Below are 237,228 nucleotides of genomic sequence, written 5' to 3'. Positions count from 1 at the left end.
TATTATTCATTTATATTTTCTCATTAGTTCAAGTTGAAAGGCTTGTTTCTAATCATTGTTTTCTTCAAAATTCAAACTAGTGTAATTCCCATTTCTTTCGCACAATTCAATAATCATAATAAGTTTTATCACTGTAATATTTTATTGCTAATATTATTATTATTATTAGACATTTTTGTTACAGTATATTTTTGTCAGACTATGATTTTAGAGTCTAAAATCCGTTTTTCCCTTGTATTTTCATTTGAGTTCAAATTGTTATTTGTTTGTATTTTTGCTTAAAGATGTGCTTCTTCCACTTGAAATAGGATTTTTCCCAATTTAATCTCTTTAAATCAATACATTAAGTAATAGGGGTCAAATCCATTTACAGCTTCTTTTTTTAAAACTGTCAGCCATTAATGACATGGACACCTTAACATAAGCAACAAAGTTCCCCCTTCGTTTCCAGAAAGTGTTGTTTCCGCCCATCTCACAGTTGTGTTTGCAGTGGCTTCGAGCAACTTGTTGTGTAAACAGACCCTCAAAACACAACCAAAGTTTCCTGTTTTCACTTGAAATTGTTTCGGTAAATGGACCCCGAGAGTGAATAGATGCTCGCTGCCACACGCTGCGTATCATAACTGACACATCGTCTATGTGTTGCACCACATTCAAGTCAAAATGATGAAAAAAAGTCCTGATGTTGCTTTTCTATCAGGCTGTATCCCCCCCCTATGTGCACTGAGGTTTACTCGTCCTTATATGTTTCTGTGCATGCACGTGCGAATGCTTAGCCTCTAATCCATTCATCCGCTGCATTCCTGAGATGGCTTGATTGCAACGTCGCTGAAGTTTACTGTGAAGCGCTGAGCCATGCCGCCTGTTATCTCCCCTCCGGGCGACATGCACTGCATGCGGCCCGATAAGGGCTGAATGATGGCAGTGAACCTGAGTTGAAGGGCTTAAGGATTAATCTCCATGTTTATGTGCCACCACAGAACCGAGCCAAGCCACCGGCGCACTTCATTTACTGTAGATCTGCTGCCTAATGGCGCCTGTTGTTGCTGCTGCATATCTCCTAGGTGGCAGGTCACCACAGCTGCAGGAGCTGCGTTTAACAAAGAAAACCAGGGGAGAGAGTTTCTGATTGAGCGACGTTAACGCCCACAAACTGTGACTAATACAGACTCTAAACCATAAGTGTTCGCTGAGGTGATATAAATCTAATTTTTCAGAAGAAATACATCTCTTTATTCAGTTTATACCCATTTGGGAGACAATTCTAACCCAATTATCTCAATTCAGTCCAATGCTGTGGTGCAAGAAAACCATTTCTGAAGTATAAAATCAATGTGCCTCTGTTGGATTCAATTTTCAGCATTTTTAAATGTTTTCAGGGCCTTTTCAGTCTGTTCTGTTCAGTCAGTTCTGTTCAGTCAGTTCCTTGATCGACACTGTCTCTGGAACCTGTATTTGTAACGGTGCGGCCCGTGTGGGTGCGGGCCTCCGACGTTCCTCCACAGCTGCATGCAGATGCAAACTGGTGGTAAGTGGTGGGCTGGATGGAGAGAGAGAGAGAGCGAGGGTTTAGAGAAGCAGGGCACAGCCAGATTACAGGCTCCCAGCCATATGGGCTGCAATACCGCTTTTTTTTTTTTTTTTTTTTTTTTTTAGAGGTGGGATTAATGCTGCCATGCTCTTAAAACCCTTCAACTACAAGTGGATTGATTTGTGAAGAACTGACACTCCCACGACAATGACGTAAGATGTCCAAAATAAAAATCAACCTGCCTTCTGCGTGCGCGTGTGTGTGTATGCAAATCTTTTCATTGTATTATCTTTCCAATAATGTCTGTTGCATTTTATTGTCTGAAAGGTTCCGTACGAATGAAGATTGGTCGTACATTGATCTCCAGACGGAGCACGGTGGGTAATATTTACTGGAGTTAGTGTTGATGGGTCAAAATCAGTTTGGAAAATGTGTAAAATTAGATTTTTCGGTTTAATGCAAGGGTTCAGTTCCAGGTAGGGCTATTTATGTGTAGGATGGATGGCTTGAAAACAATGAATGAATGGATTAATTAATTAAAGGGTGAATGACAGAATTAACATCAGGCAGGTATGTAAAGTTGGACATTTTTCATTTTACGCTCAATTAGCTGCATTTTAATGAATTAAAACCAAAACTCTTGAATAACTTGTGTTTTTTTTAACAGATTCAATTGTGTTTTGATGATAAATATGTCATAAAATACATGTCAACTAAGAATTCTGATGGTTTCATTTCATTGTTGCGCAAAAGAACACATTTTTGTATTCCATTGTCCTCATCAATGATCTGTATTGTCAAATTCTACTGCACATGCAAGACACACAGTAGAATCAAAAAACTGCCTCACTTGTCCTCTCACAGTGTAAACATACACTCATTCAAAACACAAAAATAGAAAAAATAGCCCAGATATTTAGCCAATTAATTGAATAGTAATATGAGATAATCACCCAATAAGAAAAGAATCAGTCTAAAAATGTCCAATATGCATATATACAGTGAAGACATGCAATATACAATACAATACAGGTAACCCCGGAATCTTTAGTACAAACAGAATAAAAAATAACTTTAGATTGAGAGCACCTCGACATTAGCCTACAGTGACTTGAAATTCAAAACACAAATACTTTATTTTCTATCATTTATTCAGCATATAAATGTCCCCCTGCAGGTTATTTGCCAATTATGATTTCAGCTCATAAAGCCGCGGCGCTTTAAAAACCGTCACTTCAAACCAGGCCTGGGCTCGTCTCCATCCCCTCCTTTGACTGTCATACATCAGGTGGATAATCAAGCAGGCATAATGGCTTTCACCTGTGTTTACTTCACTAAATAATTAACTGTCATAAGCGCTTTATGTATCCGGGCGATTCCTCAAAGCAAATCCATTCAGCTGCAATAAGCCCTTCTGAAGTATCACTTTTTTCTAAACTGTGAATAATATCGACTCAAACAATTCGCAGACCGTATTCTGACAACTGCTGCATTTTAAAATGTCAAAAAAATAGATAAAGTCAGTCGTTATCTACAAACTAATTTGATTATGAATTCGTGTTATGACTCTGTGAGATTAATCATCTGCAGATAAAGTTGAGGGACTGCCTCCAACTCTTTGAGAGTGTCGGCTTCAGAAGCACTGAGAGGACGGAGAGGTCGAGATAACCATCTTAGTACGGGTCTCACTGAGCTCGTGTGAGCAGATATTAGTCGGTGCTCCGTTCACGTGCCGAGTCGGAAGGAGTGAAACATTCTGCCGACAGCATCTGCACTCGTCTGCTGAAGGAATGTGTGGAGCGGAGGGACAGATTACAACAGTACATGGGGAAAGATGTAACCTTTATTTTTTGGGAGAAAAAATAGAAGCGTTTGATTCCGTTTTTGCTCGAAGCCGCTGAAAACACAACTGTTTGAAAACGCTCAGAAAAAGCATTCGTTACGAGAAAATGCAACGATGCTACTGTTCATGAGCACAACTGGGTCGTTCTTCTGCAGGTGTGCAATTAGATGGACAATAACAACAATGGCGGCTTTCCAGAGTGTCACGACTCACTTTTTCACTGGTGGAAAACACAAGATCACTTATCTCTACTTTGACACACTTTCACTGATCCACATGAAGGAAGTAGGACTAAACCATTCAATGGTATTGGGGAAGAATAAAACCTATTTACATTTCCGAATGAATCAATTTGTGTGTAAAATTACACAAACTACTTTTTTATTATTACATAGTACTTCTATCCTGACACACTTCCACTGATCCACAAGCGGGAAACAGATGCCTCACCTCATCTACTGTAGAATGGTTTGCTCTGTTTGGCTTCCTGCTACTGGATCAGTAGAAGTGTGTCGGAGTACTGATCTCCAACAAGACGTTATATCGGAAAGAAATCTGCTATTCACCTCTACTATGATATATAAAACACTTCAAGCCAGACTGTATTTTTGTGTATCTTGTTTGAAATAGCAGAAGTTGAATATTTTGTCCTTAAATCAAGATATCTTTTATCGGTAGATGGTGATGTTTCTAAATGATTTAAATTAGATTACATCTTTCAGTCCTTAACATCTGGTTGCTGTGGTGTAAGGACTAATTGAATAAAGAGTCAAAATGACAACAAACAAAAACATTATATGTCTAATAAAGCCAGCAGCTGCAAAGCAACAAGATCACTTTCCTGGAAAGGCCATTATCCTCCCAGAACCATCTAATGGAAACCATATAAATAGAAACAGATGACCTGAAACATCAGATGGATGCGTTACTCAACCGGGGGCTCCTCACGTCCAGGGGGTCAGATGGATTATGGGTATTTACCCACAGCTTGCATGCTGATGGAGTAAACAGACTGGAGGTCATGTGGTGTGACCGCCACGGAGCTCCAAGTGACTCAGCTTATTGAGAGACGGAAGCAGATTCTGCTGAACACAACCAATTATCAGCACGAATGTCCTCCAGCAAGTCGGTGGATGGAGGCGCTCCCCGATACGGGTACGTATTTGCATTTCCCACGAGGAAAAGAGAGATTCAATGCAGCTGCGGGTAAATAATAATAAAAAAATAAAAAGATAGACAGCTCCAGTTGTGGATTTAATGTGGATTATTTCTTCTTGCTTTGAGGTGGAGGAACCCAACCCCCGTTAAAAATCATGATTTCATACTCGTCATGCAGCTGAGTAGTACTATTTGGTGAAAATGGAAGATTTCCTCATGTTTTTTACGGTGAAAGATTGTTTTTAATGGATTGTTAGGATCCACGGGCTGATGTGTGCTGGTTAGTGGAGTTATGCTGAAAAAAGTGATAACTCCTTAGGGCCCATTCACACGACAGTATTTCAAGTGAAAATCCATCGTTTTTGCATTTTCCTGCCAGAAAAGTTTCATGTTTATAGACACAGTAGACCCTCTGGCGAGTCGAACTCCATGAGAGCGGACGTTGTATTGAGCGGACGAATCGGCGCTCAAGGACAGTTTTGGAACTGTTAACACACCTATATGAGCGGGCAACATGCCAAACGTGGACGACGGACAGCTTTTAATGGCAGATTTCAATCTGATCGAACGGAACACTGAAACGGACAAAATACTACAATTTTGAATGTTCGTCTTCCCGATGTCCGCCATCTTGGATTTCTCTTCCCGGCCGTCAAGTGCACGCATGGGCGGAATCAGAGTTAGTTTTTTTTTGTGCACAAAAATGAAAATGACCAAACACACATGGAAAGTGTCAAATCCGATTACGGTACGTTGTTCACCATTTTCTTCTCAGAGGCAAAGTCCAGTATGGAGGAGACGACTAGATTCTCCTGCTGCGATTCTTCCAAAGTAACTAGTATCAGCCCTTATCAAATCATGCATAATGGGGCAAATATTGCATTTCTCTAATGCATCATTTATTCAAGATTACTGGCCATAATCTTCCAATGGGAAACAATCTGTTATTTCACAGATTTACTGTTGATTAACATTGTCTTGTTATCAGGTGTAAATATTTGTTTATACCATTCTTTGATTAATTAACTCTAATGTTTTATTACGTTAATATTTACATATTTTATTTTGTTGTATTGGTTCCGTTATGTGCTTTTAGATCATACTATCTTTAGTGTTTGGTTCATTCAACATCAACTAGTCTTAAACTTTGTCCTCGTGACCTCTGAAGAGTGAGACGGTCTTCAGGGAACATTTGCCATTAGATTTTAGGGCATCCCCACATCAGGTTTTTACCTGTATATACAGTATATCTATCTTATTTTTCACGGGGGGTGTGTGATAAATGCAAGACAGCACACAGGCAATCAAATAATGTGATAAAAAAAAAATGAAGAGAATATATAAGATATAAGGAGAAAGTCAGGACTGTATCCATCCATCCATTCAGTTATCACAGCAGCTGAAATGTGAATCATTACCAATAAGAATTTACAATGAAAACACACATTAGTGAAATAAACGACTGACAAACACTGGAAACCTTTTCAAAAGTGAAACAAAATAAGACAATATATACACAGGTTTTCACAGTGATGATGAGCCCAACGATATGGATGAGAACTTTATTCCCAGCTCCACACAGGGATTTCCCTCCATGCAATGCAAGCTCCGCACATTTCTGCCCTCGTTTGGCCCGCACGCTGCACATGCATCCAGGGTCTGACTGGAGAACTTCTGGCCCACTCTGCAGAGCGGTTTGCGCCGAGTTGCGTAATGAAGCGGAGCTCCTCCTGCAGCAACTACATCCAGTTCATAGTTCGCAAGGATTAGTGCAGAAGCCTCGAAGTGGCCCCACATGACGTGGCTGAGCCAGGCGGCGGGTCCTTCACCTGCAGCAGGGAGACAAACCCGGAAGCGGGACAAAAGTTGAAGTTTTTTCCCCGTTTGGAAAAGTTACGCGCGCTGCCACCATGCACTCCGCCGTGCGTCTCCGCCACCTCCCTGCGCTCCGGGGCAGGAGGAGGCTCGCGGGGACTTTATACGCAGCACAGGAAGCCCCCGGAGCTGCAACTGCGGCTGTCTGGAAATGTGCGGCGGTGCAGGGCTGCAGGGGCTTTGCGTCGGAGGCAGCGTACGGACGAGCCTTCAACACGGCCAGAGATCAACCGGAGAGCTTCTGGCAGGAGGCGGCGCAGGACGTCAACTGGTTCCAACCCTGGAGCAAAACTCTGCACGTGGAGGATCCGGTGTTTCCAAACTGGTGGGTTTCACTGTATGATGGATAACAATAAAGAACACCTCTCAGATAAGTGTCTCAAAAACACAAGATTCAATGTATAAAACTACATATTATACGGTTAATTAAAATAAAGTAAAAGTTGAAATGTACTCCAGTATTGTAATGTAGAAAAGTTAATCTTTAACTTTCTGGAGACAGGTTGAAGTTTTAAAGACACATTAAACTTTTTCTTGGGCTCAGATGTGAAGGCTCACGATTCCAGGTGTATCACAGATTCAAGTCACAAAATTAAATCATTTTCTAACAACAACGTCAGATTTGATATGAAACACTGCTGATTCCATTTTAAAAGTTTGATGTTTTTAAAAACAGGATTTGTTATTAAAGCTTTGTCATTTAACTTGATTCCTAGTCGTCCTTATTGAAGTTAAACCAAGGAAAGAAGCCAGTTTGAAGAAGGTGAAAAATAATTATATTAATGACTCATAATGTAAATCTTGGCCATTTTGAATCTAATAAAATTCAATATTGAATGAATATACTATTACTACTATTTTTCACAAGCAAACTGCACCAAACCTGAAAAAAAACTTTTAATTTTACTTTTAACATATTTTCATGTTATTACATTTCCAGCTGTGGTTATGTTTAAATGAATTTTAACACTACCTCAATAATGTAATTTAAAATGTTATAAAATGTATTCATTTAAAATTAGTGATACTTTACATCGTATTGATTTTGACATTTCAGTCAGTTTAAAGAAAAAAACACCCAGAAATGTTCTTTATGTTTAAAAAAAATCTAAATGTAACACACCTGCCTCATCGTGTATCCTTTATTATTGAACCAATGACACTGTGACACTGAGTTTTGGTTTCGATTGTTGATGTAGAATATATTGGCACGTCTTAGTGTTAGGCTGAAGATGCGCGGTGTCTGGTGTGCTGTCATTTCAATTTCTGATGTTTTTCAACTCGGCTGATTGTCAATATATGCACATATTTTCTCCCCTCTTCTCTGGTTGAATTAACATATTATAATTCACCCAAATGCAAATGCTCATTCACAACGCAAAGGTATTCATTTGGAAAATGAGAGAACCATTTTAAAGTAGGCTTAGTAAAACATTACATGTTTATTTGGGTGTGATTTAAAAAAAAAAAAAAAAAAAAAGGTACTCAAACAGGCTCTGATTATGTTCTCCTGGGATGTTCAGGCATCACTTACACACAGAAAACGTAAATTTACTGTACTGCAGCTCTTCTGCTGCTGCTCATCGCATTGCTTTGAGGAAACAACTTCAACTTGTTTTACTTTGGTAAATTTTAAAGTTGAATCTCCACACATTTCATACAGTTTTGACTGAGCTGTCAGTAAAGGTTTTAAAATGGAACTCACTAAATTTGCCACTTTCACACTGAAACGGACCTGTTTAGCTCACTTTCGTGTCGGATCGCTGCACAAATGACTGGGTTAATGTGAAAACAGCTTTTATAGAAGGTTTTAATGTACTTCTTCCATTATTGAAGCTTTTTTTTTTTTTACTAATTTGTATTGTTTGGATTATGAAACAACTCGTAACGTCTCCAAGTATTGTCGTGCATTTTAACATGGACTCATTAACGTTATTAAATTAAACATATTTTCTTTGTGTTTCCGTCAGGTTCGTTGGTGGAAAGTTAAACATGTGCTACAACGCTGTGGACCGGCACGTGGAGAATGGCCGTGGAGAGCAGCCGGCTATCATCTACGACAGCCCAGTGACCGCCACCAAACAGATCATCACTTTCAGGGAACTGCAGGAGCAGGTAAGCGTGGATGCGACGTCTCTTATTTAAAATCTCATCTCAGGTTAATAGGCTTTGAGAGAAACAAACTGAGCCTATAATCTGGAACATATATTAAATATATCGCCAGATTCAATTCAGATCGGACTGAAGTACAAAGTGAAAGTGACATTATGGAATATTGATGAAGAAAGTAAAACAAGACGAGTTAAAATGAGTCAGTCCAGCATCTTGTCCAGCTGCTACAGCGCTTCATATGTCCTCTGTATCATCGTCCAGGTGTCCAGGCTAGCAGGAGTGTTGGTGAAGAACGGCGTTCGAAAAGGAGACCTCGTCGTCATCTACATGCCGATGGTTCCCCAGGCCATGTTCACCATGCTGGCCTGCGCTCGGATCGGAGCCCCACACAGCCTCATCTTTGGCGGCTTCGCCTCCAAGGAGCTCTCCGTCCGCATCGATCACGCCAAGGTCAGCGGAGATCCACCTATTCATGAGCCATGAAAGTATTCAGAAACTCGGCATCAATAAATCCCAAATTTAAGACCAATTCGATAGATTATGTTGCATTCATGCATGTCGACGTGTTGGGCGAATCATGAGCTCTCCCATCTGAGAAGCCCTCCCAACAGATGCTGTGTCTTCACCTCGTAATGACAATACCCTACAAGACTGTCGCATGAGTATTTTGCTTTTGTCTTTACAGGAAAGTAAGTTTTTTTTAAAACATACTTTTGACATGTTTCGAGTGTTCTTCCATCTTCCGTCATTAAACTAAAATTATAAAGGCTAAACGTCTATAGTCTAAAAGGCTAAAAGTTTAAAGACTAAAAGCTAAAGTCTAAAGACTAAAAGTCTAAAAGCTAAAAGTCTATAGTAGGGGTGTAACAATACATCGATACATTGATTCATTTATTTATTTATTTTTATTTATTTATTTTTTTTTATTTAAATTTTTTTTATTATTATTTTTTTTTTTTGCCCTTGTCCTGTTCGGCAGCTTGGGCCAACAATATGATGTGATTGAGAGCCTTCGGAGTCAGAACAGTTTTTGGTCTTGCAACAGGGAGTCTCCTCCTGTTGCCTCCTCCGTCAGAAGTTGGCATGGCTGCCGTACACGACCGGGGGGGAACGCACAAAGAGAGAGAGAAGAGAAGAGAGAGAAGAAAGTTGAGGGGGGAGGGGGAGGGGGATAACGTACAATATCCTTGTTGATTCATTTATTAATGATACAATTACATCGATGCACAATGACGACATCGATTCACATTGTCATCTTTAAGATCCGCCTTTATTTTGAAATTCACGTAGCACGCCTGTACATCGGTGTCACCATTTCCTGCGCACTCTCGCCGCCTTCACACAATGTGTATGCACTGTTGCCAACTTGGCGACTTTCTCGCTAAATCTGGCGACTCTCCAGGTCCTGTTGGCGACTGTTTTTGCGAAACGCGACTAGTGACAAATCTGGCGACTTTAGAAATGTAAACGATCGTGTGAGATGGGGATATGATATCACATCATATCAATCGAAGGCTTGTGAATCAAATCGAATCGAAATCGTATCGTGACAGACTTTGTGATATCGGCAAACATCGTATTGCCATCCAAACATATCGACATTGCATCGTGATGAAGCTGGTGATTTACACCTCGAGTCTATAATCTAAAAGTCTATAGTCTAAAGGTTGATGACTTGGCCACAGCTATCCAGCTTCTAATCTTGGTGGTTCATATCCCATCATCAGCGTCTGCCGTTCCCCTCAGAAATATTAGCGATGCAGGAAAAAGACGCTGGAGGCTTTTTTGTTTCATTAACTCCAGATGAATCGTTGACAATAGAAATCTCTCGGCTTACTTTTCCCTTCTGCAGCCACTTGCTTACCCTGAAGAAAGACGTCAATGCCAGCCGCTCTGAGAATATTTACCCCGGCCAGGGTAGAATTAATAAACCGCGCTGACGTTCCTCAAGATAATGATTTCATTTATTTTTTTTAGGAGTGATGTGTTTTCGACAGATATGAAAAGGAGGCGAAACGGTGTCATTAAGGATCAAGTGTTATATACTTTAATCCTCGAGGTACATTCAGCTATTTCTCTCTGAATTACTTTTTGATGAAGAGTTTATATGGTATTCTTTTTTTTTTTTTCTTTATGAGGGACTGTAATCGTCTTTTTCTATAAGTTTGTTCCCTTTGTGAGCATTTTGAGCTTTTTTTTCTCCTTTCTTTTCAGCACAACTTCACTTATGTGACCTTATAATTTAGCCTCAAGGTCTAAAGAAAAAAAGCCTGAAGGTTAAAGGACTTTTAGCCTTTAGGACTTCAGCCTTTAGACTTTTAGCCTTTCAGAAGCAGAGAAGTTTGCATCTTTTCTTGATTTGTAGTTAAGTTTCCTTACTTTTGCGATTCGCCAGGTATGAATAAAATCAGGCTGTTGATCAATTAACATTTGTAATTAATCGAAACTAATTCCGCACAAACTAATTAAACTAATGTGCGGTATTAGTTTAAGCAGACTGTGTCTGTCTATTGTTGTGACTTCGATGAAGATCACAAAACATTTTATGACCAATTTATGCAGAAATCCATGTAATCCCAAAGGGTCCACATACTTTTTCTTGCAACTGTATATATATATGAAATTACCAATTTCTCAGAATGTTGTTAAAATCAATGAGTGAATGTTTTGATACCCCACAGTGGGAACAGGAAGTGACACTAAACTCAAATTAAAACTGAAGTCTGACCGACAGTCGAGGCTCCGTGGGATGTGCCGAGGCCGAAGGGACAAAACTGTCAGTGGAAAAATGCACTGTGACTGAGTGGGTGTCAGGAGGGCGTTGTCACCTTTGCGTTATTGAATTAAATCCACACAAAGTGCAGGTGACCCTGCGGGAACGCTTCAGCTGTGCTGCAGCTTCTGCAGCCGTCACTTACATGTTAATTATCCCTACGTGACTCAACAGCGGCGTGTTGCTGAAGGTACCGGATTCATACAACTAATACCTCCTTAAAATGCAGGAAAACATCTTTTTAAACAAGATGTATTCTCAAAAAGTGCAGAAAGGTGCCCTCTCTTATGTAATTAAATTCTTAAATTATGTTTTTTTTGTTGTTTTTTTCCAGCCCAAGCTGATGGTTACAGCCTCGTTTGGCATTGAACCAGGGAGACGAGTGGAGTACCTCCCTCTGGTGAGGAAGGCGCTGGAGCTGAGCTCTCACCAGCCCTCCAAAGTCCTCGTCTACAACAGGCCCAACATGGTAAGAAACCTTGGGTTTGTCCCTGTGGTGTCAACAGATAATTGTTTTCAGAGGATCCGCTCAGAAAAGCCCCATGAGTGACGTCACAGGCAGACGTGAGTTTTTAAAATGAGGGTTCTGCGAGTTTTAAGCTCCATTTACACGACATCACGCCAACTAGTGGGCCAACGAGAAAACTACATCGTTTTCACTGTTTCTGCCTTTGCTGTGTAAACAGACATCGATTTTAAAATGTTGCCGTTCAAACGCAAAAATTTTCCGAAGCCAAAACCACTTTCAGTTAAAACTGCTTTTCGGACAAATTTGGGAAAAAGTCTTCTATAAAAGTTCAGATTCCTGTTGAGTATGTTTTGATATATATTAGTTTATCATTTTCCTTTGTTGGCTCTTGCTGTTTGATTTGTTTCCTGCACATTATGTAATCACACTGCTTCATAAACAAACTTTGATATCATATCTTTGATATAATAATTGAGATTTACAGGATTGAATTGACCTTATTTTTCGATCCTCGTCACTCTTTCCTCACAGTTTGAGGATCTGCTGAGGTAAATAACAGCTGCTTGTTTGTTTTTTGGGTGTTTTACGTGCCTTAAGAAGAAATCCCTTGAATAACGTTGTGCGAGGCGTCACATTAGCTCTGGTTGCTTTTCGAAGGCAGCAGGTTGTGGTCGAGTGGTTCTTGTTGAATGTGGTTCAGCTTTCGGTGGAGTCAAGAAGCAAACTCATCTCAGAGAGCACGAGGCTCGATTTGCTGCCTGTCTTCACCTTCAGACTTGCCGGGATATTAATGCTGTCTGAACGCTTTTATTGAAACCAAAGAAAAAAAGGTGCTTTTGTCTCCCCGTGTGATTAAATGTTAATGAAATCTTGGGTATCAAAGAGAATTGTGACTTGAAATAAGAAGGGATGTCAGAGTTTGCAGAGGCATTAGAATAAAATCCAAAAGGGTTGCGGTGAGAGATGGAGGCCTTTATATATTGGTTAAACGTGTTAGGATTCATTCTCCAAAATGAATACCTAAAGTATGTTCGTCTGCTTTTTTCAAACTGAAATTCTTCTTTCGGCTGCTTCTTCAGCAACCGTCCTCTTCCTCTTCTACTGATACACCGACCGTCTTCTTGTCTTCCTCCACTTCTCCAGTATATCCATTGTGTCTCATCAGCACAATCCGACACCACCTCAACTTTACTTTCACGCCTTCTGTCACACAACAGACACTTTAACTCTGCTGGACCCACCGCTCCCACCCGCCTCCTTCTCATTCACACGCATATATATCGTCTCTACTGACCTCCATACCTCCTCCATCGAGCGCAGACCTCCACCTCTGCAGCTTAATTTCCACCACAAATTGCAGTGTCGTCTACAAACGTTCAACCCAGCCTCCTTCCTGACTGCAGTCAGTGGTTGTTTTCCAAACTGAAAAACCAGCTTTTCAACCTTAAAATAACATTTATAGAAATCTCTGGCATCCGGAAATCGGAAATGTAGCAATAAAAAAAGATTACAACTTTAATTTATTCAGAAGTGTTTAAGCATAAAATGGTTTAAAAAGTAACAAGGTTTAAAATCAATAGAACCATCAGGGACTATAATGTTATTTATTACTAACTACGATAAAACAATGTCACTATAAGGTAACAGGTGGTGCTGTGTGAGTATTGGATGGTCAGGAATTCCAGATTATGGGTCAAAATTACTAGGGTAAAAATGTTATTTATTGGGTTAACAGCCATTTTTTTTTATTATTAAATCTGATCTGATAGAGACACCGGGTGAAATGATCCTGAGCAACTTCAATCTTTTCTTGTCTCAACAGTTCTCAAGTATGATGTAGAAAAATAGGTTTGTTGAGTTCTTATGAGACAAAACATGAGTGGTGAGTCAATTCTGAATAACACAGGCAATGTAATGGTGCTTATGGCTTCTCTGCTGCGAGTGAAGATTCAATCAGCTGAACTTTAGACGAGCTGTAATTCATTCCAAGTTGCTTTTCTTAAACCTTTCAACCAGGTTGAGTTGTGAGAAAACCAAAGAATAGAAATGCAAGTGAATGTAATTTAGTATGAAAACAGTGTGATGTGTTTATATTTGTTTATTTCTATTGGTTTCAGGAGAAGGTCTCTCTCGGCCCGGAGTTGAGTCTGGATTGGGATGACGAGATGGCCACCGCGAGACCCCACGACTGTGTTCCCGTGGCCTCCAACCATCCGCTCTACGTCCTCTACACATCTGGAACAACTGGGACTCCAAAGGTACCGTCGTCATGTCACTGTGTGCAGAGTGAAACAAAGCACTGCTGAATGAATGTAATCAAACTTTCATTGCCTCCCTCCACATTGTTTTCCCCAAAACAAATACACTCTGCTTATGTCCCATAAAACTGCAGTGATATACTAAGGCGCACATGCAGCGCCTCGGCGTGCATCACATTAAGCCCTGTTCAGATTATTCACTGTTGGAGCTGCAGAGGCGGACGTCACATTCACAATAGCCGCTGAGCTTTAGATTTAGACCGTTATTAAAATAGACCCGCGGAGGAATCTGACGTCAGCTCCGTGTGGAATGTCCTGGTGACTCATCTGATCTTTCACTCTGCAAAACAATCCAAACAACACTATCGCCACATAAATAAGACACAACACTTCCACAGCGGGAGCCGGGGCTTTTACCTGCAGGCAGTTTACCGTGAAAAATCCTCCGCTCCTTTTCAAATTGCATCATTTTGTCTTTGACCAACAGATGATATAAAATATCCTCCTGCTGGATACTTTCTAGATTTAATAGTGCAGTTATTGCCGGCTTTTATTTTTTTATTTTTTTTCCCTCCATCTCTGTGAGCTGCTATGAATTTCTTCAGTTATTGCTGCAGGCGATAGCGTAAATTTAAGAGGGAAGGTTTTTTCTAGTTGTGAAGACCAACAATTTTGAAAATGTTTCGACAGCACCATCATCTCATAAAAAGAGGCAGATAGAGGTGTCGGTTTCTAGAATCAGCCATTCGGAAACAGCATTTCTTTCCTCCCCTTTAGAAAAGGCAGGGCTGCGTTTTCTTTTGAAGAAAAAACAAAAAAAAACAAAGCCAGCGCTGCTATTTAAACTGATATTAAAGCCCTGCTTCTTTGCTTAGCGCGGTACCTGTCACAAGTCTGATGTTGGCCTTATCTTTCCCCCCAGGGTGTGGAGCGAGACACGGGGGGCTGCGCCGTGATGCTGAAATGGACCATGTCAAATATTTATGGACTCAGTCCTGGAGATGTAAGGCCATAAAGCATCCGCCTCCCGAGTTAGTGTCACCGTGGAGAACAAAGGGCACGCCGGCGTCGAGAGGGAGAGATAGCTCTGTCCTTCAAAAGACCATCTGATTTCCATTTAATACACAAGTACCGTGCAATTAGATTTCCTGCATGCGGAGGTGATGCGAGGACGTCCTCCTCGCTCCTCGCTTGGTATTCGCCGCCTGTCGCCGTGCAGCGATGACTCTGTGCATGGATGTGATCTATTGCAGGTCTGGTGGGCAGCGTCGGATTTGGGCTGGGTGGTGGGACATTCGTACATCTGCTACGCTCCTCTGCTGCACGGTAACAGCACAGTTCTGTACGAGGTAAGTCCTTCATTTGAAGCCTCCAGCCAGTAAGAGGCACAAACATGGGAGAAAACTTAAAAAAAGACCAAATAAATAAAGTTTTCATGTGAAAACAGGAACCTCTCGTCGTGTTTTGCGAGTCAGTTGACACGACAGTGGTGGTCAGAGCCACTAAAAATGCAACTTCTTTAAACCAGCTTTGGGAGTTGTCTCCGTAGAAACGGGGGAGAATACAACTTCTGTAAACACTCTTGACTTTAATCTCCGTAGAAAAATATCTTCTCATTTTAACATGAGATTAGTTTTTTTTATTTCCTTTGGGATCAAAATCTGAGTTTAAGAGATCATTGTATTCAGAATAATTCAGATTTAACACAGCGTTTTAACTTTTTTTAATTATACCTTCTCACACAGGCTATGGATAAATAGTTCTGTATTTTCTTTCTGTTGAGTTCTAAAACAATTTTTCCAGCATCAGTGGAACAGCCCAGTTTGTCTGCATGAAGCCGAGAAATGGCCGTTAATCAAACAGTAAAATTTGTCCTTTTCCATTTTAATTGAACTGATTAGAACCAACTGTAACATTCTGTCTCTATTTTTTGTACGTTTCCATCATTCTGTTGCATCTTGCGTTTCCTCGCAATGCGGTTCACTGGTAAAAAATGCTTACGGCGCCACAGCTGTGCAAACAACGGAGGTTATAACAGAAAGCACTGGTGCACAACACATATATCTTCACAAGACGTTTATGGCGCCATGTATTTTTCATTTTACACTTTGCTGATGCCGTCATTTTGCCCCTCCGCTAAGTGAAGTCGAGTTTCTACAGTGTGCGCATAAAAAAAACTGAACGTGCAGGGTTTGATAGGATCATTTTAGCATGTCGTGTGAATTCTTGATATTATTGCATTTTATTACAACAGTTAATTTGACTTTTTCTTGCTAAGAGTCCAATAAAAGTGGACAAAAATCTCCTCCAGTCTCCAAACTGGCGTCCTGCATGTTTTCGGTCTTTCTCAGCTGCAAAACACCTGACTGCCATTAGACTCATTATTATTATTAAGGCCAATTCCTACTTTCCGCGTCCACGTTCCCACAGGGTGCACATTGGTCCATGTGACGTTAATATCGTCATCCGCCGCTGTGTGCGAGGGTCCGCACCCCTCTGGAGCACAATTTTTGTCAACGCACTGACCGCCCATGCACCAGAGCAACGAAGAACAACAATGGACGCCTACTTTGAGGGGTGAGGAGATCTGCAGGTCTGTAATCTGTTCAATCCCAATTTTAAAAGAATATGAAGATGGCCAGATGGGTCAGAACTCCTGGCGTGAAATGTCAAAAACTTTAGGGAAGGAGGAGAACAGAAGTGGAAATATTTTCGGGATCGGTATGTTATTTAACGCGCGCCGACGTGAACCCGGAAATGTAGTATGAACGGAACCACGTGCTCATCTGTGGACACGCGATGCAGAAAAGTATGATTGGGCCTTTAGGTTCTGGTTTTCTGAAGCGGGAAGACGTCGACATAGCAACTACAAAAAAAGGGAAAACACCTGGTCCTGCGCACCACGGCCGTAGAAACTAGTAGTTCTGCACATGCTCAGTAGAGGGACAATAAGAACATGTGTGACTGGTTTCATTGTGAAAACAACCACCAGAACTTTTCTGGAATGAAAACACAAAAATTATGTATTTTTACGTGAAGAACTGTCGTGTCAACTTGAACCCTTGCAGCCCGTTTCGACCTATCATGGGATGATATGATGATGGAGCTCAATTTGTCGGCTTAATGTTGGGAGCCACTGATTGTATTATATCTGGCTTCCTCTCGCCTCACAGGAATGGACAAAAAAATGTGCCTTTTGTTGTTTCCTGCGGCTCTCATTCAAAAACAGGCCGTGTGACTTCACGCAGGCCCGGCAATAACCTTTTCACTTCCCTCTCTGATCGGGACACACAAACAAATATTTATGCAGCGCCAAGTGACAGCCAGGGCTCTCCGCTCGCTGTTTGCCAATTTCTTCATCTGCAGTTGTCTTGCTGGGACCGGATAGGTGGAGACCAGACGCACAGTGGAAATAGCTGTCTGAGGTCTCTGCCTGCAGGGCTTTCTTTTGTCCATATCTTATCTTCGCCACAGAGAGTGCAGCTCTGTTTTCTATCACTTTTGGCCCATCTGTGTATAAATCAGTCTTTTCCCCCTATTTTAAACAGCTGCTCCATGAATATTAATAGTTTTTGGTTGGAGAAATGTTGCTGTTATGGTTTTAGGCATGAATAATTATCTCTTTATTTGGTTTTGATTTTTCATAATCCGATCTCATCAGATATGAATTGAGTATTGTGTTTTAGGAGCTCATCAGCTGCTGTTGTGATTTCAGGGTAAGCCCGTGGGGACTCCGGATCCCGGGGCTTTCTTCCGGGTCCTTTCCGAGCACGGGGTCTCCTCCATGTTCACGGCGCCCACGGCGATCCGGGCCATCCGCCAGCAGGACCCCCTCGCTGCCATCGGGAAAAAATATCCTCTGTCCAGGTAAGATTTCACTACGTAACACAGTTAAACATGGAGTATTCTGGAGTATCCGTCCCTCTTCTTTAATGTAACTTATATAAAGAAGCTACTTGTATTCAAAATAAAAGAGAAAAACTGTTAACTGTATTTTGTGCGGAATTTAAAGTAAAAATTGGAAAATGTGCAGCAGAAAACAGAGGATCAGAAAGAGTTCAGGGTCTGTGAGAAACTTATGAGGGACCGAAGAAATCCAGAGAAACTGTTACCGCGATGACGAAAACAAAGAAGGACTGAAAGCTTAAAGAGAAACTCACAGAAGGTTCTGGAATAATAGCTGCTGGACCATGATTACCAACACTTACCATGGACATGGAAAATGATTGAATCAAATATCCCAAAAGGTTTTTTTAATCTTTATAATGGATTTTTGGACTGATGTGACTTATGCTTACGTAGAATTTATAGTCGAAATCATACGGTATCCATAGCAGCGAGGTCGCGAGCTTTCATGGCAATATCACCGATATCTCAGCTCCAGTCTCAGTGTTGTTTCTGCTCCTCTAAAGAATTCTGTTAAAAAAACAAAACCAATTTGCTCGGTGGTTTGGCCAGTTTGGAGCCTCTTGCGGGCCATTATTGACCCACGGGCCTTATGTTTGACGCCCATGGTGTATTTTATGGTTCTGGCATCCCAAGTATGCAGAATAAATCCTTTGAGATTTGTAATAAAAGACTTTATCATAGACTATTGCAACTGTTGTTTTTGATTCTCAAATGCAGGTTTTTATGTCATATGTTGTTTATATGTGGGTTTTTTTAACATTGCTGTACATCACACCCACTTTGAGTGCGTATAAATCTTAATCTTCCGCCTCGTAGACTTTGATCTACACCCCTGTTGTGACACATGATGTATATCTGTATCGAGACGGAGATGATCTGTTATTTTCTGATGAAGTTATTCTGTAAAGTGTTGAGACAGCAGCCGTGGGCATCAACTGGAGCAACGTGCGACAGCCTCTCTGGATAGATGGCGGTGGTCTGCGTTGTCCCGTCATGTAATTCTCCGGTCATCTCTGCGCCTGCCATCGCTCACAGTCCGCCGCCCGGACTCGACCTGCTCGGGCGTTAATGTGGACGGATAACAAACAGCAGCAGCCCGCCGTGGCCGGCCTGTGCTTAATCATCCTGCGTGAACTTGTGAAGGGCGTCTGTGGCTCCGAGTTATAAACAAACAGTGCATGTTGAGAGGACGTCGGTCATTAATTGTTTGAGTTTGGAGCAGAGAAGCTTGAATCTCATGGTAGAGGTGTCAGTTTGACCTCTTTTGCTCTTTTTGGAAGCCTGAAAAATGGTTGTCATCTCACAATCCTGAAATAATTGGTAGAGTGGGGTGACCTCTAACCTCAGAATGATTCTGGCTTTTTGTGTTCAGTCGTCTTATGTGGTGTGTTTGGATGTACAGTATAGACTCGTCATGATCGTTGCCCAAAATGTAACATCGACCGGAATTGTTATAAAATATAATGTAATAAAACCCAAAATGTAATAGCTGGTCGATAATGTACCAAAAGTGCTGAGCCGGAAATGTAATTAAAAAAATGGAGTGAAACCCAAAATGTAATAACTGGTCAATGGAAAAAGCTTTACCAAGGATTTAAATGTGATCGTAATATGTTTAATGCTTATACATTATTTTGTACTGATTGCACACATAGATTGCAGATTATAGAGAACAGAAGACAATAAATGCCATAAACTGTATATAGATATACATAGAAACAAATACTCCAAAGTTATAGAACTCATTCTTTCAATGTTATTCAAATTGAAGCAGTTCAACTTCAAGTTCAAACCATGAATCATTGACTCACTTTATGATGTAATGAAATTAGTACACTATTATTTTTGACCTGCCCCATAATAGAATATTAAATGTTTTAAGTTTTGGGCTCAGAGTCTTGTTACAGTATTGACCCGTTGTTAAATTTTGGATTTTATTACTTTGTTTATCTGTTTATTACACCTTTGTTACTTTAACAATTTTGTGTTTTAAAACATCATACTTTATGACAATTCTGGTCGTTGTTATATTTTGGGTCTTTCTTGCATATCTGGCTTTAACAAACCTTGTTTACACAACGTTTTCGAGTGAAAACGCCAAATTTTCGTTGCGTTTTGGGCGTCCGGCTCCAGGATAGCAGTGCTGACAGCGGAGCCACTGAGAACGCAACCTATTGAAAATGGCTCCCAAGGTGGAACTTTTCAAAAACTCTCGACTCCGACCCCATGGAAATGGGGGGAAACGCAACTTTTCGAAAATGCTCCAAATCTATCTCTGCGTAAATAGGGTTTTCAAAAATGCTCTGGCTTTGTTGGAAATGATTTATTTTTAATTATTACTGTGTAAACACAAAGCTTTTCTGAAACGAAAACGCGAAAACGACATGTTTTCACTGGAAACATTGTCGTGTAAACGGGGTCTAAATAAAAAGTAACGTGGTGACAGCGAGTACTTTTAGTTGCACGTTGTCTCAATTAGTATTCAGTATCTCAATATTTTGCATGTCACTACTCAGCCTACTGTTTGATTCACTCATTGAAGTCAATTCAATTGATCAAACTATCTGGACTATAAAGTTGCATCACGAAGAGGAAAAAAAAAACACAGTCAGTCACACTGAGGTTTAAGATGTATTTATTTATACATAATCTGTATACATTTTCATGTCATTTCTAGATTAGGTTCTTTTCTTTTTTTTAAGTGCTCTTTCTCTTGCCCCTGATTAAACCAGCTGTGATTGGGTGGTGTGTGTTATGTTTTCCCCATTTTTTCTTTCGATTGGTTAATTACACATTTTTTGTGAGTTAATCGGGATCCATTGAACTTTATTTCACATTTGATTTTCTATCCATTTGAGTTTGTGTTGTGCGTGGAAATATAATTTCCCTCAGTAGGCGTGTGCTGCATGTTGATGTTGCAATAATGGTGCATTTGCCGCATGTGCAAATCAACCTTTGCTCGTGGTTGACGTCAAATCACTCTTCGCCAGTTTCAACTCAGTCGCGCCGTGGTTGAGGAGAAAGATCCGGGTGTTGTAACGGCTTCGTACACCTGGAATACTTTTTAGCTTTAAATAGCTTCATGATGAAGTAAAAAACAAAGTATCAATGCATAGACTCTTGGCTTTAAGTTGATGGAAGTTGTCAAACCTCTCGGCGCCTCGGGTTATTCGGCTTTATTATCACACACGTAATTTCATGGTGGAGAGACTTGACGTGGTCATTCGGTGCAGCTCACATGCGCCGTCTGTAGTTTATTGACGCGGAGTAATTCACTCCCTCGTGAGTCCGTCGAGTGATAATGGCCCTTATCAATGCGTTTGAGCCGTATCGCCGGCTGCCATGGATGTGGGAAGACACGCAGAGAGTGGCTGCAGGGCTGTCACGCTCTGCATAAATGCAGCATTACAAACGCAGCAGACATTTAAATTTAACACTTTTCTGAGTGCTTTTACTCTTAACAAAGACATGAATTTATGCCTTTTGGAGTGGGATTTTTCAGACGCAAAATGTGTTTAAATCAACACATCACACGCTGCAGTCGCACTTATTCTTCTTAAATGATCCGCAGGGAAACATTCACGTGCACTCCAGCTTTTTCTCTTCCGCTCCGATCAGCGTTTCTCGTGTGTTCACTTTGCCACATTGACCTCGCTGAGTAATCCTGCTGCATGACAACATTTTGTGGCTTCAGAACCTGACCTTTGCCACCAAGAATGGCCTTTATTTTTGCTTTAATTGCCTTTTTCAAGGCTGTTCTGCACAGATCAGTGTTGCCTTATCTTTACAGATCAGCCTGTAAAAATAGGTTTCTCCTCTTATCTTTTGGTGGACCGTGACTGGACAGCCTGATTATGCGCATGACTAGGCTTTTAAAAAAATGTTTTATTCTTTTGACCTTTTTGTACACATGCAAATTACATTTCATTCAATAAAGCTACAGTTTCCATAAAATACAATGAAGAAAATCATTCATCTGTTTTCTATACTGCTTTATATGGAGAGGAAAGGTTGACTTGAACTATTTATGGCTGTTTTTGTTTTACACTATAATTCTTTAATAAGTTGACTTAATTACTAGTCCATTGCATTGAGAACATTAAGTTGTCAGCAAATGATACTACTTGTCTTTTACTACCAAAAGCGATGCAAGCAACATTAAAACCAGATCCAATTGGCCCTTCTATTCTTTTTGAATTAATAGCAAAGGCTATTAATTTAAAAGAATGGGAAGGGTATTACAATGACAAAGATAAAAAACCGGGGGAGAGCCGGAGGGTGCTGGAGAAAATTAATACATTTAAAGGCTAATCTACATAAAGCTTATAAATGATCTGGCTCATAACCAAAACAAAACTGCTAAAGCTCAAACTAATTAAATGTAAATACACTGTGTGTGTGTGTGTGTGTGTGTGTGTGTGTGTGTGTGTGTGTGTGTGTGTGTGTGTGTGTGTGTGTGTGTGCGCGTGTGTGTGCGCGTGTGTGTGCGCGCAGCGTTAGTATTATGATTGGTACAACTGAAAGGATCCTGCCTCCACACCGCCGGGACTCTTGTGGAAATGGCAGAAACGCTAAAAATAATGTGAATTTCATGTGGGCCCTCTAGTGGGTGCTGTTGTTTGTTTTTGTACTGAAACCACACTACTACTTAGCATGTGCAGAACTACTATATACTGCGACTGTATAGAGCATGTGCAGTAGCAGTGATTCCTCCGTTTCCATTGAGACAACTGTCATTTTCATAAAGTAAATTCTTTTGTGACTCGGAGTAAAAGGACACACAAAATGCACGTTTTGTGTTTTCACTTGAAAATGGGATCAACGGGACCTAAATCTGAGTCTCACACTGTCTGTCGAAGGATTTGTTACCTTTAAATACCCCGACATTAGGGTGAGCATATTGTAGTATTATATAGTGGGCTAAAGGATTGTTTACTGGAGAAGAACAAGCATCCACCTGGAAAAACAATTGAAATTAAGTGGAAAAAAGTGCAACTCACCAATTTGACATTTGATGATAAAAGGGAAATCGCTGATGAATTTGTGAAAAGAGCTTCAGAACAAACAAGGACTCATGTCATCTGCCCTGCGAAGTGTGACTGTAAGGAGATAAAAACTGTTCCAGGCAGGGTTTTTCTGTGATTGCTGAGTCAGCAGGAGTGGTTAAAGCTATTTATCTGTCCAGAGCAGTGGAAATGATGCTTTGGCCTCAGCCAGGAGCCGAGGTGCTACTGTCTTAGAAAATAAAAGCATTTCATATCGAACAATGAAAGATTAAAGTCAACAAACTAGTGTATTGAAACAAGGAATCATTAACATGAACCTTTTTATGTTGTAAGTTCACATTTTGTACTTTACTCAGGATCTCTAACTTTGTATACACCTAAACAACAGAGTACTTAACACCAATAACAATGACACCAAAACCAACAACAACAGACAAACCCCTAACAAGACCAATAACGATGAAAACATCAGCACCGCCTATAACGACTACAGAATAACACCATTAACTCTGACATCATTATTAGTGACACCAACAACACAAAATAACAGCCCAACTAGAGGTGGAGTTAGTTGGTGTTGGTGAGCAGAAACTCCTCCTTTTCTGAAACACTGCTGGTGAGAACTACTGATGGACCAACAACACTAATGGAAACAACACCAGTAATAACACAAATACCACCTAAACCATAAGGACACCAACAACGATGATAATTACACCTTCAACACCAACACTGATTACAATAACAGCAATACCAATGACAACAACTAAACAGATGACAACTACATCAATGACCACAACAACAATAACACAGATGACACTCTAACAACAAAACCATTGATGGGGACGACACGTCAAACAACACTGCTGATACCAAAACCTCAGACAAAATCACCAATAACATCGTCACCTGAACCTGAACATCAACAAAAAACAGTTCCAGTGACATGACCAACACTGCCAACAACAACAGCAGCAACATGACCAACACCAATAACAGTGATAACAGTACCAGAACCCCAACGTCACCTTTTCTTCAACCCGACCAACATCAACAACGACACCAACAATGACTACTCCACCACTACCAATACTAACACCAACAACAATACCGTGATCAACAGCGACAGCAGTAGCGGTGCTCGGTGGTTCCCTGCTGCAGAGTCTGTTTTCCCAGATATCTGCAGACGCACTGCAACACTGGAGGTGGGCTGTTCCCTGTTTGACCATGTGAATCTATGAATGCTTTGTATTTGAAGATCTTCTGCTTCAGACTATAAACTTTCCCTCTCTACTCGCTGAAAAACTGTCTGCCCCATCAGAAGACTCTTTATTTCCTGTCAAAGCCCTTTCAGAGAACGATTTGCTCACGTACTTCAGGGGGGAAATAAAATCCTTTCATCACCGGCTAGATTTGAACTCGTCACGACCGTTCCTGCGAGGGAGGAGAGGCGTCATGTTTCCCGCAGGTGATTGACAGGTGTGCTCTCTGTCCTTGCAGCTTGCGGTCAATATTCTTGGCGGGAGAGCGATGTGATGTGGAGACTCTGGAGTGGGCAAAGAAGAGCTTTGGGGTTCCTGTTCTGGATCACTGGTGGCAGACTGGTAGGAAAGGCTTTTCCCCCTTTCGAAGGACTCGATGAGAATCAGAGATCTGAATTGCAGAGGTGTCATGCAAGATGAGAGGCGGCAAGTGAAATCACAATGCAGCCTTGTTTTGATCGCTGACACTGCAGAAATACACCGTGCAGTTAATCTGGTCACTGTCGCAGAGCAGCTGATGGTCGACGTCAAAACTTCTTTTTATATGCGACAGATGAAGTGTAACAGTAATTATGTTGAGGAGCACTTCTCAATTGAAAACTCATTGTTTTAGTGTTTTTGTCTCAGAAAATGTTTTGCTTTTACACGGCAACGTTTTAAAAATTAAATGTTGAAAGCAACATAGTTGGCATGCCGGGCCACTAGTGGGTGCTGTTTTGTAATGCAACCACACACACACACACACACACACACACACACACACACACACACACACACACACACACACACACACACACACACACACACACACACACACACACACACACACATGCAGAGAACAATACGCTATAAACATTAACCTCCCTCTGATATAAGAAGCATTTAAAGAACTTCAAATATTTTTAAGTTTTTTTTTTTTTTTTAAATTGGACTTCATCAGTGTGTGATAAGTATAAATGTGATTCCTCCTGGATATTTTATTCACCCACTGACAAAAACTTGACCTTGACAAAAGACATCACTCAGGAAATCACTTTCCCACAAAAAGTCATCTGTCCATACGGGGCATATTTCATCACACGCTCCCCTTTGATTAATCCCTTTAGTGTTTTGGATCACAGGCCGGGGGAACAGGTCTCTTCCTGCCGGGGTGATTATGATGGTTCAGTCGGCGCGTTTGAATTTTAAGGCTTCTATTGGAACCGATTAATTCTGAAGCGATTTGTCATCATATGCACGAGATATTTGCACCGCAGGCAGAGTTAGACAGGCAAACATCATTTAACCTGAAATATCATCCCTACGTATAACAAAGTAAAGAGAAAAGATTCAGACAGAAAATATACAGCAGTATATACTCTTGCTGAGAAAGAGTGCATCATCTGCTTAATTTCATTGCAAATCATGTAATTATCACAACAATCAACAATATTATCGGATATTGAAAGTTTAACTAATATTTTGCTGACATGTTTAGAAATTGATAATTCTGCAGATGTGAAAACACCAAAGTTAGAATGTCAGCAGGATTCAAATCTGACAACCAAACTATGTGGAGTTTAAACGATCTCCTTCAGATTTTTTTCCATGTAAACCTGAACATCAGTGGATGTTGTGGTTTTTCCAAAACACCGTTGGATATTTTAAAAACCATGAAAGTGACCAAGTGTTCAATTTGATTAAAAAAAAAGTGCCGTTTCATTCCTGAATGGTCAAGACAACCCAAGCCTCTTGGAATTCAGCTTTCCGTCAAGTGTGTGTCGTGATCCACTTCACTTTGACTTCTTTCTTTCCCGCGTGCCGCTGAACAATGATAAACGAGTCAGCCGCAGTAAAAGAGGACAATTGGATCTGTCTTTGTTTTGTAATATCCTGTCTGTGCAGATGGAAGATCAATGCTGGACAAGACCAAAGTTCTGTGTTAAATATGGAATCAATACTGTTGGAAAGACATCGACTTTGAGCGTTTGCACGGGCGATGCACTCCGATCCGAGCGCAGATTAGGCCCCTCGGCTGATTGGTCTGTCCATCCTCTGCTGGAGTGCCAGGAGCTCAATAATACAGAAATGCAATTCATCAAATTGGTCTCTTGGGCGTGTATTGTTGAACATGAGAAGACAGTCCAAATAAATGTAGTCGTGACTGTAAGGTCAAGACCAATTAAGACAACAGGAGTTTCTGCTTTAGTCTCAAAACTACACAAAAAAACTACAGATTTAATACAAGTTTGGAAACTGCTTATCTCGATTTCGAACATGTCTTGTGGTTCTAGGCATTTTAAGTTGGTATAAAGTGGTTGTTTTGGTCATAAAGGATATAGTAATATAAAAAAAAAAGCACATAGTAAAGTTTTTATACAAAGTTAAAAGTTTGGGAATCAACATCAATATCAACGCTCGCGACATTTGTTCACCAGAATCAAATAAATGGCCTTTGGTTCAGTTACTATGAAAAATGTGTTTTTTCTTACTTAAGCTTTGAAAAAACTTTTTAGTGCTTCGCTGAATGTTCAAGAATTTGCTGCAGACTTACTGCGTTTTCCACTTAATCACTGAATTGCACTTGGCAGGATAATTGGATCAATATATTTTGTTTTATTCATTTAATTTCTCTGAGACTGAGCTTTTGCAATCCAGACTTGGCCACAGCAGTGTACACGTTTTTAAAGACAAAGTAAAATCTAAAAAAAAAAATGAAACAAATAATCAGACAGGTTAAAGTCTTGAATAAATCCAATTATCTTCATTAGACTTATTTATAAAATACACAGGGTGCAGGATAATAAACAAAAGACAGTTTTTCACTAATTCATCCAAACCTGACCACCTGGAGAAGCTTAGCTGGTCATCTAGAGAGTTTAAAGAGATAAAGGCATAAAGGTTTTTTATATTATTTTTCATAATAAGAGTTTCCTTCTTTTGCTTTACTGACAAAAATCTACAAATAGGCAGATTCCCTGAGAGGTCCTGCTTTTCCCTGGAGCCTCTAATCCCTTTAGATTGCCCCAAAGAGAGGTTACTGACCCCAGACATGATGTTTGGTTCATGTCAGTTCTCTTCAACAACTCAAGCTCATAGAATACACAGGTGTGCCAGAAACTTTAATATAAAGTCTATAGAATCGTAGTAGGACTCCATCAAAAATCAATTACTTAAGGCCTCTATTTAATCGATTTCAGTTAATCACATTTTAATCTCAATCTGCAACATTTTTCAACTAAAACGGATTTTAGTTGGTGGATGCAATAATAGACTTGCATAATGTATATTGCATAATGTGACTTGCATATCACACGAGGAATAACTTAGGCTGAACTACATGTTTAGGATCGAGGCTAAAAGAAGCAGCGAGCCGGATCACATTGAAATCACATTTTTCTTAACGTTTTGTTTTACCGTGCTTCTTCGATTGTATGCTTCTGGGACATTCATTTCTTTGAGGGGTTTCATCCCAAAGGGATCAATAAAGTTCTATATAATCTAATCTAATCCATCCCACAGTTTGTTTTTAATTTTCCATCCCATCATTCCCTCCATCTGATCTGATTCATGCAACACATCTGTAAACCAAACATTAACTTGCACGCTGCATCGGTAAGCCAGGAACTGAAAGGAATTTTCTCAGGTGCACTGAGGAAGATGTCAAATGAACCAAGATTAAAAGTCCCGTATTTTGCACAATTCACTTTCTAATGGTTTTCTAACAGAAACATGTGTCCACATAGTCTGTTTGAGGTCGTAGGAGTGAGGAAAGTCTCTCATGTCCGTCACTTACTTGTTCCACCTTTTTGCGAACGTGTGCTCCTTCAGGCAAACCAGAGATTTTCCCTTCATGACATCATCTGGGGAAGTAACCACTGTCAGTGGGAGTGGTTATTTCCCCAGGCAATGTCATGAAGGGGGAAATAACCACTCCCTCTGGTAGTGGATATTCACTATGACCCTCCCACAGGTAGATCAGCTCTGCTCTGAGCAGGTGACATTTTTCCTCCTTGCAAATGTTGCCAGAGACGAGGGTGGAGTAGGCGTGGACCGACTCAGCTCAATCGTGTTTAAAGGTACAGACACAGAAACAGCCTGTCCTCGGTAGAGCTCACTGGACTGGCTGAAATTCAGGACCAAGGCTGGATTTGGGGAAATACACTTTGCCTACATTGTTGTTGGACTTCTGACACAAATGTGAACTTGTTGAAAAACTGTATAATATGGGACCCTTTACATGTTTTTCTTCAACCTGTTCTTTTTTCTGTAATTAGCTAACTAAAATGAAGATATAATTAGCATGAAGGCACAAATGATCTGCTTTGTTCCTTCAGCTCCAAAGTCCAGATTTTTGTCCATGAATTGACTCTTTAATGACACATATTGCTCAAAGAGCCAAACCCCCCCTTTTAACTTTCAATGGGTCCAGTGCAAATGAAATCTATCCGATATATTGGCTCAACTCTAAACCACAGACCGTTCCAATCAGCTGACGCTTTCCTCGGTTCTTGCAGCTCATGTGTGCAAGACTGCGCCTCACCACTTTGTCAGGAAGCCCAGATGACCTTTCTGTGTCCACTTCTGGTTGTGGGAGATAGACGACCTCTCAAAAATGCCAATATTCTTTTGTCTTGTTGAGGACAGGCTGCCTCGTAGGGGACTGCGGGTTCGTTTGGGTCTGTCTACTGATTGATGCCCCCCTGGGTGGTGATCATCCAGCACCAGAGTCGGGCCACAGCTACACGTATACGTGCTGATTAGCAGTTTGCTCACGGAGGGTTTAAATCAATCGTTTTGCAGAAGTGCAGCAATGACAATGACCCTTCTCGCTCTTTCTTGTTGTATTTTACTTCTGAATTCAAACCTCCAGAATCCTTTGTCGCATCATGTCTTTTTCTAAGCGTCTTTGTTCATACTAGCATGGTGAAAGTTAAAGAGTGATCAACAGGCAGCAGTTCAGACAACCAAACACATCTTTGTGACATTTGTAAGCACTTTGCAGCTGTGTGATTCACTCTGTTTCGTGCGATGCATGCTATTGCTTCCCGAGCCTCCTTCGTGGATCGAGTCTCCCAGGCAGCGGCACTGGATGAAAACACACATTCAGCTGTTGATTCCCATCTTTCTCTCCCCGGAGTTTCACTGTTTGTGAGATAACATTTCATTTCACTCGGGCGCGTGGGTGTTTGTATCACAGTCGAGTTGGAACTCCGCCTCGTCTCCTCTCAATTCACACATCGAAACCAAATCCTGTCACACTCTGCGGCTATCTGCGCCGGGTGATTTATTGAGTTTGGAGGAAAACCTCTGGCGCCCTCTTGATTTCTGTCTCGATCTGTAAATCCCGCCGAGTTCCTCACCCTCCTCCCTGCTAAACTCAATCACTTGGCAGCTGGTGACCAGCGCTGCAATCCAAATGTGTTCTGCTCGCCGCCTTTGCCCTTCACCCACTTTGAATGGATAAAAGAGACTCTGCCATGCTATGCATATACATTAGGTGATCATTTTTCATTTCACTTCATTATTGTTGCTGCGGCTGAATATCTTCTGAACAACAGTTTAAGGATGGGGCCGATCCGGTAGCGCTATTGGTATTGGGTTCCGATACCAACGTAATTCACGGATTTGAAATTTCCAGTCCAACCTGCAGAGATTTTCGATCCATGAGCCTCGTCTGTGCTTTACTGTTGCTGACATGACTCCACAAGTGTTTCCCTGCTGCTGCTCTGCTCGCTGGCTGCAAAATGTGGAATGGATTTCCTGAAGGGAGGCGGGTCTCAGTGAGATAGTAGCAGCACTGTGCTATCCAACTTTTCACGACAACATGTTGCTGTTTGGACGTAATTTACTCTCAAAACACCACAAAGCCACACAGCAACGTGGATGTTTGCAAAGTCGTTGTACAGCGAGGCGCCACTCTGCTCCCAAACGTCACCGTTTTAAAACACCGGGCTCGCCGAGGAGAATGGCGCTGACCGCGGCATCAAAACAATTAAAAGCAGCTCCTCCGTGAGGCTGGGTCCTACTCTACGCTAAACTCCCTGAAAATAGTCCCAATCATTTGTGCTACGTTGCTCGATAATTTCCCCAGGGATTAATGAAGTGCTTCTTAGGTTTTAAAGTTTTTTTGAAGTTTATTATGAGATAACGTCACGCAGACCGTCAAATTGTCCAAATTGAATAAAAATAGTTTGTACTGCTTTATTTTCTGACCTTACCTTAACCTCAAGTTGCCTTTTGAGAGAATACATGCATACATTAGTACATTTCATACAACAGTCTTCACAACTACAATCAGTTGAACACATTGAAGGTTTGCAGTGTCAGAGTGAGTTGGACCAGTAGTTCTTCAACCATTCAGCACTAACTGAGCAGAATGTAAGACTTACCTGAATAGCAGATTTCGGGAACATCTAAACCAAAGCAGCAGCGTTATAGGAATCGTGTCTATATCTTTCATAGATACAGCGAATCAGAACATGAAGATCAGCTTTTTCTATTTATCAAGAATGGCAGTTTTTGTGTCATTTCGATGTTATTGGATAATGAAATTTTCGAATTATCTTTGACGTTTCTCCACGTACCACTAGAGGAAGCATTCTTTTCATGGTACATGTATCTCATGTTGTGAATCAATCATTGTGCATCCTCCCAAAATAATAATATTTCATGCAGAAGAAAGATGACAACAGCAAAAGCAAAGTGTTTTTAGCTAAATTAAAACTTTTGATTCACCATCTTGTAGCATTGTTGCGGTTGGGAAAACTGGCCGCCCCTCCATCTATCCATCTATCCATCCATTCATTCATCCATCCTGCCACCTTTTTGGTGTTGAAATAGTGGAGAATGTGAAGTACAAATGTCAATTTTGAAAAATCATGCTATTGCACAGTTTTGTTGAGTTTGCATATTTTTATTATAAAAGCGAGATTTTTTTCAGCAGAGTCTTCGTTAATTACAAAAATTCAAAACGTCTCAGCAGTTTGTGTTAAAGTAGCATTGTAGAGAGTTAAGTTCTGGTCTTTTTCAACTTTTTAAGTTTTTGGTTTTGACTCAATTTATAGTCTTGATCTAGTATTAGGGCATGGTCACATTCCCCCGTTTGGTCCGGACTGCAGTTCTCTTCAGGGAAAAACCTCTTTGTTTGGGCGACGAGAGCCCTCGAACTCTGAACCGGAGCAAACAAGAGATCTTTGGCTTTGTTCCGGACCAATCAACGAGCCGTGTTTCTTCTTTACTTCCTGTCTGGTCAGTGTTTGTTTCGGGCGACAGCGCCCCAAACCAGCTGTTGTAATTGCGTGACATTTTCCAGGCGGTTTGATCCGGTCTCATAAGTGAATGTGAATGCCACTTGAACTATATGAAGACGTGAAAATTCTCTGCTCCCCTTCCTCCCAAGTGAACCGAGTCTCGGACTATCCGAATGTGAAAGGCCCTTTAGTCTTTGGAAGCTCTGGTCTTGGTCTTGACTCGGTCTCAGGTTTGCTTGTCTTGACTACAACATTTCCTCAAACACATCGTCATTGTTTCACATTTTTGATTCTGTAATCTGTTGTACACAAAGAGGTGAAGTCAGTCTGTTTTTATTCCAGAGAAATGTTTCAGATGTCACTAAAAGCTTCAGAAGTGCACATTTTGTCCAGATAGACACGTCTTGTGTGTGGTTTCCTCCTACCTGGGCGAAGTTCATGAGTCATGCCGCTGGAAGTGTCACGGTGCACCGTTGGACTCCCCAGAGACATCGATCAAGCAACTTTTTGCAAAGGGGAGCCTTGACAACTCTCCTTCATCTTCCCCTCGAGCACAGGAGAAGAAAGTTGGTCATCGGAAAGCAGTTTCAGCATTCAAGGCTCATTTACTTGAAAATGTGCATCACGGAGAAAGAGACTTGAGAAACTCATTACAGTCTAAACACTTGAACACCAAAGTTTGTTTGCATATCTACTCCATCCAGTTCAATCGCTTTCAAATGTGACATTTTCTTTTCAAGACATTGTTGCACACATTTTCTTTTTGTCATCCATAAATATTTATACATCTGCCTTTCCGCTCGTGCGACGCTCTGCTTTTAGCTGTCACTTGAAAAATGGATAGAAATCGAACTGAATCCATCACTTTTGCTGTTGCTCGTAAATCTTTCCAGGTGCAAGCCCCTTAATCCTGGAATGTAATATTCAGCAGCCGAAAGCTGTAATCGATGGAGAGAAAACAGGCTCGGTGAGGAATGATGGGAAGAGGAGCCGAGGGGGAAGTGCACACAAAGTGTAAGCAGAATTAAATGGGCTACCTCCGAGTCCTGGTGACGGGTCATCGGCATGCCGGGGTGATGTACAGGTGGAGTGAGGAGTTATGTGCAAGTTACTGAACATTTGTAAACGTTAAAACTGCAAATAAAAAGTAACGAGTGACTCGACTCTCGATCTGTCTTGGAGAGCTGTCGGCTCTATGTGGGTCGGTCTGATAACATCTAATGAAGGACTGCACTATAGTGTAATAACATGGTTCAGGTTTGTGATAATAATTTGATTGGTGATAAATATAAGCATATATGCAGATGATGGGAATGTAGTTGCACTTTTTCGAATTTCTCAAATGCACAAGCATTTGTTGTTTCTCTGTCAGTTGATTATTAATGAAGTAATCACAGGATTTTATTCAGTTATTTGCTCCTAATTGGACTTTTTCCTGTTGAATTAGTGGATCTGGAATTTGCAGTGCATAGAAACATACATACAGCTCAATCAGCCTTTTGTGATATCCACATTGCACAGGTTGATGTTGCAATAAATTTGCACTAATCTAATATATAGATATATTTTGCACAGAAAATATCCCTACATTTTCCACATGTATTCTCTCTTGCCCAAGATAAACTGATAAGATTTATTGAAACAAATGGATTAAAACCCCTTTGACCTCATGAGTCCTTATTAAAATGCTCTTTCAAAGCAATTGGACCTGATTTATTGCAATTTGGTACACACAGTCACCCTCATTAAAGAAAGAAATTAGATCATTTTGGTGATCAGAATCAGTTGGATTTTGTGGTTGCTGAAACTGCAAGATCTCACGAAAGCTGATTTTTAATACTTTCCTTTGTTACAATCCTGACGAGTAATAATGACTTGTGATTTATGAGCAATTGTATAGATGACGGCTTGTTGGTTGGTGAAAGAATACAAGCAGAGAGCAATTTCATCCCAAGGGAAGGGAATCGTATACTGTACCCCTTTTCAAGTCTTCAATCATGTTTTGGCAGAGGGGCAATAAAATCCACCTCCCCTGGACAGCGATTAAAGCCACTTCACCAGCACACCGGGGAACAAATGCCAAATACTAAGTGTTTATTTGGCTGCTCCAGTTTAAAGCGGATCAACGCCGCAAGTTATTGGTGGGGGTGGGCGTGGGGGTGGGCGGGTACAGGATTGGAATCCATGCTTATTTGATTTTCAGTCAATTTTCTCATTAAGAATCCCTAAAAGTTCTTCTTTCACTGATTTCAGTGAGGTGTACGAAGAAATATGAGCAAAAACTGAAGAAAAACACAGCTCTTTAAACAAAATTAAAACTGGAATCAACCTTCGCTGCCTTAACACTGCAAAACACTAATTTTGGGAAGAAATTCCTTTAAACTAGTGAAATTATCGGTCCATGCACCACGTAAATTTTACTTGATAAAAAAATCTTGAAATAAGATTTTTAAATCTAGAATTCTGATCATAATGTCAAGTCAAGGACTAAGAATGAGTAAATTACTTAAAACGAGCCTTTTTAAAAAAAAATTATTTTCCATTTTCTGATGGAGAAGTCAGATTTTCTCGTTGAAGAATGTGATCAGATTATCGTGCAGGTTTGTAACCACTAAGAACATCATCCGATTCGGTCAGCGGATCAATCCCATGATGCTTTGCACTGTGACGTTGGCTGACGTGAACAAAGTGGATGGAGCCAATCAAGTCAGATATAAGCGTTTACATGATGTAGTTCTAACTTGCTGTTTAAAAGATCTGAATGTTGCTGGTGTTAAGTTGCTGGTGTTGTACGAACTATATTTCACCTCCTCCTGATATTTTGTCAGAACATAATTTACAGTCTGTCTGATGCCTTATGGTGGTATTGGTGTTTATAAATAACAATTCAAAAGACAGATTCAGTACAATTGTATATCTAGCGCGGCAAATACAGCAGTTATTTCAGGGCACTTTTACCGAGAAAAACCCAACAATTCCACATGAGCAAGCAGAGGAGACAGTTGAAAGGAAAAAAAACTCCCCTTTAACGGGAGGAAACCTGCAGAACCAGACTCAGACGTGGAGGCTCTCTGCTGTTCCGGGTGGATTGAGCGGATCGAACGAGAGAGAAAGACAGGACAGACGGACAGATTGCGGGCAGGGATTCAAACCCTGGTTAGGGTCGGGGGTACGGATTCAAACCCCATAAAACCTGAGAAAAACAATAGACATGATATTTATTCAAGGGCAGGCCGTCAGAGGAAGGTGAGCTCTGGTTTCCTGCAGAGCTTTTATGGCCGTGTGGGAAAGAAGGAAGAAGCTTTATTTCAGTCTTTCTCTCTGCGCCCTCATGAACCTGAGCCTGCCAGCGGGACGAAAAAAGACCAGTCAGACCTGATCTGTGATCCAGGGATGGTGATTGGTGACCAAAGACCTTTGAAACCATCTTGAAGGTCAGCTACAGGGCCTTCGTCTCCTCCGAGGTGCAGCTGGCAAGCAACAACGTGCCGCCGCAGATCAGGGTTCAACTACGGTGCACTGGTAGAAGCTAGCGAGGAGTTTCTGTCGGAGTGAGACGGCGTTTAAGGCGTTGGCAGTTGAAAAACTTACTTTAGATAGAAAAGCCGATGGGGTGAAAAAAATAAAGTAAATAACAGTATTAGATTGTTGATAACAGGCATTTGGATCCCTCCACTGTGAGCTCTGCGTCTGACAGAACATGAAAGCCTGTTCTCCATCTCCTCGGTGTAACGCCGCTTTATGATCGCTGTACATTTCCCCATTTATCAAACAGAATCCATGTTTCCCAGCGCCCACTGAAAGATGCATCGCCTGATTCATTGTCTGCGACACCGTCTCCCCACCGCAGCAACAGTTCATCAGCCGTGCCCGGCTACTGCGAAAGATTAAAAGCAGCTCAGGGTTTTGTTCATTATCATCGGTCCCTGGAGGATTCCCCCTACCTCACAGCCAGCGGTGCTGTATCGCAGCTGATTGGTAAACACTCTCGCTCTCTCGCTCTCGCTCTCTGAAAGGAAGCATCTACCTTGATGGTGCATCGCAGACGCGAGGTCACAGGTCTCGACTTCTTAAAGAGAAAAGCGGTTGCCAGTCAGACGCCAAAATGAGTCGACACAGTCGGTCTGGACTGCTGTGTCACCATGTTTGACAAAACTTGCACGCAACCTTAGATTCCAAGTGAAAACGTCAAAGTTTCATTGCGTTTTGGGGTCCGTCGGCACGACAACGGCGCTCGGAGACACTGAGAACGACGCTTTGTGAAAATGGGCTGCAACTAAAGATTATTTAGCTAATCAATTAATCTGCAGAAGATTTTTACAATTATTCAATTCAACTTGTTTTCAAAACAAATGTTTCTGTAAAACGGCTCAAAACAAAAACAATAAAACAAACAAACAGACATTGGCGTGTAAATGTGGAACTTTTCTGAAAAGAAAACGCAAAAAAGATGTTTAGACGGGACCACTGTCAACCTGGGCTTCATTGTTTTTGACAAAACCTGCGCGCGACCTTAAACTTTGCGCACATTCTTCAGTGGAGATTTTTCATTTCCCGCTAACAAGCTCGCCGACAAGAAGTTTGACTAATTCCACCAATTTAGCCGGTGATTGCTTTCAAACTCTGGAGTACCCGCCGCTGCACCAGAAATGAGCTTTCTGATCCGGAGTGGAGGTGATTGGTGCGCTCGTTATTCCCATGTGCAGCGGACTCGATCACTCCTCCGCCGCCTCCCCCTCGTCACCCGGCGTGCTGATTCATCCCGCTTCATCAGCTTCTCCTCCTCTTTTTACCTGCACCTTCCCTCCCTCCACCTTCCATCTGCATGTGCACAGATGTGAAAATGAATGAACCCCCCGCCGCCCGCCCGAGGCGAACACGCCGCGCACGCTTTGAACCACCTGATGCGGCTGACAGCCCGATACGTGCATATGAGAAAGCGTCTGCCATTTTGAAGCCTGATAATAATCTGTGTGCTATTTTAAGACCCAAGTGCCATTGGTAGCGGGGGCGGAGGGGGTTGGCGATGAAGGTTGCTGATGTCACGAGCGTTGCCTGGCAACAAATGTGTGTTTCCAGTTGGCAGGTTCTGGCTGCCTCGCCAGCGAGCGGAGACGGATTGACCCCCGGGGGTGTTTCAGGTGTTCCGTGCGTCGCGTTCGGACCCCCTGCTGACGACGGCGGATGACTTTGTACAAACAACAATGAAATTATGTGAACAAGGGAAGTGGGCGTCCTTTAAAGCCGCCATTTCTCCCCCTTGGCCTTTTTTCCAAAAGGCAGTGGCGGCTGCGGGGAGGTTTCCTCACGCCTGGTATCAGACAGGTGGGCGAGGGGCCAGTTTTGAAAACACCGTCCTGTCTTTCTCTTTTGTCTCTGAAGAAAAACAAGCGGGCATTTAGTGACTCCGACAACAGCTCTGCACCGGATCAGTGGGGTTAATAACAGATCTTAACCTGAACTCGGGGAGCTCAGCAGGAACACGGCCGTCTGCAGAGCTGATTTAAATGTGAATATAGCTCAACCTGTTTCACTGTGGTGAAGTGATGATCTTAGTGCTGCTAACCTTTTCTCCTCTCGTGAGGCTGATGCCTCGATCGACTTCATGAAAAACAGATGGAATAACTTTTAGATTTTTGTCTGTTCAACATGAACATGAGGTACTTCTATAGCTGCGTTACAGAGGTCTCAGTCTGTGACCTTTTTTTGCTCCAGTTTCACAAAATTAATTTAATCTGAAGTACTCAGGATTTTCGGCCGTCGGCGTCGCCAAAGCCTTCGCTCTGTTCTCGACTGTACGAGACGAATTTAAATAATCGTTTTAGCAGAACGTACGAGCTGAATCTGTGCCGACGAGACGTGATTACGCAATCGCGTTGACGTGAGATAAAACATAAGCATGCGCCATCCATTCAGGAAAACTTATTCTGGGCCTATGATGACGGTGTAACCAGAGTCGCCCGGGTTGGTTAGTGGTAACATCAGTCTGCGTGACTTGGAGCTACATTAGTTTGAATTAGTTGTAACATTAACCTGAGTTAGTTATCTGTAACTACGTCATTCTGAGTTGGTTCTAATGACGTCGGTCTAAAGGCCTGCCCACACGAGAACGCCGTTTCATGTCACCGCATCGTTTTTGTCCGATCATCCGCGCTGCGTTTTACGACCTCGAAAGAAGTTATTTCTAAACACGGGTTCCAAAGTGGGGAAATTCTAAAACGCCGGCTCGGCTCTGAGGTGTGGACGGGCAAAGACACACATCTGCGAAAAACGATGCCGTCATCGCTGCCATAACAATAACAACCTGAGTCTGCGTTATTTTAATCAGGTGAACATGAGTTGATTGTTTCATAAGTGTGGTTCATTTGTAGCTCCATTATTCTGCGTTAGTTGAGACAAGTCAGTGGGGTTTAGGGTCCGTGAGCACCCCTTGTGGCCCGCGTCCCAACAAAGCTTTTGTGTTACCAGGACCTCGGATCTGGTTACCTTTAACGTTTCCAGTGTTGCAGTGAAAACTCATCATGAGCAGACAGATGTAACTAGTTTCTATCAAGTTTTCAAGGCGTCAGTTGCAAACAGGCCTGAGGTGTTGATATGAATGTGAGAGATGCTCCAGCAGCTCTGAGCCTGAATAAAGGTTGTTTTGGAGCTGAGTCTGTGAAGTTTGTTTTGAGCACGTTTCAAACTCGGGAGCCTCGACTTTACACCTCACGTCATTCGACAACAAGCTTGGAAAAGCTGCCGCCGCTCACTCGGCCTCATTACGCTGACGTGGAGACAGTAGCGCAGATGTCGCGTCTCCTGTAATTACATCTCTGAGCGCCGCGTTGGCGTTACCTTGTTGTTGTTTACGGGCGGGCGGGGGGGGGGGGGGGCTGTCATCTGCTCTCAAACCTGGGAGTGTGCGCCCAATTCAATTAGGAGGCACTCTTTCATTTGTCTGCTGAGGTTTTTAAAGTCTTGAGACAAAGGCCTTTCATTAGCAACTTAAGTAGTGGATTTATATGCAGAACCGGAGCTGAAGAAGTTCACTGCTTGAGAGGCGATAAGGGAAGTAACGGGAGAGCTGATGGAATAGCGTGGCTACTTGAAGAGATGTGGTTATAGACGAGATGTATGCATGTTGGGAAGAAAGTTCACTTGTAATGAGTTGGTAACACGAGCCATTTACATTACCACGGTCTGAAGCTCTTGTGTTGACTGTTACTGCCGTTAACTCTTGTTTACTGGACGGTCTTCGGCTCATTTTACACGACAACGTTTTCAAGTGAAAATGGAAAAACTTTCTTAGCATTTTGAGAAAACATTTACATGACAACGGTGTCCGTAGCCACTGAAAACACAGACGGAGTCAGAACGTTTTCAAAAAGCTGTGTGGGAAGTGAAGAAAGGACAACTTTTTGAAAAAGACTGTCATAGGGGAACTTTTTGAAAACACTCGGTGTCTGTGTAAATTGGGGAAAATGCAACTATTTGAAAACATTCCGCCTCCATGTAAACTGTGGAAAACGCAACTTTTATGAAACGCTGCTGCTGTGCTTGTGCTTGTAATAATAGCTCTTCTGCACATGCTCAGTAGCTCAACAGTGAGTACACCGTTTCCTCCAGCGTGTCCAACAGCATTCACTCGTGGCCCAGCATGCGAACTACATTGTTTTCAGCTTTTTTGCTGTTTCCATGTAAACTAACATCGTTTTCATAACGTTGTCGTGCAAACGGGACACTTTTCTGAATCAAAAACTCAAAAACGTGGGGTTTTCACTTGAAATATTGTCGTGTAACCGGAGCCTTAGTGGAAAGATATTTTGATTCTCAAGCATTTACACATCGCCCAAGTTTCATACCAAGTAAATACTACAGACTAAGTTGTGCTATACTTTGAGATGTAGGTTGGGTAGGGTTTTCAGAATCAAACAAATATTTGCTTTAAAATTCTCAGAATCACACAAACACTGTTGATTTTGACTTATCATCTCTTCCTTACTTTGAAATACCAACATTTAAACACTCAATAACATATACTGTAAATCCTTCTTGAAGTTTCATTTTCTGGCAGTACATTCTGAAATGGGTGGGATTTTGGTCCGTTTACCTTTTAAAACTGGATTTATTATATATCAAGAGCCGAAAATAGCTTTTTAACTTTGTTTTAAATTCAAAAAGTCAGAAAATCTTAATTTAAATGATTAATCTAAAGTTGAAGGATGGAAATGGTACAATAACCACTACTTTCTTAGTTGTCACTGCTTGTATTATCAACCTTATACATTTGTGGCAACAAACATTTCCCCGTGCATTTTGATTCCTTTAATTTTTCAATACTTTCTCTTGTTCCACGTCGACGTTGCTTGGCTCGCTGAGCTCGGGGTCTTTACCTGCGTTTTCACTCTCCAGCTGACTGCCAATGACGGTTTGAGAGCGAGCAGCACTAAGCCGTGCGATCCAGCTCAGACCTCGAGCAGAACTAATCCCACAGTTTCCCTCATAAGACTCGCGTCTCGGTGTGTTCTCCAGTTTGTGAGAGAGAGAGTGCGGTCACCTGCCTCATAGCCGGGCGGTGGAAAACATATCTGCTTCAGATTTCAGATTTCCATGCTGCCTCGTGGCCATCTTGATTGGAAGTATTCTAATAATACAGAGAAAACCATTTTTGGATGTGAGAGCTTGAAATTGAATCCCTGCTTTTGTATTTTCTCACACTGCACCGTTTTTGAGTCTGACCTTGGGTCAGCTGTCTTTTTCAGCTCTGGACTAAGTTACCCCAGCAACCACACATCACCAGGACAACCCCTGGAGCCGCCGTGCATATGTATGATCCCCCCCCCCAACCACCAAACTGTTTCTGACAGGGTTTTGTTTCGTGCCTATGACACATTAAGTGCTTTCAGTTTGTTTGTGTCGTGCACGCCACTGTAGGTAAGAGTAACCTTCCCCGCTGACCTTCAGGAATGCACTTGGTTTCTGGTTTTGCATTCCCGCCGGCGCTCCAGGAGTACATCACTACGAGGCTAATGGGAGCCGAAAGCACGGATCCGTCCTCAGGATACACGATTCGCCTGACCCTGACTCGGAGTGGCGTCAGAGCAGAACATAGATTAGAAGAAGCAAAGGGCCAGTTCAGAGGCTGATATCTGAGGCCACTTCAGGGGAAGTGTGAAGCCTCCAGCACGGCGTCGCCCTTGAGGTGACGCGGTAATCTTGTCTAAACACTTCTGTAATTAGGAACTCGGAAAGAAACAGTTCAGTTGTGTGGAGCCTTACTTTCCAACCAATTTAGGACCATTTTAAACAACACTTATTATCCTTTGTCTGTACCCTCAGAGGGGGAATCTGTGTGCTACTTTGCTGCATTTACAGCAGTGTTCTTTTTTTTTAATGCTTCAGCACCTGCACATGCCACGTCTGGAGGCATTATGTTTGCCCGTTCATCTGTCCGCCCGTATGTCCGCTCCAGTCTCGCCTAATCCCCTCAGTTTAGACTGAAATCACGCTTCACATTTGGTCAGATCCTAGATGGACCCGGTGTTTTGGACTCGCTTAAAGACTTCATTGCACCCCATGGGCAAGGCAGGTTTATTTATATCGTACCAACTGGAAACAAGCCATTTTAAGGTGCATCACTAGAACTTGGAGAATAATTGTTTTTAATGCAGTCTTGAAGAAGAATAAGACGAATATTTCTTGGTGGCGTCACCAGCAACTTTGACGAATGTGTCACTTTTTTCTTTTCTACTGATGTAAGGCCACAGGAGGTTTGTCTTATGCTACTTCCCACTTTAGTCCGCGAGCATTTTGAGTTCATCAGCAGTATATAATGGGCCTACATGAGTGATGTGCTTGGATTTCATGTCACAATTCTCCCGTACACACACACACACACACACACACACACACACACACACACACACACACACACACGCTCCTTTATTTGGATAAACAAATCTCAGAGTACAAAGACATTAACGTCGCGGTTGTATGTTTATCTGATCCGACAAAGACACATTAACCTGCAGACCAAGCCGAGACACCCGGAGGAGCAGTTTGATCCATTTCAGGAGGAAGACGAGAGCTCCAGGAGAGAAATCTGAGACTGAGTGCCGTCATTGTAGTTTGTTTTTTTTCCCCTCGACAGCAGTTCCTCTCCAAGCTTCTAGTAATGAGCACGGCTGTTCGATAGCACCTTCCGAGCCGAAAAGAAGGTGCCATCGTATCGCCTCGTCCAACGCACCCCCGCCCTCCCCCGACCCATTCATCACACTCAGAATGCCTCTCACTAGCCAAGCTCATCTCCAACAGGTCGAAAGAAGATTGATTTGTTTGTGTACGATGGGAAAGAGAGTGCGAAGGCAGCGAGCAGCAGCAAAAAGGGAGGAAGAAGGGGGGAAAAAAAAAAAGTGGGGGTGAAAGTGGTGAGAGGCGAGAGAGTCCCGTGCCAAGGACTCAGTCACACAGCACGAGGACGGATGCGTCTGCCCGACAGCAGCCTGCACATGTTTCCACTCCTCGTTTCCCCCTCCAGCTTTCACTCACCTGTCTCTGCTGCTGCCGTCTGCCTCTCTTATCCAGCATATTTAATCTGCTGCACACAGTGTGAGCAGAATAGTCAAAAGTGTTTTGTCAGTTTCAGCTGAAGGAAGATTTCATCTTGACCCATGATGCTACATTTTAGACGGATAAGCCTACCGGGGCAGGTTTTGTTCCATTTCTTTTTTAAATGTTTTTGTGAATACTGTGGAGCTTTTGAGTGTAGGAGCATTATTATATATATATTCCTTGTTAAATCAATTGCAACATAACGTGCAGTGTGATCGTGCAATGCATTATATGAGCGTACAATTTTTTTTTGCTAGAATTAGAAAATGGCACGAGTGGCGGACATATTGGAAAATGGCTGCCAATTTGAACCTTCTTGTGTAAAAATCCTAAATGCTAAATTTGTTTGTTGGCATCTTATTTTGAAGGTATCTTGTGTATCGACGGCGTAGAAACCTATGTTAGCATCTGCTTTGTGAGAAACATTTCAGGATTTAAATGATCATTTATGCTAAGACTGAGTCGATACCCGGACCAGAGCATCTTTAAGGACTTTAAGGGGTCGAGTCAAGTCAAAGATCTTGAAAATGTGGCCTTGAGATGAAGACCTGTCTCGAGTCCTTCAACGCCAACTTTCTATAATTCCTTTGTTTTGATGCCTGACTCTGAGGAAATGACATTTCGTTGTAATCGAGTGAGTCAGCTGTTGGAAAGTGACTGCAGAGCCTGCCGCTTCCTGTAATTCAGGCCAATTGTGAGACCAAATGTTTTAGTGACGCATCTGATTGTCAGTGCAGAAATGTGAGCTCGCTCAATGTTTGATTTACCGCCTGGAAGCAGCACAGTCCGTCCCGGTCCACCGGCATGGCTTGTAAAACGCCAATGCCAATTATGTCGTCTTTTTCCATTTGGGTTCTGAATTTACTGGCTCTCGCCGTGGACGACCAGTTTGAAACTCTCCACTGGAGCCGACACGGTCCGGCGGTCGAGTCTAATCGACATGCAGTACGGACTCAATACGACTCTGTTCAGGGTCAGACAGGTACACTGATCAACCAATACTGCTTCATTAATGAGCTGGTTACTGCCGAGCCATCTGCATGCGGCGCCGTCACTTTCAATCAGGCTATAATGGGCTTTTCCCCAAACTCACATTGAGTGCAAATTGCTGACAATGTGCGTTTACTCTTATTTATCAGTTACTTTAACAACTATAGGTATTTCTGTCCAGTTACAATAATCTGTATTGTCATCATACAGGACGTCCACTTAGCGCTGCGAAAAACATTAAGTTGTAAAATATGCATGAATGTTGGAACTTCTCTGGAGAAAAGGGAATTTTTGAACGGATGCGATCAATATTCATGCAGATGCTTCTCATGTGATGCGGGACGTCTTTCATGGTTTGACCCCGTTTGCACGACGGCGCTCTGAGACGCCGAAAATACAGGTTTTTTTTGGAAAATGGGCTCGGTAGAACTTTTTGAAAGCGCTCTGTCACAGTGGGGGGACAACATTTCTGAAACGCTGCTACTGCGCATGAACACCATCACGTGGTAACTAGTTCTTTTACACATATCCGTGTACTCCCATTGCTAATGTCTATAGTGTATTGTTCCTTGCGTGCGTGTGTGTGTGTGGTTTCATTACACAAACAAACAGCTCCCGCTAGTGGCCCAACATGAAAACTACATAGTTTTCAGCGTGTTAATGTCTACATATACACACAAATACACTCATGTATACATATACTCTACAAGTAAAAACACACAAATATACATATTTACACATATATACATATATATATAAACATAGATGCACATATACTGTACATATAAACACACACATACATGTATACATATACACACACAAACATACACACATACATACACCCATGTGTATACGTATACACACACGCTACGTATACTTAAACACAGACATACACATATACACACGTTTACGTATACCCCTTCACATACTGGTACATATACACAAATACACATAAAACCGGAAATAAATCAATACCCAATGTGCACACATCCATCTGGACAAACATACTGACTATACATAGAAATACACATATAACACATATCTGTCTCTCTGAAAAAGGAAGAAGTCAAACTTTATTTGATCCAAATCCTTTATCCATTATTCAATAATCACATTCCTTCATGTTTTCATCATTGGCTCCATGTGGAGGGAGTGATTGTACCTATGAGTTCCACCAAACGGTGAGAGTGAGAATAAACCGCTCTGGATTGTAACGAGAGGCTGAGCTGACAGATGCCGAGCCGCTCTGTGATTTCTGATGTAATCTTCTTCACTGAGCTGATCCCGGTTCAGGATTCCTTCACGGGGTGGGCCTGCCAGCCGGCGCCGCGGCGAGCCCACAGGAGCTGTCACACTTTCACCCGATGTGGGTTAATGCTGCTCGCAAAGACGATGCAACATGACGCCTCCCACTCCTTTGATCGGCCCTCGATTAGAAGCTTTTGCATAAAGAAGAGGAGAAAAAACAGAATTTATTTTTTCATGTTGCATCACCGACTCTTGTGGTTTGATGAAATCTGTGTTGGTCCCTCCCCAATGATTAAAGATGTGAATTTTAATGAACCTGAATCTCTTTCTCTCCCTCTCTCCCTCCCTCCCTCCCCCTCGCTCCCTCCTTCCCTCCAGAAACGGGCTCAGCCATCACCTGCTCCTGTGTGGGATTAGGAAACTCACTGACGCCTCCTGCAGGCCAGGCTGGAAAACCAGTTCCTGGATACAACGGTGAGAAGAACGCACACACCTGTTGAATTAAATCCAGCAAACGCAAAGAAATTAAACACAAGTTTCAAGCTGCAGAAAGTGGCTGTAATCCCCTGCAGATTATTTAATCCTCTCATTTTGGCTCTAGTCACCGTGATCGATGACCACATGCAGGAGGTGAAGCCGAAGACTCTGGGAAACATCGTGGTGAGGTGAGCGGAGTGGACGTCTCTGATTCAGCCATTAATTACTGTTCTTTTGGAGAAAATGACTTTTCAACACCTGGAGCCTTTAACTGACTTTAAACTTCAGATTGAGTCTGTAAAATCTTGATTAATGACTTCAATTCTTTTAATCCACATCTGCACATTCAGATGACACTTTTTATTAGATTATCTCTTTAAAAGACAACAGGACTCTTTAATTCCTGTAAATGGACACAGATTGTATTTCACTTAAAAAGTGAAAGTTCTGTTTTAATCCAAGCAAACTAAACTCAATTTTCAAAAGTCTGGATTAGAAAATAACGTTAAAGTCGTTTAGGTCTTTTTTTTTTTTTTTTCCAATAGTCTGTGTTTTCAATAATTCTGGCCTCTAGTTGGAAATATGATTCATTATTCATAAGATAAGAATAAACCTAAAAATATTCGCAATTTGAATTAAATTATGGGAAAAATAAACCTTCAGATTCACATGTCAATAAACTGAATTGGGAAAAAAAGTTGTACTATAATAATTTCAAATGTTTATTAATTACATTTTTCCCCACTTTATTTTTGGTTTATTAAAGCCAAAAGTGTAAAAGTGTTTAGAATAGTAAATATTTTCACTAATGTTCATTCATAACTGATTACATTTGGAATTATCATTACAGATATGATTGCTATGGTGTGTCTTTTTGATTAGAATAGTTTTAGCTGCCAAGTTTATTAACGTTTCTGTAAAATGATCGAGTAGATAAATGAGACACGACGCTTCAGAAATTAGAAAAAATAGATGTGAGGAAGTGATGCCAGAGGAGAAAATTCCAAGTAATTGAAGGAAAAAAGGCTTGCAAAGCATTATGTTACAGTTAGATTGTCCAGAAACAGTGAAAAGAGGCAGACATATTAAAGGATCTGTGTCATTTATTCCTCTTTTTGTGTCATAATCTCTTCCTGGGGAGTAAAATCAGATGATCTGTGACGATCAGTCCTGACATGAGCAGTTCCAGTACCTTTGGTGGTTATTTAATGAACTGAGGTAAATGAAGTTTGTATTTTGGATCTTAGGCTGCCGTTGCCGCCCGGAGCTGCTTCGTCTCTGTGGCAGAACCGCGATCTCTTCAAGAAACTCTACTTCTCCAAGTTCCCTGTGAGTTTTCTTCTTCTGCTGTGTGGGTGTGTGTGTGTGGTTAAAGCTTTTCAAATTATGTTTACAACCTAAAAATATGTTATTCAGTTTGTTATTGTTTAGGTTTTTATGTACAATTTCTTATGTTTATGTGTTTTTGATCGGATTTGACATTTTGATCAATTTTATTTGATTTCTGACAGTTGTCACTTTTTTGGTGTGTGGTTGGAGGGCGCCCTCTGGTGTTCAAACCTGTCATTGCAGAACTTCAGCATGTGGAAGTTTTTCTGGATGATTTAATAATATCTGGTCCCCCTCAGGGTTACTACGACACGATGGACGCCGGCTACGTAGACGAGGACGGCTTCCTGTACATCATGTCTCGGTCTGATGATGTCATCAACGTGGCCGGTCACAGGCTGTCTGCTGGCGCTTTGGAGGAGGTGCAGCAACGCTACCATCAGATTGAACTCTCAGGGGAGCCGGCAGATCGCTGACCGAGTGTGTGTGTGTTTGCAGTCGGTGCTGCTGCACCCTGCGGTGGCGGACTGTGCCGTGGTCGGCCTGGACGACGCCCTGAAGGGCCACGTCCCCCTGGCGCTGTGCGTGCTTAAACACGGTAAAGAGGATGAAGTTTCCCGCTCGTTTCCTCTGTTATTTCTCTCCGCTTTGTTTTGTTTTGCTGAGCGACGCTGCTGGTGTGTCTCAGGCGAGCAGAAGCCGGAGGAGGAGATTATTCGTGAGGTGGTGAAGCTCGTGAGGGACAACATCGGGCCGGTGGCCGCCTTCAGGAACTTGCTGTTCGTCAGAGGATTGCCCAAGACGCGCTCCGGAAAGATTCCTCGCTCCTCTTTAGCCAACCTGGTCAACGGGAAGCCCTACAAGGTACGAGTCCACTCTGGAAGTCTTAATTCTATCCATGATCATTCCCAATCCTCACACCTCACAGTAAACCTCAGCTTTGAGAAGATATGAGCTTTTTTTAGATGCATTAATTCACACGTTGTTGTGGACGCTTGTTTCAAAGGGTAATCTTTACCACTTTACCACAGACATGTTGTTTTAACGACGCACAACGTGTCTAATAAGTCATGTTGAGGTTGCTTTGGTGGAAATAACATTATATTGTCGCTCAATATTTTTGTGCAAGTTGCAGGAATGAGCAGACACTAATGAATACTGATTCATCAAAGGCAACATTTTTCACTAAGAATTTCTCTCGGGGGGTAAAAAAAAAAAAAACCTTCTCGAGTATCTGTTTTTTTGTTGTTGTTTTTTTTACAGAAAAAACGTATATTTACGTGTGTGTGCGTGCGCGTGTATTTTTCTACTCCACCCTTTTTCTTTTTTTTTTTTTGATCTTCTGGTGAATGCAGGGAGGAGGAGGAGGAGGCGGCGGCGGGTCCACTCAGAAACAAACAAACAAACAAAACAAACACACACACACAGGAGATTGAAATGAAATTACTAATTAAATCCTATTTCAAGAAAAATTAAGAAATAAATGGTGAAACATGTCTGCTTTTGCTCAGATTTACACTTTCCAAGACAAATTCACTCTCGTGACTCTGAAAACTTTGTCCATCCATATATTGGGACTGCGGCAGCTGGAATAAACTCGTGCGTCATACTTAATACTCTGGATTCAAACTGGGGGTATTCTCAGATATTTTGTCAGAACAAAACCCATTATAAGGTCAATAGTAAGACCTTGAACCGGTGAAAATGATGGATTTCGACTGAAGAAAAACGTGTCGTTTGCCTCCTGAACTTCCTGCAGGACTTGAGCGATGGTGAAGTACTCATTACAAACTGTTTTCTTTCCAGATCACTCCGACCATCGAGGACCCCGAAGTGTTCAAAGACATCGAGAGGCAGGTGGAGGCCGCTCTGAGACCCGCTGCAGCCTAACCCCACCCGAGGGTGGGAGCTCCAGGTGGTTAAAACGAAGTCACTCCTACATTATAACCCTCCAACAGCTGCTAATATGAGCATTTGTACTTTTTAAAGCCCAGTTGGGCAACTTTTTGCCAAGTTTAATAATTCTCCTTTATATGTAATCTGATTACTGGGAAACCACTGTACAGACTCAATGAATATAAACAACGCACTCACTGACAGTGTTTTTTTTTTTTCTTTTATTGACGATGAAAATCTGTTTGCTCACTACTTGACCAGAGTAATGAATTAGTAATGAAGTAAGTAATTAAGTAATGAATAAAAATAAACAAATTGACACAAAACAAAAAATGATTCATCATTCGTGCAAAAAACAAACGTTTTGGGGTGGATGACGGCTGAAACCGTATTTTAACAACCAGTGATTCCTGCTCGTTACAACTTTTAATCGATTGAGTTTGACGTGTTTGTCAAGCGTCGTTGATGACCACTAGAGGGCGATGTTTCCACGTTCTCTTAGTAAACTCTCCAAATGGTGAAGATTCTAAAAACGGATTAAAGGATGATTTTCAATTAAAAACAAAACGATGGTGTCTACCCTAAGACCTCCAAATGATGAACATGGAGAAATATAGGAAGATTATGCTTTTCAACAAAAAAAAGGTGTTAAGGCCCCCAGATGGTGAAAATGTTGAAAACTATACAAATTGATGACTTGGTGGATTTTCTTTTTTTTTTTTTTAAATGTTAAAGCTATATATAGTTATACCTTCAAATGGTGAAATATTGGAAAATGATGGAATGTGATTAAAAACAAAACAACAAAAAAACACAATGGTAAGGTGAAACACTTCCAAGTGGTATAAATGTTGAAATAGATGGGAAAATTATGGAATTTGATTTAAATAAAAAAATCGACTGGAATTCTACGGTAAGATGGTGTGAATTGTGAAAATGTTAAACTATAAAACTATAAAAATGTATCCAAATATGGATTTCAATAAATGATAAGTCAGTAAGACTGCAAAATGGTGACAATGGTGAAAATTATAAAGAATTTAAATAATGAAAATTATGGAATTAGATAAAAAAAAAAACTGGTAAGGCTCTAGTAAGACCTCCCTTAATAAAGCATGATTCTCTTTCTAACACCTACAAATGGTGAAAATATTGAAATATGGTCAAATGATGGAATTCGTGAATTAAACAAAACAAGAAAACATGGTAAGACCTACAAATTGTGAAAATGTAAAACATTGGGAAGATGATCAAATTGTGGTAAGGCTCTGGTAACACCTCCAAATGGTGAAAATTATACAAGTCAATTACACAAATTGATAAAATAATGGATTTTGATGTAAAATGATGGTGGTGAAAATGTTGAAAGATGGTTAAACGATGTATTTGATTAAAAAGAAACATGGTAAGACCTCCAAGTGGTAAAAATGGAATTTAAAAAAATTGAGTAAATAATGATGGGAAGGCATTGCGACGTTGCTTTTCGATCCTTCGATGTCGGCTCTTCCTGTCCTTGTGACGAAGAATTCAACAAGTGTTCACCCACTCCAATTGTAAGACGGGTCAGTTTTACCCTACTGATGGTGTCGCTGAGTAACACCAGCTCGATTCCTCAGTTTAAACATTACAACAGGTTTGTAAGAGCTTTGTTTTGTTTGAGGGTTTTGGGATTTTAGAATCATTTTAACATTGTTTTCACTAGTTAGATGTGGTTACTTGAGTTGAAATGTGACCGTATGGGAAAATGATGGAATTCATTAAAAAAATGATGGGAAGTCTTTAGTAGAACCTCCAAATGATGATCACATTTTTTTAACCCAGTTTGGGATCTTTTTTTTTTTTTTAACCAAACGTAATAGTTCCATTTTTTATTTAATGGGATTTTACTGTGAAACTCGTACAGACTTCCTGAATAAAGACGATCGACTCACTGACAGTAGATTTTCTTTTATTGACAATGAAAATTTGTTGGCTCACCACTTGACCAAAAGTACAAGTAATAAATAAAAAAAAAAAAAAATCAATATGAACACAAAATAAAAATGATTCATCGTTCGTGCAAATCGAAGATGTTAAAAAAAACAAAAAAAAACTGACTCAGTTTTTGTCATCGGAAATAACTAAAAGACAGAAAATCAGGGCTGTACGACGGCTCGCCCTGGGAACGAAGAGTTACAACGAATGTAAGTCACAGCAAGCAACAATGTTTTTGAATTCTTCTTTTTAACTTCTTCACCTCACTTCAACATGGTCATAAACACTCTACACACACTATGAGCGAAAGCGGTCTGTCTTTCAGTTATTTCTTCAGTTGGTGGAACGGTGGATGAGGGTAAAGAAGGCCAGCTCGGCTGAAAGTGTATTTTAAACGCAACATACAGCACAACCAGTGATTCCTACCAACAACTTCTTTTTTTTTTTTCCAGTCCTTGGCTACTTTGTTTTAATCCGTTGAGTTGATGCGGTTGTATGAAAGTGCTTGTCGAGCTCGTTGACGACCACTAGAGGGCGATGTTTCCACGCCCTCTCTTCGTCTTCGTCATCAGCACAATGAAAAAATAAAACCATATGTACAAAATGATCAGGGGAAGAATGGAGACTTTAAAGAGCAGCATATATTAATCTATGGTCCACTAAATGAGGTGGCAGGGACGATATTTTTTCTTTTTTTTTTTTGCACAAACTCTGAATATCTTTTTTTTTTTTTTATACATAGATGTGTGTGTATATATTAAAAATGACATATTTATAATAATTTACAGATAACCTACACATCTCCTGTAGAAGAAATACACAGTACATTATGCCTCGACAAGTTACTGTACATGTAAAAGGTAGAAATGGTGACGAAGGGGCGGCCTGCGGGAGAGGTTAGCACCGGCAACTGGTGCCCACGATTTTAAAGGAGGAGGAAGAGGAGGAGGAGGAGGAAGAAGAAAAGGGGAAAGAGGAAGAAGAGGAGGAGGAAGAGGAGCGCAGGGCTTCTTGGCAGTGCGTGTCGTCAGACTGGGTCACTCCTCATTTGTCTCCGTTCAGAACTGCACCTGAAGAGGAAACCGTGATCAGTTTTACGTCCCGTTTTCACGGCAACGGTTCAAGCGAAAACCCATCTTTTTTTTTTTTTTTTGTCATTGTCGTTTCAGAAACGTTCCGGCGTTCACACGGCAAACGTTTTGAAAACAATGTCCGTTTCCACGAAAACGGCAGAGATGCTGAAAACGTTTAGTTTTCATGTCAGGCCACTAGTGGGTGCTGTTGTTTGTTTCTGTAAAGAAACCACACACACATGCAGCAGAGAACAACACGCTGTAAACATCAACAATGGGACACCCGTATGCCGCGTTAAAGAGGCCTTAATAGGAGGTGATTCATGGTGGTGTTGCCATGGTAACTGGTGCCTAACCTCTGGAGCACAGCTGGTATAACAGACCAACGGCTGAACAATCGGCTCTGGTTTTATTTAAAGAGGCACAAATGGTGAAAGAAGACATGATTTTCCTCAAGTTAGAGGTCAAAGGTCACGCTCAGACTCAGTAGCAGTAACCCATCACTGCCTCGTCCACGACTTAGATTTCAAAACAAAGATGATCAGAAATTACGCCTTTTAATTCATTTACGTTTATTGATACTAAATGCCTGATATGTTTTGGAAATTACGTTTTAAACAAGTGATGATTTATTTATTTATTTATTTATTTATTTTTAAAGGGATTCCAGGTCTGGCACCTCGAGGAAATGAGAAAAATATAGCAATGAAATATTTGCAATAAGTCACACAAATACTGTAACGCAAAGTGTGATAATACTTCATAAACTGCATATCTTAAATTCAATGTGGCAAATTCTTGAAACAGGGTATAACGTGAGGTCTTAAAGACACCAGATGTAATGTTTTCCAATTAATAAAGATCTAACATGAACTTCAAGCAAAATAAAAGTAGTAAACAAGAGTTTTAACGTCAACTTCTCATTTTTGTAATACCACTGTCTACCACTAGATGGAGGACTTTCAACATGGGAATTAAAACGAATGCATTTTTCTGAAAACCAAACCAACTTCTTTCAACTTAATTGTCATACTCTATTTAAAGCATGGCAGCTAATTTCTTTTCCCCCACAGAAAATCCCAACATTTATTGGAGTTTTAATGACAGAATGTAAATCTTAAACATCAGATCTGAGATGTTCTGTAAATGCTTTCTGAATATTGTGCAAAAGTAACAGGACATGAAGATTAAAAAAAAAAAAAGTTACAGTTTCTCGTCGTGTCTGTATGCAAATGTGCTGTTTACCTGATGCACTCGCTCAACTTTGCACTGTTTTTGCCGTGTGGGAGTAAAAAACAAAAAGTTTAAAATCCTGCAGGAAGCTCAACAGGATGAAGAGAAAAACAAGACTTAAAAAGACAGAAGTGGCACATCGTTGCTCACTGTGCTCTGCATTGTTTCGCTCACGGAGCATCAGTGGCAGACGTTTCACTGTCGAGCTTCTGTTTCTATTTCCAGCATTAAAAATCGACCTGAAGCAGAAAGATGATGAAGAAAGATCAAAACGCTTGCAGAATTTAGAACTGACCAGGAGAGGGCAGCATAGCGTGGATTTGTCAAGCCTGGTGGATTTATTTGATAGTCGTTGGATCACATTTTCTAATTGTGCATTAGTGTGCAAAAAAAGAAAGACAAAGAGATTAGAGACTAATAAAGCTCCTATTTATTGTGTTAGATTCCTATTGTATCTTTTATTGCTATATTACAAAGTAGTTTTGTTTAGTTCTGTTTTAACTGATATAAAAAATATAAGCTTTCATGGACTTTAACGCCATTTTGATTGTTTGTTATTTGCTGATTGCTTTTAATTTTCACTGTAAACTGATTATCTGAGATAAAGGGTCAGAGAATAAAAGTTTAATCTTCTTTCTGCTCTTTTTCACTCAGGAATTTGAAAACACTTTTTTTTTTTGTTTAACAATGAATGAAATAAGTTTATGTAACACCATTACCAATTTTTTAAAAAGAAAATCTGTTTGCTGGTCATGTGACTGCTAATTACACAATATGCTTGTGGAAACACGAATGTCCAGGTGAGAATAAAATTAATACAATTGGTGTCCTGTGAGTTTTTCCTGTCATCTTTGGTGGTCTGGCCACCAGAAGTGCCATTTCAGTGCAGATGAAACATCACTTGGTTTTAATGGAAAGCAGGCAGAGCCGTCTTTGTATCTGAAGGCTGATGTCTTTCAAAAGGTCTATTTCCGGAGCTGTTTTCATCATGTAAATGAACTCTCTCTGCGGGCGTCTGGTTTTTTTGAAGCGGATTTGAAAGCACCCTGGCCGGCGCTGACTCATGTTCATTTGGACGGACATTAAAAGGAGAGACATCAGGACGAGACTGGCTGCGTCACCTGCTCACGACGGGCCGGAGAGAAATCCTCCCCGCTACTCTGCAATGTGTTCTAGGAAAGCGGTGTGGTTTGGCATGGCGAGAGTCTGTGTTGGGTTACATACAGGGTACAGTTTAAGGTGGCTCTCTTCCTCCTCTCAGCAGGAGTAGGTTCTCACCGTGGAGCTGTCCAGCCGCTGTACCGTCGCCGATCCAACTGCAGGGGGAGACAGTGAGAGAGATCGTCAAGCCTGAACGCTGAGGCCGCGTTTACGCAACGATTTCAGGTGAAAACGCAAAACCCTTGTCGCGGTTTGGGCGTCCGTTCACACGACAACGGTGGTCGGAGTCACGGGAAATGCAAGTTTTTGGAAAAAGGTGGAACGGCTTGAGAACGCTCGGCTCCGTCGTCGTGTAAACGAGCGAAAACGAGACTTTCTGGAGGAAACGCTCGGAGCCCAAACTTCTGAAAAAAACGATGCGTTTTCAACTTGAAACATCGTGTGAACGGGGCCTAAAGCTCCACCGGCATCACACCAGGATTTTACCGCCCTCCCAACACACACACAAACACACACACACACACACACACACACACACACACACACACACACACACACACACACACACACACACACACGCACACACAGAGGCGATTACTCGTAGTGCCAACCCCCCCAAAGGGTTAAGCCACGGATCACTCAAATGGAGAGTCTGTTTTGAGTGGACAGCAGCAGCGGTCAGGTCGGAGTGTGTTGTGGACGTCACAGGACCGGGGAGCACAGAGAGCGGAGACACAGGGACACACCGCCATCGATCGGGAACACTTTGTTAAAGGAGAACGCCGGCCGGACAGTCAGGCCTGCAGGATGATTCACAGCCGTGTATAACAACCTGCATGGTGCTCATACACTCTGCATCCTTTTGAAGGGCCATTCGGGTTTATTTCAGCGGATGCCACATGTTTACTTTTCTAAAATTTGCACATTGATGAGCAACTTTGACCTTGTGAAATAATCTTGAGGATTAAAATTTCGGCCCTTGGCGTTTATAGGTGATAGTTAAAATCTCGTTTCTAAAGTTAGTTTTAAAGAGTAAAACAGACCGATAGAACTCTTATTTTTTCACAACTCAGAACGGAAAACTACTAGAAACCCACGACTTAACTCACTAGACGTATACAAGTGTCACAGTGCATCCAAATAAATATTTTGGAAGCCTTTTTTTTCTTATTTTTCATTAGTGGTTTTGCTTAACGAGAAGGTTGAAGGAGAACTTTTGATAATTTTCATAAATTCTCACAGCCTGAGCCAAGATTCACACATCTCACCTCAGGTATCATGTCTTTGCTGGATATTAAGAACCTTGAGGATGTTAAGAAATATGGTCACTTGTCCCATGAAGGGTTTGCGATTGCCACAAAAACAATATTTGGGGTCAATTTGTAAACTGATCACTTTTGAAACAACGATATCTGAAAATAATGGCCACTAATTTCCTGAAATAAACTTTAAGAGATTATATATTTATCTTTTTAAAATTCCTGCGAGTTAAAATGTTCTAATTCAGTATTATTGTGTGTTGAAGAGTTAGGCGTCCCTCCTGGTGCCTTACTCGGGCCACTGCTGTAATTTAGAGTGTGGAAGGTTAAGGACTTGTGTGGTTTTTGGATCCCAGCTGTTTACAATGATGACTTATATTATTTAAACATAATGAAGTAATCCCAATCTTTAAAAACCACTGAGTTGAGAGAGTATTTGTGGCTTGTCAAGCCAAAGTCGTCTTTTTTCTCAGGCCAATTTGTTAACTGAGTGCTTTTGAAAATATCTCTGAAAATTCATTAAAATAAACTTTAAGAAGTTATACATTTGACTATTTTAACTTTCTGTGAATCAAAATGTTCTAATTCAGTATTACTATGTGTACTGAGGAGTTAGGCGTCCCCCCTGGTGCCTTACCCGGGCCACTGTGGTAATTCAGTGTGAGTTCTAACATTGTGTACTCAGCTTGTGTGCTATCAATGCTATCTTATAAAAACATTAAAGTCTTCACATACTTTAAAAACCACGGAGTTCTTTGAATATTTATGGCTTGTCAGGAGAAAGTCGGCTTCTTTATTTGTTTTAAGAAAACACCATGATATTTGTCATTCGTGACACCAAACTTTGTGTGATGAGGTTTTTTTTAATCCCAATCTGAGAAACGTTGCAGGTTTTTGACTTTGTAATAAACCAGAATGGTCCTTTAATGAAACAAACCCTGTTTCAGCCGGTGCCCTCTTTTAACAGCGAGGGAGATGAAGGAGCGACAAAGTGTCAAGAGTTTTAGTTCTGGGAACATCCAAGACGTACTGTTCACGTATGTAAACCTCCTGATTCAGGCCAACTTACATAGCACCGCTCAGCCACCTGCATGTTTTTTTTTTTTTACTTTTACTGAGTCGTTTCAAGGGTGACACCAGCAAGCATGGCTGCTAATCCATAACTTGACCCCCTGCTTTTTGTTTTTTTGTTACCAGGGAGGCAAGACAACTATTTTGCAGTTCTGCAAAACAACACCCTTGGAGTTGTGTATTAGAGACAGATTAGTGGAGAGAGAGGGACAGTGGTGAAGAGGAGGGAGACGTAGAAGAAGAAGAACACGCTCGGGCCCGACAGGCCCAGAGCCTTCAGAGGGGGGCATAGCTGACCTTGAAACCAATCCAAATACATGTCGTCGGGACTGTCGTCCAGCGCCTCATAGAGGACTGCAGAGCAGCCGTCACAGAGAGAACAAGAGACAGAGTCAGAAGGCAGCAGGAAGTCCTGCTCTCTGCTGCGCTGCTGCTTTAGTCTGCCCGGGCAACAGGCGCGCACCACCTCCGTTTGGTTTTCAACATCCGGCTTGGCCACATATTTCATGAAATTACAGACTGACGTCAAGCTTTCACATTGTTTTGTTAAGTGAGTGGATGGGTTGCAGCGGCGGAGGCTCACCATCAGGGGGCAGTCTTCGGGAGTGGCCGGATGTCGCCGTGAGACGGAACCCTGCAGGGAGAGTTTCTGCCGATCCGGGCATCATACTGATACCGTGGACGTCCCGGGGAGGGAACTGCCTCCGCCACGACGGACCCCGGTAGCCTTTGTCGTCACACTGGTGGGCAAAATAAAACAATGTGTGGTCAGTAACTCATGCCGTTAGATTACTGTATATTTTGGATTATAATCCTCACTTTGTTTTTGTTTGGTCATGTGAATTAAAAGACTAAGAAGTGAATTATACATAAAAAAAAATTTATATATATATATATATATATATATTTCTTTAAATTTCATACCATCTAGGACCACTAGATGTCACTGTATGACAACATAAAGCTGCTACAATACCACAGAAAAACCTCTATTATTACCATATTTTCTAGACTACGAGCCTCAGATTAAACTGACAAATGTCTCCAAAAAGAAAAATCTACAAGGATAATTTAAAGTAAAAATGATTAAATCGTAGCAGAAAGAGTGGAGTGTTTGAGAAAAGTAATGTTTTAGTTTTGAGTTGAAAATGTTTTTACCATCATATAACACAATATCGAGCTTCAGAGACGTCTACTGTGTCTCTCACCTCATCCAGTCTCCTGTCAGTTCCCAGCGCCAGCAGATTATTGTACTCTCGCTCCAGAATCTGACGTGCCTGAAGGGGGAAGTAACCAAAAAAATTAAAGAATGAATAAATAAATAAGAATACAATCTCATTTTCACGAGGCGAGATATTTTTAGCGGCGCGGCCACAGAGGCAGCTGACACGTTACGTTATTTATGCAGCAGATCCCATTTTACCCGAGTAAAGACAAGACGAGGCGCCGTGCCAGGGTGACAGTTGGCAAATCTGCATGTTCTGATTTAGATTGCTGCAGCTTTTGAAGGCCGATACCAGCATTCCTCTATTTCTGGACTGACGCTGGTGATATTTCTGTACATGATTTAAATTGGCAAAGACAGAAGAAAAACAACTACATAATGGAATCTATCTTCACAATGAGGACTTTCTATTTTTAGCCTGAAGAATCTGTTGAGCCAAACCTTTTATGATGATTGGGCTTTAAAGCTAAAACTTGTTGCTTTACTGTTTCTCATTATGGTATTATAGTATTATTACATCACTACTCACTGTATGATTACTTTCTCAGGCATACTACTTTATTATTCATATCACTACTTTGCTCCTCATAAGTTCCTATGCACTATATGATCACTTCACCACGAATATTACTTTAATACACCACAAGGATTACTTTGCTATTCATAAAAATACTCTTAGTATTACTTTACCACTCATATTACTTCACAACTCATATTATTATATGACAGTTAATAACATTACTACCCTACTCATGCTACCTTTCTACTCATATTACTTTACTAATCATAATATTACTTTCCAGTCTCAAAATTACTTTGACTAATACAATTACTTAAGTGCTTAAGATTATTTTACTACTAGTCATTACTTCTGTACTCACTTCATGATTACCTTACAATTACTTTCCGACTCATTCCTCATAATTATAATATTATTACTCATTATTTTACTACTCATATACTGTACTACTCATATTACTTAATATTACTTTGTTACTTATAGATATACTAAACTACTGAGATGACTTTACTACGAATCATTACTAATTATTACTTCAATACGTCCTTCATTTTAGTCATTCACTACATGTGATTATGTTTCTACTAATTGTATGATTACAACTCATCCCTCATAATAATGAATACTTTACTACTCATAATATCCCTTTACTGTTAATACTATTACCTTACTACTCACTAAATGACTATATTACTACTCAGTAATATCGACTACTCTGTATTTCATTGCTGGCCGTGCTGTGACCCGAACACTGATGAATGAAGTCATGTGACCTGATTTGAGTGAACGTTATCCGTTTGCTCTGGCGTGTTTCCCCACCTGAGTGTTTTGATTGGGGATCTGGAGAAGTAGTGCCAGGCTGCTGTAGTCGAAGTTGTCGTCGAGGGCGACCAGGGCTCCGTGCACGCCGCTCTCCAGCAGGATGTTGGCGTAGTCTCTCAGGCCGATGCTCTGCACCCAGCGGATGACCCGCTCGTTACTCCACACCAGGACGTCTGCACGGGGGGGGGAGAGTCCAGACGAGGCGTCAATACTCTGGAGACTCACGAGAACGCGGACGCTGTGGCTCTACTCGCCTCTCATTTCGTGCTGGCTGTGCTCCCGGCGTCTCTCCAGTTCTTTCCTGTCGTAGTTGAGCTTCTTCAGACACATGATGCCGTACTGTAAACTTGTTCTGGGTGGACGTAAACACACAGAACACCCTTAAAGGTTTGATACCAAAGTGCTGATTGGTGGAGAAGGACATCGTGTGTTTGTGTGCCAACCAGGAATGTTGAGCTCAGCTTAAAGGAGGTGCTTTTCTTCTTTTAGTTCACGGGCCTTGACAGTTTGTCTTTACAGGAAACGTTGGCGTCGGTTTGACATTTTGTGCTGTCTTTTTTAAAAACACCCCAAAGACACCAGAGTCAAAGACGGGTGGATACGACTGACAACGAAGAGGAGTGGAATTTCAACAACAACACTGAAAATACCATCTCATCCAGGGGTGTTAAAAACATTTTAGTTCAAATGCTGCATACAGTCCAATTTCATCTTATGTGAGTCGTACTGGTGAAATAGTCCCATTTGCATTTAAACTATGAAGTTTTTCTTTGTTGTGGAGCAGATGAAATATTACAAAACCAAACAACTACGACTGAAATTCGCTCCAATCTCAACATAAAGCAAATTCCAATGACTCCTTCTGGTGCAAAATACGGTGAAATGTCGCAAAAAACTTTTCCTATAACTGTTGCATTACGGGTGTTTGTTTACAAACTCACCCTGACAGCGTGACTTTGAGGCTAATGCTAGTTTGCTAGCTTTCACGGCAGCATCGCTGGTATCTCAGTGTTGTGTTGTGACCATCCTCTGAAGAAATTTGTTAAAAATCATTGTTTTCTTTGACATTTTTACGATTTGCTTGCTTCTAGGGGACCGGTTTTGGCCCACGGGCCCAATGTTTGACACCCCTGATGTAAAACCTTGTATTTTGTTTTCTGTCTGCTTCCAGAACCAGGCCCAGTGGCAACCAGCCTACTCTCTTAATCTGAATAATCTGGGACCAGTGGGCACAACATGTACCCTGAGCTTTACTCAAACTCCTTTCAGTTCCAAATAAAGATGATTGGATGGAATTGTTTTATGCCCGATTGACCTTCTACGTCCAGTACCTGTGGAAGCTGTCCACCATCTTTAGATGCACTCTCAGGTCTTTCTTGGTGAGGTGGTCCAGCATGCGAGCGTCCACTAGGCACTCCATGAAGTAGCTGCGGTACTGAGGTAGTCCTAGACTGGGCAGCCACTCGTTCCCTATCCACTCATGGTTCATGTCGCCATAAGCAAGGGTCTTAACAGAGAAGAACAACACGGATCAGCGCCGCCTTTGGTTCATGCTCGGCTTTCGAGAGGACAGGAGTCCGTCTCCTTACCTGTGCCCAGCTGCCTTCTTCAGAGTCGGATTTCTGATACAAACACAAAGAGACAAAAACACAAATTCAGGGCCAACATAATCTGTATTACACGTTGCGTTCTGTTGCCCTGAAACCCGGAGAGACGGTCCGGTTGATTTTATATTATATCATATTGACAATTTCTTTGTGATATCAACATGCACAACGTCCATATCACATAAAAACTGACTGAACTGTGATGAAGTGTGTTTCTGTGGTATTGTGGTTGAATTACTTACACTTCGCACACAATCCATTCCAGATATATAACTTGCAAACATAAAAGTAACTGAGTAGTATGGAGTTTATTTACACTTCAAGAATACAATTGTACTCAAACTTAAGTATAAATTACACCTCCTAAAACACTTAATATTCAAACCTTTAGATATGCACTTCTGTAGTGAAAATATTGATTTCTATTCACTATTATTTATTTATTGGTTTATATCTACATTTATTCACAAACGTTAAATTGTATCACGTTTCACTGCCGTCTTCAAAATATTTCTTTGAATGTAGATGTCTCACAGGTAAACTGAATAAAACGCCGCACGCTGTTAAAACAGTTAAATGATGTGGTTATAAAGTAACTAATACTTTGATTAGCGTCAAAATGTAGTTTTGTTTTCCTTTTCCCTGCATATCTTAAAGAAAACACATGATAAAAAGGAACAAGTGGAGGGTAAGAATACCAGTATTTAGTTTTCAAAATGATAAAGTAAGCGTCACTATGACGGCAGCTGCAGTTTTCAATTCTCCCACAAACTTCCTGAACACCTGAGAACTGCTGACACACTCGTCTTTTACATTAGGACTTAATTTTATTTGCACAGGCAAGTCCACAATAGACTTGATTCATTTTACTACCTTTATCTTAATAAAGTCCTTTCCATATTTACTCTCCTTTTTATGCTGTTTGTAATCCCTTCAACTCACAGTCGGAAAAGTGATTGACTTGAAAATTGCTCCTTGAGATTATTCGCAGATGGATTTTCGAAGTGATGCAGCGAAGCGCTTCCACCGTTTTCTATGTTGGATGCGTAGAGCGAGTTTGCTGTTTGTGGAGTTGCCAGCACGAGAGCACGTATTATTTGATGGTGATGTGGGACGCCAAATACCAGAAGCGCAAGTTAAAGTCAACCCAATGGAAAGGACGACAGTGTGTGAGAGATGTTCAAGTATTTCATACTTGAATTGCTCGCTTTTATGCATATCTTTTGTTTATTTGTAAAGCAGTGCGAATGACCTTGTGTCTGAATGGTGTTCTATCAATAAATTTACTTTTGCTCCTAATGTTAATGTGATTTAACAAAGATGTCAATGGGGTGAGTAACAGGAAGTTGCAAGGACACACTGAACATTCGCTGAGTCGTCAGAAGGGACAAAAGGCTCGGCGCTGATGGTTAGTAGTGACAAGACTTTCAGGACGGAGGTCAACAGTGGCATGCGTTCTCAGTCTCGGGACAGAGAGGAGGGACTGACCGTTTTGGAAGGAGCTGCCATGGTCTCCATCTCCTCATGGGTCACCCAGACATTGCCCGATGGCTACAAAGGGCCCGAGAGACAGAGCGGCAGCGGGGCGGGTAGTAGAGGTCCGGCAGGAGGGGCAAGCAGTGTTAAAGAAGAAGAGCAGCACCACTGTAAGCCAACAGTGTTATAGCATCACAGTCAGAAGATGAACTGCCCCCCACGAAGCCCCACCACCGGGGGGGGGGGGGAGGGGCGAGGGGCAAAGGGTAAAACACAGAACAACACAACACATATGACAGCACACATCACAGCAGGCATGCACAACACGGTTAATACGATTAACACCAACACACACTTAAGCTGTTAGCATGTTAGCTTCTGCTTCATTTGGAAGTGTAACGCCTCCAGAAGGCTTTTTGAGATATTGCACGGATTATTGTCAATGATCAAGAATCGAATATTTCCATCTATCTTACACTGATGCCCGTTAACATTACGCAACTAGAACACAACTTTATGTCGGACGGTGCGATTGGTGATGAAAGCTGATGTTGAGGGACGTGGAAGTTTCATAGTCTCATAAAATGTGAAGAAAATCAGAGGAAACAGAAAGAAAATCAAAGCAAAAACAAAGAAAATCAGACAAAAAAACAAAGAAACTTGGAGGAAATAGGAAGATAATTCAAAACATCTTTGAGAAAATAGAAAGAAAATCTGAGAAAAAGCAAACATGCAGCAATACTTTGCATATGAGTTATGAATTAGGCTTTATGGCATTTAATAAGTTCTCGTATCAGTACTCGGTATCAGTATATAACTTTAAAAAAGTGGTGTCAGTGCATCACCTCTATAATCACATTATATGAACACTCCTACCTCGGAAATGGGAATATTCCCACTTCTGAAGTACCACGTATCCAGCTGCCCAAATGCAGCATTAACGCGTTTAACTGTTCTGTCCCTAAAGTCATAAAAAATCCTCATTGATATCCTTTTAGATATATTAGATAATACCTTTGTAGAAAATAAGTTTGTAGCTATAAGCTATTGTTATCACTGGAGCCTGACTATTTATCTATTTTTTTTGAGGTCTTCTTTTCTCCAAATAAAACTACATAAAAAAAAAGCGTAATATAGAAAAAAAGAAGATAAAAAAGACTTGTCAGGAAACAGGTGAAGGAGCAGAGCATGTTTTTGTTATAAGTTAGAAGAAAATGCTGAAAAAACCTGAAGAAATCACAAAGCGACTCATTCAAAAATTTGAACTTTTCTAAGTGTCTTTTGGTTAATGAGTTTTTGATGAGCTGTTATGCAGGCAGATTGCACCTTTGGTAATGTTTGGCTAAATTCCGCCTCATAAACGGGTTCTGTAGCTATTTCCTGACAGGAAGAGGTTGAATTAACCTCCTCATCCCTTGTGGACACGTCGCCTGTCATCCTGCGTCCGCAGTGAAACTCACGGTTCTGGAGGTGGGCGGGGCCGACGGGCTGGTGAGGGAGACCATTTCCTGGATGGCGAGCCGGAGTTTGAGCCGGTGCAGAGGATTGCTGATCCCGATCTCTCTCTGGATCTCGGTGTCGGACAACGCCGACATTATGGCGCCGCTCTTCACGTTGGCGCGGCACGCCGCCACGTACCAGGCCGGCATCCCCAACCACAGCTTCACCACACACAGAGGGAAAGAGGAGGCCAGGGGTCAAATGTATTTAATTTATGCTCATGCCATTAGAGGATATTTTAAGCTAGAAATTGTGAAATATGTGGTATTTTTCATCACTTTTACATTTTTTTTTACTGATTCTTATAAAAATTAAATGACTGGATTATCATTACTTAAAATAACCTTTTCTTTAGCAATTCAAATAGCGAATAGATATATTGAAAATATGACTATGCATGAAAAAGCAGGAGATTTAAAAAGTTATTTTCTAAATTATTTGTAATAAGTGTCACACTAATGGAAATACTTTTTATTTGGTTAAATATGAAGAAAGTACCAATTTATTTATTAATTCATTGAAAGTTTTAAATTGGATGCTTAAGAATTAATAAGCAGATTTGCAACAACATTCTTTGTAATGTTATAATAGCAAGAGAAAAAAGCATTTTGAGGAGTAATTGTGACATGATTTAAATTAAACCTTTGAGTTTTGGTGGATGTAGATCACACACCAAGCAGAAGGGGGCAGTGTTTCTACATTTGTGCTTTAAACTTCATGTGTTCATACAAACTGACTTAGATTTGTGATGAACATTCAGGTTTATGAAGAAGCTAATCACACAAATTTACGGGAAGTCTTCAATAAATGACTCATAAAAGGTCAAATCAGCCCGAGGATTCATCGCAGGACAACTCATAATCTCAACAAACGGTGATTATTTACCTCCAGCCAGGCTACGACAGTGGGGCCGTCCCACTGAGCGAAAGGTAAACCCTTTCTCCTGGCCTCCTCCAGGAGCTCGTGTCTGGGGGCAGTCACAGAGGAGACCTTGTGTTAACACGTGGACACGCACGTCCCAAAACACACATTTGCTCAGTCTGAGGTGACGGTGCAGCCTCTTGAACTCACAGCCTCTCAAATCCCCGCAGGTCTGTGTGTACACAACCTGGGAGGAGAGCGCCTGTACATGCAGTTTATCTCTCGGTCCAGCCCGCACGCCAAGAGCGTGGAGAAGGCCAGAGGATCTATCATTCTTCACCAAAGCTAACACACACACACACACACACACTCTTACACACACTAATAAATCACAGACTGGTTAAATTTACCATCACTCTCCTTCTCTCAGTTTTAGACTTTCTTCATTTCATGTGTCATTTGTTTCAAGTCCTATTTCCATAAATGTCTTGAGAATTTGTCATTTACGACCGGGTGAGCCGTCACCTCTAATCGAAGACGTTTGGCACAATTCGGTTACGGAAAACTGGCATTCGGTATCGGTATTTTGGAGGATACCATGTTTGAGATCGTCCAAGAGCGTGGTTACGTATCGGTTACAGTTAGCCTCTCCAGATCACCCAAAACCTTATGCAAAATATTAAGTACATTTGTTCCCAAAACAGCCCTGAACTGGAGCGGCTGAGGCTCAAGTAGCAAGACGACGGTCTTCCAATCCCGTGGTTGGTGGTTTGATCTGTCTATCGTTTAGAGTGTCTTTAAGCAGGACGCTGAACACTGAACAGATCCCAGTAGAGGCGGAGCAACGTGCACGGCGCGTGTAAACGTGACTGATGTAAGTCAAGTCTATCTACTTCTGTCGGATTGAATTCGACCAAGAGAGTCTTGTTTATTTGTCAATGTTGACCTGGGATGAGTTTGGTCTCGTGTCAATCGATGGAAGTGGTTTTAATGCCAATTTCAGGCCCTTAGACATGAAACCAAGAGCAGAACATTGCCTGTGTTTTCATTGTTGGTTGGAAAAGAAGAACAAATTTTTCCTGTACCACTGAAAAAATAAAGGATTTTTCTTCAGGTCTGCATCTGGATTGTAAACATTGCACAAAAAAAAATAAATAAAAAAAAGAGTCTGGAGAACAGTGCATCCTTGGCAGAGCTCCTGTTCGTGCTGAATGCAGTCCAAACACACACACACACACACACACACACACACACACACACACACACACACACACACACACACACACACACACACACACACACACACACACACCTGGAAGGTAAAGTGCCGCAGTACCTGCTCAGCGAGGCTGGACAGCACTCTGCTAATCCAAGCACAACTCATCCCAGTTCAGCCACTCGCAGTTTATTCTGCCGACTCAGACTCTACAGTCACATTTCTGTCCGGCTCATGCGGCGAGGTGTTTTTAAGTGGAACTTTTGCTCGCGTTTCCTGGGCTGCGCGCCACAGAATATTTCTTTTTTTTTTTGCGTAGCTGGCGTAAACGTACGCGGCGCGATGTAAAACTGCAGCTCGTCGACGGGCGGCGAGCGAATACCCGGCAATCTGGGTCTGACACGCGCGGAGCGGTTCGTGTCGTGCTGAATCCTCCTACACATGACGATAGACGGAGAGCTTGATAAACAACCTGACAAACAAGGGGACCAAGGAACACACTCACACCCACACGTTCCCAAAAAAAACCCCAGTTCTTTTTCTAATTTCTGAACACATTTCATAACAGCAACAAAAAAAAATTCCCAGCCCATTCCCTGAGCGTGTGGACAAATGGGAGGACTGGGCCCGGTAATAAACATGATCCATGTTGCTCTCTCAGCGTTGAAGGCCTCAGTACAGTGAAAGGGCACTTAAACACAGCATGTGCTCATCCAAACACAGTCGGGTACATTCACTGTCTTATCTATCCGGCACATGGGGAGATAGCTCATGTTTTATGTTCAGGTCAGGTCTTAAATGGAGAAATACATCCAACTGAACATAGCTGGGGAAAGGGAATAAGGAGAAACAGTTATGACAAATCATACGAACAAAAAGAACCGTTGACATTCCCATAACCAGATATTGCAGCTGGTTATTTGACACAAATAGATAGAGACACATATAAGGAGGAGGAAGACATTCTGGGTATAGAAAAGTAACAGGGAGGCCCCGGATTCTAGCGGCGGCACATTCTCTGTCCAGCCATGGATGCAGCTGTAAAAAGGGGGGAAGAAACGTCTTGATATGGTAAATGAACAAAAGAAAGAAAGAAAGAAAGAAAGCAATGGCGTCGTTAACAGCCATGACGGATAGATAGATAAGAGGCATCAGCTTTGGAACTGGTCGTTCGGGAGGAGACGCATGGCGGACAGACAGGAGAGATGGCACACAGGGCAATATGGCTGAGACAATGGTCATATCCAGGAGGTCAGTTATACATCCTCACAACTTACCCGCTTTGTGTTAGAGTCAAAGGATGATGAGAGGGAGAGGAAGGGGAGGAGAGGAGAGAGTCAGAGAGCAATACCAGAGAGAGAGAGAGAGAGAGAGAGAGAGAGAGAGAGAGAGAGAGAGAGAGAGAGAGAGAGAGAGAGAGGGAGGGAGGGAGGGAGAGAGGAGAGAGAGAGAGAGAGAGAGAGAGAGAGAGAGAGAGAGAGAGAGAGAGAGAGAGAGAGAGAGAGAGAGCGACGGGGAGACAAAAGTACACACGTGTTAATGAGTCAAAAAGGCAATTAAAGAACCGTACAGAACACAGACACATGCACGCACTCGCACATCTCACAATGGAGCACATTCGTTTAACAGGAGCATCTGTAGACCAGGATCGAAAGGTCATCTTCTACAATGCAGTCCTGACCACATCTCGTGCAGCAAGAAGAGGATGAGCAATGCAACCGGAACACAGCAAGACCCCCTCCTCCTCGGTCTTACATTCAAATGCTCGTTACATTCGGCCGTCAACGTCACGGCGATGACTAAATAACAGAAATGAGCGACCACAGGGGTACTGATCGGTTCAAGATGCTGAAATGGAAACAGAGCAGGCAGCTTAATGGCATGCAGTGTGGAGGAGGCGCCAAGATGCAGGGTGGCGGTGGGAGATTTGGTGGAGGTGGTGGTGGCGGTCTTAATCCCGGACACTGCTATGGAGAAGTCAGTGCAGTGGAAGGAAAACAACACATTTGTCAACAAACAACACTTTCTATTGACCGACTACATGGGAGGCAAAGTTATTCGTCATGACAACTCAATGTGCACTTCGAGCAAATGACATTCATCATTTGGCACCGGGGCATGGCAAATGTTCACGCACACACACGCACATATAAACACAGATAAACTATAACACTCCCTCCTGGAAGATCTGATTTGCTGAGGGGTTTTCCCTTTATCCGGGAAACCAGAGTGTGTGTGCAACCTAGAGGTGGGCGTGTTGGGAAAGCCATCTATATCCTCTCAATCGACAAAGCGGACCGTTGTGAGATTAATTGGCTTTTCACCCCGGATCAATAGTGTGACTTTGGCTCTGTGTGTGAATACAGTGAGGCTGATCTCTGCTTCTGGATACTGATCCAGCTCTCTGCTTCCTATTGATCCTCCTCTCAATGCGGGTTATGGCATTACATACATTACAGGAAGGGAGCTGAGGGTAAGCACAGCAGGGTGGAGGCTGCACCGCTGTCTGTGTGTCAGGAGGTTGGATTGGATTATATGCTGACTTCAAAACACAAAGTTTGTCTTGTTCTGATGTATCTCTCAGGAATTAATGTGGCTGTCTGTGTCTATCTGAAGCTGCTGGTGAGGTGGATTAAAGCTTACTTCTTTTTCAACCGGCGGTCCTTCTCAGCCTGAGTGCCCAACTTGCCCACCCCCATGTCCTGGCCTGCCATGTCTGGGTCCATCAGAGTTGCTGTGCAGAGAAAAGAAAGACAAATCAGTAAATATACCTCATGTAATACTTGTTTTATTGGGCATTTTGTCATTTTAGGTGGTCTTTAGCTGAACTGCTCTGCCTTCTGGACTCATTCTCATCCCTTAAAGACAAAAGAGCATTAGCCTCAAAGCCATGCTGTCAGGGAGAAATTTGTAAAAATACACAGAATGCAACAGCTATAGAAGTTTATTGGACATTTTACTGTATTTTGTATCATTAAAATTGGCTTTATGTTGAGATTGGGAGTTTTTTTCCATAGTTGCTGGTTTTATGAAGATATTGACATTTTTATCATGTAAAGTAAAAAAAACAACTAATAAAACTTTTTAAGGTTTAAATTTTAAGATTATTATGACACTATTTTCCAGTCTAGCCCCTGAACCAAAACGTGTTTGACACCTCTATTCTAAAATAATATCACAGAATGTCAACACAGTCAAACAGGTGTAGTGAGAAGATCTGACCTTGTGGATCCACCATGACATGTCTGTGTGCTAGATGTGCCAGCCGACCCTTCTCCTTCTTCCCAAACAGCCGCCCGATGGAGGATTTGATGCCCTTCTTCTTGGGCTGCTTGTGCAGAGAGTCCTGACTGCTGGCGACACTACTGAGGGCGCTGGCCTCAGCCTCCAGAGAGGCCACGATCCTGACGATGCAAAAAACCACGGGTCAAATATTTAAGAATCAAAACAAGACGCCTTGTCAGTCAAACGATTAATTTTCTACTCCACATGCAAGCATTTCAAATTGTATATATGTGATTAAATGCTTCAATTGGCTTAATACACAAAAAGTAAAAAAAACAACTACTTAATGATAAAAAATGCTAAATTCTAATAATAATTGTATTTATAAAGCACATATAAGAACAGTGTTTGGAAAATTATGAATGTTTTCTCTGCCTTTTCTATGTTTTCTGAGTTTTTTGTTCAAGTGACAGAGTTAGCTGGCAGGAACATGCGGAATTACAAGAGATGTAGTAAGAGTTAAAATGAAAAAATAAACTCAATCATAAGTGCGACATGTACAACAGTCGTGGCAATTTATATAAAGATAACTTGAACTTGAGAGAAGTTAATATGAGGGGAGCTTTTGAGGTGAGTTTTACCATCACGGTGTGTTTTGACTGGCTTGGAAGTTAAATTGGGTTTAATCACCATAAAAAAAGGGGAGGGGGAGGGGCACTCATTTTCAGTCTTACCCCTTCCTGGGGCACAAAGAGGAGATACACGTCTGTATGGTGTCAACTTACCCTCGTGCGTCATTGTGCGAGGAGGCTGGCAGTGTGTGTGTCATTCGAACAGTGCGCGGCGTCGGAGGGGGCGACGTCTCACACTTTATGGTGGCCTTGTCTTCGCGCCCGTCCTCCTCCACCGCTGCGATCTGAGGGCACAAGGATGCCCAGGCGGGTCAACAGCGACCATTACAGCCAGTTTATGAAAACTTAAAAACGGATTCATCGGTGCTGAACGTACCTTTCTCCTGTGTTTCCTCAAATCGCTGGGCTGCACAGAGGAGAACAGAAACACATGGGGAACAAACATTAATACCTGCTTGTTGGTAATAAATGAAAATATCGGCTTATGAGGCTTTGTCTAATGCCGTAATGTTTGTTTGGAGACCAACACTGAGAGACAAAGGACGTCATTTAACTGATCAATAAAATCAAAGCCTCATTCCTTTGAAAGCCTCTCGGTAAAGACACCGTTCACACATTACACCCCTCTCTGGATTACCCCGGGCATTATAGGAATATTTTTAGATTTGTATTGTTCCTGGTGGTGACCACATCTGGAGCGGTTAAGCCTCGGGCCGTGTGGAGAGTTTACAATCTGTAGGATGAAAACTCTATTTCAGATTGAGGACATTTTTTTAATAAAGTGCCTTGATTTCCTGAGTAGTACAGCAGATACTTCACATACAAGCTGTGTGGATACGTTTCGGATTGTGGAACAATGGCTGCTTCGCTTACTTTTTTTTTTTTTTTTTTTTTTTTATTTATTTATTTTTTTCTTTCTTTTTTTCTTTTTTTTTTTCCCTTGTCCTGTTCGGCAGCTTGGGCCAACAATATGATGTGATTGAGAGCCTTCGGAGTCAGAACAGTTTTTGGTCTTGCAACAGGGAGAGACCTGGAGTCTCCTCCTGTTGCCTTCTCCGTCAGAAGTTGGCATGGCTGCCGTACACGACCGGGGGGGAACGCACAAAGAGAGAGAGAAGAGAAGAGAGAGAAGAAAGTCGAGGGGGGAGGGGTGAGGGGTGAGGGGGGAGGGGGGAAGGGGATAACATACAATGTCCTTGTTGTGCTACATATATTATTTGCAATAATCACACTCATCCAAATACTTTCCAACTGTTATTAGATTGAACCAGCCTGAGCAGCTCTATCTAGACAGTAACGTGAAGCAGGAACATGAAATAACAAAGAGGCAACAACAAAAGAGGAACATGATTTTTAAAGTTTGAGCAAATGATGACAGACAACAAGCAACTTCAGAAGCACCTTTCGTGAGGAGTGAAAGTGTGTGTGTGTGTGTGTGCGTGTATGTGTGTGTGAGTGCGTGTGGCTTGTCCACTGGGTGTGGCCGGAACTGTTGTGGGGGGACCCGTGGTGACACCCCGGGGTCCGAGGCCACCGCGCCCGGACACCGCCACCCCGGCAGACAGAAGCCCCCCAGGCCCGGGGAGACCCCAGCGAACCACCCCAGAGAGCCCCGCCCCCGCCCAAAAAGCACCCGACGGAGAATGCAGAGAGGAATCCCCCCCAGGCAAGAGGGGCCCACAAGAGAAAGACAAAGGGCACAGGGCCCCAGGCCCCGACCCAAGCCGCCAAACCGAGAAAAGGCCGGAGCAGGGCCCCCGGGCCGAGCGGGCCGGGAGCCCCCCCAACCCCGGCGGCGAGTCCCACCGCACCCCCGGGAACAGGCCCACCCACCGCCCCCCCCAACCCGGCAAGGCAGAGACGGCCCCAGCCGCCGCGCCCCGGACCAGCCCCGCCCCCAGACCCAGGAAAGCGAAGTCCGGCGCAGGCCCCGGTCGGAGAACAGTCAACTCTACACCCCCAGGAGCCTCATATTCCACCCGCCCCATAACCCCTCCCCCCGGGTCTTGATTGGGAAACCCAACCCATGACCCACCCCGCACACACACACACACACACACACACACACACACACACACACACACACACACACACACACACACACACACACACACACACACACACACGGAACGGGGGGGGGAGTGATGACTCTCGCACCCTCAGGCCGCCGGCCGGGCCCCCTCCCGGCCACCGCGGTATCCCAACCTCCACCAATCCAACAGCAAGTGGAGAAGGAGCACCGCACCCCAGCCCCCCAACAAGCGCCACGCCCGAGGGAGCGCGCCCCACGCACTCCAGCCGCACTCACCCCGGGCCGGGGCGGGACCCCAGCGGGAGGTGCTGGGGGGAGCCACGTCTCCCGCCCTTCCCCTGCCCTATATGTGTGTTGGATGTATGTAAGGGTGTGTTTTTGTGTCTTGAAAAGGTGGATGCGATGTGTGTGTCTATGGTGCGGTTTAAAATTGGGGGGTAGCGGGGCCCGGGCGTTCTACCGCTGACAAGCGGCAGAACCCCGAAAGCGGCTTACCCCCTCAAGACCCTGCATGACTAAGTGTGGTTAAAATTGTGGGTGGTGCAAAGTCGGGGGAGGACCCAGACCGCAATTAAGTAGCCTGGACCCCCCACCTAGGCACCGCCCCACTGTTCCCTATTGTGGGGTAATATAAGGTGAGGTAAGGCAGGGAGGGTTCTGAGGGAGGGGGTCCCCCCGTCGCTAGGACCTTGGCCCAGCTGGACCCCCCGCGCTGCCCCACCCAACCCCCCGAGCGGCCGGCCTAGGACCCGGGGGGCCACACCCCCCCAAACAAGGCGCCGCAAGGGGACCCGGGCAGGGAGCCCCCACCCCACCCAACGGCCAGACAGCAGAGTCCGAGACCCGCAGGGCCCAGTGCGAGCCCAGCCGGAGGCCAGTGGCCAGGGCACCCCCCCTCATTCGCCCACTCCACACAGCCCCACACCCCAACCCACACACCCCAACCCACACACCCCAACCCACACACACACGCACTCGCACACGCACACCCCTATCAGGCCCTGGAGGTCACTCTCAGTTAACCGTCCATCCAGAACCCGGAGCCCCCCCCGTCCCCCGCTCCCCCCAATCCGGGAATGAGGCAGACCCGGAGCGCGGCAGCAGGGGCCAACCCGCCCCACCGGGGGAGGGGGCCAGAGGGAGGACCCACCCCCAGCGCCGCAGCGGGCACCCCCACCGGGAAGGGGGAGGCCCCGCACCCCCAGGGCCCGGACGACCCGCCCCCAACCCCCCCCCCAGTCGACAGCCCAGCCGGGGCCCGACGCCCAGCCCCCCCATCCCACCCCAGCGGGCCCGACCCCGGCCCAGAGCAGAGCCCCCCCCACACCCCCGCCCAGGACTCCCCAGGCCAGGCCGTAGCCCCCCAGCATAGACGCCAGGACTGCTTCGCTTACTTAAGTACAGTCACATGATTTTTTAGTGGTCACATGACCCTAAGCAAAACGTTAGACACAATATACTTAACTTCTAAAAAAAACAAACGCTGCCAAATTCAGAAAACATTTTCGTTTACATGGCAACGTTTTGAAAATGATGTCCATTTTCAAAAAAATATAGAAACACTGAAAAATGTAGTTTTGAAGTTCGGCCACTAGTGAGTGCTGTTGGTTGTTTTTGTAATGAGACCACACACACGTGTGCAGAGAACATGAAGCCATATTTCAGTGGCTTCGAGCATGGCTTCCCAAAACACAACGACCGCCGTCTTGAAAACGTTGAGAAAATGGGGCCCGCGGATCGAGCCCTGTGGAACTCCACATAACAGGTGAGCGGAGGAGGACTCACATTGAGAAATGTTTACAGTTCTTTCTGACATGGGATGCACCGATACCGATACCGGGATCGGATATCGTTTCTATACCAGGCATGAGTACTCGTACTCGTACTCATAAAATTGCCACCGATGCTACTTACGGCAGCGTGCGGTTTACGACACTTGGCTCAAAGCCATTGAACATTTTTTTAACAGCTTGCACTATTCTTTCAGCCGTCTTTTTCAAAAATTGACGGTTGGAGGCCCGCTGCCTAGAACAGTGCACTGAAATGGAGCTGCCGCTGCTAGTAATTTCTTATTAGTTTATTAATGACAACACTTTCTCGCCTGCCAGAAACTCAAACCGTTTTGAATGTCCAGAAGACTGTTTACATCTCGCTCATCACACGTTCAAACAGCCTTGCTTCTTCGTACGATGGAAAAAAAAGAGACTAAACTATCAAGTCTACCATGCTTCCATAACTGGCGACATAAACTTTTGTTCATATTGAGAAAAAGTGTTTCACGAACCTAAAAGGACAGAAAAGGAAACAACTTTCCGTCCTTTACCGAAATACTTGTATCCAATCTGACTGTATTTGTGTAAAATATATCAGTCGTTATTAATTTTTTATTTGTATCTTGTATATTTACATTGTATTTATGAATCTACAATATAAATATAACAGACAGTTTGCTCACCAGTGTCATGACCCCCATCCGCTCCATGTCGCGTGCGGGGCTCCGGGGGTCGAGTTTCGGGGTGGAGTGTCCGCTGGGTGGCGAAGACGAGGCGAGGGAGGAGGCGGTGGCCGAGGCAGTGATGGAGGCTCCGTGGTGATGCATTCGAGCCAGGTTGAGCCCCTCCAGGCTCACGCTGGCCACACGGTTCTCTATTTCCTCCGCCCGCAGCTCCGTGGACTCTTTCTCTTCTTGTATCAACCTGAAAGGTTAGAAAAATAAGCTTTAGATTTGAAATAATCCCACTTTTTTGGGGGGTAAAATTATGCATCATTAAAATGATCACTGCTGCAGGATTCATTCCCATCTCTGGAGGTCTTCGGAGGTGGATTTGCATAACTGAGCGCTTTAAACACCTCCAGTATGAAACAAGTTAATTAAAGGCCAAACTGAAGTGATCAAACATCGAGAAGCCAGGTCATTAGTCTGAACCACACCCAGGATCTAACTTTGTAATTCGCCTGGAGCTTAACTCCTTGGATTCATGATCACGGCGTGTCGTGGAATTAACTCCTCATGAGGAGAAACGTGGCTCCGCGCCTGTTGATGGTGAATTAGCGGAGAGGCCACAAGGCACACCAACAACCCTTGAAATGAAGAATTGAGTGGAGTCGTGCAGGGGGGCAATGAATACTTATCAGCGCCAGATAATTACAGCATTAAGAAGCAAGAGGCAGTTTGTATTTGCTGGAACATTAAATTAATTAAAAAAAAATAATAATTTGGGTTACACACTAAAGAGGGAACATAAAGACTCATAGCTTCACCTGAAGAGCATTCAGTGTGCAGTATAAGGTGAACTACATGTTGATTAATCATCAGTGTATACAAAGTGTGCAGCTCTCAGGATTGGAGTGTCGCTGAGGTGTGTGTCAGGCACCGGATCTCCTTGTTGATTGCATCCAGTTGCTCCTGCAGCATCATGGCGAGGGTCTGAGCGTCCGAGTGGCCGCTGGGGGAGAGCAGGTCCATGGAGCTGAACATCGTCTCCCGGTCGTCGTCGTCGATGTCGGACATCTCCGTGTCGCTCTCGAAGTGGTGGCCCCCGAGGACCCCCAACTGCTGCGAGCGCCACTCGTGCTCGCCCAAGGATTTGGCCTGCAAGAGATTTATCAGTGTTGAATTGATATATTTCAAATCATTTGGGAGTAACACTCCTTCCTAACAGCAAGACTTTAAATCTGGTGGAAGGATGGACATACTGTACATCTCAGTCACTTTCTCTGGATAAATTGTTCCAACTGTGTCGGATTTTTATTTAAAAGTTAGTTCAAACTTCAATCAATGGAAGTGGTTGAAGGAGTGATGACATCCGGTGAAACTAAATGCATGTTTTGAATTTTGATATCCATCAGATGAGCAGATACAACCAGACTTGCTGCGTCACCTTGGTTTCCCGCAGGCCCACTCGCCCTCTCCTCGGCCGGCGGATGACCTTGGCGGAGCGGTAGTGATCCGACTGGGTCTCGGCCAGAGATCCCAAAGAGAAGCGAAGCTCGGCCGACGTGTCCAGATGAGACCTGGGAAACAACTTTCATGAGTAACATCGCACACAGATTCCAGAACTCAAATCCAGTATTTTAAAAGTCTGTTAAACAACCTATTTCCAAGCCGAGAAATCTTTGCTCTCAGAATAAAAGGTATTTGGTATTTAGAGTTATGTACACACTATATAGTATGTATATACACAACAATCCAACCATGTCCTGTTTATGATTTTCACTTCATCAGTACATTGTTTGATGCAGCAGAGAGATCACCATCTGCCTCCAAATTGGAAACCCTCATACACACCTTTCCTAAAGCAGAGCCTACCGAGAGAGTTTAAGTTGACAACCAGGAAACAAAAGACAAAACACACACGTGCACACACTCACAAAGAGGTTACGCTGATAGAAAACAAATCCAATCATGTGCTAGGATACCTCGGGCGAACATAACAGTCACAGTGATGTGGTGCAAGGTTGAAGATCAGAGCCTGTTGTACATGCTTTTTAAAATCTGTGGAGAGGATTACCACTGTCAACACACGAGCCAAGTAATATTAGAACTTCATGCAGCATGAAATGGAAGACAGAAAAAAATCCAGGAATAGATAGAAAGAGATCAGTGACACAGGCGTTTCTAACAATAGTGTATCAAAGCGATTGGTGTAGGATAAAGTGACACGGAAGCTCCAGGAGTGAGTAGATCTGCATTGCTTCCTTTAGTTCCCTGTGCTTGACAACATCACTCAGTTGGAGCCTTTTATTCCGCAATCACAGGAGCTCGTGGTGAGGGGGAAAACAGGAAATCACGCCATGAAATGAATGCGTCAGATGGCAAAGTTACATTGTGTTTGAGACTGTCGCATTAGAATCACTTAATCGTGCTTCTTTCGGTGGAATCGCTGATGTTTGGCTCAGACGCTGACTAATGGCTGAACACACAGCCGCCCTCGTCTCACTGCTTTCAAACGCTGCTGAACTCAACTGAATCTTCTTTTGTCTGCACATTTCAGAGAAGCACTAGACTGGCAAGTTTCATCGCAGATTCCCTCTTTAGTCCTCGAATAAAGCCTGCTTGCATGTTCTCCCTGTGTGTGTTTGGGCGTTCTATAGATGCTGCAGTTCAACCCCAGTCTTAAAAACATACATTTGAGAGCTACGGCATGACAATTTTTGGGAGTTTTATAGTTGACAGTCACCAAACTGCATGTTTGGAACTTATAGAATTGCTAAAATTGCCTGTATTTTCAAGCTTTAGTCTACCTTTAGTTGGCATATTGACCTGCATGAAACTGCGCACGCAACACACACACACACACACACAGCCAGCCTACCGTGACAGGGAGGGCTCGGTGAGGGATCCCGCCCTCAATCTGAACTGGTCCAGCTCCGATCTCAGCTTCTCAATCTCCTCCGCCAGCTGCGACTGAACGAGACAATTTGACGGCGTCATTACGGGGCTGCTGACCCGTTAACCCCCGAAGGCCCTGAGGACCGCCACCCCACCACTTCACACCGACTTCACATGGTGAATACCAACCGAGGGTTTAAAACTGTTCTGGAATTTCATCTCATTGACCTTTCCCATGGGGAGATCTCATGAATATTCCCCAACAACCAACCTCATTATTTCTCCTTTTAAAAGCTCATTATTGAGGCAACTTTATGTAAATCGTAGGAGGATTTACAATCGTTTCTCAATCCGCAACCTACTTTTTCATGGATGGACTCTTCGTACTGTTTTCTGTAACCTTCCGAGTCTTGAATCAGCAAGTTCTGTGGACAGATGGAGAAGAGGAAACGGTGAGAGGAGTCCGTCTCCCCTTGACCTTCAGTCGAACTCAACTGATATTGATGTGCTTTCATTGTCGGCCGCCGCCATCTTTAACCTTCTCCTCCAGAGCTGCCATTCTCTCCTTGAGGTGCAGCTGAAGACGCTCGTTGGACTCGGTGAGGAGTCTGTCCACCGTGTCCGAGAGGCGCTTATTGTGCTCTTCGTTCATCTTTTCTCTCTGCCGAGCCTGCGGGGAAGAAAACAATATTGATCCACCTGTAAACGTTTGGGTGCTTCACGGAGCTGCTCGCCGTAATCTCACGTGTTTTTATCTTTGATGTGATAATTCACCGGAGCTGCTCTTAAGTACGTCTCAGCATGAAGAAGAATAAATAATGTCGTGCCCTACATAGCGCCTCTAATTCTGTGCTCACATCAGATTTGCAGCCTTGCTAGATGTGCATACAGCAGCGACGCTTCCTGCCAATCAATGTGTTTGTAATCACATTATTATGGAAATTAACCTGCAGGTAAAAAGGTCACAAAAGGTCATGGGCAGGAAAACAATTCCTCAGCTATTAGTTAAATAACTATTATTTTGATTGCTATGTGATGATATGATGGTAATTTATTTCAGACATGTAGATCATAAGACTGTCTTTACATGCGTGTAGATATATACACAATTACATATGCATTCATGCATAAACACACACACATACCTAATGATAAGCATTAACTAGAGGGTTAAAAAAATAACAATATTAACATAAAATAGAAAGCGTTAAACTTAACATTTAAGTAAAAATGTATGTACTGATGTAAGATCAGAATAAATGTTTAAAATATGTAATATGTAAAAAAAATATTTCACTGTAAGTACTTATTCGTGGTTATTTGTCAGATTCCTTAATTTTTTGTCTTAATTAATAGAAATTTGAATTTTAATAACCAAAGAATAGTTTTACCCTCCGCTTATTTTTCAGCATCACGACTTCTTTTTAATACAGACTGACTTTTCTTGCGGCGCGTCTTCAGAAGGTATTAGGCAGCGCCTCGGGGAAGGCCTGCTTCCAATACTCTCACACTGCTTAGTGGGAACCTGAGTGTGAATTTAGAAATGACCAATTTGTACATAAGCGAGTGGAATTATACGGAGCAATTACAGTCACTCTCCATGTAAAGACAGCATTTATATCACTATTCCTGTGTGTTTTCTCGGCTCAAACTTGTGGCATGCGCTCTGAACTTGGCCTTTAAGTTCAGGCTGCTCTCGGAGCGTGCTAACTACATCGTTTTCAGCGATTCTGCCGCTGACGTCGTTTTCAGAATGTTGCTGTGTAAACGTGAAGCTTTTCTGAATTTTGAGTTTTCATTAGAAACATTGTTGTGTAAACAAGGCCTTAAACTACTACATATGTCTGATGTTATTCCTTTAATCCCGATGAAGCTCACGCTGGGTGACGAGACCGTTTGCTCGCGGCTCCCTAAACAGGACCGCATCAGGTCAAATGTGATGTGTGAGTGTGCGTGAACAACCACAAAGTGTGTACGACACGGCATCACAAATCCCTTCGATTGGTGGGGTGTGTGAAGCACTCGCTCGGTCAGGCTTTGCCGCTGATAAACGAGCTGCGTGCGGTGCCGGCGGCGGCGGCGGTCGCCTCGAGTCGTCACGCTCCTGCCGAAGTGGCTGGATGGTGAATGGCGCCTGGCACCGCGCCTCCACACTGACTCACCCTGAGCAGCTCCTGGTTCTTCTCCTCCAGCTGGCACTCCAAGTGCCTCATTCGCTCCTCGATGCTCCCGTGACGCTCCTCCGCCTACGGACGCATGGCGACACACACGGGACAAAGACAAAACAAAGGAAGGGTGACTTGTGTGTTCGGTGGCCTCGAGGGGCGACGGAGAGAAGCAACAACACGAGCCGAAGTCTCTACCCCAACGATGGAGATCTATTGTTCGGAAGCAGGAAGTTGAAAAAAAGCGGAAGGGAAGATGAAGGCCAGCGAAGGACAGAATGAAAGAAGAGGAGAGCCTGCAGCCAGAGCAGAATCCCAGTGTAAACACTCGCCATAAAGAAAACAACAACCCACTACTAAGATAAAGGAATGAAATGCTCTCTCTCTACAGGAGGTGGCGATAGCTGTGAGGCTACCTTCCTAAGAATGGAGTTCATGTCTTGGAGTTTAGCTTCCATTACAAAGTGATAATCATCAGGGGAGGAAGAGGAGCTGGAGTCGGACTACATGGCCGAGGAAGAGGAGAGGGACAACGTGGACAGGTCATGACATGGAACCACGTGCACAGCCGTGTGTGTGTGTGTGTGTGTGTGTGTGTGTGTGTGTGTGTGTGTGTGTGTGTGTGTGTGTGTGTGTGTGTGTGTGTGTGTGTGTGTGTGTGTGTGTGTGTGTGAGTGTGTGTGTGGTTACCTTGGTGAGCGCCGCTATCCTCTGGGCCAGCTCGGCCTCCACCTCCGGCAGCGTCTCGGCCTTCCTCATGGTCTGCTGCAGCTTCTGCTCCGCCAGCTCCAACCGCTCCTGCAGCTGCCTGTTCTTCTCCTCCATCTGCACACGACACCATCAGGCAGGAAGTAAGACACACTAGTTTGCTTGCTTGTGCAGTGGTGTAGTGGTGAGCACTCTCCCCTCATACCGACAATGTCTCTGGTTCAAGTCCGGGTTTAAATGATTTGGGTTTTCTCTCACACAGTATAAAATCATATGTTTAATGCAGATTAATGTTATTAAATTGCACGTCTGAGGGTTTGCCCTGGGCTGGATGGAGTCGGACTTTTAGCCCGATGGACACAGATGTGCGAAAACAAAAATCAACAAATTTTGTAAGATCCATGGCAATAGTTAATAGATTCTAGTAAAAATATATAAATAGAAGTACTTGACCTGTTGGCAACCCGCTGAGAATCAAAACTTTAATATTTTTTTGACAATTTTTTGTCGGTTTCACATTTAATGTTAGTTATTAGATTAAACTTTCAAACAACAAACTTCTCATTTAAAACTTAATATTTGGCCAAAAACCATTTAAAATTGTCGTTTAGTCTATTAAATTAATTTAGAAAAGTTTCACACAGAGAAATTTCAGTAAACAAGTCTTCTATAATATGTGACGCAATTTCATTAACTTTACTGAGGCTTTAAATTAGCAATGAGAAAAACATTTCTTGTTCAAATCAGCTGTTGTGGGACTTTTTGAATGAATTTTAAATAATAGCAAAAAAACTATCCAAAACTACTCAGAACAAACTGCACCAGTGGAAAGACTAGAAGTGTGTATTTAAATATCACGACAATGTTTGAAATGCAATTCAATAACAGTTAATAATACTGCTGTTGAAAAATACTCCATAACGATTTCATTACTTTTACCTGAATTAAACATCTGCGATGGAAACACATTTCTCATGCAAAATATTGAATAATATTCAAATATAAAGTGGGAACTTTCTCTGTAAAGTACAAATATATTGGCTGCAAAAGTGCAGGTATAATGAAATAAAATTGAGATCCTATTCAAAGAAATTTAAGATTTGTAATTGCCGCACATCGAAATGAGTATTACTGTCCGTTACTAGTCAAACTGGACTGAGGATGCATTTGATGATACACTTTAATTCATAGTATTAGTTTTTTAAATGACAGTTATTTGTATTACAGATGTCAATCAGAGAAAAAAAAAAAAAAAAGTAAAATATATGCAGAAAGCTTGACAGTAAGAATATCAAGAAAAAAGTAAAACGTTTGAATTTTTATAAGTTGGACTGATAAAGAATATTGCTTTGTGAAAGAACATCAAGTACAAACTGTAATGATGAGATCGGAAATGGAAGTTTAATGATTTAAAATCAAAGTATTTTAGATTGTATGAGCAGTGAATTAAGTCATTTCCTGTGTGTATGTATTCCTGCACTGCTCAGGGCTCTGATTACTTTAGTTTTTTTATCAATGCTGGCTTGGCAGCCTTTGCCATTAGCCACAGATGCTCCTTTTCCCCAGAGCAGCGAACCTGGCAGCTCAGTCATTATCCCGAAGTGGACCGGGGCTGCTGTGTCTTCATGCTGTGTGTGTCGGGGGAAAACAACCTGCTCCAACTGCTTTTAACTGGAGGAGGAAAATAAATCAAAGTACTCAGAGAGAACCCTTGGATTCACGGGGGAAACATGCAGACTCAAACACAGAAAGGAATGATCCTAGATTCCAATCAGGAGATGCAGCTCACCTGCTTATTAATGCTTTACTGTCAGATTTCTTCACGTTGCAACACGGCCAATTTAACTTGTGCTAGTGTGTTTTCCTCTCGGGGCTCAGCTGCAGCTCAAGCTTCTGCTCATGAAAGTGTCAATCAATCACCCTTGCCCAGACAATTCATCTAATTGGCTGATCAGACTCATCAAAAGGAGACTGAAACTGCAGCATCGTTTGATCCAACTGTGCAGCATTATGTCAATTATTACGATGACTTTGAGCCACGTGCATCAGCTCAAAGTAAACACTTAAGAAGAATCATTGAAATTCCCTTCTTTAGTGGCAATTTCCTTCGACATGATTAGACTCGATGTCAAGAGGCAGATCCTCTGTGGATCAGCTCAAAAGACAGTAGGAACTGACAGGAACCAGCTACAGTTGTGGCTCAATCATTTCAGACCCCGGGAGGAGTTTTGAACAGCTGACGCAGCAACGGTCCGTTTCCACTGCCGTCTGGATTCATCCATCAAGCTTCTGCACGGTTTTACCCAAGTTAGGGAGACACAAAGTGCTGGAGTCCATGACAACAGACTAAGAAGGCAGGTACATCCTGGCTAGGCCCATCCTGGGTGGAGTCTGCATGTTCTCAGAGTTCTCAGAATTCTCTGGCCTCCATGCATGCCAGGTCAAATAGTAACTCTGTATTAGTCCTGTGATGGACGAGTAACATGAGCCTAACTGGGTGCCGGCAGATCCAGAAATAAATCTATGCATCTTTTCATTAGTCCAGGTATCTCAATGCAAAATGAATCCGGTCAGCTGGACTTGTCTTGTTCCTTATCCCAGTGGCTTCCTCAGTTCTTAATATCCCGTTCAGACCTGGAGTTAACATGTGTTTCAGGTGGTCAGATCACATGACGAGCCCTGACGCAGACTGCTTACTGTATCATGCGTCTCGGTCTAACAACTTGAGTTCCGACTGTACTGTTACCTCAACGTCACTTCCGCTAAATGGCCCGATTGTGATATTGATCATCCAGATCGCACTGGACGGATCCTCTACCCTATGAGGCATCGTGTTTCTGCAGGCCTCCAGGCATGGACGTCCATGTTCTTTTCCGTAGTTTCTTTGAAAAGTTACAAAGACTGTATAACTCAGACCGGCGCACGCTGATGACGTTTACATATGACGTATTTTCCTGCGATCCCACCGTCCCGGGAGACATGCTGTTCACACTACAGAGCCTGTGTGGTCAGATGCTACCTGAGCACCTCGGGAAGTGGTTGGACTGAAAACGCTTTGGCGTTTGTTCACACATTGTCTTCAGGGCTCGCCACATGTGATCGGCTCACGTGAAACACATGTTAACTCCAGGTGTCAACAGGCCCATAGAAGCTCAGCTACCCAGGGTCACCAACATCTGAAACCAAGGATGGGATTACATACCCAAAAAGTTTAAATACCCGAGCTCTCCACCTTTAGTTAGAAGCCGAGTGAACAAGAGGCGAAACGTCTTATAAGACCGAGTCCAGTTGACCTCCAGAAAACCTTGCAATCACGTGGATCTTTCCTTCTCGTCGGACGCCACTGACCTGTCGGAGGAACGCCTCTTTATTGGCCAACTCGTTCTCCAGCTTGTCGTTGATGTCGTGCACGGAGGTGGACTCCCGCTGCGCGCTCAGGTAGCGTTTCTCCAGCGTGACGATCCGCTCCTCCATGTCCTCCTTCTGGCACATGGCCTGCAAACAGACGGACAGAGTCAGGCTGGCTGGACACAACAACCCTCTCTTCTCCTGCTCCGCTTCTTCAAGGACTAAAGTTGAATTCTGGATATATAAAAGACATCCATGTCAACTATTGATGCCATCATAAATAACTTCACATAGGATCACATCCTTCATGATAATATGATGCCCCGCCCAGGATGGCAACATCATCAGACACTTTATAAGTTTCTGCAGAAAAACCCAAGTGAGTATTGACTGTTAAAGAAAAAAAAGCCCTGTTATTTCTGCAAAGGATGAATTAACTGCGGCTCTCCAGGGAGGCGGTGTAGGGTAATAACATAGGGTCGGCATGATAAGGCCGTGTTTGCCAGGCCGCAATAATTGCCTCTACCTACATTGTTACCAATCAATAGTAATTTCAGCCAAGGGGCCATAGGGGCATGAGCTTATATTCATAACCCCTCCACTTCACTGGTATTCACCTCACACAGACAATGGGTCTATGATTGAGGCTCTTAACCGCCGGTTTATGACAACACTCCCGATGCTGTTGGAGAAGCGAGTTTAACAGGCTGGTTTTGCGCTTCACTCGTCTCCAGAAGAAGGAACAGCTGCTTGTTTTGCCAGGATTTGTTATTTTCCCGGTGAGTGTTTCGCGTCCTTGAGATGTGCTTCGACCCGACAAACGCCACTTAATTTGCATGTGGCGTCAGGCAGTAAAGTCCTTGGATTGACTTACGAGGGTGCGACTGTTCGACCCCGACGACGACTGAGGCCCCGTTTACACGACAACGTTTACACGCTTAACTTTCGTTGCGTTTGTGGGCGTCGGTTTACATGCCCACGGCGCTCGGAGGCACTTTTTGAGAACGTTCTGACTCCGCCGTGTAAACGCAAAACTTGTCAGGAAGAAAACACAAAAACTATAAATTTTCACTTGAAATGTTGTTGTTGTAAACAAGGCCTAAATAAATAGTGCTTTTTTTTTCCCCCCCTGCATTTTGAATTGTATCTTCCATGTTTTTGCATGTATTTATACAATCATAAAGTGGGAGTGAGTTGGAGCGCGTATGCTAATTTTCAGGCCGCCGCTTGCCTTCTTTGATGTCTGTTATTCTGTTAAATTGTGTGTGTGCGCGTCTGGGCGCCGTCACCTCTTTGATGTCCCTCTGGTACTTGTTGTTCATCTCCTCCGACTTGATGAGGTCCTTGCGGGCGGTCTCCAGCTCCTGCTCCACCTCGGACACCCGGGAGGAGAGGGAGGACATGCGCTCCTTCATCTGGGCCAGCTCGTAGTTCTGCTTCTCCAGCAGGTCCTGCAGCTCCACCACCTGACTCGCCTCATGGGCCGACTCCAGAGAGCCGTTGGACAAACGCTGAGGGGGAACCAAAAAAGGTGGTGAGAACCGGCAGAACGTTGCATTGCAAGCATGAAATATACAATTAGCATGAACAAAAACGGTCCACATTCATGGGAATCAGCTTTTTGTCTTGTGAAAAGTTAGATAATACGATTTTGACCTGTGTAAAATGTGCAGATTCGATTTTAAAATACATTTCGAAATGACATTAATGAGTAGATGCGTCAGAAGTCTTTGAAAAAATGGAGCTGACTTTGTAAATGTCAAAGGTCAGCGCTCATCTGGACTCTCACACTGAATCAAAACACCGAAACAAAATCAGTTCACCACCATCTGAAAAATATTGCAAGAATTAAAGGTTTTCTGACGGAACAAGATTAATCTCAGATTTACTTGTAGAATATGAAACAATCAGAGCCTCCAGGTCCTCGGGAGGAGGTTCACTAAGTGTTCCCAGAGTCAGAAGAAACGAGGCGAAGCAGCTTTCAGTTCCTACACGTCTCACCTGTGGAACAAAGTTCCTGCTGAAACACTCACTTCTTTGAAATCAGAACTTAAAACACTATTATTTGCACACGCTTTTAATTAAAGAATAGATTATACTTATTTTATTACCTCTATCTTACTAAAGCTTTTACTGTATTTATTCTCCTTTTTACGCTTTGTTTAATTTTTCACATTGATTGCTTAAGATTAGGATTATTAATTGCCATGCTTTAATGTATTTCCTTTATTCTATTTTTAAAGCACTGTGAATTGCCTTGTGATGGTGCTACAGAAATACGTTTCCCATGCCTTACAGTAAGATTCCTATAATCCTCTGATATATACAGTACACAATACATTTTTTACATGCATGCACCATGTGAACTCAACCTGGATTGAATTGAATACCCCGGCGCTAGACTGTGTGTATGTATACAAGCATGAATGTCTAGATAGGTGTGTATACTTGAATATATGTATTTTCACCAAATATAGACATATTTATTTCTATAGAGGATTTACAAGCAATGTGTGTGTGTGTTTGTGTGTGTATCCGTAGTTTGTATATATTTTGACATGTCTGGAAAAAAATGGTATGTTACCAATATATCATGTTTTTTGGATCAACGGAAAGACTGCCACCTCGTTCTATCCAATCCTTCACACTACATCCAGAGTCAGAGTGACCATTCAGTCCCTCACAGCCATGTACACAACACAGCACAACTTAATATATACATAAACTATCATATTTGAGCTTTTTCTTACAGGATCGTTTCACATATTCTATCCTTTTGCGTATATTTAGATTTTATACTGTAAATGGTTTTATTTGATTGAACATCACACTGTAATCTCGGTACCTCATAATGAAACTAATTAGGTTACCAGTAAATAGAGTTATAATTATTATTACTGAATGAATGAGTGTGTGGCTTTGAGTCAAGTCTACAATTTAATTTGCAATGACTGATATTTCTGTAGTAACTCTATAGTTTCCCATGATCTTCTATTTATAATGAAACGATATAAATTTGACAGTTACAGTATCATATAGAAATCTGCCTCAGCACTTCCAGAGATATGATTAGGTTTTCAACGTCAAACTAGAAAAGAAAGAGAATTAAGAATCAAATGAAAATACGAGTTTGTGGTTTCAACACGAGGACAATAGATACGTTAAACTGAAGATAAATGTCCTGGATTCCCGTCATGTCCTTAGCTTTCTGCCGCACATTAAAGAGTGCCTGGAGAACAATCCGCTCCGCTTCCACTTGAGATACTGTGACTCCTTCTGAGAATTACACACATTAGCACACATTTTAAATTCAGGTTCAGGAACTCCAGGCTTTGGCTCGGTTCCCTGCTTTGGTTTCTCCGAATGGCGACAAAGACTGGGAGATGGAGAATCACTCCAGACTCCAGTGGAGAAATTGCTTTGACACTTGCATTAGTAATCTGATTGGGTTTCACGAGGGTTTTTCACTCTGTATGGTTCCCTGCTCTCTGCATGAGGTAGATTAATGAGGGGGGATACAAGACAGATTACACACAGTTTTAGAGCCAAGAGAAGACATCAGAGAACTTTGTTATCGCTACTGAATGATGCACACACACACACACACACACACACACACACACACACACACACACACACACACACACACACACACACACACACACACACACACACACACACACACACACACACACACACACACACACACACACACACACACACACACCATGAATGCAGAATGAATAGGAGTCTTTCTTTTACTGTATAAACACGTGGAGTTACTTTAGGTTGGAGGTGATCTTGTTGCTTTCCATCTCATTCTTGGTCATCGATTTATGAGGAGAAACTCAAATCTGCTTTGGTGCCTGATGATCAATGGTTTCAAGTTTTGGCTGCTTTTGCAAGGAGAGACTTTAAGGATTTTTTTATTTCACTGGCAAATATTATTTATATAATATAATCGTATTATTATCATTATTATTATTATGATCATATCATCAAGAGTAATCTTAAAAAAATAAGAAAAAATGTATAGTAATAATAATAGTGGTAGTAGTAATAACAACAACAACAACAACAATAATGATAATAATAATAATAATAATAATAATAATAATAATAATAATAATAATAATAATAATAATAATAATAATAATAAATTAATCATATTAAGATTATTAGAATGTTTTAGAATTATTTTGAAAAATAAAATGTATTAATAATAACAAAAATAATGCAAAAATCGATTATTACATTTAAAATCTTTGGATAATTTTGTATATTTGCAATATTTAATAAAATATTTCATGTTCAATATTCAATGTGTTCAGTTGAATTCTTGTTGTGACCCCTGTAAGTGCAGTCGGATGACTGCGAGATGAAAAATTAAAAAGTGGCGGTTTATACCCGTCAGATGGTATTATCTGCTCACCGAGCAGATCTGTGTCGTATGTTAAAGGGTTAATATTCCCTCCACCTGTCTTGTTGTCAGTCTGACTTCCTGCCCTCTCGGTGAACCTCTCGCCACCTGTCACATACACGACGAGCAGTGAACGTGTGCATGGATTTCCTCAGTCAGCTGGACGAGATCCTATATAAGAGCTGCAGTGATGCTGAACTGTGATTGAAAGCTTTTCCTTCATTGTATCACCGAAAGGAAAAAAAAAAAAAAAAAAAAGCTTTTAGAAGCACAAACACGTGCAAAACACGCATTTATATTCCACCTCCCAAGTCCCCTTCTTTTATCTTCACAGCACAGAGCAGATGATAGCTGTCTGCTCATTAGCCCGCCCCTCAGCTTGCCGCTCTTCATCTCTTTAGTCCCCCCCCCCCCCCCCCAACCAGACACGTAATAGCATCTCCATTGATCCACCCAGGTATCCTCCGCTGCCGTCTGCATGTGAATCTGCTCCAGCGTCTGCTTTCGACTCCCGACATTAAACAAGATCAGCGTAATCAGGTAAACGTGGACGCAGCTACACCGCTGGCTTTAAATTACTGATGACCAGGAGGGAGATCTGTATTCAGGTCGTCCCTGTGTGTCTCCTGCAGAATATGAGATCAGAGCGAGAGCTTCACCCCGAACGCACCGCCCAATATCTCATATCAGTTTTTTTCAATCTCATAATGAAACAACAAAATGTTACTAAAGATACTACGAGAAAAGTAAATTTATACTTTAATTCTTGCTGCTGTATTTCAATATTTGTTTACACCTTCTATTTAATCATATATTATTGCTTGATGCAGACACATTTTAATGTCGATATGTTCAGTCTTGCTCTGTCATGTTATTTGTTTTCTTTTTGCTGGCTTATATCTAATCATAAATAATACTGCTTTCCAATAATGCCAAATAAATTAACAAGAAAAAGAATAAGCAGCTGTACCCACAACAATAACAATATTAATAATAATAATCAAAAATAGAGAGAATCTCTAATGAGTTTCCAGACCTGATTCTATCTATTTGTTCATGTTTTAGAATCATTTAAATCAACACAGTTAAAGTTAACACTTTAATGCACCGATAGAGATACCAGTATCGGCAAGAAGTACTTGATCCCCGGTACAACCCAGCGAGTATTACACATGACGTCATCCATCAGCAACTTCAGCAGCAAGACTCAAAGTTACAAGCTTAGTCATGCTACATTCTGGAGTGTCGAGACTGACACAATAGCGACACCACATGCTAAACATTAGTCATCAATTAGTTGGTCAATATTTTAGTTTTTACTGTAAACCAATGTGTTCCAGCAGCGACCACAGCGTGGCAGTAATGAGTCTCCTGTGGCTGTAATCTTCCAGCACAGCAGGAGAAGAAGCCAACAGCCAATGGTTGGCCTTGTACATTATTTAGATAAAATGCTGTAATATGCACAATTCTCTTGTGTCTATATTTGTCTTCATGGAACGATAAAATAATAATAACTTCACTGGGTTAATTAAGGATAAACAAAAATGTTATAAAAAAACAAAATATATATATATATATATAAAATCTTTAGTTACAGACCTAGTCTAATCCCCCGACTTCACCAGTTTAAGTAATGTAATGTTGGCATTTAAAAAGTACACATATCAGGAAGTAGCTAAAGGTTAGTACTTGAACTTGTCCTTTAAAACAGCCATTTTTTCCCCCCACATTCACGTCATCGAGGAGGCTTACTTTGCCATGGAGCTTCTGTTGTGCTTCGCTGCCCTCCAGAATATCCTCTCCTCCGTCTCCAGATGCCACTTTCCTCTGGATGTGAGCATTCTGCTCCCGTAAGGCCACAATCTGCAGGAAAAAAAAAGAAAAGAAAAGAAAGCCAGAAGTGAAACAGTGGGATTAAAGTACTGCAATACACATGCAGGGATAGTACTTTAGATGCATTTAGATTGTTCTGAAAGCCCTCTCTCGCTGAATGAATTAGACTGAAGGGTCTAAAAGTTGTGGATCTTTCAAACCCTTCCGTTGCTGTGAATAAGTTCAATCGATGTCCAGAAGCTTCAACGTTGCCGTGTAAAAGGGTTTTTTAGAATTGTGATTCCAAGTGAAAATTGATTGATGTGTTTTTGACGAGTTCAGCACAACTAATGAGTACAACTAATGTTTGGACAAACCAAACAGACGTGACGTTCAGTCTACACTACCATAATGCATCACTCGACTAGTCATTTTTCCTTGTTACACAACAGTAAATTATAGGATGTCCCAGTGTGCAGGAATTTCTGGAACGTGGCTTTCCCGCGGCGTGAAGCTGAAAGGCTCGTGAACACCGATACGATCACTGTAATTATGTTCTCCGGACTCGGCGCTCATTTCACCACCTTCAGCAACGAGTCCCGAAGTCATAATCCTGTGACGGGTGACCGACAACAACAATAATTAGCTTCTTCCTTTAACTTGCACCGTATGATTACCACTCTCCTCACGACAGGGAGGAGAAAGGTAGAACGGTGCTGCTACTGATACTTGTCTCTCGTAAACATTGTGAAACCCCCCCCGATGCTTTCTGGTGTTGCACATTGTGAAAACGGTTTTACAGAACTTATTGAAGACAGGAAAGATGGTTTGTGGAGAAAATCATAAAGAACCCCATAGTCTCCTAAATCTGCATTGAAAACTGGAAAAAAAAGGAAAATAGTCCAGCAATAATGTAAGTGACCGGAGCCAGCGATCCCCAACCCTTTCTGTACCACGGATCGGTTTTAAGCAGTATCATTTTTCGGCAGGACGGTTTATGAAATGTCCTTCACGATATATGGAAAATGCTAAACTTTCATAGTTGTTTCAGTGGTCTGTTTACAAGACAACGGGGCTTGGAGCCACTGAAGGCGCAATTTTTTGAAAACGGCTCCCAAAGTGGAACTTTTCGAAAACACTTTGACTCCGTTATCACGAAAACGGTCGAAAACGCAACTTTCGAAAAACCTGTTCCCTGTAGACGGCGGAGGTGCATCGCGTAAATAGTTGTGCACATGCTCAGTAGATGGACAACCAGAACAATGTTTCCTCCGTCGTGTCATGACTCCCAGTCCATATTCTCCTGGGACTTGGTAGTTTTATTTTGACAGTCTCCATAATAACAATCTAACTTGGTCATCTGTCTACTATAATGTCTGTGTACTCTCATTGTTATTGTTTGTATCGTGTTGTTCTCTGCTGCATGTGTGTGGTTTCATTACAAAAATTAACGACAGCACCCACTAGTGGCCCCACATGTCAACTACATCATTTTCAAAGTTTCTGGCGTTGCCGTGTAGACGGGCATCGTTTTCAGAAAGTTGGCGCACTCGAAAACTTTGTCGTGTAAAGATGATGGAGCGGTGATTTTTAAGCAAAGTCAATTTACACCGCGCACAGGTAAACAGTCGATTACAGCAAATTGCTCGACTTCTCCTTCACTGCTGCTCGCTGCCCTGGAAGCTCCTCTGTTCATTATTTTTAACGAAGGCACAATTATGCCTCCGTATGTTCCTGTACCATTATTTCAAGATTGTCTGTAATGTCTCCAGCACAGAGATCAAACACCAACGCCACCGCGGATGTAAAAGGCACAACAAACATCGACTGGAGCTCTACAGATGCATCTCCAGCTCTGAAATTACAGAGAGGAGACTTTTTGCCAGATCCAGAGTGAACACAGCGCCTATTTATTCCCTTTTGATGTTGTTGATCTACCTCCCATCAAAGGCAAGGCATCTGATGGAGAAGGAGTAGAAGGACAAGATGCAAGATGGGGGGGGGGATTTTTTACAGCCAATGTTTCTTTATCTTCCTTTAGCACTTCTGTGCTGAATCGAGTGTCTAAGATAATTTGATGAAGGAGAAACTGGACACACATGATGAGGAGTGAAGGGAGGGGGGCGTGACTGCAGGGAGCTATGAAAGATTGATTATGTCAAGGTGAGAGCCCGGTCATTGCAAGTTTACTGCAGTCAGTCGTAAGCTTTAGAGAAAAGACATGCACATATATGAAGAAATAAAAAAACCAATTACATAATAATTAGAGCTGGGACTTCAACATGTCCATTTTGATTTCTTAATTACTCGTTAAAATCGTACAAATTGTACTTTGTTTTTACACTCCAACACAGAATGCTTCTCAGTGCACTTGAGGAAATTCCTAACATCCAGATTATACAAATGCAACAAACTCATGTAGACTGAAGCTAAGATAAGTAGCAGGCTAATGGATGTGGTACTTAAAACAGATCGTGTGGTCCGCTGACTGGAATATCTGTGTTTTACATATCACCGAAACAATTCAAGTTCATTTTTGATCTTGGATTAAATGTTGGAACTTGAAATGTTTTGAAAATGGACAACCATATGACAGTCTTTATATGGTCACATTATCCAGATCCAACACATTTCAGGTTTCAACCAGAATGACAGAGAGGAAGGTGTCAAATTACAAGGTCTCCATGCTGCGTGTCAGTAGTCCAAAACGGTCGCATGAGGAAAGTTTCTTCCTGGCGTGGTTAAGTGCCTCCATTCATGTTCAGCTTCACTATTATTCATCAATAACTTTGTGGGTTTTTTTCAAAAATGGAATTTTCTGTTTGTGCGACGTTCAAATTAGCAACGTTTGCCTCTCCTACATGATTTTAATTGAACACAATACGTCGGCGCTGATCAATGTTGATTGTCTCAGGCAAATATACAATCAGTGTTCATAAATTCCAGCACAGCTCATATGGCTGAAAATTGCAATCAGGAGTAGTAATCAGAGTGCGGCCACTCACACACCTGTGTCTATATGGGGTCAAAGGTCGCTGATTTCATCAGGCACGGCCGTGCTGTCTGAGTCCCCGCAGGGAGCAGGGACTCGCACCAGACCTCCATCCCAAATCAATTACCAGTTGGCTGGCTGGAGGCTTGGCCCGCCTCCCTGGAGGCACACACACACACACACACACACACACACACACACACACACACACACACACACACACACACACACACACACACACACACACACACACACACACACACACACACACACACACACACACACACACACACACACACACACGCTTTCCACCGCCTCAAGGTCCAATCCCTCATCTGTCTGCAGCTCTGAAGTGTGGCGTTAAGCATTTATGAGGGACAGCCTCACATTCGTGCTGTACAGTCTCTCTAACCTTGGCTGTGTGACGTGAGAAAATGTTTTCGAGTGTTAAATCCTCCACTGATACACCCGTCAGTCTCTTCTGACAGCTGGAAAGCAGAGTTTGTGTAAAACACAGGTGTCAAACTTATTTTAGCTCCGCAGGAACATACTGAGCGGTTTGATCGCAAATGGGTCGGATGAGTTAGATGACGTATTAAAACCTTTGAATAAAGTTCGATCTGCTACAAAAGAAGAGTTCAGACGTTAAATGTGTGAAAGGAGACGGCTTTGCTTTGCTTAGATTGTAAAAGACAGTGATTCGATGTGATTTCTTCTGTCTGTTGGTGATAAAGTTTTAGTCTTGGATCCTGTTTACAAAACATTTTAAAGTGAAAACTTAGATGAGTGTCTCAGAGGCATGTTAACTACATAATTTTCTATATTTTAGATTTTTCCGTGGAAACGGAAATCGTTTTCAAATCATTGCTGTGTAAACGCAAAACCTCTCTGAAACAAAATGACAAAACCTGTGATTTCCCGTTTCCATGGAAACGGAGTCGGCGCGTTTTCAAAAAGTTGTATTTTCAGTGGCTCCAAGTTAATTGTATTGCATAATCAGTTATTCATTTGTTTGATTATTTCTTTGACATTTCAGGTCATCGTGCAGAGAGACTTTCTGGTCTTCTAGTTTTTTGTACCCAAGAAATATGTGAGACACTTTCGGGAACTCGCGTCGTCTCACGTTAAAAGTGCCTATTTCTTTTTCACCGTCTGGATTGTGACCACACACACGACTCCATTCATCCAAACATATCATTACACATCGAGTGGTGAGTGTTTCTCTCATCTCTCAGCCTCTCATCGTGACATTTTTGTATTTCCTCCACCGTCTCTTCCCCTCTCTCACCCTTCCCAGCCTTTCACTCTTCTCTCACTACGTCCTCTCGCTCTGCTCACTGACTTTTAATCCGGCCCTGAGTGTCAGATTGGCATGTCTGACAGGCTGTGAAGTGGCGGCCTGAGGGTTTTTTTCTCAGCTGGAACTGGACCATCTGCGGTGCGAGTGGCTGCCCGAGCTGGGAGGCGGAGGAGGAGTGAGGGCCACCTCAGGAAGAGTGGACACTCTTCTGTCAGGCCAGTTTTTGTTTTTCACGTTAAATTAAGACAAGAAAACGTCAGAAGATGTGCAGCGGTGATTTGGGGTTGTTGAATCATAATCAGGATCAACAAGCAGCGTCTGTCCCTGAGTGCAAACTCTGTGAGTTTGGATCGATTCACTCAGTTACCGACGAGCATGAAGCTGTTTTCAACGGGCGAACATGAGCTTATTGTGCTTTGAACCATAAACGCCTTTATTGAATCAAATAAAAGTTTTGTTTCGAAGCTAAATTACTTTTAGATCAGGAGAGTCAAACATGAGGCCCATGGACCAAAATTAGCCCGCGAGAACAACCAAACAAATTATAAAAATGTCCCCAAATTTAAACAAATCTCTTAAGAGTAGCACAGCACAACAACACTGAGATCCAAGCTGAGATATGGAACGTAAGCTCTACCTTGCTGCTATCAAACTGGCCACAAAGCCATGCTGTCAGGATGGGCTTGTAAAAATAACAAAAATGTCACTGTATTGTGCACCAGAATCAGAGGTGTATCACTCCCTTGGGAAGTAGGTCACTCTTCAATTTAGTCTTCTTTTGAGTAATCTATTAAGCGAAAACCCGTCCGTAGTATTTCCTCCTTGTCACAGAATTTTGGTATCATTTATGGGTTTGCAATATTTGCTTCACCATGGCCCACCCTACTCTTTCTCTGATTGGCTCAACAGTTCTCATGCTGCAGGTTAAACACAGACATCAACCAATCAAATCACTCGATGCAGCGAGTACCAGCCAATCACATGCAGAGTACGGTGGGTCATGGCTTCATCATGCTTGGGTAAAAATAAGCATTCTGGCTTGTAGACACTGCTGAATGGTGCATCATGGGGGATTTGGTATATCTGCATTTACACTGGACTCCTCCACTGACCACAAGGTTTAATTAAAATTGGCTTTATGTTGAGATTGTAATAATTTTCTGTAATATTTATTAGTTTTTTTGGGCAAAATATAGATTTTCATTACATACACTTTGCATAACAAAAAAGAAAAACTGTAAAGTTTCAATTTAAAGGTTATTATGACTCTATTTTCCCAAACTGGCCCCATCAAGATGAAATTGTGTGGCCACTGAAGTGATACATGTTTGACACCCCTGATTTGGAACCACTGAAAGGTTGGCAGGTTGTACTTGTATTTGATTCATTTGCTTCCATTTCATACATTTTCTGTATTTCCTTCCATAGTAGGAACTATAAATAAGACCTCAAGTATCTGATTGTGATTATTCATTATTCCAGTAATTGTGTTGCCACTAGAAGGAAACAATCTGCTAGCGATCACTTGTTATTTATGAGATCCCAACCCACTAATTATCCATTTATACACACAGTATATCCCCCGATCATCAGGGAGAATGCATTAACACGGAGTGAGCGCGGGTATAATTAAACACGTTTAGCTGTTACCTCCTGATTGGCTGCTGTGAGCTCCTCCTCCAAGGCGGACACCCTCTCCAGAGACACTCGTAGTCTCTCTCTCACCTGAGGAAAAAGAAGAGAGGTCATGATTCGCTGTGGATAATTAACATGCACTGATCAGCACTGATAGAAAACGATCTAGTGGAGGAATGATGTGGTGATAAAAGCGGAAGGAGTCGCCACGGCGTCACACTATCACTCTCTTAAGCCCCGTTTCCACAGTGCCCCTTGGTGCCGGTACGGGTCAGGTCGGAACCGGTTGTTGTGCGTTTCCACTGACTCAGAACCGTTACCAACCGGTACCATTGGTAACCATTTCTCGCTACCCCTCCACTTGGGGTACCAGGCACAATGTGCCGGATATGTGGGGGAGGAGCTTCAGCACTGCCGTCTGCTCATTGGTCCGTGACAACCGCTGTTCTCCCAGCAAGCAGCCATTTCCAATCAGTTCTTCTGCAGCAATCAGGAAACATTTTTGAAAATGTCCTCCCGTTATGGCGTCACATCCTGCATGATTACGCAACCGTTCATAACCCCGCCTACATTTCAAACCGTTCCCCGTGTAATGGAAACGCGGCACTGATACGGGTCTGGTTACGGATAGTCAACCCCCACCTGACCGGCACCGGTACCAAGGGGCACTGTGGAAACGGGGCTTTGATGTTCATTGTTGTCTGCACGCATCTAATAGCGCCCACTATTGCTCCTAAGTGTGAACTATATCGTGTTGGAACGTTGTGTCAACAGGGTCTGATATTACAAATATCACACTCTTCATGGTAAAATTCAGGTAAAACAGTAAAGAAAACAACAATCTGGGTGGACTCACCTTCTCGTCGAGGGCTTTATGGTGCTCAAACAAGGACTTGAGGGCTTTGAGGACCTCGACCTCGCTGGATACTCCCGAAGGAGACTGAGCCTGCCGCTTCACCACCGTCATGCGGAGCGAGCGCTCGTGGCGAGACACCAGACACTCCAGATGTTCCAGCAGTAGCTGAAGGAGATCACGGGAGAATCCACAGTCAAAGCACGGAAAAACAGGCCAGATGAATACATGCACAAAATACAATATGCTGACTCAATCCTCGTTTTTTTGTTGCAACAAAAAGGACATTCCTGTTGGACAAAGACATACAGTACATTCACAGATTTGAACCCATGAATGAAGAGAAAACGGCAAGATCCTCCATAAAGCGTGCTGAGTGATCACGGAAACAAAATGAGTAGATTTTGTGTTGATTTACTTTATGATTTACTTTAGAATAACAGGAGTGACCGCATGCAAATATGAGCATTCAAGGGAGGTGTAAAGTATATATATGTATAAAAATGTGTGGTGTAAAGAAAGAAAAAAACTGAACAATGGAAGGAATTTCTTTTTTTAAAAATAAAGGAAAAGAAAAAACAAGACAAAAAAGAAGTCAAATGAAAAAAGAAAACAAATGAAATTAAATGAAAAAAGAAAATAAATTAAAAAAGAAAAGAGACAAAGGAAAATAATGCGGTGCAGCATCGAAAATATCAACATCCTCTTGAAATCTGTGGGGCCTGCTGGGAAAGGCTGAGCTGGGGGAGCACGACACACACATCGCAATTAACGCACACTGCAGGTTTTACATTAATCCGTAAAAACTAGTCTAGGTATTTAGCACGATGTGGAACACACCATCTATATTTGATATTCATGAAGGCAAATGTGCTAAATAAATAGTGCACGTTATCTCACAGATCAGCTTCCACATGCATGTGCATGTAAGCCAACAGCTGTTTGTATACCTGCAATTTTTTGATAAAGCAGACCTCTGGTGTTTTATTTCAAGTCTATATGTGAAGAACAACCTGTGCAATGAAACGGCACAAACAACATGAAAAAAACCTTATTCCATTACCGCTGCGGTTGACTTTCACAACTAATGCACATAACAGGATTACGCTGATCGAGGTTGCTGGGGAGCGTGTCAAGGAGATACAGAGGAAAAAGACAACGACGGCGGAGTAAACAATGATGATGGGACTGGATGAGATGAGAGGAGGAGGCCAGTTTCTCTTCAGAGATTAAAAACATTATTTGTTGGTGTTGCTTGCTGAGGTTCCAGTGTGAGATGATCATCGGCTTTCATTTCCCTTCACCACTCAGCGGAGCTGCACACTTTGTGATGCAGATCTCAACACTTCGTTCCCTCCAAGGAAATAAAATCAAAACCTCAGGATAACGATCTGGTTCGAGGGTGAAGGTTGCCGCTCCAAATAACTTATGTGATCTTTCCGAGAGAATCCTCCAGCTCCATCCGAGGCATACCTACACTTAGTCTCAACACAGAGGCTGTCGGCATCCTGCAGCTGGTGGTTGGGGGAAAAACAAAATCTCTGTTGACCTTAGATGAGTTTGAAGCATCTTTAAAAAAAAAAAAATCCTTTGTGAAATAGTGAAGCGGAAAAATATGAAGGTGAGCCTGAAGGCATCCATCTGCTTTATCCAACGGACGGTTTCAGGGCGCTGGAGCCCATCCCAGCTGACTGTGGGTGATGGCCGGTTCCACCCGGGACGGGTCACCACTCCATCACACGACAATCACAAACCCCCGCTTGCTATTAAACTTCGCCTGAACTTTACATGCATGTTGCACACAGTTTGCATGACACTCGTTTAAGATTGAAACGACACTCAGACAAATAATCCCAGTTGTTTTCCTGCTTGTGTCCATCTTGCAGCAAACGCACAGATGGAGCAAGAATAAGAATGCTCAGTCGGATTTGTCTTCACATGTTTCCCAAAGCGGAGAAATCCAGGAGCTGCTAAAAAAGAGCTTCAACCGTTGCCGTGGTGCCCATGCACAGTCGCAAAATTTTAGAAAAATTGCGTTTCCCCCCCCGTTTCCATGAAGACGAGGTCAGTGTTTTTGAAATGTTGCATTTTCCAATGTTTCCATAGAGACAGAGTTGGAGCGTTTTTGAAAATGTTTGTTTTCCCCTGCTACAATGGAGAGAGAAAAATTGCATCGTCTTCCCATTTCCATAGAGATGGCGTCGGAGCGTTTTTGGAAAAGTTCCAGATCTCCCCGTTTCCCCGGTAGACAGAGTCAGAGTGTTTTTGAAAAGTTGCGTTTTGTCCTGTTTCCATTGAGACGGAGTCAGCGTCTTCGAAAAGCTGCGTTTTACCCTGTTTCCATGGAGACAGAGTTGGCGTTTTTTTGAAAAAAGTTCCACATTGGGAGCCATTCTCAAAAAAATGTGTTTTCAGTGGCTCTGAGCACCGTTGTGTAAAACGGACACCCACAATGCAAATACAGTTTTCTGTTTTCACCTGAAAACGTTGTGTAAACGTTGGCTGCCATATTTTTTCAGATCCTCTATAACGGATTCCCTACAGGAGTGAATGTTTGAATGCACACTCAACAAAGTGCCGGCTGCTGAATCCACCGAGGAGAGACGAGACGAATCCGACCGCAGCTACGACTGAATCCCCATCCTGCATGAGTCCTCCTCTGTGTAATTCAGCCGGGATCATTATCCCAAAACAACCACTCAACTTCACTCGCCGTCACATCTGCTGCTTGTACGTACATGCTTTACAAGATTTAATTAAAGACCGCGAAAAAAAATAAATTAAAAAAAAAATCTTAATTAACGTTCGCTTAATAATTCTCCGACTGAGGAATGGAGGTGATAATGAAGTGAGAGAGTGAAAATGACTTTATTCTGTTTTCTGTGCGAAACTGTAAATCCACACTCAATCAGCAGTGGGAGGGAGTCTTATCAGTCAAAACCAGCTTTAAAAAGGTTTTATTAGTTCATTTTATTTATATTTGTTTTAGGGATGCACCGATAGCACTCGAGTACGAGTACCAACTTTTAGCTACAGGCCGATACAGAGTACCAATACTTAATGTCATAAAGCCTGATTCAGACTCCATATGCAAAGGTATCTGTATCAGTGCAGTCATAGATTTTTGTATCAAAGACTTTACAAAACTCAGCTAAATGCCTTCGGTTTGCGTTCAGAATCTGTGAAGCGGACACTCGAGGCCATCGGCTGACTTGGTTCCAGTGCTGAGTGCGGTGGTGAAGGTTTTTCTTTGGGGTTAATGAGGTATGTCTGGCCCGGGGAAGCAGACAGTGTGCCTGGACGCTTCAGCGATTCCACCGCCTTAAAACCTTCACCCAGCAGAACGCTTCGGCTTCGTCGGGACGCCGTCCATCGCGAGCTCCTCAGCGATTTGCCTTTATTCTCTGATTTGACCTAAATTTGGGAAAACTTCTGCAGGTTTGGAGAAACCGAACAAAGGCGTGTGTGTGAAAAGCGTTCTCCATGTGAAGACAACTCACCCTGGTGTTGTTCCTCTCGGCCTTGAGCTCGGAGATCTCCTCCTCCTTCTCCAGCAGCTGCTCCCTGCAGGCGTTCAGCTCCTTGGTCAGAGCAGCGAACTCCTGCATGACGACAAACAGGGAAGGAGGAGACGAGTCAGCGTCACACAATACTCTGCAACGACTCCGTAGCCCTGGTATAAAATACACCGAACTGCTGATCTGTCATACAAGTTGATTTTAAGTACTACGACCTCCATCTGTCATCTCATCCAGGAGTGTCAAACATGAGGCTCCAATCCAAACCAAACCACCAAAATTTCACAGAAAACTGATTTTCTTTAAAGACATTACATAACAACACAACAGTGAGACTCTGAGATCATTTTTCAATCAATTTTCAGTAGTCATAGTTTTGCTTTTGCAAAGACAGACATTTTCATCACGTACACGCCGCACCAAAACGAAGAAGTTTAAATTTAAAGGCTATTATGACGACAGTCTACAGAAATCCACCTTCTCCTGAACTCGTGAGGAGCAACGTCAATAATGTGGATTAAGAGAGACAACAGGAAAGAGAGGAAGAGTGAGGAGGAGAAGTGTAGGAGGGAGACGCGATGGATGCATGCAGAAGGAGAAAGAGAAGAAAAGTGGAGGCGAGAGCCAAGGTGAGAGAGAAGGTCAAGGAGAGAGAAGGAAGACTAGAAAGTGGAGATCTCAGCCCGTGGTAACAGTCACCTCAGCCTCGGTTATACACGACATCTCAAGATTTCAGTTGGTTATCTCTCCAGATAGATACTGACAGAAGGATTACTCAACGTCTAAACTACTTTCATCCTCCGGTTACAGGTTCTGTTCCTGAACAAACCCAACACACAGGGAGGTATTTATTAGCCTGAAGTGAGAGTCTCTCTCTCTCTCTCTCTCTCTCTCTCTCTCTCTCTCTCTCTCTCTCTCAGGCACACACACTTACACCTTTACAGACTAATCCACGGAAGACTTTTACACTAAGAATTCACATTGTATATTGTTATTATCATTCTTATTACTGCTTTTAATCTCTGGATAGAAGAAGAAGAAGAAGAAGAAGAAGAAGAAGAAGAAGAAGAAGAAGAAGAAGAAGAAGAAGAAGAAGAAGAAGAAGAAGAAGAAGAAGAAGAAGAAGAAGAAGAAGAAGAAGAAGAAGAAGAAGAAGAAGAAGAAGAAGAAGAAGAAGAAGAAGAAGAAGAAGAAGAAGAAGAAGAAGAAGAAGAAGAAGAAGAAGAAGAAGAAGAAGAAGAAGAAGAAGAAGAAGAAGAAGAAGAAGAAGAAGAAGAAGAAGAAGAAAATAATGACATCACTAAGATTTTAAACTTTCATTGTTATGTAATCATCGTCAGTTAAATCTGTGTGTGTGTGTGTGTGTGTGTGTGTGTGTGTGTGTGTGTGTGTGTGTGTGTGTGTGTGTGTGTGTGTGTGTGTGTGCGCGTGTGTGGTTAAATATCTTTGTGTTTTGTTTTTAATGTCTGTAAAGCACTGTGTGCTACAGAATGTCTGAGAAGTGCTTTATAAATAAAGTTTGATTTGATATGAAGAAATGCTTCGGTCATTTAAGCACCGTAGGTTAACGATGAATGAAGAGAGAAACGTCGGCCCTGGAGAAGAGCTTCTCCCAGAGAGAGAAGAGAAACCTTCATCATCATCATCATCAGCAGCAGCAGCAGCAGCAGAGAGATGAGAGACGGCCGCTGTCACTCTGGAAGACTTCAAAAATCCCTTCCCTGTCATCTCCGTCTAATTCAAGCACATCGGGAACAAAGCCGCGTCGGGAGCGGGTCACGTCTGGCAGGTACAAAGAAAATCACGCACACAAACACGAGCGCCCGCATGTCACCGCCGTTTTAATTCAGATCCACTGGAAGTGACACCGCAGCATATATGACTCCGTATCTAGCAGCTAACAAGCCAGCCGTCTGTCTGAGTCACATTACGATTCCGAAGCGGTACGCCATCTGTCCTTCAGGAGTCATGAACAATCACTCAGTGTTACAGACAGACTCCGGGGAGCCCGGCAATATTGTGTCCCGTCGCTGCAGCGGCACAACAAATCCTCATTGGCCTTATAGCGCCACAAATCCTCCTCACAAAAGCCCTGACGAACCCGTAACTCTCACTTGGTTCTGTGCGAGGAGGAGTCGAGTGACAATGTGATCAAAGAAGAGACTTGAAAGGACGACACCAAAAACTGAAGCGTCACCGTGTCAACTGGACAACTTGTGACGAGTTGGGACACGCAAACGTGCAAGAAGATATGAGATTAAGCAACTGGTTTCACCAGAAATCCCACTGAATTAGTATTTCATGCCACATTTCTTAACAGATACACAGTTGCACAGTTTAGCTATAGTTTTGAGGATGCAGAAGCCGTAATAGGATCCAAAAAGACAAGGCAGACGTGCCGGAGGCTCATTTATTGCACCTTTCACAAAAGAGACGCTTAACAAAAGGTTTTGCTGTTCCATCCGACGTGCAAGAAAATCGCAACCTCCTGCAAATGTTTTCAGATATCTTCCGAAACTCCTCAGTGGCTTCACGTTGTGAGGAAGAGGATAAGAAGATGAAGATCAAGCCGTGAATCTAAAGAAAAGCGGAGGCTAAAGCCGCAACAATGACGCCAAGTGAAAAACTTTGTTGTTTTAGTTGTCAACTTCTACACATTTAACGCCTTGATGCTGACATGATGGAATAATAACTGTAATATTGAGCCACATTTCGTGGCAGTATTGTGTTGGACTGCACTGAATCGGATTTTCTCACCAAAGCTCTAATCAAAGACGCAACGTGCACAGACTATCAAACACTTCTTTAGTCACATTATCTGGAGATAATTGTGTTTTTTCTTTGTAATTTGTAGACATAATGTTGCCTTAATGAGATACTCTTTTGAATGTCCTTTCCTCCAATGTCAAACAGTAAAAGAGAAAACACTGTTAAATGAATTATCGTTCTTTATTTCTAACACATAAATTCACTTGATCCTCGTTTAATATTCATTGTGTCTGTGATGTTAAAGTTGTGATTTCTTTTAACCATTTCAAGTGTAAACAGCCTAATCTTTTCAATGTGTATTTACTCATTTCTTTCTTAAACTGGTTAATTAAAGAGCACAACATTCATGATGTCATTGAGACCCTATTCACACGACAACTCTTTTTAAAATGGAAACGGAAAACTGCATTTCAGAAGAGCTGCATTTTGTCAATGTTTGAGCTTCTGACTTCTATCCTGGAAGTTTTTAGTTAATTAATATTGCAAAAATTAAGAATGCTCTTCTTTCATAGTTACATCATTTTGTATTTGCAGAGCATGAATGCACAATGCAGCACGTCTTTCTTCAATATGTATATTGTTCATGTAAAGTCATTACAATAGAGGACATCTATTAACTTCAAACACTGCGGTGTATTACTTATATGCATGATGTTACCTTTTTTTGGGCTGCATTCTATTTATAAAACCGTAATTCCCAGCGGTGATCATCATTTCACACCGTTTTAAATTATCACAGCAATTATGGTTTAATGAAGCTCTGGTGTCATTAAAGCACGCGCTACTTATTTGCCTCTGTGTTTTCCAAACTAGTTCGTCAGTAGGTCAGGCACAAAAAGAGTAGACGCTCAAAGTTCATAAATCTTCCCTCCCGCAGGAACGCAGCTAATCAGAGTCACCTCCTCTTAATAAAAAGCCCCGCTTCAAATTGCACCATTTGCTTTAATGCTTGCCGGAGCCAACAAAAGGCTGCTTGTGAGGCTGCAGCTTCCCCAGCAACACTTCAGTGAAACTCTTTTTCTTATCCTGCACATGATCACTAACAATCTGCATGTGCGATTCCTGGTTCATCTTATAGTTTGATCTATATTTATTCAATAAAGTAAATTTGAATATGACGAAAATTGTAGTTTTCAGCTTCCCAAGGATTTAAAATGTTGGATCACGTCCATGTTATCCGTCTACTTTCAGTTTTTTTCTGCACATGAACTATAAATAATGGTTCAGTTCTTGGTTCGTCTCTTTTCCTGAATGAAGGTATTGTCTTTGAGTGTTGAAGCTGTCGCCTCCGATTGGGCGGGGAGCGACGTCAAACCTACAGTCACACCTTAAGTTGATGAAATCCACAGCTGAGCTCACGCTGCAGGAGCCTAATGAGGAAATATTCATCCTAAAACCGGCTCATCAAAACACACTTTGGGGGTCCGTTTTACACGACAACAGTGCTTAGAGCCACTGGAAACGCAATTTTCTGAAAACGATCCGACTTCCTCTCTTTAACATCAGGGGTGTCAAACACTTTTTATTTCAGCCCAATTTCATCTTGAGTGGGCCGGACCGGTAAAATAGTGACATAATGACCGTTAAATTCAAACTGTAACGTTTTTTGTTGCTGTGGTGCAAAGTGTACGTGACGAAAATGTCTACAATCTCAAAATTAAGTCAATTTTATTGAAACCTTCTGGTGCAAAATAACATGAAATGTCCAAAAAAAAAACAACAGTTGCATTATAGGTGTTATTAGAAACTCCCCCTAACAGCATGGCTTTGAGGCTAGTTTGATCGCCAGCTTTCCGAGCAGCGTCACCGATATCTCAGCTCGGGTTTCAGTGAATTCTCTCTCTGTTACGTAGATTTAGACTCTTTTCTTATTTTGGGTGATTGTTTTGCGTGTGTGCTTTTTTTTTTCAATTATTCATTTTGATTTTGTTGGTTTCTTCCAATTGGTGGTTTTCGTATTTGGGGATGAGGAAGGAGGATTCTGAAGAGAATCTAAAAGCTGTCGCCATCTACGTCGGGCCACAAAGGACACGTTGATGAGGAAGAAGTTGCCGTGTCGCTACTCTTAAGAAATTTATTTAAAAAAACAAACAAAAAAACAACACTCCACCAGTCTGCAGCCAGAAGCACGTTTCATCAGCTTCAAGTGTTGACATCACAAACACACTGCAATCTCAAACCAACACCAATCCCGTTTCCATCACACTGTATCTACCATTGTTACTCATACGCGGACATCCATACTGAAGTAATGACACCAATATGAGGCGCAACGTATCTATAAGCCTGCCAGTTGTTTGCAGTACATGCCGGCCACACTGAATTATTCACAGCAAACAAAACGCAGCAAGCGCAGGTTGGTTTCCATTCAGTGAGATTTCTCCGACTCCATCTGTCAAGGAAAATACAACCTGCTGCATTTTTTATTCCCAGGAAACGCAGCCTCCAGACGACGCTCTCATAAATAACATGGAAATGGATGAGAAAAATGAAAGAAGAGGCCGGATGTGCTGCGCTGCTGGAAATACGAGTCGGGGAGCCGGGAATAAGGGAAGTTCGCGAAAAAAAAAAAAAAGATGGTGGCGGTTGCGTGACTGAGCATCTTTAAGGTATTCGGTGGCGTACGGGAAGTGCTCGTGCGCTCGGACACTGGGGGATGTTGGGATGTGATGAGAGGCGTCCTGACACGTCTCGATGCCTTCACCTGCCAGCGCCAGCAGATTTTACAGCTGCTGTGCTTTATGACAACTATGAAATCAAACCATCCCGACGTCCCGTTCCACTCAAAACAAACACATTCTGAGCTTTTACTGCAGGGAAACAACCCTTCATTCAGAAATCTGATTACTTTCAATAAACTGCACAGAAAATATAATATTTAGAATTTTTTTGTACGAATGCTTTTTGCACACTAACACTGTGACTAAATCTTTTGGGTCAAATTATTTAAAGTAATCACATTTCAAAGTGGAATAATTACATTTAGATGATTTTTACTTCTGTCCGATGTCATAATTGGCAATTCTAACACAAACGAACGTTATTCATATTTTAGGATTTTTGTTTACGTTTGCAACAAAATATGTTTTAATTAAAGTGTTTAAAGTTAGTTAAACCTTCCATTTATTCCTTTTATTGTCATTATTTCTCAGCAGAAGTTAAATTCTGCTTCAGATTCTTTCGAGGATTCCCCTCTGGAGCTCTAGCCACATTTTAATTTAAAATATTTTCATGAACTGTCAGTGGAAACTGGAGTACTTGGACAAAAACCGATGCATGCACAGGGACAACATGCAAACTCCACAGGGAAACGTCCTGAGCAAGAACCGGGCTGCAATCCCAAACAATAAACCACCATTATTATTAATCAGAAATAGACAAACAAGCTTTGAAATGTGAACTGTGAACATCACGCACAAGGTTTTGCTGGTGCTTTTGTTCAACCAATGTCATCCAAGGTCATTTCAGGAGTGGTAAGTCGTGATGGAGTGTTACCGCTTTATTTTATAGTCCATTCAAACAGCTGGGAAGTATAAAATTCCACTTGGATGCGCTCAGGATTTGCTCCGAGCCTTTCTCCAGCACTTTACCCATGACCTGCTGGACCACAACCCCCCTGCCCCACCTCCCCTACTCCCCCTCGCGGCCTCTTTTCCCCCGTTCTCATTACCTGGGCAAACTGCCTAGCGCTGCAATATGTCAGACAGTGTGTGTGTGTGTGTGTGTGTGTGTGTGTGTGTGTGTGTGTGTGTGTGTGTGTGTGTGTGTGTGTGTGTGTGTGTGTGTGTGTGTGTGTGTGTGTGTGTGTGTGAGCATGGAGTTTGCTAGAAGGTGAACTCTAAATGAAATGGTGAACAGGGCCTCGTCCCCCAGTGGCTGACCGTTGGTCCAAATTACAGCTGCAGCTCCATGATTTTATTTTATCTTTTAAGTCGTAGGTGTGTTTCTGCAGGAGAGTCAAGCTTCCAGGCTAAAAACAAACCCGGGCGATGGCGCATCACCCAGAAGTGGTGGCGTGATTGACGGCATGCTGATTCACAGAGCTGCGCGGCTCATCCATGCGATGACGCGCCGGCCGTCGCCTGCAGCCAAGATTCACAAACACTTGGGAGCCGTAAGGTGCAAAGCATTTTGACACAAAACTAAATATTTCCTGACAATGAATCACAAAGAAGTGTAACCTTTAGACGCCCAAGGACACATTAGGACTGACAAGTTTATTTTACGTGGAAGCTTTCAGAGTTTTTTCTTTTCTTTTTTCCATTCTATTATTGTTTCTATTTTCTTAAAAGAAAAAAAGAAAAAAAAGGACAAAATGAGAACAAAGGAAAACAATAAGATTTAATAAAAAACAATGAAAAATGAAGAATACAGAAAAGAAAAAAGAAAAAAGTGAAAAATCAGAAAATAAGAAAATAAGAAAACCAAAACATTAGAAACGTGATAAAGAAAAAAGGAATAATTTGAAAAATACAAAAAAGGAAATAGAAAACAGGAAAAATATAAAAAAAAAAGGAGAGAAAAAAGAAGAAAAGAAAAATACTCAAAATATCGGAACGCAGTGACGAAGTGAGTGAATCGAGAATAGTTTGACGGATGATGAGCGTTACTGATATATTTGCTGTTTTATTGCAAATATGGGATTGCCGTTCCAGAGAGCTCCACTGTAGCTCGTGAATATTTAACAAAGTGGTATATTTACTGTGTGAGACCAAAGGGAGGACTGGACAGAAGGTGGATATAAATAAACAATGAGACGAGCCTGCTGCTATCAATACCGTGCATGCACTTCTCATCGCTGACGAGCCGGAGAGTGATGCTGCACTAAAGTGGCCTAAATACCTATTTTCAGCATTTTTACACGTTTAAATGAGATGAATGGAAGCCGTGTAGTAACTACCAATAATATTATTTTCTATCTAAATCAGTTGAGTTCACACAGCAGCAAGAAACGTCAGGATTTCTTACAGTTTCTTCCTATGATACCATGTTTTATTATATTACTGGAGAGTTATTATGTTATAGGAACGTTATCACATTATTGGAACGTTATTGCAATATTGCATGTTACAGTGCCGCTTATGCAGGATAAATGAGAAAAATGGAAACTAACTAAAGAGAGATGGTTTGAGAAAAGAAGAGGTGAAACGTCCACATTGCATCAGTCTTAACAAACACCCAGCAACTGCAGTCCACCTGAGGCTCCGTTCACACATTTCAGGTGGAAAACACATCATTTTTGAGTTTCCGTTTAAAAAACGTTTCGCGTTTACACGGCTACATTTTGAAAACGGTGTCGATTTACACTGAAACGGCAGAAACGCTGAAACCAATGTAGTTTACATGTTGGGCCACTAGTGGGTGCTGTTGTTTGTTTTTGGAATGGATGCACCCACGCATCTAGCGGAGAACAATCCCCTACAAGCATAAACACGGACATTCTAGTGGACAACCAAGTGACGGTGACTGTCAACTATAAAACTACCAAGTCCCAGGAGAATCTGGACCGGGAGTCATGACACTGGAGGAAACATTGTTCTTAGTGTCCACCTACTGTCTATATATTGTCAGTGTAGAAGAACTGGTGCACATGCGCAGTAGCAGCGTGTCAGAAAGGTTGCATTCCCCGGGTTCCACAAAGATGAAGCGTTTTCAAAAGGGCCCACCTTGGGAGGCGTTTTCAAAAAGTTGGCTCCAAGCATCGTTATTGCGTAAAATTCTCAGCCTCAGAGCGATCAGTCACAGAGACTCCAGATTGGACAAGACAGCGACTTCCAGGGGTTGCTGCTGCTGCTGTACATAGTACTACAGGGTACTACAGGGTACTACAGGGTACTGCAGGGTACTGCAGGGTACTACAGTGTACGGCAAGGTACAGCTCGGACAGCCGGCTCATTTCCTCCACGTTAAATATTCAAGAATGACGTCCGTGCTGAGTGTGCACTGCTTCTCCTTCACGGAGAAACATGGAGTTTGAAAGCCGGCTGACAAGTGTTGCGACAGTGTTCAACCGGTGTACTTTTATCAACACAGGAGTTGTTTCATCTGTGAGAGACCGAGGACGTCCACCGACTGCTGTAGTCGTCATACTCGTCATGTGGAAAACCTCAAAGGTATTAATATTCCAGTGTCTGTAGGATCGCTCGTTCTTTCCGGAGAGAAACTGGCAGCTTGTAAAAGTGATGGCAGGTTCAAAGAGCCGCTCAACCCAACAGCATCTTTCACTGTTTCTACACCAGAAGACAAAAAAAATCCACATCGATTCCCCGCAGAGAGACATCGGCGGTGCATAATGAGCCAAGCAGAAATTAATCACTCACAATTAACCACCAAGTTAAAACAAGCCAGCCATGAATTTGTGAATTCTCTCACTTGAATAATGCATTGATTTTATTCAGCTTGACTTGCTGTGATTATTAATTTCTTTTTCTTTTTCTTTTTTGTCTGTTAAACAGAGTGAAAAATAAAGCCTGCATGTCATTGTTGTGACGGTGCATCAAGCGATCGGCTGCAGAAGCACAACAGCAAAGATGAAAAATAGCCACATGTTGACAGGAGGGGATTATATCAGGTGAGGTTCAAAAAAAGAAAAAGTGCACCGAGAGGTCAGCGAGGGTGTTTGTGTAAATACTTCTGTGTGTGTGCGTGTGTGAGAGAGAGAGAGAGCGTGATGGTGTGGAGGGCGTGATTTAGTGTGCGAGGTAAGAGGGGTCCTGTCTCTCCTGTAAAGGCCCCTTGAGGTCAGCTCATAAATCTGAGAGTGCAAATTACAGCCCGCGCAATTTATCGCCCGTCCAGAGGCTAATAACTAATTGTGATCCCTCTGAAGTTCTCCGATCACGACGGCATACAGCCGCCTTCAACCTCCGAAGCCAAAGCTCACGTGAACCGAGTCGGGTTAAAGAACATCCTCATGTTACAGAGACACCTGCTGATTGAGTTTTTATTTCTAAAAGTAAACCCTAAAAGCATTTCTTCGTAGACCTTCGTAGGCTCCATCTGAGTCTACGTGTTTCCATGGAAACCGCATCATTTTTGCATTTCCGTTTCAGGAAAGTTTCAAGTTGAGAGAGACCTTCCCAGGAGAGAAGTTTGCATTGTTGCAGCGCCAGAGCAATTAAATAGATGAGAAAAGAAAAGAATATGAACAATAAATAATAAGTAAAACAATAATAATAAAAGTAAAAATTAATGGTGCTCTGATTGATTTCCGTGAAAAAGTATGTGAGCAGCATAAGTCCCAAACAGCTCACGGGGGTTGCATATATTTACACTGTGATGCGTTCAAGCTCTGCTGGTAAAAATGTGTACTGGGCAAAAGTAATGACGTCATGATGAGTTCAGTTCTTGTAAAATGTACCTTTTAGACAGAAACTTGAATAAATCCAATAAGAAAGCTGCTTCCATCTGACATAATTTGATTTCGGCGATGTGAGATATATTGCCTTTTATTTACTTGACTACTATTCAGCCTGTTGAGAGCCTTAATGTTCCGATAAAGATTGTGTTACTGAAGCATTTTTCAGTTGTTCCTGTTGACTGAATTTTCTCTTGAAGAAGTAAGTAAAATCTTTTTTGTCTAAATTAAGGCGATTTTATGGTTCTTTTTTTTTCCATATCATTAAGTCACTAGCCGCCATCATAAGTAAATGAAAATTTTTACAGCCAATCCATGTGATTGGTATCGGTGATCAGGAGCATAAAAGCTGATCGGAGCACCCCTTGTAAATATAACTCGAATCAAACTGCAATCCGTTCTGCTTCTACGTTATCGCCATGTAAATTAAGTCTGTGGTGGGAAAGATGTGTGAAAATAGTGAGCAAACCTGTCTTGTTTGGCATGAGCAGCAATTCAAATAGCGTGTACTACAGAGGAAATACATAATGCATAGTGTTTGCATATTCAATCTGCGGCTCCTGGATTCAGCGCCATGAAATCACAACGAATAACGCCTACAGTCTGATGTGCAGGGGAAAGCAAACAACCTCCTTTTGTGTGTGTGCGTGTGTGTGTGTGCCTACGTGCATGCGTGTGTGTGTGTGTGTGTGTGTGTGTGTGTGTGTGTGTGTGTGTGTGTGTGTGTGTGTGTGTGTGTGTGTGTGTGTGTGTGTGTGTGTGTGTGTCTGCTACGCTTGCAGAGGGCAAGGTCAAGTTAAAGAAGCAACGTGGTTCATCTCAGGAGAGATTATTCAGCTTTCACTGGGGAGTCGTTCTAAGAAGGAAAAGAAACTCCTCCTCTAATATATTTGTTCTCTACTTGACACAACCGACTCCAGAGTGCGCTGAAGTGAATGTGTCGCAATGCTGTGCCCATATTGAAAAAGGTCAGAGATGTAGAGGATCGTGGAGAGTGGGGTATTTTATCACCCCCTCCCCGTTTCCCACGTGTAATGTTGTGTTACACTCTTCTCATTCACTTCCAATAATGTCAGGCATCCGAGCAGCACGACGCGCCGACTTGCTGTGGAACAACCAAACAAGCGTACCCTGAAATGTCACACCATCCATCACTTATTACTACACACAAGAGGAAAAAGCTCAAATAGCCCCGTATTTCTTGTTTATTTCCAGGGAAAGAGTTGCGGTGGGACAGAGTCGCAGGACCGACGGGCCCGTGTCCGCTCGAAAAACAGGATCAGAGTCTGGTGAAAGGCTGCAGCCATTTAAAAATTATGTTTTCTTTCAAATTGTTACAATTTTCTTGGTAGTTTGGCCGGTTTGGAGTCTTTTGCGGGCTGATTTTGGCCGACTGTCATTGTTTGACACCCCTGATTTAAACTATAAATTCAGAGAAACAGCAGACGTATCAGTAATAATAAACGTCAATTTGTAAAGCTATTATAAATCAGATAAAGTCTCCAACAGCCTTCATAATGAAACTATTGATGAAACTCGACAAAAAAACAACCCAAAACATCTATATGTGTATTTTCCTACCAAACAATGACATCAAATGTCTGCCTTTGCCTCTGAAAAATGAACTTGAAGAATTGAAGAAACACACAGTGTACAATATTAATTTTGATGATTTTCTGAAACATATCAGCTTTTTTTAATGTAGAGGAAAATGAGAGAAACAAACAAGCTGCAAAATGTGAAATAAAATCAAAACATTTGTGTGATGTAAACGGTTTAAAGTACTGAAAAGTAACCAATTCAAATATTTGAGATGACGAAGAAGCAGGTTTTGGGTTTAAACAAGCAGAAACCTCAGCATGTCATCAGTACAGTTGTTTAATAACTGAATTGTATTTTTCTTTGTATATGGATGTTTTCTATAAGACTGTCAGCAGACCAGACTTCATTTTTCCTGTCATCCATGGAGATACAGCCATGTTCTAAAAACGAGTTGAAACGAGACAGATCAATTTGGTGGCATGACAGGTGAGCGGACTCTCCAGAGATGAAAGCCAAAAGAACGTGAGCTTGGCTGCAGCCTCATAAATCTGAGTCTGGTTTGTCAGATAAGAACGGTTATTAAGTTTGGCTGAGAGCAAAGTGAACAACAACAAAAACAGAGCAGGTTGGATGCAGCCTCAAATCCACGTGTGGAAAACTCATCAGTCGATTTGTAGAGATTACAGAGAGCGTGGATTCTGGATGATTCAATCCGTGTTCTCGCCATCTACATGGAGCCCAGAGTGTTTCCAGGAAGTGACGTTTTCACCCGTTTCCATGGAGACGCAGCGTTGTCGAAAAATCCCACCTTTGAGAGCCGTTTTTCAAAAAGCCGCGTTTTCAGAGACCCTGAGCGAAAAACCCAAAACGCTTTGAAGTTTTTGCGTTTTCACTTGATATCCTTGTCGCGTAGACGGGGCTCAAGTCAACATGACTGTCTTCTGGATGATGTTTAATTTCCTTTGCCAGACCTGGACCAATATTATCAAAACAATCAATGATCTCATTAATCTTTTCAGATTATGTCAACAAAATCAACCCCAGGAAGACGCTACTGTCCAGTTGGAGTCCAGCTCCAGTGAACCAAATCCTTGTCGGTCTCCTCGTGTCGCTGGCAGGACGTCCACTGGTTGATTTGTGCTCTCTTGACCGAATGACATTTGCTTCGCCCCTCCTGCTTTGTGTCTGGGGCGTTTTGTGTAAAATGGAGGCTGAGAAGCGATCTCTAATCTCCAGGGACGTCTGAACCCACTGACCTGAACCTTGCCTTCATTTATTACAGGTCCTTGAAAGGAGAGCACTCAGAATCCCAAGGATTTAACTGGAAAAAAGCTAAATAAAAAATCTACTGTGCAATATAAACCGCCCGAGATAAAACACAATATGAAATATGTCCCAGACAGAGAGAAACTTTTAACTGTCTTCACAATATAACTCGCAAAGTGGATGAATGTAGACTCATCCATTAACATTTACTACCATTTGATGGGACCAAAGATGTGTCAAGGTGATCATATCATCTCTAATGTGAGTTTATGATCGACTATAAAAGCGCGTCTGTCTGCTGCTCTTGTTTCTGTTTAGTTGTGCACACATCATTAAAGCTAATGCTTTGTAAATACCAGACTGCATCAGGTATCTCTCAGAGAGTCAACACTCTGACCAGAGGACGGCGTTTTAAAGCAGCAGGGAGGGAGAGAGCCAAGACATTCCTTTTCCTGCAGGAGGCATGGTGCAGTGGTTGGTATGGTATTATGGTATTATATGGTTGGTATTTTCAAAATGTTGTAGCGTAAACTTAAAACTTTCCTGAAACAAAAGCAAAAAGATGCTTTTTTTTTTCACTTGAAAAGTTGTTGTGTGTTTATGGATCTTCTGTCATGATTTTTCTAGAATAGATTTCTTCCCACAGTTCAAAATGAAGTGTTAATTTGTGGCTGTAAAACTGGTGTGAATGTGTGTGTTGTCTCTGTGATGGACTGGTTTCCTGTCCAGGGCCTCCCTTCCTACTGGACTGACCTCATCGCTCCACAATCCCGAATTGGATAAAGCAGTGTGGACAACGCACGAATGGGAAGAGCCCAGATTCCAATCACCATGATTATTAGTACCAGACGACTCGAAATAACCTTTCATTCAGCTCCCTGCTGCTTTCCATGTACACCCCACCCACACAATCTATACCTCTCCTGACTGGTTCTTATAAACAAATACGAGCATTCACAATACCGTAGACACTGAGCAAATTCAACCTCTTCTTCAGCAGTTTCAAAGTGCTTTACCCCGTCAACCACAGACACCGATTCAAGAGCAGCCATGCACGGTCCAAAACCTCCAATGGGGCCAATTTGGGGTTTGGTGTCTTGAAAAAAAAGGGCCAATTGAGGATTGAGGACTAAACCATCAACCCTTTGGAATGAAAGACCGCCAACTCTATCGACGTCTGTTAAAGCAGATCAGAAACACCATTTTTTTTCTAGCATGTAGAATTATCTGCATTGATCATTGTCACAAAATATATCGGTTAGTAATATTTGTCTCATCTTGACCTGCATTTCTCTGTCTGTGATTGGCTCGTCAGCCCTCATGCTGCACAGTGAACACAGACAATAGCCAATCAGATCAGGAATACAGTGAGAATGAGCCAATCAGTCATGGCTTCATCGTCACTGAGAAAAAAAATAAAAAATCTGGCTCGTAGATACTGCTGAGTGGTGCATCATGGGGGATTTAGTAGTGGGTGTGCGAGGTAAACCCACGTATACCCTGGACCACACCTATGGACTGAACACTACAGGTAATGTGTTTTTCTACAAAAATGGCAAACATCATAAATTTACACGGAATTCAATGAGATCCTGTTGTTGGGTTTAACTCACTATTTATTTGTCCCGATAAGTTACGATCATTTCAAAGTAATTTGACCCGGAATTTAAGAAAAACAAAAAGTGACAGCTATAAACTGATATCAAGTCCCGCTCCACTAAAACCGTCCATTCAGACACGACTGAACTGAACTAGTATAATAGCTCATGTGATTTAGTACGTGTGATAAACTGGAGTTGCTGTGATGCCGCAGAGCACCGCAGCCTTTAAGGTCATCTTTAAAACCATCTGATACAAAACTTCCTCTCCGTTTTTCCGTCTTTGTGCAGGCGCCGTTATCGCTCGGCTCCAGCCCTCTCCCTCGTCCGCTCGGGTTGGTGGCAGATCACAGGCTTCCCCACGCAAATTTTATGGATCCGAATGAAGATGGCGGCCGTCGCGCGCGTGTCGAGATGGTATCCCGAGCGCCCTGCTGGCTCCTCAATGAGGCGTGCCCGGACTGAGGCCGGTTCATAAAGCGATTCAGAAATAGCCATTCATATCATCAGCCAACCTGGACAAACGCTCCTGCATCGCCCGTGCTGGCTTGTGGCAGCCGTATTGGATTTGAAAGGTCAAAACACTCAGGGGGAGCGAGGATTTGTCATGCAGCATAAACACGACGGAGAGAGAGAGAGAGAGAGAGAGAGAGAGAGAGAGAGAGAGAGAGAGAGAGAGAGAGAGAAAGAGAGAGAGAGAGAGCGTTCAAAATGAAACACATTGCATGATAATTGTTTGGCTTGGACCGTCAACTATGTACACGATTATAAGTCGGTGAGGGAGGGGTAAACATACTCTAACGCCACCCTGTCTTTCTTTCTCTCTGCTTCTCTGCAGGTAAACACTGAAAGTCAAATGGCCTCTGGCGCTGTTCAGAATGAATTACTGTTGATCGCATGGCACTGCGAATCTCTGGCATTTCATAAAAGGTCTGTAGCACGATGGAGACCACCTGAGAGTCAGGCCGCATCCAGGAAAACAGCAAACACTGATCAAAACAAGTCTTCCCCCCATCGTGTGTGAACCGACATCCGTTCTGTCCGTTTAAAGTTCACGCAACTGTCGTCAAACCAGCGAAGTCGGCGCGCAATCGGCTTCCTGTTTCTGTTAAGGCGACGTGAACGAGTCGAAGAACCCAAAAAACGTGAACACAGAAGCAGCCAGAACGGGATGATAATGCGAGCATGCAGAGGTGCTGAGATAAGGAGACGTGGACGGACCTGCCAGGCTCGGTGTAAATGCAACACAAACAACTCGCCGGCCGTGCCGACTGCTCACGACAGCGTCTGAGCAGCAGTGACTCAACAGTGTGATCACTTCTCCCACTCCACTGATAAAATGGCTGTGATTGGTTACAGCAGGAGGCGATGATAATAGACTACGGCGGTTTCTAAAGCCGCGAATCGGAAATGAGTTGGCGGCGAGGCGGCTTTCGTTTGCCAGGATTAAACTGTTGTGAGCTATGTTGAGATGACTAGACGGACTAGTGAAAACTTCCTGTTGATGTATTTCTCTGCCTGCCCCTCAACCCTTAAACTGATCCACACTTTAACTTTAATCGAGATGTAATTTTAATTGTCAAATAAAACACATTTCAAATATCCTGGAAGTTCTACAGACTAAATAGTAAGTTGCACTTTTTTTTCTCAATATTAGATATACTTAGACTTACACTCAGGTGGGATTTAAAGGTCAAATTTACACAACACTTTAAGGTAAAATGGAATACTGAAAACACAATTTTTTTAAAGTGTCCCGACTCCATCTCCATGGAAACAGGGGGAAATACTACTTTTCCTAAATGTTGATACACAAATGCACACCACGATCGTAGTATCTAGTTGTTCTGCACATGCTCAGTAGACGGACAATGACAACGTTTCCTCCGTCGTGTCATGAGACTCGGTACTTTTATAGTTGACAGTCACCGTAATAATAATCCAACTTGGTCGTCTGTCCACTAGAATGTCCGTGTTCTCCCATTGTTATTGTTTAGAGAGTGTTGTTTTCTGCACCCTCTAGTGGTTCAACATGAAAACTACACCATCTTCAGCATTTTTGCCATTTCACGTTTCAAGCAGAGCTTCCGCCGTCTTCTCGGAACGGAGCACGAGCATTTCAAAATGTCTTGCTTTTGCCTGTCTCCACGATGTCGGAGCCCAAGCTTCTTGAAAAGTTCCACCTTGGGAGCCATTTTCGAAAAGTTGCATTTTGTGGGACTGAACCCTCAAAACGCAGCAAATGTTTTGCATTTTCAAGTTCCAAGTTTCCATGATGGAAGTGTGTTAACAGTTGTAAACACACACACACACACACACACACACACACACACACACACACACACACACACACACACACACACACACACACACACACACACACACACACACACACACACACACACACACACACACACACACACACACACACACACACACACACACACACACACACACACACACACACACACACACACACACACACACACACACGTCTTTGGGTGCATCGACTGTAAAGCCTGTCCTTGGGAGGCTAATGTCTTGGAGCTCCTCTGAGCCTCGGTGGACAGATGTTTCACTTTGCATGCTTGCCCGGTATCGACTCCGGTGTGTCGCTCCAAAAAGCATCTATCACAATTTGACACAAAATTCCCAAGCGAACAAAACCTTTCCACTCATACCCGACAGGTGAATGGAATTTAAATAAACAGGCAGTCAAAATATTTTATTTTCAAAGCCTCGCTATTTCAAAATTGTGGAAAATAGTGCTTTTTTTTTTTTTTTTTTTTACAAAATCATTAATAAATAATTTTCTAGAGATGAAAACATTTGCAACATCTTCATAAAAAGAGCTTGATCAGGATTTGAGTTGGTTGGTTGGAGACTTGAGGATACAGTTACTATGAATAGCAGTGTCTACAGGCGCTGAAATACCTCAATATACAAATTAAAGACAAGCACATGTCTTTTTGTGCACACCAGATTCAACGTGAGCATTTAACAGACTATTTTCTACATTTCTAATACATAGTGCAGGGATGTCAAACAGCTCAATTCCATCTTGAGTGGTTAAAATAGTGCCATACTGAACATTTACAGCAAATAAAAGTTAAATACATATATGTATTTACATATACAGACATTTTTCCAATTTGCTTGATTGGTTTGGCGGGATTGGAGCAGACTGGTTTTGGCCAATGGGTTTTATGTTTGACACACTTGACATAGAGTGACCTCACATCCTCTCAACTTATCCTATACGGATTTATTATGAACAGCCGCTATTAAAAATCCTATAAATCAAATCCATCCATCATCGAAATGGCTTCAGTGTTGCAGGGCTCTAGAGTCAATCCCAGCTGACTGTCAGCAATCTCTAAAGATGTTCAAGCGAAGCATGCAAAACCTGCGGAAATGTGCGTACAACACCGTGAAACAATCTTAAAATACAAGACAAACATGGGTAATGGAAGTTATTCCCTGACAGGCTGCACTGGTGCAGTAAGGTCACAGGGCTCTGGTCTTCACGCACACGCCCGGTCACCACATTCACCCCCAAAGTACGTCTAGACTGTAAACCTGCTTGTCAGTATAATAAAATATGCAATAAAGGTTTTTTATTGGCCTCTTCACTACATTTATGAGAGCGCGGGACGGCTGAAACTCCCGCTCGGCGTGTATGAAAAGATGCAGGATGCATACGCACATGTTCCTGCTTGAGCGGTTCCGAGCAGGCGGATCTCATAGGTACGAGTGAGATATGGTGCAGGACGTAAATAGACTTTCATGCCAGTGTAGTGGGGTGTTTACCCGAGATGCACAAAGCATATATCGCACCGGATGAAAAAAAAAACCTAACAGAATGTATAGAGTTGGAAGCGTTAAGGCTTTCTTTCAGGCCAGAGGATCCCCAGTGGCTTGAGAACGTGGTAAAAGGGTCACATCAAGGAGGAAGGGAGGCTTTTGAAAACACACTCTAGGAATACCATGACCGTAAAACACTCAACAAAAACAACACGGCTCAATCATCTCTGAGGAGATGGTTTACATACATTCAATCATAAATTAGGGATGCACCCATACTGATACCAGTATCCATTATCAGGTCTGATAATGTACAGAGTACATATGTTCATGAAAAACTTTGATATTTAAAATTTAAGGTTATCATGGCACTATTTTACCGATCCAGCCCACTCAGGATGAAATTGGGCTTTATGTGGCCCCTGAAGTAAAATGAGTTCAACACTTCTGGTTGAAAGCATCCTGTTATAACCCAGTGATCACTGCAGGTAACAGCAGACATGAGGGCTTATATATATTTAAAAAAAAAAAATTATGATCGGAGGTGGGATCACTACTGATTTAAGAAAAAACACTCAACTTCCTGGATTATTACGACGGAAACATAAAGACAGTGCTCCTCATCAAACCTAACATCGACATGATTAATCAGACATTATTCAGTTTCTTTGTACAAATTCCAAAAGTGGCCAAACACCCGATGTCAGAAAGTGACGGGTCCTGGTGACCTGCCAGCTTCGTCTGCTGCACCGGTCTGCTCTCTGCAGTTTTTAGAGCGCTTGTGTGCGTTGCCAGATCAAGATGCACCATGTGGAGGAAGTCCTGGTGGGAAGAAGAGCTGCCAGATATGAAATCTCAAGGGTCAGTGGTGTTGTCAGATATGAGTCAGGAGTCTCCGGGGTTAGAGGGCTGCCAGGCCCACCTCCAGCCTCCACGGCCACTCGGTTGCCAGCTCGGTCTCACAATGCAAGCATTGCTCAGTTGACACATTCGCTTCAAAGGGCTCTTGTGTGCTGCTGGGCTTCCAGATCCAAGATGTATGCCGCAGTAGGAGAGAATCTTCATTGTGACCAATGATTTGTTCCAGATACATTGAAGGAACGTGTTTTTTTGGACTCAGAGCTGGGAGGGTTCATACTTCTCCCACTAGAAATGCGCCACAGTAATACAATGTTGTTGTTGACCACATGCTGTTCAGGGAGAAAACACCCAGTGTGCAATGAGAAAACTCTTTGATCACGTGGCGGCGGTGATTACACACACAAATAAATTCAGGAAAATTCCAACTGTCGTCCAAACAAACAGTGCTCATGCTCAGAACAAAGCTAATTTACATGAAATGAAATCGCTTCTTTCTCACCGTATCCCTCGTCTCCTCCACCGACATTCTAGTGGACAGACGACCAAGTTGGATTGTTATTACGGTGACTGTTGACTATAAAACTACCAAGTCCCAGGAGAATCTGGACTGGGAGTCATGACACTCCGGAGGAAGCATTGTTCTTATCGTCCATCTACTGAGCATGTGCAGAAGAAATGTTTGCTTCGACGTTTGTGCGGATGCACAGTAGCGGTCTCCAAGAAGACGGAGTGTTTTCAGTGTTTCCGAGCACCATAAACGTCCCCCTAATGTCAGTCCCAAGGTATTTTCAGAAGTGCCACTGTCCCCAAACCAGCCGTCCTGGCAGGTCTTCATGCCCTCCTGTAAATATTTTCTGTTCACGACTTTCCTTCTGTCACACATCAGCCCTGACACTCGTCTCCATCCACTCCATCCTGCCTGCGCTCTCTTATTCATGATCCTTCGCTCTGGATGGTTGAGCCCAGGGTTCTTCAACTCATCCACTTTCATGACCTCTACTCTTTGCATCTTCACCTTTATACTTGCCTCTCATTCACACGACTATGAGGCTAAATAAGCTCAAACTATCTTTTGCACATGGAGTATAAATTAGGCTTTATGGCATTTAATAAGTACTCGTGTTGGTGCTCGGTATAGCTAAAGATTGGAAACAATTCCAAACCAAGCGACCTCCAGATGGTCTGATTCGATCTATATATTCCAGTGAAGGTTAAAAGTTGAGGCTACAGCTCCCACAGTGGAAATCCAGTTGTTGTTTTTTTAAAGATAGCAAATGGCAATCACATCATACTGTGAAATGACCTGTTTAACATTCATATTTAAAGCACTATACAGTCTTTTCTGTCATATTCTGTGCAGGGAGTTTTGGTCCATGTGTAGCTTTGCAGAAATCTGAGGTAAAAATATTAATGCTTTTAAACAGATGGTTAAAAAAACAAAAAAAAAAACAACTACGAAAAAAATAAATAAAACTGCAGTCGGGGGAGAAATAAGGCTGCATGTTCTTACACGTCTCACGGGTGATGGTTTATTCCTTCATAATCCTCATTGTTATTTTCAAACACGCAGCAAATTCAATCATTGTGGAGGGATGCAAAAACACATACTGGACTAAATATATATATATATATATATATAGCGAAAAAAGGAAAAAAATCCATTACTGTGATGATTGACTGCAGCAGGAACAGACTGACCTTGAGCAACTGCATTTTTCTTTAAGTCAAAACACACACAAAAAAATGGAGAGAACAGCGAGGACGTACACACCTATCTGCTCAAAGCGAACCCCTGCGCTGACCCACACATCACACAGCCTGTCGATCTCATACACTTTGTCTCGTGCTCTGCAAGGAAGCAGCGGCGGTGTGCAGCAAACACAATATCGCAGAAGTGAAGTGCACTGCAGGACGTGCAGCTTGCAGAGAGAGAGAGAAATAAGCATTGGACACATTTAATTCTTTATAATGGATGACGGAGCTAAAGATCTTTCCCCTTCTTACACTGCAAGATTTGATGAAAGTGTTGACTTTTCACACACACTAAACAGTAGGAGTGAATCACCAGCGTTCAAATACGGCTCCCGACTCCACCTCTGAACAATGCAGGTCATAAATACGCGATGCAACCTCTACAATTCCTTTAACTGCTAATAAATCACTATTATTTGGTGAAAAGCAGGACAAAAAAAGGGAGAACACCAATCTTCTTCTGGGCACTGCAGCGACATAACGACAGCCGTTTTCCCAGTATAGCACATCTTCATAGAAACAAACAAAAGACAAGAGACAAACTTTTTTTTTCCTCCTTTGGAAGATAAAGTAATTAATTTAAAGACACATACGGCTGTGTGATATTAGGTTCAAATGCAATATGTGATAACATTTAGTATCATGACAACGAAGCAATTTACGATAAATAAACACTTAGCGATGATGTTCTTGTCTCTGCCTTGACATTTGTTCTTTCAGTCAATTAATCAGTTAATTTGTCAGATTTGGGGAAATACTTTCATCTTCCGCGATGTGTTTTCACAATCAACCGAACAAGTACAAGTAAAGTAAAAGTAACTCCATAATTAAATTTTATTTAAGGTGATAGAGAGCAAGATCTATTGATAAGAGCAGGCAAGAATTCATAAAAACAAATATTGTGAGGGAGTGTCTTTTTAGATAATAATCAATTTGATAAGATTCATAAACACACTGATCAAGTAATTACAAACCAAGACATCAATCAACCAACCAAATGACTAACCGGTGAATAACCCAACCAGTTAACCAACCAACCAACCAACCAAGTACTTAATAAACCAACCAAGAAATCCATAAGATAGGTCAACCCACCAACAAATAAACATTTCTTTCAACATTTCTTAGCATAGTAGTTCCATAACAAAACCATCATAGTATACTATAATTACTATGCTGTCAGGACAATTTATGATACCATATTAAATAACTTAATAACACAAGTTGAAAGCAGCAAACCTGTTATATGAAACACAGCCCGTATTTGAAATGAGTAAATAAAATATCAACGTGAAAACTCCCCCCAAAAATTAGGCGTCCTTGTCTCTTCCTCCTATAAAACAAAACATTGGACTTGTGTAAAATGTTGGATTTTGGAACTTGGATATTCAGCCTTGTGTGATATGACATTTTTTATCACTAAAGCTATGCTGGAAGTACTTCAACTTGAAGTCTCACTTTCTGTCTGCGGCCAAGAATTACAAGCCAATTGCGTGTAAGTCCTTCGTATTTCCCAGGGGATTCATCTCCTGAACCATCAAGCCCTATTTTTCAATGTTTCTGCTTGTGTGCACATAAATAAACACACAGAAAATGCAAATACGAGCCTTGTAACCGTGTTTGTGTTGTGGGGATGGAGAAAGAGGCGTGTTTCTCCGTATATCCCGTCTACGACATCATCTGCATCCGCAGCCACGGGAGCATGTCTATGCTAATCAGTTGGCGTGATGCGCTACGAGTTTGGCTCCAAACCGACAGGGAATCCGAGCCTACAATAGCTGCTATTTATATCTCTCCCAAGTTCCACCACTGCCCCGTCCCTTTCATTAGCACCAGCGTCGACTCCACCAGACACAAAGTTCTTAATTAAAAGTGGGACCTTTAGATACAAAGCATCCCAGACACATTACAACCTCTGGCGTTGTGTAATCCGTTAGATCTGTGCATTGAGGTTAAAGAGAGAGGGAGTGTGTCGGAAAGTACTTTGAATCCAGAGCATGTGAGGAGGGCCCACATCAATGATTCATTACCAGAGGAGTGGCAACGCAGGCGATGAATATAGACAAGCAGGCTGCAAGATCGACTCCTCTATTGCTCCCGTTTGGACACATGTAATCTTCATCATTTCTGGATTACAATGCTGTACAGCGCATCGTCGTCATGATTGAGCTTAAAACGCGAAAGGGATTGAAGGGAAATCTGAATGTCTGCGCGCCACAGATGATCTCTTCATATATGTGGGTGGCTCTTCCTTTTGTAAGCACAAAATTTCACTGGCTTGCTCCGAACTGGTGCAGAGAATGAAATGACCTCCTGTTCTCCCGGAGAGAGCCACGATCGTCCCCGTTGGATTAAAGACCCGCGTTCCAATCCGAAACACTTGAATAACAGATTTTCATTAGGATCTTTAGGAACAAAAATGCCTTAATCAGACGATACAAACAGCGAGCGGAATGAACTAATGACACGAGTTGATGGAGCAGTTTAAAAAAAATTAAAAAAATTATAAAAATCAAGGCCGCCTTGAGGTGGAGCACTTCTCGTCTTCGCTATTTACATCTGCAACTTACATCACCTTGGAAACAAGCATTTTTTCCGAGCATTGTTACCATAGTAAAGCATGTGACCTCTCCCCTCTGTAGTGCTGGAGCCGGACGCTCGCCGCATTGTGCTCAACAACAGCAACCTTCAAATGAAATCATGAGCGGCACATTCTTCAGCTCAGTAAATGAGCTTGACTCTCAGGGAGATCTCCTGTAGCAGAACCTATGTGAGCTTCTTAAACACGTGGGTGTTTGGATACTTGATTTTAGCTCAAGGAAATGCTTTTAAAAAACACACAGGCACCGTGAAGTCAGAGGAATACGTGAGGCGTGCTGCAGTGTCTTTCTCCAGTGTTTCTCATTGAAATGATCCAATGTTTCTACGTACTGCTGACTGGAACACAACAAGGTCACAGGTGATTGTCCTCAGCTTAATTTCATTAGTTATACTAAGCCTTCAAAACTGTATTTTGCTTTCTTCTTTTCAGGCAAATTAAAAAAAAAAAGAAAAACAGTTATCAATTAATTCACATGTCATATTTCATTTTACAAATACATATTTCGTGTGTGATTATTGTTGCTGCTTGTTTACTGTTTTCTATTGAAACACAGTGGAAACTTTGTTTTTTATGGCGCCACACACAAATTTTACTTGAAAAAAAATCCCTTCACGGTACTTGCAGAATCTAAGATCTACAATGTTTCTGTAAATAAGATTTTTTTCTCTGATTAATGTGAAAACATACAATTTTTAAAATGCAACTGAAAACCTTTCACTCTCTCTTACGATTTTTACATTGTTATTGTTATTGTATGTTTGTTTCTATGGGACTATTTATGTATATTTACTGTTTTTAATCTGGTCTGGATGCAATTCATGAGCTTGTTGTCTATATTTCTACCTTTACGCATCGATTCATTTGCGGGAGAGGAAAACGGGCTGACCACCCACCAGACTGTGTAGTAATGTGTAATAAAGAGAGAGAATCTCAATAAACACAGAGGATTCCAATGTTGACAAATCAGTTTTCATCCTCTGGGCTCAAAAGTACCTTATTAAAATCTTTGAAAAATCAGTCATTGCCAAAAGAGAAGAGAGGAAGCCTGAGGATATCTCCAAACAGTCAAGGACAATGCTGCCAACACGCCCTATGTTTATTATAGAAAACAATTCCTGGTGCTCGACTCATGCACGTTGCAGCGCACTACATATTTGTTTGTTTCCTAGGAAACTGATTTATTTTTTTTCCCCTCTCTCTCCATGTTTTCTGCCCACATGTGCAGCCACAGTCTCTTCTTACAAAGAGCAACCAATCAAAACCCGAGTCGGCTCTTCTCAGCGGCGGAAGCGGTGCTGATGGTCCTGCGCACCATGGCCGTGGGAAATAGTTCTTCTGCACATGCTCAGTAGATAGATATTAAGAACAATGTTTCCTCCAGAGTGTCTTGACTATGTTACTGTTATTGCATTCAATTTGTCGTCAGTCCATACAAATCAGTATCTTGTCGCTCTGCTGTTATCTCGTGCCGCATCCACTGGAGATTTGTGCTTGTAAATTGGCCACAACTTTTCTTTTAATTCTGGGGTGGTGAGGCTTTCTTTTAGGGTGGCATTTTCCACCCCGGTAGATCCGCCCATGCCCATTGTTAATGTTTAGAGCAGATTGTACTCTGTATGTGTGGTTTCATAACAAAAATTACCAACAGCACCAACTAGTGGTCCCACATGAAAACATTACATCATTTGAAACTTTTCCTAAACAAAAACGCAAAAACGAAACGTTTTCACTTCAGACTTTGTCACGTATACGGACCCTCAAAGTCAAAGAAAGTCAGGACAGGTTATTACATTGTCTCTTTATTTAATCCATTACTTTACCTGAAAGACAAGAAGCAGGCTCAGATTAAAGAAAGACCCCTGACTGTGAAGGTGAACCAGGATCGTCATGCGCTTGAATATTTTATGTCAGTATTATCTCTGAATCACCGTGTTCTAAAACCGGCGCCCCCGTCGAACTCGTCTTCCTCCAGATACTTTCACAAGTTGGCTGCCGGGGAAATGATTCCTCTATATTTAGAGAGGCGCGCTCCACGGGAGGAACATTAGAAAAGAGTGCTACACAGGTAAACAAACACAGGTGTGATGGAACGCTGCGGAAATCAAGTCGGTTGCATCAGTGGGTCTTTGAACTCCTCATTTTCGGAAGAGAACATTTTCTAAATATATACTTTGTGAATGCTTGGATTTGATGCCTTGATCGTTCTTGACAGTAACAAAAATAGTAATATTGTCAGTCTGTGTTGTGAAAATAATCAATGCAGTGAGAACATTTCTGTTTGTCTTGATCAGAAGCAGCTGCAGTCAAGACTGTTAATATGATATAAAACCTGAATTTAGAGGATTTTTTCTTGTAGCCAGCCACATACCACATAAGGAATCAACTATACATGCACTTTTAAAACCGCTCTACTGAACTCATTGTCATGGGCCAATCACAGCTGACTGTACGTGATTAGATGTTAATTCTACTTGTGCCTTCGTATAAAAAGTGTGACTCTGATGAACCATAGGCACTTTGATTTGGCGTGTTTTCATAATAGTTTTGCGTTTACACGGAAACATGGGATAGTTTTCCTGCAGTATCAAAACCCTGCAGCACAGTGAAGGACAATTCCTCCTTGAAGGTGAAGCGACACTTAATGAAGGTCCTGCCGTGTGGTCGGGGGCAATAAAGACGAAGCTTGGGCGTGTGCATGCTTCAGTATGCACACTTATTGCTTCAGTAAGCGTTACCTGCCACACGAGTGCTTCCAGATAATAGAGCCAGACAATCGATGTTCCGCGAAATCCATAAAACAAGAACATGCAGTGGATACCTGTGGTTTACTCATCCTTACGTTCGACTACACAGCAGGGGAATCCTGTGAGCTTTGATACGACGCGCCTGTGCTTCTATCTCCCCTCGACGGTACAAAGCAAAGGTCACAGTCAGCTCCGGGGCTTGTACCAACGGAGGCAGGGGGTGAACAGCAAGTTCAGTGCTGTGGACACACGGTGGAGTGGTCACGCATCAACTTGATGTTCAGTTCCGGGGGGTTCAGTTCCGGCTCGTTCAACAGTGGTCACTAAATTTTAAGTCTCAAAGATCCTCAAACAGAAAAATACATCCATCCCTTTGATCAGTAAAGGTTTAAACTTTGTACAAATGAAGGCTGTTTGTTAACGGCTGGCGTCTCCTCACAGAGATTTACAGTCCACTCATTTGTGACCAATTTAAATTCTTCTTTCTCAGTTACATAACAACTGTATATATCGGATTATAGAGCATCAATGCAAAAAGGTTTCCTTCACTTCTGCGTTTCTGGTCCGATATCGGCGTTTTTCATAAGTTGTGGGGAAATGAAGCCACGCCCATCGATAACACAAATTTTCAAGAGTTCTCCCAAATGCCCCACAAATACCCATTAACTATTACTAGTGAAGGTTACCCCATGGAAAAGAATCTCTATGTTAAACAGAACATTTCTAATATCTGATCAGAATACAGATTACGCTATGCAACATGGTTAAACAGTATGTGTGGAATAACATTGTGACTTAGAATTAAGTAGATTAAAAGTTCCTCCAACAGTTTTTGCAAGTGTTTTTCTTAAATCAATGTTTTTTTAATGCAAGCAGGAGATCCTGAGATCAGGCGACTGGGTGGAAATAGTGAATTTCTGTGTTTTGGCTCCTTCAGTAGCTCCAATATTAAAGAAGATCAACATAAACACCAACAGCTATGAAGCACAATGGATCCCAACCTTCTTTTTTTTTTTTTCTTTGCGTTGACCAATATTGCCTCGAGGAGAAGCTTCCAAAAGAAGCCAAATGCTGATGGACCCACTCTCAGAACTCAAAATGAAAGCACAGAGCAGCATCCCAGTATGACTTTCTATAACATGTACACATACATTTTTTAATCTAACTTCATTCGCTCTCCAAGAGCATCTCTGACTGAAGGTAAGGATCCATGCTCCAGGATTGCAGGAGTAGATTCTTCAAGCATGACCAAGCTGAGCTTGCAAATCCAATATTCCAATAGGTCCATTTGCCAAAGGGAAACTCGGTCAGGCTCCACCGAACCTCTCGCAGCTGTGTTCAAACGGACGGGTTTCTGCACTGCAAACACTAACAGACCTCTGACAAACAACACAGAGGTGAAAAAGTCAGAAAGGAAGTTTGTGTGGAAGCGCTCACTCTTGGAAAGTGTCGGCGAATAATCTCCTGGAGGAGTTTCCGACGGAAAAACATGTCTTTTCATCTCTGTTCTCCAGCTGAACACAACAAGGCGGCGATGACTCAGACACACTCTGCATTATGGAAATCCAATGCACTAATTGAAATTCTACTTCTTTCCTAACCTTTTTAAGCACTTTTTTCCCCCCATGACGCTGCATTTGATCCAAACAAGTGAGTGACGAGGCAAAGAGGCTTTTGGTGCATCTGTATACTGTTGATTATACATGATCTCATTAAGTGGATCAACAACTTGCTCTCATCGGACCAGTGTCGACGGAGATTCCCAAATTTAGCCTGATGTAAAAACATGAGCTGCGCCTCAGAAAAAAGACTGAAAGTATATTTAGGAGCGTAGAAATGAAGTGCTGAAGTTCCTTTTCCTGTACTTCTGTGAAAAGCATTTTTGCATAGTATAGTGTATTGTTTTCCCCTGCATGTGTGTGTGTGGTTCCATCCCCCCCAAAAAACAACAGCGGCAACACATGGCCTGGCATGATAATTATTGCTTTCTGCCATTTCGCAAAACTTCTCCAAAAGAAAATTGCAAAAACAATGCCTTTTTCACTTGACATGTTTTTTGTGTAAACATGCCTCAGTTGGAGGAAGATGCTCTATTTTGTCGATGTCACATCTTCAAGAAAAAAACAGACGCATGTGGTAATGACAAGCAGCAGCTGAGATAAGAAGTTAACATAGAGGTATATAGCCTATAGGTAGTCACTTCCACTTCAATTAGTTCAGGTTTAATGAACCGTAACCCAGGGAACAAGAGGGAAGTGAAATAGTAACGTTTTAATCAGGGGAGCCAAACACATTTTAATTCAGGAGCCACATTCAGCCCAATTTTATCTCGAGTGCGTCGGACCGGTAAAGTAGTTCCATAATAACTTTTATATTTAAACTTTTTTCAAACTTTTCTTTTGACACAGTTTTGAAAAAGTCTATATTTTTTTGAAAACATAAACAAGGCTAAAGCTAATTTTCTATCTTTCATGGCAGCATCACTGACATCTCAGCTCGGGTCTACTTTCTTTGAAATGTTTACTCGGTGGTTTGGAAGATTGGAGCCTCTTGCGGGACCAGTTTTTGTAACTGGATTACTAAGTTATTAATAGCAACGAGTCACAAACCGAAACACCGTTTCCTCCATCGCGTGATGGATTTCAGGTCACCACATGAGCTGAATGAAAGCAACCCCAGTTGCCTTGTTTAAACTTTGCATTGTGTGTTAATTAATGCACATGGCAAGCCAAATCCTATTAGGTATTGACTGGAATATGAAACCCGCTCGTACTCCGCAGTCCACTGAGCCGCTCTCATTAATCATCACCAGCTCAAATATAGATTTTACACACAACCGTATCACTGTTCTGCCTGTAAATCATTGCTTACAGCGACGTTTCAGCGCGTGATAGACATGTAAGATGGTGATGATGTAATCATTTGTAAGTTGACAGCATCACAGAGCCTTTTAGTCTGAGTTCTATCCTGATGAATTATGCTAGCTGTGGGATTTTTTTTTTTTTAATGGAATCTGAATCTAGGACAAAGTGTGACACATCTGCTCCAAATCCAGGCCGAAAACTAATTTATCATCCGTTTAGTGGTTCCAGGCTGGTTGATGAAGACCCCCAGGAGAGGTTAGGAGATATATCTAGTGGTCATTTGATGGTTTCTCCCTGGACCAGGGGTGTCGAACACATTCCAGTTCAGGGGCGACACACAGCCCAGTTTCATCTTGACCGGGAAATAGTGCCATAATAACCTTTATATTGAAACTTTCTAGCTTTCATAGTCGCGTCACTAATATATCAGCTCAGGACTTAGTGTTGTTGTTTTTTACCAGATTTCTTAAGAGTGGCGTACTGAACACAACAAAAAAAACGATGATTCTTTGAAATGGTTGCAGATTGTTTGGTGGTTTGACCGGAATGGAGCCTCTTGCAGACCGGACTTGGCCCACGGGACTCATGTTTGACACCCCTGCTCTCGACCAAAAGCGTCTAAGTTCTACTACCTGTAGACTAAACTTAATTTTCCTGCACATACTTGCTACCTTGTAAGACTTTGGTTCTTCTTCTTTTGTCTCTTGCAGCAACATTTTCTTTTAATTAGTCTTGGTTCAGCGAGATCTATTCAACACAGTGTGAAATCTCAGAGGTTCAATACAATGAAGGTACAGTAAGTTTCATCAGCGGGCCACATTACAGTTATATATATATATATATATATGTCAGTTTGCACTCAGATGATAAGGTCTGGACACCTTTGTATTAAATGCTATCTGGCAAATATAAAGTTACAGCAATATCAAAATGCACAATATACAAAAGACCAATGAATCTTAGACACAGAGGTAGAGAGAGAGAGGTGGCGGGGTTAGGAGGATAGAGGAGAGGAAAGGACAGACTGATTATTATTATTATTATTATTATTATTATTAAATTTGGTTTTTGCTTTTCCATCACAATCAATATCATCATTTAATAATTTTTTAATTTTTTTATTCTGTTCTACTGATATTTTTACATCTATTTATTCCGTGTGGAGCAATGTCCAAATATCATACAGCTGTAATTCCCAGAAATAAGAACCAAAAATCCATTAAAGCCCTGAACATCAAAGAGACTTGAGACCTGAGCAAATACTCCAAGCTAAAGGAGCTCCCTGATACCAGCAATTTCACTTTGGGCTTCCATTTCCAATCTCTATTTTGCTCCAATAATCCCGACACCATTATATAAATACCATTATTCAGGGTGAATGGGAAACAGATACAACAGTGCTTATTTTTTTGAGAACTTAAATTGGGACGTGCAAGTGGCCAAAGCAGAAGATGGAGGGGATACGTCATGAAAAGGTTGCCTGAAACACAAAAAGGTTGTTTCTGCTGACTACAAGTGCAGCAGAGAACCAACAATCAGCTTCGATGCTGCAACTTTTCATCAGGTTTAAATGAGCAACACCACCATCAAATGACAGAGGAGAGAAGGGAACAGATGAAAGCCACAGTGAAATAGACGAAGAAGAAGAAAATCAAGGAAAAGCTGGATTTGGAGCAATAAACTTTGAATATAACAATTTTGGACCATCGGAAAGTGTTGAACATTTGTATATCTCCCCTTTAAATAATATAATTTTGCAGTTTAACTTTTTTTTTTTTTTAAAGGTTTTTTTTAAATACATGAGATTTATTAAATTGTTTTAAATAGAAAAATGGCCAAAAATGAGAGAAAAGTGGAGTATTATCTATATGGCATGATATAAGCCTAAAAATATCATGGTCTCATATGTAATGGACTCTCATAAGGTTAAACCACTTCAGTTCAGTTAATAATAAAAACGCTTGAGATGTTATCGAGAAATTTTCCTCTCGTGTAAATTCATTTTCATTTACTAAAGTTCAGCCGCACTTCAGCCTGTAAAAAGTACAATTACGTTCCATTTGGCTGTCAATGCTAAATTTGTACACCTTAAAATGAATCAATTGTCAACACTTTTCTCTCTTGGAGGACTTTCTGCCAGTAACAGAGGACAATTTCACACAATATTTCTGCGTGCGGAGCAGAAAGATGAGACAGGAAAGACCGATGGGGGAAAAAAGCAATATGTTATTTCCTGTCGGCTGGATACCATCATGAAGGACAGACTGGAAGTGGATCTGTGTGAGGAAATGAAGCCGTGGGACGGACACCTAGCAGCCCAACGCCACACAATAACCTGCCGTACATTCGCGCCCTTTCATCTCCAGTCGCATCACACGTCGGTATCTGTCCCAGCCGTGCGGACAAGAGACATTCCAGCTCTGCTCTGCAAGACCAAAGGGAGGAGCTAATTACAGAGGAGCGTACGGCACTGTGGGCAGACTTCTGCAATTTCCATTCCAGATTAATAAAATTGACTTTCTGGTCCTGGTCGAGTGGAAGTGACCACACGGAGCCCCGCCCCTCCCCCGCTCCGTATCGCCACGCCACGAACTGCAGCTGATTGATTATGCAGCTCATTTGTCTGTGTTGGAAAAACGTGGAGCAGAAAAAATGGAATTTCGACGGTGGAATAAAGAGACGGACACGGACAAGAAAAATAGTGAAAGACTTACAGATTGGATGTTCGACATTTTATGAAATCAGTTCAGTGATGGAGCGATAAAGCAGCCCCCAGAGAGGGAGAGAGAAATTCAACAACTCCCTCATACGTTATGAATGGAAACACTATTTATGAAAATAATTACCTCTTTTTTCAAAAAACCAAGACGAAAATTAATCATCTAAGAGGAAAACATGCTTGGAATACTTATATCTAAATTTAACTGGCACATAACTGCAATTCCATCAATTTAACTGAAATTATATTAATTTTATATTTACAGTCTTTTTTGATTTTTTGAAAAGCCTACTGCCTCAGTAAATATTCCAAATACAAAAGAATATTGCACAGTAACTTCACTGTTTTGCCACAAGATGCACTGATGGCACCTTTTTAAGTAATAATCTTTAACTACTTTCCATACAAGCACTTATTGAACGTCATGAAACCTAATTCATATGTATGCAAACGTCAAGATAGCAAATATATGACAAAAAGATTAAAAATAGTTATTGAATATTCTTTTGTCGAAATGAAAGTTTGATTGATTAGAAAGACTGAAAAGGGCATGAACACGATGCTTTGTGGACGGTGGTTATATGAGACCTGACAGACCAGGATATGATTATTTATTGATGCGACTTTCTAACTACTGAACCCCGGGGTTCCCAAAACTGAGAATCAAGAGTTTTTCCATAAACATTTGTTCAATTAGTCAGCAAAAATAAAATGATTCGTGATTGGTTGGTTAGTATTTGATCTCCTGCTAAATCACATGATAGTGCAACAGAGAGGACAATGTCATCTGCATAATATGTGACTGCTCTTTGAGGGGAAAAAACAGGAAAACACCTTTCAAACCCTTTCAAATATCAGTCCATTCATTTACTACTACCACTTATTTCAAACATGGTTTTAGACATTAACCCTTGAGAGGAAGAGTGTTTATATTGGGTAACTTTTCTTCAAACTCGGTTATAATGTGATGATAGAGAAAACATCTCATCTTCCCAGTCAGATCCCTTCATTGATACATTCCCCTTAAGTACATGAAAAGTATTTTTAAATATGCATGATCCCAGGCACTGTGAGCATGAAAGCAGTACTAATGTACTGATATTCTTATGCCCAATGATGCCAGATTAATCCGCACATCACAAATGGCACAATGAAAATAACGAGATGTGTAGCCACTCTGTCACTAACACTAAACTATAACTTGGACTAAGTTTTCAAGAAAAGTATTTAAGCATAGATTGTTTTGTTTTTTTGTCAGTTTGATGCTGTTCAACAGATTTTATTATGTTTAAATGACATCTGATTGAGGATCAGGGCAAAACTGTGTATCGATAGTCGTAAATAAAGATCCACGAAAAGGGAAACTCTGAAAGGCTTAAACCTAAGTTATCAAAATGCAAACTCAAATCACACACAGATAATCAGGAAAAACTCAAAGAAATCTGTGTTTGTGCAAAATCAATTATCTCTCAGGCACAAAACAAATATTCATGTCACTGTGCAAAAGTGATATTTTGCCTTCTTTCAGTCTTGCACCTAAATTTCTTTGGTCATGTCCCATTGGCTGCCAGCGAGCTTCATAATGGAGATTAGCACATAGTGGGAAAAGAGGAAGTAAAGATAACAATATGAAACTGAACGGCGTCACTGAGGCTTCAAGAAATAACCGTGCCGGAAAAGTGGGTGCAGCTTCTGTGACAAAGCGTATGTCGAGCATGAAATCGGCATTACGCAAGGATAAAGTAATCACCGCTGCAGCGAAGAGTGTGAAATCTCAACACACACACACACACACACACACACACACACACACACACACACACACACACACACACACACACACACACACACACACACACACACACACACACACACACACACACACACACACACACACACACACACTGATCACAGGCAGTTTTCCTTAAGAAATTCTTAAAAAACTTCGAGGAAGATGAGTAATTTGAAGTTTGATAATCAACAACTCTCTCTATCATTGACTTTTCACACAAACCAGACACTCGTCTCTAATGCACAATAAAATTTAAACAGGCATGTTTATATAACTAGTAGTAGGACTTAACAATATATTGCAAATGTATCTCGATATAAGCATGTGCGACACACAGGTTGCAAAAGACCGAGGGAGGAAACAATGAATCCACGCATTAACACTGTGTGAACTCCAAATTGCTGAATTTAAAATGTGACGGAAAAGTGTGATTGATTGTAATTATGGGTGTGCGATATGGCAATATTAGATCGTGAAGGATTAGAACGTGTTTATAATTACCTCAACTGATTCATTGTACCATGCTTTAATACACCGTAAACCATAATAAGTATATTTTTAGTATATACCAGCACCAGAAATTCATAATATGGGTCAAACTTATTGTTTTAGACTTTTTCAAATTAAAAAATTGTAACATGACATTGAAAGTCAATCAATTTTCATTCCTGCTTCATTCACTAAGTTTGATGACGCAAATATTCAGAGAAAATAAGCAATAACACAAGAGGTTCAAAACTTGTCACTCCTTACTCCAGAATACATCTACGCTGTTATTACAGCACAAATACATTTTGCTTTAATATTTTAATTTGAACTCCCAACTCACATGTTTCAGAATTGATTCCATGAAGTCATTTTGTATTAATATCCATTTATATTTACAAATTTTTGAAACTCATTTTTAACAGTATTCTAACATTTTCATGATGTACAGTGATCTGGAGTGTCCTGAAAGGACCTTAAATTTGTAAATGAATAAATAAATATTATTATCATCCTTGTTAATATTTAAATTTTTATCAATATTATTATTATTATCATTATCCTTACATTTTCTATTATAATATATGGAATTTTAGACTTTTTTCTTGTCTTTCTATATTTAGCTTGTATTTTGATCAATTAAAACATTTTATTTATTTCTTATAATCCATTTTTGTTGTATTCCTGTTAACAAAAATGGTTGAATAACGAAAATCTAATTTAAAAAAATAGTAATTGATACATTTGAAATGCAGAAACAGGTCGAAATTAAAAGTGTTGTTCATAAAAACAAAACAATTAAACGTGAGAGTTGATCATAAGTTGTATGTGCTGTGTTGAAAGAGGTTGACAAAAGATGTGGGGGAAACAAACTGAAAGACAAACGAGAGCAGAAAACAGAAAGAAATAAAAGGAGATGGACGTTTGAGGAAGAAGCTGTTTTGGGTGCAATTCCCATCTGGCTCAGCGGTAGAGTAGCTTGTCAATCAGCATCATGTCAGCCGTGAGCTCCTCTCAGCACTCGGACTCTGCGGAGATGGGATTTTCTCTGCACTGAGAGAAATGCCCCCCCCCCCCCCTCGTGCCCTTCGCTCCTCTATCGCGTGACGGTGCACACACACACACGCTCTATATATACAGATACATGGCGGACCTATCCGAGGGCCTGCTAACAAACCGAGCTTCTGCTTCAGTGTAAAGAAAAAAAATCATGAAGTTGTCAGATGAGTTTAAAAATCAGAGCTGCGCATGAGTGGGTTCCTGCAACAGGAAATCAGGCCTCAGTGTGATTTAAAAAAAATAAAAAATAAATGAATGAGTTCATGCTTGTTGAGCACTTTGATGCTGATCATGTGAAAGTAGCTGAAGCTGTCAGACAAGCGCAGCGCAAACAATCTGCACTTTTCTTCCTACAAAAGAAGCTTTTCTTGTGATGCAGTATAGCAGCATCAGAGGAGGTTTTAGAAATGTACCGGCTGAAGTCTTGACCTCGAGGGAACTGGGTTTGGAGCAGGAAAACTATCTGGTGTTGCAGTGATTTGCTCAAATTACACATTACTGATAAAGTGGTTTCCAGTGCTGTCTCACAAGTTTGAATTCTGAAGCAAGATCCAGTCTTTCTGATTGAAATTTCACTATTTAGAAAACAGATCTGACGTAAGGAAGTGCCTGGAATTTGTAATCAAAATATACAAGTTGGAAGACAAGTAATTAGATGCAATAGTTATTGTTTTTTTCTGTTGTAGAGCATTGAGATGAATATGTCATTAGTGGAGATTTTTTTAATACATCTTTGGAATACTGTGCAAATCTAAATGCTCAAAAGTAATCCGGGTAAAGCACAGTCATCGCATGCTTTCCAGCAGGGGTGACAATTTTACTTTCAGTGGGCCGGACCGGGAAAACAATGCCACAATAACTTTAAAATGTAAACGTTAAAGGTTTTATTTGTGGTGCAGTGTACGTGATGAAAATACCAATATTTTCACATGAAACAAACAATTAGTGGATAAAATGACAACAATCGCAACAAGAATCCAATTTCAATGAAATGTTGTGGAGCAAAATTCTGTGAAATGTCCAAAAACTTGTTGCATTATGGGTGTTTTTACAAACTCACCCTGACGGCATGGCTTTGAGGCTAGTTTGATAGCAACGAGGTTTCATTGCAGCATGACTGATATCTCAGCTTGGGCCTCAGTGTTGTGTTGTTTTAAAAAAAAACAAACCTTGATGGTTTGGTGGATGGTTTTGGCCCACGGGCGCCATGTTTGACACACCTGCTTTACAGGGTAGGACCTTCCAGTGAAAAGACACTGGTTCAATTCCAGGCAAGGTCTTTTTGAGTCTGCATTGGATGGAATCACATCACCATAATCTTTCAAATTATTTGGATGGATTCGATATTCAAATAATGGAAAGTTGGCTACTTTTGCAGTATATACAGTATATATATATTCAAACACTCACGATCATACGAGTAGCAGAGGTCAGAAAGCGAGCGCGCAGCCGCGTGTTCCCATGGCGCACTAAAAGCCCCGACCATTAATGCCTACAAACAGCACACAGCCCACATTTTCGAGGCAGAGCTAAAAGAAGATTTATGCGTTGAGAGGTACCGAGGCTGACGCAACAGACATTGCACGCGTAAAAACATGACCATAAATAATCCATTAGGCTCGGACAGACAACAACACGTCAGGAGGTCTGGATGAGCTCCCTCATTAGCCGAGCCCTAATGAGACAAACGTGTTGGGATTTCTGGCCTCTGGTGAATCCAAAAAGAGCAACGGATCAATGAAAAGCCAGATTCCAAATGGTTATAGAGAACACTTTTACAGACGTTCCAGTATCTTTTGTCTTGATTAGAGTATCTAATTCAAAATTATACACACGTAGGATTTACTAGGAAGGGCTGGACGACCTGGCCCAGCAGGAGTTTTCTTCCCATTACCGTCTAAGAAATCATGATAATTTCAGGGTAAAAAGAAGGTAGACCTCCACCAGAAAGAAAGAGCACTGATTTGATAGTCTGAAAGAGAAGTTCCCATCCTGAATCCCAAGTCTTCAAACTCTCCATAACATGAGTGTCAAACATAAAGCCTGTGAGCCAAAACCAGACCTCAGAGGCTCAAATTGAGCCAAATCATCAAGCAAATGGTGAAAGTTTTAAACAAAAAAGTTATTTTTGTTATTGCTATGTAATGTCTGTGAAAAAAAAAGTGCTATATATGTTTGATGTATAATTATTAGTAGTACTAAAAGATTAGCTTTTTTAAACAACTTTAATTTGATTTGTTTTGTTGCAGTTCTTGAATACAACAACTCTTCTTAGTAAATCCTACATATGTATAATTTCTTAAGATTTGAACCCACAACCTTCTCACTGTGAGGTAAGAGCACGAAAAAAAGGAAGGGTAATGGGCAGTTCAATGTATTTTGCATCAGAAGGCGTCGTTAAAATTGGTTTTATGTTGAGATAGTTGTCATTTTCGTTCGTAATAGTTTGTTTTTTTTGAAAATATCAACATTTTCATCGCGAATACTCTGCACCACTACTTTACCGGTCCAGTCCACTCAAGATGAAACTAAAGTGTGCTTGACAGCCCTGGTGAGAGTCCAAGACATTGACCGTAGTGATTCAAAGCGTGCAGATCTACCCATTTGTTGCACGTCCTTGAATAATTCAACGCAAACTATGAAGCCTGTGTGCTATTTTAAAGAATTCTGTGAATCATTGATGTGGTTGGTATGCAGGTATGTCAGCATTCACATCAGATCATTCAAACAACCTGTAAAAGAAGCCATAGGTAGGCGTTCAACCTCACAACAGCTGGCTCTAAAAATATATAATTTAGCGAAAAAAAAAACAAACTGAAACCTTTATCTGTATAAATGTCACTTTTTGAGTGGTTGTGCTTTTTATTATACAGCTTATTATGATGAGCTTAATGTGCAGCACAGCGTCCATTAGTCAGCAAAACGGCCCAGAAAGTCATTGAAAGTGCTGACTTGTTTGATGGCTTTTTTTTTCTTTTTTTATGTCTTTCACTGTAATTTATTTTTCAAAATACCGTGAAAGATTTGGACGCTGAAGTTGACACCAGTCTCTGTAGATGTCAGCTTAAGGAGAAAAAAAAAATTTGAAAAGTGCGTGGTGTTATTGCTTCACAGCTTTAACAAGAAAAGTTGTGAAAGAGCAGCTGGCGGCTGACGACTGTGTTTATGTTCATTAAGTTGAGAGTGTTGCGTAACAGAAAAAACTGTCAGAGAGTTCATTTCTGCTTGTATTTGCTACTTTCTGCAAACCTTAGCACAATGATTCCCAACTGGCTATTATCGAAGTCTATTCAGTACAAAACTACTGCTTTACAATGCAGAGCATGCGCATGGTGCGATTTTGGTAAAAAAGTTGATTTCTTCAAGGAAACCGCTTTTATTTCCTTTGATGTAGATTGTTTACTTTGGTTTGAGTATATTTAAGACATTTCAGGCATAGGAATAAATGTCAAGTATAAATTTAAACAGCTTTGTTTCTAAAATGCAATCTACTTGGACTCTTAAGGGCGATTTTGGTAAAATTTGATTTATTTTCTTGGTAACTGTTTGTGATTCCACCGATCTAGCATTGTTAGGATGTTTTGGGTATATTTAAAGGGTTCAGATTATACAAAATTCTATTTCTAATGGGTTTCCAACAGTAATGTGTCCCCATAACTGGAATGACGCCCCAGAAGTGAAGAAAGTCTGTCCTCTCTCTCCCTGGCTTGTTTCAGTTTTTAAAAAGTGCGTTGCTCCAATAAGCAAATCAGAAATCAAACCCTAGATAGTGTCATCAGGGGTTTAGCCAATCCCAATCAAGGTAGGCCCTCCCTTTGACCCTCCCACAATTAGGCAGCTCTGCTCTGGCACATGGCACCGCGAGAGGAAGTACTTCCTCCTCTTCCCAATATGGGCATGTGTGGGTGGAGACAGTCTTGCTCACACAGACACAGCAGATTCTGAATGCAGCTCCTATGAGCCAATATTCAAATGCAAAAATATCAAGAAAAAGATGGATTTGGGGCAATAAACTTTGAATAAAACCTTGTTGGACCAACAAGACCATGTGAAAGAGTTGAAACGCTGAATAATAAGACCCCTAAAAAAGCAGAAATAGAATATGCCCACCAAGGGATTATCACTGAAGGCCATTATGACATTTTACTATCATTTTTTCCTATTTTCATTCAACCCAGCAGTTTTATTTGATTCTCATGTAGCAGGTGGTGCTCCCTCCTCCAGTGAGGACCACGAGGGCCGGTCAGAGCCACGCCATGCCGGGCTCGTTGTCAGCTCGCTTTAGCACAGATCACAGAGTCAGCGCCGGTCAGTGCTCTGCCAAGCGTCTGTATCAGGCTGATTACAGAGGCAGGAAGCTCCTCCTGCTTGAGGAGGCTCTTCAAGTTACTTTTTTAGGGTTTATTCATGAATTGCTTCCTAAAAAACTAATCACATAATCATTCACCAATTACTGCAGTTTTATTTGAATACTGATGGTTTTCATTGTCCGTGCATTCAGCAGAAACCACAGAGCTGCGGTCTGGAGGCTGCATAAAGAAGAGATGCTCCACTAGACACTTCCCGTCAAGTGCAGCGGCAAACAACCCGAAGACAGTCGACACAGCTCGTCTCATCTGAACAGCCTCTGTCGAGCTAAAGTGCCAAAACAAGTGATGGAGGAGCTCAGTCGCTGCAGCCTGCGGCATGTAATCAACCTCTCTGTACAAAGAGGCTCGTTTAATGGATGGAAAAATAGACTCTTGTAGCTCACGATCCTGCGACCAGGCGGAGTGAGTTAGAGTCATAAAATCATAAGATCAAGAAAAATCATCTATTCATCTTCTGTACAGATTCAAGCCTAATTAGTGTTGCAGATAAGAGGCTATCCCAGTTGCTATTAGGAAAACTGTACATTGCCCGTCAAATATAAGTCAAACTGAGGGCTTGAAGTAGGGGAATAGGTTGGAAAAGCAACAGTAAAGCCCAGGATTGTACTTGATGCTTCCTGTGTTGAGGTGAAAAACCAGCTTTGATTCTGTCATATGCGCGATCTAAATGTATTTCAGCTAATTTTACTTTTAGCTAAGATTGTGGGGTGAAGCTGGATTACAGAGAAAAGCCTTGAGATGAACCCAGGTATTCTTCAAACCACCACACCAACCTGCATGTAATGAGCCTTAATGTCATATATGATTATCTACACAAGAAAGCCTTCAAAATTACAAGTGTTGCTTCTTTGTAAAAGTAAGCCAGCATCTAGAGAAAAACCCATACACGCACCAGAAGAACATGCAAACTGCACACGACTCAAACCGTGGATTGGCTCAGAGTGAGCCGAGACTGCTAACCACTGCAACACCGTGCTTTGCTCTAAACACGTGGCATTGACAAAAAAAAAAGACCCATTTAATTCCAACTGTAGACCAACATGTTTATAGAAACAAAACAACCAGTAGACGGGAGCGGGGATCGGCCAGTGCTGCAGATGCGCCCACAGCTTGTGCAAATGTGTGTGCAAAAGCTGGGAGGAATGTTATAATGGCCGAGCAAATGAGCGCAACCTGGTTTTTCATTAACATTGTGATAAAAAGCGTCAACCGCCCAGACACGATCCCATTCTTTCTTTGCAACGGGAAAAAGAAAAGGCAGCCTGTCCGATCTGCCCCTCAGATTTCTACGCTAATTGCCCCTGGGTAAAGTGGCTCCCCGCTGCCTCTTCATGCAAAGCTGTGAGATTGCACGCTTTCATTTTCAGGAGCTTTCAGCACAAAAAAAAAAATCTGTTTTGTTTTTGCGAAAAGAAATCCTAAAATCTTGAGAGAAAGACGAAGAGAAGCCACCGCAGCAGGCGAAGGATGTTGCTCCAACCACACGGAGCTGCTAACATCTCAGACAATTAAGTTCTCTGCTGGCTCCCCGGGCACGGACACTCGCTGGCGGCTCTCGGTCAACAAGCCTTCATGGGAAAACATTAGGTGGTGAGGCGGAGTTTTCTCAGCGGGGGAGTCTGTGTTCCTGCAGCTGGATGAGCCCGAGCAGTTTTTTCCATGTGAGCCTGCGAGCGGATGTATTGATTTAGCGTGATGGGAGGGTGGCGGCAGTGGGAATGCAGACTGGTGGGCAACAACAACAAAATGCCTCTGCATGTGTTTAAAAAAACTGCTTTTGACTTCAAATTCAACACTGAGATACAGAGCCATGACTAACTTTGCAGCCACGTTGTTTTCTAGCGCCGGATGGATTTGCTGTTCGAGACTCTGCAATCAATCCCCCCCACCATATGCTTACAGAGGTTAGCATTCACAGCCTAACGTCATTAAACTGCAACCCCTCCTCCTTTAGTGGAAACACAGCCACAAAAGCCAAATCCCATTATATGATGTTGACATTGTTACGGACAGTAGAACAGCTGCACATTGACTGACGTCCTTTCTTTAAGAAAGGTTTCACTTTCTCTGGCATGTCTTGCTAATTACATACACTGTCTCTCATTTGTCCATCGACTTGCAAGACAGCGCGTTTAAATCTATGTTAAAGGTCACCGGGGCTAATAGAATTTGGAGAGGAAGACCGTTAAGACGCCTGATTCACTAAGATCCTGATTAAAGTGAGCTGCATCGCATCGCTCGCACAAACAGATTGCACTTTCAGTTTGAGTGCCTTTTGCTATGAATGAAACAATGAGTGACATCATGTGCAAAAGAGGGTTTTCAAATATTAGGACTGGTTTACGCGAGTTTACACGATCAAAAATGTAGCTGAATGGAGGGTGCAAATAAAAACTGAAAACTGGTTTGTCATACAAAGTGAAAGCTTGAAACGCTTCTACTGTGCATGAGCACCACGCCCGTAGGAAATAGTTCTTCTGCACATGCTCAGTAGATGGACAATATGAAAAATGTTTCATTCACAGTGTCATGACTCCCAGCGCAGATTCTCCTGGGACTTGGTAGAATGTGCGTGAACTCCCACTGTGATCACGTGTGTGGTCTCATTACAGAAACAAACAACAGCGCCCACTAGTGGCCCCAACATAAAGACTACATCGTTTTGAGCGTTTCTGCGTAAACAGATATAATTTTCAAATCGTTGCCGTGTAAAGACGAAATACTGTATAAACAGGTTCTAAAAATCATAAACATCTAGGAGATCATACTGCATGTTTTAGGCAAATTATTAGCATAAACTTGACACAGTATTTTCTATGATGTAGAACTAAATCGTTGTGATGCCCCAAACCTTGTGAATGATTTTTATTTTTTCTTGCTCCTGCCTTTCTAAATTTCTTATTATTCATGAGACACATAAAAAAATATATAAAAGAATTAAATATTCTCATTGACCAACATCACACAGTTTTGGAATCAGTTCTATAGTTATAAAGGAGAGTAAATGTAATGTTGATCGTTTTACAACCTGGGGTTGAAATATTAAGGTAAGTCTGCACACACTGATAAACCTCTGAACAGCAGAAAGAGCAGTATAAAAAAATAGGGGAGTGAAAGCTGGGGTAATTGAACGCAGCAGAGGTTTTATTGCCCCTGTATTATTCACAAAGGCCACTGCATCCCCGATCGCCTGTGTGAACAAATGCACTGGAAACATGCATAATGCTGCAAAGAAACAGCGTTTCAGATGCATGTATGAGTTACTGCAGTAGTAAACTGAAACCAGAGAACCAGAGAGGAGTTTTACCACTAAATCCAGCGCAAATAGCGTTGGAGTGGCTGAACCAAACGTATGTTACAATCAGAGCAAACACAAAAGGGGAGGCATGAGACACCGAGGTAGAGATGTAGAGTTAATGACAGGATATAGGACATCCACCCCGGCTGCCATTACGGGACATGCTGGAGCTATAAAATTAAACAGCCATGGAGGAGTACCTTATAGAAAGACCATTACAGTTTCCACAGCGAGGGAATGTCGTGTTATCTCCAGATAGAGAGAGGCAGAGGAAAACAATAAGCAGTTCAGCGTCGAATGGAGATTTGTGGATTTTTCATGTATGCAACCCAGCTCTGCTGCTCATCCCACAAATGCAATTTGAAAAGGAAAGAAACCATTGGCGTCGGTTTTATAACGGTCACTTCACAATATTATAACAATCAGGCAAAACGATACCAAAATATCGACACATTCTGTGACGTGTTTGTTTTTGGATCGATCCGCAGCTTAAACTAGTTAGTATTTTCAGATAAACCAGCATTTCTTTCCATCAGTTAAATGTTGTGATGCTATACGAGGCATCATGTATTAACGCTCCACACATGTTGGTCATGATGATGAAGATAAACAAGTCAGAGGCTGAGACTGCTAACACAGTCACCTTTGGAAATAAGACGAGGAACTAGAGACAATAGTATTTGCCTTGGTGTCTCTGTAATAGGTATATTCTGAAAGAGAATACCTTTAACTCCTCTGTTCACCACATAACTTTAGACCCTCACATGTTTGACTTTCGTACAAGTATCATCGAGGTCAAGGTCAAGATAACTTCCTGATTCCCACAGAGAAATTTGTAGTACAGCCAGCAGTAAAACACACACAAAAAGAAACAACATTCTCACAATACACACAGTGACACATCTATTGAGTACACAAATGGTGTATTGGTATAGTATCAGTATCATGTCAATATCACGTCAGTATCAATGATACAAGCTATTGTTTTACTTCTTATCAGACCCGAACAGCTATCAATGCTCATTGCTACAAGCAACTGCAAATTACTTTTGTTTTGTACTTTACAAAGAGTGGAGTCTAAATCACATATAAAAATATGTCAATATATATTTTAATCTGGTTCTTTTTGTCTTCAAGCTAGTAATTCATGTCAAAAAGATGGTAAGGAATTATGAGTGACCCGCAGTGGTGGGATTCGAACAATTGAATGTTTGGTTACAATCTTGCTTATCTAAACTCGAGGCCAAAGAGCTTCAGGAAAAATACGATCGTTTTTCATTTGCCATGTTTGATCAGGTCTTTTTATTTGCAAAATCACTTTTAACTTGTGAAAAGCCCTCATGAGTCCAAAAAGATGCGACAGTTCTCATCAGGAGGTTTGTCTACCGGAGCCCTTTTTCTAAAACACAGACCTAATAATTTCCTTTCGTGTCTCGGCTGCATCCAGGTTGCACTTCTTGCCCGGTTGCAGCTGAGGTGCGAGTCCGGAGATGAGCGAAACAGCGTGGTGGCAGCTGTGAGAAATATGCTGACGATGTGGCTCCTACCGAAACGGGGTGAAGATGAGAACCTGCATTAGAAGAGTCCAGGAACGAGGACAGTTCCATGTACGCGTCTGGTCTGTGCAGGAAGAAGACTAATAGATGAACGAAAATCTGTGTCATCGACGTTCAGACTGGATGTCAGGTCACCAGAGGGAAGAGCTTTGAATCATGGGGGGGGGGGTTAGTGTGACATATTGTCAATGGCTGAATGAGTCTCTTGTGAGGTGATCACCATCGAGGTAGTGATGTTTTTATTGCTGGTCATGATTCACTTTGCAAGTATCTTTTTTTGTCATTTGTCATTACCAACCACTATTTTGCAAGTTCCTAAAAGGGTCACAGGACTCCTCAGAGCTCCGTCTGTTTTAATACGGAGCGTCTCTAAAGCTCCCGATCCACCAGGATTGACGCCTGGTGACGGACGAACAAATAGATAATAGGCCCGTTCTTTGACCAAACTCGCCAATGGGAGGCTTCCGCCGTCCTACTTTGATATCAAACAGCAAAGGAAGCAATCAGATCAATTCGCAGCTTTGTATTCCGTCAAGCCGCACGCTGAAGCCGGCTACCTTTCAACTCCACATTGTCAAACACAAGAGATCGGACTGACGCAACGAGCCGGGCGAAAAGGGTTACGCCATTATTACATCAGTGATGAGAGGTTGTTGCTGAAGTGGAGTCTATTGAAGTGAGTGGCTTGGACTCCGTGTGCATCGTATGCAACATTCTCAGCCGTGTGTGTGTGTGTGTGTGTGTGTGTGTGTGTGTGTGTGTGTGTGTGTGTGTGTGTGTGTGTGTGTGTGTGTGTGTGTGTGTGTGTGTGTGTGTGTGTGTGTGTGTCAGCTGTATCAAAGGAGCTTCACGGGTGTAGAACTACGGCCAATAACTCACAATGAGCTGAAGAGATTATGCCCAATGAATGTATGCAATTGTGCAAAATGATGGAATTTCTGCAGCATGTCAGGTGAACATGTGATATTACTGTCGAGTATTGCAATAACGATATGATTCGCGATAAAAACAAGCAGTTAATCTCTTTGTGCTTTAGATCCATTAGCGCCAACACTAATCTATTTCTAATATCTAATTATTCTTCCCTAATTTAAAATTGATGTGAATGAGCCATGTTCTTGTTTTTCTTTTAATAACTTCAGTCTATTGCATCACATACAATGCACATGTTAATTTTACAATGACGCTAAAATTTCCAATGAGCCATGCAGCACGTATCAAAATGTCATATATTTGTGTTATTGGTAACAAGTGCATGACTTGGTACCCAGTAAATGCAATTACTCATTTTTAAACTTAACCTAGTTCCTAAATCTGTTCATAGCTGTCAAGATGAGTGTAATTGAGTGGCTTAACAAGAAACATTAAACTGGAAATGGTTATTTCCCTGAGTTCTTCTCGTCCATTTTCTAATGAAGATGTAGATAATTACCAGATTTCACATTGAATTGAACAGATGAGTGATTACTTGTAACGCCGCCGTCTTGGGTTTATGTCTCCATCGTGCCAAGTTACAACGTGACTTATATAAACAAAACAGATGGCTGAATTTACACAACAGATTACAAGTTGACTTGTTACACTGGCTTTACAACAATAGTCCCAAATACTGAAATATCAATCATGTTTAACCAGGTAGGATTTGATAAGAATTTTCTTATGGCAACATCTTATACCCAATATTTACACACTTCAGTGTGGGCCACTAACAATTTCATAACATTTAGTAGGTAGAAAGCTTTTGAAGCTACAGCCTCTTCTCGTTATGTTAAAACTCTGGTTAGTGGCGACTGCAGGCAGATTTAATCTTCGTTTACACGATAATGTTTTTGGTGCCACTGCGCATGCACACCACAGCCGGAGTAAATTGTTTGCACATGCTCAGTCGACGGATAATAACAACGTTGCCCTCAGTCAAATGTCCCTTCGTTGCTATAGCGACATAGCCTGGCTATTTTAACTATAAACTGGTGGGTGTAATGGCGGGTCTCTGGTCATATTACCTGTTATTAGAGTTCATGTTTTTAAGATATAGACGTCAAAACTTTCTGCTCAACCTAATTCGTAATCGTGACATGTTTGTTTATGAAAGTTGTCTTGATGACACTTTCCAGAGCACCAAAGAGTAAAAACTGACAGTTCATGTGTGGTGGTGGTTCATAGTACTCAAACACTCTTTCTTCCCGCTTCCTCGCACAAACACACAACAAATCATCCCGGTATACAGGGGCCTCTTGCTTTCGAAAGCTCACTCATCCTTTTAATCGGTGTGGAATCCATCAAAGTGGGTCAAACTCCCTTCCCCATCTGCCCGGGCCAGATTTTAAATGCACGAGGGCTGATTAAAAAAAAAAAAAAAAAAAAAAAGACCAAGAAAATAGGGCAAACGCCTGCGACACACTGTACATGTCACTCCAGGGACCGGCTGCGGGAAACCGATACCATGGGGAAGACGGTGAGGGTGTCGGGGTGGGGCGGTCGGGAGGGGGGGCATGAGCAAGTAATTACCGTGTGCCGGTGTAACGAATAAAAAGGTCAAGCACTTCGACTTCAATCTGCTGGCCATACATCAATTCGTCGTGTTTGTGCTAATTTGCATTGGCCACCTTTTGTTGTTGCGTCAACGCTCCGTGAACACATGACACGGGGAGGGTGGGGCAAGGGGAGGGGGTGGGACAGCTGGGGGGGATAAGCTTACACTCACAGCTGGGCTTTATTACTGTGTGTGTGTGTGTGTGTGTGTGTGTGTGTGTGTGTGTGTGTGTGTGTGTGTGTGTGTGTGTGTGTGTGTGTGTGTGTGTGTGTGTGTGTGCATGGTTAGACGATGGCACTTGCTTGTGCAGTTTGCATGCGCTGGGTTTTCCTGCATAATCGCCGCGACTGCAGCCGCACACTCCAAAACGCTGAGCGGCATAAGATGCACACATCGACACACAGAGTCGTGGAAACGCTCTCACAAAAGACCAATCGGCCCCGCTGCCCCCGCCGTCACGTGACGAGGCGTGTCACCGCGACACGTGAAGGGATCATGACCCTGCGTTGAGCTGCACGCTGCACAAACGGGGATTTCCATGATTAAGAGGTGACATCCAGTCGATGGGGCAATTACAGCAACATACCGAGTTCAGACAAATATTACCCTTTGTGTGATCCTTCAGGGTTCCATCGAACAATTTCATGAATTTCTGGTGAATCTCCTTGAAACAAAGATGACATATTGAAACTGTTTTTTTTCATTTGAAACAGTTAAAACCAACAAAAAGTGCTCATTTTAATAAAATTGCTGGGTGCACAAAGCATTCCTGTTCCATTATATTTGCCCTTCATATCAGCACAAATACCTCTCACAATAACAATCAAAACATGTCTTTTTTTTTTTTCAAAAAATACTCCAAAGTCACAAACGCAGCTCAAACAGCAACTAAACAGCCGTGACTCAGCCGCCTGCGCAGTTTGTGCTTCATCATCACATTGCTTCTCCTTTTTCTTAACAGGTTTGGAAAAATGGCTCCCTCTCCGTCGTCGTCGGGTGTAAACTGCTCTGCTATTTGTTCGTCTCACACATCAAATGCAGAGTGAGACACTGTGGGATCAAGTGAGCGTTCTGCTGCGCAAACGAAAACCCATGTTTCATCCTGTTCATGACAACAGATAATGAACAAAAAAAAATAAATAGAAACGCATAGTTGTTTGAATGGGTTGTGACTAAAAGATTACTACATTTGTAGTTGCAATGTGCAAATTGAAATACATTACTTAAAATTTTGCGATTTAAAAAGCTGGAATCGGGTTTATTTGACTTGAAAAACTCCTAAAGGTAATATATTTAATTCACATGAAGGAAATTGCATAAGCCTCTTCCCGGTTGAGCTACATATTTAGCCTCTTCGCACAGAAATAGCACCAAGATTTCTAAATACTAACATTTTCCCCTCTCAAAAACAGCTCAAGATTAAACACAAAAAAATACACCCATTAGAAAATATAACTGCAGACAAATACTTAATAAACATTTATGTGTCCAATCAGAAATTAACTGGGAATTAGGGCATTCACATGAGACAAAAATAAGCAAATAACAGAATTAAGATAATAGTTTAACTTGTGATCATAACATTATTGTTAAATTCCTAACTGGAATACAAAATACAAGCATCCAAATGTATTCTTAAATATTTATATCCCTAGTCAAACAACCAGTAAGTCTTTCAGTTGTTATAATATTAAATTCTTGTCATTTCAGATGTTGAAAATAACAAATGTTAAAAAGCGAAGAGGTGTTTTAATCATTTTGGTATTTTTCTTCGCTGGTTTCCTAATAACAGTTCGAGGTAAAACAGACAAAGAAAGACGGGGTAAGCCCCCGTTTCCACGACAACGCGTCAAGTGAATACACGTTTTTGCATTTTCGTTTCAGGAAAGTTTGGTGTTTGCATGGCAACGGCAGAAACACTGAAAACAATGTAGTGAGCAATATTGGGTCACGAGTGGCCGTTGTTTATTTATGTATTTAGTTTTTTTTTATCCAGAGACCATGTACAGAAACATTAATCTTAACGAAAAAATGCTTCGTGCCAGATTTTAGCCGTGGCTAGTTTCCATCTGCCGTCCCCGAGCAGACACATTGTTGTTTGTGTTTGGAATGAAACCACAAAACATGCAGCAGAGAACAATCCGCTCTACACCTTAACAATGGGAGCACCGAATTGGATTGATATTACGGTGAATGTCAACTATAAAGCTACCAAGTCCCAGGAGAATCTGGACTGGGAGTCATGACCCGACGGAGGAAACATTGTTCTGATTGTGCATCGACTGAGCGTGTGCAGGACAACTATCCACCACGGCCGTGGTGTGCAGGACCAGTGGCAGCCTTTCCGCCGTCTACATGGAGATGGAGTCGTTTCAAAAAGTGGCGTTTTCAAGGGAACTAAAGTTTTCGTTTTCATTTGAAACTCCCGTCTACTGCAATGTTCATCCACCTCTCAGTGGAGACTAATGTCTTCATGAGCACATCCAGCCATCGAGCCCTGAGTCCACAGCCAACACAGGACGCAGTTTTCATGGTTTGATGCAGCAGAGTCGCTCGTACACAAACCCAACCCACAAACAGCACCTCTTTAGCAAGACTTCCCCGCCGACCCAGCCGGCTTAACCACTGGCTCACTGCAGAGGAGAGGATTACGCGCAAAAGGAGGGGTAAGAAGTAGCTTATTTCTCCCAGAAAGAGTTTGAAAGGTGACTGAAAAGTTTCATTCAATAAACTCTCCTATACGAGTCTCTCTGTGAATATGACCGCCTATAGGTGTCAAGTGTTAAACTTCTTTAGATTCTTTAGGTAAAAACCCTTAATATACACATTTCACGAGCTTTAACTTAACTTCTTTCTTTCTTTCTAAGCACTTAATCTATATCCAGATACTGTTTTAATCTAATTCACAACAAAGGCGGCAGCACATAATGAACAGATCAATATGAAAAGTACAGAGCGTCCCTGAATGCACCATCGTACCAACATTAAAGACGGTAAACAGAACGCATCCACGGAGCTACTTGCTCCTACGGGCGGTGTCTTCTCAGGTGAAAGAGTGTGTCTGTTGGAGGAAAGTCTTCCCAACATGCAGTACCTGGTACCGCTGTTCATTCCTGTCTGCCCTCCTGCTGCTGCGAGCATGCCAAACAGTCAGACGCTCCGCTCATTACCGAAATCATGAGCACCTGCTGAGCCATGCCGGCATGCAGCAGGGGAGGGAGGGAGCTCACCAACAGCACGCCCATCGTTTGACACAACAATAGGGGAGAACAATGCATTTCAGACAAGAGAGAAAGGCTTTCATGGCATAAACGTAGCAGCTGAGGAGAATAATCACATGCAGCACTAATTTTAAAATCCAAGGACAAATAGTGGGCAGCAATTATGGATCGTTTTTCAGGTAGCTCAACCCTGACAGAATATTAGGAGCAGGTTCAATGAATATTAAATACAAGGACACAGACAAAGCCATCAACTCAGGCTTGAGTTTGATTTATCTTGATCGTCTTGAGAGGAACATTACTTTAAAAAAACAAAAACAAAAAAACATTTTGATTTTGTAGAGCCAACTTTTTCTTGCACGAATCCTACAACTGATTTCGTGGCGCAGAAAAGTCGCCCAGGGAGCCGAATCACCGTGTGTATTGTTTCTCTAAGTGACTTTCGTCAGAAGTACTCCGGTCATGACGACATTACACTAACACTTCCCTCTTTAATAGCGGCTCGCAGGGGCACCCAAACACGACTGCGAAGCGGAGTGAAAGTTGTGGTCTTTGCTCCGAGCGTAAGAAGTCGCGTCGCTTCAAAAGAATCTTCCCAATGAGGCTCTGCTGTGAACCGACTAATGCGGCCCCGGTGGGTTCAGAGAACCGCCGGCCAGCCGCTTCCCGTGGGAGGGATTCCAATGAATGTCACTCCGACTGCGGCTAACTCGCACACAAAAGGCACAGGCTGCGGCTGCCTCGTTTCTTCTCGTTACCTCCAGTCACAGTAGTGGGAACAGCGTGTTAAAGAAGTTGTTGTTTTTCCACCTACAGCGTATTTGATGCTCCTGAGATGTGATCTTAGTTATTTTTGTGGAAGAGTAGTTCTTGAGCGATCTCGATATGACCTGGAATTTTAGAGCAGTTAGTTAACTTTTTCCTTCATTTTTTTGTTTTGGTGGTTCTGAAATACTGATGTGAATTACGATCGGTAGTCACCACAGGCGTCCATCTTTTTCAGTGCAAAAGCTCCAAATTTCATGTAATTTATGTTTTGGGAAAATAAAAAAGGTAGAATCAGGTCGAAACCTGATTGATACGCGCTGGAAACTCTAAAAAAATCACTTGATCGCAACAATACAAACAGCTGCTTGAATGGATCTCGTTAGGCCTTGAAGAAATGGTTTTTGTTTTGTCATTATAGAAAAGTTTTGTGTTTACACACTCCAAAAAATCAACTATGAAGTTTTTCAGTTCACATATCAGAAACATGTTTGATTACATGAGCATATTGAGTTTCTTGTTGTTAAATGGTTCATTGAAATACATGTTGTTCAGATAATATGAGTAAATGTGATTCAATCTACTTAATATGAATAGATGGAAATGTGTGACATGATTAAATAACAAAAACTCAACAAATTATTTTTGTGAGGGTGGAAATGAGAATGATTTTTTTTCAGTGCACGGCAACGTTTTGAAAAAGATGTCCGTGTCCATGGAAACGGCAGAAACACTGAAAGCGATGCGGTTTTTATGTTGGACCACTAGTTGGTGCTGTTGTTTGTTTTTGTCATGAAACCACACACACATGGACCCGGGACAGACTGATGGAAAAACAGAGATGGACTGGGAGTCGATACACTGGAGGGAACGTGGTTCTTATTGTCCATCTACTGAGCATGTGCAGAACCACTGTTCACTACAGCTGTAGTGTGCATGACCAGTAGAAGAACGTCCACAGGTTCCAAGGAGACGGAGTCTGAGCATTTTTCAAAAAGTTCTACTTTCAGCTATAATCAACCACAATCAACAAGTTAGAACAAATATAAATGTGCCTTCTTTCTCCTCGTTGGCAATGTGCCACATCACAATGTCATTAAGGAGATACGATCCGGAGACTGTGTGGACACAGATGTGTGGAAGACGAGCAAAGCCCCCAAACAAAGCAAACTGCGGCTACGTGTGTGTGTGCAGAGCCTGGCGGTGAATGCTAAAGGGAAGTGAATAACTTCATCACCCTGATGGAGTGGATGAGGCTTCATAAAACCACCTACTTTGCAAGTTAATTCAATTTGCCCCTGCCGATTTATAATTGCAAATAAGAAAAGGGCAATCTGATCAAAATGAATGTCATCAGTAGTTGGTAAACAATCTGAGAGGACTTGTGTTCAACTTCTGACAAAAGTCTGTTACGGATCATTGGAATCACGAGCATTTCCAGCAAAACAAGCACGAAATATTCTAATTATAACACATCCGAATGCATCTCAGCTGACCGTGTGAAGGGAGGGTGCACGCCGGACAGACTGCCAGTCGATCACAAGAAAACAGAGCGAAATGGGCAATTTACAGTCAACAATTCACCTCAAGTGCATGTTTCTGGGCTGCAGAGTGAAAGCAGAGAGAAAACTCACAAACTCCCTGCTTAAAAAGCCCCCAAGCAGAAATACTTTGCAGCGAGGCGAAGGTGCTAATCACTACCTCACATGCATCACATCAAAGATCGGAGGGGAAAAAAATGAATTACGAGATGCTCAAGTGCTTAACAGAGGCTTTCCAGACAATTTATCATTATGGGGATTTCCTGAGCCTATAATCTGAAAGCAAGAGTGCCTTTGATTTTGTAATATCAGGGGAGCCTCTTTGAGCAAGTGTGGCCCCCGGGGAGCCTTTCCCCGCTAATGATTTGACATGAAAAGGAGACGCTGAGGTTATATTGCCCCTCACAAACAAGGAAGAGGGGAACACATCAAAACGTGAAAGTAAAGAATAAAAAGGTAATGACAGTGTGCTTAAGAACTACTTGTAAAGAGAGGTGGGACCTACCCAGAGTGTGATCCGATTGATTAACCGATGAGGGGTCAATCTAGAAAAACACTTAGGCCCAGGTTACACAATAATACTTCAGGTCAACACAGAAAAAGTTTCATTGAATGTTGGGTGTCAGTTTACACGACAATGGTGCTCGGAGCCACTAAAAACACAACTTTTTCAAAAATGTGGATGAATGTAAAAGCTTGGGCTCCATTGTCACGTAAACGGGCCAAAAAAGACACTTTCCTTGCTGATGGCAGAAATGCTTCTACTGGTCATGCGCACCACGGCCATAGTAAATAGTTGTTCTGCACATGCTCAGTAGCTGGACAATAATAATCATGTTTCCTCCAGAGAGTCACGACTCCCAGTCCGTATTCTCCTGGGACTTGTTGTTTTTTTTCTCACATTTTCAACCAATGTGTTCCAGCAGCTACCACAGTGTGGCAGTAATGAGCCTCCTGCGGCTGTGACGCTGTAATCAGCAGGAGAAACAACCAACAGCCAATAGTTTTGTTTTGCACCATGTGCTCCACAGCACAGTCAAAGCTTTCAGCAGGATGGTGGAGGCGGCTGCCGAAAAGTTCCAAGAACATCAGGAGAGAAAGCTTCATGAAAAAAGTCATCCAAATTGGATGTACTTCACAATAAAATTACAAAAAGGACATGTTACCTGCAAACTGACACAAGGTCGAGACAGCAGTTTATATTTGTGTCGAACTCGCTCATTAAGCATTAATTAAGCTCATTGTGTTTGTTTTGAGCTTTTAAATAGGAATTGTTAAAATAAAAACCTGTAAAAAACAAGCCTCTTGGTTTTTTTTGTTTTTCATGAATAGTTTACTTGGGTAAACAAAGGCTAAACAAAAAGTTTGTTTAAAAAATATTTTTAATGAAATAATCGTTAAAAAAAATTGACAGATGAGGCGATTCACAAATTAATCATTAGTTGCAGCCCTAATCCATAGAAATGTCAACGTGCTCCCATTATTAGTGTTTATCGCGTATTCTGCTCTGCATGTATGAGTGTCTGGTTTCATTCCAAAAACCACAAACAGCGCCAACTCGTGGCCCAGCATGCTCACTACATCATTTTCAGAACGTTGCCGTAAACCTTTCTGAAATTAACATGCAAAAATGAGGTGTTTTCACTTGAAACGTTGTCACGTGAACGAGGCCTGACAAGCAAACCACTGAGCTGCGGCTCAGCAGTAGCGGAGGAAAGCAGGCCGGCTGCACCTGGATGCGAACATGTCGACCTCGTCCCCTCACGTCCACACTGCAAAGACAAAACCAGCAGGCCCTCGAACGCTGCTGCGCAGAAGGATACAGTCTCACACACTCAAATATTTCTTTCCCTTCTTCCACCCACCCACTGTAAAACAGAAAGTACTGGCTCGGTTACAACAGTAACATGCTCTCAATCAATACCCACTGACATTGCTTCATTGCCATGCAAGAGCTGCAGGCAGAGTTGAATTATGCACAGGCGCTGTTACAGTAATCAGTGTGGGACATACATGTCCCTTTTCTCTCCTTAGAAACAAGTCTGTAGAGTCTGAGCACGAGTCAAAGATATATACACAGGAAGGGGTGTGAAACCAATGAATGATTGAACATTCTCATTCTGTAGCTGAGAACTCTTCATGAATCTGCTTTCAGATGTTTTATTTAATAAGTGGAAGTTCTTTATTCTGGTTTTCCAGCAGGATTTAATTTATCATCAGCCCCCTATGGCATTGATAAACACTCCTGCATGCACTCTCCTTTGACTCAAAAGGCATGGGCGTGTATTTCTGGCCACATCTCTTAAAGCACAACAAATCCCAGGAGAATTTGAGGTTATTATCCGGGAGTTTGGGGGACTCAGGTAGGAAACACCCAGCTGTCTCTGCTCTGCAGACATCTGTGCACACTGTGCCACAATCAAAACCCCACACAGCAGCATTTAATGAGGAGAAAAGTTCAGTATTGGCAGCACCTGCAAAAAAAAAATACTAATGAAAAAATAAATATATAAATAAGCCCGCAGCTGACACCTGAGTACATGACGCGTAAAAACGCAGCGGACTTGCCTGGAAGGTGTAAAACCTCGTCCCATTCGGCGGATGCACCTTCGGGGAGTTGGTCCCCGTGCTCATGTCTGAGAAAATCATAATCCCTTTGAGGAGGAGGGGGGGGGGAGCGAGGAAACAATCCAGAAGTCAGTCGATCGTGGAGCTTCTCATAAAAGATCCAAGGAGAGGACTGGGATCAGCGCCGGACCCGACGCTGCGCTCCCGGCATCACAAGGTGGAGCGCAACGGGATTAAAAAAAACAAAAAAACAACCAAAACAAAACCGTGATGGGAGGGACGGCGAGGCTTGGCTTTCCGCACTTGCATGTAGATAGATGTGGTCGTGTCCTTTATTTTCAGCGAGTCGTTAAAGGCAGCGGCTGCATGGTCTCAGGACGGCCGCAGCGCGCAGCTCCGCTCTGCTGTGCCAGCGGCTCGGATGGATCCGTCTGCGCACGGATTATCGCCCTCCTCCTCCTCCTCATCCTCCTACTCCACCAATGATCAGGCAGAGCATCACAGCCCCGCTCAGCCAACAACATGCTGGGTGCCCAAACTGGCAGCAGAGACGCACGTTCGCTCTGTTTGTACTGTAAAAAAATTTAATAAATAAAAAAGCGCATGGGGCTTTCAAGAGGGAGAACACTGGGGAGGAGAGTTGCGTATATATGTGCGTAATGAACATTGCTATTGTAATGACATATCTAGATGTATGTCGGTGTTTCAATGTGTATTTTGAACTATACTTGCATAATAGGCTATACTTTGGATGTTTAATCGGTGCGTTTTGGTATTTGTGCACTCCTAAAAGTAATTGGAAGGATGTTGACTGTGCTATTCAGATTTTTTACAAACAGAAACCTGCAATGTCTCCCGTCTTTACTTCCACCTGTTTGGTATTTACAAGTGGAAGCCTGACAAGCATGAGCCCACAAGTCAACATCTGGGGCAAAGAAAGCCCTACTTCTGGATTTTCCTCCTCCTTCTAAAACTTCAACCTTTTCTTCACCTCCTCCTAGTTCAGCTCCTTTTACATTGCTCTCCTCTCTCCCTACTCCTCCGCCTTCTCCCCAGATAACTTATTGAGCATACACAAAAATTCATTTAAAACTTTCATAAGCGTTTTAACTACAGTAAAAACGATCTTGTTCACTCCACATTTTGCTCATTTTTTCAGGGTTAGGCGTCACAGTGGCGGTATGAAAACGATCCGAGTCACTGGATGAGTGTCTCCTCTGTTGTCGAGAGGCACTTCACCTTCACAAGGACACGGCAACGTTTCACAACATGCCTCAAAAGTGTTTCCAGTTTTCATTCAGCTCTGCCTGATCTACGAACACTTTCAGACATTTTGAGCACAAACTCGTGGAAAACGAGATGCACCGGGCGCTCGATGCATTTGCACTCGCCTGCAGTTCAGCACGTTTTAGGCCCCGTTTCCACGACAATGTTTCGAGTGAAAACGATCGTTCTTGTGGTCACCTTTCAGAAAAGTTTTTGCGGAGGGAAACATTGTTATTGTTCATCGACTGAGCATGTGCAGAACTATTGACTGTGGCCGTGGTGCACATGTGCAGTAGCAGCGTTTCCTCTGTTTTCAGAAAGTTGTGTTTTTTTCCATGTTTCCACTGAGATGGAGTCGTAGTCATATAACTTTTTCCAAAAACTGTGGTTCTAGTGGCTCCGAGCACCGCTGCCACCCAATTCGTAAAGAACGTTTAGTGTTTCCACTTCAGGCCCACACTGTTTTTAAATGATTCTCTTTCAATAATGTCCCTAAAAATGGAAACTGCCAAGCCTTCCCTCCACCAGCACACATCCAGCCACTGCGTTATCGAGCCGTCTCCCAAACATTTCCACTGCTTTTCTCTTTTCTTGCTTTAGAAACACGTCTACAGAGCAGCCGTGTGGCAGGAATGTATTGATTTCTTTTTCTTTCCTTTTTTTGGAAAAAAGATTTCTTTGAAATAAAACAGCTCCACTTTAAAACAAGCCGATTGAAGACAGGCATCCTTTGTCTGCAATTTCTCTCAAAGAAAAGCACTTCCACTTTAAAAGATTTCCAACCAGGAGTCCCCGTTTTTCATCCAATTTGCTCTCATCAAGTGGCCTTTTCATGAGAGTAATCCAGATTTACTCAACTGGTTTAATCCAATTCTCTTTCCAAGCTACCGAAAGACATTGCCAAATAATTATCATTCTGGATGCCAGCTTTCGGGTTCGTGGTCTGTGTGTCTGTTAAATGGACAATGTTAATTGGATCCTAAACTCAAGATTTTATTTGGATATCAAATGCAGTTTAGTGACAAAAGGAAAAGCCAAGCGGTTCACGCTCCGGCCCGATTCCGCGCCGCCAGACACAGCTCAGTGAACTTGATTAAGCAGAGTGGGCTGAACTCGCTGTTCGCCCGCCGCTCTTCGGAGGGATTTGGTTCGGGGAGACTTCAAAGTGTTTGCTCTTGACACGGCAGGTTAACAGCACTTCCAGCTGTGGAGCGGCAGATCTCATTAACCACAGCGAGCTCGGGGTCGCAGCCCTGACCTGGAAGTACAAACCAGGAATAATTGAGGCAGCTCCTCCAAAGTTGTCGACGACACCGACCGACAGCCGCTGCGGGAGCGACCCGACATGTGAGATAACGGGAGAAAACCCGAAAGCTTGAACCCCGGGAAGAATGATCGGCAGCAATTACAGGAACACAGGTCAGGAGCGGTGCATGCTGGGAGCTGAGATGCTTCTCTCCGGTTTACCTGTGACGGAGAGTAAAGCAGCTCCAGCAGCTTTTGATTGGTTAATAAAACGGAGGACACTGAAGCTACACCCAGTGTCCATAGAGCAGGGCTGTCAAACATGAGGCCCGGGGGCCAAAACCAGAACGCAAGAGACTCTAATCCACCAAAACACCAAGCAAATCGTAAAAAGTCTCTAAGAAAACACAAATTTTGTACCAGAGGGTTTCATTAAAATTGGATTTACGTTGAGTCATTCCCAGTAATTATTTGGTTTTGTGAAAATATAGACATTTTCATCACATAAAGTCTGCGCCACGATAAAGAAAAACATTAAAGTTTCAATTTAAAGGTTATTATGGCACTATTTTAGCGGTCTCAACCACTCGAGCTGAAGTTGTTCTGTATGTGGCCCCTGAACTAAAATGTGTTTGACAGCGCTGAAATAGACAATCACAGGATTGTTCCTCCTTGTAACTCACAACCGATACATCACTGTGATTAAGCTTTGATCAATAATCGTTGATATCTCACAGTATGTGTACTTTAATAAATTGTAGAATTATTAGTAAAGGAATTGTTTATTCAGTAAAAACTGTTTAAGATGTCTCACATAATCAAACGATCTCAGATCAGACAAAGACCTTTGTGGTTTTTCGCAGTGCATTAGTGCCAAATGTTGATGTCTTTGTGCACTGGGATTCAAAATACCAGTGTTCTTTCTCTTCTTGGACACAATTTTAACCACATGCAACTGCACTTGTTTTTTGAAGTCTTTTTCTTTTCTTTTTTTTTGTGCTTTTGGCTCATTTATGAAGTGAAAAACAATCCATTCCAACACAATCTAGTGCGGTAGGCATCCAGCTGACTGGTTAGATATGTTTACATGCCGTTAATGTTTTGTAATAATGCTCTTGTTTGCTGCTTTGTATAAATGCAACTGAAATAAAACTAATGACTGTTAACTAATGAAAAAAAGAAATTCATGCACATAAGAACTGCACGGCGTGTGGAAACATAGAATTTGCAGTTCAGGCAGTTTTTTGCAATAATAATATAGTAAAAATGTATATTTGGGGACGCACACCCCAAATATTTAAAAAGCATTGCTTTAGAGGAATAAAAGAGGCCAGATAAGCACACCTGGCTTAACCTTTCTCCCCACAACATGACACTTTGCTTCAAACAGCAACATTTCACCTGCTTTTTTCTTGTTTTCTGACCTTTGAGATTTGTTGATGTGCAGGATCTTTTGCCATCAGGGGCGACCACTAAGCCCTCGGTCACAGGATGGGACTGTGTGTCTGTGTGGATGCTGATGTCACCGTACAGATGTGCAGTGGGCGTGGCATACTGGCTCCGACAGCTCATTGGACGGAAGCTCTCAATCCTCTCTGTGTGTTTCCTCTCGCTCTGATCAGCACTGTTCTTTGTCTTTGTCAGGCGTCGCAGATATGAAATACATATCAAGGCTTGCTCGAGCATGATTTAATCAATTAGAAACTCAAGCAAAAAATATATATAATTAGACCTTGAATCACAGCAAGCAGTTACCTTGGGGAGAAAAAAAATTTCAAGGCGAAATATTTTTTTATTAAAAAACTGAAAATGATGGTCAACAAACCTGAGTGAGTGTGTGTTTATGTGAGTCTGGTCAAATGCATCCCTCTTTCCATCCAAATCCTTTAAGAAGAAAAACACACACGGTCTCGTTTCATCAATCAAAGAGCTCAAACAAATTGATTTTTCCTTTGAAAGCCCATGTTTGAGCAGTCTGCAGCCCTAATCTATGGGCACAGCTATAGCCTTTGACAGTTACATCAGATAGCAGACGCGGTGATGAATGTGGATACGAGAGGGAACCAGTGGAAGTCCTGCTAAGCAACGATTACATGCATTTAGCAGGTAATTTGCAGGACGTCTTGTTAAAACAGATAAGACAACCTTCATAAACCTCCAGCTGTTGAGCAAACCGTTAAAAAAAACAAAACACTTACTTAGCATTGACCCAAAGCAGTAAAAGTGGGAGTATGAGACCACACATTAGCTGCGCTAACCTGAGGATATATATGTAAATCACCCGTCCTAATATTTCCCCGTGTGTGCATGTACTTGGTGAGTTTATGACGGAGTATTTTGCCGCGAGCCTCTTTGGTCAAACAAGCACTTAAACTGCAAATGAGCTGCAAACAAGGAACCGAAAAAGAGTGGCACTCTCTGCATACGCAATGAGGATTCGCCTATTGCAACTTCATCTCGCAAAAATGCTGTAAGGCGACGGAAGAGCGTCAACAAAAGACTTTTGAGTGCTGAATACATTCTCATGTGTCTGAAGAATGCTAATCATACCGCTCCGCTTAACATCGCTCGGTGCCAGGTCTTTTCTGACTGAGAAGCTGAATTAACCGCTTACGCAAAATACTGACAACCTCCCGAGGGGACGGATGGGATGACAGGAAGAAATTATTCTGGGATCGACAGCTATGAAAGTCTTTCCTGACATCCAGTGCAAAAAAAAACCCAAAACTGAAACCCAAACTGTCAAAGTGAGTGAAGCTGGAGTCATTTGAGGTTAACTCTCTGAGGTCCAGGTTCATGTCTGTGCTCGGAGGACACTCTGTGTGGAGAATGAACGGAAGTTGGATGGAGTCATTCAATTAAAGAAGAGCTTAGTCAAGACAGGAGTTATTATGGCTATGCGTTAAGATTGAGAGCCTAAGATTGAGGCTTTAAACACCTGTTTACACGACAACGGTGTTCAGAGCTTCTGAAAACGCAGCTTTTTAGAAAAACTGTTATCGTATGAACGCGAGAAAATGCAACTTTCTGGATCCGATAGGGCTCCATCGACATCTAGACGGTGGAAATGCTGCTTCTGTGCTTATGTACCATCTTCTGCACATGCTCATAAGAACATTGTTTCCTCCTCCGACAAAGGTTATACTTTGTCTTGACCAGCTTACATAAAGGTTGTTTTTGTGTGTCATTTGTTGAATATACAAATGCTATTAACAACAACATCCTAAAATCTTAAAAAAGCTTCACTCTCTATGTGAAAGACTATCACAGCTAAGTGTTTTGGTCTGTTAGTAGCTTGAATCTTTTCATGCAGATAAAATTCATCCAACTTTGTGGTAAAAGTCGTCAAGCAGACGAGTTCATCACACATGTTGACGTTGCCGTGAGTCGCACAGCTTCGGAAGCAGCCCTCTCCTCTCTCAACCGCTTTCCGACGTCAACATGATGCATCTCCGTGGGGCTGCAGCGTCGGGGACACTCCTGGGAGACGGTGGCATGCTGGAATTAGCATACTCTGTTGTCACACGGCGTCAAACACACACACACTCACACTCCTAACAACCTGACGAGAGACGCAGCCCTCTGAAAGGCGCCGGAGCCGTCTTGTCATGCGCTATAGTGCCTCCCGTATTACCCAGATCCCCAAAGAGCTGTCAGCTCATACAAACGGCAATCCTGCATCTTGAGGGTGTGGAGTCGGATTACAGAGGATGGAGACGAGGATCTCCGAGCCGACTTCAACGGAGCCCTGCGCTGACATCGGATGTTTTTTTTTACGAAAGAGTTTTTGCTGCTCCGGTTTTGTTGAAGAAAGCTGCTTTCTATGCAACTTCCCTCGGTGGCTCTGGGGCCCCTTCAGGCTCCACAACACTGTCACCTTGCATTAACAGACTAGTCTCTGCCTAATTGGGTTTTTTAACCCGCTGCTACAATCTGAACCAGATTCCTCCAGCGCTTCACGTTCACATAAATAAAGACCCACAAGTAGAGACTGTTGGATTTTAGCATCATTTTCTCCCCCAAAAAATAAATAAATAAATAAAAATAAAGCTTTTAAATGTTATTACTATTGATTTTTTGGGTATTTCATGATTTTTCCAGTCCGTCCTCTGGTTTGCCTGATTCGTTCCAGTCGAAGGATTTTGCAACAATACAGCCTGAAACTCCCGTTAGATCTGCTGCCAGTTTGAGGTCGTAGGTTTCCTTCCTGCATCAAGGCTTCTGAAAGGGACCGGCAGCAGAAAGCATATTGATCGTGTCAACGGTCATGTGTGGGCAGACGGCTTTAATGGACGTTGTCACTGCTAAAGCATTAGGGAGCGATCGCCAAGGGTACAGAGGGACTGAGGGGGGAAACTCAACCAGACAACATGAAACGAGGAATAAGATCTGAGCGGGTAGGAAGAGAAGGCTTGGACATCTTTATTCTATATGCTGCTCAACTTTTAATAGGGCTAATGTTGTGTTTTTGTTTTCTCCAAAACATTTGAGAAAGTCAGTAATTCCAACTCTGGTTGTAAGAATTTATTTGGGGTCCACGATGTGTCGTCCCCTCCTGGTTCCTTGTGTCTTTCTGAACGTTATGGTTCGGTTTGTGCCACTCATGTTCTTGTTCCATGTCTATAATGTATAGGTGAATGAATTTATGTTGATGGCTTCATGTCTGTGGAGTGTCTCCATGTCCATTTTCTCTCCTCTTTTGACCGTCTACTTTTTGGTGTTGCCTCTCTGATTCCCTCTTTAAGTGTTTCCACCAAGGTCCCATCAAGCTCTTTCTCCTGACTTAGTTTAGTTTGCATGGAGTGAAAACTACAAAAATTTCATGTTGTTTATATGACAAAAGCGCTTGGAGCAGCTGAAAACGAAACTTTTTCAAGTTGCTCTATAAATGTATATATACTGTATATGCTGTATGTTGATATATTTGTTTATTTGAATGTGTGAATGTATTTGTATGTATTATGTATAGTATGTGTGCTACATTTATAGATAATGTAAAACCGCAATGGCATGTATAATGATATATTGTTACTCTGTACATTAGTTCACTTGCAAACAAACAAACAAAAGAACCTGCATTTAAGAATTAAAAACCACTTATTGTGAATGAAATAAATAATATGTCTGCGTGTGAATCGACTCCATCCCATCACACACTGTATTGTGACCGCTCACGACAGTTATTTGTTTACTCATACGTAAAGCAAGAGAAGCAGAGCAGCTTGAAGAGGCCACCAGAAGAGTAATCAAACGGGAAGCGAGCGACGAGCGCAGGAGCAGATTTTCAATCATCCCACGTCGGGACATGCGACCGTTTCCCTGTCCCCGCCCAGAGCGCCGGCGCGCTCAGCAATTCTGGGGAAACATGCTGATCCGGGAGCGCGAGCTGTCAGTCAATATCTTCGGTGGAGTTACTCATGTGCATATGCTGAACCGGCAACATTTGGGCCATGTCAAGATTTCGACTGTATGGAAACGGAATCTGGTGAAACGACGGAGAGGAAGTCGGGACTTTGAGGGGATGTGTTTCGCTCTGTCCGACTGCAGAGAGCAGAAAGTTTAGCCTGCAGGCCGATACCAGCTCACATGACGACTCAATCCAGGACACAATATGACTTTTCAAGTGTAAAATATAAAAAAAGAAGCAACTGCAACCAAGTTAATCAATAACTGCCGTTTCAAATTTGTCCAGTAGGTGTCGCACTGTTTCACCAAAGCTTCATTAATGCTGTGCGTACACAGAACAAATGATACCAGAAGAAAAATATTGTGTTGGTTTTTTTTCTCTTTTCTATGGTCATGCAAAAAGGTAGGACTAATGTTGATATTGTGAAAGGGGCACAATCGAAGGCAGCGATGTAGACGGTGGTGACATTTCGAGCGCTAAAAAAACATTGAAGTCGCAAAGTCGCTCTTAAAACGTTTTCAGTGTTTATTATTTGCTTCTAATCTCAGAACTGCCTCCACATGGCGACGAGCAGTACTGCAACGTTGATTGTTAAGCCTTCAGGAGAGAGAAATATAAATTTAGAGCAGGATTTTCCGATCCTCATTTAACATAAACTAGAATTAAGAGTAGACGTCATCGGTGAACAGCAGAGGGTCGCAATGGTACAGAAAGAGATCTGCGAAACACTAATAAAAGCTCTTCACGAGCAAAATCTCATTACCATCAGAACGTCAGGTTGCTATGATGGATTTTGCTGAAAATTGAATGAAATGAAAACATTTTTCAGGATGCGCTTGTATTCTCTCCATCATAACTAAGTAATAGCGTCACATTTGTCTGTATCTAAATGTTCGCATGCTCTCATTTCACTGCTCCAGCCCCAGTGAGCCCCTGAACTCAAATAACTGTGTCACAGTACGTTAAGACACCAAAGAGTCATTGTAAACACTCCCACTTGGAGCTGCTGGGTGGATGTTTATGGGGCACAAAACAAAAAAGTTAAGACACACACAACAAAAAGTCCAACATAACGGCTGAGTCATAAAATACAGAGTGCTGATGTGAAAGCCGCCCACATGTCGTTCCCCAGAGTTTGCTGCAGGGTCTCATTAGAATGTCATGAAGCTTTTTGTGGATGGAAAACCAAACCGGGTATGCAGATTTGAACACCAACAGCTTGACATTATCTATCTTATGCATACTGCAATCGATGATACATTATTTAAGTTGAATGCATTGAGACGCTGCACCATTACGTGTGTGGGTTGATGCAAAAAGTGAAAAATAAAAAATAAAAAAATCCACTTAAATGTGAGCAAAGCCTGAAGAAAACTTTAATACAAATCCACTCTGGCTTTTGGTAACTGATTAAAACAATGAAGTTCATGCAAAATGAGGAAAAGTGTGAATTCACAATGATCATTTCACCTCTATCAACACTAGAGTTTGATATTTCACTTTTAATGAAATGGATCTTTTGCTCCTATTTTCTGAATCACTGAGGGATTCAGAAAGAAAAGAACCAAACTTCACAGTGAAGCGTCTGTCAGATTTAACTGTGCACATATTGAATCATTAAAAAAATAAATAAAAAAATCAGCAGCCAACACAAATCAAAAGAGATTTAGTCTTTCTGCTCCTTTAATGAAGTTCTGGTCCGACACACAACAGGAACCTGAGCCGTCCTGCACATCACACTCCACCTGAGAATGAAAATCACTAATGACTTGTGTCTTCACTGACTCCAACTAAACACTATAGTGCCTTAACAATGCTATCAATATCCAAAATGTGGCAGTTGAGGGAACATCCATAGCGATGTGGGCTGGCTGACAGGTTATCGGGAGTCGCTTTGAAGGTTTAATGAGCGCTCGCACATGCACGAACACACAGATACACAATGCTGTCAGTCAGCGGCGCTCCGAGTGGGCGGCTGATGTCTTGGAATCGGTGTAAATGCTGTAAACGTTACAGAACGTGTGTCCGTGCAGTGCATGCACCTGCATCTTAAAAACTTGGTCAGGCAGCGGCAGACCTTTGCACAAATACCGGAACATCATATGCAATCGGCGGAATGCACAAATTGCCCAAAGGCGCTTTACCTCCACAATGTTTTTCTTGATCTTGACGAAGAGGCTTAACAACATGAGACGCATATTTGTCAAAACTAAATTCTTAATCTCGTCTAATAAACCGTTGCCTTCTTAGCCATTATTGTATTATTGGTTGTTTCAATGTGTTTCACTAGATTTGCTCTTCAGGTTGTTTCACAGTCACAGTTCAACACGGCGGCAGATTGAAAATGTAATTGGAGGATTTATTTCTCTTGACTCAGAGATCATTTTACAGCAATAAATCTCGACTAGTGCCATTACTGACACTCCAAACGGTTGAAGTGGACACATTTGAATCACCGGGGCCAATCTCTTTACTGTAGCTGAGGGAGGAGACACAGAGAATGACCTGGATATTGACACAATCAATCTTCCACAAGCACTTTTCTTTTTATTTGCTCTGTGTGTGTGTCTCCCTCCTCCTCACCCACCCGTGATTGTCTTTTTTTTAACTTTATTTGCAAGTTAAGGCTCATCAGTCTTCCCCAGCAGCACACGGGGGAAGAAACAATCTCATAACTCTCTCATTACCGCCCCCAGCTTCATGAAGGATACTGCTGCCGCTCACAGATAACAACAAAGCTTGCTTTCGGGACGCAAAATACCTTTTTCTGCAGTGGTTTTCTTTTTCGCGACTCTGAAACTCATTAAGTAGCCCAATAAAGAAGAGAAGAAAATAGGTTTAAAGTTCTCATGATGATGAAAAAAAAGGGGCCAAATGGAGCATGCGTGATATTTAAGGTGAGAAAATGAGGACACGGTGATGGAAACTGAGAATGCAATGAGTAATCTGGTTTAATCAAAGCTGGAAAATGACCAAAACTTTGGAGTTGAGAAAGTCTGCGCGCAGGAGAATCCACAACATCGTCATAAAGAGAGCAGTTCTAAAGCAGTGAGGCTAAACCAGGGGGTTTATAGTCATTTATAATATTTCATTTTAAATTAGTATTTAAAAGTCAAAGTATTGCAAGGATATTGTTGTGTTGGAGGTAAGCAGCTGGAGAAGAAATGGCGGCGCATCAGGTTAAAAAGGTGAATCGGTGAAAAGGAAAAAAAAAAGGAAAAAATTAATTTGAACCAAGAGAGTGACATAGAATCTGGCTTCATTGAAGCATTAAAGTATTCATTCTGCCTTCTTTAGAAATGGCTGTTACTTTTAACCTGACCCGACCACTGTGGCACAAATCACTTGTGAATCACTTTGGTTTCACTGGAGAGCCGATTCTTAAAAGCAGAGAAAATAAGATGCGATAAGCAGTGAATTATATATCAGGGGATGAAAGTTGGCGTTTCATGAAGTGCACTGCGAGCTGTTGGGATGCTTGTTCTGTGGCTCCATCTCCTGGACACGACCATGAATCATTTTATGACACAACTTGTGGTTTCCGATGATTTAACCAGTTTGATTTCGTCACTTAAAGTAGTGTTTCCCAGCCTTCTCCATTGTAAACCGAGGCAACCTCCACCGCAGCCAACAATTATTCATTCTGTAAGGATGAGTTTAAACTCTCTAGGTTTACACTCTGTCTCGAGGCGTTTGGTGGTTTTGGTGTCAGTCAACTTGCAGATTCAAACTTTCATTGTCAAGTTTTGTTGTTTTTTTTAACAGCAAAATGTGAATTCAGCTCTAATTGTATACCTGGCATCACAGACGCTATAGTAACTTTCTTGGTCCACTCGCCTTTATTTTGCTATTCACTTTTCTCTTCAGCCTGACGTGCTGCCATTTGTAATTTAAAATAAAACATCATAAACAATTAATGAATTTTTAATGTGAATGCTTAAACTCAGATTGGTGACGTAAGTGAATCTCTGGCGCCCCCCAGTGGGCGTCGAGCCCCCGGGTGGAGAATCACTGACTTAATAAATATCACTGTGAACACTGTAAATAATACTGCCTTTCTTTTCAGACTGTTTTATTGTTTAAATGTATAGAATTGTTCCAGGGTTTGTCGTTGTGCCTCCTCGTTGGTGCTCATCATTGTAAATGAAGAACTGCCTGTATTGACCTATCTGGTAAAACAAAAGTGAAATGAATAAATACAATTTTGAGCAGACACCTACAGAAAAGTTTCAGCCTGGATTCCAAACTATCACAGAGAACTAACAGTGCAAACCACTTCTCCATGATGCCGTCCTTGGGATACATTTAATTATATTTTATTAAGGAAAAAAAATCAAATCTGCAATTCTCTATCAATCAGCATGGATGAGTGTTACTCGTACATCTTATCTTATCCAGGGTTTGAATTGTTGGTATTCCTCTACAATCCCCTGTAAGTCTATTGTTTTTAATATATGCACCAGCTCAACATTAAATCAAAACAAATATCTCCACATTGTTTCTTTGTATTTGAATAAAGCCCCAGTGGCTTGCACTCCTTCTTTTAACCAGCAGATGGCAGAATCCTCAAAGTTATTATAGTTCATGAACTCAACCTATAGAAATGCTCATTGTGGTGTGAATGTTTTAAAGGAGTAAACCAACAGCAGTTACCATTCCTGTGGTGAGTTCAGCTACAACTTGTTGAAGCAACTTGTTTACTTGAAATTAAGTGCTTAAAGTTACTTTTGAAACTCAATTTATTTCTTTTTTGATGGAACTTTCTACTTCTTTTTCTGCTTCCAATAGCAGAACATCTGTGTGCTTCCTGTGAAGACATCCTTAACATTTTGGACTTCCAGCTCCGCTCTCCATCGTTTCCTGTGCCAGGAGCAACAAATGAGCTTCCGGCTTTCATTCAGTAAGCTGCACACATCGGCAGTACATCCTCTCTCCGATCAATACGCACCAGTCATCACGAGGCCTTCAGAGTGAAGCGTCGTCCCACACTCACACCAGCTATGGAGGAAGCAGCAGCTCCCACAGCAGCTGCTATAATCCCTCACATCAGGGCTGCAGCAGGTGTCTACAATCCCAAGCTGAGTCCAGCTCTCTGAAAACAATCTGTGTAATGACAAGTCATCGTCTGACCTGCAGGATGGATGAGGCTTTGAATTGACCTGAGTGGAGCTGACAGTGTCGGTCGAAGCTAAAATGAACTCTAATAAGGAAAAATAAGTTATACTATCATCACTTATTATTGAATCATTTAATGAATTATCAATAAATCAATCAAACACAGGAAAAAAAAACACTATTGTATTGTAATATTTCATTTCATAACAGAAATAATGAAAAACAAACTACTACAACTGAAAACAACCTGTGAAATATTTTTCCCCCGAGTTGGTGAAAAGAAAAAAAAATCCAGAATGTTTTGTAAAATGTGAAAAAAATTAATTCTTCCTCTAAAGATTTCATGCAAAATATCAAATATAAAATCATTTTCTTTTTTCTTTACAACTCAGACAAGAATATAATTTTTTTAAATTGTTAACAACAATAATAATAATGGTGCAGCTGCTGCTGATCATTATAATAATAATAATAATAATAATTATTATTATTATTATTATTATAATATAATAATAATAATAAGAAGAAGAAGAAGAAGAAGAATTATAATATAAAAATAATAATAACAATAATAATAATAATAATAATAATAATAATAATAATAATAATAATAATAATAATAATAATAATAATAATAATAATAAAATAACTTTATTTGTATAGCACTTTTTTAAACATTGTGACAAAGTGGTTTTCCATTAAATCCACAATGAAATTACAATAATAAAATACAGAGATCAGAAGGAAAAGAGCAAAAACAGAATTTCAGTTTATGAAAGCCAAGCGAAAAAAGTGAGTTTTAAGACCAGACTTAAAACAGGGTAATGAGTTTGTCTGTCTGAGCTCCTCTGGCAGGGCGTTCCAGAGCCCAGGAGCCTGTACAGCACAGGCTCTGTCAGTAACAAGCCCAGTTTTAGGAACCATTAGAAGGTCCCTGCCAGAGGATCTCAGGCAGCGGTCTGGCTTATACAGAGATAGCAGATCTCTGATATGAGGAGGAGCCAGACCACTCAAGGCTATTCAATGATGATGACGATGATGATGATGATGATTATGCTATTCCTGGAATGTTTTTGTTTTTTTTCAATCTGAAAATGTATTTTCCCGAGAATTTTGCAGCTAATCAAACTTTTTAAGTTAACTAATTGAAATCACTGACAATAACTGAATCATACTTCATTAAAGTCTTTAGATATTCTTTGGAAAAATACAAAAAAGTAGTAACTATTCACTTAAGAAAGAAAAACTGTATTGCTTTGCGTATTTTATTTATTTCCACATTCAGTTGCCCTTGAATCTGCTTTACGCTGCATTATTGAACTTTCAGCAGTGTGTCAGTGAGGCGGAGGAAGATGCTCTATAATCTAGATTTTGTTGTTTCAGAGGATTTACATTCCAGAGAGCGAGAAGAAGCAGCAGCAGAACAAGAGAGACGACCTGCCGACATGCAGACGGCAGCAGACTACATTCATAAACACAACACTAATGCTACTCCGTGAGTTTGACTCCGTTAGGATCTCCAGTAAACAGGAGTTTAGAAAATTCAATGTTCATTTTGTAGTAGTAATCAGTTACTGCCAAACGTAATGGTGATATAACCACACATTCCTTCACACAGCATATTTTCCATCACTGATAGACTTGGATTTTGAAAGCATGGCTCTTCTGGATTCTCTTGCCTCAATCAGAGCTGGATGGACTGTTCCAGGCAGTAAAGTGAACCTCAGGTGTGCCGACACCATGCACGGCTGCCATCGCGTGGAACTGGAACTCTAACTGTGTGTGAGCTGATCTGAAAAGGCAAACGCATTAAGTGAAGTCCAGTGACCATTTAAAGAAGCTGAAAACTTCCTCCAGCACTCCACCAGCGGCTGTAATTAGCCACTATGCACACCTCAGCATCGCTCTCACCTTATCGCAGACTAACACTGTCCCCGGCCTGCTGCCGCAGTCACAAACGCAGACAGCGCTGGGTTTCCTGTGCATTGACGAAGTAGAAAATAACCTTTAGCTGTGTGACATTTCACCGCTCCTGCTGTTGTACGGGATCGGCAAAATCCTGTCAGAGGACCGGACTGGCAGCACCAGTCTTGAATTCGATATCAAACCACATTCACGCTTTCACATATTTGTACTGGGCAGAGCTAAACCTCAGTTTGTCATCCCAAAGCATCAACTTACACTGAAATGGGGCTTGAATCGGTCTTGGCGGTTCATTGCACAACATTTACAAAGCAGTTCAAGCATTCTTGAGGTAAAAGCAGTGATTGATGAGGTCGCGTTAGACCAGGGGTGTCAAACATGAGGCCCGTGGGCCACGGCCAGCCCGCGACCAAGCCACCAAGCAAATGGTCAAAATTTCTTGACAGAAGCAGAGGCACACAAGACTGAAGACCGGTTCACAACTGCAATGATTCTAAGTGAAAAGGAAAAACTTTCGTTCATTGTTTTCAGGACGTTACCACGTCAGCGAGAACGTTTTCTGAAACGAAAATGCGCGATGATGCGTTTTCACGTAAAATGTGGTGTAAACGGGGCCTAAAGATCCGAGCTGAGATATCTGTGGCGCTGCCATACACGTCAGCGGACTAGCATTAGCCTCGGAGCCACGTTGTCAGGGTGAGTTTTGCAGAATATAGGAGAAGTTTTTGGAACATTTCACTGTAGTTTATAGCTGAATTTTTCATAATTGGATTTAGATTGAGATTGTCGTCATTTTCAGCAGTAATTGTTTGGACTTGTGAAAATATTGACATTCCCATCACGTATACTCCGCGCCACGACAAAGACAAAACTTTAAAGTTTAAATTTAAAGGGTGTTATGGCACTATTTTACTGGTCTGGTCCACTCAGGATGAAGGTGGACAGCACGTAGCTCCTGAACTAAACTGTGTTTGACGCCCCTGTGTTAATACAGACACGTTTTCCTCGCCGTTTCATGCCACCTCTATGTCTTTTGCGTATATGAGCTGCCGTCACCGGCTGGTTTTATTCGCCGCTGAGCGTCCCTCGCGCCGCCTTCATCACTGCTCCTCCAGCTCCTCTTCAGAATGTTACACACAGCTCAGTCTTCTCAAAAGGTTAAAGCAGCACTTGATACTGGACGAGTGAGCGCAGGCCCCTATTCCCAACCCCACTTCCAGCCGAGACGGTAATGAGATGCCGAGCCCGCCGCACTCAATTTCCCAAATTAAAGTGTCTCAGTGGGGCTTCGGCAGGAGCATTGAACAGGTTTGTGTTCACATTAAATATCTCCATACTCTTTTCTTTACACTCAGCTGTGCTCTGTCGGGCCGTAGCTCCACTTTCTATTCAACAAATAGTTTTACAAGACTGTGTTGGGAAAGATTTCATAAAGATTAGGCTGCTTCAATAATAATAATAATAATTATTATTATTATTATCATTATTTTTATTTTGAGCGCAGTGTTCCCGTCGTCTCCACGCAGACAGACGCAGTGCGTTTTCTGAATCTTCCACCTTGGAAGCTGTTTTCAAAAGAATTGCATTTTCAGTGGCTCTGAGCACCGTTGTCGTGTAACTAGACACCCAGAACACAACGAAAGGTTTTCGTTTTCACCTGAAAACATTGTTGTGTGAACCGACCCACAGTCCTTGGAGGTTTAAAAGAGCCCAGCAGGAAACTGGAGAGACGTCCTCTCATTAGACTCTAGTGCGAGCTACACTCAGGACCAATCGACATCATTTACCCAGAGACTCTGTAAAGAACCGAAAACTGACTGGTAAATCGGACCACTAGCACATACTTGCTATTCTGTTCAGTCGAGGCTCCTCATCGTGACAAGAGCTCACAAAGATCTTCTGATGTAGACAAAATTCAAAGAAAAACATGTTCTGTTAAATTCTGCTTCCTGTCTTCATTCAGATTTTTGGTTTAATTGACAGAAATCCACCAATTGGACGCCAAAGCAAGCCTCAATGCAGCTTCCTGTTGTCCCATACATTTCCAAACTGTAGAATTTGCCAATCTTGCAGAGAAACTGCAGGAATGAAGCCATGAAAAAGGAATGTTATTTACCTGGTGGTGCCAGAGCGTGAACAAACGAAGAGGCCGTCATCCAAAGAGAGGGAGCAGCAGCACCGAGGGAAAGAAAGAAAAAGCAGAACACGTTAGGAGAAAAAAAGAAACTATTAAAAACAGTGAATGGTAAATATTTGTAATACAGGATGTCGCTGCACAAACAGAGCTGTTACACCGGTTGTTCTACGACGACTAAATGAAGGACGCTCCACTGATCTGTTGTGAATGACAATGTGCTCCACAGGTAATGCGCTAAAGCGGCTTTTGTGCCTCACAAAGATGTGTCGGGGGGGGGGGGGGGGGGGGGGTTCAGAAAACACGCACTGAATGGATGTAATGATACATACACACAGCGTGTGTGAGCGTCACACAAACATGGACCGTTGTTCCTCTCATCGTTCTGTGAAGCCAGACACGTGAATGAACCTCACAAAGATCCGCTTTGCTTCAGTTAAGTGCTGCGAGACGACTGAAGGCGCGCCTGCAGCTCGGGGGGGGTGGGGTTGGAGGGGGGCGGGTGGAGGGTTGGTCAGCTGAGAGTCTGCTGTGTGGATTCCTAAAATATCTCAGGATGAAGCTTCTTAGCGCAGTGATATCAGACAGAGGAAAAAAGACTTTTTTTGTTTTATTTCATGCCCAGCTTTCTGCTCCTGCAGTAAACTTTGCACTCTGTGCTGCTAAGACACCCCCCCCCCCCCCCCCCACCCCCCCCCCACCCCCTCCACCCCCGCTCCATCTACCTTAAATTTCTTGTAAGTGCTCGTCTGTGACGGTGGACAAGTGCAGCGCGTCCACAGGGGACGAAGAGTGGAGGAATGGAAAGGGATGGGAAGGACGGAGCCACGCAGCGGAAGAGGAGCACAGACCCCATTCACCTCTGAGAGAAGACAAGTCTCCGCTGTTTGTCACGCAACACGATCGCCCTCCTCGTCCTCCTCTCACACGTTCCTCTGGCCTACATCAGTGACTCACAACCTTTTTCTTGAGGGACCCACGTTTTTACCAGTGCAAACCTGGTTGGGCGTCACTATTGTGGAGCGTCGGAAACATTTAGCCATTCATCCGTCTCCTCGCCAGTTTAATCCAACTTGAGGTGGCTGGAGGTGATCAGAGCTGACTCTGCATAAAGGAAAGCCTGCATACAAAGGGAGAACATGCAAACTCTGCACAGAAGAGCCCATGCTGAATTTCCTCACCAAAATCTGTCTTCTCTCTATAATAAATGGTTCCAAAAGTGTATTGTCATATGTACATCAGAGAACATGTTTCTCTGCACAACGAAAATTTTTCTCTGTTTTACACAGAGCAGCAGTCAAATAGCATACGAAGAAGCATGTGAAAGAGAAACAGTGCCCTTTTTTTTAAAACTATGTTACAATACGTAAACAAAAAGTTGCGCTACGTTTTATTATATAATTAGGTAAAGAAGTGTTTGTATACAAACAGGAAAATAAGAGTAATCAGAGTAGCATGAATCAGTGGTGTTAATAGTCAGTGACTCCTGTCAGCTGTCCAGATGTCAGGAGTCAACAAAGACAATGTCTAAGACGCATTTCCTCGTCCATAAAATGTAATCTTTTCTTTACATATCCACATCTCATGCTTCATCCACCTCTTCCCGTCTGACAGCTGAATCCACATCAGAGGGCAGATTTGTTCATAACATTCTGGTTAGAGGCTACTCATATTTGGCATTAATAATTTGTATGGTAATTTATTTGATAAAAAAAAAAAGAGAGAGAAAATAGTCTCTTTTGGCAAAAGCCCTATAATTTGCATGAATTTTAAAAGCGTGGTTGGAAAATTACGAATGTTCAGTGGTACTACGATTTTAGGCAATATGACTATAATCTACATTTCAACCGGGAATTGTTTGGATTTTGTGAAAATATAGACATTTTCATTACATGTACTCTGCGTCACAACTTTAAAGTTTAAATTTAAAGGTTGTAATGGCACTATTTTACCGGTTTGGCCCACTCGAGATGAAATTGGGCCCCTGAACTAAAATGTGTTTGACACTCCTGCTCGTAGAAAACACACATCGTGCACATCAGTCTTCACTGCAGCTTCACCGGCCGTCACCTCTTTCCTCGCGCCTCCTCCTCAGAAATGTCAGCCCTCTTCGCCCGATGCGTTGTCTCACATGCGCCGCGTCGTTTGGCATTTAAATATCAGCGTTGAAGCACACGCCTGAACCAAACTGCTTAAGATGCAGCGTTGATACCGAACGAGCCGCAGTGCGTCGTGGCTTCTCACGCAAAGTGCATCAAATATACGTCTCACAACTCACAGAATTTGCACTCGAACTAAGACGTAGTGAAAGTCGGTGCCACTGATGGTTTGGTTGTTGTAGATTTAAACAAGCTTACTTTAAAAACAGAACATGGTTGATTTAGACAGACACGCCCAGGGCTAACTAAGATTCACCAACTAAGCCAACATGCCCGGTTCTGGCGCGCCGTTTGTCACCCGGGAGATAAACTAAATGTCTTATCAGAACAAATTTACTGTTAAGTGTGTTGGATATTTTATTTTGATGAGAAAATGTGAGGTCAACATGAGCCAAGATAATTAAACGTAAATGTGAAGATATTCTTAAGCTTTAGTGACCTTGATGGTCAATGTTTACACATCAAAATGGACCGCGACCTTCTTCGAGTGAATGGTGAAGATGATATGACAGAAGAAAAGTAACTTAACAAGAAGATTTCACATGAAATCTTGTGTGTGCCTGCTGCTCATTTTAGATTTTTTAACCAGAATCCCTTCCGCTTTGACTGGCAGATTTTTTTGCCTTTTTTTGCCGTCTTTGTGCCTGCCTCTTAAAGAGGCAGGCACAAAGAATTAATCAACAATGGAAAGTTAATTGGCTCGTTTCTTGTTCTGTGTAATGAGAATGTTGCTCGATCCAAAGGTGCAAAGACGCCAGTTTGGAGACGCTAACATGTGAGCAGGTGGAGGCGTGTGAACCCGGTGAAACTGTGGCGACTGCACAGCGGCAGCTGATGTTACACTTCAGGCTTTTAGGACTCGTTGTGGATTTCTTTTTTCCGTGTCAGTGGATCAAACCAGCAACCTCCCAGGCGTGAGGTCACATCGCTGACCTCTGCGCTCCCGTCGCTGCCTCTCACACTTGTTTTTCGCAGCAGCAGCTTGAGGTTTGGAGAGGACGGCGGGCAAACGAGCTGAGATGAGCGCGGCACGGCCTGTTGGTGTAATTACGGACATGAAGCGTAACGGACGCACACGGCTGAAACTGAATTTCTTCACGTACATGAGGAACGGACACACGGTGTGTGTGTGTGTGTGTGTGTGTGTGTGTGTGTGTGTGTGTGTGTGTGTGTGTGTGTGTGTGTGTGTGTGTGTGTGTGTGTGTGTGTGTGTGTGTGTGTGTGAAGGGGACAAAGACGACCCAGTGTGCTTTGTGTCTAAACAGAGATGATGACATCACTTTTCTTGGCAGGCGGCTTCAGGCAGATCACGGTGCCCGGGCCGGGGACACACGCTCATCCAATCACAACATGAGCCGGTGTGTCTGTCTGTGTGTGTGTGTGCGTGTTTTTTGCTGTTTTATTTCAGTGCAAGGAAATTATTTAAATATGTGTTTTCCACCTGGCCAAAGAGAAAAAAGTCAAAAGCTAAAATGTTTAGGTAAAGATTTGTGTATTTTTTTTGTTAATTAAGTTTGGATTTAAACTCATTTTAAAGAGAAACTTTTAACATGCCTTTCTTGCAGTCAAAACTACAAATAACAGTTCAAACTTCAATGCTTTCTTATTAATTATTAATTATTAATTCATCAATGCTTAGAAATGAAGAGTTTGATCCAAATAAAGTTTGATTGATTGATTGATTGATTGATTGATTGATTGATTGATTGATTGATTGATTGATTGATTGATTGATTGATTGATTGATTGATTGATTGATTGATTGATTGATTGATTGATTGGTTGATTGATTGATTGATTGATTGATTGAAGGGTGGAGTGAGGTGAATGAATGTCAGTCCATGTGTAATGTCACACAAAAAGCACAGAAACGGTAGAACTGAAAGCAATGAAAGCAAAGTGTGTGTGATAGAGCGAGAGAGAGACAGAGAGAGAGAGAGAGAGAGTGAAAGATGGAGAGAGAATGCTGGCGGTAAGGTGAAAAGGATAAAGACAAAGCAGGGTAAGGGAAGGGTAAAAGCAGGGAGGGGGCTGGCCATGTCTGCCTTATGTAACTTACAGGTCAGTATGAACTCCTTCAGAAAATGTTGACAAGAGGCACTGACAAGACCAAGTTTGGGTTACACTGTTTGTCATAATCTAACTTTCTCTCCCTGGTAGAAATTACTATAGAAAAGCAGAAAGGTTAAAAAAAAAAAAAGAACTGTAACCCTGACTATAATAAAGATATGTGTAATCCCAGCTTTCCCAAAAAGACACAGACACACAGACAGAGCGTGACATTAATGTGCCTCATCTCATGTGCAGCACTTCAAAAAAGTCACATTTTTCTATTAGGGCCCTTCGCTCAGCATGGCGTCAAAGATACAAAAGCCACGGAGGATTACACAAACTCTCATTAGCCTTTGAATACGCGTCGTTCCCGTACAGCGCGGCACTGCAGCAGCCAGTGTGCGCAGCAAGCGTCTTGACTCTGCTGCGTACGACAGACATTCGCAGGTTTTACGGGGGATGATGCCACTTCTTTGACCAAATGAGCCGCGCTGTACGCCGCATTGTGTTTACAGCAAGCTATTTTACTGCTGAGCAGTTTTTAGTTGTAAGAAGAAAACGCCACATGTGCTTTTCTGATTGCACTTTGCACAGGGTGAGACTGAAGCTGAATATAAATATCATCCATAAAAGAGGAGTTGTAGCAACAAAGACAAAGATGACACCTATTATAAAAACTTCAGAGGCCTTCAGGCATGACCTATGACCTCACTGAAGTATTAAATGCAGCAGAGACACACTGAGGAAAGATTTTAGGTGATTCGAATATGCAAATTAATATCAGACATTCAGACCTCTGATCATGATTTACTGGGGCTCAGCTGGTTGGGCAGCTTATCTTCTGATCCAAAGGTTGGTGGTTCGATTTATCTGCCTCTGCCCATGTGGTGAAGTGAACTTTACAGGTAATCAATAACATTTGTTGACATTCAAGCTGCACAATGCAGCGCAGATTCATCGTCATTGTGAAATCCGCATTCACAATGTACCGTACGGATCCCAAAAGACTGCAATTAATAATGTACCCATGTTGTGTATCTCAACATATTTGGTCGGTGGATTGAACCCTAGTGTTCCAGATTTTGTGTGAACTAATGAAACGTTGAATTAAAAAGCAGAAAAATCAAGTGAAAATGGCAAAAAACCAACAAAGTCAATAACTTTGGAAACACTGCTGGTGGACATGTGCTGACAAAGCAAAATGACTCAACACAAAATTGAAATCCAAGCAGTGAAAGAACACTGTGACTTGACATTAACGTCAAATACATCAAATGCGTATATTATTTTATCTCAATATTCAAGAACATGATCGCACAGCACATGTTTAACTAAGATCATGAAGTCCACCTTGCACTCCCCTTTGCTGCGTGAATGTTTTGACTCATGTAAAATATGTTCAGACTGCTCAGAATGTCAAATGTGAAGTTTCTTATGGATTTTATAGTCTCTTGCAGAAAGAATCGGAAAAAAATGGGGAAATTACATTATTTTGATCAGAAAGTAAGTCAAACTTGTTTGTTATTTGTTTGTATTAAAAGCAACTTGTATATCAAAATATATGGTACATACCATCTGGGACCACTAGGTGTCACTGTGTGACAACTGAATGCTGCTACAGCCCCACAGAAATGATGAAATATGAGGCAGAAAATGGAAACAGGGCTTCAGAAACAGAGAAACAAAGCAGAGAAACTGTTACTGTGATGAAGAAAACTAAGAATACTAATCGTGGGCTAACAAAGTCACTGATAAGCTTTCGAGCAGCGAGCTGCTGGCCAGCGTTTATCAAAGGTCCAGTTACGTCCGAGCGTGAAATAAAAGTGTCTCACACGCCAATGTGAATTATATACGTTGCATTTTTTGACATATGAGGCGTATACTCGGGTGTGACTTATAGTCTGGAGGAGTTGTTAAAGGTCACATCACAAGCTAAGAGATCTGTTTATTTAATGTTGATGTTCGGCTTCATCTTTGTGTCTGGAAAAGAGGCATTCAAGTACAAATAATCCATGTTTCAGATTTAATCATTATAAATTGTGACAAAAAGGTCAAGTTTTGGTGTTGAAACCAATATGCATGTGTAGAAAAGCACAAGTATATATGAGTAAATATGACCCTAAATGCGATTGACTAGTTTCTCTGACTGCTAAATGCCTCAATTTGGTTATTAGCCAATAAATCTTGTTTAATTGTGAATTTATGTCTCAGCTGCACACAAGGATGCTCAAAACACTTTGCTACAAACTATTTGCAAAAACTCCTTTAAGGTTCCTGCAGAGATGAGCTACATATGTTTGCAGCTTTATTACAACACGTACTTTTCGTCACCTGATGCTTCGTAAATTCCGTTCATTGTTGACATAAAATCGCTGATTCTTGCAGTTTCAAAGTCTTTGTCCAAGTCCATTTGTCCGCTCCTCAAAACCCCGACGCACGTCTTTCATCAAACGAGACAGCCCGACATTTTCTTATTTTCCTCTTCTATCTGTTCTGTCAGTGCATCCATCAAGGACGCAGTCGTCCGTGCACAGTCGCGGCTTCTGGCGTGATCGGTAACCGGGTCTGGACTTCGGCGGGGCGAACTCCTGCGGCGACTCCATCGGACGACACGACCGACCGCCAACGATTTCTCATTACGATGATCAGTGCAGAAGCTCTTAACATTTAAGCCCTGGGTAAAATCAATGTCTGTGTCTATGGAGAGCAAAACGTAATGCACTGTGGTTCCTGCAGCGCTGCACTTTAAAAAGTAACATCAAATAAACAGATAAACTATACCTGTAAAAACATAATAATGCTCACTTGGTTTATTCTAAACCGTCATATTTGAATGAGCCAAACTTCTAATTATACACTTCTGTATCCTTGATGAATCATGGAAACCCAAACATTGCTGTCCCGCCCACACTGTCTCCTAATCTTGTCCCTGCGGTCACTTTCAGCACCTCAGAAACCCAACGCGGTGCTCAGACTGCCATGAAGACAAAGCTCATCATCAAATATAAAGAGAGCTTTATAGAAATAAGGATATTAGACTTTATGAGGCTCAGCCTCAAATAATGCAAATAATAATACATTCAAATAATGCAGAGAATCCCAACCACCTAAACCACAAGTGTCAAACATAAGGCCCGGGGGCCAAAACCGTCCCGCAAGAGGCTCCAATCTGCCAAACCACCAAGTAAATGGTAAGAATTTCAAAGAAAACATAGATTTTTTAAAACACATTTCTTAAGAGTAGCAACACAACACTGAGACCCGAGCTGAGATATTGATGATGCTGCCATGAAAGATAGAATACTAGCGTTAACCTTAAAGCCATGCTGAGTGTAGGGCTCCCTTGCGTGTCTTTGTCAAGTCTGCATGTCTTACATGTTTGTCCCTCTTTCTGTTTTATTTTGAAGTAACCTGTCTTGTCCGTGTCTCTGTATACTTGTCCTGCCTGTTCACCCTCCCGCTGTGTTTCTGATCAGTGTTGCTTTGTGGCACCTGTGTCTTCCCCTCCCCGTCTGTATTTAAGCCCCGTTTCCAGTTGTCTGGTTGTTGGATCGTCAGTCGTAGTTTGTCTTGTCTCCTGCTCTTCCTCGTGCGTTCTTTTGTGGATTTTTCTGCGTTTTGGACCCCTGCCTATTTTGATGACTCTGGACCTCCCTGATGATAGTGTAAGTCCCAATCTTAATAAACTGTGAGCTGATCTGAGTCAGAGTCAGAGTCAGAGGCAGAGTCAGAGTCAGAGTCAGAGTCAGAGTCAGAGTCAGAGTCAGAGTCAGAGTCAGAGTCTGAGTCTGAGTCTGAGTCTGAGTCTGAGTCTGAGTCTGAGTCTGAGTCTGAGTCTGGGCTCACCATGGTTCGTGAGACTGTCCGGGTGTAAAAACACCCATAATGCAACAGCAGTAGAAGTTCATTGTATTTTGCACCAGAAGTTTTTATTAGAATTGGCTTTATGTTGAGATTCTAATCATTTTCATTTGTAATTGTTTTTTTTGTGAGAGTATAGACATTTTCATCACGTATACACTGCGCCACAACAACAAAAAAAAAACTATAAAGTTTACATTTAAAAGTTATTGTGGAACTATTTAACCGGGTCCAGCCCACTCAAGATGAAATTAGGCCTGTTTGTGAACTAGAATGTGTTTGACACCTCTGCTCTACACAGAAAATGTCCCCCTCTTCTCTCTTCACAAATCACACTCTGGGTGCACTTTTGTTAATTTGCAATAACTCCTGCCGAACCGCCGTGAAGACGGGCCATTCTCTCTCCAGTAACGTCCACATAACTCACCGGCAGGAAGGGAAACGCGAGCTCAGCACCGAGCACAGAAGAACATCTGTCAGGTGAGCCGTCGACAACAAAGAGTGCGAGTCAGTTCCTCACATGGACGTAACGACCTGCGACAGCTCGCGAATCAAGACGTTACGAACTTCAGGCTCCGGAGAAACAAAGTCAGTTCAAAGCGTCTATTTTTAGACGACTGACTCGAGACACGTTTGATGAGGACTTATGAAAGAACAGCAGCTATCATCAGGATGATGATTTCACGCCACTTTGCAGAAGCTTGTGTGTATTTATATTTATGTGAAAACACTGATTTCTTCTAAAAATATCCCTGCGCGCCCTCTGCCTGCACTTAAATGGCTTCACTTTATGCAAATCAATTAGCATGACCCTGACGCTTTGCTTCTCATGTGTTTTGTTTTGTTTTTTTCAAGTTGTGAAAGCTGTCGTCTGCTTGTTTCGGAGCGTTTACAAATATTTTGTTTATGAGAAACAAATTGGTTGCTATAGCTGAGCCTCCCACTTGCTCAGAAGTTACACAAAGTGTTTCTCACAGTTAAAATGATAAAAATGCTTCCTTGCCGGCCAGGTCTGTAAGTTTGAGCAGTGATGAGTCAACAATGTTATATTTCTATGATTACATCTGAAATATATTTGTGAGGGTAGAAACCTTTTCTAATGTCTATCGTTTTCCAGTTTTGAGGTTACTAATCCTTCACAGAAATGAGGAAAGTTCGATAAAAACAATTGTATTCCTTAAAGAAACTTTGTAAATGTTAAGTAATACCTTCTTTTTGCTTTAGGTGGCAGTAGTGAGACTTCAGTCCAGCTCATGTAAACTTATAGTCAGTTTTGAATTCAAACTAATACAGTAAACGTGCTTTTTAGTTTGAGAGTTTCTCAAATATTTTGGCGTATTGTGCATGGAAGTTTCTTTAAAAACGCAAAGATCCAGTAAAATGTTTTGATCAGTTGAAGACGTGACTTTCAGATCCCAAGGACAGTTTTTGTTGCCCCTTCCCCCACTATTGTCAATCTGTGCCTTTTTTTTCCTCTTTTATAGTTCGGCTTCTCGATGTGTGAGGATTGTTCAAAAGGAAATACTTTTTATTTCATAACAATGTTTTAATGCTGCTAATTGTTTAAAATCATTAATCATAGTAGGAAACATATCTTCAAACATGCGTCTACTGTTGCCTCTTGGATTAATATAGTTCAATAAAAGATGAATCATGTACAATATTATGGAATCTCAAATGTGTGTCTAGATGTTCCAACCCATGCTGCTATCATGACAGTCGGTGGGTAACTGACTGCTCCTCCTGTCATCTTTTCCTTTGTCTTTGTTCCTCTCTGACTTTATTATCCATCTCAAAATATCCCCCTTTTGTCTTTGAAGCCCGGAGCAGGACTGTGATATTGCCGTCACGTGGCGCTCGCGATGTGTGGAGGTCAAGAGGGGACAGAGACGAATCGAGGCTCCGCTTCATCACGAGAGAGCGGATAAAAGCAAGAGCTGCAGCCACGTTTACATCCAAAGCCCGTCATTTAGGACAACAATAGGACTCTGTTCAGTCACGGGCTCCTTTGACCGGGCATCGTACATCCTGATTAGCTGACTCATTACCTGATCTGATGCATTTAGAAAACTCAGGAATACTTTCGATGTTTACCCCGGCTGTAACCAGCCGCAAAAAACAAGCCGTGCTGCTTATTTCTGGTTTCTCGAGACGAGCAAATCACATTTATGTCGAGTGAAGATCTGGCGAACCTCCTCTGGCTTCTGTCGGTCTTTTTGCCAGCGTCTCACCAGAGGGGGCAGTTGGCTGCGACCTACTTTGTGCGAGTAAAACTGGAGCTGTCAGTCACGCAGCTGTGCGTCACATCGCCTTACCAACCGCCGTATATACTGCTGCATCACTCTGGCCCACTTTCCTCGCCATGGCACTGGAAGCCTCCACAACAAATGATATTTTCAGCTCCCCAACGCCGCCCGGCCCCTCTGGCTCTCTGCTGTAAACAAGACACGATAAGTGGCACTCTTTCTGAAAAGCCAGTCCGCTCTTACGTAATGCTACAGGCAGGATGTCTGCCGGCCGTCGAGTGGCACCTTGAAGGTAAATGACTCCCGAGGCCTCGTCTGTGTCCAGCGGCTCCATTAGAGCAGGAAGGTGGCGTTTTACATCCATTAGCTCTAAATAAACGACAGCTGAATTATTGAGATAATCAACTCAGCGAACGACTACCAATCCATTAACTAAACAGGGTCTGGGTGGAAGGACGCTGCTTCAACTCTGCAGTACTTTTACCTTCAGCTGCATTCATCACCACGGCCTCTTTAATGGCACTAAGTTCAGGCGGACAAACTGTCTTGCGGCCATCAAGTTCCAACCAAAAAAATCACTCCTGCTTGAGTACTTCATCTCTGTAAAGTGACTGGTAATTCATTTTGAGTTAAACTGCGACGGACTGAACAGTAAACAACTTTCTTTATCCTGAAAAAAATCAATAGTTTTATTTTGTGTGTCTAGATAGATAGATAGATCTTTTAATCTCAAATACGCACCACAGGCGCACACATATGGCCTCAGAGAGCAACGCTTAAGGCGCAAGCACTTCAGAAATAATAAAAAAAATGAGTCAAGAAACGAAACGGTCTGAAACAACACACAGTAAACAGTAATAGAGTAATAAAGCAATAAGTTGCAGCGATGCATAAGAACAGATTTCGCACTGTAATTATTGCACCTTCCTTAAGCCAAGAAGCTTTCCGTCTCTGAGTGATAAAACACTGTCGAGTAACAAATACTCATTCACTTCACAACAACCTTGGCCGAGAGACACTTTGTGTGAGTATGCGCATGAATGCCGGACGCACGGGGCCGAGGTCGCAGGGTGAGTTACAGCCTGGATTAGCCCTCGTCTGAACACGGGGTGATAAAGTGTGACCCCTGTGTCACGTGCAAAGCATCACTACTTTCATCTCTCTCTCGCTCCCTCTCTCCCTCTCTCTCTCTCTGTCTCTCTCTCTCGCTCTCTCTCTCTCTCTCTCTGCTCCTCTTCCCCAGCCTTCACTTCTCAATCCAAATCCCATCTCGTATCGTTTGTCCTCTGTTCCCGCCCCTTCCTTTATGTGCGGGTGAATCACGTAACCGCTCCGCAAGACGAGGAAATCATCAATTAGCACATTGATGGACAAATATAGACACGCACCACAGCCACAGAGATATGTGTCATAACAACCGCACATCGCACGCAAACACAAAGCCAGAATACAATTAGTCATATTTGAGGGGGATTGGATTCTTCAAAAACTGCTTCGCTCGACGGATTACAGCTGATAAGATTTGATTCGAGCTCATAATTTTTTTTTTACTGCATCCAGAAAGACCTAAAGAGAACATTAGTAGTAAATAATACATGGTGGCAGGTCAGGTGTTGAACAAATATTTCCATTCACCAGTCCCAACCACATTTCATAGTATCTCGCCACATACCTTGTGTATTATGGATTATTATTTATTGTAATAAACAATATATTCCACCCTGTGTGAAGCTCAAGGCAACTACTCATGAATTGATTATTTCAATGTTTTATCTATAATTGTTATCACATTGATTATAAATATTAATTTCTGATGATACAGTGAGATCAGTAGAGAATATTTGTACCTCTTTTGGTCAAAAAACTGCAAGCATGCACATACAAATGCCTCAATGCATATTAGAAAGACATGATTTTCAAAAGGTTGTCAAAACTGTTCTGAAACAAAAACACAAAATGATATGATTTCAGTTGAAATTGAGCCTTTAATTTCTGGAGTAAATCTGTGTTTAAAGGAGGTCAGATGCAAGCCTACATGTCACCATCTGTGAAAATCTGAAGGGAATGCAGTTGATTACTGACTTTTGGGTCTGGGAGAATGTTAAAAAAAAATAAAAATCATCAGACAGGACTGAGAAAACAACACTTGACACAGATTGCATGTCTGGGCATTGCAGCATCACTCTCTATTCTTAGAAAAACTGCTCTTCAAATTCAATAAATTGACCACAAATCAGTGACATCATGAATCAATCAATTTATCAAATTACCCCGAGGCTTTCCTAAAGTTCAAACTGTGATGAAAACACGGCAGCCGAGCGGCGCGGCGTCGACTGCGACCTCAATCAGAGCGAGGGCTGTCCAGAAATGTGTCGGTAAATATAGCTGGTGATACGAACAAAGGAATTGACTAATCCGAACTCCAGGGGATCTGTGATCAACCATGCATTTGTCTGCATTTTACATGACTAATGCTGTCAGAGACGGAGGGAGATTGCTTCACATCGGCCAATCAAGATGCTAATTAGCCGCATTAGTAATTTCAGTCGGAGGCAGCGGGATAAAATGAGCCGCTGCAGCTGATCTGCATTCTGTGTGCGTCTCCAGAGGACGAAATGATAACGTAAACAGTAAGAAACTCTTCAATGAAATCCAGCTTACTGCCCCAGAAGCCACGAGTCCTCTAAGGGCGTCCGTAAAGCCTGAAACCTGTGATGCTCACATGCTCCAGCAGTGCCGGGATGGTCTCTCAGTCAGACCAGAGCCTAATGGCCTCAGTCAAACACTTCTTTGTTGGGAACAATGAAAACATTTGACTATACACGGAGACGTTCTGCGTAATTCAGTTACTCATGAGCTGCATGAATGGCCTCAGTTTCTGCAGCACTGCAGTGCTATCACAACACACACACACACACACACACACACACACACACACACACACACACACACACACACACACACACACACACACACACACACACACACACACACACACACACACACACACACACACACACACACACGCACGCACGCACGCACACACACACACACAAACACACACAAACACACACACACACACATCCCCACTGTACTTTGGACAGGTCGGCACAGAGCCCTTTAATGATCGGGCAGTTCAGAGGACACCACGCGATTACAGTTTTCCTGGAGTTTCTAGAAGGGGGTCCAAATCTAGATTTTTATCCTCATAATCTAACCGGGGTGAAAATTGGGTTTGATGAGGTGCACATCTGCTCGCTATGATGCAAGAGAGGACCGAGTGCTGTAACTGTTGGAATTCGAGGCTTTAATCTACAAAGTGTCTGCAAGTCCAACACAAGAATTTTGCACCCAGTATCCCGATAGAAGCATCCTCATCTTTCCTCACGTCTGAGGCCCCATTTACATGACATTTCAAGTGAAAACGCAGAGTCTTTGCATTATTGTTTCAGCAAAAGTTCTGAAAACAATGTCCGGCAACTGCATAAACACTGAAAATTAGGTTGTTTTCATGTTGGGCCACTAGTGGGTGCTGTTGTTTGTTTTTGTAATGAACCCACACACACGTGCAGAGAAGAATATACTCCAAACATTACCAATGTGAGAACAGACATTCTAAAATAACAAAACTACCAAGTCCCACTGGGACTGGACTGGGAGTCATGACATGACGGAGGTTCTTATTGTACTCAGCACGTGCAGAACAACTAGTGACCACAGGTGTGGTGTGCTTTCACAGTAGCAACGTTTCAGAAAAGTTGCGCTTTCCTCCATTTACACAAATTGAAATTGAACATAACACAACGCGGCCATGCGTGGCTATACGACGTGCCCTCTGAGATGCTGGTGATAGACACTGGCCGGGCAGCAGCTGGCAACAAATAGGCAAGCACCAAATGACGGCCTTCAGCTCAGAGACAACAACAAGCAGCTGTTGGAGCGGTGGGCGGGTCGGCTCTGTCTTTGAAGGAAGCCAAGCTGTGATTATCTCGTTGCAACAGCAGGCCTGCAAAGTGCTGCGAACATAACCAGGCCAGCTAACTAGCACTTGTTGCTAATCAACCGCTGCCACCTGTAGTGGCAGCTTCCTAATTCCTACAATGACAGAGACGTCAAGCTATTCATTACACACTACTTCTCTATTTTAAACACCGATTGCACAGTATTACTTTTTGTTTCGTTTTGTTTTGTTTTGTTTTTATTCAGAAAGCTTTCAGAATGTTCTATTCACCCCAAGTGAATTTAATGTACAGTAGCTCACACACACTGACACCACCATGTCATGTTTTTAGAAACAATTTGTACCTGGTAAAAACTCAAGCATGGAGAGAACATGCAAGCTCAGCTCGGAAAGTCTCGGCTCAAATTCCAACCCACGGGATTCTTGCAGTGGGGATACCTGCTATGCTATCACTGAATGGCAGAATTGAAAGCACCGTGAAAATGTCATGTTTCTTTGACGCATCAATGCATTAATTTTCTTATATGTTGTTGTGTCCATGTCCAAGGTTTCCATTGGCCAGACCGGTGTGAAAGGTTTGATCAGACTGCAGCGTTGCCGGTAAATCAGTCATTACAGCACAAAGATAAAAGTCATCCATGCAAGAGAACATGTTCCTCAAAGCTGCTGCAGGTTGAGCAACATGAGGCTGGATGCTTTATTCAAGGTGCAAACTGAGAAAAGTTACCTTCTTGAAGATTTAGTAGTAAGGTTGTGTGCAGTGTTGACTTAGATTACAATTTGTACCCACGTTATTCTGACTCCTCGGACCTCAGAAAGTGACAAACCTTTGCCTATCCCCAACCTCAGACACCCCTAAACCCCAAAAAGCTCTCCAGATGCTGAAGTAGCAGATGCTTATCAATAAAATAATACTGCAAATACCCAAACCACACAGGCATGAAAGGCCACAAAAAATACACCCAAGGTTCTCATTGCAGCCAGTGTTCGGTTGTAGATATAAACTCATAAAAATCCTTCTAATGCAATGTGTTAGTATTCAAACTTTTAACATTTGGGACCCACCAAGTAGCTCAATCCTACAGACTGCAGCTTTAGAGGTTGACACCACAATTTCAGACTTGTGCGATTGCAACTGGAAATAGACAGGAGGCGATTAAAACCAGCGGTGTTAAACATATTGTAGGTCAGGACCCAGTTTCATCTCAAATGGGCAGGAACGGTAAAATAGTGCCATAATAACCTTTATATTTAGACTTTAATGTTTTTCTTTGTTGTGACACAGAGTATATGTGAAAAAATAATTACTACAGAAAATCATGTCAACTTTAATGAACCTTTCTTGTGCAAAATAAAGTGAAATATCCAAAAATCTTCTCTTGCTGTTGCATTATGCTTTGGACAATTGTTAACCGAAACAACAATTTATTAAATTCACACCTGCAATAACACACAGGCCGGCCAAATCCGCAGTGAAATCATCAGATAATGACTCGATTTATGCAATTAGTACACAATGAGCTGCAGACTCATCTCCTTCAACGATCAGGAGCGACATTATAAAGGCCAATGCTGGGATGCCAGGAGGGGCAAACAGACCAACAGGACTCCTGAGTCACAACATCAGGTGGAGTATCTAAGCAAGGAGGGGCGGTAACGGACTGCCGTGTCCACCACAGAGAGAGGAAAGATGCAGTTACGAGGAGACACATGGGAGTGGCTCCTCAGAGAGAGAGAGTAAGTCATTATATTTAACCTTGAAGACAGGATTTTCTTTCCTTGACATAAAAACATATATAGGTCATTTGTGAAAGCTCATTGAAGTCGCTGCTTATGTAGTGTAGGAGGCAGCTGGGGGCAACGGCAGCTAGAGCACTGGCTTCAGAAATCAACATTAAACAACTGTTATCCCCAAGTTGTTGATATTCAACACAGTTTACGTGACATTTCAAGTGAAATTTCGTTTCAGAAAAGTCTTGCGTTTCCACGGCAATGTTTTGAAAATGATGTCCAACAGTGCCAACTTGTGGCCTGGCATGCATACTACATCGATTTGAACGTTTGAGCCGTTGTTGCGTAAACAGACATCGTTTTCAAACAGTGAAAACTTGAAACCTTTCTGAAACGGAAACGGAAAGACAGCGTATTTTCACTTGAAAGATCCTGGTGCCTATCGATCACTCAGAATGAGTGGATGGATGTAAAGTAGGGGTGCATGTTTTAGGTTTCCCCCCGTTGCCACACCAGATTGCAATGAGAAACTGGAGGAAACTGTAAACTAGGAACTGGGACCCTCCCACCTGAAAACTGTCCCTGTTCGCAGCTGCATTCATTCCTGATGAGGAGGGGAAAAATGAATGAATGACGCTGAAGATGTTTCGAAGAAATGCCTCACGCTTCATGGCATCATGTGATGTGTGGGCACTGTGAGGCATGAGGCGAGCATCGACGTGGGGATTGGCTCTCGCAGGAGCCCTTGAACAAGATTCCCGGCCGGTGCCAGGAGTCGTGACATCATGAGTCTATTTCTGGCTGTCAAGTGGAGCATTCAGAGGCTAAAAACTATTCATTAATGGAGCTCAGCTGCCTGGTCAAAAACCTCGACCCGTACAAGAGACCTGCACGGGCGAGGCGATTTCAGCTGCCAAAATATTCCAACATGTCCTCAGGACATCATGTCAGAGAATAGTCAGTTTAACTCCAGTGCAGTCAGCCGACATTAAACCGAGCGTCCAGGTAATGCTTTGAGAATCTGTCGGGAAAATTTTCCAGGAGCGACCGGTAAATATTTGTCAGTGGTGGGTTTTATTGTTTTCTTACTAAAAGAGCATTACGTTTCCAGGTCGGTGCAGCAAGAAGCTCTAAATGTTGGTCATAACCTCATTTCACTCTGCTCACTTAAGTGGCTCTCAGGGGACCAGTTCTCTAATTCATTCAGGCAAAGCCAGCAAGATGAACGAGCGTATGTGTGTGTGTGTGTGTGTGTGTGTGTGTGTGTGTGTGTGTGTGTGAGAGTGTGTGTGTGTGTGTGTGTGTGTGTGCGTGTGTGTGCGTGTGTGTGTGTGTGTGTGTGTGTGTGTGTGTGTGTGTGTGTGTGTGTGTGTGTGTGTGTGTGTGTGTGTGTGTGTGTGTGGACTAAGATTAATAAAGATTCTGTATTTCATGCCTCAGGGTCTGACTCATGCCTAACTTCTCCCCACAGTGATGCAAACACTCGCACACCCCTCCCCACACCTACACAGCTATATCCTAACACACACACACACACACACACACACACACACACACACACACACACACACACACACACACACACACACACACGCACACACGCGTTTTTCCTCACTGCAGACGATGACATCAACGTGCCCGATGCGTAGGCATCATTGTCCTTTCTTAAACGAGAGTGATTCATCATCAAACGTTTTTTTGTTTTTTGCTTGTTTGTGGACCTTTAAAAATCTGGAAAAACACCTAAACATTCTGCCATGTATCTCATTCTACCGAGAAGTTAAAAAAAAAGGTTCAACCTTGTAAATTGCTGCATGCCGACGAGGCACAAGCACTTGTTCCAGGAAATGTGGTTTAATGATAAAGTCAATCAATAAGCTTCTCAAACAGACACTGATTTTATCATTGAAGTTATATAAACAAAGCAGAATATTAGGTAAACATATCATTGTTGAGGGGCCTGCATGGTGGATTATTTTATGTGTAAAGAATGCTGCTATGAGCTCTGAAATATATGCTGGTAACTGCTGCCGATTGAATAATCTCCTCTGCTGCGGGCATAAATGTGTAAATCTGATTCTGATGGAACCAGACTGTAGTTTCTCACCAGCCACGAACCTCAACACACGTCACTGTCAGCAAGTATCATACATCTCAAACTGAAGTGGAGTGGAGTTTTATCATTAGTTACATAAACTAAGCAGAACATTTCAGGTTGATAGAGCTGCAGAATTAGGTAAACATAATTGATAGTTGAGTATCGTGATGATGAAATGAGTTGCAATAAATACAAGGGCCGAAGCTATCAAGTCAGAGATTTCCACTTCAAAAAAACAGTGCTCTTTCTCTTTACACCAGATGTGAGTGGACTGGAAAGGACTGTTTTCTTTTTCTTTTCTTTTTTTTCCAGTCACACGCACATCAAATTTCCCACCAGTTGCGATTCAGAAAACTGAGACGTTTGTTGTTTTCTGGTTGTTTTTCCTTGATTTTACGTAGAGTTGTCAATCTGCTTGACATAGTAAGAAATTCAAACTTTATAATTTTGTGGATTAATCACAATTTAATCAAACTTTTGTTTGTCTTTTTGAATTTGCAGAGCATGAATGCACTGAAACATAAGTTTGCCATACCTCATAGTTTTTTGTAATCTCTACGAGTCTAAATTTGATTTGCGAGTGTTTACATTGCCTACGCTTGATGCCGCTCAATAAATGATGAACTTTTTAATGGTTTAAGAGAAAGTGGATTGTTTTCAGAAGCCTGGCTTGCTTGTTTCTCACACGATCTGGCAACACAGCGACTGTTAAAGTCGAGTCTGCATCACACAGCTGCTGCCGCCTTGTTAGGCTGATCTACTCTCCCTGTATTTTCCCGACATTTACAGCACACTGGTACCCTACTGCGTTGTTCATTAGGGAGATAATTACATCTGCGGGAGATCCTTTTACACCGTCTTGTCACCAACCGCACCTCGGCCAGATTGCGATGTTACCCCACGCCAAGCCAATGTCAGACTATGGTCAGCCAGAATCTGGCACCAGCGGTGATGATTCATCCAGAAGGGGCTGGATGTGTCTCTCTCATCAGGTCCTAACCTTTCAAGGGTATTGATCAGGGATCTTTGTCAGAGCCATTACAGACACTCGATGCATACGGTGCATTGAGTGCGTGCCAGGGGCTCCAGGCCTGCCTTTGTCAATCTGGAGAAGATTAAAAGGAGAAAAGAATTAAGGGGTGGGCAGGAAAAACAAGGCTTTGTGGGTAAATTGAGCAGAAAAACAAGAGAGGCTCGACTCTGCAACCCAAGAAAATACTACTGTGGGTGTATTAAGCAAGACAGGACCTGATCACATGCCCAAGCATTTTCTTATTAACCCATACACTTTTCTGTCAAGTTAAGGACAGCCGTGGACTCTTCTGCAGCCCCACCGTCTTTGCACAGTTTCGTCCTCTGTTCCTGCCATGCATCAACCGCACATCTCGCCTCCAGGCAGCATGAACTGGGGCACAAACAATAACAGTAATCATGGAAAATCATGTGCTGCTCTGGCGGAGGAGACCAGCTGACTGGCTGACTGCTGGAGCCCGGAGGGCCTCCCGTACAGGCAACAGAGAGACGGTGAAAGGATGAGGAGAAAAATCAAAAGCAAAGAAGAGAGGGATTCACCTCTTATTCCCTCTCCTCAACAAGCTTAGTCATCTTCATTTCCACACTCTGCCCCTGTCAGGGAGCTTCACCATCTCCCCTCCTCGTCTTCTGCCTCCCACTGCTCCGCTTCGTTCACCGCTCACCCCCCCCCCCGGGATCCACAGAATGGTACAGTCCAAGACCACGCGCACCAGTTTGGTGATATAGGTTGGAGCTGCAATGGATGAGCTGCTCCTGTGGCCCTAATTTTTAACAGATTGCAGCATCATGTATGATGAATGAACGCAGAGATATTATTGACTCAGACTGGAACGCCGTCGACAAAACACTGGAGACGTTACACAACCACTCCGCTACCGCCACAGATTTTAATCTTTAAATTAAACTTTAATTGTCGTCTGAACTCTCAACATGTCTCTAAGCTCAGTGGCATTTTTCTTCTTCTATAATTTCCACTGAAGCCAGTCCGGCAGTCATGAATGAGCAAGCCACAGATCAATGAGCTGTTCTATACAGTAATTTAGTCCAGTCTTGGCTTTCGTTACAACGCCGGTGTCTGAGTGATCAATGGGATGGTATCTCATTACGGTCTGCCTGGGTAGAAAGAGCACTCAGATCAACACCTGGGGATCCGAGGCCATGCCACCGGGCCAGAGTGTCCAATAAACCATATTTACACATGCACATGGTCTCACGGATCAAATTTACACTATTGCAATGCTTCAGACAATACATAAACAAACAGTGTTTTAAATACATCTTTTCTGAGAAGGGAAAGTAAATATTTGACCTGTAAGGTAATTAAACCTCTGTAAATGTGAATATTACATGTAAGACAATATGTTTACATGATCGTTCACACATCATCTTCAAACAACAACAGTTGCAACACACACCACTGGGAGTACCTTGGAGTTCAGAGTTTTCCCCTCGGACTCTTCAACACAGGGCAAAATGGGAGATCGAGCCGCCACCTTTGGGATCATGAGGCGGACAATCTGCTAACTCCCAACTGGTTCAACAGCGCCTCTCGTAATAGAAGAACAAAAACAACGTGGAGCCAAATGTTTTTTTTCCATAAAAGTTTCACGTTCATTTTTTTAATTCTTTTTTTTATTTTACAGTATCAACACAACACAGAACGCTGAGCTAGTAAACTAGCATTAGCCTCAAAGCCATGTTGCCAGGGGGAGTTTGTAAAAACGCCCAGAATGCAACAGCTCCAGGACAAATTTTGGGGATATTTCACTGTATTTTCCACCATGAGGTTTCATTAAAATTGGCTTCATGTTCAGATTGCAGTTACTTTCTCTATTAATTGGTTTATTTTAAGAAAATGTTGACGTTTCAATATTTACAAAACTGAAAGACTCCTAATTTAATGTTTTTCATGATTGTTTCAAGTATTTTTTGAGTTCAGTATGAATTCTGAATGACAGCAATGCAGGAGGCACGATTTTGCAGTCAACCAGATTTGGGGTTTTTTTCCATTCAGGTTCATTGACGTACACTGAATCGTTCCGTTTCCAGTTGCAGCGGGAAACATCTGCACGACATGATTGGCGGCAGCTTGTGTGCAGGATTAGCAAGAGCGGAAGCGAATGTGGAGAACATCGTCAGCGAGCAGGAAGCGACCTCCATGAGGCCATGTTTGGCAACAGTAAACAAACAGCATGAGAAGAAGGCTGGAGCAGCCCCTCGGGGTCCTGCGAGTACAGTAGCACACAGCTGAGTGCTCCGGAGAACGCTGCCTGTCTGCCAGCCTGCCCGCTTGTGTCACGGTATAGGCGCTGTTGGGGGAGGATGGAGGACGGTCACATGAGCGCGGCGCTGCAGGCTTCGGGTCGTCTACACGCTCAATGTGCCTTTCTCTGAAATGAGACTATCCAGTACTAGCAGTGATTCTAGATTCAGAGGAAACCAGGCGATGTAATGCAAGACATGCACGAGAAGAAGAAGAAGAAAAAAAACAAGCCTTTACGATGGCAGTGGTGTTCCTGGTTTCCCAGTGAGGCTCGTAGTTCGAGGTGAGAACAAATTGCTCACAGTGTGCAATGAAACGCGTGTCGCATCAACAGCAGAGGAGTAGTGGAGGGTAAACCTATTGTTTTATTTGCTGAAAAAAAGATAACCCAGCTGTTAAATATGTGATGGTTCACTGCGTGACGATGATATAAAAATGAAGGATTTGGCAGTGAAGTGGCTGTTTTTCGGATCTGGGTTTATTTCTAAATGGCTAAAAAGGTCTGAAAAGGTGGAATTGTCCTGCTGAAATATGACGGCTTTCCCTGACAGGCTCGGTGCGTCTTGGTGTTTCTGTTACCGATGAATAATCTGCACTCAGTACTGGCACTAATGCAACCCCAAAATATTAAAGATCATTCATTTACATAACGTGCTGATGAAAAGTCTGCGGTTTTACACACAAAGAAGATTTTCCCGATATGTAGATGTAATTTTTGCAGACCGGTAAACTTCTGGCCATCTTTAGAACATTTCTTTCTTACCCAGATATTTTGGTGACCAGAAACAGTTAATCCATTTGATGTACATTCGGCTCACTAGTTTAACTTTAGTTGCCACTTTTTCATCATTATTGACATGCAATCTGACCATCAAGTTCAAAATGAGCTAATACTTTTCAATAATTTGTCAAATATTTTACATTTAACATGTTATGTTCATGAAAAAAAAAATTCGGCTTATTCTCGTGCCACATGATTTCATTGTATTATTTTCCATTGAATCAGTTTCAGTGTGTTCAAATAAAAGAACACATTTACCTTTTTTTAAAATTTGTTCTGTGGCTTTAAGAGGGAAAAAAATCGGTGTGCTTGCAGGATGAAGACAGGAAAAACAAATGTATGCTTGTATTGAATCTGGGATGTTTCTTCATCAAAGTTGCAAAGAAAAGATGGCCGTACTTCCTGTGGTACACGTTGAGGGATTTATTTAGATTTTAAACTAATCAACATTTTGAAATTAGAATTGTGTGTAATTGTCCTGCTTTGCTCATTACTACTCAGTATTATGTTTTTGTATTTATTTATTGGTTTGTATGTACGTATGTATTTTACCAACTTTTCTCAAAAAACAATTGACTCGAATTGCATTAAATCTTCAGGGATGATTTGTCTTTATCCAAGAATTGTTCCATTCAACTTTGACAGCGATTGGGTCAAAGGTCAAGGTCTAGATCACAAAAAGGTCAAAAAAGTATTTTCGTCACAACACGGTCAGTTTGTGTCCAATTGATGCCAAACTACCACCAAATTATTCCGTTTTCAGTTCCCTATTCTCTAATATGCCCCATGATGCAGTGAGATCATTACCCTGGTTAGCGGTTTGGGGTCAAAGGTCGGGGGAGGGGGTGTAAAATGTGTGTACGTCAGTGTCAAACACAAGAAGCAACAAACGACCATGACAAATCATAGGAGTGGTGTGGTGGATCAAATAACCTTGTGATCCATTGGTTTCCATGGTGACAAATGTGCCATTGGCAAAGGTATGCGCTCTACCGAGTGCTTGTTTTATATGATGTTGAGCCAGAAATTTCAGAAAAATTGTTCGTTTTGAAGTGTGGATGACCTGTGTGTGCTTCAAACTGACCATTAAGTGTGTTCTACAGGTTCATTTCTCAATAGATTTTCAAGTGAACTAAATTGTATGAAGCTGCAGACACATGAAAATCAGGTAATATGAAGAAACCTGATATAAAACAACATAATGAGCATTTTCTATGCAAAACACACCATGCATCAATGTTTTCGTGACACATACATTTCTCTGAGCTTTAACAAAATGGCCTGATGTAAATGGGAAAACAATAAATAAAACGACAGAGGACAGTGGGTGAGGAGAGGATGAAAATCAGGACAGTGGGTGAGGAGAGGAGGAACATCAGGACAGTGGGTGCGGAGAGGATGAACATTAAGACAGTGGGTGAGGAGAGGGGGAACATCAGGACAGTGGGTGAGGAGAGGAGGAACATCAGGACAGTGGGTGAGGAGAGGAGGAACATCAGGACAGTGGGTGCGGAGAGGAGGAACATTAAGACAGTGGGTGAGGAGAGGAGGCACAGTGGGTGAGGAGAGGAGGAATATCAGGACAGTGGGTGAGGGGAGGAGGCACAGTGGGTGAGGAGAGGAGGAACATCAGGACAGTGGGTGAGGGGAGGAAGAACATTAAGACAGTGGGTGAGGAGAGGAGGCACAGTGGGTGAGGAGAGGAGGAATATCAGGATAGTGGGTGAGGGGAGGGAGAGGAGGAACATCAGGACAGTGGGTGAGGAGAGGAGGAACATCAGGACAGTGGGTGCTGCAGGATTGTTATGCATGTATGAGACGGGTGAAGCGATGCTGGAAGCGTCGGCGCGGGGACGGCAAGTGTCACTGCGATCAGTCGAAAGTGTCACGACGAGCAGTGGCGCTGTGACCTCTGATGGAGGGAAGGGAAAAAAAACTGAGGGAAAGAAGGGAGACACAAGGCAAACATAATAAGAAAGGCAGTGACAGCAGAAACAGACGAGGAGGAGGAGGAGAGGAGAAGTTTGTGGTGGGCCAACATCTAATCCTGCCAGCGCTCTGGGCTTCAGAAACCAGAGGAGTGATATCAGTAAAGACACATTCACCGCCTGTCTATTGCTTAAACTGGGCCAAAAAAAAAACTGCTACTCTTTTCTTATTCATTGCTTCCTCTGCAATCAGAGTGGAGATAGACCTGGAAGCTATCTATTGCCCTCTTTAAGAATCACAGCGTTATTCCACACGGCCGGTCTCCGAAAACCGCTGCGAAACGACGTTTATATTAGATTATACAGTCAAATCATTACCGACTAATCAAGTGGTGAAGAATTCATAACAGACCAGAACAAAGGTGACGGCAGCTTCGACGCAGCGAGCTCATTTTGAATGTTCAAAGAGGCAGAAGCCGCACATCAAGCCAAAATATAGTCCTTATAAAAGAAATGTGCGTGATTACCCAGCTCTAACAACACTCATCTTATACAATTACAGTTGATAGCAGAAAGGCCAATAAGGCGGCATCAGATTAATAAACAGAAGCGTTTGTGGTGAGGAGGATCCCACTGACGTCTCATTCAAGCCAGACGTCAGGGAAAGCACCACGACCGTACGTCAGCTTCTGTCATTACACAATGACAACCCATATATCAACACTGAGCGCGACTGCCAGTGGATATCAGCAGGATTGTCTGATAATGGAAATGTTATTTCACGTTGACAGCTCTCAATGTGATCCCTGGTCAAATAAAATATCTTAAAAAATGTTGGTAACGCTTGTACCGGAGAGGAATATCAGAGGTTAATAATTTGGATTTCCAATTAAAAAAAATAAAAAAAAGACAGCGATATCCTACATTCAAATAAGAACTATGGGCATTGTAAAGTCACAGATGAGCAATGAGTGTGTGATGGTGTGTGATTAAATAGGGCAATATACATGCATCCATAATTAGATATGTCTGCAGGTTATCCAGTTTGTGCATTTTTTATATGTGTTGTTCATACATTGCTGAGATTTCTGCATATAACAAAAAGAAGCTGTAAAAGCATGTGTCTTCACTCCAACCTCTGTGATGAGATTTGTGAATGCACATTTTGTAAATTGCAATCACATTTGTGCAAGTCTGTGAGGACCAGTAAGAGTCTATCTCCATCAATTCCCAGCTATGTTTGCCCTCAGTCTAGACTTGAAGGCTCACTGCGCCCTGTCTTGAAATGTGTGAGATGCCCGACAGACTAGTGCAGTGCAACTTAGTGGGATGACGGCTCCGTAGCTATACACTGAGACTTCTGCTGCCATAGTAGCATTTGTATTTGCGTATGCATATTTGTATTTGTGCAATGTAATGACGTTTGTGTGTTGGTACTTAGATTTCTACACAGATTTGTATACATGTTTGTATGTATGTATGTATGTGTAGATTTGTGGGTGCATAAAACAGCTTTATGTAAAGTTTACTTTGTGTGCACTGAGATACAGTATGTGCCTGCCTCCAAAGATCTGTAAATGTCTTCACCTTTAGGCGCGGTGAAAGAATCATTAGAGGTTTTTACTTCTATTTTATCTCTGTCAAGGATTGGTTTTGTCAACCTTGTATTATCTACTTCCTGTAGTGTAATGTTTGAAAACACTGAGGAACAAACACTACAGTGCAACTTGATGTTGTGGTGATTGTAAATCTAAGAACAGACACACAAAAAGCACTTATCATGAAAAATATGAACCTGTGAGTCTACATTCAGGGGACAAATTCCTCCAAAAAGAAAGGATTATGAGTGAGTTGTATATATCAACCCACCGTTTATAGGTCCTTATAGGGACACAGAAATCTCATACATCAAACATATACTTCCCAATTTTATTATGCACATGCAAACACATTTTGACAGACAAAAATCTGTTCCGTGTAAAATCATTTGTGCAAAGAATTCACATTACAGACATACACATTGAAACCTGCACACACCACATCCATACACTACTTGTTTCACAAAAGTCATTTTGCCTCCACAGGCACAGTATAGACCAAAAAACAGGAAGTCTGACATGAATAAGCCTCCAAATGCCCAAATTCAGCACTAATCAGTCACTACAGGTGTTTGTGAATTTAGTCAATACACAAGTCATTGCAATTTACACTGTAGACTTGTAGAGTTTTTTACAAACAATGCTCCTAAGACTGCGACCGCGTTCCTCATATTGACGGTAAAGACTTCCTGCAGTACTTGTAACAAATTGCATTTGAATTAAAATAGAAAACAGTCAGGTCGGGGTAGAGATGAAGACACATTTACAGTCCTTGTCAGAACATATAAAGCTCACACAAACCTGATCCACACACACAGATCTAATTACGCTCACAAATGCTCATATGCATATACAAATCTGTGCATGCATGAATATAAGTATCTAATTACAGCCGTATCAATCTCATGGTGCAGACACAAATCAGGATGCACACCTACACGTCTTTGCGTGTTAAGGAATACATTTCTCTATGTGTTGCATTTCTGTGTAAACTTTCATACCACTTTGTCTTGTTTTCTCAACCGTATTTTATGTCCACTGTGTAACCTCTGAGGAGGGCGAAAGCCCCGAGGCTGAAGGATGAGCTGCAGACCACATAACACTGAGATACAAAACCAACACCAGAGATGAATCCAAGACGGCAAAGAAAGTTTAAAAGGCCATTTATAACATCCGAGACACAGCCCGCAACAATGTGTGAAGAGGTAAAAGTAGGTTAATTCAAAATATTCTAAAGGCCACGGGGCAAGAAAGAAAATAAGGTGGATACATTTGAAATAGAAAGCATTATTTAATGCGTCAAAGCCCTAATGTGCGATCACACCAAAGCTAATACAGATGCGGCGTACGCCTGTGTGCCTGCGTCTCTGAAACCATGCGGATTACTGCACTATCGGTGGGAACAAAGTCCTCCTCTCTCCACGAGGAAAACCTCCAGAGTCCCTCAGAAACACAGTGTGACTAGAATTACTGACACACTTTCAGAAAGTGCTAATCTCCACATACTGTAGGAATTATTACATAACCCCACCAAACTTTTAACCTCCCCAGCACTGAGTTGACTTCAAACAAAGGCAGGCTTGCTGCGCTATGCAACAAATACGACCAAATGCACAACGACGGGCTGAACTGTGCCTATTGGAAATGTGTTTGCTTAATAAAAGACATCTGGGTTGATTAAAAACTGCACTGAGCTTAAAGCTAAAGCTTAGCACACATCATATGTCAGTTAGTTTATACTTCAAATAGGATCTGCATGCAATCTAATTATAAATACAGTCCAGTTTCATCTCGAGTGGAACAGAAAGCAGGTCAGTAGTGTCGCACATCACTAGTGATCATGCACAGAGTAACAGGCCGGCGTTGTCAGGTCAGCTATTGTTAGTGACATTGGGCTTTTGAATGTTGCGTGCAGGTTAGCGTTTTCATATTTTTGTGAATTCTGAGTTAAGAGAAATTACATTTCCACACCATTACAATTCATCTGTCCACTTTCTGGGTTGTCTGGTTGTCTGCAGTCCCTGTTGCACAGTTTCAAACACGTCTTCAAATCCCTGCTCTGAACCCTCTTGCAGGAATTCATAAGTCACTTCATTGGGCGTAAGTGAGAGTCACCGAGTTGGAAAATTCCACAAAGTAGTGGTACTGTACGACACGATGTTTGTGCCATGTTCATTTAAGCATGGTCAAGTGATGTACTGGAAATTAAAAGATAATTACTCCCATCTGAATGAGACACGCTGCTGTGGGAGAATTTATTCCACATTGCTCACATAGCGAGATGGCAGAGAGAGAGAACTATGTACACATGATATGCTGCGGGAGACGCAAAAAAGGGAGATTAACCAACATCCTAATTTGAAACCGTCTTCCCTCAACTAATAGGTTCAATTAAACTTTTGAGTTTAATATTTGAAATAAGTCGATGTCACATTTTCCTCTGAAGGTATGACATAAAAGTGCAGCAATGGAAATAAACTGCATGTCGATCATCTCATCAGACCACAGCCATACGATCTCACCTGTACAGGTCCACCTGTATCCAAGCCTTAAGAGAAACTGGACATTATCCCATTTGGGACTAGGCTGCAGTCTGTGGTTGCATGTTTATCAGTCCACTCAGAAATTCTTAAATAAATAATGTCCACATATGAAAATTTTACTGGAGTTACTGTCTTGAAGGACGTAATTTCCCAACAATAACAACAAAAAACAGGCAACAAATAAAGAAAAATGTTGCTTCCAACCAAAACAATGGCAGATCTAAACAAACACTAAAGTTAACAGGTGATTGCAGAAAATACTTCATAACATTCATGTAATTCATGATTCATGTTCTCTGTATGTGGCTCTTAATGAAGAGCTCCAATGGACGCCCCTGCAGTGTTTCTCCACCAGGTGAGCAATCCCCAAAACTGTTAATCACATTCATCCATTCACACACACACCAATGGCATCGGCCGCCTTGCAAAGCGCTCAATCCATCCACTGTAAACCAGTTGATTTAGCGTCTCCCTCAAGGACACGTCGGCACGTCGAAAGGGGGAGATGGAGAATCGGACTTGCAACTTTCCCACTGAGAGACGACCGCTCTACCAACAGAGCCACAAATACGCAAACATAAACCCAGTTTACAGTCACCAGTAAACAAAGCAAAGTGATCTTTGGTTGGTGGGAAGAAGCCAAAAGGCTCAGAAAATTAAACAAGTAACATAAAAGAAAACCATGCCAGCTTCACAGAGAAGAACTGAAGTGTCGAAGCAAACTTTCTGAAACTTCAAACCATGAAGCCAGTGTTACCTGTGGCAGGGCGGAGCTGAGCTGGCGCTGCAGCGAGTCCCGGTCGTAGATGACGTCCTGGAGATGCTGCTGGGACAGTCCCAGGCTCTCCTGGGTCTCCCTCAGCGTGTCCAGCAGCCGGTCCCTCTCGTCCAGCATGTTCACCATCAGCTGCTCAAAGTGGGAGTCCGGGTCCGAGGCGCTGCTCTGGGAGCCGCGCTGGCTCAGCGCCGTGTCCTCGCTGATGGTGGGCATCACCTCGCACATCATCTTGGCGCTGCAGAGGAGGGTTACAAAAAGATCAAGTTTTAATACGGACTTCTTCGACAATAAGGTTAAATCAAACAGCGAACAGTTTCTCGTTTCCACGGCAACGTTCTGAAAACGATGTCTGTTGACACAGCAAGGAGAATCTGGACTGGGAGTCATGACACTGGTTCTTATGTTCTTATTGTTCATCTACTGAGCATGTGCAGAATTACTCTTTGCTACCGCCATGGTGGGCATGAGCAGTAGCAGCCTTTCTGCCAACTCCAAAGAGCATTTTCAGAAAGTCTTGCTTTCGTCCGTCTACACATAGATAAAGTCTGAGGGTTTCCGAAACGTTCTGTCTTTTCAGTGGCTCCGAGTACCAAAAACATAGCAAAAGTTTGAAATCGTTGCCGCATAAACAGAACCTCATGTCTATGTGACCGTTCCATTGCTGCATCTATACGACTCGGTCTGACACACTTGGAGCTCGGGCCTGGCGTCACCTCAGCGCATGCGAAGCGGCAGAGACGCCTTGGGATGCTGGGCATTCTGCCCTAGATTTCACGCTTGTGCTGTTTAATGGGCCAGCTCAGATCCAGTTGCATAATACACCATATCCACGCTGTAGTGGAAATGTGAAGCCATATACCCGCGTCACGCCTCCCACCTGAGAACGCTTCAGGAGACACTCTGGCCGATGGCGAGTTCAGGGGCTAAAAAAAAATGCGTCTGCATCACGAGACGTCGGGGTCATAAGTGGCGAAACAATAAAGGCAGAAAAAGCTGCGGGTCATAAAGATTTGATGAGTTCAGTATAAAGTGTGAAGGAAACAATGAGAGAGAAGCTCAGCTTGAGACACCAGCAGCGCTTCAGGTCGACTTGTTCTTCGATCTAATTGCAATTAAGTGCCGTTTTCAATTGGAATGGAAATAACTACACCATTTCCGCACCACAACAGCAAAAACACAGCCAAATGATTAGAAATACTCAATTTTTATGCATGTAGAGCTGTCGTTACATTTGCACAGACTTTCTGAACTCCCTCTAACATTGTAAGATATTATGATTTCAAGACTACAGGCTGCTGCAGGGTCACAAACTGTGTAAATCCAGTTTTATTTAGTTGATTGTTGTTCCTTTTTTTCTCTTTTTACTACCCCATAACAATGGTCAGTACCGCTCGTCCAGTTCTGCCTGCAGGTTGTGGGCAGTCTCTCCTGGACGACGGAGATCCACACAAAGTGCGAAGCCCACCAGCCTGATGAGAAAACTCATTTTGATGCAGATGACTTCCCTCTTTCGGTCAGAACATAAAAGGTAAAAACAACTGAAATTTTAATTCTATAAGAAAACCCAATACTTCCCCCTGTCATTCTGTAAAATCTGTTTCTCTCTGGTGGCCATTTGACTAAAAGTCTGTCCGTGATGTATCCTGCCTTAACATCTTATGAAGCAATTTTAGGGAACATTCACACGACAACAACTTTTGTTCCGTTTTGAGTCTTTGTTCACATGATACTGGTGCTTGGAGTCGCTGAAAATGCAAATCTTTGGAAACAGCTCCTAAGGCGGAACTTTTAGGAAACACCCCGTTGTGTAAACGGGCAAAAACGACTCATTGTGAAAACGCTCAGGCTCCGTTCCGAGGAGACGGCAGAATCACAGCAACTGTGTATGCAGGTAAATAGTTGTTCTGCACATGCTCAGTAGATGAACTATTTTGTCCGCATATTTTCAGGCTAATAATTCATTTGGTTTTAGAGACAGGTTACAGTGTGATGACCCAGGTAAGCAAGAATTCAATATCCCATCGCCCAGACTCAGTCCCCTCTGGGAGGGTTACAATGCCAGGTTTGTCTCTCAGCATGTGCTGGCAGTAAGACGGGGTATATTTTCTCCAGGCACCTGGCCAGGCACCCCCACCCCCCCACAGTTCACCATTCACAAACCATCCGCTGCCGTTTAGACCAGAGAGGCTGAGCCTGCACACCGCTTGGCTGGACACACCGCAACATGCCGGCCTTCGCTTTGAGCGCTGGAGGCGGGCTGGTGGACCGGCCGGGGCATCCGCGGTGCATTTCAAGTGGGAAGTAGTGATTTATTCCTGACTGAGGCTCAATACACATTAGGTGTGAAAAGAAAGGAAGGTGCTGTCTTCATTAAATAAGATACACAGCAAAATATAGGCTGAAAGTGTTGATGTAGGATCTAGTACTAGTAGTAACAGTCCATTTGAAAAAAAAAACTATCTTAGAAAACTCTGTCTACCTCAGGGGTGTCAAAATGTATTTTAGTTCAGTGGCCACATTCAGCCCAATTTCATCTTGAGTGGGTCAAATCAGTAAAAAAAAAAAACAGTAAAACAGAACATTACTACAATCTCAACATGAACCTAATTTTGATGAGACCTTCTGGTGCAAAATACTATGAAAATATCCCAAAAAAGCCTTCCGACACACCCTGACAGTACGACTTTGAGGCTAATGCTGGTTCCCAATGAGGTAGCTATCGTTCATGGCAGCATCACCAAGATCTCAGCTCCGGTCTCACTGTTCTGTTCACTCTGGAATAAAATGTTTTTGTTTTTTTTATGACTCCACTTCTTCTTCACTCACAACTCTACCGCAGTCTCCCTGAGCACTCGTCTCCCCAATGCACAGATAAAACAAACTGCCCTGAAATTTGTTGTTTAAAATGGGTTTTATTTCTCCTTCCAGCTGTGTGGAGAGCAAAGTGTATTAAGGATGTTTTTCTGCTTCATGGCCGTTACAATTCCCTTTTGTCCTGTTCCTGCACCTTACGCTTTGATCTCACCGTGACGGCCCCTTAAATCATTCCTACTGTCTATGAAAAATCAATGGATACGGAGTGAAAGTGCTCCGAGCGAGCTTCTATTGTCTGCACTCTCAGATGTATAAAACAGGCAGGCTGAGAGGAAGCAAACCGTATCACTCGGTGAAATATTTATCTGCTTAATTATGCCATTAAAAAAAGGCATGAGGCAAGTTACACACGGCACGGCACAAGCTGGCCTTGCTGTTACCAAATTAGACTTATTTCTCCTCTCAAAAACTGCCTCTGTTCCTAATGGCAAGGTTCAATAAGTTGGTTGATTCTTCCTCAGACATTTTGGACCACACACAAACACACACACACACACACACACACACACACACACACACACACACACACACACACACACACACACACACACACACACACACACACACACACACACACACACACACACACACACACACACACACACACGAGGTGTAGCCACGGTCCATTTTTCCACCACATCTTAAAGCTGTTTTATTGAGATTTGGTGACTTTGGAGGCACTTTAAGTCCAGTGAACTTGGGGTATAGAGCTGGAAGTGACCCTCACATCATGGTAATATACAGATGTAAAAATTCAGCTACAATGCTGGGGTATACCGTGGTGAGACATTTTAAGCACTTACACAGTATTAAATCCTACATTTCAATCCACTGTGACAATCCAGAAGAGCTTCAGGACACAAAATAGTGAAAAACTACAAAACAGTCATTGTATCAGACCGTTTACGGGTCGGTCTCCATCCCCACCCTCAACTATGGTCATTTTGGGTCAAAGAATGAAATCAGGTGAAATCAGTTTTCCTGGGGAATGGAAACATCCTCTCTGTAATGCCGCTGTGATGTAGTATAGAGACCGGAGGGATGGACAGATGGAAGAAATTTAGATTGTGGATGAAGATTTTAACCTGGATAAAGACCAGACTGAGAAGCTCTGATGCCATTTAGCTTTTTTTTTTCTCTTTCAAACTGAATTAAGAAAGATTCAAGGTTGGTTCGAGAAATCTGCTATGACAAAATACTACCATAATTTCCTGACTATAAGCACTACTTTGTTCACATGCTTTGAACCCTGCGACTTAAACAATGACGCAGCTAATTTATGGATTTTTACGGGTTAACGAGCTTCATGCCACTGACACATGGGTGGTGCGATCAGGTGCATCAGGTAACGCCGACCTTTCTTTCTTATTTCTTTTGAAATTTGGCGGGTGCGGCTTATATTCCGGTGGGCTCAATAGTCCAGAAATTAGGCATTCTGCAACGATAAAAACTCTTTTCAACATGTTCAAAAATGAAACGACACATATGTGACGTCCTGTGACTCGGGTGAGAAAACTGATAGTTTTGACATGTTTTGGAAATTCCCTCCAGACTTCTGTCCGCAGCCCAGTGAGAGAGGGGATGCGGGACCCAAACTGTGCCTAGAAACGATCCTCTATTGATATGAAGTAGGATGAATCTGTGCCTTAATGTTTCCACCAAATTCTGACCCCGTCTTCTAAAATGTTGATGCACAAACTGAGATTCATCAGATCTGGCAACAAGTGAATGGCGTCCATTTTTGGTGAGTTTGTGTGATTTAGAGGATCTGCTTAACTCTCATACTGAGGAATCTAGGTGTTGTCTTCCTCTTGTTTGCTTCAAGGCTTCATGTGCGTTGAGAGATGGTCGTCTGGAAACCTCGGCTGCAGCGGTTGTTTGAGTCTCAGGATACTTTCTGTATTCCTGAGGGCGGTCTGCTCATTCTCCCATGACTTCTGACTTCAACAAGAGAAATGCCTCACTGGACACAATTTTTTTGCTGATCCGAAGGGATTTTCGTGCACAGTTTAAACTTAAAAGTTTCACATCTAAAAGCTTTGCACTTCTGCCGCCTTGTTGGCTGATTTGTGTTGACGAACAGTTGCAGAGGTGTTCTTAATGTTTGTGATCAGAGAGTGAGCATCATACATTTGAAGCCTTGAACAGGTTGAAAAACACCCACCACTTGCCCAAAATGTCAGTTTCGCGGCAAAATATTGCTCCCCTGTGTCTTAGTATTTGCTCTACTGCTGCAGACACTCTTAATGGAGGCCATGTTTGTTCAGCAAGTCATTAGTTTCTCCCCAGAGTGAAGCGGCAGTGATGACAGGTAAGATTTATTCTGATCCTTTCGGACAGATAAACACAAATCACCCTCAGTGGGCAGTGAGAAGAATGTGCAGATTGCGCGCTCATATCACAGGCGGGGATGCAGATGCTGTCTGGATTCCTCTAACAGTGACAATACTTTTCCCTCATCACTGGAGAACCACTTTGACCACTATTGGAGGAAGCTGTTGGATCTCCAGAATATTCTGTGAGACTGAAACAGAAAGGCATTTCCCCACTGCAAGGCAACATCATAACATATTATGATAATGCATACAAGGAAATCTCCCTTTAAACTTCAGCAGCATTTCAAACTGTGGCTTTGCATAAATCCATGTCAAACAAGGAATAAGATTTTATCTCTCAGGAAGACACTTGCAACAATAAATGGATGTTTGCGGAAGAAGAAACCAGATGAAAGCTGGTTAAGGATGTTAAATGTGAGGCTGATCGTATGCGGGAATGACGAGAGGCACAAACAGCAACACGCTCAATTGAGCGCACTATGAGCTGCAGATGCAATACCAAATACACACGGACAGACATGCAGAGATCATCTGGCTTTTTTTCTCCACCCCATATGCCAATCAATGAATTATTCAAAGAGGATAGGAGGATGGTTTTCTTCCAAATCAGTGCACCAAACTCCACTTGTTTTTTTTCTGCCCTGCAGCCTCATTGAAGCTCAGAGACCTGGATCGAGACTCACTTCTAACTGGCAGCAGGAAATCAAGCAGGAAACGTGTATCCTGCACACAGCACGAAGCAATGAAATCATGACAAGATTTCACCTATCAGTAAGGGTTTTTTTGGTTGGTTTTTTTATACACTTTTGATATTTTGTGTGAGGTGCTTTCCAGAGGCGGAATGTAACACACATTGAAAAAAGAAAATAGTTGGACCAACGTAATTGAATTGCTTCAATTGGTAATACCAAAGCAATAATGAATTAGATTGAGTTTGAAGAACTTGATTCAAATAGATTTTACCAATTGAAGCTATTCAATTGAGTTGGTCCAACTATTTCTATTATCTTTTTTCAGTGGAGTACACAATTCTCCATTATTGTACATGAGTTTTCTTGAAATCGCTTTTCTTTTACTATTATTTTCTGGCATACACTTATAACTTCAGTTCATACTTCAGACAAATTATCATATGTCACTGCATCATTGCATGCTTTCATGTCAATTCTACCTATGTGAACAGGACAGTAGCATAAAGAAAAATAAATACTTGATGTAAAACATAACCACAGAGAAAGGACATGAGTGTTGGGGGTCTATTTAGACAGCAACAGTTTCATGCTCTGTGCCACTCAAAGGGCAACTTTCTGAGAACGGAGAATGAGGATGTGGTCAAGCATTTTATTTATTTCTGAATCTGCACCGTAGTTCTGCTGCATTTCTATTGGTCGTTGGCAGCTGTGGCTTGTAGCAGCAGTCACACTCTGCAATGCAGTGAGACGGCGACAGAAATTTCTGACACTGTCAGGAAAAAAATCTCATGCTGTTTGTGACAGCTGCAGTCCTTGAACCGCACTTTCTGTACAACATAAATGGTGAATGGCCTATTTCACTACCTGAGCAATTGAGATGATCTGTCTCTCACACTATAACACACACCCACAAGCTCACACAGCGATGGTGACAGCTGCCATGCAAGTTGCGCACACAGAGTTGGGCGCAACTTGGGGTTCAGTGACCTGTCGAAGGACATTTCAACATGTAGGGGGAGTGGGGTAGGGAATCAAACCGCCAACCTTGGTAGTCTTTTCAAACGGAGACCAAAAACGTTTCAAATGGAAATACATCATTTTTGCATCTTTGTTGCAGAAAAGTTGTACGTTTACACACCAACGTTGGAGGAAATATTGTTCTTATTGTCCATCTGCTGAGCATGTGCAAAAGAACTATTTACTAAGGCCGTCGTGTGCATGACCAGTAGCAGCGTTTCCACCGTCGACATGGAGCCTGAGTGTTTCCAGAAAGTTGCGTTTTCCCCCGTTTACACGACAATGGAGTCAGAGCGTTTTCAAACAGTTCCACCTTCTCAGCTGTTCTCAAAAAGTCGAGTTTTCAGTGGTTTCGAACGCCGTTGTCGTGGAAACGGAATCCCAAAACGCCTCAAAATTTTGTGTTTTCACTTGAAAATGTTGTCGTCTAAACAGGATCTGAGCCCAAACCAACCACAGATGACAGGTTTGAAGCCACAACCGTCCATCTTTTGTCTGGGATGGTCAAAATCTCAGCGCCTTAAGACAAGGTAAAAAGATCTCAACATGGAGCACCACATTTTTCCATCCATGCTATAACCATTAAAGAAACGTTTGAAGCTCTTGGTTCAAAGAACAGAAATAGCCGATGGACACGTCCAACAAAAAAAAGCCTTTTTACACCTCGACTGACTTTCAGAAGCTGGAGGTTTTTACTTTTTCCTGATCAAAGATGATACATCATGTATTTCTACCTAAATGGAGTTTGTTCTTTCACTCTTTAAAGTTTTATCAACTGCAGAAAGAAGAATGTCCTTTCGTGCCAGTTTGCAGAAAGAAAATGTGTCAGAAATGTAGCCGAGTGGAAATAATGACTGGGGGATGGGTAAGTAGCATCTGTAACTGTCATGCCCTCCATTAGCCTGCCATGAATGCTTCGCTTTGATAGTTGTAATCATGTGTTTTAGCTCCGAGACTGTACCCATGGCAGAACTTTATTTACCATAAATATACTTTCCCCCAAACTAAATACAACTGGCAACAGTAGAGGAAAACTTGTGTGTCTATAAGTTTGTATATGCATTGCCATGAATATGAAATATCAGTCGTGTGTACCCGATGTCCAAGTTTATTCTAATTACCGTAATTAACGTAAAATGCATACTGCGATTCACAGCATCTGAATGCAATGCAGTTATTTCTAACTATGCCTGTTTTTAATGCAAAGAAAATGAGAAGGAGGTGCGAATTCGGTCAGCCCTCAGCAGAGCTGATGTCGTTATTGTAGTGAGAAAAGTCTCCTTCCACTTTTCATTTTGTGCTTCCGGGCTCCATCCGATCAGATCCACATTGTGAATGCAATGAAACAAACATACAGTAGCAATGAAAGAATTTCCAGCGGATTGTTCTTGTATAAACAAGGTCCAAAGCAAAACTCTTCTTGCGAGTGATTTTTTACTCACTCTAGTATTCCTTCTTGAGCAAAAGCAAAACGCAACCAAATTCAAGATTTAAGATGCAAGGCATTTTTTTATTGTACAAATAAAGGATGGAGGATGTTTTACTTCTTCTGGGCCCTTTTCAGAGACGATAAACAAGATGTATGTTTTATATGTGCATTTCAATGGGTATTTACATAAGTATGTATGTCTAGATAGGTATGTGTACACAGGGTATAGATTTATTTTTGTGTGTGTGTGTGTGCGCATTTCTTTTTTGTTTGTTTGTTTTATCTGGAACATATATACATATATATAAATACATATATATATTTGTTTTTTTTAAGCAAGATTGTTTCGCCTTGGTAAACTGTAGTGCAACAAAATATATTGTATCAATGAACCTATTTGCATGAGAGTATGTAATCTCACATACTGGATCTCAGTAATTCAGTGTTTTGAAGTGTTCGTAGCTGTACCAAACAAGCAGGCTGAGAGGTGAGAGAGGAAAGCCACCCTTTCCAGTGAAGGGTGCGACTAGATGATTGTTCAATTGGCCATAACAGACTTTGGAAAAGTCTATCCCCTGAAGGCCTGTGCACAAAAACATCAAGTCAAAGCCTGTGGACGTCTCACCTCTGCACCTGGCCTGTCGCCCGAACACAGACGGCACAACGCTCCTCAATCGATCGAGAAGCACTTCATCTGCACCAACAACGACTGCTGAATAATACTGTAGCTGTCTGCTAGACTAAAGAAAAACAAGGACGTGAAAAGCACATCCATAGTTTGTGGAGTAAACCATATTCGTGCTGAATACTGCCAGGGTTTAAATTGTGGATTAAAGCTGCTTCACCTGTGGAACTAAAAGAAGATGTGAAATAAATGTGTATTAACATCCCGTTGAAAGCGAAATCCAAGCACTTAACTCTGCAGTCACACTCTCTACCACGCGTGCTTTGTCTGATGCCAAGTAGGAATTTTTGGCTGAGTGCCAGACTCACTAATTTCTTTTATTATCAAAGATAATGTTGTTGAGACAGACTGGCGGCCTGTCGAGGGGGCTGCCTTCAGTTATGATAAGCTAGGAACAGCTCCAGCTCCCGCAGTTAGACGATGTAGGATGGATGGATGGATGGATGGATGGATGGATGGATTAATGGATGGATGGATGGATGGATGGATGGATGGATGGATGGATGGATGGATGGATGGATGGATGGATGGATGGATGGATGGATGGATGGATGGATGGATGGATGGATGGATGGATAGATGGATAGATGGATAGATGGATAGATGTATATGGACTGGGAGTTATGACACTCTGGAGGCAACATTGCTCTTATTGTCTATCTACTTTTTTCTTTTTCTTTTTAACAACTTTACTACGGTCGCGGTGTGCATTCGCAGTAGCAGCATTTCAGAAAAGTTGTGTTTTCCCACGTTTCCACAGAGACAGGGTCAGAGCCATTCCAAAAAGTTCCACTTTGGAAGCCGTTTTCAAGAAGTTGTGTTTTAAGTGGCACGGTGGTCGTGTAAATCAACCCCCAAAACACAACAAAAATGTCCGGTTTTCAATTGAAAACAAGCCCGGGAGACACCAATTTATTAAAAAGCCTTTAAGTGAACTTCTCACTGAAGCAGCGGGGCGAGATAAAACACCGGTGTGCTGCAATGACTTGTTGGCTCCAGAAAAGTGATGGATGAATAGATGGACGGGCTGCAAGGATCGATTGTCAATAAATAGCAACTGCTGGCGATGCAGTTCGATGCAAAGAAAGTCTTTGTGTCCGCCTGCATCATAGCTCATTTTACAATTTGTTAATTTTACTGCTTTAAAAATGTTGTTCTTCAACTTGAATGAGATAATGAGAGCATGTATCTTATTCAAACTTTTTTAATTGCTTTTTTTTAATCATGATTAAGGAATATAGCTCAGAGTTTTATCAATACCAGTGTCAAACACAATTTAGTTCAGGGGCCACAGATGGCCCAATTTAATCTTGAATGGGTTGGACTGGTAAAACAGTACCATTGTAACCTTTAAAATCAAAATTTAAAGTTTTTTTTTATGTTGTTGTTGTTGTTGTTGTTGTTGTTGTGTGTCCCCTAGCTAGCTCAGTTGGTAGAGCATGAGACTCACAATCTCAGGGTAGTGGGTTCGTGTCCCACGCCGGGCGCAACCTTCCTGTGGGCTCACCACCTGCAGGAAGGTTCTTAAATGGTGCATTGTGATCTGGATGACAGTGCTCAGACTGTCACCCCCGCGACCCGGAAACGGATAAGCGGAAGGAAATGAATGAATGTTGTTGTTGTTGTGGCCCAGAGTACACGTGATGAAAACCAAACAATTAGAAGCAGAAATGACTACAATCAAACATACACAAACTCACCCTGACAGCATGGCTTTGAGGCCAGTTTGATAGGAATGAAGCAGCGAGCGTTCCAATACCTCAGTCCAGGTCATTGTGTTGTGTTGTGTTGTGTTGTGTTGTGTTCACTACTCTTAAGAAATTTGGTAAAAAGTATGTTTTCTTACTTGGTGGTTGTGCTGGACTGAAGCCTCTTGCTGGGTGGGTTTGTCCTTATGTTTGACCCCTGATCTCTGCCTTCAAATCAGCAAAATGGAAAGAAATATGCCCCCCCCCCCCACAAAAAAAGAAAGAAACGCTAACAATTCTTCATTACTTGAGAGTCTTCCTGACTCAGACTAAAGCAGTATAACCTGCAGTATCTATATGGGACAGATGTACATTTCTGCCACTTCATTTCAGCAGGAACAAATCAGCAAGCTGAGGCTAATTTCATGAATGTCTTCAGTTAATCTCATTAATGGGAACAATTGTGCGAGCCGATAAGAAGCAGCACACACAACAGCAGTATGTTCCTGGGCCGTATATGGCTAAGTGAGGAAAATTCAGCAGTATTCGCCACCTGGGAAACATCAAAAGATGTGTGGAGAGCGAGCGCGAGCAGAACAGGCCGCGACACTCTGCGGCTTTGGAGATAAGCAGAACTACCGTACGCTTGTTGAGCTGACTTTGAGAGAGGCTAAAATAAAAACCAGCATTATTTGATAGAGTGTTTAAGGTCTTGTTATCATCAGGCATGGATTTACTAATGCTTTAACTCATTATGGGGGGAGATGGTCATTTAATAATGAGCAAAACAAACCTAAACATAACCTTTCCCATCAACGTGAGGTCGGCTTTTTGAACAATTGTGACAACCTGTTAGTGTCATTCAAGCTCATTCCCTCCAAACATGAAAACCAGAGCAAAGCTAGATTGTTGTGGCGATAATGCACTTCGCTTGCATCAGTTCCAGAAGCAAAAGGCTGATTACACACGTCGCTTTGTGGCCGCCAAGGGAGCTGACTCGTGGGAAATTCCTCTTTTAAATAATGTCTGTGTTTGATTTCTTGGCGAGCAGCTGAGCCCAAAGTGCATCTACCGACTGCATTGATGGGCTCAAAGGGTAATGGGAAAGCTGTTGCGTGGACTCGCTCCTTCCTGCTTTGGCATCCATATTAAGGCGACAGGTGGGCAAAGAGTGACGCTGCGTTTTTCTGAATGGAGCCGGCCAGATTGCATGGTACGCTCGTAGTGCCGAGCAATCCCATTCATATGGCGCCCTGCGCCACAAGAGACTTCTGACAACCGAGAGACAGCCTGCCAAGAAAAACAACAATTCCAGCCTATTCTATTGGATCAGACACAGAACAATAGCAGCGAAGCAGGCACCAGTCGACTGCGTTCGTGGATGATGGATAGTTAACTCTGCCTCAACTCTCAAAGCTGATCCATGACCTGGAGCACTGGGGACGTCTAGGGTGATGCAGGACTACAAATAGTCATCAATGTTTGATTCACTTCACTAAAACAACCTAAAGAGACACCGTGACAACCTGAAGATATAATACAGATTGAGCACGATTCTGCATTAGGCGCTATTGAAATGTCAAAATTGGAGAAAAGTGGTGAAAAATGCAAAGGGTTAATGTGAATATACATGACACCTGTAAAATTGAAGAAATACAAGAAAACAAGAAAACAAAGGCAGGATGTGGCAGCGGCTGTGTGAATGCAGGAACCTTTGGAGTCAAAACAAATAATATGTAAAGAAGGAGCAATTATCCTGGTTTCATCATTTTGGGATCATATCCTAAAAATGTAAGATACACAAAGTGTGAACAGTTTGTTGCAAGCGGAGCGATTAATCGCACTAAAATGAAAAGAGACGATGGAAACGAGTGTTGGACATTTGATTCAGCAAATGATGATCATTCGCAATGATTCTATATATACTTAAAGGGGAAAGAGGACATTTTTGACAATGTCTGGCAACTGAGGACGATGGTATCTGATCAGGGGAACTCACAAATCAAAGCCTTCAATTGAAGGATGTCAGAATATTTTTGTTATTTCAGTCAGAGAGTGAGTACATTTTCATGCATTGTTCAGATTGTTCATACTTTGTTAATAATGTAAAAATGAAAAAACACACTGCAAGGGAGCAATGACTCATGAATGAACATGTTGCGTCTGTAACTCCTTTGCGCTCTGATGAATGATTTGCCTTTATAAAGAGAGTCGCACCCTGAACTCAGTCATGTGTCTCAGCTCCCTGATGGCCTGTGACCATACTGTATATGAAGCGCCTGGTATTCGCCTTAAGTAAGACTTGTGCCGCACCGTGGTCTCATGGTTAGCACTACGGGATCACAGCAAGGGTATTCCCGCTTCGAGTCTACGCTTCTAGTGGCGTTTGTGGCGGTTGATGGGTGACTCTAAAATTGTGTTTGCCCTGAGATGGACTAACCGGTCCCGTTTCCTTTGCCCTGTTTACCAGACAACCTGCTATAGTTTAAACGGAAACCTTTCAGTCATGTTTTGGGTGTCTGTTTACATGACAAGGATGCTCAGAGCCACTGGATATGCAACCTTCTGAAATCTGCTCCCAAGGTGGAACTTTTTGAGAATGCCAGGGCTCCGTCTCCATGGAAATGGAACTTTTCCAAAACGCTGCCACTGCGCATGCGCTCCATGGCTGTAGTTCTCCTGCACATGCTCAGTAGAGTAGCGTGTTGTTCTCTACTGCATGTGTGTGTAGTTGTCATTCCAAAAACAAATAACAGCGCCAACTCGTGGCCTGCCATGCTAACTACATTCTTTTCAACGTTTCTGCCATTTCTGAGTCAACGGACATCATTTTCAAAATGTTGTCATGAATAGGGACCATTGCTGCACAGCACACACAGCCTGGGTTGTATTACACTGTATTGAAGTTAGATGGATGACTTTCCCCCCCAACTACAATTAAGATATTTGCACACGACAGGTCTGACTTACTAAGATACTTTATAAAGTCTAAAGATCGGGAACCCAAACCAGATAATCCATGAAGGTACGAAATTCCACGTGTTCTTCTGCGTTTTTGTCAGCCATGATCCTCGAAACTTAATAATACTAGCTCAGCTTCCACGTTTGTGTGCACGCACTATCAAGTTTGTCATACTTACTTAACATCAATATTTATACAATGTTTAATATTTCCTAATCTGCTAAAGTGTACCAGTACAACAGACCTGTTCAAACATGATATTGTACAAACACACTTGTGGAAGCTGATCTAGTATTCTCTTGCACTCTCGTTGCTTTGTTTTTAGTTGATCACCTGATAAACACACACAATGTGAAGCCACAATCTATTTACTTGAGTGTGCAGTTTAGCATGCAGGATCTTAGTGAATCAGGCCCTCACTCTCAGCATCCATTCGCCGCCGCTCACTAAAGATGCATGATCTTTACACTAAATCCAATAAATGGACCCCAGATGTTTGGTCGGAGCAGCATGAATAAACATGTTGGTTGCAGGGGGAATAAGTGAATAATTGACACTTGTTCTCATAAACTATGATTTTTATTTTTCTGCTTGTGTAGAAGCAACACCGTAGTTCCCTAAAGGGCTGAATGGTGGAGTAGTGGTTAGCACCCTTGCCTCACAGCTGGTGGATTCCCAGTTTGACTATGTGCTTTTTGCATGTTTGCATATGTGTACATGATCTGTTGAGAGTAGGGATGCACCGATACCACTTGTTTCAAGGACAAGATCTCACCTTTAGCTGCTTGCCAAAACGATACGAGTGCCGATACGAGTACTTATGCCATTAAACCTAATTCATACTTCATATGCAAACAATACGCAAAGACTATGCATTGAAGTGAACCATCCCCGCACAGCTTCTGCGTCGACGCTACGTCGTCTCCAACAGCCTAGAATCCGTATACCACAGCGCGTAGCGTCTTGTCTACGTACTGCGCTATGCGCTATGCGTACTGAAGTAGACGAGTACGAGTACTACATGAAGTATCGGATACAATACTGGTTTTGGTGTCGTTGCATCACTAGTTGATACTATTCACTTTGGCTGAATGAAACCTAATCCCGACTTTAATGCCAACTGTTGCTTTATCTCCTCCAATTCACAGTATGCAGGCGAAATCCTCCGAGGTTCATGTTAAAGAACATTTGCACCGAAAAGAGCATTGAAATAGCTTGTGCATCTCGACATTATCAGCCCACTGACGGCTCCTTTCCTTCATCCTGCACTCATTCACGTTCTCATGTGAACACGTTGAGTGGTAAAAAGTGAATGAGACAGAGAGGGGAGGAAGAGGACGGCTTGAGTATAGAGTTACATCCATTCTGCTGCCATTAAGGGAGGGCGGGAAAGGGTGAGGAAGCTGTGTGTGTGTGTGTGTGTGTGTGTGTGTGTGTGTGTGTGTGTGTGTGTGTGTGTGTGTGTGTGTGTGTGTGTGTGTGTGTGTGTGTGTGTGTGTGTGTGTGTGTGTGTGCGTGTTGCAGCTCCACGTCTGCTTCCTGATGTGTGTTTGCATGTGTCTGTTCATCGGCGGTGTGCTCAGCTAAAACTAAGTCTGCCTGCATATGGAAGGATGAAAGGACAGCATGTCGCCTTTAACATCGCCCACAATCCCCCACAGCAAGGTCATGCAAACCAGGAATCGATCACTACAGAATGAGGGAGCAGATCGAGGTGAAATAAGAGGCGAAAAAAAGCAACGGAGCTCAAGTTGTTCCTGATTTGAACTGTGCCGCACGTCAACGCCGCCGACGTTTCAACTGCATTTCACCTTCCTCATTAGAGAAGATTCAGAGTCGTGCACACCAGGCTCGATGGGCATGGGATGCCCTTAAACCATCATTTTAAGATCCTCTGCCACAGGTAGCCACTTCAGGTGACACCTGAACGCTTTGTGTGAACACCAGACACATTAGGCACTTTGGCACATTTGCATGGTTGAGGTGCATCACAGATAAGTGACACTCATTAATGCAAAACGGTTGCATTAAGTAACCGTGTACCAATTTCAATGCCAATATCATCATGGTATTTTTGGAAAATGTCTATATCCATTAGCAGGACCTACAGCCATTAACCTTCTCACGGCTGCATGTGTGGTGCCTTTTCCATTCATTCATCCATTCAGGTAGATGGCATCTACAACCGGCAGACGCTTGCATCCCTATAACAGCGGTAATAATGCTGTTTATAGGAGGGGCAGCTGTTCCTCATATGACAGCTCCTCCTTTTTTACTGATATTAGCTGCACACACATGCAGAGGCGGCCTGACTGCGCCTCTGTACCAACTCCTCCTCATCCTCTGAAATGATAATTGGGGAGAATCCTCTGCTATTGTCTCAAGTGCATTACATCATGCCAGCCTCTCAGTCTGCATCCCGCCTCCCTTTAACTCTCTCCTCTGTCTCTCCACTGTGACAGCCGGACGAATTTCATTTTTTTTTTTTTCTTTTCTCCCCTCCTCAGACGCACAAGGTTACATACACCACGCATCCTCCATGCACACGGAGAGCATGGAGCATGCAGCTCTCCCCTCCTCCTCCTCCTCCTTCTTCCTCAGTCCAACACTAGCAGCAGCAGTCCAGAGTTGGGGGGGATGCAAAGAGCGCACCGCATGAAAATCACCTTGAGCGCGCAGGAACGGGGCAATGTAGGTCACCGCAACAGTGTGCACGTATACTCACAATGTCTGTCTTCGCTGTCAGATGAGGCCGTGGCAAGCGGATCAATGACAACTGCGGTCTCTCGCTCCCTCGCTCCCTCTCTCTCGCTCCTTCACTGGTGAGCTTACACCATGAAGCGGACAATCCTTCAGGAGCCTTCCTCCGCCGACGGTCCGGTCCTAGAGGCGCGGCTGCGGCTGCTGCTGCGCGCCGCGGGCATGCTCCAAAAACAAAGGCGCGGGGACGCACGCCAAAGCAGCCGCGGCGTCGGACGACCACATCTGATTTACACACACGCACACACACACAGACACAGACACACACACACGCACACACACGCCGGGTGAAGAAATTATGGCATGTTACAAATTCTGCTGCGATAAGCGGAGCTGGAAAAGACCATTGTAGGAGCTGACGGAGGGGAGGAGAGAGGAGTCTTAAAGTTGCAGCTGTGCAATTCCTCCTCCACTCTGTGCTCTCTAATACTATTAATGTAAATAATCATGATGACAATAATAATAAAATTAGCTTCATTCATTCGTATTTTTATTCTTAGTGACATATTGAAATAATAAAAATCTCCATTTGAGCTATAATGTAATATTTCATTAAATTCCTGTTGTAGCATTTCTTCAAAATCTAAAGAAACATTTTACATCAGAGAATCTTCAAAAATCTTTAGTATTAAGTTAGAAATAAACAAAGATTAAAAAAATTTCATGATCTTCATCAAATGATGGTCCACCTTCTCTCGTCGCTCCTTTGGTCTCTGCCAGGATCCAGCTGTTGTTCAGAGGATTGCTTTGACTCATTGACTCAACATTTGGGGTAGTCTTTTACTCCAGGTGTATTTGGAAAGTGGAGATGCAACATGGAGGCTGCTCAGTTCGATACAGATAAATAAAAAAAAATCTTCTCAAACACGCGCTCTCTTTAACGCATGAATGAATCCGTCATATTTTCATCTCTATAGGTGACGTATGGCATTTATGCATATTTTTTAATAGTTTTATTTAATGGTAAAATGTCAGTGAGTTAAATGCAGTATATCAATGGGATAACAGTTATATCTCTCATCTAGAAGTGGAAAGAGATGGGTACTGCTGAAGTATTCTTTATTATATCGTATATAAGTTATTTCCAACTCCATGGTCAGTAGGTTGAACTATAGTCTAATTACACATAAAAAGAAAAGATTACCTACAAAACAGCAGATCGAAAGATTTGAATATTTATCAAATTATGGTGAAACTCGTGATGATGATGATTAGTGTGTCCAGTATGGTAAAATTACAGACTTACTCATGAAAATAGGTTAAAGGTCTTTATTTGCCATTTTCATGCGTTCACATGTGAATCAAATTTGTTTCTCAGGAGGACCAGCGGCATATATAGGCATTAAGATAATTAAAGATGGAAAATTTTGATATATCAAGTAAAATAGTGCTGCATAGACATCCAAAAGTGTGCAAGACAGTGTACAAAACACAGCGTATACAAAGATGGAAGTATAATATTGAGTGTTTAATGGGCTGGAAATAAAATAGTTAAATTATATATACATTTTACAATGGGTAAAAATTGTGCAGATATAATGGAGAGGAGTGGTACCCAATATTGCCTCTAAAACAGTAATGTGAGTATTGGTAATGTATTATTTGTTCAGAACATCTAGTGTACCAGCTTTACAGGTCAAAACCTATTGGGGATAATGTTGTAAAACTTTGAATTCAAATTGTCTAAGATGGAAAAAAAATCAAGAAAAACAATTTGGAGCCAATCCCAACTGACTATACATCCTGGACCAGGACCAGGGGTCTGCAACCCTCAGCTCTGGAGCCACATGTGGCTCTTCAGTCCCTCCAGAATGGCTCCTTGAAGCTTTCGCTCCAGTTTTCTGACTTTCCGCAACAAAAGCATTCTCAAAAGGACTTCTGTGTCTTAAAAAAATATATTAAAAAGTAAAACAACTAATACGACGAGCAAGTATGTCTAAAACTGCTAAAATGGCTAAAAATGACTAAATAGCGCCAAACATTTCAAAGCGAAAAATAAAAAGAATCTCAAAACATCTGAGTGAAAACACCTTTAAACACTTTGTGATTGAACCTATGACCCTCTCACTGTTCCACCTTTCAGCCACTCAATCACTCATTCACTACTTTGATAATCTTCATGGCAAAAAGGAATTTAAAGGGGAACTGAGCTTTCTTTCTTTTGAATAAATACCGTGTTAAGGTACATAGGAAAAGTTAAATTGTCTACTGAAGACTGAGTTGAATGTTGAAAAAGCTCAATCTCTGGAACAAACACTAAAGCATGATTGAAATGACAAAATATTCAAAGTTATTCAAAGTTACATTACCAACACAATCGTCAGTTTACACTTGTGACCTCACAGCACTGGGGCCAGTGTTGGAGCCTCACCATGTGGAGTTCGCAGGTGAATTTCCCCACAATGCTTTATAGGTCAAATGAAATTGCCCCATATGATTGTGTCTGGGTGATTATTCATCCTAACTGGGATAAGCTGGGTGTAGACAACGGATGACTGGATGTTGAGGAGAAAGTTCAGCTTTTAAAGCGTTAATTCATCATTTAAAAAAATCTCAGGCAGTGACTCTGAATAACTTTCTACTTTCTTCATACTCTGAAACACAGGAAGTCCAACAAATACAGCAATTTAATGTGACTGTAATCATAAACCCACAAATTATTAAATCATTAAGCAAAGGTTTATTATTGAATAATTGTGTCCTCTAGAAGTCAATTAACTGGCTAATGGTTACCATAAGGATATTAAACGCAATGTCTTTCAGTTCTTCCACTAACCTGCAGTGGCACGTCATCTTTTAACAGTGAAATAATCACCACTCCTTTTCTGGTCATAAAATATTAAAGAGCATGAATGAGGCGTGTCATTACAGAAAACAAACAAGACCTCTGAAATAAAACATTAAATTATTGCCACATAATAGTAATTCATTACCACAAATTACAATTTTGTGGCCTTAAATGATGATTTTGTGACCAATAATTGCTATTTAATGGGCATAAATTACTATTTTGTGGGTACACATTACTATTTCATGTCCTCAAAGTATGATTTTGTACTATTTTGTGGCTGCAAATTATTATTTAGTTGCTACAAATCATGATTCCGTGGCCACAAATTACTACATGTACAATCAGAAAATCAGTCTGTTGGTAGGTCAGTTAGATTGATGCAACAATGGACACAAAATAAAGAATAAGAAAAATAAAAATAATGACCTGAACTAGTTGAGGTTTGATGTCACAATTTCTGTCATTATTCATGCAAGCCGAGTTTTTTTTTCTGTTGTTTCATTTCACATCTTTATTAATACCCCAGTGTGACAGCTCTCCTTCCCTCCACTGATGGTGTCTTCTACAGGCGTCCTCCATCTTTTTCCAGCTGCTGCAGCAGCAGCGTGGCCTCGTGACAAATCGGTGCCTGTGTAGACTGTCCACAGATTGATGCCGCTGTCCGTGGTGCTGAATCCTGGATGCTCTGCATAGCCGCTGTGACTACACTGCATGGCTTTGGCATCGCAGTCTACCTGGTTTACATTATTCTGATGGTTGATTTGGATATTTAATCTTCCCAATTATGGGGAGTCTGAGAAAACATTAATCTTTTAGGATTTATGTCTGGGCTGTCTGTCACTGACTTTGATATTTAATTAACACACGTTGTGCACTAGTTTGGTGTGTTTGGTCTCAGTTTTCCTTTTGAGCATTCATTGAATCCCACATGGGGAAAAAGGGCTTTCAGATATCTAATTATTTTCTCTCGCTCTCTTTGTTGCAACCCCAGGTTTGCTCCCCCTCCTTGTTCTTTTTCTCTTGTCTGACAAATTAGCAAAAACAAACACAACTCAGTGGTGGAAAAGACTGCCGGCGAAAACAATACACTGTTTGGCTTCATAAAGGCTCCAGAGAGAGAAAACATTTGTAGAAATGACATAAAAAGCCAACCGGTTGTCAATTAATCAAACTTTATTTAGTGTATATTGCACCTTTGATGCAAAGACAGGAGACAGACGACTGAGTTGAATTGTTATTACGGTGACTGTCAACTACAAAACTATAAAGTTCCAGGAGAATATGGACTGGGAGTCATGACATGACGGGGGAAACCTTGTCCTTATTGTCCATCCACTGAGCATGTGCAGAACATCTGTTTACGGCGGCCATGGTGCAGATGTGCTGCAGCGTTTCAATCGTCTTTACGGAGACGGCGCCCAAGCGTTTCCTACAGAGTTACGTTTTCATCCGTTCACATGACAACAGAGTCGGACCAGTTTTGAAAAGTTCTAAAAAGTTTTTCAGTCCGAGCACCAGATGCCGAAAACGCAATGAAAATGGTGCTTTTTCACTGTAGAGCATTGCCGTGTAAACGAGGCGTAAACTCACCTGAAATGCAGGTTGCGGGACTGTGGGAGGAAACGTGTAGAAAACTTCTACTCACAAACATGCAAACTTCACAAGTCCCTCAGCCTGAACTCAATCACTGTGACCCCAGCCGACAACATCTTGCTGTAAGTTACTCCTCATTCACCACCAACGTAGACGGGGCTCTTAACGAGACGGTTTGAAACCGAAAGATCATTTTGATTCACAATGAGATAATTCATGCATGAACACTGATCCTTCCTCATGACTAATAAATGACAACAATATAATGCCTGTTTACAATTCAGCCGGCTGCTCGCATACCGACCTGCCCACTATACTGACCTACTGTGTGCCTGCTCTGATACAACTACATATCGCTCAGTAGTTCCATATTAATTTCCCCAGAGGAGTCAGCAATAGGCTTCTGCATATAAATGACAATAATTCCTGTAGGTGATACAAATGAAATTCTTCTCATATCTAAATGCCTTCAAGCTGGAGAGTCGCACATGTCGAGTGGTTTGTTTCCCAGTAACAAGCTGAATCTGATTTGCAGACGATCTCTTCTCTGTGTTGTCACAGGAAATTATGCCAAAATGAGCAGTAGTTAAAAAGGCAATGATCAAAGTGATAAAGAGAAGCTATAAAAAGACACCTATGAAAAGAAAAAGAAACGAGACCTGTGACGCTGCTCACGTCTAATCCTCCTCCTCCTCCTCATCTCTTGACATGCTCGATGTGTGAATGTCATTAAGTGCCCCCTCCTCCTCCTTTCACAGGCATGCAAATCTCACATCAAAATCTCAATGATCTCAAAGGCTAAGCAGTCCAGGTCCTCACAGCCCATTAAATGGAAACACACACTCACACACACGTTAATTGGGCTGCAGGAATGCTGATGCAAATGTTTGCTCGGGAAGATGGAGAGGCTCTGCGACTGTGGTTAATATTAATGAATAAATGTTCACTTAACCACCTGATATGTGACTCGCTCTCATGAACTCGTAAAGATGTTGCTACATTGATTTCCGCTTTTATTTTTTTTCAAGTTAATTCACAGTAGATTAAAGCAAATTGTGTTTTTCTACATCATTTATGACATCCAACATATTTTTTTTAATTAAGTTTATTACTGAAGTTGCTATTGGGATTTTCCCATTAAGCTCATTTACAAACACACACTTAAAATCTGATCATTATCCGATTACTGGAGTTATTAGATCATTCAAGCTATCGCGAAAACGGCATATTGTGATACGTCTTTTCAGGTAACAGCAATTATCTGATTATCAAAATCATAGTAAAACACCTCATGTCTCCAAAGTTCTCTAAAATGTACTTTTGTCTGTCTGCTTATCTGATTTATTGTTTTCTGTGTGTGAATAAAGTGTGTTGGGAAACCGGTTTGGGGATTTGAAGTTGTTGTAGGAGTTGTTTCGGTTGGATATTTGGGTTACACAACGCTGTTATGACATAAACCATCCATCCATCCATCCATTCTCGTATACGCAATATAATTCCACAATATAAATCAAAAGTGTGTGAGGGTGGGGATGTAGATTTCCGGGTAAACAGAGCTTTAACGGTCCATTAGGCCCAGTTTACACGAACCCCCCCCCCCCCCCCCCAGAGCCTGAAGTGGATCAAACTGGTAACTCAAACAACTGATCATTTGGAGGAAGCAGTTAATTTATGAGTTCTACTACCTGATAAAGGATTGAAGTCGTTCATTTCTTTCTCATTTCTGCCCGCCTTACTTGTAAAGAACCTGAAAAAGTGTCTTGTGATTTACAACCTTCCCCCTGAAAACAGCAGCGGCATGAACACACAGTTTATCAGTTGCAGCCTGTTCAGAGCCAGCGCTGCTAGAAGTCTGCTATCTTTATGACATCCTTGTACCTCTGTTTTTCAGCCTGTCTCGAATCATAAATGAAGCAGGTTGCCAACCTCTTGCTGCTTGATACACTGATAACAGAGATGAGTTCGGGGTGGGGGTGGGGCGTACATAGAGGGATTACAGGTGTCGGAGATCCTCTAAGTCTTCATATCTCCCAGACCTGCGCCCAGAGAAAGCAATGTTATTGCGCTCTGACGCACATCTCCTCTGTCTGGCAGCATGGAAACACAAAAAGCCTTATCTCCACATTAAATAGGACTGATACCTCGCCTCCCTTCCCCCCTTTTAGAGCCGTGTGTACTGAAACACTGGGAGGTTACACGTCTTAACTACTGAACACACCCATCGGCTCCAATTAAAGAATTTGGCCATGTTTACATGACAACACTTCAAGTTAAAACCTATCTTTTGCATTTTCGTTTCAGAAAAGTTTACAAGGTATTGGCAGAAACACTGAAAACCGCGTAGTTAGCATGTTGGGCCACTAGTTGGTGCTGTTGGTTGTTTTAGGAATGAAACCACATACACATGCGTGCAGAGAACGGCAACTAGTACACGGACATTTGTACAGAACAGACAACCAAGATGGATTGTTATTACAGGCGGCTCTTGAGAATATGGACTGAGAGTCATGACACTCTGGAGGCAGCCATTGTTGCTATTTACATCTACTGAGCATGTGCAGAAGAACTGCTCACCACTCCTGCCCCCATCAAGTCTGCAGTAAATGTTAGTTTCTTCTTTCCACAGGAGAAAAAGCCGCTTCGTCTCACATTCCATTGTTTCCTCACTACTCTACTGGTTGAGAGTCCTCAGTTTGAGGTCAAATGTAACCCTGTGACAAAAAGAAAAATGAGCGGACCGTCCCTTTAAATCTGTTGCGCTGCTACATCTCGAGCGCAAGCCAGATCTATACCTGACCACATGAACATGCCTGCTCTGTCGCTCAGTATTTGAAACAGCTGGAGGTGATTCACGCTGCTTTAAGACTGGACTGGCGCTCTCTGCAGTATAACAACTCAAACTATAACGATTATTACACCACGGCCATATGCTGCCTTTACTTGACAGCTCACGTGCTTCATATCATCACCATTCATCGTTAGCCTAAACAGGGAGAGAAGAAAGTTAGGGCCATTTTCACATTTATAGCCTTTATGAGTGGTTTTTTTTATGTTTAATGATAAGCGCGGTTTGTGGCGGAGACAATCTGGGAAATGTGTCTGATGGTGATGTTATGAGGACTTGCTCCAAGAACAAACTCAAAGCAGCAGATGGCATCGGAGGATAAACTGTGACTTATTCAATTGAACAGATCATTGCCACCCAACAGGACCTGTAATGACTAGACACTACGTACATGTGTTCCTGATAAAAGTTGCTCAACTAAAATAGTGACGAATGAAATTCAAACAAAACCTTCCAGTCACCATTTCGGCCTCGTTTCCAGTGAAAACACTTCGGTTTTTTGTGTTTTCGTTTCACGTTTACGCAGCAATGTTCTGAAAATGATGTCGTTTTCATGTTGGGCCACGAGTGAGAGCTGTTTATTTTTGTAATGAAATCACACACACATGCAGCAGAGAACAATCTGCTCTAAACACTAACAGTGGGAGACATTCTAGTGGACAGACGACCAAGTTGGATTATTATTATTATGTCGCCTGTCAACTATAAAACTACCTAGTTGACCTTCTGAACTCACACCATCGAGCTCCTGTCGTCAAACAAACAATACATTGAAATTTGTTACCTCAGGATGTCCTGTATGTTTAAACTGATATTTGGCCTGATAACTTCATGAACGTCCAACTTCTTGTTCTGAACAATACAGAGCAGTGATGTAGTGATATATGCTGTGTTTGATAAATGCCTCAACAGTGTTGGATTATAGCTAAGAAAAGTCTTTGTGCAATATATCAAAGTGCATTATGAACTTGGTTCGAGTTGGACAAAGTATGTAATCCATCACAAGTCTCACAAAATGGGATCTGTGCTCGAGAAACTGCAGCATCGGTTGTTTGCCTCACATTTCTCCAACTGATGCCAGGAGAAAAATACAAAAGCGAAAGCGCAGAGTGACTGTATTTATCTATTGAACCACAATGGGGCTTCAATCGCTCTGCGGAACAGCAAATAAAGGCCGAATTAATCTCTGCAGAAAATACCAAAGTGGATCATACACTTGCTTGTACAAGCTGCACCAAGAAAAAAAAAAAAAAACATCGGCTGTAGCCATCAACATGCAAGAACATGTCATCATGCCCGGTCGTCATGGAAACGTGACACTCACCATGTCGTAATGATCAGTCGCCATGGAGACATGATGCTCCACCAACTGAACCAACAACTTTGGTCTACATAAACCACCTTCAGTGTCCCGAAAGCAGCCCAGACATGCGGCATGGGAGCAAAAGAGAAAGGTAACTGTGGCAGCTGTGTAAAGACAAAGAAGTCGCTCTCTCAAATGCAAATGGTAGCATCAGAAAATTGATCTCTGGCGCTGGAGGTCAGCGTCGGGCTTCTGAGGGCACGTAATGTACACGTCGCTCGCGTCACGCCGCGCAACGCACCGGGAGACAAGTGCAGCGGCTGAAGCCATTAAGAATTAATCGAGTGTGCTCCTTCACAATCTGAAATCCAATTGACTTTTTGTGTGAAAGGTGGCGAGGAAACGAGGGACTGAGGGATCCGCCGCCGCTGAGAGAGCCGGAGCCTTCCTCGGAGCTTTGAGAAGACTTCAAACCTCGGCCTGATGTGGGGCTCGTTTATACGTCACCACATTTCCATTCAGACTCCGGTCTATTTTTAACCTAACCCTAAACGGAGATTGCCTCCAAAGCGATCCACGTCTGAGTTTCTTCCTATGCACAACGCAGAGTCTGACACACCGGTTACACATTAAAGTGGAGACGGTCGTACCCACTGTGACCAAGTCAGGTTTTATTAACACCCCTCAATTGGAAATTTATATATACTTACAAAGTAAATTGAATTGCAGGTTTTTTTTTTGCTATTTTCTTTTCTTAAAAGATAACATGTTTCCCCAATTATATGCTTGATAAATACCAGATGAATACCTAAAAATAAAAAAATCAGAAATAAGATATAAATACCTTGACCACAAAATAAAGAAAATCCATTAAATAACTGGATAAATAATAATAATAATAATAATAATAATAATAATAATAATAATAATAATAATAATATTTAATTTCAATATAATTATATTGAAAGTGAATTTGTCCCCAATATTGTGGAGTCCCCTAGAGGCCGCGGCGCCCGTAGCATTTCCCTATATTGCCTAATGGGCCAGCCAGCTCCAACATATAGCATGCTGGGAAATAAAATCATAAGAAAGCAATTAAATCGGGAAACTACCACAGCTGGCTAATCTTACTAGAGGAAGACGTACATCCAGACACACTCGTTTGGATAATAGTTAATATAATAAGCTAGCAGTGTAAATGCAGAGTGAACACATTCATGGTCTCTAGAAATGGAAATATATTTATAATGAGAGGAAATTGTCCAAGATAATGTTCCTGTAGGAAGACACACATTGGACGTGCTGTTTAACGCACACAATCAATGTATCTTCTCCCACACTGGAAGTGGGATTGTTTATCTCGTTAAATAATGTTCATGCTGCGGCCAAAGCCTGTAAATCCTGTTTAGTTGAGTAGTTGTACTCGTGTGGTTAAATCGTGGAATCAAATGAGGTATTTTTAACGACTTCAGCAAACATGAAATCAGATGACCATGACCCGCGGTTCAGTTGCAAATCTTCAAGAGTTTTTCCGAGATGTTTAGCATTTCTTTGCATTATTATGCAGTGCGAAGCACAATTCATCACATTCCAACCATTAAAATATACAATGCACCCAAGTTTTCCAAGGCAATAACACAAAGAGTGAGTGTGCGATTGTTGTGCAAGCGTGCATTGAAATGAAAGTACATTGTAATCTGGCTGTTCTGCAGACAAATAATCAAAAGCTTCAGGCTCAGATAGGAGTCACACTGTGCATTTTAAAAATCGGATTTAAATGACTGAATTAAAACACAATGCTCACGATACATGTATCTGATCTCATGTCGTCTTTTTCTTCAGGTTTGTGTCACATGAATTAAACATTACCAAGTCCTTTTTGTGGCTATTGTAGTTTCTTTATTCCTTTAACTTTGGAAGAAAGTCTCCTGTTATCAGAAGCCTGGTTGCTTGTTTTTTGTTGAGGGGGGTTGTTCCACCAGATCTGGCAACACTGTTTGCATAATCTAGGGATTTAAAAAATTCAGTCTACGCAAGGGTGTAGACACATCTCACTTGACAGGTAATGCTGCTCTGCTAAGATGTTTAAAACTGTTTAAATGCTAGATTTTTTTATCACTCAGCACATTTCAATGCAACGGTAGGCAGAACGACAGCACATGTGAGTTTGTCAGAACATTATATAATATTGTGACACAGGGTTGTCAGTCAAACACAGTTTATTATGAAACAGATTTTATTTTTTTTAACTCTTTTAGATTCTTTTCAGAAGTGTTAAACTCATTTTAACTCAGACGATAAAATTTTTTTTTCTTCTATTGCACCAAATACAAGTCATTTCACGGCATTTTTACAGAGAAAAAAAAAATTATTTCCAATGACGAGAGGGTGGAAAAGAAAAACTCCCTTTTAACGGGAAGAAACCTGCAGAACCAGACTCAGAGGTGGAGACTTTCTACTCTTCTGGCCGTGGTCAGACAACCGACCCAATAACCGAAAAATTATTTTAACTTCAAATTTCTCTTAGTTTTCGGGGAAATGTACATATTTACACCAGAGAAATGTATTCACCTGTTTCTGGTTTTCCACAAAACCAATAGAAATGTGAACAAGTCATTCCCAGTTGTCAATTCAATCAACTGAAAACTAATACAGTGCTGTAATTTGAATTTTTCCTACTTTGTTTGGTTATCTCGGGGCTGGAGGTCTGCATCGTTGACAACACCGTGTCTGAAGCACATTTTTAACTTTTCACTTTGCATAATCAATAATTCTCGACTTCTGTTCTATTATTTATTGTTGTTTTGTTTCTGTTTTGTTGTTGTCACTTATCATAACGTCATAGTATGAATAAAACTGAAATCTTGCAAAATATGCGAAAGAAATCAGCCTGAAATGTTCATTTTATTTACAGGCTGGATATTTATTTGTGTGTGGAGATTCTTCTTCTTTTTTTTTTTTTTAAATCCAATCAGATTTTACTTTGTAAAATAATCCCACAAGAGAACATTTAATTAAAAGAAAAAAGCATTTAAAACCTACAGATACACTGAAAACCAGTCTCTTAGCAACATGGATGCAGGTAGACAGTTAAAAAAAAATGAAGATCAAGCGTCTGCTCTTCATTTATTTGCAATTCATTAAGTGAAACCAGTGGAAAAAAAATGTCCACTGTCGCTGTGCTTAAACTCGGTGTGTCAGATAGAGGAACAATAAGAGAGAATACGTCGGATCAATGAACTGAGAGGGTAAGAAGCCAGAGAAAAGGTGGGAAGCAGAGCAATATGTCACATTGGTCCCCAGAAACAATGATGCATTGCTCGCACTTCTCCAGCTGGGCCATTAGTTGATGGTTAGAGATGATTCACCGAGCGCAGGGACAGTTTCTCTAATGGTCGTCTTTACCGTCTTATCTACAGGTGCATTATGTGGAGCAAATGGCTCAGGTGCTTATTTATTACCACAGGCCACAGTGAATACAGGAGTGAGGCTCTGCCCTTTGCTTCGCTTCGCCTCTGCAGCTGCACATCACATCACGGATGAAGCGCAGGGTCTCACATCTGCGCGGTGAGAAGATTTGGGATTTGCAGGTTTTAAGGTTTTAAGACATCGCGGGGCCGCCGCAACTCTGGAAGAAGCCCCCCCAACCAGAAGCAGTTAACACAGCCAGGTAGCTGACTCACTCTGCACTGTGAGGACATGCATCTGGACTGCCCTTGAAATGAATGACACCGAAGCAAAATCAATTGAATTGGAGGACAACTCTACCTACCCCCCCCCCCCCCCCCCCCCCCCGCGCCTCATCTCGCTCTCTCTCACTCTTTTATGTGTCAAGGAGAAAACTCCTGTTGCTTCCGGTCCTGATTGGCCGAGCAGGGTCCCAGTTGCCAGGCAACCATCCAGCGGTGGATGGGGCCTATCTGACAGACAGCTGCTAATGAAGCTGGGGCGGAGGGTAGAGGGAGCGTGCTGCAGCACAGCACTTCACAGCCCTCCTCCCTCACGCCCTACACATGCCGGAGTCCTGCTGCTCTGGATGCTCACATCGACCCTCCCACAACCGAACCAATCCTCCATTAATAGCCCTCCCACAAAAGGGCCGGGTGCACTTCTTTAGTCATGCAATCACGTCTTAGTCAGCCCCTGTCACCTCCCCCTGGACACACAGTGACTAATATTTACCCACCGCACACGGTGGCATACATGACCACCGCCACGCATGTTCAGGAGGTATAGGAGTGAGCGAGCTGGAGTCTTTTCAGAGACCAAGGTGTAAGGACACAGATGGCATCCATGCAAACGTGACAAGCACAGAGCAGAGTGTTGATTGGTGTGCATGAGTCACACTCAGGTCACACATACAGATCCTGCACAGCGAGCGGCCCACCCAATCTGCTTGGACACACTGGCGAGTCAAAGGGAATAGAAGCTGCAGCCATACCGAGTGGGATGACTCCTGCGTGTCAGAAAACAAAAACTCCAGGATGTTTGTGTTGTATTTACCTTGAAATGTTTCATGCATGTATTAATCCTCCCACCATCTCACAGGTTGTGTGCAATCTTTTTTTTTTCATTTAGTGACATAGCTGTACCACCTGTTGCTGTTCTTCATCATTGCTGTTGTTACTGCCCTTGAAATTCCCCTTGAAAGGCCTTGAGGAGTCCTGTTGCCCCTTGTGTGGGTTTGAAAGAGGCTGAACACTTTTCATGTTTTCATATCTCAACATTTCTCCTCACCACTGACTCGAAATGCTTTTTTTGAAAAAAATAATCAGAAGAACAGGAAATAATTAGCATACACGAATAACTGTTGCCTTTCCTTTAAATCTTTGAAGCAAAAATCCTTGGAAATCTGAGTCAGTCAGTAGAAAATATACAGGGGAAGAAAAAAAGAAGTCGGATTGATTTTGAAAGTACCATTAAATCAAATGAAGAATTGGCAATTTTGGGGTAAAGAAATGTAACAAATGAGTGCAATAAATAGTTTTTGACCAGATTTGTGTTTCATTCTTGAACCCTTGCTCATTTTTTCTATCCATTCTCATCAGTGTCAGAATATCTTATGTCAATATCAATATCGGCATTCAGGTCATTTCTCATTGTTTTTGTAACCTCCTGCCTGTCAGTCAATTCCACATTTTTACGAAGGCGCCCTGAACGCCTCACCTTGTCTGACATCTTCCATATGCAGTGAATCTTCTTATGTGGAATAAACAAGATTCTCAGGCCTCTTGAGAGATAAGAATCCCCCCAACACTCGCCTCAAGGTCTTCCAGCGGTCTCTTCAGGCGGCGGCTGATTGATGGAGGTCCATGAAGCTTTTATGAGGCCAATGTCAAAGGGCCTTGTACTCTCACCTGAAGTGATTCCCATGTTTTGAATGATGGGCCACCTGCCCGGCTTATCATGGGAATACGTGCTGGTGGAGGAAATAGCTACCCCCTCAACCTGCCCCCTACATATTAGGGACTGGTGCTTTTTATTCAGTTATTAAGAATCAATGCAAGAAATTCAGCCACACAACTGGAAAAAAAAAAAAAAAAAGAGCCTCTGGTGAGCCTCTGGCTGCTTATCGAAGAAAATGACTGTTTAGAATGTATAAAGTGCCAGAGTGGCCCCGTCCTGCTGTCCTCTGAACAATGCATTATTTCCTCCCGAGTGCTGGCTGCTCTCTGTTTCATAGGTAAAATGTCTAGGCCCTGTTGAGCAGCCAAATAGGCAGCGGTCATAAATAATTCAAAGGAGCAGATACACATCCAGAGACTGGAGACCAACAAATCTCACCAGTGCTCGACTGGTTATTTGGTGATGCGGGTGAGAGAAAAGCTTCAGTGTCACCCTCCTTTGGGATGCATTGACACAGGCTGGAAAATAATACCAGCAGTGAGAAAAATGAAATCTCAGGAGTATCTAAATGGAATACGAGCAAAAGCTACACCTAAGGTTGTAACTAATAAAGCTGGTGGTGTCGTGGCTTGCAATTTGTGCGATCACCACATTTCCTCCAGGAGTCCAAATCATGTGTTTGAGGTTATTTGAGGATGAATATGACTAAATTCACACTGCAGGTCTTTTTTTTCGGTGAGATACGATATTGTTGTTTTTAACATTTGCTTGAAACACAACTGCTGTCCGACTATAGTGTGAACAGTTCATAAGGAGATCAGATAAGGGCAAAAAAAGGTGAATTTGAGTTGTTTTTGTTTGCGGAATGAGCAGACAGACTTTGACCCTGTTTACATTTGACAATGGCAGAAACACTGTAGTATATATAATATAATATATAATAAAGTTAGCAACAGTGGTCCGCTATTGTCACACCTGCATCAGAGAATAATACAATATGAAGATTAACATGGGAGAACACGGACATTCTAGTGGACAGACGACCACGTTGGATTGTTATTACAGTGACTGTCAACTATAAAACTACCAAGTCGCAGGAGAATAATGGACCGAGAGTCATGACATGACGATGGAAACATTGATCTTATTATCCAGCTACTGAGCATGTGCAGATGAACAACTATTTACTACCGTCGTGGTGCGCATGACCAGTAGCAGCTTTTCCGCCATCTCCATCGATCATCCAATCATCCAATCATCCAATCATCATCCAATTCCACCGAGACGGACTTGAAGTGTTTTCAAAAACTTCCACCTTGGGAGCCGTTTTCAGTGATTTCGAGCACTGTTGTCATGTAAACATCCAAAGTGCAATGAAAGTTTTGTGTTCTCACTTTATAACATTGTCGAGTAAATGGGGGCTCAGTTACATCTTTTTCTTTGATTTGAATTTGTTGTAGTCTTATTCACGTTTGCTTTAAATACTACTACCATCTGACTCCAGTGCGAACGGTCCATGTCCATAAAAAGATCAGATCAGGGTCATATATCAGCAAAAAAGTTAGAATTGAGCCTGTGAGTCTCCAGCCACCATTAGATTGGCTCAACAGCACCCTGCTACTCTTCAGCTTCATGACAAAGTGTTATTGGAGATACCATCAAAGTTGAGTCAAGCCAATGTTTTAAGATTCTACAACAGGATCTTAATTGACGCTCAGGCTGATAGTGTGTGGGATGAGTGAAAGTCCGAGTACTTATTTCAGATTAATCCCCTTGCAGAACTTGCAGTTTCCTTTAAACTCACAGAAATTTCCATACAGTCATTTGTGTCACTCGCTTTATTGCTTACAGGTGGAATATCTCACCAACAAAGAAAAGTTACCCCATATATAGTCCACCTGCCAATTTACTTGTGACACCCAATATATCATGTACCATAGTTCTAAATGTACATTCTGCCTCTCAGTTTAGGATGTCTCCATATGGCCCCTGCAATCCCAAAACAAGAAAGGAGATGGCTGAAGACTGGGATGATGTACAGCTAAACTGAAAGAGAACCTCCAGGTGATTTCCTGAATGAGCAGGAGCGCCAACAGGAGGCAAACGGTGTAATAATTAAAATATTCAACTTTTCAAAACCCACCTCCTCTCATTGTCTCGGACGACTCAAGAAAACAGTTTTAAATGAAGTTGGCCCAAGACATAAAAATGCTTAAAAGCCTGAGCGAAAGAGATGAAGACATGGAGAAAAGAAAACAAAAAAAAACCAACAGAGCAATGAATGAATCACTGAATTAATTAATGGGTTGATAATTAGGATTCATCTACAATGCCAAGAAAGCATTCCTCGAGTCCACTGCCAAGGAACTTCCATTCCCCTCCAACGGACCTAAAAAGTACATCCCTCCTCCAGCACCAGCAGCGCTGGACACTAAATTTAGTACTCTCAGCGGAAGTATAAATAACACGCCCAGGCAAGCTGATTAAGTCTTCTGGAGAGTAGAAAAGTTTAGAATTAAAGAGAAAGGCTAATTAGCCAAAGCCTTGGGGCATGAAATGAGAACGAAGCCCTGTACGATCTGTGACTCCGTATACATGGGCGCATACGAAACTGCTGTCGACATGTAATTAAGAGATACTACCGGCTGCTGACGGGGATCCGCGCTGGCGGGAAGCAAATGAACAAGACACCGCCATTCGAGGCTTCACTTGAGGTGTATGTGGCCCAATAGGCCTTTCAATGATGGATAATATCATAAAAACCACAAGGTTTTAAAGAAAACATAAAAAAAAAACATGCAATCTTGATCAAATGAGTGTCTTAAATGTGTTAATGAATACTACATGACACAGTAAAAGCTACTAAATGAATTTTGTGGTGACATGTTTTTTCAAGAACATCCCGTTTTCATTCTTCTCTATTGTCATCACCTCGAGAGTGTATTTGAGCTATCCGGCTGACATCTGCGATTCTCCCTCTTCCGACTGTCTCTGGAGCTCTTCTCAACGTCTGTGCCAAGAATCTGACAGATACTCTGGGCTTAGATTACTGCCTCGGACTCTGCGCTATCAGTCACTTCCCAGTCAAACCCCAGCCTCCCTCGGCCATCAGTCTGGCCCGACTCCAAAGCGGAGTTTCAGAGTTTGATTCAGTGAGGGGAAATGGATTCGGAGTTGTTCCCCTCACAGTCGCCTAAAACCAACACGGTGATTTGAAACCGCTTTAAAAGAGATAAATCAGGAAGCACTGCCGTGGGAGGGCTCAGAGTTTAGCTTGGCTCCTGCTGATTGATGCTGAACATCTTTAAATGCACATAAAAAAATAAAAAACATTTGACTGTAAACTTACAGTGGTCATACAGTGGAACCTCAACCGGAGCAGTAGAACGCCTCCTCCTCTGAGCCTGGTTCTGCAGATCGCCTCCTCCTCTGTACCTGGACCTGCAGATCGTCGTCTCCTCTGAACCTGGTTCTGCAGGTTTCTTCCTGCCAAAAGAAAGTTTTTCCTTTTATCGTCACTTATGCTAGCTTGTGTGGAACTGTCAGTTTTTCTCTGTAAAAAAAAAAAAAACGCCTTGAAATGACTGGGCTGTATGTGTAGCTGTAGAAATAACATTAGATTGAATGTATTTGTGGAATTCCAGTGACTGGTTATAAATACACTGGCAAGGTTGTTGAGCTATACATCGAGACGAGGGCAGTGTAATTTAGGGTGGTGTAAAATAGACAACCAAAGGTCCTCCAAAATGTTTTTTCTTTTATAGTTCTTGTCCCGATGTCCAGGCAAGGTAATGTTTTACATTTGTTCTATCCAGATAAACATTTGCACAGTCCCTCCTCAAAGAGATTCAACATTTCTAATGTTATCTTCCTTCCTGTCTCTCATCACCAAATAGCAATACTGCCCCGACAGGTCATCTATGGTACTGTTTGCATCCGCAGTCTCCTTGGAAGTGAACCAAATTAAACACGTAAGGTGAAACTGGACGGATGATTCCATTCGTCTTCGTATTGAGCATCGAACACAGATGTACCTTTAAGCTCAATGCTGAACTTCCTGTTTCTTTTTTCTCATTGGTCTTTTGAGACAAATGATTCTTGAAAAACACTTATTCATCCCCATTTCTTCCCAAGAAATTACAAGGAACAAGGCATGCTGGGAAATACTCGCTCTAATCTCTTTATCTCTCTTCCAGACTCTCAAACACCTCAAGTTCATGTTTTTGGCCGTCGTCATACACTCAAACAAACTGAATGAGAATTTAGTGTGTATGAAATGGTTAAGTATTTGAAAATCTATACATTGAGAGAGAAACCAGGAACAGATTCAAGCGTTTTCCTTCCTCTCAATGAGAAATACCCTAATTTCAAGCTGCCGTGTCAAAATGAGGCTCAGCGCTGAATCCTCAGCACAACACAAGCTTCAAAGTCATCCTCCATTGAGGGGGAAGGTCGTTTGGTAAGTCCCTCCCCTGAGAGCGTCCAGGAACACAGCGGGAAGGAAGTTAAATGCATTTTAAGGTCCTGAACATTCTCACTTAATCATGGCAGGTCAGACTTCATCGACCCATGGCGGCTTTCCTCCAGGGTCAGGCTCATTCCAGTGGATTTACACCCCCAGTTATTGCCTTGTAACTCTCCTCCAGTCCGCCTTGACCAGACTACATCCAGTCTGTTATTGGGTGCTGATGGCGTCGATAAAAATGGTTGCACCCATGGCTCCCTGACATATTTTATTGTCGTGATTCATGCCTACATTTGAATGTCTGACGGCGTTACATTATTTTAACGCCAAAGCGTTTAGTGTTGAGTTGTATGTGACATTAAATTATCACCCTCTTGATTTAGTTGTCCGACTGTGTGCCGATCTGAACTATTGGCTGCGGTTCAAGCTTCCAGGCAAACCGCGGCTCCCCGGGTGAAAAACGCGAAGCGCCGGGAACGGGATAAGATTGACTTTCTCCTCATTAACAGCAGAATAACATATGGAGACGCAAAGGTCTGCCTCAGTGGCCGAGCTGAATGTCAATAAACCACCAGCGTGCTCCAGCAGTCCATCGAACACACCCAGTGAAATCTGCTGAACGGAGTCTTACAGCACGCCAGCTGAGTCCGCAGCTCAGGAGCAAACCCCTAAAGCTGACGGATCAGAGGAGAACAAACCTGCACAGACTTCTAGGATGTTCATGCTTAAAGATTTCCAAGTTTGTTCAGTGGGAAAAGAGAAGTCAAACTTTCTGCTATCTGTTCACCTGTAGAAATTTCAGTCCTCATGTTAATTTTTCTTTCATGCATCGCTGCCCTATGATTTATTCATGAACACTTTCTTGTCCGGCCGTCCTCACAGGAAGGTCTGGAAGAGAATCAATAGAGGCCAGCCAGATGAAAAGCTCGCCTTTTTGTGTCTAAATACAGTAAAATCTCTCTCTGCTGTGAATGACTGTGTTGGCGATCAGACTCAGACTACTTTATCTTCTACCTGTGAGGAACGTTTGGTCAGAACACTCGTGTCAATTGACAAGAAAGAAGCCCAAAGCAGCTCATTTCAGATTTTGACTTGAGGTACAACCACATTCCCAAAAGCAAAGATATGAAGATGATGCATTGGCAATTTTGTGGACCAATATTCTATTAACATCAGATGTTGAAAATAAAACTTTCTGCCAGCCGCCCATCTTTTATACCACTTTATCCAACATAGGTTGGGGCGACACTGCATCCGTGACAGAATATAGAAGAACTTGTTTACGTGAAAACGCATCGTTTTTGGAGTTAAACTGCGACGTTTTGAAAATAATGTCCAGCAACATCAGAAATACTGAAAATGTTGTAGTTTTCATGTTGGGTTTTTTTTGCAACGAAACCAGACACACACGAGCAGAGAACAATTACAAACATTACAAATGGGAGAACGCCGACATTCATATGGACACAGAAGACCAAGATGGATTGTTATCAATTATATGTTATGTTATTGATTAATACAAAGCATCTTCTGTGCAGCCCGCAACAGGTTGAAAATAAACTCCTGGTTTTTTTGTGTTTCGGTGTAACTCTTCCCTGCTGCTGTCATTGTGCACTCATAGCAGTTATTTGATGCGTAAATGTGTTCTGCTGTTTCACAGAAACCCAGGGAAATGCTGACTTCGGTATCTATAACCGTGTGAGGGAAGCGAACACGGAAAATTGCACGAGACGCAATTCATTTTTCATCTGGTTCAATGTGTTTTGAATTCCACAATAAAAAATATAAAAATTAAGAATAGAAAATGGGGGACAAAAAATGGGAATTTGAGCTTCACTATTGGTTGGCATTGATGCAGAGTGTTCGGTCTACATCCAGATAAAGCAATCAAGTGAATTCCCTTCGAACTGTGCCTCACATTTAGGTATCGATCGTGGATACATCTCGCCATCCATCCACTGGTCTGCATGCGCTCGATTCTCCCAGAATCCAACGGTGCGGGCGGACAGGTAGACAGACGGGAGCGTCCGTCACCCCGGCTGGAGCAGACAGAGATGGAGTTCAAACAGCTGCGTTATTGATCTGCGGGTGACAGCTTGTCATCGAGCTGAGATGGACAGCAAGGACAGTGTCTTTCAAAATGCCCAGAGTGTCTGTGTGTGTGTGTGTGTGTGTGTGTGTGTGTGTGTGTGTGTGTGTGTGTGGTTAAAGACTGCCAGCGGGGAGCTGTCACAATCAAAACGTGTCCTTTTGAGCCCCACATCACCTCATATTTTCTTTTAACAAATATTTGTGTGGCATTTTTTTCCAGTTCTGACTT

The 237,228-nt window shown here is 42.2% G+C and overlaps 2 protein-coding genes across 4 annotated transcripts; one reads left to right on the top strand and one right to left on the bottom strand.

The window, feature by feature from the left end:
* Nucleotides 1-6,213: 6,213 nt before the first annotated feature.
* On the top strand, nt 6,214-48,284 carry acss3 (acyl-CoA synthetase short chain family member 3). 2 transcript variants are annotated; one of them, XM_080492175.1, is made up of 16 exons: nt 6,214-6,732; nt 8,378-8,522; nt 8,781-8,969; nt 11,627-11,761; nt 13,879-14,019; nt 14,942-15,022; nt 15,273-15,368; nt 17,735-17,886; nt 24,435-24,538; nt 44,638-44,733; nt 44,861-44,924; nt 45,984-46,065; nt 46,365-46,487; nt 46,564-46,663; nt 46,754-46,929; nt 47,872-48,284. In XM_080492175.1, exons 1-16 carry the CDS (start codon nt 6,443-6,445, stop codon nt 47,953-47,955), a joined length of 2,058 nt encoding a protein of 685 aa, XP_080348301.1. In that variant the 5' UTR covers nt 6,214-6,442; the 3' UTR covers nt 47,956-48,284. The 2 variants fall into 2 exon arrangements, with proteins under 2 accessions (XP_080348301.1, XP_080348302.1); XM_080492176.1 differs by lacking the exon at nt 14,942-15,022 and having other exon boundaries at nt 6,285-6,732; nt 47,872-48,283.
* A 1,609-nt stretch (nt 48,285-49,893) lies between these two features.
* ppfia2 (PTPRF interacting protein alpha 2) lies at nt 49,894-154,406 on the bottom strand (the record flags this gene model as incomplete). 2 transcript variants are annotated; one of them, XM_080492174.1, is made up of 31 exons in its annotated part: nt 49,894-51,005; nt 53,520-53,557; nt 56,030-56,086; nt 56,316-56,472; nt 56,941-57,009; nt 58,297-58,472; nt 58,554-58,651; nt 59,631-59,806; nt 59,889-59,921; nt 61,395-61,457; nt 62,843-63,043; nt 63,768-63,849; nt 67,603-67,693; nt 68,182-68,363; nt 68,970-69,100; nt 69,193-69,222; nt 73,304-73,544; nt 74,223-74,440; nt 74,730-74,862; nt 76,164-76,255; nt 76,543-76,605; nt 76,719-76,850; nt 78,343-78,426; nt 79,036-79,170; nt 82,402-82,548; nt 83,691-83,912; nt 88,574-88,684; nt 94,576-94,650; nt 95,417-95,581; nt 98,914-99,015; nt 153,999-154,406. In XM_080492174.1, the coding sequence occupies 31 exons, from the start codon at nt 154,077-154,079 to the stop codon at nt 50,994-50,996; spliced, it is 3,597 nt and encodes a 1,198-aa protein (XP_080348300.1). The 2 variants fall into 2 exon arrangements, with proteins under 2 accessions (XP_080348300.1, XP_080348299.1); XM_080492173.1 differs by lacking the exon at nt 49,894-51,005 and having other exon boundaries at nt 53,499-53,557; nt 153,999-154,079.
* Nucleotides 154,407-237,228: the final 82,822 nt, after the last annotated feature.

Source organism: Lipophrys pholis (assembly GCF_963383615.2).
Source record: "Lipophrys pholis genome assembly, chromosome: 22".
NCBI lineage: Eukaryota > Metazoa > Chordata > Actinopteri > Blenniiformes > Blenniidae > Lipophrys > Lipophrys pholis.
The sequence above is the reverse complement of the archived record's forward strand: the minus strand, read 5'-3'. Positions and strand labels throughout refer to the sequence as shown.

Coding starts and splice junctions, on each gene's coding strand:
- acss3 (XM_080492175.1), top strand. CDS start 6,443: ATGCACTCCGCCGTGCGTCTCCGCCACCTCCCTGCGCTCCGGGGCAGG. Junction 8,970..11,626: donor TCCGCATCGATCACGCCAAG/GTCAGCGGAGAT, acceptor GTTTTTTTCCAG/CCCAAGCTGATGGTTACAGC. Junction 46,066..46,364: donor TCTACTTCTCCAAGTTCCCT/GTGAGTTTTCTT, acceptor GGTCCCCCTCAG/GGTTACTACGACACGATGGA.